This window comes from Trachinotus anak, unplaced genomic scaffold (assembly GCF_046630095.1).
Source record: "Trachinotus anak isolate AG129_WGS33_773 ecotype Australia unplaced genomic scaffold, CSIRO_AGI_Tana_v1 ptg000028l, whole genome shotgun sequence".
NCBI classification, from domain to species: domain Eukaryota; kingdom Metazoa; phylum Chordata; class Actinopteri; order Carangiformes; family Carangidae; genus Trachinotus; species Trachinotus anak.
Genome location: NW_027273879.1, coordinates 958,643 through 1,193,892, shown reverse-complemented (window position 1 = coordinate 1,193,892; position 235,250 = coordinate 958,643). Strand labels below are relative to the sequence as shown.

The following is a 235,250-nucleotide window of genomic DNA, read 5'->3' as shown; positions in this document are numbered from 1 at the left end:
ATAAAAAGATGTGTAAGGAAATGGGAAACAAAAACACAGACAGTCCTCGTCCTGAAGTGAAAATATTTTTGCGTCAAGTTGGAGTTTGGAGATTTTTGCCCCCTCTTCAACAACTCTTTATTAAATTAAATAGCTAAATGAAGCATCGGTCCTCGGCCCGAGTCTGGCCCATATAGCTTTTTCCACATCTGGGCAGATTCCAGCTGTTATCCTCTGGTATTGGCTGAGTGTGCCAGCATTGGTTCAGATGTGGAGGTAGCACCTGACAATCATGCCGTACATGGGCCAGATTCAGGCCGTGGAACTGGGCGTGCACTGCCCCAGAACAACACAAGCATGTAGCCCGATTATGGGCCGGATCTATTTATTTTTTACCTATAGAATACATCCTGAGAATAAGACACCAGGGTTGGGGTTAGGGAGCTGTTAGCCGTTATTTTGCCTGCAAACCTCTAGCATCACAAATTTTGCAATTACACACAACTTTGAACTTTGCTGTGTTGCCTTCTGGTGTCTTCAGGAAGTGGGAACTTCCACAACCCTCGTTTCTTAACACTCAAAATTTAGCTTTACTCTACAAAGACTCAGCTACCTCAGATCAGCTTTGGTTGGGTTGTGCTGTTTTTGTTTTTGTTTTTGTTTTTGTTTTATATTGGACTGAGAGATACCTTCACTGCCAGTATAGAGAGTAGGAATTATTACAACCAGTTCCTCCTTCAGTCTACAGACGTGTATGAATACTGTTTTCCTCACACTGAGCACATTTAGATTAAATCTACATGAATCGGTGCAGCTGTAGTCTTTGTGCCAGGCTCGGACAGATGAATGACTTGTTGTTATGAAATAAAACAAAGATGGGCGTGAGCTCCTTGTTGTTTTCTCCTGTTTCATTGGCTGTGAACTCACACTGAGGAGGGGGCGGTGCCAAAAAACCCCGAAAACACTCAGAATCCAGCCCCGGAATGGACGGCGGTCCCGGCGCCGCGCCTGCGTGTTTAGATCCAAAATGGCCGCCGCGTAGGCCAGTTGCAGCGCTCGTTCGTTTGTTTGGCTGGCTCACTCCCGGGTGGGCGGGGCCACTGCGGGGAGCTAGAGTCACATGATCCGCGCAGAGCCAGGCTGACCAATTCCAATATGGTGGCCAGCTTGGCAGGTCTACGGTTCCTGTTGATGATATTGTTGTTCTGCGGGATCAGGTGCGGCGCCTGCAGCCAGGAAGCTCCGCCGGTCCTGGGGCTGCGGCTGGAGGACCCGGCGCGTCCGGTGTGCATGAAGAACCGGATCATCTCGGCGCCAGAAGGAGCCACGTTCAAGCTCCGTCTCTTCGGGCTGTATCTGAATGGAAGCTGGCCGCGGGTGGCGTTCGCGGGGGCAGCCGGCGGAGCGGCCGGGGCCGTGGGGGATGCGGCCGACCCGTGCGGGCGGGACTCCAGCCGCAACGAGTCCGCTTTCCAGGTGAAGGGGGGGTTCGTCCCGGATGAGAGGTACAGCGGGCTGATAACGGTGGAGGTCCGGCACAGGAGCATCTCCGCGGGGGCCGCTGAGGGCGAGCAGACCTACCACCACCTGTGCGTGCTGAGCGGGGGGAGGTGGGCATCCGCGGGCCCGGACAGGCTGCGGGTCCACACCGACCCCGGGCTGCCGGCGGACCACGTCCCGCCGTGGGGGCTGGCCGTGCTGACCGTGCTGCTGCTGCTGGGCTGCGGGCTGCTGAGGACGGTGAGCCTGAGCCTGCTGTGGCCGGACCCGGTGGAGCTGTACGTGCTGCACAGCTGCGGGTCCGAGGAGGAGAAGCGGGCCGCCAAACGCCTGGAGCCGATCAGGAGGAGGGGGAACTTCCTGGTGAGTGTGGGCTGCGGGTGGTGGATGAGGTGGAAGTGTTACTCCGCTGCTTTATGCCTCTTTGCCCCTGTCTCCACCCCAGACGTGCTCCCTGCTGTTCCTCTGTGCTGTGGGACACTCGGGCCTGGCTGTGCTCCTGTACCGGGCTCTGGGCTCCATCCTCTCCGCCGTCTTCACCGGCGGCCTCCTCATCTTCTTCCTGGCTGAGCTGGCTCCTCACATCGTGTGCTCCGGGTACGGCTTCCAGCTGGCCCCGGCTCTGACCTGGCTGGCCCAGGTCTGTTTGGTGCTCACCTGCCCCCTGTCCTGCCCCCTGGGGCTGATCCTGGACCTGGCGCTGCGGAGGGACATCAGCACCTGTGGGATCAGGGAGAGGGCGATGGAGATGATCCGCACAAGCGTCAATGATCCTTACAGGTACAGACTTACACTCAGCTGCATGTCCAGTGAGGGGCTGAGGTTTTAGTTACTGAAACTAAACCATCATTGCAACAATAATCCCATAAAACCGCCGGCTCTCCTCAGTTCTCGGTCTCTGTTGCAGGACTCCTTGTTCTTCTTGTCTCTGAAGTCAGTTCTTTGTGACTGTGGCTGAATGTTTGGGTTGGATAAGAATCTAAATATCTAAAGTGCCTAAAGCTTTTCCACAGTGCTGCATGTATTTCACTGTAAGGTGGAGCTGGACATGTTACACTGCACAACCAGTTTCCTCCATCACATTTACTTTTTGACATTTAGAACCAGAAGAATAAAACAGACTCAACACTTTTTACATTTCTCTCAGTTGCTCAGAGACTTTTTGGACTGGAGCAACCAAACTTTTCTATATTAAACTTATGTCTGCCAGCTCATTACCCACGCCACCTAAACATGATTACATCATTCACAATATTTATTTAAATGGAAGAATTCAGATGTTGCAACTGACCCCAACCCTGGGGACGGTCGCAACATATAGAAAATACATTAAATTTCAATAATTAACTTTAGCTTTTTGTCTCAATAAGCATAGTATTCTGAAGATATGTATTGTTTAATTTATTTATCTGTTTTCTAATATTTATCGAAGAGCAGTTGTTGAGTTTTGTTGTGTGTTGAACATACCTTAAGTCAAAATAGGCACAATTTTGCTATGGAACAAAATTAGCTGCATGTTTTGTCTATTTTGAACTAAAAATGTTGAAACAAACTGTCATTTAGTCTCTGTTTTGATTTGGCTGCTTAGCTCAGTTGCAACAGCTTGTTGCAACCGTTCAGACATGACACATCATGTGCTAACACTGACCTTGACGCATGCTAACCCTGTGGTTCAGAAGTCAACAAAACAAGGATTCAAACTAAGTAAGTTTTGATTAATTACTTGATTTGATTACTTTCATATCACGCTAGTATGTTTCTGATTGGAGGACGGCTCGATCGCAACCATCACATGTTGCAACTGTGCCCAGTCTCCCCTGTATTCCTACTTTACCTATATACATGCCTACACTTAAAGTCAAACACATATACGTGTGTACATTTACACTTCTACATTTACACATGTGCAGCCAATGTTTCTATTTATGAAAGAAGAGTTTTCAAACAGTTTTTTGAATCTTAAACAAACATAAGTTTATAATATAATATAATGAGTCACATGACCCAGTTCTCACCTATGAGAGTTTCTGTTTTCATCAGTTTTCTTGTACTGTGCGCTGTTTATTATTTGCAGTTAACAAGATATTAGACATGTATTTTCTTCCACAGCTGTTAACATTCTTACTCTGGTGTGTGTTGTTTGTGCAGTGAGTTTGTGAAGGAGGAGTTCAGCCGCGGGACTCTGCGCATTAAGACGGTGGAGGACATTCTGACCCCCCTGAAGGACTGCTTCATGCTGCCCAGCTCGGCCGTGCTCGACTTCTCCACCATGTCTGAGATCATGCAGAGCGGATACACCAGGGTGCCCATTTATGAGGAGGAGAGGTGGGCACGGCGACAAAAAACTTTGTCATCTTAGACGAACAAAAGCTGCAGTTTGTTGATGAAAATAGTCGATTCAGTCACGGCCGGATTCACCTGTTAGAGATTGGTTGTTGGCTCCCTGTCAACCCCCACTGTACTCGGCAGTTTCACTTTTTCAGCTGGCATCCAGAAACCAACCAGAGCTCTGAAGCTGACACTGATGGTTAATTTATTGATTAGATGACTGACAGATTATTAATTGCCAGCAATTTTGATAATTGATTGATTTTTTAAAATATATATCAAAAATAACAAAAATTTGTTCCACCTCCTCAAATGTGAATGTTTGTTAGTTTCATAGTTTTTAATTCTTGACTGTTGCCCAGACAGAACAAGAAATGTCAGCTTGGGAGACAACAATGGGCATTTTCACCTTTTAGACAGTTTATATGCTGAAAAATGAATCGATTATTAAAAAATAATTATCAGATGTATTGATAATGAGAAAATGATTGGTTACAGCCTTACGGTTGATGGAATAATACTATTTAATGTGTTCAACTTGTGTTACCTCAATGTTAACTAAAACGTTAAGCTCTTCAAACTAAAAGACCAAAAAAGCTCCTTTTCCCTTTAATCTGAAATAATAATAAGGAATTAAAATTATTATTATTATTATTATAATAGAACAACTAATAAAGCTAATAACACGAGAGTTTCTCAGGAATTTGTTTAATCAAAATCTAGTATAAATAATATTTACATTAACACCAAATTACAAACATGTTCTATTAATTTCTTAATCACAAAAATATTGATTATAGACACTGAACAAATCCTCAGCTCTTTTTTCATTTGCAGGTGTTTTCTTAACACATTTAAATGTTTTCAAAGCTGCTGACATTGTCTTGTTTCTGACTTTGTTTTGCTTTAAGTCACAAAGTTTGGGAACCAACATGTCTGTGCACCAGCATCCGTCACCACCGTCAGTGAAATATGAATTTGTCACCATAACAAATATCAGTTCCTGGACACTTACAAAATAAGTAGGTTAAAACTGCAGCTATGAAGCATAAAAACAGAGAAGTTCAGTGTTTGAACTTTTCATAATGACACAAAGAAAGAACCAGCACACACATGGTTTTATTTCCAGTGGACCAGCTTTCTGCTTTCTGCCTCTAAGTGTCCAGTCATCAACATGTGGTCTGGTTTCCAGGTCCAACATAGTGGAAATCCTGTATGTGAAAGATCTGGCTCTGGTGGACCCAGACGACTGCACCCCCATGACAACTATCACCAAGTTCTACAATCACCCGCTGCACTATGTCTTCAATGACACCAAACTGGACGCCATGCTGGAGGAGTTCAAGAAAGGTGAGCTGTGGACACGCTCCTCTGTTGCCGTGGAGTCAGTGAGTCAGAAACCGCGTCAAGTTTTACGTTTTAAAATTTGCAAATTTAATCAGCAGTTCATTGCAGCGTGGGGACAGAAATCTCAGAACCTGGTCAAATAAAACCAAAATGAGGAATTCACTTTCTGTGATTTGACCTCTGACCTTTTCACTTCTATTAGGCAACTCTCACATGGCCATCGTCCAGAAAGTGAACAATGAGGGGGAGGGGGACCCTTTCTACGAGGTGCTGGGATTGGTCACCTTGGAGGACGTCATCGAGGAGATCATCAAGTCAGAGATCCTGGATGAATCTGACGGCTACTGTAAGTCTCTGTAAACGTGCTTATTGCTTCAGCTTCTGAGCTCTTTATATTAAGACTTCTGACCCTTCACCTCCTCCCCCCCATGCAGTGGACAGGAAAGTGAAGCGCCCCCTCCCTCAGCTGGAGATTCCTCTGGAACCTCGCAGCGTCCACGAGGAGTTCTCTCTGTTCAAGCCCCCTGAAGGAGAACCCAAGATCCGCACCTCGCCACAGCTGCTGCTGGCTACACACCGCTTCCTGTCCAGAGGTGTGTACCGGTGTGTGTGTGTGTGTGAATATTTACTTGCATTCCTGTACATATGCGACAAAATGGAAAGATTGAGTAAACTGACTGAGTAAATTAGTCACAGTTTAACACAGCATGTGTAATGATTATGTTACTGTTACATATTATCAAACATCCTCCGTCGTCCCTGTGGATTCTGAGTCTGAGAATGGGTTCAACAAACACACACACACGGAAATCAAACTGCTACTTGAAGTCAACAGTCTGTGTTTGATCCACTGTGTGACTGCCTCTCTGACCTTTGACCCCTGTAGAAGTGGAGCACTTCAGCCCTGGCCGCGTGTCAGAAAGGGTCCTGTTCCACCTGCTCCGTCACCCCAGTGTCAACCAGGAAGTGCACTTCGACCCCAGCAACCGGCTGAGCCCGGGCCACTATCTCTACACCCGCAACCACCCGGTGGATTATTTCATCCTGCTGCTGCAGGTTCGTGCTCACGTTCACACACAGACATCGACAGCTGGAGGAATCAGATATTTCTTTATTTCAGTCTTTAATTTCAGGACAAATCAACTATGATGCATCATTTTGTTTCCAAAAATAACTGATGACATTTAAACAAATATATGCACATAACAGCCAACATAATAAGATCAATAAGATCCCAAACCACACTCACCACATCTGTCATAAGGTTTAAAACCTTATTATGTAGTTATAAGAAATTATATGGACATGGCTTCTTATTAATGTACAGTATTTGTAAAAAAAATTAATTTCTCCTATGAAGACATATTTTTATATTATTATTCTACAACAGCCTCCACTCACAGGTGGAGATGCTGATAAATACGTGAATAATCGCTTAGATCTGCTTACAACTATATTATAATGTGTTATAAACCATTTATTAAATGTTAAAGCTCCATCCAGTCTAAAGGTAGATGTTCATGTGTTTTTTAAAATGTTTTATTATAAAGCAGGTCTAGGTTCTATATTAATACTGTGACAGTCTCAAAGCCTCAGTCAGTCAGTAAATATTCAGTTTGTTCGGTAAAGTTTTATTTCATGACTGAGCTGAGACATGATGAAAACATGAGTGCATCAGCTCATCCTGAGCTCAGTCACTGTGTTTGTTTTCATCATAAACCTGTTGTTACACGACACACTGATCACAGGAGAATCAAGTCCACATTTCTGGATTTAACATGAAGAGGCACCAGGAGAAAAAACTAAAGACTGTGTTGTTTGTTTGTTTGTTGTCAGGGTCGTGTGGAGGTGGAGATTGGAAAAGAGGGGCTGAAGTTTGAGAATGGGGCGTTCACATACTACGGTGTTTCTGCTCTCACGCTGCCATCTTCAGGTGAGTTCAGGAGCTGCAGGAAGAATCCAGCCTCAAACTGATTTTACATTCAGACAATAACAATAATAATAACTTCAATCTTTTCAAAAATCACAAGATTACTGTGCTTTATAAATAAACTGAACTCAGGTGAGATCAGAAAACCAGGTAAAAACCAGCAGAAACAGACAAATCAGAAAATAGAAAACAAAACATTTCCTTAAACCAGGATCTGCTGCAGAAAAATGAGTTTTAAAAGAAGGAAGAGCCTGAAGTCCATTGACAGGTTTTAGACGCATTTATAAACACAGACAGTCGACGTCTCCGTTAGATGGGAGTTTGATTATTAGTAATGTAATTGATGATGTCATCAGCGATGTTTGAGGATGTTGCGTCCATGGGTTTTATTTGGACGTTGACTTTGAGCCGAGTGAGACAATGTTCTTACAGCTGATTAAAACAACTCCTAATGGTCACTTTCATTACTGAGTTACTGAGTACTAATCACTGAGTTTATAAATTGTCGTAAAATAAAAAAAAACAAAACATCTTCAAATGGCTTTTTTCTGTCACACCAGTTATAGCTGTTATAACAACATAAAACAGAAAAGCAGCAAATCCTCACATCTGAAGCTGCAGCCACATAGTTGGTATTGTTTTTCTTTATAAATGACTTAATAACAACAGGACAGTAAACCAGCAGACAGGAAAACTATGAGACTGATGCAAAAAAGAAATAAAAATGAGGATTAAAAACCTAAACAACAAAAAACCCATAAATCTAAAAGATCAGTGTCAAAATTGTGTTTCTCTTCAGATTTTTTTAAAATTCCAAATATGTCCAGTATCTCAGTATCAGTCAGGCTGTAAAATAATAACAAACTGTATTTTATGTTTCCTCTAATGTTTGATTATTTCTGATGCAGTTAATACTTAAAACGTGATTATTTCAAACTAATAATTTCTATTGATTGATAAAGTTTTATTCCACTGTGTTTACAGAATGGGTTCCACATGATGATGAGCAGGCACGTGGTTATAAATAGAAACTTGCAGGATTACAGATATTGTGCTGACGTGTGTGTGTGTGTGTGTGTGTGTGTGTTGTAACAGTGCACCAGTCTCCAGTGTCGACCCAGCGTCACTCTCCCAGGGATCCCTTTGAGTCAGCAGACGCCACCAGCCCGTCCAGCTATTGTCCTGACTACACCGTCCGAGCTCTCACCGACCTGCAGCTCATACGGGTGAGTGCGTCACGCCTGCCAACATAAACATTTATAGTTGGATATAGTTACATGACAAACACGTAACCTAGAAACCGAAGTGGAACAACACATGAAGTGATACAGAACAGACTGAAACAAGTGTGAAACAGGTCGATACAGATAAACAGTTATTAACATTTGCACACTTACACTTACTCTTTTTTTTTGTAATTGTTGTCATTGTCTAATCTGTTCATTCACCACAAGGTTCATAAAACATCAGAAAGTATTAAAAAATACCCACAAACTTTCCCACAATCGAAGGTAACATCTTCAAATTACCTGCATTGTCTGAACAACAGTTAAAAAATAAAGACATTCAAAGGTTCCCTCCAGTCTAAAGGTAGATGTCCATGTGTTTGTGATTATAAAGCAGGTCCAGGTTCTATATTAATACTGTGAAAGTATCAAAGCCTCAGTCCACAGAGAAATGCACACAGCCTGTATTCAGAAACTGAGCCTTAAAACCAGCCGTCAGGACTTCTGGAACTTTGTGATGTCACAACAAAGCAGTCACTGCTCTCAGCCACACCCCAAGCCCCGCCCACCTGGACCCACCATCCAACCTTGCAGGATTTGGTTTCTCTGTTTGCCTGAAATCTGCTATATTTTTATTAGCTCACTTAGAAAACAGTCAGCCAATCAGAAGAGAGATCCTCTCCTCTGATTGGCTGACTGACCTGTTGTTACTAGAGCTGCAGAGAGAAGCCTGAGAGAGGAGATGTAAAACTACACTGAGATGGTTTTTGGTTCTTAAAACCACAGATATGTCTTCCGATGGAGATCAACACTTTAAGAACTGTGTAAAACAGACACCTGAATGTATTCTACAGGTGAATTTCTGACAGGTTGCAGGTATAAATAAAGCAGTGAAGAAGTGTTTCAGTCTGACTTCCTGATTCGTGTGTTGCAGGTGACACGTCTCCAGTATTTGAACGCCCTCATGGCGTCGCGTGTCGGCCAGAGTCCAGATCCTCCTGAGATTAAGATCCTGCCCAACAGTCAGACCAAGCTGCTCAACGACAGAAACACCACACAAGGTAGCTTTGCTCAAAACGCCGTCTGACCCCCGTGGATCTCTGAACTAACACTCACTGCTGATGAGAAATCACTAAAACTCTTGAATACGGTTTTACAAAACGCCTTTGTAGGATTTTTTTTAGGAATGTTCTTTCCTGTTTGCCTTCAGCTGAACTAAACTCTCTCTCTCTCTCTTTTTTCTTCCCTCCTTGCCTCCGTGTCTCCTTCTTCTCTGGCGCGTCCAGAGTTTCCTGTAAACTTTTCATTCTTTGATACCATTGAGAACTACTGTTAGTTTGTTGTTTCTTTGCATGAGGTAAATGAAACACAGCCTCACAGACAGCAGACACAGACTGTACACACACACACACACACCGATATTTTTAACCCTTTACCTTCTGAAATCAACTGTCTCAGTGGATGTTTTTTTATTTTCATGAAACAAATTTTAATTACTTTATTCAGAGTCAGGTGTGTGTGTGTGTGTGTGTGTGTGTGTGTGTGTGTGTGTGTGTGTGTGTGTGTGTGTGTGTGTGTGTGTGTGTGTGTGTGTGTGTGTGAGGCTCTCTAACCTCTGTTTCTTCATCCTGTGTCATCTCCGTCCTCCTGACACCCCCTCACGTAGACACTCACACCTGTTCCCTCATCACCTGCACGTCTGAGCTGGTTCACACAGAAGTTACAGTCGTCATGAATCACATTATAACCACTCGGAGATGAAACGTGTCCTCTGGCGTCCATATTAGAGGTCTACAGCTTTCTGCTCTGACCTCTGACCTCTGACCCGTCCATTTCAGATTTAGTGGATTTGATTATTTGTTTTATGTTTTTACTGACAGGACTGGTCACATGATCACTGACACACTATGAAACAACAATCCCTTAAAATAAACTGCCCTTAATTAATCCTTAGTTTACATCACTCATTCAACACTTTGAGCTAATTAAGTAGATTTTAAAGGGTAAGTTACTTTCCCCTTAATTAACACATTAATTTCACATCCTCTAATTATTGATTTAAGGTTTTGGAGTTTGAAATATTTTCAGGTGCATATTAATTATTTAAATTAAGAGATTTTAAAAATGAAGTATTGGGGTATTTAATAGGTTTACATCAGATTTGAGATCATTCATGGATAAAGTAATGAATTGTTCTACTTTGGGGGGGTTTACTGGGTTATTGTTCATGGAATAAAGGTTATTTAAAGGAGAAAACTCCATTACATTTACAAAATAACATGAAAGGTACACTTTACTTTGCAGTGGTTCTGCCCACATTTGGGTTACATTCGTGGTAACATTCATTACTTAACTACAATTTGTCTTCTTACAGTAAGTTTGGATTTGATTTTTCTAATTAAAGAGCTTTATTGTGGATTATCTGCTAAATTTGGATGGATTCATGCTAGTTGGTCAGTTTGAGTTTTTATTGCTTTTTACTGCTTAAAAAACAATTTAATTGTGCAAATCATCTATTAAGATACTTTAATGTACAATGAATAAATTCCTTAAAATCAATGAGAAATAACTTTATCACATTATTCATGTGTAGATAAACAGGATTTAAGGTAAAAAGATTTTGTAACATAGTGATGTCTGACTTATTGTCTTTAAATTATACCAGTTTAATCAAACATTAGTGCATTTGTGGACTATTTTCAGCGGCGGATTAATCCACATTTGATGCTCCAGTGAGTGTTTGTGGCAGCAGGATGTTGTGTGGGACTCAAACTAAACACAGTGAGACTCTCTGAAGTTTCTCTGAGAGAGAATTAAATGAGTCATCAGATGAATGATGAATCATAACTTCTGGTCAGGACTTTCACAATAAAATCTGAGCAGAAACAGGATGGAAAACGTGACAAGTTTGTGGTTTGCGATTCCCCTCAAAAAGATTTTCATATGATCTTTTACCCAGATCACCCAGCTCTATTTGGATTTTTTTGTACATCACTTTTGTACATCATTCACTGTACATCATACTTATTGTGATATATAAATATTTATATATAAATATATAAATATCACAATAATAAATAAATATCACAATAATATATAAATATCACAACATGTATATCGCTGTATTTGGCCTGGACTATACTGAGTTATTACATTCTGCATATCTGCCAAGCCTACTTCTCAGGCTGTATTTTTGGTCAGTTAAATTCTTAGAAATGTCAGTGAGGTTTTGAATGAGGTTTTCTTACTTCTGTAAGAGAACAGAGACGTTCTTCTTCACCTCTCTATGCCCCGAGAACGACTTCCTCTGGCTTTTCTTCGTCTCTTTTGTGCCATCTTTCTTAGTGAGTGTCGGTCTGCTGCTTCCTCTCTTCATCACCTGAACACTCTGTCTGTCTGTCTGTCTGTCTCTGTGTGTCTGTGTGTGTGTGTCTGTGTGTGTGTGTGTGTCATGACCATTCACTTACCCCACCTCTCCTCTCATTGGTCGGGTTTCGCAGGTGGCAGTAGAGCCCAGGAAAGCTCCACAGAAGAGGAGGCTCATGGGTAGTGCGGTTCTGTCTGCCTGCTGTTGAAAAAACAAAAAACAAACAAAGAAACACCTTCAACCATTTAGAGATTTTGCTTTTATTTTATTTTATCGATGAATCATCTATGGCTGGAACGTAGTTTTTGGACTTGACTGGAGTGAGAGTGATTTTATTTGTCTGGGATGTGGATCCACCGCTCACACGTCTCACCTCCATCCCCATTCCTTCATGTGCTTCCCATTGCGATTATTATTTTATGTTGTTTTATACACTTTGAACGATGTGTATATTATATATATAAATGTATAAATACATTTTATTTTAATTTGGCGGTGCCTTTCTTCCAGGTTTAGCCTTTCATACTAAACTCTGCATTGCCATTCCTCACTTTTGCCTGTCTGGGTGCCAAAGCTACATGTGTGAATGTATGATTCGTTTGTGTGTGTGTGTGTGTGTGTGTGTGTGTGTGTGTGTGTGTGTGTGTGTGTGTGTGTGTGTGGAAGCATCCGTCCGTTTGAGACACTAAAAACGCCAGTGCTGGTCAAAAAGCAGATTTGCACATGAAATTTGTGCACTGTTGATAGTATTAAGCTATTTTACAAGCTGTAAGGTACGTTCGGGTTTTTCACCCTCACGTAACATTTCTGTCAGTGTGAACGGCCAAAAATGATCAATTAATAAACTGTCAATATTCAAGTTAGAAGCAGTGAGTTGCCCAGGATGTAATCCAGACTGAAAACCTCCTCCTTTTTTTTTATTATTGAATCAAATTAACATAAGTTCAAAATGCCCCAAAAATTAGTGGTTAATTAGAGCAGAAATAATTAGTCAATATATTAATCAAACTATTTTCATAATCCATTAATCATTTTAGTTAAAAATGCAAAACTTTCCAGGTTTTAGCTTCTCTGCTTGGAGCATTTGCTGCTTTTCTTTCATTTGTGTGATAATAAATTGACAAAACAAACAGATTTGGAGACGAAACTATTTTTCACATTTTTTTAAGATCAAGTAATTAACGGAGAAAATAATTTGTCTTTAATTGCAGCTCTAGTCGTAAATTTAACATGCATGTGTTGTGTATCAGCTTCATTGCTCAAGTTATTTACAGTGGATTTTACTTTGACTTCCAGTATCTGTCTTTGGAGCTGCAGCACAAACAGAACAACAGGCTGCTCAGAGTGAACAGAGACGACTGGGTCACAGGGCTGGGTATCAAACCTCAGAGTGTATTTGGTCAAACAAAATATGTGACAAGTTTATCAAAGTTGTCACGTTTGTAATTTTGTTCACTGTTGTTTGATGGGACAGTTCCAGACTTCCATCAAAATTTTACCAATTTTAGACTGTATTTGTTCAGGCAGTGTTCCTGTACAGCTTCTTATACATAACACTGGAGAACGTTCGTTAAAAGAAAATAAATTGTTTTGTTTAAAAACATGTTTGTAGAGGTTATTGATTAATTGATTAGCTGATCAACAGAACACCAAATGACATCGGTTTTTATGTTGGATTGATCAGTTTAGTCAGTATGTTTTCACCGTTTTCCAACGTTTTATAGACAAAATGATTTATCAAGACAATAATCAGCAGATTCATTGATAATAATAATAATAATAATAATAATAATAATAAAAGTTAGTTGCACATGTTTATATTCATCAAAGTATGGTGCTGAAAAAAAAAAAAAAAAACATGTTGGGTTTGGTGCTGAAACTCAGGTATTGTATCATCACCAGTACAAAAAATTTCAAATGATACCCAGCCCTGCTGATTAGTCCCATCTGAGTGAGATTACTGCAGTATATTACCAGAAAATTAAACAGTAATTTTGATAATTAACAAATCATTTGTCTGGAAAAATGACAAATTCTCTGATTGTAGCTTCTCACATGTCAGGATTTGTTTGTTTTCACTTATCTCATATGTGACTCATCTTTAGTTTCTGAAGACGTCATCGGGATGCACTGATGAGTCATTTACTTCACCTTTTGTGGCTTAAATGAATCACCAGGTAATCATCTTATAGTTCTCAGTCATATTGGGAGAAATAAAGGAAATATGTTCTATATTTTTGTTCTTGTCAACACCCAAAACCAGCACTGCGTTAGTTTGTCTCTCTGATCCTCATTTCTAAAGAGTCTGTGCAAAAACAATGTTAAAAAATAAATCAATTTTAAAAAATTGCTCAGTATTGATAAAACAAGAAAAGTCAAACCATGCTCATCACAGTAAAAGCAAATCAACAGTAAAATCAAAAACAAAATTAAAATAAATAAATGAGGTTGTAGATACTTAGAACATGTTTGTAGAGACATTCAGTTTTGGTTTGATTATTTTCATGGGATTTGTTGACAAAGAATAATTTATAGAATATCAAGAGTATTTATCAGAGACAGTGTTGAAGGCAAAATGTTTTTCCATCATAAATCATATTTATGTATTTTTTTATCATCATAATTTTTCAACTTGTTTCTTATCCAAAACAGATGTTTTCTGATTTACAGTCCTCGACAAATGACTCATTGTTTATCATCTGAAAAGCAGGACAATTCAAAATTTAAATAATAAGGGAAAATACAAGCAAGATACAGATTTGAACCAGGTATGTGGGCTGCAATATATAGAATAACAGCAGGATTTACATAAATATTTTGAATATTATTTATTCCTCCTTTCCTCTGAAATGCTCAGTTGTTTCTCCCTTGTCTCGTTTTCCTCCGCTGAACAGACGTTTAAGAACCGGTCAGTATTTTACTGCCACTGAACCTGTGAGCGCTGTGACCGACGCCTGCACTGACTCACTGACTCCTTTAAACCCTGGAACTGGAAATCAGATTAACGGTGAACTGGTGCATGTGGTCAGATTCAGCTGTTCCCACCCTGTAGTTAAAGCATCCAGTTATTAACCTTAAAGCACCTTGTTTGTTCTCCTGTGTGTGTTTGAGTTCTGTTCACATTCCTGTGTGTGTGTGTGTGTGTGTGTGTGTGTGTGTGTGTGTGTGTGTGTGTGTGTGTGTGTGTGTGTGTGTGTGTGTGTGTGTGTGTGTGTGTGTGTGTGTGTGTGTGTGTGTGTGTGTGTGTGTGTGTGTGTGTGTGTGTGTGTGTAAACATACAATATTTCACTTGTACATGTCAGCAAGCATCCAGTCGTCGCCACAGCTCCATTAGCCGCACTGTGTGTTGATGACATGCATTTCAAGCTTGTGTCAGTCATTGTTGCATGTGTGTGTAAACATGTGGAATATGTCATTAACGGCCTCTGAAAAAAAAAACCTTTCCTGTGTTTGTACATGAATATGTTAATGATGAGGAGGAAATTAACGAGGCCAACTCTTTTCAACATAGATCAGTGTTTTTGTGGACGGTTTTCTCAAAGGTGTTTTAATGCAACACTCACGTGAAGCGACTCCTGTGACTACACTGTAAAAAAAAGTGCACTCTGAAGTTTAAGGTGAGGGGCATCCTCGAAAAGAACTAGTTTGTGTCCTCTAAATATGGCAAACACATAAATGTTTCCTGGAAGGAATTTGTTGTATTTAAATTGCACTTAGTCAAAAGTTTATTAATTAGTTAAATTAATTAACAGCTATTTTTATAGTAAAGTAATTGTTTAATTTTTTTTTAAAGCTAAAATGCCAAATATCTGCTGGTTCCAGTCTTTGACATGTGAGAATCTGCTGCCTAATAAACTGGTAAACTGAATTCTTATTTATAGCACTTTTCAAAATAATGTTACATCATGTTTCTCCAGGCAATAAAAGTCAGATAAATGAAGCAAAATCAAACTAACTACTAAAACAGAGCAACACAAAAAGGAATCAACAAATATAAAGTAAAAAAATTAAACAAGGAGATATGTGTATAAAAAAAATTCAGTGGGGTCCAATCGTCATGATGCTGAGTTTTGTTTAAACGTGTTTTGAATTCAGTACCGCTCTGATTTTCGTCTCCATAGCAACCAGATTACCAAAGATTCAGCACCAATAATAGAAACAGCAGCAGATGCTCATGGGTATTGTAGTATTTCACACTGTCCATCAATCTAGATCTCGTAGAAAAACTGAGGATACTGGTAAAAGAAAAATTTGAATGAACGAGGGAAAATACTGAAGGAAGCAGAAACTCCTCCCACTTCACAGCTCTACTGGTCCCGGTGAAGCCACCAGGACGTATCCCTCCGCCACAAGCAAACTGGGAATTTCAAACTAAAAAAAAAAAAAAGATTCAACTCTTATTCACCTTAGTTGAATTTCAAAAAGCAAGTTTGTCCACAGTCTCATTTTTTTTACAGTGTAGTCACAGCACAAAGGGGGGGTTTCCTCACAGCTGGGGTGGAGAGCTGGAAAGATTTCACTCCCTTCACTTGTGAGTGTTGTGTTCAGATAACCTGCAAGCAGCAGCGGAGTCGACTCTGCACCAGATGTGTTACATTTCCACCTTTTCTTTTGATTCCATGTGTGTTTGATTCGTTCACTGGCATCGCTCGTTTTGCCATATTCCATGAGATTTTGGTTGTTTTTTTTTCCACTGTTGTGATTCTGAGTAAATATTTTTCCGCTGTTTTTCTTTGTTTTGTTGTAATAAGTTTTTATGGTATCACAAGACTGAATGTAAAAAAGATCATCATTACTTTGTGCTACTTATACTGATCGAGAGAAGGGTTGGGGGGTGGGTGGGGGGTGGGGTTGAAGAGAGCTGTGTATTAATATATTAGATAGAATATAATTGGAGGACATAGTTTATTGGAAAGCGAGTCTCACTTTTCAGGAACAACACTGTTACCACAGGAGATAATGAGAACTCAACAGGTTCCTCTGTCACGTTTGTAGAGAATCTCTTTTTTGTTTTGTTTTTTTGGGAATGCTGCTGGTTTCAGGTGCATTGAGACTCCACTGCATTTAACACTTTCAGTAAGTTTCTTAGGTAATAAACTCGATCCTGTTCTAAATGTGTTGCTGTCGTTTGCCTTTTCTGTTCCCCACACAGACACGTTTCCCCTTAAATGTGACAAGCATCTTCACCTTCAGTGACTCGGTATCGGAAAGTGATGAGATGGACTAGAGCTAGCTGGTTAGCATGCTAATGTCAGTAGAAAATAAGAAATGAGTTAACACAGGCGTTGTTTTCCACCTCTGGAGGCAGCTGTTGGTGAGTTAAATAATGAAGTTTGATGCTGAACTCGCAGTGTTTCTTCCAGACTGGTAAGTAAACAGCTGCTAATGCTAACGTTAGCTACATAGCCATAGCAAAAACTTGCAAACAGCTCCTTTAAAAATGTGTATTTTGTCTTGATTTCAGAACAAATCCAGAGATCCATAAATCCAAACTGCTGCTCAGACACTAAAAGCACATGGGGCGAGACCCGGGATGGTTGTAACAACACGTATCTCACAACACCTTGAAAGTTTTGGAAAATGGATATAAATTCACACGGGTTGTGTTGTGTTGGAGAACACAGTCTGTAACAGCACAACTGAAAGTCTTCACAACATTCAAGCCTTTCTCTCTTTAATTGCGAGCTTCTGTAAAGCCTGATAAATTCTTACTGTTGGAACAGTGCCTGACCTTCATCTGTGTCTCAAACTATGCCATGTTGGGTCCTTGAATTTGACAGAATTGGCCTTTGAAAGTCCTTGAATTTGATATTTAAAAAGGTGTAGGTCTCACTCCCTCGTAGAGGTTTTAAAAGGTGTTAAATCCTTTACACTGTCATAACTGTGGAAGGGAAACAAAGCAGTTAGGTTGTGGGTGAATAAAACTTCTGACAACTTTCATGTTAAGTGCTAATTATATTTTCACAGAAAACAGAGCACAAATAATGAGCGCAACCATCAAACCTATATATAAAAACTTTCCATTACCACATGAACATAACCTGTTAAAGGTGAGAATCTGCCTTTCAAGAGCCACAAAACAGAGACAGTGGTTTTTCTGTGTACTAGTGAGCAGCTCACAACAAGCAGACTACATGGTCGACCACACACACACACACACACACACACACACACACACACACACACACAGCTGTGAGTTAAAAGCAGATAGTTCACACCAGTGGTTTCTGACCTCTTGTCTTCCGTGTCCCAGAGGTTGAATGTAAATCAGCATTTTACGAGAGTATTTCCATGTTATGTAACTTCATACTTCCACTGCTCATATTTTATCTTTTACTTCACTCAGCTCATCTTTGAGCTTTGAGCGAATGTTTGTGGAAAATCTGAAGAAACTCCCTCAGTTACTGAGACGTTGAGTTCACAGACAACCTGGAAACAAAGCATCGGGTCGTGGCTGTCCACAACTACAAAAGCAAAATGTAACATACACAGTAATATCAGCCCAAAAACATAATCTATAAAAGCAAATACTACTTAATTCTGTACATCTTGTATTTTCACTTTTGATACGTTAAGTAAATTTAGTCAATAATACTTAGAATACACACTTTATTTAAGTAAGGTTTGAGTGCTGGTATTGTCAAAGTGTGTGATATTGCCGTTTTTGCTTAAGTTAATGACTTTAGTAGTATGCGGATTCAGATTCATAATAAACATAAATCAATAAATTACGATGCATCATCATCATCATCATCATCATGATGTTAAGATAATACTTGATTCCCAGGTGGAAATTCACAAGCTACCCAGCAATAAAGAAATTAAAATGAGCTCCACCTTTACCAGCTGCAACGTTAAAGTGACACTGATGCATCAGTAATTTTAATCCCACAGCGATCATTCTGCATAATGAGCGCTTTTATTTTGTTACTATAAACCTGCAGGTTTTGGCAGCAGAAACAAATGATTCCTGATCGGGTAACTTCGCATCAATTCTGCAGTGTTGCATGAAATAAAATAAGGCAACTATTTTTTATATCAAGTTAAAAAGGTGATGATGTCAGTGTTGCATTTTGTTTCCGCTGTGATTTAGTGGCCAAAAAAAAGTGTCATTGTCATTGTTATCACAGTTTTCAGATCCTCTGATAATGTTTGTTTAATTTATTAGAAGAAGGAACACCTGAAACACAGAGCCACAAACAAACACACACACACACACACACACTGTGCAAATTAGCTCAGATGATTGCACTTCCAGGTTTGACATAAGCCACAATTAAATTTTTTTTTTTAAACTGAAGTGGTCACTTCAGTTTTTAATATGCAGTGGTAACTTGTTCCAGTTTCTTGCACCACAGAAGCCGAGGTTTAGATCCAATTAAATGAGTTTTGTTTTGGCCATATGAAGAGAGAACTTAATTTATTCTCCTCCTTATACATTGCAAAAATAATTGAGTCATCAGAGAATACATGTTCAGAACAAGCTGATCTCAAACCATTTACATACAGTACAACAGAAACAAAAGGTGACCCAGACCACAGCCCTTTTATTTTAAATCTGGTTCCAAGATGGTTAAAAAAAAAAAAAAAAACAACTCCAACATGTAACATCTCATCTGTGAGCCGGACAACAAGTGCTTTGTTTAAAGGTTCATCTACCGTCTAAGATGTAGAAACTTTTGATGGATCGAGATGGACTGAGAGTGCCAACCATTGGGGGAAGAAAAGCTTATCGCAGGTGTAAAGACTGACGAGTATATTTCCCGAAGACACTGGTTGCATGAGTTCATGTGTACCACTTCCTGCCACAGGACTGCAACACACAAACACACACATACACACACACTCTCTTTTCCTTATGTCTATAGTATTTATTTGTAGTATTCATTTGTCTGTCACTGTTTCCTGTACTGGAAATTACACCGTAAAGTCCCCTGCCATTGTGGTTTTTAAGATGCAGAGGGTGAAGTAGGGACGTTATTATAACACCCCAGCATCAATTTTCCCAAGAAATTACATCATATTGAGCCCTGTAGCACTTAAAAAAAAGGTGTTAGAACCCAATGAGTTTTCCATTGAGTTTAAAGTTGTAATGATTCCATTTTGATCATTGGCAGTTTGGTCATGTGTAAAAGTGAAAAAGACAGAAGGTGAGAGCTTCTGTCACAGTACGGGGCTGCGGCTACTTCCTGAATCAGGACGTATGAGTGCAAACTCAGGACTCACAAAGAATCAGTGCTGAAGATACAGTATGTCCATCAGACCTCACAAGCCTGACTGAGCCGCTGTGAGGAGGGAAATGATCAAATATGACGCCTGAACGTTTGACAGCACAGACAGGTGCTTTATGAGCAAACCGACTTTTCATTTAAACCATAGACTGTGAAAGTGCTGGTTTCTGTTTTCTTAACCTCAAGACCTAAAGAGGTTCTCCTGGTTAACCCTGAGCTAGTGATCTGTGTCACGTCACCCTACCCATGTTGGTAGTAACACGCCGACTCATAATGTCCCCTGAGGAGATCCTGAAGGAAGAACCAGCTGTTCCAGGATCGTGCAAACACACTGAGATCACTTCACAGTAAACCCAAAACTAACCGCCACTTACACAATGAGATTTAGGTAACAAATGGTCTAACTGTTCACATTAGCTCCATTATCAGGTCAAAGTTGATGTTGAAGTGTGGTTGTCAGTCCCAGAAGGTCCCAGACAGAAGCTGTGGGAGGGGGCCGCGTCCTGTTCTTTCATGGAGTTGGGGAGATTAACCAGATGAACAACCTGTTAGCCCACATCCTTTATATTTTCATTTTGCCAAACCAAAAATGACTTTTTGGATGAAGCGTTAATCTCACCATTGCGCCTCTTGTCCAAGTGCGTGTTTTTTAGTGCGAAATCGTCACCTCACTGTGGCGCACCAAACCACAGGTTATGACACAGAGGGCTCCATTTTTGCTTTATTGTTGAAAGCAGTTTATTCCAGTTTCAGAGGAGGAAAGACTTGATGAAAACTAACTTGTTGGGTCGGCAAATGTGGTTAATCTGGTAAATTTCCCCACTTCTGTTAAACAGCCACATCCTGGAGTGGTTCTATGGGATCTCCTGATTAGTACATGTTAGCATGCTAACACGCTAAACTAAGGTGAAGAACAGGCTAAATATTACTTCTGCTAAACATTAGCATGTTAGCATTTAGCTCAAAGCACCGCCTTACAGCCTCACAGAGCCGCGAACATGGCTGCTTTTGTGTCAAGGAAACTCCCTTAAATTCCATCGCGTTAAGGCGGAGGCACAGACCTCTCAGAAGTCGGACAGATAAAATCAAAACTATCTAAATGACCAGATACCACTAGATGTAAACAGGAAAATATATTAACGGTTTTCGTTAACTTCAACTTACAGGATGTAGCACTTGTTAGATAATATGCACTTGAGCATAATAATAATAATAATAATAATAATAGTAATAATAATAGTAAGATAAATAAAGAGAGAGAGCAGAAGGAAGGGACCACCATGGAATGATTATAATTATTATCATCATTACTGTTGCTACCAACAGTGGGGGTGGCGGGGTGTGTGTGGGGGGGGTTGGTGTCCATTGTAACTGCCACTGTCGAATAAAATAAAATCTGCTGGCGACAGTTGTCATGTCAGCTAAAAATGACCCGCCTGATTTCATCTACTTCTGTGTTGAATTAAAGATGCATGGTTTCAAAAATTACTGAATTTCTTCGGTAAAAATCTGATGTGTGGCATGTCAGGGCGGAGTCTTGGCATAAAAGTTGACAAAAAATGTCACAGACACACTGATCCCTCACATTGTGTATAACCTTCATTATCCAGAAATGACTGGTGCCAGGTTTGGTTTTGACAGTTTACATTTGCATGGGTAAAAGTAGGTCATGACAGTTTCTGATGATCACCACAGAAGATGCATGTGTAAAGCAACAACAACAAGGAAGCTGAGAGGCGGTGCTGCTGCTCATAAGAGACGTCTGTGACTGAACAGCTCAGTCAACCTGCACACAAGTGGAGGAGCTCGGACGAAAGGAAACAGACGAACCACTGACAAAGAAAGAATCACTCAACTCTTATCATTAATCTGAATTTAGCAGTTTACATCAAGACAATGTGCGACTTTGATTTGTCTCAAGCTCTGGACGGGTAAGTTTAACAAAGTCTACAATGTTCTCTTTGTGCCTCACATTACAGTACTTTTGTATTTTTAAATTTATCTTAACGCTGCCTTCACTTACTGTCAGAATATATCAATGTCACAGGTTAAAAACCTCTTTAAAAAGTGGGATTTCAGGTCATACTCGGTGTGTTAGGGGAGTGTAGAGCATGACATATGTGTTGAGGAAGAGGATTTTTTCAAGAGTTTACATTATATGCTGAGTAACCTGCTCCAAAAAGGGAACGGCGTCCAGCCTGTCTGACGTGTTTCACTTCTGCACCAACAAAGAAACGTTTATTAAAAATGTGTTGTTTATAGGGGTTTGTCATTTAATACAAATAAAATTCAAGCGTCTATAAACAGCCTGCAAATGTCACTTCCAAGTCTTACAACTGATAATTAGAAATCTTTCTTTGTCATGTTTCAGCCCACTGGGACCGGACAATACTGAATGTGAATCGCGCTGCTTTGAAATGACGGTAAGAGGAATTATTATGAGGATGTGGAAGTCCTAATTTACTTTGGGGCTTTCACGTTTATCCGTATCATCACTCTCACTTGACAGACGTGTTTCATTCTCACATATTTTGTCACTTTCAGATGTTCTTACTTGATATTATGAAGAATATAGTGTAACTGGGGTATTAAAGGTCCCATATTTTACACTTTTACACTGTTTTATTTTAAGTGATGATATTCATATGAAGATATATTTGTGTTTTTAAGAACCAAAAACCATCTCAGTGTAGTTTTACATCTCCTCTCTCAGGCTTCTCTCTGGAGCTCTAGTAACAACAGGTCAGTCAGCCAATCAGAAGAGAGGATCCGAGCCTCTCTTCTGCCTGCCTTGACTGCCTTGATGTCAATACAGATGCACAAGGTTTGATTAGGTTGAGGTTGAGGTACGCAAACAGCTCAGCTAGGGTTAGGAAGGATGATATTTTGGACTAAAATTACTCGGTTTGGGGAACTTTGTTATCATGGTCCGAGTAGTAACCACTCAGAGATTAGGTAACTGTGGAGAGCACAGCTAAGAGAAACCAATGCTGACTGTCAGCAGGAAACAAAAAGTACTACCATCTTCATTTTGTTGACTGACCACAGAAACCTCCTCCCTCTGTGAACCTCATGGCCCCACAACTATCTAAGAAAGTCACATTACTGACTTCCTTTGTGCAACATGTGTTTGCATTGAAGTGACAAAGGAGCAAAGGAGGAAATGTCAGAATTTGGCACAGATCTGTGTCCTCCTGTTTCTTATCTACAGGCAATATCTGTTTCTTTTAATCACGACCACTATTGTTCCCCAACCAAGTAATCATTATTCAACCACGGTGCCGAAAGGTCTCCTGACCTTAATGAAGAAAACACCTGTCGCTGTGGAAGGGAATCACACTGGTTTCTTTGTCTGGGTTCATCAGAAGGGCACAAAAATAAAAATTAAAGACATTAATTAAAAAAAAAAAAAAATCTGTTGTGTTTCAGTCTTCAACTAATGTTGAGATTCACTGAAAGTCCTCCGCACATCCTCAGGAACAAAATCATCTTTACATTAAGACGTCTAATTATTACAATCATTGTGGAGAAATGTTCTGTAGTAATTAGTCAAGGGGGCTCACTGATGTGTCTTTTTCCTTTTATTTTTGCGATACATTCCTGAGTCATCACCACAAACTTTGGCACTGTCACTTCTGAGGGGAAGCACCTGCTGAGGATCTGATGTGCGGTTTCTGTGCTGTGTGTGTCTGTGTGTGTCTGTGTGTATGTAGGACATGAAGGATGAGATCATCAAACTTGATGTGGGACTGGACCTGGTGGTTTCCCATAACCCGAGGACCATGAAGAGTGTAGCTACTGTGCTGCTTGCAGTGAACAGAATGAAAAAGCCCCCAACTCGCAGTCCCTGGGAGCTGAGTGACAATGAGCTCTGCGCAGTGATCATGGACAGTCTGCTGGACGGTGGGTGATGACAGATACATGTTGATGCTTCACATTATCATTATTATTATTATTATCATCATTATTATTATTACTTTATTTATATAGAAGCTTTACAAAGTGTTTCGATAAGTGAAGCAAAAGCAATAATGGGCAAAAGGCTCAGAAGGCAACATAAAAAAACAGCCCTTTGATCCGACCCACAGCAGTGTCTCTGAAATAACGCCCCTATAGCAGACAGAGTGGACTTTGGTTGTCATGGTTACTATAATAAAGACACGGACTGTACCAACAGTGGCATACCCACCTTTGTCACCGTGGTTACTGTAATAACGGTCATGGCTTGGTCAGGTTTAGTAAAAGATGGTGATTTCGGTTAAAGTAATTGCTTCCTCAACATTAGACAATTTTTGTTGTCATGGTTACAATAATAACAACGAAACAACATAAACTGCTACTGTCACATGGGAATCGAACACCGCTCTCCTGGTTCATATTCATCCATCCACCCCAACCTCCTCCTGACGTGGACTTTGTCGCTCTATAAACTACGTCACCGCACTTTTCCCTTTGCTCCTGTCATCGTTACTACGACCACTAGATGTCGCCTAGCAACAGAACCTGACTCTGGGTCATAGTGACCTGCTGACAGACGACCTGTGACCTCTTTTTTTTTCTTTTTCTAACATCTACTTCGTCCTCTCCACAGAAACAATTGTGAAGACGGTTGCAGACGTTTCCACAGGAAAGGAAAGGATCATCTTCCAACGTACCAGCAGCTGGGAGTGCACGCTGTGCGACAGCTCGCAGAAAGCTATCATCTGCAAGTCGGAAGAGTTAAAACTGCAGGCCGCCACGCTGAAAGGAGGATACGGCGATCGCAAAGGTACGAGGATCATCTACTCAAAGACTCTACTGCAATACTGTAAATCTGAGTACTTGAGTATTTTCACTTTGTTATTTAACACTTCTGCTGCACTGTATTTTAAAGTAAAATATAGTTTTGTCCAATAAACAGCTTCAGTTACTTATTATATTAAGAATTTACATTAAAAAAAAATACAAGATTATAAACTTCAACATATAGTTAAATATGAACCCAGCAGTGGCGTAAACTAACAAACTGCACAGTTTGACAGTAGAAATATAATAATGCAATGTCTTTAAAGTAACATCAAATCCTGTATTTCTGTTTGTTCCCTTCACATTAGTGAATTTTAAACTGGTGAACTACGTCTCTACTGGTCCTTGTCGACCCAACGGTCAGACTGTTGTTCTGTCAATCAAAAATCACAACTTGTACATTGCCTGCAATATGGAAGGCAACCGTGCTCAGCTGAATCTGGAGGTAACACTTCTATCAACTTTGAGTTTCTATCTAATATTTTGTCATAATTTTAAGTGTCTATCTTAAAATTTTATCCCACAATTTAGTTTTTACAAAGGTTTGAATTTTTATCTTATGATTTGGATTTCCTAAAGATCCCTAAGATTTAAGAAGTCATTTGTAACCCTTCATCCTTTTTTCTCTATTTACCTCCAAACATAAAATAATTAACATGCGACGTTTCCTCTGTATCTCTCTGGTGGCAGGAATGCAGTGAGGAGAATTTGAGGAGGATCAGCAATGACGGAAACATGGACCGTTTCCTCTTCCAAGTGGGAACCACAGGAGTGAATGTGACCACGTTCGAGTCCGTTAAATACCGCGGCTGGTTCATCAGCACTTCCTCTGAGGACGATAACCAGCCTGTGGAGATGTGTAAGGTGGACGCTCACCAACGCGTCACCGCCTTCAGGATGAACTACTAAAAAAAAAAAATAAAAATGCTTTGATTGGCTGAATGAGCTGTGCACAGTTGAATGTATCCAGAATTATGCTGAGGGTATTTTTTTAAATACTGTCATTATACCTGACCACTAGATGGAGCAATCGCCCGCAGTATGAAAATGCTCTTCACTTAGAGGCAGAGATTAATAATTCTGTATAACCCACTAAAAAGACTGGAACTTTATGTTCCTTTATTCACTGGTAAATGCTGTGAAATGTGTATCTTCTTTGCTGGAGAATGTAACAGGATATTCCTCAAAACTACTAATATTTTTTGTTATTATAACCCGTTAAATTTCATTCATTATTGATTATTTTTGTTATAGCAAATATGCTACTTTCATTTTAAGTGTTTTGCATGTAAAACATTACAGTGTTGGGCTGATGGGCCTGATTCTATGGAAAAAGCATAATTGTTTTAGTTTTTTTATGTATCCAATAAACCTGTTGAAAACTGTGCATCTTTTCCGTGCCTCGATTTTAGTGGCTGTAAAACACTAACGTGACCAGACCAAGATTTGTACGACACTTGACCACCATGCAGATGAGATACAGGAGGGACACATCAGAAAATACTCAATTTTAGCTTTGAGTACTATGATAAAAATACTGCATGTGCTACTGTGATGTTGAATTTTATACAATATATTTATGAAAAACAAGGTTGAAAAACAACTTTGTGTTGTTACTACAAACACATTGTCCAGATGTAATTAAATTTATGATTTCACTGTAGTTTCTGTGAAGTTCAGTCCCATTGAACCAAACGCCTGCCACACTGACCCTGAACCTTTACAACAAGCCTGTTTCAATTTCCCTTTAAAGCTAATGAAGCCCTTCTCATCTGAGAGGTGACTTGTTATTGATTGGTCTCAGAGGACATATGGCAAGACACTAATACAAGACGGACAAGAGTCGCCATATTAAAACAGTCCATGTGCGAGAGGCGTACATCAAATTCAGTCACGCTTTTCCAAAATAAATAAATTGTTTATGTCGGAGTTGGTGCTGCGGATATAAGGCTGCTCACTGTTACCTTTAACACTGTGTGGGGGTTGTATGTCTGCTCTATTCTGCACTGAGGCTCATGAGGACGGACATTTGGTTTCCCTATATGAATCTCAATTAGGGCTGCACAATGAATTGAAATTGCATTATTTAATTAATTGAAATGAAGCATTGTGGTGTCACAGAGATGCTCTGACCTACAAATCATATTCTCCAGATGTAAAAGGAACAAGTTTGTTTGGTACAAGACCCCAAAATATATGCAAAGAGTTCAGCACCATCCACAACTAAAAGGTACAGTGTACAGAAACACAGGCTTTCATGCAGCCAGGCCTCCTCTCCTCTCTTAAAGGTAATTAAATGATCAATAAGCAGGAGTTCAGACATGGATTCTATCAAGACAACAACCATAAACCCACGTTTAAAAGAAATTAATCTCTGGTGATCAGTTAAATCACATGCACCAGCTAACAGAAAACCTCCAACACAACCTCAGACCACAGGGGGGATGTGCTTGAATTCAAATGTATGGATCACACCGGGCATCGGCAACAAGACACGTGTCGAACAACCGAGAAATTAGCTCAACTGCAGCAGGAATTTGATTTATTGTTTGTAATAATAGCAAAGCAAATGAAAACACACAGATTAAGCAACATGATATCGACTACAGCATCATTTTTCTGTGTCAAGTAATCAACACACAGAAAACCTTGAGGTGAGGTGTGAAGCTGCAACAATCATTATTTATGATTACTATTCATTTATGATATTTACACTCTGACAGTTATCGTCTTTAATATGTGATTTTAGTGAATAAAATGTTAGAAACTAGTGAAACACGTCTGTAATTATTCCCTAAAGCCCAAACTCACATATTCTGACTTCATGTTTTAATCACCAACAGTCAAAAATACAAGAATTGTTCAATCTAATGTCACAGAAAATTGAGAAACTCAAGCATTCACATCTGAATTTTTGCTTTAAAAAATTACATAAAACAATCAATTATTTAAAAAAAAAAACTATATTATTATAGTTATTCGACAAATTGATTTAATAATAATCAATTATTTCAGTTCTGGGGCAAAATTAGTAGGGGACCACTAACAACTTTTTGCCCCAGGGGCCCCCAGGAGGAAAACCCAGCCATGCAGAAGCCATAAGTGCCAATAATTCATGTTGATCACAAACTGAAGCGGAACAACAACAACAACAACAACAGCAACAACAGCAACAACAGCAACAACAGCAGCAGGAGGTAACAACAGTGCACCCACAGCTCACAGCACCGGAAACACAACCTGACCAGCAACATGAACACAGCAGCAGGTTCTCACCGCATCACGGCGGGTCGAGGTCCGGCGGTCATCCCCTGTCCTGCAGCCTGTGAACCGGCACCGGGAACTGCACCGTCTGCTCACCGGTGTGAGCCAGATCATCTTAATGTCCGCGCCGTAACACCTGAATGAATATGATTGGATGTTATTAGCTGTGAATGAGCCAATCACTGTGAAGCATTCTGCAAACAGCTGGTGCCAATTAGCCAATAGGAGCTGCCAATGCTGCCAATATTATTTACCTACCTTATATGTATATATATATATATATATATATATATATATATATATATATATACATGATTTACAAATGTAGATATGTTTTTCTGAAGTAAAATACACTTGCATCTGAATATTTGTGCAGAGCAAATTAAATTCACATTTTTACATTTTTGCGCACAAATTCACAGCTAATAAACAAGATAAACAAATAAGAGATGCTAACTGTGCTAACCTCTGACACATCTGTTATAGAGTCAATGAGGAAGTTAGAGTAGATGTTCTTATTTTTTCACTTTTTATGTGGGAAAACCATATTAAATAAAAATATAAATCATAGAAGAGTATTTTTTTGGAGAGGAACTTGCAGCTGAGGTGTTTCTGTTGTTTATCTCCATCTTGTGGAACTGGTTTAGTTCAAACTGTACATCTTTGTTATAAATTTGTGTTTTATGAAATTGCTTTCATGTTTTGTATGTGTCATGAAATTAACACTTAGGAAACCTGATGCGAGGTCGTATTCCTTCACCATAGAAAAACAGTCAGGCTGCAACCAACAAGTATTTTCATTGTCAATACATCTGACAGTTATTTTCTTTAACAATGGACAGATTGTTCAGAGTATAAAATTATTTCCTGAAGTCCAAGTTCACATATTCAAATTTCTTGTTTTGCCTGAACAACAGTAAAAAGCACAGAGATGTTGTGTTTACTGTGATGAATAATAAGACTTTATTAGATTGTCTAAAGAACTGGATTGTGCTCCTCTGAACCTGTGGAGTTCCAGACATGCTCCCTTTAGGACACATTATACAGTACGTACATTTGGCTATTTCTCTTATCATAGTTATGCAGAAAATGTCCAGATTTATGTATTTTTGAATCCAGAGGAATCTGTCTACTCTGCACAATTGTATGAGTGAGATCAGTCTCATAGTTTCCTGCAGCTGAATTCCAACAAAACTGAAGTTATTGTCTAATAAAAATGAACAAAAATAACATCAGCGTCGTAAGATAAAACGATAAAACTGATTCCAGAAGATAACAGGCTCTACAATAACTGTATGCTCCAGAAAGGGCTTCAAAAGATGTCGCTGACTCGGTCGGCCTGATTTCCTCGAGCAGGTTGTTCCAGCGTCAAGGTCATAAATGCTTTGTCCCCCTCAGTTTTCAGCTGGGTCTCTGGAACAGATACAAGTCCTCCAGCTACATACTGGCTCATATGGTGCCCAGAGGTCACAAACTTAACTGGGAGAAAGGCCATGAAGAGCCTGAGAGGTAATCAGTGAGATCTTACAGTCAGCTCTTACAAACATACACTGGGAGCCAGTGTAAAGAAGCTAAGAGTGATGTGGTCAGGCATCTTGGTTGTGGTTAAAGCCTGCTTCCAGAAACCTCAGGGCCGTCTTTGACTCCCTCTGAGAAAGATAACAGTCAGTTATTCAGCGCCGTGATTTCCAGTTATTGTCGAACAACCTCCTTTCTTATCCTGCAGCAGCTCAAACACGCCACCCATCGCTCCGTCTCCTCTCTGTGGACGGTTGTAACGATCTGTTTTCCTCGTGCTGTTATCAAACCTCAGCTGCATGACTGTGTCACCACACTGGCTCCCTGTTAAACTCAGGATTTAATCCAGACTTTTAAGGCCTCACAAAACTTGGTGCAGCCATATGTATATCAGCGAATCACTGACCTCATATACAGTAGATCCTCTAGCTTTTGCTGTCCTGGCCCCCAGGTTCTGCACGAATGTTTTAACTCGCAAGTCAAGACTGTTATGAAATAGAAAGATTCATGTGCAGCACCTGTTAAATTAGTACCTGAGTAAACGTACTTAGTTATGTGCTTTATTCATAGTGCAAATACCAAACACAGACACACAACTGCCTGTAATCTAAAATTTCACAGCCCTCACCAAATTGAATGTCAGCCTGTTCTTACCCTTCACAGCCTCAGCCAATCAGAGTCGTTTCAGAGGAAGTCGACGTCTCCTCATTGGTAGGGGCTGCGCGGGTTTGCATGGCGACACCTTAGGCCGTTTCTTGACTGACTACACACCAATGAGAGATGCTGAGCTCTGCTCTGTGGCGCTGCTCGACATTGTGGATGCAAAAACCAGATTAGAGAGTGATGTGCATTCAACTTTAAAGAGGCAAAATAGTACAGGGGGGGTCAAGAGCTGAGGAGAAAACACAGCACATCAAAGCTTGTATCGACCGTGTCTCTGTCCTGCCGCTGCCTCAAAATACAAAATACACTCTCTCTGAGGATCCGTGCTTGTTTAACTTGTTTTATCCAGGTCTGAGGAAACTCCAACAGGATTCATTCAGTCTGTTTCCCACTGAAGGGTCGGTTCAGTGCCCGTTTTTCAACACGTGCAGCACAAAACATTTTTTTTTTTTTACAGTTGATTTCTCCAGTTTTGGTGATTGGCTAAGACGTTAAAAATCACGTGTCAGTATGTGTGACAGAAAGGAGAACACTCATGTTTACATGTGCGTGCATGAATACAAGCACATATTCCATACGTCCCCTCACATCTAATGCAGACGTGGGGAACGTGGGGTCGATGTGCAGATGATCTCATGTCTGAAATCATAAGAAAAACATCCCTGAAACTGGATCATTGATCTGCACACACACTCACATGTGCAGGAGTGCATGACCAGTTGTGAACCTATTGTGTGTGTGTGTGTGTGTGTGTGTGTGTGTGTGTGTGTGTGTGTGTGTATGTGTGTGTGTCTCCCTCTGCCATGCACATTCCCGGCACATGGCAACAGAAGCTAAATATAGCCCAGCAGCCCAGCTTCACAGCAGGATCATGCTTCTTCTCGCTCCCTGCCGCCATCCCTCTCTCTCTGCTTCATACAAACACAGGTCCCTCTCGTGCACCTCTCACCCTCCCTTCCTTCTGCTTTTCTTCCTCTTTACTTTGTCACTTTTACCCGCCATCATTCTCCCCCCTCTTCTTCAGATACTCTCCTTGTGTCTGCATATGTCGTTTCAGCTACAGCTGTCCTGCTACGCTGAATCGTAGTATCTGTAAAAACACGACCAGCCGCCTTAAAACCCCAAAAAGCAGCAGCTTACCTCACCATATAGAAATTATCATGCTACAGAAATGTGTAATTTATGTGAAAAAACACAAATAACAGCATGTAAAAAGCAAACTGCAATCACTTACCGTTAACTGGTACAATAACCTTAGCTACAGCTAATGTTTCCTGTCAAAAAAAAAAAAATCAATTTTGATGCTCTTAGATATTGAGTTTATTACAGCACATAAATAATGCAGCAGCTAAATCTAGACATAATGGAGAGAAAAAGTGAAAAGCACTTTAGCCTAGCTTAGCAGAGGAGGAGCTGCCGCCTCTGAAATTCCCATTATTTGATGTTGTTAATCTACCTTTAAAAGACACATTTATTAAACTAGGTCAAATGAGCAAAACAGATTAAGAATAAACAAGAATATATTTGGTTTGTACTGTTTGCTCTTTAGATGACAGAGAGCAGAAATGTCGTTTCGGTAGTTTGGGAAATGTCTGGTTCAAATATCTGGTTCATAAAGACACTGTTTCTGTAGTTACGGCTTTGTACTTTGTACTTCTGCTCAGCTTGGATGGTGGATCTAGATGAGCTGGGCTTGGGGCATGACCAAGGGCAGTGACTGTTATAGCTGTATCCACAGAGAAATGCACTGAAGAAAAACAGAGTAAAAATTACGAGTTATGTAAGTAATCTTGAAGGTCTCATCCAGTCTAAAGGTAGATGTCCATGTGTTTGTGATTATAAAGCAGGTCTAGGTTCTATATTAATACTGTGAAAGTATCAAAGCCTCAGTCCACAGAGAAATGCACACAGCCTGTATTCAGAAACTGAGCCTTAAAACCAGCCATCAGGACTTCTGGAACTTTGTGATGTCACAACAAAGCAGTCCCCCTCAAGCCCTGCCCACCTGGACCCACCATCTAACCTTGCAGGATTTGGCTTCTCTGAGTGTTTACCTAAAATCTGCTATATTTTTATTCATTCACTCAAAGACAAGGAGCTGAACTGAGAAACTGAACTACACAGCAGAACAAACCCCATAATCAGTCATATCAGTAATAATAATAGTTCAGTAATGTAATCTACATTAATGTAGATTAATGAGCGACTCTACAGTATTTTACATGTTTGTATCATTACCTAAGTGAAGGATGTGCAGACTTCCTCCACCACCTCGCTGTGTGAGGGCCCGACACACTCACACCGACGCTCATACGAGTCAGTGGGGTTGGATCTCAGTGATCCTAGCGTGATAGTAATGGACTGCTGGGAGCATGTGGTATAATCCTGGCTTGGGTTGGCACACTGCCTAGTGAGGTATTACATTGCTCACAGGCTGCATTAGTCCCCTTCACATGTGCATGCTTGCACACAGTACTGCGGCACTGCCCGGGAGGTGAGAGTGGGTTGAGAGTGGTGATGGGAGGTCACTGGGGACGTGGAGCTTTTCATCCATCCTTTCTCTGAGATGAACTAATTTACAGTGTAGAAATGTGCATGTAGAATCTGCAAAGTGGTGCCAGAGCAGTTGAGAATTTCTGCTGGAAAAGGAAAATGCTAATGCTAGTTATTGTTATCGTTTAGCTTTGGCACAGAACGTGGAGCTACAATTATATCCTCCATCACTGGGCTGAATGTCTGAACACCAGCTTCCTCAGGTTCTTCTACTTGAGTATTTTCATTTTTTTACACTTTAAAATTTATTCTCCATTAAATTCACCTCACAGCTGGAGTTACTAGTTTTTTTACATATGACATATACATATGACAAAACATATGATAAACTTCAACACATTGATACAAACCAGCCTTTCTGGCTTGTGACCCTTTCCCCTCTAAACTTCTCAGATGGGTTCATTTAAATAATTGTTTGACTTTTCTTCTTTCCTCTTCCATTAATCATCTCATGACCCTTCAGATTGATCTGGTCACCCTCTGGAGGAGCCCGACCCCTCGGTTGGGAACCATGGGACTAAATTAACTAAATGCACACTGTGCACGTCTTTACCTGATCTTCTTGCACCTTTCACCTTACTGAATAGATTTAGTACTTAGTACTTAGACCAAGTTCTTCTACTGCACTGAAGCTTTAGTGCTGATCCTCCCTGTACGTCGCTTTAGATAAAAACATCTGTGTCATTACTAAATGTAAATGTAAACTGTATATGACATAGTTAACGCAGCTCCACCAGGAGCAGCTGCAACAGTCAGATCCTTCTGAAGCATCAGTGATTCAGGATCAATGAGCTGATCAGAGATCAGTTACTGGAGACAGTTTACTATCGAACAAGTTACTCAGAAACTTCCCATACGCAAATGTAATATAAGTACATATATAACATTTCCATAAATGAAATATATTTACATGTCAAATAAAAACATATGTATAAAAATTATTATGAAACCTATTACAAATTGGAACAATTTCATTTATTGAACTATATGTGTAGTCCATACAAATATGTATGTTTATAGTGTAGACATGTTACATAAATATATATATCATCCCAAAATCTGTCAATATATGTTTAAGATTAATTAGAAACAATGATATATATATATATATATATATATATATATATATATATACACACACTATGGGTATTTTAAATATGTTAGAAACTTATATCTTAATATATCCAGTGGATGTATAGATGTGATAATAATATATCCCCTATTAGGTGACATATATGGCAACATCACTCTTGATAAACAGACATATATTACATATATATACAGTGGTGGACAGTAACGGAGTAAATTTACTTGAGTACTGTACTTAAGTACATATCCAGAGGATTTGTACTTTACTTGAGTATTAGATTTCTTTGGTACTTATTACTCTTACTTGAATACATTTCCAAGACAAATATTTTTACTTTTACTCGAGTAAATTTCTAGGAAGGCTGAAAAGTACTCGTTACTTTCAGGTCTGCTCTTTTTGGAAATTTTTTTTTTTATTCTAAAATACTATTGGACACAAGCTGTGTTTGTCAAAGAATGAAACCTATCACAGTGCACGCTCTCCACTGGGATCTACGTAAAAGCGGATAATAGAGACAAGAGACAAGACAAGACAGACATGGGGAGACAGAGTTTGTTGTGCTCCTATATTGTACTGGTACATGTCCTTCCTGGAAAGTCAAGTGACTTCAACATTGAGTTATTGAAAGCAGAGATGTAATTTTTTGTAAAGCAGTGGTTCTCAACCAGTGGTCTGGGGACAACACTGGTCTTTGAGGGGGTTCCAGTTCCCAACTTAGCTAAATGATAGAGAGTTAGTTGGACGGTGCAGGTTCATTTGGTTACAGTTTTAATGATTGTTAATAAACACTGCATCTGCAACATCTGCTGTCCTCTTACGATCCCATTCATTTTATTTGTTTTTATAGGTGTTTCTGCAGCCTTTATATAACTTTGTGGTTCTAAAAGCAAGCACATCAGTGCAGGTGGTTTCAAAGAGTTAATTCTCAGAAACAAGAGTTAAAAGGTCCTTAAATTCATTTAGAAAAAATTATAGTAATTCATTGATGTGAAAAATAAGAAGTTTACTCTTACTCTTACTTTTACTTAAAGTAAATTTAAAAGCATGTACTTTTGGATACTTAAGTACCTTTAAAAGCAAGTACTTTTTTACTCTTACTTGAGTAACATTTAGACTGAGCTACTTTTACTTGTAACGGAGTAAATTTTGACCGGTAGTATTTGTACTCTTACTCAAGTACTGGGGTCGAGTACTCTGTCCATCTCTGTATATATATTACATTTCTGTATGGGTTTACATATAGTATACATGTTTTACAGTTGATATTTCTCACAATATGTTGGTACTTCAAATATTTATTCATGCAGTATTATTAGGCTACTTGTAGTGGAGTATTTTACGTTGTCGTGTTGGTAAGTGAAGGACATCTGTGGCCTCCTGCTCCGTTCATGACGCTGTAACTGACCTGGCTCCACAGACACAGCAGCGGAGAGAGGTCTGATGTAACACCGTGATCAGTTTGCAGAGCCACTCTATCATCCAGAGTGCAGCTGAGCGGTGTCCTACACTACTGGCAGATACACACAAAAATGCTAATGTGTGAATGTACCAAAATAGATTTGAATAATTTGCGAATTGAACTGTGTACAAAATGTGTGGTTGTGTAACACAGTTTGCAAATGTGAGAAGTAGGGTACCAGCAACTCTGCCCACCAGCCACACTCTTCTGCATGTGACAGATTTAACACGTACATGTCATGAGGGATGCTGGTTTTCAGGCTTTCCAGTGAAGAATAAGATGCTATTCACTATGTAGTTGCTGTTACTGTTGGATCCTTCGTGGCCCAGCCAATCCCCAAGAGCTGCTCTGATTATGAAAATAATAGGCACCGACAGAGAGCCTGAGGATCACACTTTTAAATGTCAGTCTTGTGTTTCAGTTCAGTTCAACAGCTAGTGATGCAACTGTTAAAACCAAGGGCCTTAAAATCTCAAGTTTCTGTAAAAAATTTAGGTGTTGTCAAGGTTGCTAGGCGACAGGCCACTATGGTAAAGGTGGGCACAGCTGGTGACACAAAACGAAAATCCTCCGTAGGCCAGATGTGACCTGCTGGTGGTGCTACAGGGGATCCCCAAACTGCTTAGGATTCATCCTCTGAGGACCATGAGTGTCTTTACAGTTTCACAGCAAAACATCCCAACACTGATGAGATATTTCAGTCTGGACCAAAGTGATGGACGGACTGAGCTGTGAAGCCACCAGGAGCCATGGCTACATTTTCTCATTGGAAAACATGAAAATATGACAAAAGGGCCTGAAAATATCAGAGTTAGACAGTATTTATATGCTTTAGATGCACTGTGCAAAAACAAAGTGTAAAAGAACTGGGAACTGCTGTGAGTCACTGCAGGTCTGTGATCTTAAGCTGCAGCAGCCTGCTCTCATTAGGAACCGTGGGGGGCGGGCCTCTCAGCCCAGCACCCAGGAAATGAAGCTGTCTTGTAATGTGCAACATTACATGCTGCTTTAATATCCACAGAGGGCTTCGTTAATAGAAGAGCGAGTGGAACACCGCTGAGAGCACGCTCAGCTGCACTGTAATTTCCAAGAACATGACACGAATTGTTCTCACTTTTAAAACTGAACTCCCTGACACCCAACGTGATCTCACCTCTCCCTTTTTATCTTGTCTTGTCTTGTTCTCATTTTAATTTAATAAATATTTCAAGTAGTTATTCTTTTAGTGGATGCCTGTATATTACATCAGCTGTATCAGACAGAGGCCAGTTAAATTCAGTTGGTTGTTGGAGGAGGAAACACTGCAGTTTGCCAACTTTCCATGGCACCGTAACAAAGCTGTCAAATTCAGACTAGGTTCAGAATAGACGTTAAATTACAGTAATATTTGCATAAAGGGAAGATAATCATTCCATGTGAAATATGATGAGTTTTCTTTACTTCTTTTGTTTCAAATATGTAAAGTTCAAAGCACGAGGTGAGAGAGAGTCATAAGTCAGTCAAATCTCAACACACATATTGATACACATGTTGTTTGATCAAGTGTGACTCACCTTTCCCATAAGTATCAATATCTCTGATGTGCATCGTGAATAAATGTCCATAAATCCACTTAGAAATCACTAAAAAAAGATGCTCCTTATTATTACAGAACTACCCTGAGAATATTCAAGTTTTTAAGTTTCCTTCAATATCAAAGTAATCCAGTAACAGATGACTGTACATTCATGAGTATGTTGCAAAAAGGAACAACTAAAAGGTAATTCGGCATACTTTCAACTCTGCTACTTTGGTAAAATTTAAATAAATAGGCTAAAAAAAAACAGGGGTTCAAGTTGTAGCCCACAGCTTAACTCACAGTAAAACTTTACACTTCCTGTTTACATGCCCCAAAGCTTTATGGGAGCCGTAGTTCCAAAACCTAGACCATGATTATTCCTCAAATTGAAGTAAGATGAAGAATAATGACAGGAGCTAAAAAATCCATTAATATTATTTGCTGTTAGGAGTTCCTCTGACAACTATCAATGAATCACTTCAACAGTGAAGAAAACCTAAAAATGTGATGATTCTAAGGCAAGTTCTGTACTATCAAGTGCATCTTTTTTACTGTGGTTGCTAAGTGGGTTTATAGTTTATTTGTGATGGACAGTGGAGTATCATCAGAAAGTGTAGGTCATGCTGAATGAATGAATCATGTCTATGTGTTCATATTTGACTGTGATACTAAGGGTTTTAAAGTAGTCTACCTTAAAGATCCAATATTTAACTCTTCTTCTGCGTTTTATCTGAAGTGTTGATCTCCATCAGAAGATATATTTGTGGTTTTAAGAACCAAAAACCATCTCAGTGTAGTTTTACATCTCCTCTCTCAGGCTTCTCTCTGGAGCTCTAGTGACAACAGGTCAGTCAGTTGCATCTCATGGACGACATCAAGGTTAAAAGCCTCAGTGCAGGTTGCCTCAGTGTGTTCAAAATGCCAACTCAGTGAAGACATGATGCACACTTTTACATTCACTTTTCAATGATATCATTATCTTAGACGTCCATGGGAAACAAATGGTAGAAATCATAGTAAAATGAGGATCTTTTCTGCAGAACTTGACTAAGATTTATCATCTTTTAAGGTTTTCTCCAGCATCGCAGTAATACGTTGTTAGATGTCAGTACATCCAGTGGCGCGCTGAAAACAGGAACTGCTCATTGTGAATTCGGCATTCTTCATTTTCTAAGATTAAAGGAAAATGTGGGCCAAAAAAAAAAGCCCACAGTGTAACTCAATGAATCCACTGCAACCTTTTCTGACCTGTTTCTGTCTGTTCATTTAAGTGAAGACGATTGGGCAGTTTGTGTCAGTCCCATCTGGCAACACTGCCCTCTCTACTGCCCCCCCCCCCCCCTCTCCTTCTGGGTCATTTTGTCCACATGATTGTACATCATTTCTCCTAATAAAACGTTATTGGACAGTAATCATGTCCTGGAGCTTGTAAGAAGCCATAGAAATAATTGGGGACTAATGGCAGAGCCTCTCTCCTCTCACCACAGTCCTCACTGATATGAACGAAACATCTGTTATAGCTACACGTGTTGTACCTGCCTGCACACAGCTGAGGGAGTTTCTACAGGAGGATCTTGTGAGCCCATCTCAGCACAATCAAACTGTTGTGCGACCGTGTCCCCAGGCAATGAGGTCCTAATGGCACAGCTGACTCCTTGACTAGGAATGTCAAGTCTGCCGAGGCCTCCCACATTAAAATAGCCGGCGTGCCCTGTCAGCAGGCCCTTACAGCGGACGCATGGCTGCCTAACAGCTGCCAAACTTAGGGAACTACTGAGTGAGTGGGGGTGCGGAGGAGAAGAAGGGGTCTGGGCGAAGGAGAACCAGCGAACAGGCTTCAACAACAGGAGAACAGATCAGCACGGGGTGGGGGGGGGTGAGGGAATCAAATTACCCTCAAGTCTCTTCACCACTATGTTCCTCACACTAGAGTCAGAAAACAAGTTCAGCTGTATGTTTCCTCACAACACGCTCATCTGATGGGCGCCATGAGGGACGAGGTGGAGGCAGAGCGCCGAGGGACCACGACTAAGACGCCATGTCGGTTCGATTTGTTGGAGAACAAGCTCTGGTTGTGTGGAGCTGTTTCCTGCAGAGTCTTTATTAACTTGAGAGACAGCTGCTGCGTCATGCCAAACAGTGTGTGTGTGTGTGTGTGTGTGTGTGTGGGAGGAGAGCAACTGTAAAGCATATGCTCCTCATGCCCCGCTGCAACGACCATCTGATACTCACGTCCCGTCAGGGCTGGAACTGAGCATCATTTTCTCTGTGGCTGAATCTGCTGATTATTTTCTGGACTGATCTCTAAATTCCGTGTTTTCTCTTATTTTCCCGTTCGCCCACAACCTCCCCAGGTTCACTTCGGGTCATTCACGTCCCCATAATTTGCTTAATTACAGATTTGTTTGAAATGTTGTGGGACCTTCACTCCTCCATCTTGTCTTATAAAAGACCCTGAGTTAAAGAGCTGCTTCAGTTTATATCAGGGTCATTTCTCATCAAGTGTTTATCAAACTCCTTCAATGTTTTCTGTGTCACGTGATTAACACATAGAAAGAGGATGAAGCATAGAAATACTGCAGAGCTGCAGTTCTACATGCTACATCCTTATGTTGTTTAGTCTGATGTTGAGTTTTCTGTCATAGGAAAACTGAGAAATTAGCAAATATTCACATTTGAGAATCTGGTAACAGGATTTTTTTTTACATTTTTGTCTTAAAAAATGACTTTAACGATTAATCAATAATCAAAATGTATCCCAATTAATTTTCTGTCAATCAACTATTAAATTAGGCTAAAAAACAGAGTTTTGAAACGAAATCGATCTCGGTCCCGACGATCATGTGCACTGGGCATGAGCGAGCTCGTGGAAACAGGAAGCTGATTGTCTACTCTGCCGCTGATTGGTTGCAAGAAATACCACGAACCAGGAACAGCAAATTTAACTAAACAACAGCTGCTGCAAAGACATCAAGTCAGTAACACTTTAATTCATTATTCATGTTGTTTCATCACTGGTGGTCCAGGCTGATAAGAGCCAATCAGGGAGCGGCTGGAGGTGTCCACGTCATCGCCTCTGCCCGTCCACACTTACATTTTCTGGAGTTTTCAAACTAAAACGGTTCCAGCAGCGTTTCTGAAAGTCTCAGTTTAAGGCGCGTGGACGTCAGGAGTGAACTTAAAGGGAAGCATTTAAAACTAAAACGACGAAGTGCAGATGTAGCTTCAGAATATGATTGGTTTCTGTTCCTGAAGAGACAGCAGGGGCCCAGCAACAAATTTTGCCCAGGGGCCCCTTTGGAGTTTAACCCGGCCATGAATTTACTTTAATATTTGATGAAGAGAAGCAGAAAATCCTCATGTTTGAGAGGCTGAAATCAATTATTTTCTGGATTAGCATTGACAAGACGTCCATCACAGCTTCACCGAGCCTTCAGATTCAAACAGTCCAAAGCAGCGAATCATCAGATCTGACAAACTAAGATCAAACAACATTTGTGCTTAGAAATTTACTGATGATTAATCAATAATCAATATTCAGGTGGGGATTCTCTTGACTTGAGCTGCAACTAACGATTCATCGGCCAGTTATTTTCTCATTTAATCAATAAGTCTATAAAAAAGTTTTTTTTTAAACTGGCACCAACAGTTTCTTAGAATCGACTGTGATCTCTCCAGTTTGCTTGAAACCAGAGGTTATGAAATGATTAATCAATTGTCAAAGGTGACCAATTAATTGTCTATCAATCGACCTCTTGTTTCAGCCATAATAGTCACTTCTGAATTTTTACAGCAGGAGTTTATAAGTTATGATGCATCGTAACAGCAGCAGTTAATCTCCACCTCAACCATCCACATTTACGTTAATGTAATAATAATAAAATAATAATTCAGCCTTTTCTTCTGATACTGTAAGTACAGTTTGTAGTAATCCCACTTTACTTTTAGTCATTAATTATCCTTTGACTGATTTTTCATTGCAGCTTTAATTCTTACATCAGTCTACTGTTCTGTCCTTAATGAGCAACATTAAATCAATTCAACAAGATCAATGATACGGAAATAAACTTCAGCAGAGAACGTGGTTTTAATCTGGTTTTAAAATCACACAAAAAGACGGCTCCTTGACTGACAGAAAATTAATCAGCAGCCATTTTTAATAATCCTTTGATTAGGATTTTGATTTCTTAAGGAGGAATGACAGAAATTCTCTCGAACGTGAGGATTTACTGGTCTTTTTCATCTCTGATAATAATAAACTGAATATCTTCAGGACTTCAACAAGACCTCTGACGACATCATCTCTGACTTTAGGAACTTCCAATAAATATATTCTACTCTTTCTGATAATATATTGATCAAATGATTGATTAGTAACTAAAGTCATTGTCAGTAGCCGGCCTGGACTTATTTCAATATGTGGCTGAGGCCTTAGATGCTGCCTGTGGCGTCTTTTTAAATCCTCACACTGACCTCTTAAGTGAAAGCACAGTAATCCTGGTCTGGATTTGACATTGCTGGATCTCCCAGTGCGGGTTTCTCTGTGCATCACGCAACTTTGGACAAAGATCAGCCAGAAATGAGAAGAGGTTTAGATTCAGAGACGGAAAAACTGTTAAAAAAAAAATAAATTAACGCTGATCACTGGAAAACTATTGGATTAACAAGTAATAATAATAATAATAATAATAATAATAATAATAATCATAGAATCTCTGGTTCCAGCTTCTCAGGTGTGATTATTTGCCACTTTTCTGTTTCGAAAGATTCAATTTTCAACTGCTGGACTGAAAAAACAAGCAGTTTAAAGACGTCACCTTGGACTCTGAGAACTTTTCACAATTTCCTGACACTTTCTGGGCCAGTGGTAATCAATCAATAATAAATAATAATCAGTTTGATAATGAAAATCATCATATTTCTTTATCTCCTTGCGGAAACCAGGCTGCCGAACGTGTTACATATTAAAATATGAATACAGAGGTTTAAAAATATACAGTCACAACGTTGGTTATTGCATTTAAAGTAGTTTTAATTAAGGAAGTGTTATATTTTCACTCTAGGAAAAACAAAATGAAAAATAATCTGGAGGTTTGAGTCACAACTTTGTTTTAAGAAATTAACCTTTTCTTTTATTTTTTAGTCTTGAAATTCTTTTTTACACAATACATTTTCCTTTATAAGTATTTGAAAATATCTGTTGCTGGTTTGTTTGGTAATATCTTTCCTATAAGTAGAATCTCATTTCAATATAGTTCTCTTTTGAAAAAACAAACGAAAAAAAGAAAACATCCATCACTGTGTTTCTGTCCAGGGTCTTCACGCGTTGGAAGATGTCGTCAGTGACGTCAGAGCGTGGCCTGTGGCTGGTTGAGACCGACGTCCGTCCAGCTCTGACCACGACAGAGAGGCTGATGGCGAAAGCTGGTCGCCGATGCTCCGCAGTCCGGCTGAGCTACAAGATCAGAGACGCTCTGCCGGGTGTTTGGACCCTTGTAGTGGCGTGTGGGAGCAAATGAGCATCGTTAAAAAAGTCCCATACATATATCTGTGTGTTGTCCAAGGTGGGGTGAACACAAAAGACGCTCCTCTCCCCACGTGTCGGCTCTCCAAAAGCAGCCGTTCTCAAACACCAGGGATGCTCTGGTGTCAGGAAACAGACTGCTCGTCCTCGCTGAATGTGAATCTTACTTCAAACTATCTGAATTATGCTTTGAAAACACTGCTAAGATTGTATGTATAACATAAAACCCAGCTGATCTGCACCGTAATTGACTACTGGAGTCAAAGCTTTAATTTAGTCCACGAGGCCCTTGTTGTTTGGGCTTACAGATAATCCTCTCAGTAACTTCCCCTAACATTTTTGGGTAGTCTTTTCAATTAATGGCCTGCTGCTGCTGCTGCTGCTGCTGCTCAGCTCTGTGTTGTTTGACAGCTCCTCGTCTCTGAAGCAAAGCATCCACAGAGCGACGGCAGCTCTCTATACATTCTTCTCAGGTTCATCTGACTGACTTGCAAGGATCCCACAAACTGCCCACTGAGGAGAGACCTGGACCGGAACAGGAAATACAATGGATGCTAGTTCTCTCCTTAAAGTGAGCAAGGAAAACATCTTAAACAGGTTGACTCCTCACTCTTTAAATATAAACTATGTTGCAGATAGGAAAGCATTCATTGGCTTCATTTCTAGTTATAAAAACCAATTTGCTGGTTTTAGTATGTTCTCTCTTTCCTCTTTCTTTTTTGTGTCGTTTTTACAATAAAGCACTCTTTTTTTTTTCAGCCAATGAGATATATCTCATTTACACATTTAGTCCACTTTTTTTTTTTTTCCACTTTCAGATTCACACAACCACTCCAACCCTCAACCCTACAAACTTTAGGATAATACACCAATAATTCCCTGCACATGTACTTTTTTTTAACGCCACGATACTTTAGTAGGCTATAACAGCACGATTTGTCATGCACTTTATCTTTTTTTTCCTTTTTTTGCAAAATACCCCTATATTGCAGATCTGTGTGTCGCTGGACTAACAGCTGTCTGGCTTGGTGCTCTCAGTCGTCATCCACGTCGTCTCCCTCGGACTCATCCCTCCTCTCGTACAGCTTATCCCTCTGCCTCTCCTGGATCTCCTTCATCTCCTCGGCGTATCTGCAGAAAGCTCCTCCGAATTTGCTCCAGGCTTTGAAGGGGATGGTGATAGAGTTCCTGTAGCTGGGCTTCACCTCGCTCACCCGCAGGAACACCCCGTATTTGTTGGACCCGACGTCGAAGAAGAACCGTTTGGAGTCCACCATGATGGAGGTGCCCTCGGGGAGCTCGCCGTAGCCCCCGGCGGCGGAGCCCCCGGTCAGCTCATCGTCGTCTCCCCCGTAATCATCTATGAGTTTAGCAAGGGCGTCTCGAAACTCTATTAACCCCTGGGCCGGAAGGGCTATGGTCTGGCCGGCCAGCATGCCGCCCACAGGGCCCCCGACTCCAAAGCCAGGTCCACGGTTCACGGTCTGCCGGATCCGGAGGAACCTCCCCCGCTGGTTCTCCTTCAAGTCCAGGTAGTACTTGCGGTTTTCCCGGACGAGAAACTCGCTCTTGAGCGCTCGCCGGGGCCCGCCGTCCTCTCCCACGGAAGCCTGCGCTATCTGCTCCGGACTGCTAGGCCCCAGCTGGGCGTAGTGCTCGATGAAATCCCCGAGGTAGTCCCGGAACTCCGCCGCCACGGACAGGGAGAGGGTCAAGCGACTTTTGGAGCCCCCGGCCCCCACCTCGGCGATTTTGATGAACCTGCCCTTGCTGTTCTGCTTGACGTCCAGATAGAAGCGCTTGTTCTGGATGTCGAGGCGCTTGGACGCCAGCTCCTGGGTCTCCTGGTCCCTCTGGAAGTGCTGGAAGCCGCCTCCCCCCCCGCTGCTGCCGCCGCGCTCACTCCCGCTGTCGCCATCCGCCATCTTCAGCTCCACCATTCGGCTTCTGCCCCTTCTCCTGCGTAGCTGCTCTCTGCGCGCCCCCGGCCGGTGCGCGCCCCCTACACACTCACCATGAGTGCACTCCGGGGAGCGCTGTGATTGGTCCAACCGTCCGTCACTTTCGCGGGTCGACACGGTTACAGTCCTCCCATTGGTCCGTGGAATTAGTCAATCACGCCCACATGTAATATCCCTCATCAGCCATTGGTGCAGGGTGAGGTTCCGTTTGCGTACTTCTTGTAAAATGTTTTTTACCAACTCCCACCGGTTGTGAAATTTTCCTTGTTTGTCTGACATAAGATGTTATATAAAATTATGTTTTATTTTTTGGCCTCAGCCGTAAAACGATGTCAACATAGCTTGTTTTTCTTCACACAGTTGTAGTGGGAAACAATCTGGGGACTTCCAGGGTCACGTTTTAATGTGTTCAAAATAGATTTGTGGCTTAGTTATTGGAAAAATGTTAATATTACTGAACGTGCCAGTGTTGGAACAAGTACCCAGGCTTCTTACTGAGGTAAAACTAGCAATACCACATAAAAAAAGACTGAAGTAAAGGTTCTGCATGCAAAATTTCACATAAATAAAACTACATAGGCTAAAAAAAAAAAACCTGACCTTGAATGAACACTTGAATGACTTTAACCTCTCTGTGGGTCATCTGTGCAGCTTTAACCAAAATGAGTCATTTTAAAAAATCGTTTGAAAACCACTGACCTAAATTATAGCACATCTGTATCAAACCACATCTATTACTGTCAGATTAAGGGCAACAGGAAACATCATAATTCACACTAGTGTAATGTACAACCTTTAGTCGGGTTGTTTTTTAAAATTCATGTTATGCCGCTTTGCGCTCCACACTGCACTAGTTCCTCCTCTACATTTCTCTGACCACCTATAACATCAATATTCTGTTTACATGTTGATATATCATTGATAATAATAATAATCCAATATGATAAAATATAAAATTCTGATCATATAACTCTGAAGGTAAACATTCTGCAGAAGACATACTGTGCTTAAACTTGTGATACTTTAATGACATTTTTTTTTGCTAATGCTTAAGTTAAATTTTGAACACAGGACTTTAACTTGTAACTGAGTATTTACAGTGTGGTTTTGCTAGATTTCCTGAAGGTCTGGATGTTTCTTCCAGCCCAGGCTTTAAGCAGTGATGGTTTGTGAGTGTCTTCTGCCTGCATTGCCCAGCTCGGCCAACAGGTGGCGGTATAGGTCCGCTTGCAGCTCAGGTGTTCTGTCAGGTTGATTTTCCTCCTAGCTGGACATGTCAGCAGCACCTGTCAGTTACACTTCTGCTGCTGTTTATTTCACTTTGTATTAAATAGATGTTGAGAATTTGGTTTCATTTTTATCTGTTTTAGTTTTGTGTAAGCATAAACCCTGAGGTTTTGTTTTGGACATTACAAATATAAATAACTTAAAGACTGAAAGATGTGCAACTTTGGTAATGAAAAGCTGAATTCACTCTTAAAGGAGGTGCGATGGTTTGGTAAACCCTGGTCCCTAAAGTCCTGAAAACACCAGAGAAGTATTTACACGCAGACAGGAACAGTAAAAATATTGAATTCATGAGTCCAGAGTATTTAAAAAACACACACAAGTGTCACATTTTATTTTTTCAGTTAAAATTAGTTTATATCTCCCTGTGTCATGGTGTAAATCCTGTCTCAAAGTCTTCTCAACTGCTGGGTATGCACTTCTCATGGATACTAAATCATTTTTTCATTTATTTAGTTTACTGTCTAAAGACATTTTATTCTAAGATATTCATGACTTTTATTGTGGTCCCAATATCTATATCTGATCAGGTTTGGTTATTGATTTCTGTGTCTTTTTTTATTATAAAACAGGTCTTGGTTCAGTATTAATACTGTGAAAGTATCGGAGCTCAGTCCAGAAACTGGGCCTCAAAATGAGCCGTTGAGACTACTGGAACTTTGTGATGTCACAACAAATCAGTCTCAGCCACCCCCCAAGCCCCGCCCACCTGGACCCACCATCCAACCTTACAGGATTTGGTTTCTCTGAGTGTTTACCTGAAAACTGCTGTATTTCTATTTGATCATTCAGAAAGAAATCAGCCAATCAAGATCCGAAGAGAGGCTCAGATCCTCTCCTCTGATTGGCTGACTGACCTGTTGTTACTAGAGCTCCAGAGAGAAGCCTGAGAGAGGAGATGTAAAACTACACTGAGATGGTTTTTGGTTCTTAAAACCATAGATATATCTTCTGATGGAGATCAACACTTCAGATAAAACACAGGTTAATTTAAATGGGACCTTTAATATTTATATTTGTATTGTGATGTTTAAGTCAATTAACTAATTAACAAACTAACTAGAAATATTAAAACCAGCCTGAATGTAAACTCATAAACTGGGTGTCCTCAGAGTTGTGACCCTGTTTGCACAGACCTGCAGCAGTAGATGGAAAAACACTCGACACCATAAGATTTCTTAGTGATTGTGCAACATGAAAATCACTCAGTCTGTACTTTTGTTTTCCCAGAAAAAAGGATCAGTTTTTGGAACAGGATTGCACAAACACACAAATTCAGAATCACTGGAGTTAGAATTTAGTTTTGACCAAACTTTATGCAGTTGAGGAACTTTAGAGAGAGTAGCTGTGTTTCGTTGGATCAAACATAAGACTGGAGTAAATGTACTTAGTTACTTCACCACCTCTGTATGAAAACACATCAGACGACCTGTAAAGTTTATGTAACGGTTTTATTTTAACAATCTGATTTCACAGTGACATTAGAACAAAAATCTGATAAAACACTTCATAGATTCAAATTTAAATATATCCAAACTATACATCAGTTACAAGCAGAGATACACACACAAATCACAATATTGCACACTACCCTGTTTGACTCTTGATTCAGATTTAACCTTCGCAGCAGTAATTGTGCCATGTTTCTTATAAACCGTCTCTTTCTGTTAGTGTCGATCCTATTAGGATAAGATGAGAACATTTTTTGTTCAAACAATAAAACCAGAACAATCTTATTTTGTTTGACAAAATATCACAGTCAATATTTCCAGATCTTCTTCACTAGACAGACAGTGTTAGTAATACTGAGGATAAGTTGGGTAGGAGCCCATCAGCTGAGTTGTGGCAGAGGGCAGCATGACCCCCGGGAGGCTGCTGTACTGGTAGAAGGGGTCCAGAGTGGAGACGCTGGGCAGAGGCGAGCTGTACTGCAGGCTGTGTGGGTGGACGTAGGAGGCGGCAGCCGGGGCCTCTGGCGCCGCCGCCGCCGCCACTGCTGAGTGGTACCTGGGGTAGGGCCCCGGCCTGTAGGCCTGCAGCTCGGGGTAATGCATGAACTGAGAGGCGACGTTTGCCTGGCAGGCGTGAGCCAGGGCGTCCTGCACCGTCCTCTTCAGCTTCATCCGTCTGTTCTGAAACCAGTTTCTGATCTGAGGACAAGAAGAAAGTCTCATGAGGAACAGTTTTCATCAAAGAAGATGAATATTTCTCACTGTTAGAGGACATCAGGGCTGAAGCCAGAACTCTTAGAAACACATTGAATTAAATTAGATGAAACACAGTGAGGCTCGTTACCTGTTTGTCAGACAGGTTGAGCTTCTTGCAGAGCTCGGCTTTGTCCTGTGTTCCCAGGTAAGCGTTCCTCTTGAACGCCCTCTCCAGGCTGCTGATCTGCTCCGCCGTGAAGGCAGTGCGAGGTCTCCTGCCCAGTGGAGGGGACGGCGGTGAGGCGGGGGCACAGTCTGGGGGGGCCGAGGGGGAGAGGGAACGACCCCCTTCGCTCTCGTACCCGGAAGTCTCCTCCTCTGTCCCGCTGCTGAAACCGGCCTCTGACGCTGGAAAGAGGAAATCATTTTTAATATTTATTATATTTGATATTAAGTATTAACATCTTTTACTTCAGTTAAAGTAAAGTGAAGTTATATCTTTACTTGAGTCAAGTAAAGTAAAGTAATACATCAGTTAACTACAGTTCTTACAAAAGTTTTAACTTAACCACATTTAATTCTTTCAAAATTAATGTTCTACACCACAGCTGTATTATCATCTTATAAATGAAATACTTGAACCTCCTCTATTTAGTATTTATTAACAGTATATAAACATGTAATTAATGGTATATAACACAGTGTTGTTGAAACTAAAGCTGCTGTAAGACATGCATCAGTGGAGGCTGCTGGTTAAACAGATAATGAATGACATCACAGTAAAACAGCTGCAATAATATCAAATATATTTTATGATTATAATTGTTTACAAACACTGAACAATAATAAACACTTAAGAATGTTTACGACTACATTATATTGTGTTATAAACCATTTATTAAATGTATGTGTATATTCTAAAGGTTAAATGATACCAAAATAGTGTATTTTATAAGCTGATAATACGACTTGTAAATAAAATATTAATTTATAGCAGATAAATGTAGTGGAGTTATAAGTGCAGTGCTTTCCTCTGAGATGTACTGAAGTATAAAACAATACTGTTGATGAATGAATCCTTTTATCAGACCTACTTTTTAGTAGTTTACTGACGGTTATGTTGCTACAAATTCCCTTAAAGTACCAAAGACTCACAGGAATAATGTGAGAATAGCCCATTATGTACATATTGTAGGACATTAAGTAGAAATACTTGAGTACTTGAACGTACCTGGATTATTGTGAGAGGGCTGGTGCTGCAGCGAGCTCAGGCTGTACTCATCCAGGCCCTGACTCCTGCTCTCCTCTTGCTGCTCAGGTACAGTTTCTGACTTTTGCCTGCAGTAAAAACCGGGGAGACTCTCTGAATGTGTCCCGCAGGCCGTGGGTCTGGGGGCTGAGACGGTCTGTGCTCCTGTGGGCTGGCTGCTCTGGGCCATCCACTCGATAGAGAAATGTCCTCTCATGGCTGCAAAGTGCTGTGGTTCTCTCCTGAAAGAAGCCGGAAACAGTAGATCCTTTCGTTTTAAAAGGTGGAACCAGGATTCAAAACTCTGTCCAGAGTGAGGTTAGACTTTCTGAGGTGCTCAGTCCTGGTGGAGGGACAGCTTTAACTGCCTCCTCCTCCAGGAGAGCTGTATTTATAGGGGGGCATCCCACCTCATTTCAAACTCTCAGCTCCAAAGATCAAAGCACACATCCTCACTTCCCCCCACCCTCCCTCCTTTAGTTTTCACAACTGGAGTAATTAAGACGTCTCATTCAGTCTCAATGAGGCTGTTACAACATGGCTCCAGTAAGTCTGGGAAGACCCCCCCCCTCCTCCTTCCTGCCTCCAAAAACAGATAATAGACACACCTCACCCCCAAACTGTCTGCAGCTCCTCTACACCCACGTCCACACTGTAAATACATGTGTGTGTTGTCTTTTTCCACGGCAGCCGAGGAAGAACATCACTTACTTATTTCATTGTTCAAAACACTGAGCATCTTTTATTTATAGTAACATCATTGCATTGATTTTGGTTGGTCATCAATAAAGATTTGTATATTTTATTGGCACACGTGTAATTTTTCTAGATTTTTTAGTGTCTGGCAGCTTTTATACTTTTAAAATGGACAAAATGATGAGACAGAGGTGAAGCTAAGTTTGTGCTGAATAAAGGACGTCATGACCAGGTACGGGGGATAAAAGGTGCCAAACAAAGACTGACATAAATTCATCAATATGAACCAGAATAAACCTGGTTTTCTAGGAGGTGAAGCCCCAGTGTCCATAAAGCATCTTAAATATTAACTTATAACATTACTAGTACGCTCACATGAGAAGAGCTTATCTTTTGAAGCAAAAATGCTAAAAATGTCTGTGTTCTCGCTGCTTTTCTCTGTTCTACATTTAACATAAATAAAAAGTGTCTTTTGAATTTGGACCGTTGGTCGTATAAAACAATTCTGCTCAAATTCTTTCTAAATGAACATTTCAGGCTGAATCTCAGAATTAAGGATGTTTTTTTTTTTAAAAAGAGCATTTAACTTTATGTGTGTATTTTTATCCATTAATTTTACATAGAGGTAATCCAAAGAGTGGATATCCTACATAACAAAGTAAAAAACAATAAGAGGAAAAATAACATAAGATGAGAACATCAGACTAATTTAGAGTTGAAACAATAAATCAATCAACTACTTTGATAAAGTAAAAAATGATTATTTAGTAGTTGCAGTTTGCTTGTCTTTGTTTTTTTATGATTTAATGTATTTGGCTTTCAGACAAGGAACAATGTTTAAATACATCACTTTGCTTTTCTGGGAAATTAAAACAGGCAAACCAAAGAAGAACATCACCTGAAGACATCAGCTCCAGCTGTGGGAAACATTTTCACCATTTTCTGCAGATTATTGGATGAGAAATTAAAGATTAGTTGCAGCCACAAGTCTCTTTCTTCTCCAGTCATTAATCAAGATCTTCAGATGTTGTGTGAGTGTTAAACTGCTCATCGTACACATTCATTCAAGTTACAATTACTTAAAAAATTACAAACTTCCATCAGCCAAACATAATGAGCAGTGAGTGGCTTAATAACCTGACAACACACTGATCCGGGATGATCCCAGGATTAAAGACAGCCCGTCTGAGAGTCACTGATATGACGTCAGCTGAGCTTTAACGATGATGGGTTTTAAGGTTGTGTGATCTCTTTTCTAACTGATAGACTGACAGGGTTTCAATTTAACTGAAAAAACGAATTGATCAATTAATTTTAAACAAATAACCATGATTTTCTGTTGTAATATTGTAGGATTCACATTATATGGAAGTGTTAACTCAAATATTTACACAAGAAAACACAATTTAAGTATTAAAATATGACTGAGCCGAACATCTGATCCTCCAAATAAACTGTGGTGGTACTCAGATATTTTATTTAAGTAAAAGTCACAACAACACAATTTTAAAATAATTACAAGCATTTGCATTCAACATCCTCCATATAAGTGTTAGCAGGAAAAAAGCACTTAAATATCAAAAGTATATATTATACTACAATTATTATTTATAGGGTATATAATATAATAATGTTAGCAGCATTAATGCAGCAGCTGGCAGTGATACAAGCACTTTCATTCATTTTAAATACTGTTGGGTTTTTCTCCGTCTCCTGTAACAATGCCTTGTATATTTTATTCTCATTATAGGTTTTTTACAACAATATTTCCCTATGAAACGTAGTGAGTGGAGCATCATAAAATACCTAAAAAAATAGACCCTACTTCAGTAAATGTAATTTCCAACACTTACAAATAAATATCTGGGGCATCTGCAGGAGTTTTAAGTATTTTACCAACAAATTCACTAATTAATTCACTTTAAGCACTCACATGAATGAATGAACAGTCAGAAATATTGTAGGATATTAAGAAAATATCACAATTACTGTAGACTAGAGGCGGAGGAAAAACCACTTCACTGTAAAAGGCTAGAAGCAGTGACACTATGTGAAAGTAAAAATAAAAGCCCTGATTAAAATGTTACTGCTGGAAAAGTTTGAGAGTTTTCAGCAGTAAATGCAGTGAAGTAGTAAAATTCACTTATTATTGAGTTATTTGCAGCAGAATGTAAAATTAAAAGAGTCCAGTGAAGAACAACTGCCTTTAAATGGGAGGCTGCTTTATTATCAGAGTAAAAGTACCTCATTACTTTCAGGCACTGACCCCCCCCCCACCCCCGCCTGCAGCCGTCCCCGGCCTGCGGCTCCTCTCAATGCTAAACAGGGTCCGGATCAGGTTAAAGCACCTGATAACGACCTGCGGAGGAACATCACCTGTGAAGCGGCTCGGAGCGGGACGAGCTGAAGAGGACGAGCCGCCGTTTGTGTGCAAATGGAGCGTGAGTCAAAGAGACTGAAGAATTAAAGGATTCATCGGGTCAATCAATGATCGGCCCCATTGATAAGATAATGAGAGGGATCGGGCCGTGATCGGGGCCGTGCGGGACTATCCCCGCATCCAGACAGCGAGTCTGAGAGAGGAGAGAGGAGGAGAGGAGAGGAGAGGAGAGAGGAGAGAGGAGAGGAGAGGAGAGAGGAGAGAGGAGAGGAGAGAGGAGAGGAGAGGAGAGGAGAGGAGAGAGGAGAGAGGAGAGGAGAGGAGAGAGGAGAGGAGAGGAGAGGAGAGGAGAGGAGAGAGGAGAGGAGAGAGGAGAGGAGAGGAGAGAGGAGAGAGGAGAGAGGAGAGGAGAGGAGAGAGGAGAGGAGAGGAGAGGAGAGGAGAGGAGAGAGGAGAGGAGAGAGGAGGAGAGAGGAGAGAGGAGAGAGGAGAGAGGAGAGGAGAGAGGAGAGGAGAGAGGAGAGGAGAGGAGAGGAGAGAGGAGAGAGGAGAGGAGGAGAGAGGAGAGGAGAGGAGAGAGGAGAGGAGAGGAGAGGAGAGGAGAGGAGAGGAGAGAGGAGAGGAGAGAGGAGGAGAGAGGAGAGAGGAGAGAGGAGAGGAGAGAGGAGAGGAGAGAGGAGAGGAGAGGAGAGGAGAGAGGAGAGAGGAGAGAGGAGAGGAGAGGAGAGAGGAGAGGAGAGGAGAGGAGAGGAGAGGAGAGAGGAGAGGAGAGAGGAGAGAGGAGAGGAGAGGAGAGAGGAGAGAGGAGAGGAGAGAGGAGAGAGGAGAGGAGAGGAGAGAGGAGAGAGGAGAGGAGAGGAGAGGAGAGAGGAGGAGAGGAGAGAGGAGAGAGGAGAGGAGAGAGGAGAGGAGAGAGGAGAGAGGAGAGGAGAGGAGAGAGGAGAGGAGAGGAGAGGAGAGGAGAGGAGAGGAGAGAGGAGAGAGGAGAGGAGAGAGGAGAGGAGAGGAGAGGGGAGAGGAGAGGAGAGAGGAGAGGAGAGGGGAGAGAGTAGAGAGGAGAGAGGAGAGAGGAGAGGAGAGGAGAGGAGAGGAGAGGAGAGAGGGGAGGAGAGGAGGGAGGAGAGAGGAGAGGAGAGGAGAGGAGAGGAGAGAGGAGAGAGGAGAGAGGAGAGGAGAGAGGAGAGGAGAGGGGAGAGAGTAGAGAGGAGAGGGGAGAGAGTAGAGAGGAGAGAGGAGAGAGGAGAGGAGAGGAGAGGAGAGGAGAGGAGAGAGGGGAGGAGAGGAGGGAGGAGAGAGGAGAGGAGAGGAGAGGAGAGGAGAGGAGAGAGGAGAGAGGAGAGAAGAGAGGAGAGAGGGGAGGAGAGGAGGGAGAAGAGAGGAGAGGAGAGGAGAGGAGAGAGGAGAGGAGAGAGGAGAGAGGAGAGGAGAGGAGAGAGGAGAGAGGAGAGGAGAGGAGAGAGGAGAGAGGGGAGGAGAGAGGAGAGGAGAGGAGAGGAGAGAGGAGAGGAGAGAGGAGAGAGGAGAGGAGAGGAGAGAGGAGAGAGGGGAGGAGACAGGAGAGGAGAGAGGAGAGGAGAGAGGAGAGGAGAAGAGAGGAGAGGAGAGGAGAGGAGAGGAGGAAACGAGGAGAGGAGAGGAGGAAACAAGAGGAAAGTAATAATAATAATAATCTATAATCTATACTATGGACACGTATAGATTCTATATGTGATGAAACTCAGCAGGGGATGATTCTGCGTGAAGTCCTGTTAGTTTTGGTACTTTAAGTGTATTTTGCTGATAAAACTTGCAAATACTTTTATTTGTAGAAGAGTGTTTTCACATTACTTTTACTTCTCTGAGTACTTTAATTTGTTGATAATGCTCATATATTTTTATTTTGCAGTTCTTTTACATGTACTAGAGTATTTTCAGTATATTATACTGCTACTTTTGCTTCTCTGAATACTTCCTCTACCACTGGTTCATAGTAATATTGTGATATTTTGCAGTGGCAGAGGTATTCAGATCCTTCACTTCAGTAAAAGTACTAATAAAATGTTGTAAAAATACACCAAAAGCTTCAGTGAAAGTACAAGTATCAGTAGAATGCAGTTCAGAGGTTGTACTTGTACCTGACAGTAAACAGTGACTGTGCAGGTTCAGATTCATCAGTTTAGAGCTGCAGACTGTTGACGTGTCCCTGTGTCTTCGTCTCCCGGCCCCTCGTCTGTCAGCCCCCCCCCCCCACATCAAAGAGCTGCAGCTGAACCACACAGATCAGGATGGAGATGACGAGGTGGAGCGGGCCGACGCTGATACCCATCATCCTCCCTGTTATACGACACACAGACGCAGACAGAGGGGCAGCGGCCGAGGTGATCAGGACCTCTTTGAACCTCTCACTGTACCGACCACCTCACTGCTGTTGTGTTTCTCTGGGTGCGTTTGTTTCCTCTGACTCCTGATTCACCCCGGCCGGGAACATGGCCTCTCTTCCTCTCATGTCCTGGATGAAAGTTCCTCCACTCGAGTTTCTTTTAGCATAAACATCTAAATACAAACTGAAAAATCTCACAAGTTGATCTTACTTCAAGAAATCTAGGAAACTGATACTGAAGTAAATATAACAAATTGTCTTAAGTTATGTTCACTTTAAGTTTACTTAAGATTTTGTTGTGTTTACTTCATTTTATTTCATCTTATTTAAAGTGTAAAGTACCAAATGTAAAAAGATTGATGATGCAGAATGGGACCATTTGAGATGATTATATATTATATCATTAGATTATAATTTTAATGAATTAATATCTGTGTCACTTTAATGTTGCAGCTGGTGAAGGTGGAGCTCCCTCTGCCCATGCAGCTGATAATAACACCTCATAATTGATCTGTTGATTATATTTGGTATTAATTAAGTACAACATGAGCCTGTGATTAGTACTGTGGTAGAAGTATAACACTCAAATACTTCAGTACAGTAACCTGAGTAAATGTCCTTAGATACTTTTGACCAACATTATTCTCACTCATTGATATTATGATTAATTAGTGCAAATTTGCCCAAAAACACAAATTTCACCAGAAACTTTACAACACAGTCAAACTGGTGTTTACATGAAGAAAATCAGACTGCGGAGAACAACTGGGCCTTTTAGGGGAAAGAAGAAATAAATTATACTCTAAAAAGTATTTTGTGAAAACTTGGTAGCTACAGGTGCCGTGATTTCATAAAGAAAACTTCAGAAACAGTTTACGACATTTTAATTATAACGACTCCTTTTATATTATTATAGGTTTAAACAGCAGCTTCCACTTATTGAGTTGTTAACACCCACAGAGATTTAGAATAATCCACAGATGAAGAACGTTGACAATAGAGGGAACTGTGGGTTTTTCCTGAGTGACCTGAACCGGCTGTGGAAATACACACTGCTGTTGATTTTTTTTTCTAATGTAAATTTGAAGTTCTTTGAACACCACAGACAAAATGAGTCGGTGCAGACGTCACAGCAGAGGCTTTCGTGGCTCATTAATGAAGGCGAGGTTATTATTTTGTTTGTGTTGCAGTATTTGTATGAAGCGATGCTTTAAACCTGCTGCTGCGACGGTTCCTGCACAGTCTTTGGTCTTCGTTTGTTTACATCTGTTCCGGACCTTTGGACTGAAACACAACACATGCTGCATTTACCTGAACCAAACATACACGAGGACAGGCTCGGTCTGTAATCCTGTGTGTGTGTGTGTGTGTGTGTGTGTGTGTGTGTGTGTGCTCCTTATCCATGATGAGGGTCATTCATCCTCCCCGGCCCCAGTCCCAGGCTGCTGCTGTCTGTGGGGTAACGGTCTCCTGCCGGGTTCGTCTTTGATTGGCTCCATTCAGACTCTTTCATCTCTAATGGGCCTGTTTGCTGCTCTGTTATGGACACAAACACACCTCGACCCCCCTCCATCCCACCCCCACCCCCCACAGGCCCTGACAGGAGACCAGAGGGAGACACATGTCCCAACAGAGCATAGAGGAGCTGATATCTTTTTTTTTTGTCTCTTAACTCTTCATGACTTCACTGCCTCGTCTGTGGCCCCCACCCCATCGGTTCCTGAACCTTTAAATATGAAATAATATACAGGTTCATGTTTAGAACAGACTACATAACAATATGTGGTTAATTTGCATCATTTATCTAATTTACATAACATTTTCCTACTTATTTATTTCTTATCCAAAAGAGATTCAAAAAATATACATTCACTGACAATAAATTAACCATTTATCATCTGAAATGTAAATTCTTAAGATGAAAAGCAGGAATATAACACTTCAAAATAAAGTTTAAATAAACACTAAACTACAACTCTGCCGATTTAATACTTCTCCTTCTTTACGGAGAAGTATTAAATTGACCCAATTATTAATGATAAAAGTGAAATAGTTAAAAGATCAAAAAAGCTTTATCTCTTTTCCTAAAACTGATCTGCTGACAAGAAGAATAAATAAAAAAAAAACAACCTAATCTGTGACTGTTTCTGCTGCTGAATGGATTCTTCTATGCAGATCAAGGCGCTGATGACGCCCAATAATCATTGATCCATTGCCGGCAGTCTCCAGCAGTTGCCCGCCCCGTCTGTAACACAGTCAGTTAAGGCCTCTTCCCCTCTCCCATTGATCCCTATCAACCTCATCAAAGGCTCCCGGGGCTTTGATGGGGCCAGCGGGACTGGTCCCGGTGGAAGAGCAGGCGCTGCGACTCCCCTCATCAGATGGGGGAGACAAGAGGGACAGAGGGATGTTTTTAAGACTGTGAAATTTAAATTTCTCCCCAAATCTGCGAGGCTGTAACACACCTGAGGGTTTCTAAGCTGTTATAACAGGTACGAGAGAACGTCCTCAAGACCTTCACTGTCATTGTGCAACAAGGGACGAGTACGTCCTCAGTCACAGAGACAGGATCAGACTGACTGTGATTTAATCTCAGCTTAATGCTAACATGTAAAATAATGTCTCACCCAGATAAATTATGAACTTTTCATTAGTTTTAGTGAACTAAAAACATTTTAGTCTCGTTTTTATCAGTGAAATTTTTCTTTCATTCCGTCACAGTGTCTCTTAGAAATGATGTTTCTATACAACTAAACTGCTACAACGAACACATTTAATAGGAAACGTCAGGGAGTCACCAGGAGGAGCTCAGGACTGTCACGCCAGAGACCCTGTTCACATCCAGACTCCAGACTCTGTGGTTTAGACAACAACAGCTCTCTGGTTCAGGTCAGTGAAAGATGGAGGTCTGAAGTCAGTGTGAACTGTTCCTGGATTCAACCAGACCAGGATCGTTCCTGAACCTGAACCAGGTGCTGTGAGTCACTACAGGCGGACTCTGAACACTGAGATCAGATATTTTCACGTTGTCTGTGAACATTTTACCGATAAATTCAGTATCAATGTATTTGTGACAATAAATAAACACCATTCCTTATAAATGAATCCAGTCACAATCCTGTTTGCTGCAAACATATTTTCAGTTGCAGTTTAATTGTACAGAAACATAACCTCCAGGAGACAGTTTTCAGACACTGTTAGTGATTTAATGTCTGATATTAACCAGCTCCACTGGAGCAGCTACAACAGTAAAAACTTTACGTACATTTAGATGAAAAACCCTCTGTACAAACGTTTGCTAAAGATAGATTTGGTCCTTGAAATGAATTATTTTTCCATGTTTTTAAGGATCTGAGCACTTCTTCTACCACTGTCACTTTGTTTTTCACTCTCGTCTTTTCCTCGAACAGGAAAACACTCGGTGAATAAAACATGATGTCTGTGCTGCAGAGGAGCTGTTCAATAAAGATAAAGGGGTCACTTTTTTATAACAAGGACATTTTCGCTGAGAGTCCTCCATCCACAGTGAAATGAATTTACATGTCCTCTCTGTTCTCACAGGGGCCCAGACTCCCAGTCTCCTCGGAGCAGGACGATGCTGCTCTCATGTCTCCTGCTCCCTCAGAAACTTTTGCTTCACACATTCGGTGTCGAAAACATAGACGTGTCAATGGTGATTCAGAAACTCTGATTTCATTTATAAAAACTGCAGACACACAGTATGCAGAGCTGTCTTCACGTCATATAGTTCACCCATCCTCAGTTTGAAATATAAACTGTTTTTTTTTTTTTTTTTTACAGAAAACGTGAACATATTATGTGACGTGTGTGCACAAGTCACAGAGAGTGGAAGTGAGAGAGGAGACGGAGGCGTGAGCCCCGACACGGCTTTTGATGTTAAACTGGTATTTAGAGGTTAATGAGGCTGTTAGGAAGAGGTGAAGGAAACGCCTGTGAGTTCACACATCACACACACACACACACACACACACACACACACACACACACACACACACACACGGGAAATGTTTCTGCAGCTCCTGACAGGCCTCGACTGTGAATGAGGATCTGTTGTTTAAGTATCAGGGAGATGATCTGAACCATTTATCAGGTTTAATACAGGAGCAGAGGAAGTACTACAGAGTACTCAGTACTCAGATACTTCACTGTAGTAAAAGTACCAACATCATGTTGGTGGAGTAAAAATACTCCACAACACAACTGCATTCAGAGTCCTAGTTAGATAGTTTAGTCCATTGATGGGAAGTAACTAAGCAGAACTGTGTAAAGTACTACTTTGAAGTACTAGTATTTTACCTCAGTATTTTCCATTTATCTTATTTTAAACTTTTCCTCCACAACAGTTCAGAGGAAATGATCTCTAACGTCTCAGGTTTGTAACTCTGAGATGATCATTTCACCCAAAGACACATTTTCCCTCAACATCTGCAAATACGTTCATTTAAATGAACCTGAAGACAGATTACTGCACAATGAAGTACTTTTACTGTGGTACTCTGACGACAGGAAGTACTTTTACTGTCATAATGTAATTACAAGAAGTACTTTTACTGTGATACTGTAACTACAGGAAGTACTTTTACTGTCATAATGTAACTACAGGCAGTACTTTTACTGTGACACTGTAACTGCAGGGAGTACTTTTACTGTGATGCTGTAACTGCAGGAAGTACTTTTACTGTGACACTGTAACTGCAGGGAGTACTTTTACTGTGATGCTGTAATTACAGGAAATACTTTTATTGTGATAAAGTAACCACAAGAAGTACTTTTAGTGGGATACTGTAACTACAGGAAGTACTTTTACTGTGATACTGTAACTGCAGGAAGTACTTTTACTGTGATAAAGTAACTATAGGAAATACTTTTACTGTGATAATGTAATTACAGGAAATACTTTGCTGTGATACTGTAACTACAGGAAGTACTTTTACTGTGATACTGTAACTGCAGGAAGTACTTTTACTGTGATAAAGTAACCACAGGAAGTACCTTTATTGTGGTACTGTAACTGTGTGTAGGTATGTATTCTGAGGTAAAAGCAGCTGCAGTAACTGCTCCTCTTGTTCTCAGTGAACGGAGGCGTCGACGAGGACGTTGGAGAAACAGGTCACTGGTTCACAGGTGTGTTTGTGGGTAAAACAGGTGAGTTTAAAGCGTCGTGTTTATAATGTGCAGCTGCAAATGTCTCATCGGATTAGATCAGTCCTGCTCTTATCTCCTCACACAGCTGCTTTAATCCCTTCCCTCCATCACAGGAGAAACCAGCTCCTCTCTGTCTGTTAGGGACCTGAGTACCTGCAGCTTCTGTTTGTTCGGTTTGTTTTTAGCGGCGTTGGCGCCGTGACTCTGGTGATGTCAGTGAATCCACCACTTTGGTCCAGACTGAAACATCTCAACAAAGACTGAATCCTAACGACGTCAGTGATCCTCTGACTTTTCTTCATGTTTAGGCTCTTTTCATGTGATTTATAATAAATAAAAATAAAGAACATCACCCAGTTTGAAGCCTGTTTTTTCAGATTCAGTTTTTCCACCCTGGTGGTTTTGGTGGAGAATTCAGCTCCAGGTCAAAACCTCCAGAACCACTGACACTGCAGGATCCAGACCAGGAGAAGCTGACGACAACAACAACTTCCATGATCCCACGCTGCTTCATGTCTTGTCAGGTCTTTCGTCATAGTTTTGACTGAGAGACTCACATCCTGCGTGTTCAAGGTTTAATTCATCACATTTTATTAAAAAATATAATCAGTGCAGAAACAGAGTCGAGTTCAACAGATAAAAACACACCTTCTCACAGACGGTCGTATTACAGAGGTAAAAGTAAACTCCTCCACTCAGGAACCTGAGATAAAACAAACTGTATTTCATTATACTAACAGGTCTCTATTATTTTATTATTACTATTCATTTACATCAATGGAGATATGGAGATTGGGTCTGCATCCGTTACCCAAACTTCCCGGATGCTGTTTCATTGTGTCACGGTACCTAAAGCAACACGCCACCACCCTCAGGTGATAATCCTCCTGCATCATCAGGCGTTTCTCTCTGACGGGGGAACGAACTCCAGACCGAGATGAGCAAATATCTCCTCCTCTGACGTCACTCTGAGGTACCTGCCCTGAGAGAGGGAACGCAAACGTGTAAATATTTGAAACATTTTTAATGTAAAAATGACTCCAATAAAAAAATGTTTGTACCTGTTTACTATCGTAGAGAGCGTGGCTGCTCAGAGACATGTTCTTCTCATGTCCCGCCCACCGCCGCAGCTCTCTCTCAAACAGCTGTGGACAACATCACAGCAGCATAAACATTAAAACTGAGCGAGGTCGCTAAGATGTTAAAGGACGTCACTCATTAAGACGTCACCTTGGATCCAGTCCAGCCCAGAAGAGCAAAAGCAAACTGGCTGATGGGAGAAACCACCAGGTCCACTCTCACAGCTCTCCACAGTTTTGTCTCCTCCGGTCCTCCGTCTTCAGCAGACACGTGGCGTCTCTGTTCGTCTCTGAGGATCGGACTCTGTGAACCAGAGTCTTCGTCTTTAACCTGGACGTGAGCTCCGACGCTGCTCGTGTCCTCTGCTGCGTTTGTTCCTCGTCTCTCGTCCTTGTCCAGTTTAAAGATGGAGAAGCACCTCTCAAAGCGGTCCATGTTGGAGGACGGCCGAGCAGGACCGTCCTTAGACTCCAGGTACGAGTTTCTTGTAGTTTTCTGGTACAACAGGAAACCCTGGAGAGACAGAGAACTCCTCAGACTCTTTTCTAACAGACTGACAGGTTCACACTGGGCACACTGCACGTTTTCATCGTCCTCTCTTCACAACTAGAACCCGAAACCTTTACACTGCGGCGTTAATAAAGTCAGTTAAGTTTATTCACATAAGACGACTGTGTCCTGAGGAAGTCAGCGTCACTTTGTGCAGCTCTACTGTGAACGTGAAGTGAGAAGAATAAAGACAGATGATGCAGCACAGCAGTAAAACACCATCTCAGTTATATTAAAACAAGCTCATACACTGAACAAAAATTGTTTCTGTTCCCAGTAAAAAATAAAAGACGCTCGGACTTTTTCTATCCACGCTGGAGTCGTCTGTCTCTGAAATCTGGTTCACAAATGTGTTTCAATCTGTGTTAGTGATAATTTCTCCTTTGTCAAAATCATCATTCACCTGACAGGTGTGGCATGGTGTGATCACCATTTGAACTCCTGCAGTTCTGAGATCTCTCGTTCACGACAGATGGAGGTATGAAAAATAAATAAATCGCTTCCTAAAGCAGCAGGTTGTGAATTTACCTGCGACTCGAGCCAGGACACCACTTTAGACATGAGTCCATCCTCTCTGCCTTCCTCTGGGTGGGTTATCAGGAAGTCGACATCGTGACCCGTCAGCTTCCCTCTGGAAAAAACAGATTCTGTGAAACTGCTGCACAAAAGTTTGAGTAGATGCAGATCTGTGTTTTGGTTTCCTGATAGAGCCCTCTCTCCTGTGTGTGTGTGTGTGTGTGTGTGTTACCTCCTGAAGCCTCCGGTCAGAGTGACCTGTGCTCCTGGTAACACAGAGACCACGGCTCTCTCCACCACCTCCCTGATGGCGTCGGCCTCCGCCTTAGTGACGGGCCGGTTGAGGTCGTCGTAGTGCTGCAGACCTGAGAGAGGACGGGGACAGGCCCTCAGCCAGAAACCACAGATACACAATATGAAGAAACACACAAGCGCCGGGACACACACCTGCTTGTTGCGCTCGATTGAGTGTGTGTCCTGAACCCCGTAACTGGTGCAGAGTGTGTATCCCCTCTCTGATCCATCGCTCTGCTGTTTTTGCTCCAACTCCAAAAATACCTGTTAAAACCTGAAACACGGTTCAAGTGTTTTTCTCCTTCATCACTAGAAGAGTTTGGTGTTTGATGTTTACAACATTTAAGAGTCTGGACCCCCCCCCCCCCTTCTTTAACACCCACAAACACGGAGACTGACAAGAAGATTTCAACTCTGGATTTGTTTACTTTTTTACTTTATATTTATTTAGTCATTTTTTTCTCTAGGTCGTCTTCTTGTACTGCTGAAGTACTTGTACTTTACAGGGTTATTTCCATTTTATGCTAATTTTTACTTCTACTTAAATATACTACAATACTTTATGTACTATATATATACTCATACATACTTATACTTCTACATTTTAGGGGCAGATCTTCTTCTTACTGCTCTAGATTCAGCTGAGTGAAGTTACTTTGTTCTGTTATTTTTGATTCAGAATAATAAAATAAAAAATGATCAACAAACCAGTTACAGTTTTATTTCAGGTTAAAATAAGACTGATCCCAGAGTGGAAACTTACAAGGTATGCATCAGTATATAAAGTAATAACAACCAGCCTCACCTTTACCAGCTGCAATGTTAAAGTGATGAACACATTAATGCATCAATAACTATGATCTGATAATATAATATGTATTATTCTGTGTAATCAATACTTTTACTTCTCTTACTTTAAGGTATTTTGATGCTGATACTTTTTGGCTTTGGTGTTTTCATAAAGTTTGTTGACAGTAATGATCCTTTAATGAGGCTCAACACAACTCACTGCTTCACCAGAGCCACTAGGTGGAGCTGAAGAGACAAAGAAAATAAAGTAGTGGAAATAAAAAAGCACCACATGTGATTGTGGAAAAAAAAATAATTTAGGAAAAAAGGTTTTATTTCTTTTATTTTATATCTTATCTGTCCTGTATTTAAGATGCTGCAGCTGTGTGACACATCACAGGTTGTTTGACTTGTGGATCCTTAACTTTCTTTTTTTCTTGTTTATTTTGAAGAACTTTTAGGTAAAATTAAGAAGATGATGCCTTTAATCACCTTCAGATTTCTGGTGGAACATCTCAGAGGCTGGAGACCACTGTGGTAGATCATTACATTTATAATATGAGCAAAGCAGCTGACAAACCTTTAGGGCTTTATAGCGCTCAGACTGCTTCGTAGATTCAACCTCAGCTGACGCTCCGTTCTCCAAAATGTCCTGCAGGACCAGAGAGTGAAACAGGGATTATAATAATAATAACAATAATAATAATAATAATAATAATAATAATAATAATTATTATTATTATTATTAGTAGTAGTAGTAGTAGTAGTAGTAGTATTATTATTAGTATTATTATTATTATTATTATATCTAAAGCAGGTTAGAGAGATGTTCTTTATTTTATTCACCTTGATGACTCTCATTGAGTGTTCTCCGAGACAGGGCAGCCCTCTGAGCTGCGTCACATGTGTCACCGACCCGGGCAGAGCCTTCAGCACGGCGGCGGCCCGTCGGAACGCGACGCCTCGCCCCTCCTGGTCACTGAGCTCAGCGTTTTCAGCCAGGAGCGACAAAGCATCCTGAGACCGAGAACACGTTCATACATGAGACTTTTATTTTTATTTAGGTGTAATACATGAGGTCTGGACCTGACGTACAGTGAGGACGGTGTTGTGGTTCTCCAGGGTGGTTCTCCTCTGACAGGCGTAGCTGGGCACCGAGAACACCACCAACTCTGCTCCATCAGTCTGCTGCTCCTGTGATTGAAGAGTTGTATAATTACAGCTGAAAACCAAGATCTGAGGAAGCATTATGTATAATTCACATGCACTTTTTCTTTTCTTTTCTTTTCATTTCTCAGGGGTGAAAAAAACAACTATAAAGCTGCCATTGATTTTGTTTGCAGTCATTGTCACTGGTTTATTTAACAGGGACAGTGCTCATTAATAAACATGACTGTAAATGTGCCAAAGGATGTTTTTCATCTGTGACTAATGTAATAAAATCACAATGAAAACTGAAGAATATATACATATATAAAATTTAAATCAGAAAGTTATACATTAATAAACATTCAGATCAACAATAAAAAGACAAGAGCATATCAAGATTAGTTTAAAACACATTACAGGACTCAAACAGTATTAGCTGCATTATTACACATAGATAGAGATAAAAAGCTAATACATGTACATAAAATGTATAATTAACTCTAAACAAAGCCACAGTAAGAGGGAATCTTTGATCAGAAAGTTTTACAGTTATGTATTTATCATTTGAGAAATAAAGCCAAGGCTAAGTGTTGGATAAATTTGATAAATGTCACAGAACCTTTCTGCTCCTAAACTGTCCTGTATAGCCCAGATTTCCCACAGACCTGGGTTCAGAAAAGCTGTGGCACTTTGTTGTGTGGAGTGAAATGTACCTGCAGTTTGTGTCTGTCCAGGATCTGGACAGGACGGCCTGCTTGCATGCTCTCTGTGTACCAGCTGATGTCCAGGAGGTGAACCGGAGTTCGGCCTCGACCCCCGCCCTGCGAGTCCAGCCACGTCCTGACCTCATCACCAGAGTTGTTTTCAGAAACGACATGTGTGACACTTTCACTGTGAAGAGACGAAGTTCAACACAACATCTAATGTCACGCACAGGCCTGACGAATATATTTAACAATTAAAAGTGTTTTTTTTTTCAAAAAGTAATATCAAACATTTGCTTAATTGTATATCAGTGTAAATTTAAATCTACTGGGTTTTAGACTGTTGACTCACTGAGGGGGGAACAAAGACAAAATCTAATGGGTCTAACAGTCTGTCCACAGTTATCAAGGCTTCACATCTAATTCCTTATAATTATAGATGTTAAAGTGAAGAATGAAGAGAGACAGTGAGACTCCTCCATTCAGTCCTAGAATAAAATAATAATCAGTTTTTTACACTTTAATTTCCCTGGATGGGATAATTAAAGTTCCACTCATCTCACCTGAACACCTCCTCCACCTGAAATCCTTTCTTCTGACCGAGCTGAGAGAGAAAAGCTCTTCGACTGGCGCCCATTTTTCTCTCCAGCAGGAATAAAACAACCTGAGGGAACTTGTTTTCTGCTCCAGTTTTAATATTCCCAACATTTGAGGAGACGACTTTTCTTCGCTTTAACGGCACCATGGTTCAACTCACGCTGGTGTTGAAGCCTACAAACACGCTACGTCCATGTCTTGTATCAGAACATATTTTATTAGTTTTTTGGCTAATTTTGACATTAGCCTCTTTCCCTCCTGGCTTACATCCAGGACTTCTGTGACGCTAGCTTGTTTTAATGACGCCTGTTATCATAAAAATATAATTATTAAACATTAAATGTTAAGACAGACTTTAGTAAAAGTGTTTACCGGGACTGTCTTCATTTTCTGAGGTAGGTTAGTGACACAAAAAGCGGCACACATGAGTACAGGAGCGCAACCGGATGCAGCTGTGCAGGTGCCGACACCACCGGCACGTAACCAAAATAATTCCGACTGGAAACAGTGACCTGTGGGGCCGGGCGGCCGGTGTGGAAGCCCATTTCTGTCAGGTAATAGAAAATAAATAAATAATTGAATAAATAAATAAATAAATGTCAGTTAAGATAAAAATAAAAAATAGTCATGATAAGTAAATATAAATATCAAGTCAGTTGATTTATGGAGCACATTCAAAAACAACAAAAGTTGACAAGGATCTTTACAGAGAGATTAAATCATGGAAATCTCAAACAAAACACGGAAACAATATAAACACAGGAATAAAATAAAAATAAAGATGAATAATAAAATATGTGTAAAAAGCACAGAATATCCTGAAAAACAAACAACAAAGAAACTACAAATAAATAAAAGCCATAATGTGATCGGGCATGTCTTCATGATGACATATTTCTGAACTGGTGTCTCATAAATGTGAATTATACCATTGGAACTACTATTTTTATGAGTCACCTGATAAATCTGAGCGATCCCGAGGTGATGAATGTGTGAGGAAAGTTCTGATACTCAGAAAGAAAATGATGTAAATGACATGATTTCAGGGGGGAAGTCACTGTTTGAACAAGGTTCCCTAACAAGACATTTTTGGAGAAGAGTCACAAGCCAAACAGTTTGGAATCCACTGCTTTAATTTTTAATAATGCATATATTTATATAAGCTTATGAGGTGAATTTTAATATACAATTTTAATTTGTGAAGTAGGCCTTACTACAGCTGTCGGAGGAAAAACTACAATATTTCTCTCTGTATGGAGCAGAAGTAGAAAGTGCCTCAAAATGCTAAAGTTAAGTAAATTCTTAGTTATTTGTTATCACTGAATGTGGCTGGTAAATCGAGTGGGTTCTTCCACTACAGTTCCATCACAGTACAGATGATGAGGATGAGAAAATGTCTGATATCTTCACTGTCTCTGAGGCTACTATCAGCTCAGCAGAACACCCTCACCTGTCGGCTCATTTCACGGATCGACAAGCAGCAGGTCAGACATAACTGTGCTCACTGATTGCTACATGACTGTACAACACCTCATCACAAACAGCTGCAGAAAAACTACACGCTGCGGATAAATTCAGAGATAGGTGAGACATAATTGGAAATATATGGATCATTTAATCCTCCCTCTCCTCATTATAATGTAAGTCAATACAGAGAAGCCAATAGCAACGCTCATGATGAGTAAATCTGAATCATCATCACTGCACAATATGTCAGTGTAGGCATGAATGTATCGCTGAACAGGCCTATTGGGCAGAGAGGCCTGAGGGGTCAGGGTGTCCCTGCAAAATATCCCAAAAAAAGTCACAAAAAAACCAAAAAGAGACACAAAAAATCTACAAAGAGACACAAAAGCAGCACAATGAGACTCTTTGGCTGTGGATGAAATCACTCCCTTGTCGATAGTGGACAGCAATTTGAGATTTACTGACAATTTGAGCCCTTACAACTATAAAATGTATTGAATTGTGCGGTGGGATTAGTAAATATCATGGATACCACTTTTTCCATGTCAATGTGGTATTTTTTTAGGGCACTATTAAATAAATCTATAAATTTCAATATTCAGAAATCAAACACCAACATAAAATGGCAAAGAGTAAATATACTTCACTTTTTATAAGATGATATACTTATAATGATTTCAGAAACAGGCCCACCAGTGCAAAGGAAGTGCTCAAAGATTGGATTGATTAGATATCAAGATATCTCTTATGAGTATGCTGTGAGAGATAATTACTTGCAGATGAGCCTTGTGGTTCCCTCAGTAAATAGACTGTATACCTTTTCTGGCACACAGTGTTCTCTAGAGAACCAAGAAACATTGGTGGTACATCACAGCTCCTTCAACCCAGAGGAATCTTTGGTAAGTTGATCATTACAAGCTCATGTTGTTCGTTTAAAGGCACAAAACTCTATTTCAAATTCTACTCAAGGAGCAGAGGGTCCTAAATAGATCAGAAACACTGTCTTCACTGCGTAGTTTGTCCACCAGAGAGCACTGACAAGTTTATTTTTCAAATGTAAAATCCCCAACAACTCAATACTCATCTCGATCACATTTGTGGAAAAACTGAATTTAAGGATACCTCATCCAAAGTGTGTTTCTGTAAAAATAAAAAAAAAGATTAAATAATTTTGAATATTGACTTTCTATATCATCCATCCATCAGCTATATTAGATATAATATATTTATGTTGTTGTTTTTATTGTTCCATTTAAAATTCAATATGATATTATGTAACATTATAAAATCTAACATTAATATTAAATACTACAATAATCAAACAATCTTACAATAATAATTATATATAATAATAATAATAAATTATAAGAAGATATGATTATATCCAACTATACGTAATAAACAATGAAGCAGTTATATTATATTATATTATATTATATTATACCAATAAAATAAATCTTCTATGTATATTATTAAATTTGATTGTCCATTGTGACTTGTATTTTCTGTCAAGTTGAGTGAAGTCCACGCTGTACACCGTGTTCTCGGTCCTCACTCCTCCCACTGAGTCTGATCATATGACCAACACTTGACACCACTTCCTCAAACTCTGAGCCTCGGTGTGTTTGTCCGGCCCGAACACACACGCAGCCGCACACCCACCAGCGCAGACTCCCCCTGGGCAGGAAACGAAACCGAGCTTCGGCCGAAACACGGGCGGTTGTTTGTGCTCGGAGCGGCGGGTCCGGAGCTGCGGGGTCCCGATGGCGGGTCTGAGGAGCGGAGACGGAGCGACGACACGCCGGCAGAGAGGCCACCGCGCAGCCGTCACCGTCCCCACGCTGCTGCTGGCGCTGCTCACCTGCTGCGTCAGGTGTGCGGACAGAACCAAGCCGAGCAACATCGTGCTCATCCTGGCCGACGACCAGGATGTTCAGCTGGGGGGGATGGTGAGTGGATCCTGAAGACACTTGTTGAGTTTACTGTGACATTTAGTGCACTTTCCAAGCTCCTGCCTCTGAGATGCTCTCCTGTGTAGAGTGAGGTTATAGTCACATAATCTGTTGTAGAGTCACATTATCAGACTTGATGGTGTTTTTATCACCGTAACATCCATAAAATGTAGAAACAGTAGTGTGAGGCTGAGCTGTGGAAGTGGAAGGAAACCTGCACATTTCATACAGGAGGGAATTCAAAGTGCTTTTCATAATGCAAAATAATACAAGAGGGAGAGTAAGAAAGATAAATAACAAGACTAAATGAAGCAAGTAGAAGTGATGTAAGAGTCAAACACAGAATTCGATTAAAAAAGCATTAAAAAGGATAAAAATCTGATCTTATATTGTTTATTTTGGTAAAAGGAGCAATAGTACACTATAAAAATGCTCATTACAAAACAAGTCCCACATTAAACAGCACTAAAACAGACTCATCATGCAGAATGGCCCCATTAATTTTTGTTCTATTATTTCTTTCTATTCTTTCTATGCTCAAGTAATTAGCAGCTGTAGTGAGAGAAGCATTTCTCACTCTACTTGTATCTATTGATCTTTCACCAATCAGATCTTGACCAACACTGGCAGAGTAACTGACGATGAGAATATTCATTAGCTCCAGCCGCTGAGTCTGGCTCGTTCAGGCCATGACGAAGGAGGGAGGTCGACACAGGAGCAAGATATTTTATTTATTACGGTTAAGTCAATGTAAGCGAAGCAGGATGCATGGAAACAGGAGTCAGTGTTGACGTGTAGGTTAGAGTCTGAGAGGACAATCGGACTCAGCAGCTATCGACATCATAATGTCTCCAGTTGAAGTCATAGACCCACAATGTTCACCAATCACAGTCATTCACAATCTGCGATGAGGAATTTGTTTTGTGCTTAGACAGGAGGCCAGACTTCTCCTTCCTCAGTTTGCGTGTTAGGAGATGTGACACTTTGCATGTGTGTCTGTTCTTGTTTTTGTTCTGCAGACGCCGATGAAGAAAGCAAAAGCTTTAATAGGAGACGCAGGAGCAACATTTGTCAACGCTGTGAGTACATTTACCCAACTTGATACCTCACTACATTTCAGAGGGAAGTATTGTGTTGTGTTTTTACTCCACTACTTTTGTCATCAGGAATGACCCTTCACTCTAAGATCATACATTAAAAAACATATGATAAGCTTATGAAATATAAGATATTGAAGATTGAACCTGTAGTTTTCAACCTTTTTTGCTGTTGACTCTTTACAAAAAGATCAGTGTCTCGTTGGGACCATTGTCTTATAAACCATGTACACAGATTTCTAAACCCAGAAGCCACACATTTACACATGGATCTGATTTTTCATGCAGCCCAGGCTGAGCAGTCAGCTCCTCCTGACAGGCACATCTTAAACAGGCACTGTGAGCTGTGCAGTTCCACCAAAAACACATTTCCCCTCTAAACTTCCCACATGGTTTCATTTAAATGACTTTTAAAGAACCAAAGAAGTCTGAATTGTGAAATACTTAAATAAAAACTAAAGGAAACTTGTGAGATAGTGTTTCAGAATTTGAAATATCCAAGCCAAAACATATGAGATCATGATGCTGACTCAAAATTATCCAGTCACAAGTTAAACTTATGAGATAATGACTCTGACTCACTCACTATAAAATGTTGAAACTGGATGAGTTACACATCCTTCTTTGCTGTCGTGTTTCTTTCATAATTTCTCTCCTCTCCTGTTCTCATCTTCCTCTTATCGCTGCTCTCGCTTCCTCCTCCTCTGAAGTTTACAGTCACGCCACTGTGCTGCCCGAGCAGGAGCAGCATATTCACGGGTCGGTACCCCCACAACCACGAGGTGAGGAACAACTCTGTGTCTGGGAACTGCTCCAGCCCCCTGTGGCAGAAAGGGCCCGAGTCCGAGGCCTTCCCCATCTACCTCAACAAACAGAAGTACCAGACGTTCTTCGCTGGGAAATATCTGAACCAGGTGCGAACACATGTACACCTGAATGAGTTCTGTGTACGACATGAACATATATAGTGTATGAAATATCCTGTAAATATATAACATGTTGTAATCATTGTAAATAAGTGTTTAGTTTATCAGCTGCATGAATCAGCTTTTCTACATAAATTTAATTTAGTCTTTGTTCAAACATCTCACTCAAAACTACAGATGTTGACCTGATCCTCTGGGGACCATGAATGTCCAGCAATGTGCAAAAAATGTGCAGAATTTCACCCAAACCTTTAGATTTTTCAGTCTGGATAAAGTGTGGGAACGGCCTGACATTGTCACTGTGCTGGTTATGATCATTAAAAAAAGATGTTATAGGTGAGAGGCACTGGCGACTGGGTTTATAGCTACAACAAAATAAATCTTGCAACAATAACCTTCCTCAGACCACTGGGGGCGGGGGTGTTTTATCACCCTTCTGTTCACTTCCTGCAGACTTTCACACTACCAGGCTTCACAGTTAAGTTAATCATTTTATCAACAGGCCTAAATGTCTTTTAGTGCCATGGTTCTGTGGATGGAAACTTCATCCAAACTGAAATATCAACCTTTCTGGAAAGAAACACTGATCACTGGAAAAGTAGACAATAAGCATAAGTAGCTTTATTTTAAGGATCCATAGATTATTTCCAAATAACCTCTTTAGAAGTTTCCTTGAAAGTACCTTATGATTGGTGCTAATTATAGGCAAACATTGGTACACTTCCAGCTATTGCTAAATGCCAAGCTAACACAACCTTTGGACATAAATGAAGATGAAAGTTTCCGACTAGAATGGCACTCAACAGAGCGTGTTCCTGCACCAGGACAAACAGTCCTACATGTCTGTTCAGTAGAAAAATAAAGGAAAACATGTCGGATTAACTTGTGGTTCCCAGACGATGAATCCTCGTGGCTTTGGAGATCTTTTCCTCTAGAGCCACCGTGGAGTTTACACTATGAGAAGTGTTGCATGGATTGCCATAAGATTTGGTGCAGATATTCATGTCTCCCTCAGGATTAACTGCAATAACTCTGGTCTCCCTCTGACTTTTCACCTAGTGCCATCATTAAGTCCAATTTTGAATGTGTCTAATACTTTTGTTTATCACTAAATACCTGAAAAGCTAATGACATTCCATTCAGCCTCAGCCAGGCTTTGTCTTCAGTGCTAATTAGCAAATATTTAGCATTGCTAACATGCAAAACTATGACTACAACATGTTAGCATGCTTGCATTAGCATTTAGCAGTCAGGACATCATCACAGGGCTGCTAGCATGGCTGTGGAGGCTCGTTTTCTACTTAGACTACTTCAAATTTACTTTATATCTGTATGAAGTAAATACTCAGAGCAAATACTTTAGTTTATTACCATTTACCTAAAAAATCAGCCTCAGCTGTGCTTTGCCTTCAGCGCTGATTAGCAAATATTAGCATGCTAACACGCTAAATTATGATCATATGTTAGCATTAGCATGTTAGCATGCTGGCTTTAGCATTTAGCAGTGAGAACAGGGCTGCTAGCATGGTGATGGACTCTTGTTTTCTACTTAGACTGCTGTATGTTTACTCTATATATATATATATATATATATATATATAAAGCTTTAGTGTAATTTCTTTTTCATTTCTAAGGTAACTTCTATTTCTTGTTTCTTTTGTTCTGTATTTTGTCATTTTTATCTGCACATTTGTCCTCAGTGAATCTATCAAGTATTATCAGTTTTTTCAGTGTTCACCAAGTTTAATTTAAGACTTAAAAACCCTTTTAATAGTATATTTAATCTAATTTAATATCTGCTTCACTACACACCAAATTTGGTCGTGCTAACGTGCTAAACTAAGATGTTAAACTCGATTGAACTGTTTTCTTCCGTCAGTATGGTAAGAAAGAAACAGGAGATGTCGCCTATATCCCTCCTGGCTGGGACCAGTGGCATGCATTGGTGAGTTTCACAAACGCATGTAAACACACACACATGCACAAATACTATTTTTCCTTCTGTTGTTACAACCTGTGATATTTGATTTGCAGGTGGGGAACTCACAGTACTACAACTACACGCTGTCAGTCAACGGCAAAGAAGAAAAGCACGGAGACAGTTATGAAAAGGACTACCTGACAGACCTCATAGTGAGTAGTAAAGTGCTGGGTGTTGAGTGCAGTGAGTTCTGCTTGATCTGAGCCTGTGATCAGCAGTATTTCACATCCGTGAGGACATTTATGTAAGAATTTATGGGAAGAAAAGGACTGTTCACCTCCAAACTGTCTGAATCAGCTGCTGTCATAGAAATATAAAACATCAGCCAGTCAGCAGAAGGAAGGTTTATTATCGACAATCAGAGAGAGAATGAGTTTTATATTTGAGTGTTTGGGTGAAGGCTTTTAGCTTCTTTGTGTTTTTATTAGGTTGTGTTAACTCTTCAGTTTCAACAGCTGAGTGTCATCCTCATCAGGTGACACATGAGAGTTCCTGCTTAACCATCTGCCAGCGTATTGTGCTTCAAATATAGTTTATGAGAGCTGAACTTCCCCTTTTCACCTGCACTGTCAGCTGGCAATGAGCTGCAGTCATGTCAGGGCAGCAACAAAGGCCGTAACAAAACACAGATCTTAAAGAGGTACTCCACCCATTTAATCCATGCCACTGCCTCTGTGAGGCTGTATTTAGACACTGTCAGCTAAATGCTAACAAGTTCATGCGGACGTGCTGATATTTAGCAGGTATATTGTGAGACCGTGCTGAGGCTGATGGGAATGGAATAGATGATGGTGCAACATCATAAGTTGAGGAATCACCAGAGTTATTATGATTCATCCTGAGGGGAACATGAATGTATAATATGTACCTTATTCCATGGTAATCCATCCATTAGCTGTCAAGATATTTCAGTGAAAACCTTGAGAAGTCAGGTGGTCACTGAAGTGGTCGGTTCGTCTTCCGGGAACCATGAATGCCTGTACAAAGATTTGCCAGTACAACAAACAGATATTTAGATGTTTCACAGGATGAGACAAACTTTGATCTGCTGGTGGAGCTGGACAGAAAGTCACAAGATGTTGATGATGAAGTTATTAGTATTCATCCTCTGGGGACCATGAATGTACAAAGTTTCATACCAGTCACTGTCAGAGTTGTTGACATATTGTTACCTACAGTAGATTTATGAGAAAGTACTAACCCTACAAAAGCAAAAACTTCAGGTTTAATGATGGGGCTCAGACTGGATTTGGCTCTGTTTGTCTCCCACTGATCTAAGGTCTGTGTTAGGGATGTATCTTTGCATCATACCAACAAATGCTTGTGGTTGCAAACCTTTAAGGTGTTTAGTATGAGAAGTATTCTACACCTGAAACTACAAAAACAAAAACCAAACTGAAATTCAAGAGAGAAAATATTAATAATAATAAAACCAGCTAAAAAATCTAATCAAAACAAACCAATATGGTTACGTGGACTTTGAAGTTTCATAATTTCATCAGACAGTTGAGTTGATTAGCAGTAATTTGAGCGTTGAGAAGACAGATTTAACATTGTGTGGGACTCACATCTAATAGCATGTGTTTACCAGCAATCACCCAGTTGTAATTAGACATCCTGTGGTGATAATGACTCACAGATGCTGCAAATGTACAACCCCCCATGTTCTTGCAGCTCACTCAGTTTATTTTTCCTTCTGCTCACTATTGGTGTTGGATTCCTGAAATCTGATCCTGGTTCTGTCAAACAAAGATGCTGTTGTTTTCCCTGAGTTTCTGTTGAACAGTGGTGTATTTTGCGACGCAGGTGAACCGGTCCCTTCACTTTCTGGATGACAGGAGTCCCCAGCATCCCTTCTTCCTGATGCTGTCTCCTCCAGCTCCTCACTCCCCCTGGACGGCAGCACCTCAGTACCAGAAAGAGTTCAGCAACGTTAAAGCTCCTCGAGACGGGAGCTTTGACAAACCAGGGAAGGTATGACCAAGACAACGTCAAACATCATGACATTCAATCCCTGCTTTTTAAAACTGTCCTCCCACTGATTCTTTGTCTGTGTGTTTCAGGACAAACACTGGCTGCTGCGTCAACCCATCAGCCCCATGCCAAATACCTCGCTCACCTTCCTGGATAATGCGTACAGGAAAAGGTACATCTCATAAACAGCCCTCTCTTTTTATTCATGCTAGTGGCGAGGCTCTGCAGCGATGCACAGGTGTATTTGAGCAACATTTAACAATGATAATTATAAGGATCAGATTGGATCTTTATTAGCAGATACCTGAAATGAAAGTGAGATTAAGGCCAAAAGAAAACTTCATTGACATCCCTAATTTTCATATTAGAATTTTTTTAGCATTAGTCCCATTTAAAAGAAACAAGTGAACAAATGAACAGATGTTCATGCGTCCTGCAGGTGGCAGACCCTGTTATCTGTGGACGACATGGTGGAGATGCTGGTCAAGAAGCTGGACAGTATAAAGGAGCTGAACAACACCTACATCTTCTACACCTCAGACAACGGCTACCACACAGGTCTGAGCGTGCTCCCGTCAGACCTCCTCCTCTGGTGCTCTGATGATTTAACACCTCCTCTCTCTCTCTAATCACCTGTCTTCACTGTTCCAGGTCAGTTCTCTCTGCCCATCGACAAGAGGCAGCTGTATGAATTTGACATCAGGATCCCGCTCATGGTCCGTGGCCCTGGCATCAAACCAAACCAGACGCTGAAGGTCAGACATTCATTTCTTGCCTCTTTGCCTGTAGATCTTGGTTTAACTTGTGTTTTTCAGCATTTTTAAAAGTTTATTTTATTTCTTTTGCTGGACACCTTCAGGCTCCCGTATTGAACATTGACCTGGCTCCGACCATACTGGACATATCTGGTCTCAACCTGTCCTCTGTGAATGTGGACGGGCAGTCTTTCCTCGGTCAGATGGTCAGCTTGTTTCTTCTTTAAACGTTTTCCTACACACTGCTTTCATTTTCTAAATGATCACTGAGCTTTTTCTGTTCAGGCTCCTTCGCTTCGTAACAGCAGCGCTCGTCCCTTCTTCCTCGTTGAATACACCGGAGAGGGACATCCAACAACAGACCCCGCCTGTCCCAAATTAGGCCCTGGACTATCTGTGAGTGCAGTGAGATATTTCAGCCTGGACCAAAGTGGTGGGCCGTGTCACCGACAAAAATAAGCACTAACTCAAAACTTCATTTTCTTTAGCAATGTTTCCCAGACTGTGTGTGTGAAGACGCCTACAACAACACCTACGCCTGCGTCAGGACCCTCGACAGTGAACACGACCTACAGTACTGCGAGTTTGCAGACAGCGAGGTAGAGCAGGACTCTGTTTGCTGTGTTAGAGACACACACTTGTATGTGAGTCATTTTGTGAAGCTTTGTGTGTTTGCTCCCCTCTCTGTCCCCAGTCGTTTGTAGAGGTGTACAACCTGACGTCAGACCCCCACCAGCTGGAGAACATCGTGAAGAAGGTGGATCCCGCCGTCCTGCAGGCGATGAACCAGCGGCTTATCAAGCTCCAGTCCTGTGTGGGCGACAGCTGCCGTGACATCAAATAAAGAAGAGGAAACAGACCCAGCACCGTGGAGGGTTCACGTGCTGGGTGAAGCTGCCAAACACCCACTTCAGCAAACTCTCAGAGGAAGATCAGGCTGGTTTGTCTGGTCAGAGTATGATCGATGCACAGGCCTTTTTCACAGAAGATATTTTGACTTGTCTTAGGAGGGAATTCCATTTAGCTGCCTCAGTTTCAGGGTCTTGGTCTTGTGCATGCTGGTTCACTGTCACACTGTCAAGTCCTACTGGAACACTTCAATACAACAGGAGAAGAGTGATGTTTTGGGAAATATGCTTATTTGCTTTCTTTCTGAGGGACCTCTAAAGCTCGGGAATTAACCTGTGACACCTTGTTTATTAAAGCTCAATGTTTTAACTTCTCCAGTGTTTTATCTGAAGTGTTGATCTCCATCAGAAGATATATTTGTGGTTTTAAGAACCAAAAACCATCTCAGTGTAGTTTTACATCTCCTCTCTCAGGCTTCTCTCTGGAGCTCTGTGGACTGAGGCTTTGATACTTTCACGGTATTAATATAGAACCTAGACCTGCTTTATAATAAAAACATAACCCCTGTAAGATGTAAGATTTTTGTACAGACCATCAACCAGAAAGTGATTAGGTGTATTTCCCAAAATGATTTTCCTTTAGTGTTGTTAGTAACACCTGTGCTTTTCTATTATGACAAGTCAACATGTCTGCAGTGAAAAAGGCCTTTTTTTTTTCCTGAGCTGTGCTCATGTATCACAACACAATTTCATGAGTTGTTATATTTTCTTTTAAGACAAAGGGAACTTGCCATATTCACCCTGTGCAGATTGAGCGTTGTCAGTCAGTCCTTGCTGGCTGATGTGTTTCTGTGTAGACACTGCACTAAAAACTTACTTTTCTTTAAAATGTTTGGGGTTCACAGTCCCACCTGAACATTTAACCAACCACAGACGCACAAGATGTTGCCAGTGTTTGTCAAATGTGGAGATTTATAGTCTCACGTAACCAAAGGTTTGCCAGTACACTGCAGCATCTCTGTAAAGGAACAGTCCAGCATTTTAGGAAATATGCTTATTTCTCTTCTTGCAGAGTTGAATTGGAAGTTTCATTCCACTTTTGTGTCTTTCTATTTCATTTAAAGCTGCCTCCAACAGCTGGTTAGTTTAGCCGGGCACACGAGGCAGCGGCAACAGTGTTTTCCCATTCTTTATGCTAAGCTAAGCTAACTAGCTGCTGGCGCTATCTACATAACTACGGTCCAGATGTGTCAAGTCTTCTTTTCTAAGTCTGTGGAGGATTTTTCCTAAAATGTTAAACTATTCTTGAGCTCTGTGTTTTTAACATTTCTGTGAAGTCTTCATTTTATCTCTGCAGCACTTTCAGTGAAAGAAGTTTAGCCAACAAGAGATAATTGGATTCTCTGTTTGGTTTGTCCAATTATTATTTCCACAGTTTTGTGCCTCAGATTTAAAGAGTAGACGCAGCATTTTAAAGTTTTAATCCTGACATGTGGTTGTGACAATATTTTTCACTGAGTATTGATGAAAACATTTGTAAAAGGAGGGAAAAAGTGCTGTGTGTTTTTGTTAGGATCTCATTAAGGGAAATCTTTCGTGGTAACATTTGAAATGGACGTTGTAATCCTGTGTGCCTTGTTATTTGCACTGACAAGATGCATGTGCCTTAAATGTGAATGTATTTGCACTGTGATGAAACTGATTAAAGGTAAACCAGAAGCATTTACATGGAGCTTGTCATGTTACATGTCCACATACAACCTACACTAAAAAGTCAGGTTACATGTCTTTTATTGTCTAGTTTGGAAAGCTTGAGTGGTGAAAGTGGGGTAAAGGGGCAGATACCCTGAGGCTGTGGATCACAAAGGCCATTGTTTAATGTAGAGATGATGCCACACGTAATGGAGTAACTATTGATTAACGTTTTATTTCGGTGAAAGTTCTAATACCACATGTGAAAAAATATTCTGTAACAAGTTAAAATCCTACAAAATGTTATTTCATTTATTTATTAAGCCTCAAAGATCATTGAGGGTTCCCACATTTGCAAGAAGTAAGAGAAATTGCAATAAATTCAATTTGAAACTTCCATGTTTCCAAGTGGGAAACATCTTGTGTCCATCAGTTAAACTTTATGTAGATTTTCAATGAGTGAGAAGGAGCAGGTATTTTTTAAGTACTTAATGCAACATTTATTGTGAAAAAAACATCAGGCACAAATTATTATTCAAAGTAGTCTGCAAAGGATATTTAGGAATTTTAAGTGTCCAGCTCAGGCTGAGATAACTCACATGACCAGGGTTCTTCTTTCACACAAGACATTATGTGCCTGTTACAGGCTGAGTAGTCTGTGTCAAGTAAATTGAATTTTATGTATAAAGTTGAAAAAAAAACAAAGAGAACTGGACCTGTTATATACACATAAAGAGAGTTTATTAAACAATTTCAGGTGAAATATTTCAATGACACATGAATTATTTTCTTTTCTTTAAGTCCAAGAGTTTGTTTCACAAAGAAAGTTCATATCACAGGAGGTGGCATCACTCAGTGAGCAGGAATGGAGATGGGGACAAAGTCATCATTTGATATTATTAACTCCAGCTGGAGGTTTACTGTGTCTACATACAGGAGACATTTAGAACAGAATTAACACTACACAGTTCCATCAGAGGTACTTGTACACAACTTTGTCCTGCAGGGTCTGAATCTCTAACTTGACAGGACATTTGTAGAAGTATGACAGTAATGACTCTGTGTAGCCTATTAAGAAGTAAAACTTCTGTGGTTGGAGTTTCTGAATCATCAGAGCGCACACAACGAGCAAGTTCCCACGTCTTTTGATCACAATCTCATTGGCCAGGCAGCCATGGAAGGTCCCGGCCATGAATTTCCTGATGTACATGTCCTCTATGGTCCGCTCAGCGGCTCCGTCCTCTCCTTTCAGGTTACCTGGTGGCAAGTAGGATAGTAGGGTAGTTAAAAAAAAAAAACATCAGACAGGATTTATCTGTGATGATTGCTACCTTCCACCTTATATGATGTGTGCATGGCATGTATGAGCAGCATTTCTGGTGTGTTCAAGCTCAAACGACACGTTCAACAAACTCACTGGTGTGCTGTGACAGCCATCCTTTGCGGTGGCCAATGTGATGAGGGTGATGTGCTTGCTCATAGGTCAAAGGTCGGTCTCCTTTCCCCACTCGGATACGAGCTGCTCGATTCTGAAGACGGAAGAGAAAGAAACCAAATATCAGGGAAAACTGTCTAAATGTCTCCAGCCTTAAAAAAAAGACCTCTTGTAAACAAACTGACAACAGGACAAGAGGGAAACAGGCCCGAGCCTTTATCTGAAAGCTAAAGTTCTCACTTGTGTTTATCTCCAAACTAACAGAAATCCCAAATAAACTTATTTTGCCTGCTCAGTTTTTGCTGTTGTGAATGGGAGGATTTGCCCCCACAAAAATCCTGTGTGTCTGAAAACCTATTAAATGTAATGAAATGATGATGTCAGGATCCCATGATAATGACAGTAAACTATATTGTATAACTACCCTCACCATCAATTAATCAATGATATATCCTGGGTTACTGATCAGGTTTTCTATCTAATCTGTTTGCTGCTGGGCCCATGGTATCTGATGTTCATGGTTCTGAAAACACAGACAACATTATTTTATTACACAAATTGGAAATCTATGAAAAAGTAGTTGTCTGGGTTAATATGAAGCTTTATTCCACAAAGTTGTTCTTCTATGTTAATATGGTTTTCCCTGATTCCCCTATCTTAGTCAAACTGTAAGTACATTTGATATTGCAGTTTTCAGAGGGTTTATAACAGCCTGATTGATAACTGTGATGATGTGTTGAGCACAGTGTTTACCTTGCAGCACACCGCAGTAACATGGAGGCCTCTGCTTCCAGAGGAGCTGCATAATAATCCGACCCTGGGTAAAGCACTCTGTAGATAAACCAGGGGAAACATCATGAGGGTGAAAAGCAGGATTACTTCAATGAATGCTGAGGACAGATGGTTTTTAGAGTCTTAAATAAAGGTCAGTAAAGGTTGCACTTGTTAAATGATGTTTAGAAATATTTTTAAAGCCTGTGGTCATCTATAAAACCATCATTAAAATGTTGTATGAGAAATTTGAGTTTGTGGAAGTGTAGAAAAACTGACTGCCCCCGACATAAAGACAACTGCAGTAGTTAAGATGTGAAGTAAAAAATAAAAAAATTGTGAGAGTTAACAAAGACAGAATATGAAACTGCTGTTGACAAGGAGCAGCTCAGAGATATCACATACATTCAGTTAACAACGTGAAACTGAAGCTGCTAGCTAACGGTATGTTAAACTGAAATTATGCCGTTGAATTAACCACACTATAGTTCATATGACAACATGATTTGATAGAAATGTATTAAATATTAAACTTTAAAATTATTTTCCTTACCAGTAGCCTCACCACGCCAGTGCTGCTCAAGGGCACCGCCATGTTTTCTGAATGTTTGTTACCGCACTCTACTATAAGAGCTAACACTGATGTCTAATTTGATTATTTTACAGTGCCGTCGTAGTTTTTAATTAAAATGAACTCTTTTCGAGCATTATGACTATTTTAACTCCCGTCAAAAGGACAACTTTGTAATTTTTCATGGAAACTGCGCCTGGAAACTGGGACTGTTTATCCCGTAGCTTGTTATCTGTTTCCACCGGACGACTGGTGGCACGTACCAACCGGATAGGGAAAAATAAAATTGTTTATTGAAGGAAAAACGTTCAATAAATATGTTATAATAAATTTTGGCGCCTTTGAAAAATACTTGATATGTTATGATATCATTATACATTTTTTTAATTTTCGTGTGCCATCAATTATGTGTATTTTTAATGGCTGTGCACTTATTTTGAAACTACAGGACCGGACGTGTTATTATTGTTCTGGAAGGGGGAACACGGACGTTGAGAAACCTTACCCAGCTAGCTCTACTTATTTTTAACTTATATTTCTTCACGTACGGCATTTTAATTTCGTATGTAAATTGTCGGTTGAAATACTTTAACGGTCGGTTGAGACGGTAAAAGCCGCGATGGCGTCGCCGCTGGAGATGACAGAGATGTACGACAACGCTCTGCTGGGAATCCTGCAGCATGTGGGAAACATCCAGGACTTTCTTCAGGTCTATTTCGGGTTTTTGTACCGTAAAACGGACTTTTATCGCCTGCTTTCGGCTCCCAACGACAAGATGGGCTTCCCTCCCGGTGTGGCGGAGAAGATGGTTCTGAAGGTGAAGTTTGTCAACATGAAAGACGAATATTTTCACCGTCATTGCAGCCGTGATAAAGAGTGACTGAAGTTATGGAGCCCTCTTAAATTACAGTCTGTGGATCTGTGCTGATATAGATAGTAGTGCAGCAAAAGTAAAATAGCAACACCACGGTGTATTGCAGCAATTCACGACTTTATCACCTGAATAGTAAGAGTACCAGGAGTACTCACTATAGAATGGCCCATTACAGATTCACACTCATCGATGCATTTATGTGTAAGAATCACTTTTGTGCTAACTGTTTCATATCCCATATCCTTTACACTTTAAATTCATTTGTCGATCATAGTTTGTATTAACAATATCAATCCCAAAATACAATTAAAAAGCCAATTAATACACAATTACAAAACTGTACAGAAGTGTACATTAAGTGTAAATTAATTGTCTGTGTGAAAATCCTAACTTTAATATGTATACATAGTACAATGATAGTGCCCAGTTTGTGCTAATGTTGAACTGTATTACATTATACAGAAAGGTGTTTCTGTCCCTCTACCCTCACTGATATAAGTGTGTTGGACATTAGTTGAATTCAAGCCCTGATCTGTGATAATCTCATGTTTGCTCCTCAGACATTTAAGCTGTTTGAGAAGGTTGCAGAGCACGACAGAGAGAGACAGCTGAGCGAGATGCAAAAGAGAGAGGAGAGTAGATGTGTTCCTCAGGCAGTTCAGGAGCTGGAGGTCGCCACTGAGCCGAGCGAGGAGACGCAGGAGCCGAGCACAGAGGCGGCACAGATGGATGCCGGGCATGTTTCAGCTCCTGCAGCCTCAGAAGCGAACGTCAGCCCTCAGTCTGACAGCAGCGGCAGCAGCAGCGGCAGCAGCAGCGGGGGTCCAGGACAGTCAGCTGAGGGAGACCAGGCAGCTGCAGCCAGCACAAACTCAGCAGAGGGGTGAGTAACATCCTGTTCCACCGCTGCACCCTGGTCATGTAGAGAGTCTCCACTGATTTTAGACACTTTGAGCCTCACATCCGTGTAAACTAACAGAAGAGAAGGGAGGTTCAGACGCTGTTCGTCTCTGTGTTCATGTTGTGCTTCAGGCGACAGGAGAGATTTCAGGCTGATCCTGAAAGTTACAACGGGGCGGTGAGGGAAAACTACTGCTGGTCTCAGGACTACACTGATGTGGAGGTCCGCGTGTCTGTGCCCAAGACAGTTGTTAAGGGCAGACAGGTAAACACAGTTATTCAACCACCTGACACACCGGGACTCCTGTTCTCCCTTCACTGATTGCAGTTGTGTGTCCTTCTTTTTGATGCTGCGTTGGCTGAGCCCAGGTCAGCGTTAATCTGCAGACCAGCAGCATGCGAGTGTGTGTGAGGGACGGAGCCGAGGAGAAAACGTTGATGGAGGGAGAATTCACACACAAGATCAACACTGAAAACTCCCTGTGGAGCCTGGAACCTGGGAGCTGTGTGGTCGTGAGTAAACACGCCACTCACATAATTCCCCTCCCACAAGATTCACGTTTAAACAAACAACTTTTTAATTTAACTTTTAAACTGTGTTTGACTTCCAGCTGTCGCTCAACAAGACCTCTGAGGTTTGGTGGAACGCGGTGCTGAAAGGAGAGAAGGAGATTGACATAAACCAAATTAACCGCGAGCGCTCCATGGCGTCCGTGGACGACGAGGAGCATGCCGTTTTGGACAGACTCACGTTTGACTACCATCAGAAGCTGCAGGGCAAACCGCAGAGTCATGAAATGGTGAGGACCCAACTCTGCAGAAACATTAAGACCAGGTTGTGCTAGAAAAGACACGCAGCTCAAAAACCACAGAAATGTGAATGGTGACAGAAGACGAGACTGAAAGTTAAGTGGTATTTGTTTTTCAACCCTGCAGCTGTCGAGACTGAACATTACACATAAAGAGAGGGGGTGGTGGTCTGATCTGACCAGAGAACAGTCTCCTCATCAACATGAAGTTAGCTCTTTCTTGGTGTTTCCTAGTTTATTAAACAGATTTTATTTTCTCTGTGCAGAAGAAATGAGAATTGCAGAAACCTCCCATGCTTTTCTCAAAACTGTAAAAACAAAACCAAGTTGTCCAACTTCATTCACAAAACCTCTGACTCACTTTGGAAATAAAACAATCACCTCAGATCAGTTTTATCTGAGCTCAAAATCAAACACTGTTTTCAGATCCCACACAAAGCCAGTCACAATAAAAACACTACAGAGCAAATGGAAAACACAGCGTTCAGAGCCTGCAGCTCTGAGTAAAGGCTTTTTATGTTTTCCAAAAAATATTCACAGCTCAGGAACAGTTTCAGTATCACACACTGTAAGTACAGTAAGCAATAAACAACTGTATGTCTGAGTTCAGCACTTGCAAACAGAAAAACTGCAAAATTACACCTAGTGAGGGTTAGGGTTTTGTGAGTTGCTGCAGTGATGGGCTTTTCCTCTCCTCTACTGTTTCTATGTGCAGTAAACTTTCAATGACAAAATGCCCTGTCACAGTTCTTGGCCTTGATCTTGTTACTATGTTGAAAATGATCAGGAGAAGCCAGTTTAACATTGGTGTCAGTTACAGCAAAGCTGACTCACCTCCAGGTGGCACTGTGATCTCTATTAGCACGGACGCTGCATATTAAACATCTGTCTCCACGTCTGTCCGCAGAAAGTGCACGAGATGCTGAAGAAGGGCTGGGACGCCGAGGGCTCGCCGTTCAAAGGGCAGCAGTTCGACCCCTCCCTGTTTGACATCCCCCCCAGCGCGGTACAGTTCTGAGACTCAGCCAAAACTCAGCCAAATATGAACTGAATCCTACTTTCCTCACAGAACTGGTTGTAATAAAGTCAACATTTACCTGCTGCTCTGTTGTGTTGGAGGTTTGTCCTTTACTGTGAGAGCAGAGCTGAAGCTGCCAGTGTGGGTTTGTGTGGAGTGGAGTGGGAGAGGAGAGCAGACTGTGACCTGTCGTCATATCAAACATTGACTTGATGTTCAGGCAGAATGGAGCTGTTTGGTTTTGCTCTTTATTTAATAACTCTGCAGTGCCTTTATGTTTGTCTGCACCACTGACTGATTCTGGGCTTTTTTTTCATTTTATTCTCAGACTAGTGTCGCACACTGTTGAGCATTTAGTCATCTCTCATTAGTAGGTGTCCATTTCATTTTCTTCTTTGTCATTGTTTGATGACACAGAACAGAGAACACCTCTGTTTTCTGTCTGATCATAATATTAATACCTCAGATGAAACTGTATAATTAAGAGTGGATTAGTTCTAGTTCTACACCACTTTTTCTCTTCCTTTTGTTGGGGGGGGGGGATTTATATTTATCAGGGTGCAAACAAATAAGAGTAAATCTGACATTGATTTTTCTCTGACGTTAACAGCAGAACGTCTCGCAGCAGAATTTCCGTCCTGTTTATATATTTATACATTCATATATATATATACATTAGATTGTTGTTCAGATTGCCTGTGTTAATTATTAAAGGTTTGACATGAATAGAATTAACTTTGAAAGAATGCATATAATCCTAAATGTTCAGAAAAACAAGGCACAGAATAAACTGTCAGGATGTTTTTTTTGATATTGCACAGCAGATGTGGGGTCAGTCTGATGCACCCTGTTGACTCATTTGATTATGGTTACTTAACAACACAAAACCAACAAAACATCATCAGTATTCATCATCAGATGATGTTCTGAAGTGGAATTTTGGTCACCTGTCATTACAACCTACATTCAACATCTAACGGCGTTGGTGGGCAGCTGTGTGCCTGGGAGGGAGGCAGCAGCACGGCAGCGATCAATAACGACTTAAACTTCCTCCAGATGTGTGGAAACAGCTCTGTAGAAATCTTCTGCTCTGATTTATGTTTAGTTGAACATGTTTTCCCACATAAAAACTGGTCTGAAGCTCATCTACTCTGACTTCCTGACTGAGAAACCTGGATCAGGCCTTGGCCCCGCCCACCACCTGCTGGCTCCAGGTGTCCAGGTGAAAGAGCAGAGTGTATGAAGATGGTTAGAGGAGGAAACATCAGAGAGACTCAGCCTCATGTTGGAGCCTCAGTCAGACCCAGACTCAGATGAGGAGTCTGTTGAGACCAGAATCAGAGACTAGCAGACGGATCAGAACCGTTAGCATAGTTAGCATCTTTTGTTTGTGCTGTTTGTTAGCTTGTAACTGGCAGTGGCTGACACAGTGCTAGTGGTTATGTTAATACTAACTCTGGCTCAGAGTTAGGTTTCAGGTTTATTTAGCCCCGCCCCGCCTTCTCCGCAAGTTGGCAGGAATTGTAATTATTTATTATTAAACTAGATTTTTATTGGAGGGGCTCTTTAACGAGCTATTTGTAAGTTTTCTTACTACATAGCCAACGTTAGCGTTCAGCATCAAACGTCATTCCTCGCCAGCAGCTGTGTCCAGAGGTGGAAAGCAACGCCACTGTTAATGCTTGTGTCTATGACGTCTTTGTTTCATCTGAAGTTAGCACGCTAACCAGCTAGCCCCGGCTGGCCTTGTTGATCAGGGTGTCGCTTTGAGGCAACCTGGAATTCAACAGGCAGAAAAGGGGGGTTGGTGGGTCTGTGGGGGCCCGACAGTAGGTTTTTGCCCTGGGGGCCTCCTCACAGGTTAATCCGGCCCTGTCCAAAGTGAAACTGATTTGTTAAGTGTTTGTTTTATTTGTGAGAAGGAGCATGGAGACAAGCTGCGCAGACTGAGCCATGACTGAACCCGCCGAGGAGCTCAGCTTCCCCGAACACCTGAGCATAGACGCGCCTCTGGCAGCTGAAGTCAGAGACAGTGGAGTAATTTCATTATGGGCTGCGGGCTTCTCTTCATTTTGTGATTTATAATAATGTGTAATCAAATGCTGCCCCCCCCCCCCCCCCCCCCGCCCCGCCCCCTTCAATCAGCGCTCCCTGCCTTTGATTTCACTTGTTCTTTATTTCTTTTCCTTTTTTTAAGGGGGGGGGGGCGTCATGTGGTGAGCTTACGTTACCGATGTGTGTGGTATTTAAAGAGTCCGCCCTCCTCTCACACCGGAGCGCAGAGCCCGGGCCGTGTGTGTGTGTGTGTGTGTGTGCGCGCCGGGCTGCAGCTGAACCGCTCCGCCGTCCGGAGCTCTGAGGTGGGCGGAGACTGAACCGAGGCTCTCCCTGTCCGCAGCGACGCGCCGCGCATTTCGGACTCGGAACCCGCACCCGTCCGAGGAGGAGGCAGCATCATGGCAACGACCACTTGCACACGCTTCACAGATGAATACCAGCTGTACGAGGAGCTTGGCAAGTAAGCCGCTGTCCCCTTCTGCCGACCCCGTCCTGCAGCCGCACAGCAGCGGGAGGGATGGAGCCGCGCACAGCCGCGGTGATGGACGCGGCTCCATCCCTCCAAAACAAAACGCACGCTGGTCCGGAGCTCTCCTGCTTCTATAATTAGCCTCTCAATGATGATTATTTCTCAGTGCATGGCTTCTTTTTTGCACCACCAGACTTCTTTAAGAGCAAGAGCCGGGCTATGGCAAGCCGCCAGATAGTTAGATTTTGCAGGGAGAAGGGGCTGCATGAGCCCAGGAGCACTTCTGGGCTCACCCCCACTCCCCCTCTTTGCCCAGAGGCTAATTAGGGACAAACAGGCCTAATATCAGGGAAAAGCTGATGTGTCGGAATTAAGCTCCCTCATCATCCTCTGGCTTTACACAGTGGCACAGCTTTGGAGGGAAGTCAGAGAATGATGCTGCTGCTCTTGATCTGCTGCGAATCTAATGAGGTTGGTCTTGTGATAAAACACAAAAGAAAGAAATAGAGAGACTGGGGATGTGTGGCCCCCCCAATAGGATGCAGACAGATTGAGAGAGACTGAAGAGGATATGGGTGCCACAGTGGGTAGATGCAAAGTGGACTCAATGTCTCTGTCAGGTTGTGCGTGGGTAGAGAGGATCTCTCTGCAATGTTGGCCTCACAGGAACATTTATTCCACAGCCGCTGGGGATAAAAAAGCAAGTTCAGGGCTGTGGTTTGGTTTCATTTGTCGACCTGAAATGTTGGTATTTTATATTACAGGCTGCTTCTGTGATGGCACTGATGTCCAGCCCTGTGTGTGTGTGTGTGTGTGTGGGATGTGATGAGTTAAAGACAATAGGCATGTTTTAGTAGCAGCAGCTGCCCTCGCTGATAACAGAGTCTTATTACTGTTTTGCTTGTTTTGTCACTGGTGTCACTTGTGTGTCCTGGGTGTGTGTGTGTGTGTGTGTGTGTGTGTGTGTGTGTGTGTGTGAAGACTGGAGGATCGTTCTGAGCAGGTGAAGTGTTATGAGTTCAGACTTTTAGGGTTGGGCTTCAGTTACAGTTTAAATGATTTGTGATTGACAGAAAAATAATCGGCAACTATTTTGATTATTGATCAGATGGAAAGTAACTAAATAACTGTTCAGAGGCAAATATTGTTGACTTGATAACTTAGTTTGCAGATTGGCATTAATAATACAAATATAAAATGACACAAAATATAATTCACAAATAAATTAGTAATAAGTAATATGATTTTTTAAATTGATCTTGGGGGTCATTTCAAAAGCTACTCAACAGTAGGCTATATAAAGTAATCAAAATTAGCCTAGCTTTGCTAGCTGCAACATTAAAGTGATGTAAACATTAATGCATCAAAAACTATAGTCCAATAATATAATAATAATAATAATATAATATTCTGAAATGGGAAATTCTGCATTATGAATAAAGATATTTTGATGAAAATAATTTTGTACTTTTACTGAAGTGAAATTTTGAATTCTTGAACTTGAATGTCCACACTGTGTAGGTGAAAAGTCATTGTGCTTCTTCCATCACTGCACATGAGTCACTTATCAACAACAGATGCCAGATGTTCCCCAGGTGCAGCTTCTCATTTGTAAAGATTTGCTGCTTTTCATCCCAGTGGTTGTAATTTGATCAGATATGGACGTCAAATCCATGGGGAAATCATGCATCGCACTCCAATAACATCAAAAACTGGAACCTTTTAAGTGAATATGTTGATCAAACAGCACATGATCCTTCATCTGGAGTCATGTTTATATCCACTTGATGAATCTCTCTTTTAGCTCTGTTTTTGGTCTCCACCAGCCCCTGACAATCTTAGTTTACATCCTTAAAGTCTCTTCGCTTGTAAAACAAAAAAAAAAACATGGTTTGAAAACGTCTGATAAAGAAAAGAAAAATCTCACCATTGTGTGACTTGTTTGTTTTCGAGAGTGAAATGAGCTCATTGTTGCCCCTTGTGGCTGTTGGAGGGGTCTTACAGCCTCAGGGGTTTTATGATTCTTTTAATGAATCAAATTAGGTTTAGCTTTGCCACAAAAGTTTAAAAATTAATTTAAAACACTAAGATAATCAAGTTTGACTTTGCACAGTCACCTCATTGGCTTTCTCTGGAGCTTCAATAGCCAATGGATTTTGCTCATTTTAAGGTGGAGATAGTAAGACACACTTAAATGCTCTAGATGATGCTGATAAGTTGAGTCAAGAATATCATTATATTGTTATTACTACTAATATTAAAGCGTTATATTACATGTTTGCATATTTGGCTAAATGGCTCTACCTGACGGTTAAGTTCATTACTTTTTGCTAATAAGAAACGATGGAGACTTAAAGAGATTAGATCAGGGTACTTGTTACCCTCGGAGCTCAGCTAATCAGCAGGTACTGGATCCAGATCCAGCCCTCCCCCTGACTCCCACCCGCCCTGCAGATAACCTGTCATGTCGAAGCAGGGCTGCCTTCTCCACCACACGGCGGGAGTGTCAGCGAGTGTCATGCTTATTCACCCCGTCTCCTCATCATGTCCGCGTGTTGGAGAGCTCGTGAGAGGCAGGGGCTCTGAGGGGAGTGTGAGTGTTTCATTGCATAACAATCCTGAGGTGAGATAAAATTAGCTCGGAGAAATGACAGAGGTGGTTATTTCTGTTTGTCTCTGTTGGGTTTGATGAGCAAATGTGGCCCTAAAAACCCCAGAACACACACACACACACACACACACACACACACACACACACACACATATATATATTACAGGACTTATCCCTAAATGCTGCTTTTCTTTTTCTAATTCTTGCTGTTTGATGCCACTCACTTCTCTGAAATTATTCAAGTCATGGAGAAAAGACGCCTGTTGACTGGTTTCTGAAAACTGAATCAGATGAAGTGTGGCCTGAATTAGCTTCTTTTTGTAGCAGGTTGTTAGCAAGTGATGTATCTGCCAGCTGTTGTGGTGCATTTGCAGCCATTTGGTGACATTTCTGTTTGTTGTTTGTTTGCATTACAGACATTTTTGACATTTGACATTTTTAACCTCCCAACTGTATGTAACAATAATTCCTAATCATATAATTAGTCAATTAACGTGATGGATAAATGGACTGATGGATTACCAATCGAAAAATAACTTCTTCATTCATTGGGTACCTGACGGTCTTGAAAACTCTTAAAAAGCCTTGATTTATATTTCCTAAAAAATGCCTTAAAGGTATTAAAAAGTACAAAATTTGATTTACAAATGACATATGATTTTCCATCCTGCCATTGGCAATATGTAAAATGTTTTTGTAGGTGACTGTAGCGAAGCCTGGCTGGAAAATCCCCTGCACAGTTGTTAAATTAGCTACTGTTAAATTAGTCCATCCATCCATTTTCTTCCCCTTATTGAGCTTCAGGATGAGTTAAATGATTCATTTATTGTATTGTTATTAAAGTGAATATTTCCTAGTTTTTGTAGTTTTGTTGTTATTTACAATATGTTTACCAGAGGTTCAGGGAATAATGAGGCATTTTTCACTATTTTCTGATATTTCATACACTGAACAATCGATTACAGAAATTAAATGTCAGATATGTTGATGGTGGAAATAATTGTTGGTTGCTTGTTCTATGAAAGTGTAATTCAACCTTGGCCCTGGTTCTCTGTATTAATGTGTATTAATTTTCTGTATATTAATCACAAAACATAAAACAGTGAAGCTGTTTAAGGGAAACAGAGTTTGACAGAGCACCAGATTCATGTACATCAGGCATGCAGGTCAGGGTGTTTACAGGCAGAGAGGGCTCCAGGACAACTACGAGGTCAGTCCGATAGCTGAGACGTCCCTTTTGATGCTGACGAAGCTGATGTGGCAGCTGACCCGTCTCCTCCTCCTGTCTCCTGTCTCTGTTTCCCAGGGGGGCCTTTTCAGTGGTGCGCCGCTGTGTCAAACTCTGCACAGGCCAAGAGTACGCCGCCAAAATCATCAACACCAAAAAACTCTCGGCCAGAGGTGAGAGAGAAGGATGTGAACAGCTAACCCTGTACTGTGGCTGCATGTGTGTTTTCAGTCGTATGCGGAAACAGAGGCATCATGGGAGATCATTATGTGCATGTGTGTATGTCCCAGATCTGAAAGCCTACATTAGCATATTTTAGCGCTTGTTTTGATTCCAGCGTGTGAAGCCTTCACGTCTGTTCCTCAGAGAGAGGCAGATGATGGTTTCAGTCAGACGCGCTGCTGAATCCACGGCGAGAGGAAGCATCCGAGGAATCATCCTCTGTCCATCCTTTGTGTCCAGTCTTCACAGTCTACTACAGACTGGTTGTGACAGAATAGGCAAACATCGTCTCTTTGAAGCACCACTTAAAGTGTTTAGGACATTATGTCATTGTCAGTGGGATGAAGCAGCATCCTGTGTCTTTTCCTCCAAATATAATGATCATAAAAACCTGTAGGAACACCTCAGATCAATCATCTAAAAATAGCAACAATGGTTTAATTACTGCAAAGGAACAAGATATGGGTGGGGCTACGGTTGCGTCGATCTCACACCATCTTTGTTGAAGACACATGAGCTTGTTTGTCAGATGGTGCGGGCCTTCCACTTCCTGCTGTGGGGTCTTTGAGGACGATCGTTCAGCCATCTTTGTTCTTACATGACTGACAGAGAAGCTGCAGGAGCTGAGCTCCTGAGCAGGACAAACCAGCAACTCAACTGGATCTCCCTCTCCTCTCCACTCCTCTCCTCTCCTCTCCTCTCCTCTCCTCTCCTCTCCTCTCGTCTCCTCTCCACTCCTCTCCTCTCTTGTTTCCTCTCTTTTCCACTTGCTTTGTCTTCTCCAATTTCCTCTTCTTCTTCTTCTCCCTTGTTTCCTTGCCTCTCCTGTCCTCGCATCTCAATTCCTCTCTTCTTGACTTGACCTGTCTCCTTACTCCCTCCCCTCCGCTTTTTTCTTCTCCTCTTGCATCCTCTCCTTGTTTCCACTCCTCTTGCCCCTTTCCTCGCTTCCTTTCCTCTTCTGTCTATTCCTCTTGTTTCCTCTCTTTCTCTCATATTGGTCCTACTTTCTTCTCATTTCAATTTGTTTCTTCCTGTTTCCTCTCCTCTCTTAACATATATTTGATTTGTCTCCTCTGCTCCTTGTTTCCTCTCCTCTTATTTCCTCTCCTGTCTCTTCCACTTGCTTCTTGTATTCTCTCATCCCTTGTTTCCTTTTCTCCTCTCCTCTCCTCTCCTCTCCCCCTCTCTCAGGATTGGGGGGTTAAATAGGCATCTGGGACGAGTGAAGCCCTCAGGCCCTTCTCATCTGTGTGTGTGTAAACTCATATGAACATAAGTCTTGTGTGTGTGTGTGTGTGTGTGTGTGTGTTTCAGAACTCCTTGTCAATCACCTTGAAAACAGTCACCACTTCACCCTGTACAAACTGTTTCCTCATGATACATTTGTGTCCCGTTGTGAAGTCCACACCAGCCCGAGCTGCTTCTTCAGCTTTGACGTGTTTGTCTATATTTTGTTTTAAACCTTTGTGCGACTGTGTTGTAGACCACCAGAAGCTGGAGAGAGAAGCCCGCATCTGCAGATTACTCAAGCACCCCAACATCGGTGAGACTCTGCTTTTTCAAATGTGCTGCTGCCAGTTGTTCCCAGAGACAGTCCCCCGTGACCCCCCATCATTAATACATCATGACCGGCTGCTGAGATCGTTTAATCCCTTTACAGTCGCTACAGTCTCGTGCTCTGAGACCAAACATGAACCTTCTTGCAGAGATCCCAAAAATAACAAGTGTGTCAGTCTGAATTTTTAGAAAATGTGTGTGAAGCGCTGCACATTCCATGGTGTAGCTGTAAAAACAGAGTCACGGCTTAATATCCCTCAGTGTAAACATCAAGAGTTTCAGAACGCCTGTTTTTTTTATAGAAATTCAAGAAGATTAAAGGTCCCATATTATATAAAGGTAGATGTCCATGTGTGTGTGATTATAAAGCAGGTCTAGGTTCTATATTAATACTGTGAAAGTATCAAAGCCTCAGTCCACAGAGAAATGCACACAGCCTGTATTCAGACACCGAGCCTTAAAACCAGCCGTCAGAACTTCTGCAACTTTGTGATGTCACAAAACAGAAGTCATTACTCTCAGCCATGTCCCAAGCCCCGCCCACCTGGACCCACCATCCAACCTTGCAGGATTTGGTTTTTCTGAGTATTTACCTGAAATCTGCTATAGTTTTTATTGGATCACTCAGAAAACAGACAGTTCATCACAGTTGAACTCACACATGAAAGATTTATGCAGCCACTGACTGTAGTGATTTAATTTATTTCAAACATCATTATCTTTATGTTTCATCAGTGGTTTTGGTCTTTTCATGGGATTTATTGACAAGACAAATATAGAATATGACCAGTCTGGTCCTTTAAGACTAAAATAGTAAGTTATGTGGATTATAGTAAATGCTGGATGAGATGAAGAGAATGTGCGCCTTAGATCGTCCCCAAAAAGAAGAAGCTCAGATAATTGTGACACCTCTGTTTCTGTTTCTCCCTCTCTCTCTTCACCTCCCTCCAGTTCGTCTCCATGACAGCATCTCAGAGGAAGGCTTCCACTATCTAATCTTTGACCTGTGAGTTGCTTTGTCTCCTCCTCCCTCCTCCCTCCTTCCCTCCCTCCTTTACCCTCTTCCTCCTCTTTGCCTCTACTTCTTCTTCTCTTGCTCTGCCACGCTGTGCTGCGCTCCCTCCTCCTCCTTCATCCTTCATCCTCCTCCTCCCACTCCCCTGGTGCTTCATTTTCCACTCCCTTCCTTCAATCTGTCTCCTCTTACGCTCTCTTACTTTTTTCCTCCTTTCTATCTGCATTCTCTCTTCGTTCCTTCTCTTCTTCTTCTTCTTCATCCCCTCCTCGCTTCCATGGCAGTTTCCCCCATTACATAACAGTCCAACCCCACCGCCTCCACCTCCTCCCCTCCCTCCCTCCCTCCCCCCTTGCGGCTCCCACTTTAGTGCACACACACACAGATACATCCACACTCCCCCACACTGGAGCCAGTCTCCATGGCAACCCAGTTGGAGTGAATCCTGCAGCCGGGGTTTCCCCCTAATGAGGACATCCCCCTCCTGTCTGTGTGTGTGTGTGTGTGTGTGTGTGTGTGTGTGTGTGTGTGTGCGTGCGTGCGTGCGTGAAAAAATGTGCATAATTCTGCATTTTAAACTCCATCTTTACGTTTCTCAGGGTGACAGGAGGGGAGCTGTTTGAGGATATCGTGGCTAGAGAGTACTACAGTGAAGCAGATGCCAGGTAAACACCCATGAATCTCATCTCTCTTGTCTTCTTCATCCCATCCATGTGTCAGTCCTGCAGCCTCTGCAGTCCTCCAGCAGCTCTGAGAGTTGGACTCTTCTCATTAGCGCACACACACACACACACAATTTTGACACATTGTTTTTGGTGTTAGAGGCTCTAGATACGATGGATAATACCTCTGCGCGGTTTTTCTGTGAACTGAATTGCAAATCGAGGTCGAGGAGCTTTCCCCAGAGTCAGAATTTTACAGACAGATGGAAACATACACATGCACAAAATGCACACACGCCCACGTTGTAACCCCCTTAGGAGGTAGACTTAAATCAATTTGACTGTGGAGGCGGTTTGTGGAGGCGAGAGAGAGAAGACAAGAAGGGGACAGAAGCACCATGAGGAGGAATGAAAGAGGTAGAATGAGAGACGCAGGAAAAAAAAGACGAGAAACTGTTTATTTTCCATCTGATTTTAAATATTTTCATCTCTCACTCCTGGTCTCATCACTGGGTTTTTATCACCCCACTTGTTGCCATATTTGAGGCTATAGATGAGCTTTTCCACACTGTATGCTTTCAACATACAGACACTGAAGTATTGGTTATTTCACCTGTCGTCAAGCACATGATGAAAAACATCAGATTTCAAGGAGAAACGGGTTTTATTTTGTGATTTGAACAAGTTTTTATTTTACTCCTCCACTTACTGTAAGACGCATTAATGGCATTATCTGTATCTATTTTAATTACTAAAATCTAAATTTAATATAAGTGAAAAGTAATTAATGAAAACATCACATCTAGTTATATTAGATTTTGGTAAAATCAGCAGCATTAAGGATGAAAGTGTTGATCCTATATTTAAAAAAATGCCATATTTAGTAGATTTAGTAGTTTACTTGCATGTGGTTTCATAGCATTAGTGCATTTATTCCCAAGTCATGTTTTTATTTTCCCTGTTTCACTTTGTTCTGACAGGGTTCAACCTTAATGAAAAATATGCAGATTTATGCAAGTGCAGGAATTAATAACACAAATGCAGAGGTGATAAGGCAGGTTTCATTTGCTGCTTACTAGTGGCTGACGGTAACCAGCTAGCAAACATGACACATGAAATTCCAGTGAGAAATGGCTGCTCATGCTGCTGGTGAACAAAAAGTGATAATGATACCATGTGTACATTGGCAAAGCTTGAAAGTTTGTAATTGCTTTTCTCTCAAATTCTAACAACGTGAAATGTGACATTGGTGCCATCACTGCACCGAATCTCAGCAGCTGTCGTCAAGTCAAGCACTGAAACTAAACACATCAAGCATCAAGAAACAAGTGTCTCAACCGAACATCTGTTCATTAAACCAGTCATAAACACAGTAACAGTGAGAGCTGTCCCACATTAAAGCAGATATTGCTTACTCACTGTCCTACCCTCCTTTTTTAGGACGGTCCATTTCTCTCTGGTTGAACTCAAGTAGAAGTTTGTAGTAGTTACACAGTGCTCTTAAAATTTGTAAAGGTGGACTTATCCTCTTTTATTCCCTGTTTACATAAATAATAATTCAGTGATTACACGTTGAAATGTATGTTTTTATGCAGATGATACCACTTTATATACTATAGCTCTTTACTAATGTGGTAACTGTACATCTACAGTGCAGTATATAAAAAATATCTGTTATCAAAGTCAATATCTTCCCTACTTCATCAGTTTAATTTGCACACAGACATTTTAAATTCATCACACAGCTTATGTTTATATGTTGGTTTGACCACCAGGGACCACAGGTGTCACTAAAGCTGGAGATTTTCAGGACCAACACATTTAGGGGAATTAATACAGATTTGAGGCTAACCTTTAAAAGCAATGTGGGAGCCTTTGGTGACACTACTTTAGGTGTGTTTTGATCTGTGCCAGACTCAGTCTTCACACAACCTTGACAAAGTCTACATTTTCTTAAGCCTCCTGGGTCTCCTGATTCTGTCTTTGCAAAGCATTTAATGTTCCCCATCACTGCAGCAGCTGTTGACTTGACTCTTTGGTTGTAAAATGTTAAGAGTTACCTTCCAGAGGAGGCCAAGGTAATGCAGTGCAGTTTGATTTTGGGTATATTATTTTCAGACTTGTGCACAAAAATGGTGGCGTCTGGTAGCAGGTAAAAAAAAAGGAGGCAGGATTTTCTACACTGGCACTAAATAAGTGCCACCAAGACAGTTTTTTGTATTCACACCTGTGGTTCCACACTGAATTTTCAGTTAAAATGTAGGACACATACGCAACCAGGGTAACTGCACATAAGAGCCGTGATGATTATCTCACTGTGGAGATTCCCTGTTATTCTTCTGTATTCTAAAGCCCCTCATCTCTGCCTTCACTCTCCATTATTCCTCTTACTTAAATTGTGTATCTGTGTGTGTTTGTCTGTGTTTGTGTGTGTGTGTGGGTGTAGCATGGCTTGATTACTGTCCAACAGTATCTTGCTGACAGTTTCCTCTCTGTACTCCATCTGCACACAGAATCGCTTGATCCTTCCCGTCTCTCTCCACCCTGTTAAACTGAGGGTTCACCCAGATTACACAGAAACATATTTCCTCTCTGATCTGTAAGAGTGTCCAGCCATGGGAATAGTTTTGGTTTTATGCATCCAGGACCTGTTTCTCAGATCTCTGCCTCCATCCTGATACAATGGAGGTGAATGGAATTTAGTCTATGGGGCTCATAGTATTTAACAATTACAAAAAGTCGAGACTGTCTGAAGTGGGTGTTATTCTCAGATTATCAGTTTCAAAAAGTTGGAGACATTATCAGACACAGAGCTCCAGGATCTGACATTGGAGAGGTGTGGGGAAGGAGTTTCTCAAGGGGTGTCCCAGGCTGATTAGCATTTAGCTCAAAACACTACTGTCCCTAAGCAGAGCCTCACAGAGCCTCTAGTATGGCTGTGGACTCCTTAGTGCATCTCACAGTGGCGGCACCATGTAGGGCTGCATCATTTGACTGCACACACCAGACATCCCATGTAGACAGGAGCAGTATGTGATGGCCCAGGGGGCGATGTTGGGAAACAGGACTGTGACGTATCTCGATGAGTTGATACAAACCTTCAGTGACGCTCACCAAGATGCTGCTGGTGTGTTGCCCTTTACTCTTGTTTATATACAACACTGTGCAAAAGTTAGAGGCACTTCTGATGTTCAGATTCTTCTCCATCGCACAGTCTCATCAGAAAGACGTAGGATCGGCCCCAGATTCATTCTGCAGCAGGACAACGAGCTCAGACATACAGCCAGAGTCATGGAGAGCTAAGCTCAGATCGCAGAGGCCCGATCTCAGCATCACGGAGTCAGTCTGGGGTCACATGAAGAGACACAGGTACTGGAGCACCTGAACTGTCCAGTACCTGCAGGACTGTGAGCTGAGGAGAACTAACGCTGTTTTAAAGGCAAAGGGAGTGAAAGCAAACACTGATCTGATTCAGTTTTTTTTTTGCTCTTTACTGAATGAAGTTAATTGATAAATTAAAAAAACTCTTTGGTGCGTAAAACTTTTGCACAGTGCTGCACATACTTTTTAATTCTATGAGCTGCGCAAATATAATTTCATTCACCTCCATTGAGTTTGAGTGGAGGCAGAAATCTCAGAGAAACCTGGGAAAGTAAAACCAACACTATCTACATGACAAGTTGGACACAAGTCAGGAAATATGTTCTTTTTTATTTTTGGTGAACTGACCCTTTAATCTGTCCCCTCCTCTGTATTACTGTCGTGTTCCCTCCTTTATCTGCTCCTCACCTGTCGTTTTGTCTCCGCAGTCACTGTATACATCAGATTCTAGACTGTGTGTCTTACACCCACCAACATGACATAGTGCACAGGGACCTCAAGGTGTGTGTGTCTCATTGTGTTGCACTGTCCTGCACCCTCTGTACAAGGGTTGTGTTTTTTTCCATGCCTGTGTTTTATTGATATTTTTTATAATTTTTGCCTGTGATTTAAAAACAACTTGCTTTTGCATGCTGTCTGTCTATCTGTCCGTCCGTCTGTCTGTGTGTCTGTCTGATTTTGCGTGTCTGCCTGTCTTCAGGTTTTGCTTCTGGGACTCTTGTTGCTCTATTTTAGACGGTCTGAACTAGAATGGCGATTTCCTGGGGGTCCTTAGCAGACAAGAGCGAGAGAGAGAGAGAGAGAGAGAGAGTGAGTGAGAGTGAGAGTGAGTAAGCACGAGAGAGAAAGTGAAAGAGAGTAGAGTTCAGTAGAGTAACAGCAGAGCAGTGTCTACTTCAGATGCTTGGAAACCTGCTAAATCTTTCTCGTCAAAGGTGGTGTTGCTGCTGCTCCTGAATAAATTACACAGGGAAATGTGCAGGTTAGACACAGTGTCTCCCACATGAAGCTGCAGCACACTCCTACACGGCCTGACTCATGTTTGGCCCTTTTCTTGAAAACAGAAAATAGAAAACTGCGCACCTTCTCCCTCGATAGTTCACAGACAGGTTCACTCTTCACACTTTTTTTTGTATGTGTGAGTGTGCAGTGAAAGAATACATTGAATACGTGTGTGTGTGTGTGTGTGTGTGTGTGTGATGGTTGTGTGGAAACATTTTGGTTTGAAACCACTGTTGTGAGGATGTGTTCACAACTTAGAGTGTTGAGGGTTGAGACTTGGTTTAGGGTTCAGGGTAAAGGTTAAGGTTTGGGTAGATAATGCATAATGTCAATGAGTCTCCTCACTACTAACAGACAAGTACGCGTGTGTGTGTGTGTGTGTTGCCCATGTTGAGAGGTGGTTGCCTCTACATGGATGCTGGGGGCTGGATGTGTTCAGACTAACCTGCTCCCCCTGCTGTTTGCATGCAGTCATTGCATCCAGCAGATCCTGGAAGCCGTGCTCCACTGCCATCAGATGGGGGTGGTACACAGAGACCTCAAGGTGAGTCACCTGCAGGGGTGTGTGTCTGTGTGTGTCTGTGTTTGTGTGTATGTGTGTGTGTGTTGGGAGGGATTTACAGTTGTATTTTGTCTGTCTGACTGTACTAGATTCTGACGTCTGGTAAGTGCAGTGAAATATATTAAAACCCAGCATGTCTGTGCACGTCGGTGGGCCTGATCTATCAATACATGCATGGGTGTGTGTATGTGTGTGTGCATTTCTGTCTCACTGGATTGTTTGTGCATGCATACGATGGATGTTTTCCGATAATTTTTAATTGAAAGAGCAATTTAAGAACAGCTGATAACATTGTTTTGGGTTGAAGCTCTCAGTAGAGGTGTACTCTAAGGTGTGTCAGTACACCGTCACATCACTGTTGGGTGTGGTTACAGCTGCAGCATACCTGAAATTTCCAACCAGAAAGGGCAGTGAAAGTATTATAGTATATTATTATATATTATCACAACTATGTCATACTGTGTTATCAGGCATTAATTTCAGAAGAGCCAATCAGAGGAGAGGCTCAGATCCTCTCTTCTGATTGGCTGACAGACCTGTTTTTGGTTCTTAAAACCACAAATATATCTTCTTATGGAGATCAACACTTCAAATAAAACACAGGAAAAGTGTAAAATATGGATCTTTTAATGTGTTATAAACATTTATTAATAGTCTATAAACCATCTATAAAGCCTAATCAGGGGATTAAAGTCATATTTATATTTACAATGTCTATCATGCAAAACAACACTGTGATTAGTGGTGTGACAATTCATATTACTTATATATGTTCTTCTCCATACCAGCCTCAGATCATCTGATATTATTGCACTGAGACACTTTGGGGAACTCCACAATTACTTTACCCTACAGAAGTGTATTAAAGGTTGCCCACACAGAGGAGACCAAACGCGAAAGGTCTGAGGCTGTGGTGTGATGATTTCCCCAGAGGAGGTTTATTAAGTTACTACAGAAAAACAGTTGTGTTGTTGGTTTCTCATTAGATGTTCATGAAACAAGGCCAAACATACAGGCCAGTATCTTCTACCCTGAAGGCATGGAGGAGAATGATGCCTAATATCTAGAGGATCGATATTTGACCCACAATGTGCTGCAGAAAATGTCATGTTCTGTGAGTCCAGTAAGTTAGTGTGTAAAACATGGGTTTTATAAACAACATCAGAAACAGAGGCTCAAATCTGTGCCTTATTCTAATTATTTTATTCCATAATAAATCTTTCATCTTCCTCTTTGTACAGAGGCCCTGAGCACAGACACCGCAGCTAAAGAAAACTCCTGCAAATAGACAAAACATGAAAAAATTATGAAAACATCTTAACCAGCACCTGCTTTAACTTTTTCATTGCTTCAAGCCTTTATGCAAAGCTAAGCTAATAACCTGCTAGCTGTAGCATCTGTATATAGCATACAGACTGAGATTGATATTTATCTTGTCAACTCCTCACGGCAAAGTAAATAAGTGTTTTTCCCAAATTGTCAAATGTTCCTTTAAACCCAGAGTCTCGTCTGGCAGGAATGGAAAACAAAGATCAAGTGGCCTTTGACCTCGTACCGGACCCTCACTGGGTTTGTAACAATGGTTTCCATAGACAGCTCACCGTGTCTATCAGAGGTCAGCCCCTCTAAGTCCAGAAGACAAGTGTCCTCCAGCTGAGTTTTTAAATCAGCCAGCAGAGGGTGACACGATGACTCTCAATCCTGCAGCTGGAGCACGACAAACAGCTGTTTTTGTGCCACTGTGCTGGAATGATTAATGGCCGAAGGCAGAAATCAATCACTCTACAGCACAGCACTGTTGTTGCTGTATGCACTGTGGTCTATAGATGTTTGTCAGATTGCTGTTACATCAGCGTCTGAGAAGAACACACGACTGTTGCAGAAAGACAAGCTGTGTTTGGTCTTCCTCAAGTAAACAAATGGCAAAAAAAAGGCTTATACACATTTTAAGTCCCATCTGTCTGTGTCAGCCTCTGAGCGTGTGTGTATTAGAATATGTATGAGTGCTGCTATGATTGTGTGTGCGTGTGCATCCATTTCTATTCTTAGTCCTCTCATCTGGGTTTAACTGGTTGTATCTCAGTGGTTTGTCATACTTTCTTTTCTGTTTTCCTTTTAAACTCAAAACCAGGAATCAGGGAACATAAGATTTTCTCCCAAATGCAGGGGCGGGGCTGGAGGGGTAGCCAGGGGTGGCACAGGCCCCTTTAAATCTGAGTGCCCCCCCTTTGGTGCCTGTTTGCGGTCATCATGTAATTTACTGCCCTCTGGTGGTGACAGCAGGATGTTGTCTCTGCAAACTAGCTTGACTCCCAGCCGCTGGACTTGTTTCTGTCATTTTCGCGGGTTTGACCCAAGTGGCAACCCACCGTGACGTCACCCATTGGTTTGCGAACTGTCGTTTTGAAGGCTCGAGTTTGCAATTTGGCCGCTGCCATCTTGATTTTTTGAAACCAGAAGAAACCATATTTGGAGAAGAGGGTGGAGCTGAGTAGGAGCGAGGGGTGGGGCTGACCTAAGAGCCGAGGTCACTGTGCCCGCCCACCTAAACTGTCGACCTGACAACGGCATCAGTCTTTCGGCTACGCAGCGCTGCTGAATCCGAAGCCACAATGTGTCAATCATACGTTAGCCACGCCCCAATGCAGACCCTACTGTATCGTCTGTTTTAAATTAAATGGGACTATAATTTTAAAAATAAACATCATGTTGTATTGAGCGAAGAGGCGGCTGTAGCAACAAAACGAGCAAATTACACAGATTTATCATCTCTGTGAAAGACCTGCTATAAGTTTGAGGCAGATTATTATCACAGGAGGAGAGCAGCTCCTGTTGGGAGGAGAGCGGTACGGAGGTTGTTATGTAGCGGGGGAGAGAGAGAGAGAGAGCGGTGAGGCTAGCGACCGGAGCGGAGAGTTAGCAGTTAGCAGTTAGCAGTTAGCTGTGACCGTAGCAGTGTAATGTTTGTTCATTTAGGCTGTTTGTCATTAAATAAAAGCTACGACTCCTCCAGACCCAAGTTCCGGCGTCTCTGAGCTTCATCTGAAAGACTATGAGCCAGGAAGATTAACAGCACTGAGGCGGGAAAACACAGGACTCGACAGTGTCATTGTCAGTTAATGGTGGATATGTTGAAGATTAACACAGAGGTGGTTTTTAGACACGTTTGTTCTATACAACACATTTGATGTGTGGAGTCAGCTCGGAAGATGAATCTTAAAAACTTATTCAAGCAGGAAGGAATGCAAAATTTTGACAAACAATACGGCCATGTTGTTTTGTGTCTCAGTCTGGATGTCTTGGCGCTTTGTATGGGGACTCACTGTGTCACAGTCTGTCCATGGCTGGAGAATATATTAGAAATTATAAATAGCAGCTATTCATTTTCCATAATTTCCAATTACAATGTTGAAAGTTATTAATTTGGCATTTTTTCATTAGACTTAGTAAACAATGTCATTATAATAATGTACACTTAATTACTGCTCAGAACCAGAGGACTTTAACACAGCTTTAGTCATTTTACAAAAGAACTTCCTCTCTTCAAGCTGTCATCGGTTCCTAAACCTGCTCCTGCCCAAATACAAACTTTCCCCACCAACTCCACTAAATAAAATCAGCCTTGTCGTTTACATACTGTCAGACTCTGGAGGTGGTGACGTGTTGACATCGGGAGAGTTTCACTGTCGTGACTGTGTTTTGCTGTTTGTGTTGTTCATGCAGCCGGAGAACCTGCTGCTGGCCAGCAAGTGTAAGAACGCAGCAGTGAAGCTGGCCGACTTCGGACTGGCTATTGAGGTTCAAGGAGACCAGCAGGCATGGTTTGGTATGTTACTAACAAACAACACACACATTTACACTGTGCACCCATGGACACATAGTTAGGTAATTAGCCTAATTTTATAGAGAAATTTGAGAGGAAATTACATATATGCTAATCTTCTTCTTCTTTGACGTTTTAATGTTTCCAGTTGACTCATTTTAACACAAGATTCTTGTAAAAGAATCTTAAACCTGCAACAACCGACAAGCTAGAAACCAAGCAGCAACCTTTGGAGAGCTAAAAACTGCAGTTCCTCTAATGACCACTAGAGTCTGGCTCCAACAGTGAGTCAGTCCCCATAGACTCCTCAACTTTACAGCAGAAAGAAACATGTTTACAGCCTGATGCAAAAACTGTTCTAGTCTCTTGAGCTAATTTCCTCCTTCATGACAACTATATGGGGGAGAATTTTATATAACTCACCTGTTTACATTTTATTAAGGATTGAAGTTCTGGATAATTGAAGGCGTGGCCTCTTTGAGTGACAGGTGGGTGAGTGTATGCTTGCCACAAACCAGCATGCATCAAAGTCTGGGCTCCACACACATCTCACCTCTTTGCCTGTTTTGGGAGTTGGGTGGAGTCAGACACTGCCAAGATGGTGACAGTGGAGCAGCTCACTCTGAGCGTCAAAGAAAGGAATCCTGTATGTTCTTTTAAAGCAAATCTACAGTAGCATCTGCCGTCTGTTTCCATCCTCCTCCTCGTCCTCCTCCTGATCATGGAGGGCTGTGTTGTCTGTCAGCTCTGATGTGCAGCGGAGCTGACACGCTGACGACTGCAAAGCCTCTGACGGAGAATAAGCTTCTACAGGACTGTTCATCCATACTGTCATTTCATCCGTTCTGTCAGCGTGTCCTTGAGTCTGCCAAACAAGAAGGGATTTTTACCTTCTTCTCCTCTGATCTCATCTGACTGAAAGGACACATTTCTTGATCTTTCTTTTTGACTTTCTACATCTTTTTTTAAATTTTTAAATTCTAGTGTCTTTCCATTTCTCAACTGAGGTCTAATTAGGTGTGTTAAATTGAGAACAGAGTGACACCTGTGTGCTCTGGTGTCAGTGCTTTTCTGTTCTGACAAAAGTCATCATCACTGGATTTTCAGCAAACTCAACCAGACTGAACCAAGTGCAGTAAATGTACTTTTATAGACTTGGTCTGACTCAGAGCCAATATGAAGACCCATTATAAACGGAGTGCAGTGAGCTGAGAGCTTTGACTGTACATTAAACTACATTTTCATAATGGACCCAGTCCAGTGACGCTAAGACTGTCTGAAGTAACTCAATATTAAACATGAGCTACTGTCTCTACATACAGATGGTCCTCATTTAGAACTATTAGCTGATGTGATCTGAATGAAAGTTTAACTGTGTGACAGCTGATACTGACGTGAAGCAGCTGGAAGATTTCACCAGAGAAGACTCATCTCTCTGTCTCCTCCAGCATCAGAGCGACGTTACAGAGTGAAGTCTGGTTTTTGACCTGACTCCCTCTCACAGGGCCGTGGGACGCTTCAGACAAAAAAGATTTGGAGCCACTGCTACTGAGTGTTGAGCTTTTCATCACCGCGGAGACACTCTCTGCAGCTGTGTGCTTTTATGTCCCTCAAAGTGATGTTTGGGGAGGTAGAGTGGGTTGTCCACTAATCAGAGGGTCGGTGGTTTGATCCCCGGGAGAAGAAGAGCACTACACGACCCGGTGCTAAGGCCATGACAAAAAGCAGGGAACGCAGGAGGAGGCGAATAATTACAATAAATAACACAACTAAGACTAAAAACTAAGGAAAACCATTAGAGGTTCTGGTCATACGTACAATCAGTGGTGTGTATGAGTGTGACGTATAAAGTGTGAGGAGATGTTGGCTGCATGAACGCAAAGAGAGAGAAAGTGAGAATGAGAGGTGAGCACTGCCTAGAGACAGAAACCAAAACTAAAGCCGGGCCAAGGGGCCGTCACTAAACACCAACAAATCACACTTACTTACGGGAAACTGGACCCTGATCTGTGTGTGTGTGTGTGTGCAGGCTTTGCAGGGACTCCTGGCTACTTGTCCCCGGAGGTGCTGAGGAAGGAGGCGTACGGTAAACCTGTAGACATCTGGGCATGTGGTAAGCTCTTTGTGTTTATTTCTCACCGCCGCCTCCTCGCTCCCCTTCTCGTCACTCACACAAAGGTTGTGTTCTTTGTGTGTAGGTGTGATCCTGTACATCCTTTTGGTTGGGTACCCTCCGTTCTGGGACGAGGACCAGCACAAACTCTACCAGCAGATCAAAGCTGGAGCGTATGATGTGAGCCGGTCTCTGTCACTGTCACCCCCCCCCCCCCCCCCCCCCCATCCCTCTAACATTAAATCAGACGTTATGTTCTCTGTATAATGATATATATGTGTGTGTGTGCATGGGTGTGTGTGTGCTTTAGTTTCCCTCCCCAGAGTGGGACACGGTGACTCCGGAGGCTAAAAATCTGATCAACCAGATGCTGACTATCAACCCAGCCAAGAGAATCACTGCCCAGGAGGCGCTGAAGCACCCATGGGTCTGCGTAAGTACACAAATATTCACAGACACACACACACACACACACCCAGCACCCTGTTACTGCAGACAGGAAACTATATCTCCTGCCCCCCGTTTGAAACTCCAACAATTTGTAATTCGCGAATCCCCCAACAGCAAGTTTGTGAACATCTGTCCACAGCTGCCAAAATATCAGCACCATCTGTTTCCAAACATGCCATCTCTGATATCTGCTGATTCTAGGTCAGCTTGTCTTGAACGATTTGTTCCACAGAAGGGCAAAAGAGCAACACATCTGTCTGCTCATCAGCTGCTAAAGTACCAGGATCACCAGCTCACAGGCCGAGCCAGGACACTCTGATACCTGCAGCTCAGACGCTTATCTGAAGGTTGATTGTATAGAAAAGTGGACAGAATAACTTGAAGTAATAAATTCATTCATATTGCTGAAATGAAAGTACAAAGAGCTTTATCTGACATCCAGGACCCGGTTTCCAGATCTGATTAATTTAAACATTTAATCTTTTTAGTAATTTTTCTAACAAAAATGAAAACACTTCTTGCTTCAACCTCATCACATGTTAAGACTTGACGCTGTCCTCTGTCAAACATGACAGTAAACTGAACTCTTTGGGTTTTGGATTGTCTGGAGCCATCATCTTAGGCTGCAGGAAATTATAACAAATGTACAGATTAAACTGTATAAAACAGCTAAAACCAGCTCAACAAAGTTACACATGGACCCATCAGTGATAATATAATCCAGTGATATAGTATAGAATACACTCACAGTGGCCATTTCTCTGGATTATATGTGGTACTTTTATTTTAAGATGACACTTTCATTGCAGGATTAATAATGATAAAGTTAAATGATGTAGTGCTTTTTAAAATTAGCCATTAGAAAGGACTTTATAGGGCAGACATCCCACAGATATATCATTAAAAATTAATAATAATCAGCCAATAAATAAAGATGATGAGGAACCCTCATGATAAAAGTGAGTTTACGGGTCTGAAGCTCTGAGGCAGGTCATTTAATAACAGCGGAGCCCTGACAGGATTTTTCCATATAAATGACAGTGTTACTGCTTTTACTTAAGTGAAGGATCTAAAATAGCTCAGTAAAGGGTTGACTGCTCTCTGCTTCATACTGTATGATAGATCATATACTTTATAATAAAGCAGATTGAGTGTGTGCAGGGCTGATGTCTGTCAGGACACTATAAAACCAACCTAAATCTATCCTGCCGGGGGTTTTTCTGCCAGAAGTGTCGTCACCTAAAGAGCCTCAGAACCAACGCGTCTCTCCGACAGCTCCTGCCCACATAAACCTGTCACTGTCAGAGCTGCTGCTCTCATGTTTTATTTTCAGCGTCTCTCTCTGTCTCCCTGCAGCAACGCTCGACAGTGGCCTCCATGATGCACAGACAGGAGACGGTCGAGTGCCTGAAGAAGTTCAACGCCAGGAGGAAACTCAAGGTGTGAAAGTGCCTGATGGGGTCGAGAAGAAGTCGGTTTTTTTTTACCTTTGATACGGTGTCAACATCTTCTGATCTGAATAAACAACATCAGCCTGATTTGTTCACATGAATCCATCCAACACTAAATTGGCTCTTTCTCAGTGTTTCCTGCTTAATCAAAGTGATTTTATTGTATTTGTGCATATGAGAGAATATTTGAGGTGATACATTTATAAGTGATCTTTAAAAGGCAGAACAAGAGACACATTTCTTTTTCGCTCTCTCTCTGCATGTTGAACCTGTGGCGCCCTTTAACTCAGACTGACATGTCAAACTGGCATCAGATTAACATTAAAGGTTGCGTGTGGTGTCTTCTCCTTCCCTCCACAGGGCGCCATTTTGACCACCATGCTCGTCTCCAGGAACTTCTCTGGTGAGTGCTGCCTGTTGAGAAGACGAGAGTCGAGGGAACATGTCAGCGCCCTGAGCGGGAGAGGAGGGGAGGACAGGATGACATCCCATCTGTCTTCTGCCATCTCTTCTCACACACACACACACACACACACACACAGACACACAGCAGGTTGATGGGCGGCAGTGTTAGAGTAAGCAGGAAACACAGCAGAGATCTCTTGCGTGGTGTTTGTGCCTTCGTAGCCTCGGTCTCGGACACTATAATATCTTTGTCTGATTCTTCATTCAGGCTGAGTTTGATGCTGGCGATAGACTGAGCCACAGAAACAGTCTAATACCTGATCAGTCAAAAAGTAATCCAACATTACCTAAACATGAAAACTTAAAATAAACATAACCATCATTAGATGCATCCAGTTCATTGGGGCCTTCGTCAAAAAATTGCTAGGGGCCCCTGAAATTAGTGTTTATCACAAAGATGTAATAAATAAAATGACACCAACAAAAAAATTACAAAATATAAGCGTTTTTGTAGAATTTTCAAAAAATAGATTATAAAGAACAATGAAAACCTAAATAAATAACTCAATAATTTCAACATTGGCACACTGTAAATAACCCAGTGTACTATTTCTATAATGTCTACAATATCTCTGTCAGGCACACAGAGAAGTGCCAACTTATCCAACTCCACCACACTAAACTAGTTTCTAGTTTTGTTCCTCTCTCTTTATTGCCTGTTTCATCCTATAAGAACAACACTATCCTCCATCCTCTGTGTGTTTCAGTGGGGCGGCAGACTACAGCCCCTGCTGCCGTCAGCGCTGTGGCTGGAACCACCGCTGGCATCGTGGAACAAGGTAAAGTCATCTCAGTTGCGCCGTTACTCACAAAGTCCCACATTTTACACTTTTCCAGCGTTGCTATCCAGTTGCTGTATAGTTGTGACATCACAAAGTTGCAGAAGTCCTGACGGCTGGTTTTAAGGCTCAGTTTCTGAATACAGGCTGTGTGCATTTCTCTGTGGACTGAGGCTTTGATACTTTCACAGTATTAATATAGAACCTAGACCTGCTTTATAATCACAAACACATGGACATCTACCTTTATACTATAAGGGACTTTTAACCCTTACACAGAGGCCCTTATAGCAGAGATATCAGAAATCACATTTTCACATTTTTGTCCTTAAGCTCCTGAGTGTATTTTTGCCTACACAGTGTGTTATAGATATATCACAGGGGCTGAGGTTGAAATTCCAAAATTCCCCTGGAAAAGCTGTATGCAGCTTCCATTAACACATCCAAAATGATCAAAAAAATCAAAAATGAAAAGGACAAAAATGTCCCTAAGGATACACAAGGGTTAACATCTTGTCCCTGCTCTTCTCTCTTAAAACTTGACATGGTTTCCTCTCCCTGAACTTGTGGCAGACGTGATTAAAACTGAAATCTCCCAGAGTCGCAGCATCACACATTTGCTCTATCCATCAGCTTGTTTTAATCTCTCTTCCTAAATCTTTTCCCCCCTCCCCACCCTCTAATGCTTCTCAAATGTTTGCCAAGGTAAGCAGCCTCATCTCTCGCCGGGGGGGGGGGGGGGGTGTTACTGTTCAGATTGTCATGGGTTAGGGCTTCTCTACCCTGCAGGGAATTAGAAGACAAATAGTGTGTGTGTGTAGTAGCTTTGATGTCAGACGTGCTTTTGAATGTAACAGTTGTGCAGCGTAGCTCTGAAGTCGCCCACTGGTTTCTACCTTTACCATCATCAACACACTTAAAGGCTTCTGGGTGTTGATTTTCCCCCATGTCCTGCCACACTAAAGTGTTGTGTACACTTCCTGCCCATCAATGAACTCGAGTGATTCTCACTAATCCAGCAGCCTGCTGTTGAGATTAACAAACCCATTATCACACACCTGCATCTCCCTTCCACTTCCCTCATGCTTTCACTCCTAATCCCCCCCCCCCCACCCACCCCCACCCCCCACCCCCCCCACCCCCAACCCACCCTCCTCGATCTGTGCCTGTGCATCTGTGAGTGTGTTTGGATTATATGGAGAATCTGTTAGACTTTTTTCTCCCCCTCATGCCCTCTGCTTATCTAATGCTTTGGGCGATGGATCAGGGTGAGGAGGTGCCAGTTGGATGGAGATTTTTTAATGTGTGTGTTTATTCGTTGGGGTTTTAATGTCTTTTTACGGAACGGACAGAGGGAGGTTTTTTTTTTCTTTAGAGGGAGGGATGTATTCTGCCCAGTGTTTTTTTTTTTGTTTGTTTTTTTTTTGATGGGGAGGAAACGTGTAGAGATAAACATTGTCTCTCTGTGTGAGGTCTGCATGTTCATTTTTGAGACTTGCAGCACATTGATGAGCAGGTGAATTTTTTATTTTATTTTTTTGTCACTGCATGCATTCATCACCATCATCACCTTGCATCCGCAGCTGTGTTTGTGTGGGCTGTGGTCTTCTGAAGGTGTATGATGTGTACTCTTCCATCTGAGGGTGTGTCGTTCTGCCTCTCTGCAGCAGCCAAGAGTCTCCTCAACAAGAAGGCTGATGTCAAGGTAAGCTAGCTCGTCCCCTCTCTTTGCCCTCATTTTGCATTGTTGCCTTTTTATATCCTTGGCTCCCCTTCCTCTCTTGTGATGCCCTTTACCTTCAGAACTACTTTTATTATTCCATAAATATTTTGAACAAAGGCAGCCGCAGTACATTCAGGGTGATTTGACTTTGTGCTGTAGCGTTCACGTTAATGTTTTCAAGGCGCAGTGTAAGAACAGTGTCTGTGTCATTTCCTGTCCTTCACTTTTATTTCATGTTGTAGCTCAGAGACGCATCGATACCTCGGTCTGTAGTTTTTGCCTTGACTTTATTCAGTGTCTTCATGATTGTCAAATAATCCGATTATTGATTATTGTATGAGTCTCCAAAAAGTAGCTAGAACAAGAGTGACTGTATATAGCAGATAAACACAGTTAACATCACCATTGCAGAAATGACTTAAAAAATAAATAGTGTAAAGCCATGTAGAATAAGAAAATAAGCCAAGCTGGAAAGCACGCTATGAACACTCAAGGAACACTTGTACACCTGCAGTTATCCGATCAGCCAATCATGTGGCAGCACAAAGTCCTGCTGATACAGGTCAGATCAGAGTTATTCAGAATGATGGAGCAAAAAACAAAAACCATCCAGAGAGCAGCAGCTCTTGTTAAAGACAGAGGTCAGAGGAGAATGCACAGAAAGGCTACGGTCACTCAGATAACCACTCTTTACAGCTGTGGGGAGCAGAAAAGCTTCAGAGTGAACATGTTGAACCTTGAGGTAGTTGAGCTTCAACAGCAGGGACCACGGCAGGTTCCAGTCCTGTCAGAAAACCTGAGTCATGGTCTGAGTGTCACAGTCTGTCTGAGTATTGTTGCTGATCATGTTCGTCCCTCTATGGCCACAGTTCGCCATCTTCTAAAGGCTACTTCAGCAGGATAATGCTCCATGTCACAAACCAAAATCGTCTCAGTTGGTTTCATTAACTTTACAGTGAGTTCAGTGAACTCCAGTGGCCTCTTCAGCCTGCAGACCTCAATCCAGTAGAGCACCTTTGGGATGTGGTAGACTGAATGAACAGCTGACAAATCTGCAGAAATAACAAACTGCGTACAACACTTATTTAACCATCATCAAATAACCATAACTGACACTAAAAAACAAAAACATATATATAAAAGCATGTTAGATATTCATTCATTTTAACCGAAGCAGAACAGAAGTGACAAGGACCTTTTATACTTTTAATTTGAAGGTTGAATCATCTCACTTACAGTGGTAACTTCTCTCTAACTGGCTGGTTGAATTGAGCTTTGTTACCACCTCTCCACGCTCAGTTTGGCAAAGCTGGCACTTTGCATGACTGTGCTGCAGATATTTTTCACCCAAAACATTTCCCTGCGCCAAAGCAGAGCTCTTTAAAGTATTGGTCTCTGCACTATTTCATCTCCTGAAGAGAGGACCAGACGCTGAATCTGCAGTGACTCAGACCAGACTGACGTTATCGGTGCACCTCTGTTTGCTCCTTTCTCCTCTTCAGTTACTCAAGTGTTTCTAGTTTGTTGCACTTGTATGTTCATGTGTGCGTGTGGTGTAATGCATGCGTGCTTGCATGAGTCAGTGTGAAGCCTCTGTGTAAACTCCGGATGAGCAGCTCAGTGTTCGGCTCGCTGGTTAACTTTGTCTCAGATGCAGGATGTTGTGCCCAGATCGTTTTATATCGCTCCCAAAGCCCTGAAGGACTGTTGTGTTGTGCACAAATTCTACTGTTGTGGAAACAGGACACTCACTTGTGAATTTAGGCATGGATCCAGTGTGTTCAAGTTCAGAGAAATAAGAGAAAGCTACTGTTTAGACCATAGGCTGTAAATTAAGATGGACGTAGCCTCCATGATGTCACCCATATATTTCCAAGTAGAGGTTGTGGGCTGTAGTGTGTGACTCCGCCTCCAGGCTAATTAAAAAATGGGCAGAGGTGGGTGTGTGTGGAGCCAAGACTTGGGTGCATACCGGTTTGTGCCAAAATAAAAACTTGTACACTCAGCATCGTAGATCATGTTCACACAAGACAGCAAGTTGTTGGCACAACAACTTTTTACTGAAGATAATAGTTTGCGCGCACAAGACATGGATCTTGTCCAGACGAGATTGTATGTTTTTGCCAACTAGATCTGTCTGGTCCATGTAAAATCATACTTAATGTGCAGAAGATGTGGATCCTGTTCGTGCAAGATAAACAATTTATGCACACATGACATGGACCTTGTTTAAACAAGATGACTACATGCACAAGGCATCTTTGTTCACATGGAATAATAATTAATATATGGAAGACTCACATCTTGTTCACACATAATATTTTGTGTATGTAAGACATGGATCTTGTTTGAATAAGATGTGAACTTGTGTGCAGAAGATATGAATCTTGTTCATTTAAGATAATATTTTGTGTGCATGTCATGTTTGCAGAAGATAATAACTTACACAAGATCATTTTTTGGCACAGTGGGGCCTCCATACCTTTTGTTTAGTTGGTGTTTGGATTATGTTTGATCTCTTCTCTCCTCTTCTCATTCATTAACCTGCATCTCCTCTCCCTCCTTTGGTCTCTCCTCGTCCTCCCTCGCTCTCCCTGCACACTACCCTTCCCCTCCTCGTGTGGCCCGATGCTAATCTCAGATTATTTCCCACCAGATGATTAATCTATCATTACATAATCACAGCAGCTTCTCCTTTGCTGCACCCTGAGGTCACATCAGTGCACACAACCCTGGAGCTGTGTCAGTGTTGTATGAGCACACACACTCTCTCTCCTTTGTCTCACACACCAGTCTCAGTTTCCAGCTATTTCCTGTGAATGTGTCCTTTTGTGTGTTTGTGAACATGATAAGAAATAGCTTTTACTCCCATTTTAACATATTATAATGTTATTTTAGGTAACTGCTCTTTGATTTCTGATGATGTAAATGAACTACACAGGTCAAAAGGTTAAAAAGTGGCTAAATTTATAATTCAGCATTTAAATGACCATGTGAAGCAGGTCAGATTAAAACAAGGGCATGTTGTTTAAATGCTTTGTCTTTTCCAGTCCATTTATAATGAAGCAAATCCTTTTTTTCTTCTACCCTCAGGGTGATTCTGGTATCTAACTCTGTAGGATGAACCCTCATGTTCTCAAGACCCACTGACCTTTGCTCTAGCACATCACGTCAAGTCATTTTTTATTTATATAGAACCAAATCACAGCAGAAGTTATCTCAGTTCTAGACTTTACTCTTCATAATATTATTTACAGAGACCCAATGATTTCCACCGTGAGGAACAACTTTGCGACAGTGGCAAGAAAAAAATGATTTTAAGAAGCAGGAACCTCGAGCAGAACCAGACTAAGGGTGGACCTTGGGTAGACCCATTTTAGACCCTCCTTGAGCTTTCCTCTGTAGCTACCTTTGTATTTTTAGCATCGTCACCAGTAAGACCGTTCATGTAGAGTATAATGCATGAGACTTTCAAACACGGCAGCATAGGACAAGTCTGAAGCTGCGATGATCAATAGTATGAATCAACAGTTGATCAGATTATTATGTGTAATGTGAAAGGACTCGCTTGCAGGCAACCAAACAGAATTCAGTTCTGTAGCAGACAGCTGTTTAAATCTGATCTGATAAACCTATTGGACACAGCTAGCTGGTAAAGAAAGTGGAGCATTTAGTGGCTAAAATGCTAGATATTTTCTGTTTGGGTCGGTGGAAACCAAATCAAAGCTAAAAGGAGAATGAGTGTCTGCTGGATGAGTAAACTCTGTTCTCCACCACATTAGCTACTTAATTAGGCAATTAATATGTCCAATGCTCAAATGGCCACAAAATCAATTGGTGCTGCTTTAATTACATGTAGTGAAATCACTACTTACCCATTTGTTTAGAAAAGACTTGGAGTCTTTCAGCTTCACATTAAATCAAACAAACATGTTGTTTTTCAGTTGTGAAGAGCACGAGGAGACGACCTCAGTATGGAAATCTAAAATGGCCTTTGTTGAATCAGACAGTGACTCACAGGGCCATGCCTCTCAGATGGAGAATGTAATTGATGTGCAAACCACTTTCCTCCACTTCCTGCAAAATTAAACATCATTATTCATTTTCACAGCTCCTCTTAAAAACTGCAGAAAGTGTGTTTCAGTCGTTTGTGTCCCTGTAACAAACAGAAACTCTCATTAGAGATAAATACCCACGTGCTGCGACACATTGCTCGTTCTCAGTCTGGGTGGTTTGGTTGATTTGTGTTGTTTCAGGTTATTGAGGAGCTGCTGTCCGTCACTGTTCAGCCTCCTGTACCTGTGTTTCCCTGCTACCTCCTCGTCTCAGCGTCACTGAGCTGACTCAGCTCTGAGGCTGAGGCACCGGGGTTGTACCCGTTGAAGAGGGGCTGCTTATTTAACCCCCTGTTGCAACCCTCCTGATTACCACTCCACCACCGGACTGTTGAACAAAAATATCTGATGTCTTTTCTTTCTCTGGAGCTACACAGCTTGGCTCCAAGTGTTTCTGTTATTTTACCTTTGCAGATATTTGCTCAAAAACCAAAATACTGGACAAGTTACGTTTTTGTACCTGATGATGAGGTTCGATGAAAAGACAGAGGATCCCTGAAGTTATTTAGTGCCTAAGTAATTTTGTGCCAAGACATTTCACAGGATAATTCAAAACTTTGACCTGCTGGTGGCGGTAGAAGAGAGGCCATGAACATCTATGCAGATTTTATGGCAGATCCATCTCATAGTTCCTCAGATAAGAACCAAAGTAGTGGATCCATCAACAATATTGCCATTTCCTTTTTACCCACACCTGTACATATAAATGTCTTTTTCATTTTTTGTTGGTTAAGCCGGTTCCGGTCGGACTCCTCAGCCTTATTTCCATCTGTATGTGTTTAGTTATTCCATGAAGAAAACACAGCTACAGAGTGTTGAACAGTTTGATTTAGAAAACAGAAATAATTTTGTCCAAATACCCAGACTGTGTTTTACAAAGCAGCAAACTCCCATTGGCTCTAAGTAGAAGACCGTAGCCTCCTGCCATGAATGAATAATGAATGAGTGCAGACAGTTCAGCACATGGAGGCCACCACAGTGTAATGGCTCAGTTATCAGATAGTGGTCTGCACAGTTCAGACGCAGGTCTCTGAGTCATCCGTCGAGTCTGTTCACACACGACTCCTCTCACCTCAAGTGGCACCGCTGCTGGAGAGTCAGAAAATGAGGACACCACAGAAGAAGACTGCATAGATGATGGATTTTAAATTTGGCTTTCCATCTGAATCCCTGTTTATCCCTCTGGCCGAGGGGCCGGCAGAAAAAACATCACAGCAAATACCTTCAAAGGGGAGAGCTGGTGCTTTAAAATCGACGGCTGATTTTTGCCCTTGATTTTCATTGACACTAATGTGCAACCATAATTCCAGTGTAACGCCACTGATGGGGTCAGCTCAGTAAATACACACTGTTAAAAGCTCCCTGCTTCACTCAGGACTGTGTCTGAACTGTTTTCACATTAGAGCTGCAGAAAGATTCAATCAAGATGTTTGGTTTCATTAGATGTAACAGCACTGAGGTGTAAACACATCATGTAGGAGAACAAATGGTTTCGAACTTTAATGTTTCTTCAGTGTGTCTGATTGGAAGCTCAGAAAGATTAGGATGATACTTCACCTGAAGAGTAACTGATCAATATTAAGTGATTATTGGTACAGGGTTGACATAACTGTATTAATCAAACACAAAGGTTTTCCAACCTGGTTATTATCTTTAAGTAAAGAGTCAACAAATAGTCTGTTAATATACATTTACATATATTCATTGATCAATTTTTGTATATTAACAGTTGGGGTTGTCACTTTTTTATTCAAAATGTAAACATTATTTTGAACATGGGGAAAAAATGAAATATTCAAATTGTAACGACCTTTTTAAAATCAAAATTCAAATGAAAATTTGTTCAAATTCATGTCATTAATATGTCAGTGCTGTGTTTCAACTTGTTCTGCTGCCCCCAAGTGGCCACAAATACAAATGAATGCATTTATCGAGATAAAACGCAGAGGATTACAGGATGCAGGGATTTATTTCTTTTCTCAACTTGTGAATTAAATCGTTTTGTGTTTTTGAATCATTTGTCTGACAAAACGAGCAGATTTTAAACACAAACTTTGGCTCTGAGAAACTGGGATGGATGTTACAATTGTCTGATATATTATAGACAATCAAAAACTTGACCCCCAGTTTAATTGCTAAAATAAGTTGTTATTATTTTCAGGCCAATACAAGACTATAAACTCCTACTACAAAAGTAAATAATTCAGCTCAGTGTGTATGGATATTTACCCATTTCTGAAGCACGTGGAGGCCAAGCTGTGCTGTAACATTCAACTTTTCCTTTTAGCATGTCCCTGCTGATCTGCTGCTTCTAAAACCACAGGAGTACATTAAATAGTTGATTAGTTTTGTACCTGAGTGTGAATGTTCAGTAGCACATTTGTCATCGCTGTTGACACCAGATATGGACTCACTTTAGAGGCGTTTAGTATGATCAGACGAGTCAGTTTGAACTTTTCACCCAAAACTGCTAAATATAGTGTAAATGGATGGTTACATGAAACTTCCTCCCTGAACCCACTTCTCTCTCCTACTCTTTTCTGCAGGCAGCATTTTACCAGCTGTTTTATTTCTGCCTTTTCATTTTCCTCAGTCCAACACAGTTATCAATTACAGACAACTCTGCTGAGGAAAATAACGAGCAGAAAATACCGTTAATTGGTTTTGAGCATGAAGCCACTGCGTCGTGCCTGCATTTGTGTGTTTGTGCATGCTGGCAGTGAAGCAGAGCAGTTGTTGGTTACGTCCATGTGAGTCCTTATGAAACAGGGTGCTTGTATATTTAGCATGTTGTTGGCTGTTTATTCTGTTGTGTGTGTGTCTGTGTGTCTGTGTGTGTGTGTGTGACCTCACAGTCCTATCCTAAGTGCTGCGTCTCTGTTTTTTTGACCTCATCATCTGCTGCTGAAACGAGGCAGTTGAATGTTGTTACTCGGTGGAGATACATTAAAAGATACAAATCTCTGCTGGAAGAGCACACGCAGTCTGACAAAGTGGATGTTACACTTGTTTCTTTATATCCGACAGATGTTGCAAAGGTGCACAGCTGCCGTTGGTTTAATTTGCCATCTGCTGGACAGCATCCGTAGCCTGTGAAGCCCAGTGAAAATGGAAAAGCTTGGACCAGAGTATCCGAGCTCTGTCTGGGATTGAGTTGAAATTAACTGCAGATAGAAATGAGTTGACATGATGAATGGTATAAAACCTTCCTGTCTAATTAGTGCTGTAGTCACAAACCTTTTTGGCTCTACAGTGTGTCTGCTCTCAAACCCTGGACGACTGCACTCAGTTCTCTCTACCCACTATTTTTGTCTCTGGAGCACTCTGCATCTCTGCTTCTCTCTGCTATTTATACCTGTATTACACTGTTTTTTCTTTTCTTTTTTTTTTTACACATTAACCACCCACTTTACAACCAGAAGATGGCACCGCACACCATTGCTGCCGAGCACTAATATAGCACTTTGTGTTTTCCTGCACAGCCCCAGACAAACAGCACGAGAAACAGCATAGTCACCAGTCCCAAAGGCAACATCCCCTCTGCTGCACTGGTATGCAGCTCTGTGTCTGTCTGTCCGTCTGTCACAAACACTGTCAAAACACAAGTGTGAGAGAGAGAGAGAGAGAGAGAGAGAGAGAGAGAGAGAGAGAGGTGTGTACAATGGATCATTGTGATTTTTTTGCCATGACTTTGTGTATTAATTCAAGTTGTGCAGCTTTTAAAGGGATAATTTGACACTTTGGGAAATGCACTTCTTCTCATTGTTGCCTAGAGTTAAAGGATCGTTCTGCAGTTTCTCAAGTCTGTCTTAAAACCACAGTCAGGTGCACATATGGACACAAAAATGATCTCTCTTCATTATCTTAAATGATCTGTGTCTCCGATTAGAGCTGTTGAGGAGAGGATGCATCAGTCGAATAACATTTCTAACATTACAACACTAACAACACTAACATTTCCTCAGCTTGTTTCTCTGATAACTTCAGATCCAGACGTCAACAACTAAAATCCTTCATCTGGTTCAAACACTGAGCTGAAAACCACCAAGGTGGAGAAAGAGGATCTGAAACATGAGACTTCAAACTGGATAAAAGTCCATTTGAGCTTCTGTCAGACAAACACTGACACATGAGCAGAGAGGATATGACGTCATTGACAGGTGACCAATGAAATGAAGCATCAAACCAGATTCTCTCATGTAAGAACACAACGACATGTAGAACAGAGGTCTGGTTGTTTTTAGACATTTTATGAGGAAAGGTTAGAGATTATTACTTTAAAGATATAGAAGTGAAAAAGCTTGAACCATTTTCAGTGTTGATGTTGATGCCTGACTGTTGTTTTAACACAGACTTGAAGAAGTGAGAACTTTACCTTTAAATTAACAGATCAATACTATTTATGTTTATCCCTTAAAAACTATCTACAGAACTGACTGTATCTGTGCAGCGTATAAACATATAGATGTATTTTGAAGTAAAAATGTAGTAGTATGTTTATTTATTAGATGCAGTAGAGCGGTGGTTCCCAGCCTGTGGGCCGTGAAGGTGCTGCAAGTGGTCTGACAAATCATTTACAAAAAAGGATGTAAAAATAAAGATATAAATAATGTTTTAGAATGAAAATGATCTTTAAAGACATTTAAAATGCTTTTTTTTTCTTGATTAATAGGAACCTTTTGTTGTTGCTGCTGAACCACATCCTTTACCTGTTTGCTATCTCAGTCTGATTTTGTGCTAAAAGCTGAAAAAAATGGATAGCTGGTTAGCGACAGGGAGAATTAGAAGGAAAGAGTCAGGAGACAGATGGTGAATCAACAAGTGATCTTGTTATGGGGTTGGACTTGGGCCATTAATATTTTTTAGATTTGTAAGTGTTTCCAGGTTGGGAACCACTGTGGCAGAGAGTTGAGTTAAATAATTATGCCACTGATCACTCATTAACATGAATGGTTTCATGTGGGGACGCCTACAATCATCAGCTGTTTATGATCTTTGTCTACTCATTTCTCCCTCTTTTACTCACGTCCTGCTCTCTATTAATCCTCCTCTTACTCTCAAACTTTCATTGTGTCGTCATAAAACATCCCCTCGTTACCGTTTCTCTTTATCTCCATTCATTTCTCCACCCGCTCTTTTCTCTCCTTCCTTTCTTTCTCTCCATTCTTCCTCCAGGAGCCACAGACTACTGTTATCCATAATCCAGTAGATGGGATCAAGGTACATCCTCCTCCTCCTCCTCTCTCTCTCTCCCTCCATCTCTTTTTATTCATGTCATCCTGGTTGTTACTCTGTTCCTCCCTCCGTGTGGGCAAAGCCGTATTTGGAAGAAAAAAACTGTGCTTTTTTTGCAGGATGTATTTTGTTGATTTCGTCTGTGTGCATCTGTTTGTGTGTTTCTGCATGACGGAGGTGGACAGAGTGTGAGGTGCTGGAGCTGTGAGGTGTTTCGCTGTCTTACACTGCCCCTGTGTGTTCAGATAAATGGAGCTCAGTGGTGCTGCCGCCGGCTGAGCAATCCATGTGTGTCAGCAGGACTTGCACCAGATTAACCCCGTCCTACTGCTCAGACTGTGTTGTAACAGTGGCTCGACGTCATGTGCTGTACACTCATCTGTGTCCGTCCTCACCGGTTTGGCTCAACCCGCAGACGGGATTGTGCCGGTGTGCTGCTGACTCACACGTGCAGCTGTTGTGTTCTGTATCTCTGGCAAACTTGTGGTGTTAAGATTAGTCATGTTGTAGGTTTGATGGCAGAAATTTAAGGGTGTTGTGTACATGTGTGCATGCATTTATGAGTATGTGTGAGTGTGTGTGTGTATGTGAAGCAGCGTTTGTGTGTGTTTGCATATCTGAACGTGTGTTTTAATTAACATTTTTGTCCATGCACTTTGCAGGAATCATCTGACAGCAGCAACACCACTATAGAGGATGAGGATGTGAAAGGTAGGTTACACACATACACACACACACACACACACACACACACACACACACACACTTGGTGGGTGGGGGTTAAAGAGTCATGTTACTGTGTCTCAGGAGGTAGAGCGGGTCGCCCACTGATCGGAAGGTTGGTGGTTCAATCCCCGGCGCCTCCAGTCCACATGTCGAAGTGTCAGTGGGCAAAATACTGAACCGCTGATGGCCGTTCCATCTGTGTGTGTGTGTGTGTGTGTGTGTGTGTGTGTGTGTGTGTGTGTGTGTGTGTGTGTGTGTGTGTAAATGAGTGAGTCTCAGTCTTAAGAGAAACCAAATCCTGCAAGGTTGGATGGTGGGTCCAGGTGGGCGGGGCTTGGGGCGTGGCTGAGGGTGGTGACTGCTTTGTTGTGACATCACAAAGTTCCAGAAGTCCTGACGGCTGGTTTTAAGGCTCAGTGTCTGAATACAGGCTGTGTGCATTTCTCTGTGGACTGAGGCTTTGATACTTTCACAGTATTAATATAGAACCTAGACCTGCTTTATAATCAAAAAACATCTCACTTTATACAATATTGGACCTTTAATTATTTCATGACCCCTTTGACTTAGCTTGGCGGGTCCTGACCCCCTGGTTTGGAACCTCTGCTCTCAAAAATCCACAGATCCTTTTTTTTTTTTTTTTTTTTGCTTAGAACAACTTTTCCTAAAGAAACGTTCTCTCTCTGTTTAATTGTAATGTAATCATTTAAGACTGTAAGACATGAATCTGAAAACTGGGACAAATCAAACCCAGACTCTGATGCACATGAACTCAGTCAGGAAACATGAACCGTGCCGTTAAGTCATTTTGAATGGAGCCTTGAGAAAAGAAAACAGGTGTATAAAGTGAGGAGGTGTATGCAGAGTTACTCATGATGAATTTAGCCATAATAGAAAATAAACAAAAAAAATACAGAGAGGGAGAGAGGAAGGGAGAGACAGAGAGAGAGAGAGAGAGAGAGAGAGAGAGGGAGGGAGACAGAGCGAGCTAAGCCTTCCACTCAGTGTCGGGAGGAAGCGAGGGGAGAAGGACACAGTAAATCTGATCTAAAGCGCTGGGACAAGAATAGCGTCATGAGCTCAAGCAGCCTCACATGCAAACGAGAGATATGATGGATGATGGATGGAGGTAAAGAGCGGCGTAGCGACTAGACGGAGCAGGAACAGACGTTTTATGTTTTGACTTGTGTGGACCTGTAGGTGAGGATCATTTGTGCCACTGTGGGGAAATGGAAACCTCTCAACTTCTTGCATGGAAGTAGTTTTTCTTTGTGCAGTAGCATGGAGGAGATTTCACTCAGAGCCTGAAGAGATGAAAGAGAGATGAGTAACAATGAGTAACAAGCTCTTAGGTGAGTCTGAGCTGAGTGTGTCTTCATGTTTGTGTGAAAGAGTTTTTTTTTAGTCTCTCTCATGACCTGAGTTGTGTTGCACAGGAGCCTCAGTGAGCTGTGGCTTCACGATGAGGGCGAACTGTCACACAGGATTCAAACACCTCACACTGCGTTTGTTTCATCCCTGCAGCTCGCAAACAGGAAATCATAAAGATCACGGAGCAGCTTATCGAAGCTGTCAACAATGGAGACTTCGAGGCCTACGCGTGAGTCCACCACACCATTCCTTCTTTTTCCTTGTTCCGTTAAAAACCTCCAAACAGGACCCTCAACACGCTGCTGGAAAAGTATGATTTTAAAGCTCAGCACCGGCCACAGAGAACCATTAATCTGATTGACATGCAAATGTGTTCTGTCTTTGTATTAAAAGATTAAAGAGTAATTACAGCCATTGTTTTATCCCCTGCCCCTCTCTACCCACCATACAATTAAGAGTAATGCTGGGCAGATTGAGTGAGCGAGGGGGAGGCGGGTAAAGAAATGGGAAAAAAAAGGAATATGATGTATGAATCAGAATGAGTGTGATACTAAGTCAAAATCTGTTGTTCCTCAGTTGCAGTTATGAGATATGTACGGAAGCCAGGAAAGGCCATACTCACAGATATTTTTTTATCCCATTAATGCGAGATAACAGAGTTTTGTTATCTGGAGAGAACGGAATAATTATCCATCCATGGCCTTTCTCAGCTTCCGTAGGTATGAAGTCAAAATTATTAGAAAGTAAAACTTTGAGTTGACAGACTTTAAAAAAAACAACAAAAAAAAAACAAGCCTCTTCTCCATCTCCAGGCAGCAGAACTGTACTGCTGCTGCTCAGGTAGTTAGTCTCCTCACCTCATTGGCCATAACGAGCCAACTAAGATGGAGAGCGGGACTCTCTCTCTAACTGTGGTAAAACTGCGGTTAAATATAAAAATTAAAATATAAATGTAATAGAAAAATATAAATATAATACAAATTTGTGCAATGTGCAATATGCATGGGCAATGTGCTGTAGTTACAGTAAGGAAAGGAACAATATGTGAGAAATGTGCAAACACGCTGCTATATAAATAAACTTTATTATTATTACTTATTTATTTCTTATTACTTATTTCTTCTTCTAATTAAATTACAAATCATGATTATGAGAGACTAAGTATTTTTTTTCTGGCAGAAGTGAACTTCCATAAATGTCACGGTACCTCAGAGTGGTATTATGACATCACCAACGTGCACCACCGTGGGTTTGTTTTGAAAAATGGTGTGGATTATTTTTCACTGTGCAGGAAGCAAACAAACACATTCACCACCTGATGTAGAGTCTTAAACAAGATATTTGCATGTTTTTACAGGAAGATCTGCGACCCTGGTCTGACCTCGTTTGAGCCTGAGGGGCTGGGTAATCTGGTGGAGGGAATGGACTTCCACAGATTTTACTTTGACAATCGTAAGAGCACATTTAAATCTTTTAATGGACTGACTGAGTTGTTGGTAAATGCGCTCTCAACCTGGGTCCTTCTCTCTCCCGTCAGTCCTGTCCAAGAACAGCAAACCCATCCACACCACCATCCTCAACCCTCACGTGCACATGATCGGGGACGACGCCGCCTGCATCGCCTACATCCGCCTGACGCAGTTTGTGGACGGGCAGGGCCGTCCACGCTCCAGCCAATCAGAAGAGACGAGGGTATGGCACCGCAGGGACAGCCGGTGGCAAAATGTCCACTTCCACTGCTCAGGAGCTCCTGCTGCCCCGCTGCAGGGATGAGGTAACAGCACACACACACACACTGTTCACAGAGCTGTAAGACATCATATCAGTACAAGATGAAATGTTTATCTAAAGTTAGCATTTATACGCACCACACAAACCTTTAAATCCAGTGTATTTCTGAGTAGAGTTCAGGGTTTATTCATCCATTTTTTAATGTATCTGCACTTATTTCAGACGTCACAGGGAAACTGACTAAACTACTGATCAATTCATGTAGATAATTATCAAATAATCTTCAATAATCAAAGTTCTGTGAGTGACTGTGTGAGGACTTGCTGCTTTCCTCAGTTTTATATCATTGTAAACTGATTTTTTTGACTCTTGTTTGTTTAATTGTGATTATTAATTTAAACAAAAACAACTATCAGATTGAAGTAGTTGTCAGTTGCAGGCCTGTTTGAGTGCAACTAAATTAAACTAAAATAAATTCCCACTGAAACAACTGACAAGTCAACAGAAATGACTCACACAGTTTTGATTATTAATTCATTATTTATTTACAAGCAAAAATGCCAAATGTTCCAGCTTCTAAAATAGTAACGTTTGCTGCTTTATTCTGTTTTTTTGTTACTGTAAGTTCAAATATCTTTGTGTTTTGAACTGTTGTTGGAAAAAAGAAGCAATTTGAAGACTTCACCTTGGGCATTTTTTTTTAACTTTTCACTGCTGCCCTAAAGGAAATGAAAACTACGGTGGCCCTGAGAGCTCAACACACTTAAGAAAACACATGTAACACAACCGAAGACAGAAACATGCTGCAAGGAGCACAGACGACAACAAAAGTGTTTCCAGGGGACACAAAGAAGTGATGCACCAGACTGGGATTCAGTTGTTGTTTAGTGCTTTGTGACTTTTGAAGTTAAAAACATTGAACAACAAATGCATCTCAGCTGAGTTCACAACTTTTTTGTGTCCCCTTGAAACACTTCAGTTGTCCTCTGTGCTACTTGCAGTGTGTTTGTGTATTTGTTTGCGTTGTGTGTACTTGCTGCAAATGTGTTGTCAAATTGATGAAGATTTTTTCTGAGTTTGTTTGTGTTTGGTCTCTTTGCATGTGTTTTCTTAAGTTGCGGTGCGTTCAGGGCCACCGTAGAAAACTAAACAACAAAACAGATACTCTTTGTGTCTTTTCTTTCCAGGTATGTGAGACTGACGAGGAGGCGGAGACGAGCAGAGAGAATCGGAGAGAGAATCAGCGCTGAGAGAGAGGTGCAGGTGGCTGGAGGGTGAGTTAAAGGAGTCACTCGGCTCACCCACTTCGCTCTTCTCTCTCTGTCTCCGACCTCGACGGCAGACAGTTACACCGACGCTCCCATCACCAGACCCACAGCGCAGCCGAGGGCACATCAGCTTCAGAAAGGAAACTCTTTAAACCTGCGTCTTGTCTTCAGTCGGCCTGTGTGTGGCTGCAGTGCGATGCTGCGGCACACCTGGACTACACTTGTCCCCCTCTATCCTCCGCTGCACGGCGCCCAGCGTGGCACTCTGCTGTTGAAGATTCCCCCTTTTACTTCTCCTCAAAAGTTATTGTTCCTTACTTCTAGTATTATTATGGCTGCAGTCTATCGTTGTGCTCTTTCAACTGTACAGTATATTTAGTCATTCTAAACCTTCCTTTCTGGTATCTCCTCCTCCTCGTTCTTCTCCTTCTTCTTCTTCTTGTTCTTTTTTATGACGAGCATGACTCCTACCTTTATCCTTATTACCAGTGGCTGTTTTTCTGCACGACTAAGGCTGCCTGTGTGAAATGAACAGTACCACGTGTCTCACAGAGAGAGACCAGTGGGTGTATTTAATTACCTGTTTTGTTTTGTTATTCAATGGAGTTTTTAATTCCCTTCTCTCTGGAGTGTAGTTGACCCCCAAACCGACGCCTCCGTGTGTTCGCCGGACCCCTCTGAGCCGCTCTGTGAGACAGTGAAAACCATGCAGCATGCTAAAGATGTTCCCGTCATCCTTAATCGATTCTCTGTGTACTGAATGTTGCAAGTTAACTGCTGAAATTTATGACAATGGTTGAAATTCTAGTATCACGCTGTTTATGTAAATTTCCAGTTTCATTGTGGTGACTTTACTACATTTATGCTGTAGATGGTATTTAATTGCATGATATTCGGAGTTAGTAGATCGATGAGTTGGGTGTTATCGTGCATTTTGTTGATTTTTTTTTTTTCTCTTTCTTGGACTGAACTGCTGGTGAGCTATAATCTACTGCCTCTATTTTCTGGGCTTTGTAAGCGCATAAACTATTTTTGTGTTCATATCATAGTGTAGTATACGAGGATGCTGGTGAGGAATATGCTTTTTAGAGAAACTGCTGGTTCCAGGTCAGATTTAAAAATGGCTCTTTACTGTGTCCAAGACAAAACCGAAGATCCTAATTTATCACTCTTATCTTTGAGAATCAAAACAGACCTCACATCAGAGGGTTTGATTCTTAATTTAGAGCTTTTTACTTCACGCTTCTGAAGAGATTATATAAATATATATATATTAAAAACACTAAACGAGGCCTTGGTCGCAAAGCCTTGAAATTATCGTTAATTATTTGGATTTTTAAAAACTTCAGTTATATTGTCTGTAAACTTCTCTCAGTCCTGTGAAAACCATGTATCTCTTACACACTTTAATGAGTAAAAAAAAAAAACAAAAAAAAAACAGTGTTTAACTTTTTAGATAATCTAAGAGGTTTTTAATGGTTTATTTAGCCAATAAGAAAAAAAAGGTATGAACCCATAGAGGAATGCTTAATCCTTAAAGTGACTATAAGAAAAATCGTCATAATAAAGTATCAAATAACAGTGAAAAGTGTCTCTGGTAGAGATGAATCTGCAGGAAATAAGCTGTTTAAACTGTTAAACAAGTTCAATATATCAACTGGAAAAGTGATTATTGATATTGCAATGAAATCAGTTATTACAGGTTTTAAGTTCCCTTCTATTCGAAAATGTGTTTTTCTTGTTACTTCACTGCGATGTCTAAGCTTCACTGTGCAGAGTTTGATTCTCTGAGTTCACTTTAAATCACAGTTTAACACATGAATGTACAAAATGATCTAAATCTAGTTTGGAGCCGGTGATAGTCCAGTGTGCAACTAAAGTAACTGTAAAGAAACTCCAGTGAAGTCAGAAACATCTTGTCTCCAGCAGTTAAACTTTTGAAAAGAACAATATTTGCATTATTCATAGATTCTGGATTTTACAATGAGGGATAAAAGTAGATGTAATTTTGATAAGTTTTCAACTAGTTAATTGATTTATTTCGTGGACAGAATCATATCAGACACAAATAAATTATTCCAAGCTGAGTATTTTTTATATCAACAGGGGATCTTTAAGTTGATATGAAAAAAAAAATCTAAATTGGACAAACATGGTTTTCACTGGACATTTATTGTGCCCACTGCCATTGAATCTTTCGTTTGTTTATTGGCCTAAAATCGTCAAAATGAAGATATTGAGTCTAAAAATTACTGGAATTAGCCAATAAAATAAAATCCACTCCCATTTGGGAGCCAGGTTCCTAACACCCCCAAATTCCCAGAGAAAGAACAACAACCTCAGTGGTCTTCACTTTCAAGACCCTTGTGGTGAACATCAGCCTCTCCTCAAGAGGGCGCCAACATCTCACAGCAGAGACTCGGGTATCTGAGTCAAGAGCAGGGTTCAAAATATAAATATGATCGGTGTTGAGTTCAGGTGTTTGTCAGTGATAAACAGTGTGAGTAGAAAGCTAATGAGAAACCGACAAACCAGTCCATCAATAGATTAATTTCAATCAATATCTGCAGTATTTTACAATTGCTTTTGCTCAGTTTTTCCAACACAGTCACAGTTTGAAGAACTGTTAACGTTAATTGTCATAACTCCTGATGTTGGCCTTAAAGTTAAAATATTTTTGATGATCGATTTATCATATTCTAAGAATTTTTTTTATATGCCAACTTTCTCTGGTTCTACCTTCTCAGATGTGAGCGTTAGCTGCTTCACTTTGTTTTATAAAATTGTAAAGTGAATATTTTTAGGGTTTTGACTCAGTAACTTAAGAAGAAAAAATAAGTTTAGTGTAAAATAATGCTGTCAATCACTAAAAACTACTTCTAATCAAGTTTATACTTATGAGTGACTTTAAGAATGACTTTTGAAACTTTTGATTTTACTTAATGAAAATGTTACACTATTGTAAATATAGATAATACATATAGACAGTAAGAGTCTAACTTTGCACTGCTAAATCTCCATTGCTACAAAAAAAAGTTGAATTGTCTAAAATAGAGTAAAGAAAAAACAGAATACAATAAAATATTAAACCATATTGTACACTACTGTATCAGACAATAAAGTGGGTGACACTTTATTTCTTTTGCCACTGTTGCCGTACTTTTGAGATGCAGCAATATTAACAAAGTAATTAACGTTTATGCTGAAATGCTGCTCGTCTGCGAATATTGTATAAATAAGATGAAATGATTGCAAAGACATGTTGCATTTATTCAGTGCTCTGTATGTGTAGTAATAATGATAAAATAAACTTTATTTATATAGCACCTGACAAAAACTGGTTTACATGGGAAAAACAAAATTAAAACAATTCAGCACTACTATTAAATAAAATTGAAGCATAAATAAAATATCCAGCAATAAAATAAGATTTTAGAAAACAGTCAGATAAACAAAACATATTTGAAATGCAAAAGTCTTTGGAAAAAGGGTTAACCTTCCAAAGGGAAAACCTGTTCTTTGTGTTTTAAATATGTTTTGAGAAAAAGAAATATAAGCATTGAAGCTTGTGCTAATATGAACTGCATGTGTGTTGATGACTGAGGATGTGATTTAGTGTTTTGGACTTTTTTGTGTTGAAAAATAAGAATTTAGAAAATCTGTTTTTACTTCATATTCATTTGGCAGATTCTTCTGTATCAAGGGCTTGATTGCATCCAAAACTGGAAGTGTGTCCCTTTTAAACAGCTGACAGCATGTTCAGTGCTACAAGTCTTTAAAGATGTTTTTTGTGTGTTTTTCTGATTAAAATTGAGCCTAAGCGGTTGTAAAATACTGCGAGTCAGTGACAGCTGTTATCCACAGCAGTACCTGAGCTTCAGTCACATTAACAAACCTGACTGAGTGGATTATCATCAGACCGACACTCTGCAGGTTGTGTTTGATTTTTTTTTAACATATTGTGTCACTGAAACTCCCACAAAGGGCGTGTAGCCAAAACCAACAGTCCTCCTTCCTCCCAGTCCAACAAACCTGATACTATCAGTACTTTAGTAGGATTACTGGTCACCTAGTGTCATTATCCCCTTTGGCAACTAATGTCCAGTTAATTAGTTTGTAATGTAACACTATTCGTGACCTCCACATTAAAAGAGCCTCAGTTCAGGTGAGAGATCAGGATGCGTCTGAGTAACAGAAACAGAACGCTTCTGTTCTTTTTGTATTTATTTATTATACTTATACTAATGATGATGATGATGATGATTCCTCTGGTGTGCATTCCGAGTCTTATAAATATTAAAATGTGATCAGATGTAATCAGTGTGTGAACCAATAAAATGACAATGCAGAGAGCACCTTACTCCTCTCTCTTATCTCGACTCGTGGCCACACAGTGATTTCATTGGTTACTTGCTGTGATCCCATCAGGCTTCAGTCTGAACCTGAGTGAGGGGGGATCGGGGATTAATAGAGGGTGTTGATCACAGAGCTGGGTCAAATACTGTGGTGGAAGATAACAGATTAAAATCTACTCAAGGTGTGTACAAAGTAAAATCTTGAGGTAGCCTAATTGTACTTTTTTATGCTTCTTTCAGCTTCGACTCATTTTTACACCACTACATTGATCTGACAGATACTTTACAGATTAAGATACAGTTAGGAAAACATTATAAGCTTATAAAATAAAATGCATCACTACACATAATGAAGGAATTTGATCTTTTGTCATTATGTTTATTTATTTCAGGCCAATTGAAAGTAAAATTTCTAGTTTTTATTTTCAGACCACCTCAACCTTCCCAGCAATAAACCTTTCTTTTTATTGGTTGTTTTAGAGAAACAAATATACAAACTCACTGTGTGTCTTAATTACATGTTAAATCATGGTTCATTCTTTTCATAGTGATAAATTCAGTGCTGACGGTGATGACGGTCAGTATGAAGTTCAGTCTCCACCTCCATACACTTCTCTGGGAGCAGCCTTGCATGTTGCCTGTGCACGAACTGAGGTTAGTAACTGATGCAGCTGAATATTTTAAAGGTCCATCCAGTATAAAGGTAGATGTCCATGTGTTTGTGATTATAAAGCAGGTCTAGGTTCTATATTAATACTGTGAAAGTATCAAAGCCTCAGTCCACAGAGAAATGCACACAGCCTGTATTCAGACACTGAGCCTTAAAACCAGCCGTCAGGACTTCTGGAACTTTGTGATGTCACAACAAAGCACCATCCAACCTTGCAGGATTTGGTTTCTTTGAGTGTTTACCATCACAGGAGGTTTGATAGGATGTTAACATTGTCTGGGTGAGACAGTTATTAACTTTACATAATCAGCGTCTGGACAAAGGTTGACATTTACTGCTATGAATGAAGTACAGCTGGCACCGAACCAGAATATAAATGCTCCTGCTGTAAAAGTGCAGCAGTTTACAAATCATCTTTTACCTGAGCAGAGTCCAGGAGATCAGACAGAATCACGTCCTTCACAGAATTATTTAGGGTTACAACTATTCAGATGTCTTTGTTTAGATTAGGAGAAACTATAATTTTGAGGAACTACTCAACTACATTTACTTCACAAGTGCAGTCACTAATTTTTTTTCAGCTCAATATTTTGTGTGCAAAACATGTAAAAAAGCCAAAATATTTTGTTATATGTTTGTTGATTTGTTATAGACTAAAGTGGCTAACAGTATATAAAGTAGTTAAAAGCTCCACTTTGATCAGGTGCAGCAGTAAATTGCTGCTGAAGCACTGATGTATCTGTAATAATTATAATACCCCCCAATTATTAAACCCCAAGGACGCACACAGTGAGTTCAGTGCAAACACACAATCTTTACTGGGTTTAAACATCACTTTTGTTTGCTTGGAAGAAAACTCCACAGGGCACCTTCAAATAAATTTAGCTGATAGTTCTTCAGTAGCTTCATTTATTTTAAATGCAAGACTTTTACCTGTAAGTGTCTTTTACTGTGCGATATTTTTATTAAAAGCGTGGCGCACCGACGCGGCTGCTCAGAGCTCCCACCTCACCGGCTTGGCAGGTCAAATAGGTGACTATGAATATGGATGGCCTCCTGAAGTGTGTTAATGTTAATGTCTCTCCTGTCTCTCTGCCTTTATGTATGTCTGTCTTTAGTATCACAAAGAGCTCATCAGCATCACCAATAGATGTGTCTTGCCAAAACACTAATGACTTTACTTGCATTAACATAAAAACGACTGCCAGCAGGATGTGGAGATGCAGTAGACTCTGAAACACATTTATCTAAATAAATGTGAAAGCACTGAGAGGCATTACTCTCTTATTGTAGGATTTTAAAGGACTTTATTTGGTAGAAAATGCTCCTTATTGTAATTTATTATCTCATAAATGACACTTTTAAGCTCCTTTCAGAGAGAAACAACACAACTTTCACTTCATTTAATTTTACCCCACTACTAATGTTTTCTTTATTATGTTTTCAGATATTTCAACAGTTCAAGTCCAGTGGCCTTAAATGGGACGAACACAAGTGCTAAACTGCTCAAGACTGAAAAACGGATTAAAGGATAAAACTATCGATTAACATATGGTTTTCCTGCAGCAATGGAAGTAAATGAAACCTTGAAAGTTCATGCAAACAGTTCCCACAGGTTGATGACTTACAAACCCTCTGTACAAAGACGATGTTGGAACAAACTGTGTTGCAACACCTTCTTATCAGCGCCAGGACAACAACATGCTGCAGGAAGTAGTTCTGGTTGCTCTACAGCGAGTTCATGAGCCACAACATTAGACAAACAGAACCGGAGGAGTCTCCACATGATGAAAACAAAACACCCTGCAGCTACAACACATTTGTAAAGCACTTTGAGGTGTATTTTGACTATTAACCCTATAATGCCAAATGCATCAAATTTGATACAAGCATTTCTGAGACCTACTGCATCACCTCATGGTAAAAACTTCACTCAAAACCCTCTTGTATCCAATCTGACACTTGTCTTCCAGCCCCTGGTGGATCCTTTATCACTACAACAATTCAAACACAGCACATGGGACAATCCAGGTTGGCCACCTTCAGATAGCTCCCAACTCACTGGATCAAGGTCAAGAAAATTGCGATTTTTACGATTTTCCAGTGACATTTTCTTTGAGATTTTTAGTAATATTCTAATATGAACACTTAATCTGTTGAAGCAAGTTATAATTACATCATTTTTACATTTTAGTATGTAGTAAAATCGTGTATAAAATTTGGAAAAACCTATAGGCAAATAATTTTTTGTAATTTTTTTTTTTTTCAAATTTTGTGAAAGGGACAAATAAAGGTTCCAGATTCAAGAAATCATAATTTTCTGTCCATGGTTTCTGGGGTCAGGCATCACAGGGTTAATTACTATTATTATTACTTTTTTCTTATTCAAATACACCGGGGTGTCGTTAAATGCATGAACTATGACCTCTCTCTGTTTGAAACGTCATTAAAGTGCGTTCAAACCTCTCACGGTGCTAATGCTTCACTGCTGTCTTTCGCCACTGTCACTGTTTTCTGACGCAACCGGACTTTTTTTTTTTTTGTTTGTTTGTTTGTTTTGTTTTGCTGACGTCACCGCGGGCTTGACGCAATCAGCACCAGAGTGATTAGACAGGGCCCGAGCAGCGCGCCCCCGCACACGCCGCATCCTGTGCGCGCTCCCGACACCGGGACGGGACGGTCGCTGGGGTTCGCTCCTCAGTTCGCGGCGCGGGAGGCGGAGGGAGGTCGGGGTCGGCGACAGGTCCGCGGGGGAAAAAAAGGTAAAGAACCGGTAACTTTTAACGGTCATCAAAGTTTATTTTTATTTTTTTATCGGCGGTAACTGAGGAGAGGAAGAAGTGTGACGGTAACTTCCCGTTTTATACAGTTTTAAAGGACAGTTAGCAGTCGAGCGTTTAAACGTTGGCTCCGTTAAAATAAAATAACGGTTAAAAGTTTAATGTGGGGGGGGCACTGTGGTTGGGGTCATGGCCTGAGGAAACTCTCAGGGGGCCCGGGGCAAAAATGTGTCGTTGGGCCCCCTGACCCCCACCACAAATGGCAGTTTGATTATTTCCCCAGAAACCTGCCGGTGCTCTACACTTTAAATGGTCAGTTGATTAAACAGAAAGTTTATTGGTACATTTAAAGCAAAATTCACTGCTATCGCCTTCGTAAATGTGAATATTGGATAGTTTCCCAGTTTCCAATGAGTGTAATTTCAACATCTGTGTGTTTTCTGACTGTTGGTAAAACTAAACAAGAAATCTGAATATGTTCGTTTGGGCTTTTGGGAATAATGATGGGCATATTTCACTATTTCTCAGTTGGTACTCAGGTCTTGGTTATGCTAAAGGTTTAAGCCTGCAACAGTAATTATTTTAATTATCTATTAAGCTGTAGATTATTTTTTCGATTGATCATTTTGTCACAATATGACAAATTAGTGAAAAAGGCCCAGAATAATTTCCAAGAACCAAAAAATGACATCTTTAAATCAAGTATTTTGTCTGACAAACTGTCAAAAACCCAAAGGTATTCAGTTTACAATCATTAAAAAAAGTAAAATAGTTACTGATGAATGTTTTTGTCAACCGACCAGTCACTCAGTTGACTTATTGTTGCAGCTCTGTCAAGGTTAGTCTCCAAGGAATGAATGCAAGTCAATGAAATGTCCTCTCAAGTGCTGCAAACTACTTGTGTGTTTATGGGGGGGGGGGGCTGTACCCAGATTTTATGGTTATGAGAGGGACCCCTTCAAGATGCACTCCTCAGTGGTGGTTTAGCTATATTTAGGATGAACAGTACTTACTGTGGTTTATTATTTGCTGTGGACGTACTAAGAACTAAGATAAAGTTACACCACTGAGGGTGTTCATGTCATATATCATCATTTAAGGATTTTTTTTATTGTTAACAAACCCCATGAAAACACTCTCTAGCCTTGGCTAGTTTATTCTTCTGTGCTGTAGCCTTGTAGCTTTATCCTTTAAGAGTAGCACTGGTGCAGTGGAGTGTTTCTGATGCACAACATTTACATTTAGACTCAACAGGATCCAGTGGAGACTCGAGAGGAGCAGGATCAGGATCCGTGGAGAAGCCCACCTCACCGGTTCAGCCAGATTGGACGAGCGAGAGCGGCAGCTGCTCAGGAGCTTGGAGGGGCTCCTTGTCCGGGACATTGCTGCTGCATTTTTCTTTTGGGAAGGAAGGGGGAGAGGAGCTGTGGCTGAACAGCAGCCATGCACCGCTTAAGAACTACAGTTGCAAGGCTTCGGCCTTTGACGGCTGCACAGACAGCCCAGAGCCAATCACAGCCCAGATCATTGGCAGTCGAAGGGGGCTTAAGGACGTTTCGGCCCGTGAGGTGCTTTAATGCATCTGTGACTGCTGAACCTTTTCTTAATGGCACCAACACTAACTATGTGGAGGAGATGTACTATGCATGGCTCGAGAATCCCAGGAATGTGCACAAGGTATTGTACGTCTGTGTGTGTGTCATGTGTCGTATTATTTATGCTTCAAATCTTGAATTTGTTTTCACAGCCAGGTTAATACATGTATGCAAAACAGACTCAGTGCTATCCCTCAGTTAAAGTGATGTCCAGTCCCAAACCCTCTGCACTGGATGTGTTTCCCTCACTCTCTTCCTGAGAGGCTCCACAGCATAAGTTCTCAACAGTGACAGATACCTGTCCAAAAATTAGTAGGGTAAAGGTTACACAAACAGACACTGTCGGTATTGTGTGTGTTTGTTTGTGTGTTCGTGCAGCATTGGGAATGACAAACACTGAATGTTCTCTCACCAAAAACACAGTTGCACCAGTTATTTAAAGATGTTGAGCCAACATGTCCACAGGCTTCTGCCTAAAACCCAGTTTAGGTTGCAAACAGTATGGCTGTTCAAGTGAAAGCAATGCCTTGATATATCAGAGTGAGGATGTTGAAGGGAACCCTCACCTAAAGTACTTGTAGTGGTGTCTCACCATGCAAATAGTTGTGGATTACTATGTCCAGGTGGTGCTCATAGAAATGAATAATTATATTTAAAACACAAGCACAGCATCTCTTTCCAGACACAGTGTCCCTGTTATTCTTGATGATTCACACACCTTCCTGTGTTATGAAAAGACAGTAACCCTGGAGGACAGCCACTTGATTCATCTGACTCAGACTGTTGAAGTCTCATTTTAGCTGTGGCTGAACTTTGGAGAGTATTTTTTTTGCACTGTGGATTTTATTCCCCATCAGTACCTTTGGAAACCTGTTGGGTTACTGTTACTGCTACTAGCTATTATTTCTCACTGGAAGTTCATGTGTGCTGTTAACTAATTAGAAAGATTAGTTAGCAAATACAAATTTACCCTGAACAGAAATTTTTATCTGTTTCCAGTAAGTTTCTTTATTTCTAAATACTGAAAATGTTGTGGCAATACCTTTTATAGTCAGCAGTAGCAGGAACCAGCAATAGTAGAAACTCCATATTATAATATTAAGACTTAATAGCACAAAGTTATGATTGTAAGGGCCTTGATACATTTCCTCCAGCCGTCCAGACTACTCCGAAGTTGTCAAGCACCTAAAACGGAGACTGGAAACACTGCTGGACCTGTTTTAGTTTTTAAACTCTGGGGTTGTGTTGTAGTCTGAACGGGAAACAGATCTTTCCAAAGATCTCCCTGATACACACATGGTCGCCCCCTAATTGGGTCTTATCAGCCTCAACTACCTATGTTGTCCCAGTCAGAAATGATCTACTTACTTTCAATCTCACAATTCAGACCAGCGTTGGCGAACAAATCTCCCAAATTACTAGAAAGGCTGAGTGAAAATCAGGCTGCCAAAGCTTATCTAGAACTTTAAACTTTGCTCTTGTTGGGCCAAGTAGAACGAGCTCAGATTTCCAATCAATAAGCTGATAAACATCATTAAGTGGATTAACCTGAAACCCTTAAACACAGGCTTTCACTCTGGAGAGATGTCATGAAAATGTTCAGTCTTGAAAGATGGAAGGTTGGGATGTTGTTATTGACGCCAGCCTGAAAACACATGAATGTGGAACCAGTTTAAAAACCAGTTTAAAGGCTGATCTCTGCTGTCATTGTTTGGTGGTAATAACTATTTGTGCTGCGAGGCGTCATACAGGGCTGTGGTAAAAATGTTATGTCAGACCTACCTATAAGCTCATATTGCACTACAGAGGCGGATGTGAAGCAGCTCTATTTACGACGTGACAACACTGATCTTAAAAGCCTCTCACGGCAATAAGCCAATTACTCTCCTATGTGGTTAGAAACCTAGATGCAAGGTCAGACACGTGTGTGTGTGTGTGTCTTTAGCAGCGTGGCTCTATGGATGGTGATGTCGGCATGTCAGTCAGTCCACCACTTTGCCCAGACTGAAACATCTCAGCACCCGACACACACATTCATGGTTATTACTGCGTGCACGTTAGCAATAATTGGAGCTAAAACAATTAGTCGATCAAACAGGAAAGTTGATAGTTGATTCATTGTCATTTTTCAAGCAAAAATACCAAACATCCACCTGGTTTCAGCTTTTCTTTGTTTTATTATGTCGTAAACTGAATAGCTCTGTTTTCTGGACTGTTGGTTGCACAAAACATGACATTTGAATTCTGGGAAATTAAATTGTGGTTTCTTCAAAATTTTCTTATAGATAAAATGACAAATTGAGACAATAATTGGCTGATTAATTGATAATGAAAACAATCATTGATGGTAGCATTTAGCTCAGCACCCCCCTGTGCCTCAGTATGGTCTCACAGAGCTGCCAGCGTGGTCCTGGTCTCTTAGTCTTGTCAGTGTCACTGTATTTGTTCGTTCAGTCCTGTTGTGCACATTTAAGTGAATTAACACTTGACCTGGTTTGACTTTGACGGGAGCTGTGAGGACACGCTGAAGAAGTAAAGCATTACACTATTTATTAAAACATACTGAGTGATTTGGCTTCTCTCCTCTGTCTCCTGCAGTCCTGGGACATATTTTTCCGTAACGCTAATGCAGGGGCTCCACCTGGTGCGGCCTACCAGAGCCCTCCACCCTTCAGTGGGACTTCTCAGGGACTGGCCAGTGTCCAGGCTCTGGTGGGGGCTCAGCCCAATGTGGAGAAGCTGGTGAAGGATCATCTAGCGGTACAATCCCTCATACGAGCGTACCAGGTAAACTACAAACACACGTTCTATTTATGTCACATAGATATGTGTATAAGTGGACTCTGACAGTGACACTGACTATGTTTCAGGATGAAATCATCCAAATCAGATCACATCAGAGGGACTGTAGTGTGACCCCTGCTATCAGTACAAGATATCCTACAGTTAAAAGATAAGGAGGAACCAACAGCAATCTGACAGTTCTCTGTCCTCTCTGTTTCCTGGTGGGACCATCAGTCTGAATAATGACTCATGTTTGAGGCTGCATTTGTTAGACAAGACAATGTTACACACATTGTCAAGTTGGAGGTGCATCAGCTGTTTGAGTTCAGAAAGTAATTCTGGTTTAGTTTATTTCACAAATATTCTATTACATTGAGTCAGGCTTCTTTATTAAGTATACTGTGATATTTTTTTATTATTCCTGATGCCTTAACATGTAATTTAAACACTGCAGCTGGAGTCTAGTGTAATGTAGTCGAGTATAAAATGGAAATAAGTAGCTCAAAACTGTGCTTTAGTAAATGTCTAAGAACAACTTGTTCAATGAACTGTTCAGTGGTCATTAGCAGCGTCTGTTTACAACCTTTGACCCATATCTGCGTGTGAGAGTCTGCTAACGTGTGGACACACATTAGGAAATCTTACAGGAAGTGGTCAGCAGTCTAGAAAAGGACACAGACAAGAATCTGCTGAGATGGGTTGACACAGACTGACCATGGAAAGCTTCCACAAACATAAACTGAGCCTTGTTGCCCTGTGTGCAGGTACGAGGGCATCACATAGCGAAGTTGGACCCGCTGGACATCAGCTGTGTAGACTTCGACGATGCCCCGTGTACCGTTGGTTTCCAGAACGTTGGTGAGAAACACACCTGTTTACATGTTTACTAATGTTTTCCTCTCTGTACCTGTCCTTCCTTCTTCCTGTCCTACACGTGTTGTCCTTATGTACTCTGGTTTGTCCCACTGTCCCACCCCCCACCTTTCACTCGGCGTCCCTCTCCCCTAGTGTTTTCACCCCCATTTTTATCTTCTTTGTCCACGTGACACGCCCGTCAATTCACACATCCTTATCTTCTGAGTGATCTCCCCTCCTCCATCAGCCTCCCACCTTTTTGTTTACTTACACTGGCCCACCCTACCTTTACCCCGCCTCACATGGAGCACAGGTCCAGGGTCACCACGTGGCTCAGTTGGACCCTCTGGGCATCATGGCTGCCGACCTGAAGCCCACACCTTCGGATTTCATCACCTCCCACAGTGAACTGGGTGAGGAGAGCAGGGGCCATGTACCAGGGAGCAGCTGTTCATTAACTTCTCAACTCAGCCTAAAATACATAAAAACATAGATAAATTATCACTCTCTGAGGATTTATCATGTACATGTGGAGTCACAGTCCAAACTTAAATCAACGTATAAATGTTTATTTTAGTCAAAAATAAATAATTCAACATTTTATCCGGTTTATTTCTGATTTAGAAACTTAAATGGTTTAAATGTGAAAATGAAAGGTTTTATTCATGTTAATCAACAGATTATTCATGTTTTTAGATCAGTAAGTTGCCTGATTGTGAAGGAAATTGTTTGGCTGCTGTTTATCCTCCTCTGCTAAAACCTAATGGATGGATAACCACACTCGAAAGGGGTTGAGGGGGGTTATGTTTTTTTTCAATGTAACAGAGCTGCACAGTGAGGCAGCTTTAAGCCTTGTGTTGTGTAAACTTTTTTTAAAAATAATTAAGCAATTTAGTGCGCCTCACCTGGTAGAGCACATACCATTTAGGTTCAGTCATTACCACAGCGGCCTGGGTTTGAGTCTCATTATTCTCTGACGTTTAATGGACTAAACATGTTTTTTAAAAGTAGTAGCTGTAAATAATCATTGAGTTAAAACCCTCCAGTCCTGATCAGCCTTCAAAATGTGGCTGTTTTGTATTTTCCTGTAATCCTAAAATGAGCAGGGTGACACAAACAGCTGCAGGAGTTCTCAGTTACTGTGGCTGATTTGACCTCTGCTGACCTCTGCCCTGCTCAGAGGCCAACAGGTTATTTAACAGCAGACAACAAATTAAAGTAAATGAGCAGTGGCTCATTAATGATTTACTAACTGCATATTTTATCACTCATTAGAAGTCATTAGTGAAAGAATAAACAAAGAGCTGGGAGGATACACACAACCTGGCAACCTAGAAGTAGTTTTTATTGACCCGTATTACTCCTCTATGAATGATTCATAAACAAGCAACAAATATAAAGTCTTTGTAACATATTTGTTATAAGAAGAAGATGTAATTTAATTGACCAGTTTATTATGTCACTGTCAGGGTTTGTATCCAAACCATAATAAGTCATGTTTGTTGCTGTACTCATCTGTCCTGTTGTCCTTATCAGCACATACTGTACAAAAAGTAATGGTTTCTGGGGAAACCAGATAAGACAGTGTGCTTTATGGTTGTTGGTCTCAGAGCTGTTGTGGCTATAGATAGGTGGAGAGGCTGTGTTAGCATGCTGATGTTAGCATTTCGCTCAGTACAGCCTCACAGAGCCGCACCCACAGCTGCAGACGCCCAGTCCTGTCTGTGTATTCTACCAGTTCATTGTTCATTAATCATTTGATTTGTGCACAGTTGCTCTTGCACATGTGTATTCCTCTTGTTCTATGATCAACACATACTGAACAACAAGTTCTGGTTTCTGAGGAGATAAGATAATACGCTTTATGGTCTTTATATTGACCAGGTGGAGCATTATTACGCTCTTCTAAATTGTCTCACTTTAGATTGATTATTCAGTTGTCTGGTTTTCACACATGTAGCACATGGTTTACTCACCTCCTTTGGTGCAATGGTGCGAAGAGTTAAAGCAAACGGTGTGTTTGCTGTGGTGTGTGATGCATGCCTGCCTGCAGCATTGTGTCTAATGAAAAGGTTGGGCCTCCAGGTGATTGTTATGAGCTGTAATAGGATGTTTCCACAGTTAACAGAGTTATTGTTCCATTTCACTGAGTTCTCCTTTGTCCTGGTGGAGCTGAGGTTCACACGGGTCAAACAAGAGGTCAGGGTCCAGGCCCAGATGAGCCTCAAAGAATATGTGAGAAGCTCTGTGACCTGATGTTTGTGTGTTTGTGTCTCTCCACGCCTCCAGAGTTCTCTCATTATAAAGAACATCTTTTTGATCTGAATGCTGAAGGTAGGATGAGACCCTCAAACCTCAAGCCTCGCTCTTTGCTCTGTCATCTAACCCTTAAAAGGCTGCTTTCAGTTTGTGGTGTTCTTGGTAAAGATCCATTTAAAACCAGTTTCCTGTGGCTTCTCGTTGGCTTATTATCTAAGAGCTCTCAGCTATAGAGTTGGAGTTGTCCCTGGTTGGTTCTCATTTCTTCTAGAGAAAACATCAGAGCTGACACAGTATGCTCCATCACAGCTCCACTTTCTGTTAATACACAATTTACAAACAATTACATGTAATTAATGTCTTTATTGATTATTACTTTATTAAAAGAGAGAGAGAGAGAGACAGGAAAGTCAGGGAGAGAGAGAGAGAGGGGAAAACATGCAGCAAAGCGCCTCAAGTCGGACTTGAACTCAGGCTGCTCAGGATGAAACCTGAATGATATGCACTCTACCAGGTGACCCACTGTGACGCCCCACACCTGTAGACCTGATGGACTGTACTATTACAAGATTTGTATGCAGATCATCAGCTAGTCAAACTCTTTATCAATGATTTAACCGTAGTAAGACTGCAGTTGTAAATGCTAGTAAGCAGTTTATGGGTCCTGCATGTTTATCTAGAAGATAAACAGTTTGATGGTCCAAGAAAGTTAGAAAAGAAAGTTTTGGTGTCAGAGGCCTATAAAACATCGGTAAGTGATTTAATAGCCATTAATAAAGCCATTAATTACAGCCTGAAAACACTTTATAAATGTGTGTGTGGTACCTGAAGCTCTTGTAAGTTCCCTGGAGGTGTAGGTGTGTTAGCTGTGCTGGCTCCTGCTTTTAACCTTTGCTCAGCAGCCTATGGGGTCGAACGGGATTTATACAGGCTTATCTGTTCCCACTTCATAAAAATGTTACTGTGATTAGATAGCAGCCAGACACTGCTTGATTACAGCGTTTGGATCATTCAGCCTCTTCTCCTTGAACCATCGCGGAAAAAAACAAGTTCTGTCTTTTTTATGTGCGGGCCAGGTTCACGGAGGGGGAGGAAAGTCTAAAGATCCCTTACGTAATGGAGAGAGAGCTGACTCTGTAATATTGGATTGAAAAGCCCCTGTCCTCAGCACAGCAGCCGGCACTAATTTGCTGACAGAGATGTTCAAACATAGACGTAGATACAACCTGCTCCCTCCTTCCTCCTCTGTTCCATATTGTCTTATCTGCGGTGCAATCAGCACATAACATGCTTTAGATAAACACAAGCTGCCCTGCTCCTCCTCAGAACACAGTCGCACTGTTTGACCAGATTTAACCCATCAGTCCTGTTCTGTGTGTTATCTGTTTGCTTCCAGTCAGAAGAACATCATCTGCTCCTCTCTGTGTCTAACACACTGTGTTCTTCATTATTAAAGGAAATCTACTGAATTCCTGACAAAGGCAGAAACTATAACACAAATTTGGATTTGATATTTGCTAACTTAAATTTACCATTACCTTCTATTAAAGCTGAAACAATTAATCAATTAACGGATTAGTCAATTGGTCATTATTTTAATAATTAATTAATCATTTCCTGAATATTTTCAGCCAGCCAATCAGAAGAGAGGCTGAGAGCGTGCGCTTGTAATTAGTCTGTTTTTTAATTAGTGCACAGTAGATCAGATGAACATGCAAAATAAGATATACAGTGTAATGTGAATAGAAATGCAATACTGCATAATAAAGACAAAAGGACAAGTTGCAGATGACAAATAAAACAGCACAAAACAAAAACCACAGCTCTGGACTAAAACTGTGCAGGCTGGTTTTAAAGGAGAACACAGGACTTGTCTGATCTCGTTCGGCAGGTTAGTCAGGAGCCTCAGGGTCCTGACGAAGAGAGCTCAGCCATTTTGAGATTGTAATGAGTTCAGTTTTCACTCTGCAGTGACCACGAGAGAGTTTAAGTCTCATAGGAAATGAACAAATAGAAATAGAGATGAAATTCTAAAACGTTGCTTAAAGGCCTATTTGACCGATTTTACACACAAACTGAAAATGGGGAATAGTATGCATGGTTGTTATCAGGCAGGGAGGGAAGTTGCATTATGGGAAATGTAAGATCCAGCTATTTTGGAGTTTGACCCAACACTAGAAACTAAAAGTCAGATAATTTATTTTGCGTCTGCTGCATCAGTTTTTTCCATTCTTGTTTTAATCTTTTATTAGCGAGTCCCCCAACTTTATGGAGGTGATGTAGGAAATTGCTGGAACAGCGATATTCATAAAACGTGCAGGATCTGTCTGCAGCTTAATAACTAAAACAGTGAGGAGTTAAACTCTCACTGCATATGAAAACCAAAAGATTAGTAAACTGATCTTTGTGTGTAAAATCTGAGCTGCAATGAAAGTTGGTTAATTATTTAGTTGATCAAATAAATTATTTGTCAAATATTTCAGTAGTCATTCATTGTTTCAGTCATTTTTGATAAACCTAACGTTTCCAGGTTCTAAAATGTGAGGATTTGTTGCATTTCTGACAGTAGATGAAATGTCTTTGGACAAAACAAGCAAACATTTTTGAAATTTACCAGGCAAAATTATTAATCAATCAATCAAGAAAAAAACTGATGTGAAATTAATCATCAGTTGCAGTTTTAATTCCTTTAAGTCTATCAATAAAAAGAAATAGAGTGAGGTTCAGAAAGCCTGTGATAAAATGTCTGTGTTCCCATCAGGAGTCTGGCTGCAGCCGTTGGGACTGAATCTAATCTGTCAGATTAAACAGCTGCACAGAGAGTTCAAACAGTGAGGATGAAAATAAACACAGGATCACAAATTCCAGGAAATCTTGGATTCAGTGGTGTTTCCCTTCGTTTACTTCTCCTCTGTCTTGGTCATGGTGACGTGTCAGTGTCACCATCTCATCTTCTTCTGTTCTGCTCTCTTTCCCCCCAGTTTCACCCCCCCCCCCCCCCCCCCCCCCCCCCCCCCCCCCCACACATTGGCCTGGTTTTCCTGTCTGTGCTTATTCTCCATATCACTGTGTTCACAGGTTTTTATGGTCTGACTGAATCCGACCTGGACAAGGTGTTCCGCCTTCCCACCACCACCTTCATCGGAGGCAACGAGAACACTTTGCCACTCAGAGAGATAATACGCCGCCTGGAGGTACTGCACGTTTCCTAAAATAATTACTTAACTGTGACACATCCTGAAGTGCTACAGTGACAAGTCAACTATTTGATGTCAATCTAATCTAATCTAATAGATTCTATTTTATAATAGAACAGATCAAATGAAGCTCAGACCTCCACACACACTGACCCTTCCCTCTCTCCTCCAGACGGCCTACTGTCAGCACATCGGAGTAGAGTTCATGTTCATCAATGACGTGGAGCAGTGCCAGTGGATCAGACAGAAGTTCGAGACCCCAGGAATCATGCAGTTCAGTCTGGAGGAGAAGAGGACTCTGTTGGCCCGAATGATCCGATCCACCAGGTCTGTCTGTGTCTCTTCACATTCCTCACACACCTCAGTGGTTAACTGGAGAAGCAGAGTAGCTGGAGGGCAAAAGGATTTTGTGAGCCACAATGTGAAACAGCAGTACCATCACCTGTTCACAGGTTTGAGGAGTTTCTCCAGAGGAAGTGGTCGTCAGAGAAACGTTTCGGCCTGGAAGGCTGCGAATCGCTCATCCCGGCCCTCAAGACCATCATCGACAAGTCCAGTCAGAGCGGCGTGGAGAGCGTGATCATGGGAATGCCGCACAGGTACAGAGTTCACACATGAGACCAGAAAACAAACAGAGTGTTCCTGAATGTTCCCTCCTGATGCACGCCGTCCTCCCCCTTGTGTCTCCTCAGAGGTCGACTGAACGTGCTGGCGAACGTGATCCGGAAGGAGCTGGATCAGATCTTCTGCCAGTTTGACTCGAAACTAGAGGCTGCAGATGAGGTTTGAACATTACCTGCAGAGACAGGAGCAATTTTTTCTTTCTTGTTATCAGTCGAAAACATGTAGGAAGTCACTGCACTTGGCTGAGAAACTGTTATTTTATTATTTTTATCTGGATTAAAGACACAAGAACAGATGTTGGTAGGCAGATGTTTTTTTTACCTTTGGACAGACACAAGCCAGTTGTTCCTCCCTGTTTCCAGTCTTTGTGCTAAGCAAACCACCCCCTGTCTTTAGCTTCATTTTAAGCACACAGTAAGATCATTTCTGACCAACAGTCCAAAGTTATTCAATTTAAACATGAACAAACAAATGTTTGGAAATTTTACTTTATGAATGACTATAAATGGCCAAATCGTTGTCAATTAATATTCAGATTGATTAACCAGGTAATCATTTAGTGGTAGTTTAACTTTGCCTGGATCCTCAAGACCAAACAGTTCACAAACTTCATCATAATGTTCTTTATTCTCTGCTCTCAGGGATCTGGTGATGTGAAATATCACCTGGGGATGTATCACAAAAGGATGAACCGGGTCAGCGACCGGTACATCACCATGTCACTGGTGGCGAACCCGTCCCACCTTGAAGCAGTGGACCCAGTGGTGCAGGGAAAGACCAAAGCTGAGCAGTTCTACTGTGGGGACACTGAGGGCAAGAGGGTACTCTGATTACAGATTATTTGTCACATGGTTAAAGCCTCTCTGGTTGTTTTACCAACAGGTTTTTAACTTGATGAATGATTTTGCAGGTGATGTCTATTCTGCTTCACGGCGATGCTGCATTTGCAGGCCAGGGTATCGTGTATGAGACGTTCCACCTGTCTGACCTGCCCTCCTACACCACCCACGGCACCATACATGTGGTGGTCAACAACCAGGTACGCACTCGGGCTCTGGTGGAGGGTTAGTGTGTTATAATGTGTCAGCAGATACTCAGTCTGACTCATGTCACAAACTGGCTCGTAAGGCCCTGATAAAAGCAGGAGACTCACTGTTTTCAGCAGCCAAACATAAGTTTTTTTTATTTTAACAAACTGAGAATATTAAGCTACATAATTTAAAAAACAGTAATCCATGGGGTGTGAATGTCAGTAGAATCAGGAGTATAGTGGCCAGGAGCTGGCTCCAACATAACTTTGATTTACTCAACTCTGGGACCATTTCTTCTGATAATATTTTAGTCATTTACCAAATTACATGGTGCTAATTCTACTACACATGTTCTGTTTTCAGATCGTTTGAGTCCAAAGAGTTTATCTAAGTGTATGTAAGTTGAATATATTGAAAATAAAAATGGTTTGGCTCCAGAAAATGTTCTTTTCTTGAAGTTCTGAATGCATGTGAAATCATGTTCCTCAGATCCTAATGTCATCACTTCATTTGTTTTATTTTGGATTTTATTGAATGCACAGCCTGAGATGATAATGATAATGGAAGATGTAATTTTTTTTAGATACAACTCACACAACAGATCCAGAGAGTAACTACAATCCTGTTTGTGAACCTGTTGGTCTGATGGTGATTTGTTGCTTCACTGATTAGAATTAGTTCAGTAAAAACTGTGAATCTCATCATAAAATTAAATCAGTTTCTTTGTCAGGAAATTGAAACAGAGACATTAAAACACTTCAGTCATCATCCTCTCATCCCCACAGATCGGCTTCACCACAGACCCCAGGATGGCTCGTTCCTCTCCGTACCCCACAGACGTGGCCCGGGTCGTAAACGCTCCCATCTTTCATGTCAATGCTGACGACCCAGAGGCTGTGATGTATGTGTGTAACGTAGCGGCCGAGTGGAGGAACACCTTCCATAAAGATGTGGTCGTAGACCTGGTACGTATGTAGAAAATATTTTATACTCTGATCTTAAAAGATCATGAACTTAAACTTTACTTTACTGAGGTCCTGAAATCTCAGGGTGATCACATGATTTTTTAAATGTTAATTCATTGTTTTTTGGCCACTTGGGGGCAGCAGAGGGACAGACCGTAAACACAACAGACGTATCTGAAGCCTTTTTCCACTTGTCCAAAAACCTGCTAACATCAGGCTTCTGTCGACAGTGAAAAAGTTTATAATACTTAGGATATAATTCACTCCCAGGTCAAATGACTGAGCAGTAGATGCAGGTTTATCGGCTCCAGGTCTGATCAGAAGTAATTCAAACACAAGATGCTAATTTTTGCCCCTTTTCCATCTTTCAGAGCTGAGGCTAAAACACTCTGTAGATCTGAGGGGAATTTTCTCTGGTGGATTCATCACTGTGAGGGACACCTTTCACTTTTCAGTTATTTGATCCATTGACAATGTAAAGATATTGATCAATGCACATGAATGTGGCAGGTGTCATTTCCTGGATGAGTTTAAAAGGCCTGGCAGGTCCTGGAGGTTGAGTATATTTGACTGTGTTGTCATGTTGGCTGAAGAACATGCCTGAAGTTTTTACCTCTTCACATTTAGGTGTGTTACAGGCGTAACGGCCATAATGAGATGGATGAGCCCATGTTCACGCAGCCGCTGATGTACAAGCAGATCAAGAAGCAGAAGGGCGTCCTGCAGAAGTTCGCTGAGAAACTCATCGCTGATGGAGTCGTCACAACACAGGAGTACGAGGTGAGGCAACCTGCACTGATACTAAAGATTTAACAACCATTAGTCAATGAGTGTGTTTGTTTACTGGTGTCACAGTCATGAGCAGGGCTTTAAATAGTTCAATTCAGTATATTGACCCCATAAAAAAGCAACATTCACCTCGGGGCCGTTCTCAGTCTGAAGCTGCTCTTTCTGCACAGAGGCAGCATTTTATACTGAAGGATAAAAAACAGGTTTGATTGTCAGCGAGTAGAAATCTGTCACTGCCAGACGGCTCTGCTCTGTGTCACATAATGGAGCATCTCAACAACCTGAATGTTCTACTGCAAGAAAAGAATCAGGGATATAAAAGTCTGACACAATGGCAACAAAAGTGTTTCTGAGAGAGTTGAGGACAAGAAAACCTGCTCAGTTTTCAGTCTGTGGATAAAACTGTTTTTTTTTTTTAAATCACAGCAGGAACAAGAAAGAATATTTAATGATGTTCAGGCTCAGAAATGTACTTTACATGTTTCTGCGTCCTGTCAACAAGTCAAGTGATGAATGGGCTTCTATGTTGAAAAGAAACCCTCAAGTCAGGCGAGCTTTACAGTACAGAGCTACTATACTATTACACACGTTAGCATGCTGGTGTGTAACATTTAGCTCAGGTACAGCCTCACAGAGCTGCTGCGTGGCTGGAGACCCTTATTTCTATTGAAGTGCACAATTCATGTCCATCTCTTCCAGGAGGAAGTCGCGAGGTACGACAAAATCTGTGAGGAGGCCTACGCTCGCTCCAAAGATGAGAAGATCCTTCACATCAAACACTGGCTAGACTCACCATGGCCTGGTATTATTTATTTATTTATTTATTTATTTATTTATTTGACATTTTGAAACTGTCACTGAAATAAAACAAGACATTCTCCTTCAGCTTATAGCAGGAATTCTTCACAATCCTCTGATATAATTTCTACCAAATGTTTAATCAAGAAAAAGAGTTGTTAGGTGCAGCCCTAATGTGTGTGTGTGTGTGTTAAGGTTTTTTCACACTGGAGGGTCAGCCTAAGAATATGAACTGCCCTTCGACTGGCATCGGTGAAGAGGAGCTCGTTCACATCGGAAACATCGCTGCCTCTGTCCCCATGGAAGATTTCACCATACACGGAGGTGCCCTCCTCTCTCCTCCTGCTCTCATGAATATTCTCTGAATGTTGTGTCCTTAAATCTTTCCTTTTAAATCTGTGCGTTTGTGCCTGTGTGCTTGTGTTTTAGGTTTGAGTCGTATCCTAAAGGGTCGAGCCAACATGGTGAGTCAGCGAGTGTGTGACTGGGCTCTCGGGGAGTACATGGCCTTTGGCTCTTTGCTCAAAGAAGGGATCCATGTACGTCTCAGTGGACAGGATGTGGAGAGGGGCACGTTCAGGTACAACCAATACACCGATACACCAATTCACTTACAACAAATGTCGTCCACAACATGCTCATCCTTCCATGGTCATACTCTCTTTTCTCTCACAGCCATCGACACCACGTCCTTCATGACCAGAACGTCGATAAGAGGATCTGCATCCCCATGAACTACGTCTCCCCTGACCAAGCTCATTACACTGTCTGCAACAGCTCTCTGTCTGAATATGGAGTTCTAGGTGAGAAGCAACAACTGTCCTCACCAGACCCACTGATGGACAGAAATAAATCTTTACAGGAAGACAATGACTTCATGACCTTGGTCCAGACTCAAATATTTCAACATCTATTTGATAGATTGCTGTGAAGATTACTGCCGACATTCATGATCCCCAGAGGATGAATCCTAGTGACTTTGACTTACGTGACTACAAAGCTAATAAATGATGGAGGTGGTCCCACATTTAAGCTTGATACATGTTTCTCACCTAGTGTGTGGATTTACACCATCAGTGTGTTTACTTGCCCTTATGTAATCAGGTAACTCAGAGAAATCAGGTTATACTTCTACAATTACTTTGTGTTACTTTAAGTTTTCAGTGGATTTTGGATGGACTTATTTTAAACACAAGGACACATCACTGCAGGTGATGATCTCTCTCTTACTTTCCCTGTCTGCAGTCCTTTGTTACAGTTACATGTATACATGGCAGGGAAATCAGGTTTCTCTAATCCCCAACCTCGATTGCGGAAACCTCCAATAAGAAATCAGCTTACTGGAGAAATCTGACTGTAACCTGGTTACTCTCATGCACATAAACTGCTGCACACTGAAGTTCAGATGGGTTAATGCTCTGTCTAAAAAAAAAAAAACCTGAATCCCTCCTGACATGCTTCACTTTTCTGGTCACTGAACCTGTTCTGTTTTCTCTCCTGTGTGCAGGTTTTGAATTAGGCTTCGCCATGGCCAGTCCCAACTCACTGGTCCTGTGGGAGGCCCAGTTTGGAGACTTTCACAACACAGCTCAGTGTATCATTGACCAGTTCATCAGCTCAGGCCAGGCCAAGTGGGTGAGACAGAACGGCATCGTGCTGCTGCTTCCTCACGGCATGGAGGGAATGGTAGGAGCTGAGACACTTGATCTGAATGATCTGATTCATTAAGCTGTAACTCCACTTTGTAATCAGTGATTAGACAAATTCACACAGGACCTGATCCACCATCCTCTGATAAAAATGTGTCACTTCCTGATTGGTTTTCTATTTTCCCTCCATATCTCAGGGTCCAGAGCACTCCTCCGCCCGTCCTGAAAGGTTTCTGCAGATGTGCAACGATGACCCAGATGTTTTCCCTGTGAGTTTGTGTCAGAAACAATCTGCAGGACCTAAACAAATATACACACTTTGTTCTCATATGAACAGATGAAGGGCTCTCTACAGACATAGTGTGAACAATATCCCACATTTTTACAGTATTTTTATTTTTTACTGTCACAATATTGATATATCACAATATCACAGTAATGCAGTGACGGTTGTCTGAACATCCATATGTTTTCTGCAAACAGGAAGTGCTCATGGCTCATTCAGCCACTTTTAAAGGTGCCAGTTTGACAAAATTTAAACAGATAGAGACTAAAAAAGACGAAGAAGATGAGGTATTTAAGTTTGCCCCCTGTTCACAGCCTCCCAAAAATTATGGGACAAAAAATAATAACAGAAGTGACAGAGTGTTTGTGTGTTAATGTGATTTGTATTTTCTTACTTGTTTCTGATTCTTTGTCAGAAACTGTCGGAGGACTTTGCCGTGCGTCAGCTGTACGACTGTAACTGGATCGTTGTCAACTGCTCTACTCCTGCAAACTACTTCCACGTTCTCCGCAGGCAGATCCTGCAGCCCTTCAGGAAGCCTGTAAGTGACGCACGCGATGAACCGTGACTCAGCACACAAGATAACGTGGTTCAAGTCACTCACTGTGTCTTGTGCTCTGTCTTCATCTCTTTAACTCCAGCTGATAGTATTTACTCCCAAGTCGTTGCTGCGCCACCCTGAGGCTAAGTCCAGCTTTGATGACATGCTGCCAGGTGAGTGCTGACAAGAAGAGGTGCAGGAGATTCAAGAGACAAAGAAGAAAGTGGACAAAAACATGAACCTCGTCTCCAATACACTGTAGCTTCTCTCTGTGTAATTCAGAGTTTGTTTCCCACCCTGCAGGTACCCACGTCAAACGTATAATCCCCGACGACGGGCCTGCAGCCGCCAGCCCAGAGAAGGTGAAGAGAGTCGTTTTCTGCACTGGAAAGATCTACTACGAACTGACCCGGGAACGTAAGAACCGGGGCATGGATGATGATGTAGCTGTCGTCCGCATCGAACAGGTAGAGTCAGAGTCCAGGTGAACACAGCCTCAAACCTGAGTGATGCTGTGAGGAATAAAAGACCTAATGACACATAGGTTTTGTCGCCCGGTACCACACTGGCACCATCCTTTGTTTCAGATGTGTAACTTTAGGCTCTTCAGAAACCTGCGGGCGACTTCACAGAGGCTACGTCCATCTTTATTTACAGTCTATGGTTCAAACAGACAGTTTGATATTGGATGAAAAATATTGCAGAGATGTTTAAAGAGATGTTTAAAGTCTTAATACTGGATTGTTTTTCTCTCTGTTCAGCTCTCACCCTTCCCCTTCGATCTGGTGAAAGCAGAGACTGATCGCTATCTGAATGCTGATCTGGTCTGGTGTCAGGAAGAGCACAAGAACCAGGGCTACTACGACTACGTCAAGCCCCGCATCCATACCACCATCAACCACACCCGCCCCGTCTGGTAATTTCTACTTTACTTTGGTGCATAGGATGTCAGGTAACTCTGCTGTGAATGTATGCATGCTCATGTGTGTGTGTGTGTGTGTGTGTGTTTGTAGGTACGCTGGCCGCGAGCCTGCAGCAGCTCCGGCCACTGGGAACAAACAGACTCACCTCATGGAGCTGCAGCGTTTACTGGACACGGCATTCGATCTGGAGGCGTTCTCAGGAAAACACTGATCGGGTCCTCTGATGACACGCATCAGTCAAGCCCGTTGAGCCTCACCGCCGGGTCTCTCTGCCTGCAACACTGAGCATTGATGTGCTGTTTCCTCAGACTCTTTACATATCAGACCTACAGACAAAACGCACAATGACTCGCTGACTTTAACACTGTTACTATGACAACCTCATGTTCACAGTGATGGACACTACTATGAAAAAAAATTTGAGAAAACCTGCATTGAATGTATGACTTTATACAAACTAATTTTTAGGACAAACCATTTTTAGCTTATGTATTTCATCTGTTTTTATTTTATTAATTACAAAATTATTTCAGCCTGCTCTGCTCTGCACATCCACAATATTTGAATTTATCTTTTGATCAGTGGCAAAAGATTTTAGAGGAAGGAAAACAATGATAAAGGAACAGTTTGACATTTTGGGAAAATCAGTGTATTTGTTTTCTTGCCAAGAGTAAGAGAAGATGATTAACACCTGTCTTATAAAAGCCAGTTAGCTTAGCTTAGCACCTTTAAAGCTCATTGATTAAAAAGTTATACCTCACTTATTTATTCTGCACAAAAACCAAAGTGTAAAAATTACTATTTATAGTTCTACAGGAGGTTTGTACAAGTATCAAAGCCTCAGTCCACAGAGAAATGCACACAGCCTGTATTCAGAAACTGAGCCTTAAAACCAGCCGTCAGGACTTCTGGAACTTTGTGATGTCACAACAAAGCAGTCACCGCCCTCAGCCATGCCCCATGGACCCACCATCCAACTTTGCAGGATTTGGTTTCTCTGAGTGTTTGCCTGAAATCTGCTATATTTTTATTAGATCATTCAGAAAACAGTCAGCCAATCAGAAGAGAGGCTAAGATCCTCTCTTCTGATTGGCTGACTGACCTGTTGTTACTGGAGCTCCAGAGAGAAGCCTGAGAGAGGAAACCAGGAAACTGGAGAAGTGTGAAAATATGGGACCTTTAAATGGAGCAGATGAGCAGATTTTTGTAAACTTTAGACAGAGCTAGCTGTTTCCCTGTTTGTAGTCTTTATGCTAAGCTAAGCTAACCAGCTGCTGGCTCATGCTTACCTTTCCAACATGAGTGGTGTCAGTCTTCTCACTCCCAGCAAAGAGTTGGTGAAAAAATAAAATAAAATGTTGGAAATGATAAGAGCTGAGACAGATGACTCATATTTCACTGAAATGAAATAGAAAAAGTTTTTAAGCAGCTCTGTCATGAACATGTGTTCGCCCCCAGGAAGTGAAAATAAAACCTTCGGACAGAATTCATGCAGTGACTTTAAAATGGTGCAGGTGTGTTACCTGCCTGTGTTCAGAGGAGAGGTCCACTGTTGATGACATCACATGTATTTACATTTTACATAAACTCAATTTCAATTTTGTTACTGTTATCCTTTTTCCATTTTCATATATTCAGCTTGAATTCCTCTCAGTTCTTATTTATTTCCTCCTCGGTCGCTCACTCACCGTCCACCACGTCTCTGTCACGTCTCCGTTTGTGCCAAATGTAACAGATAACTTGAAATTAAAGTTTCATTTTAACAAAAAAAACAAGCCAGCAGTGGTGATGATTTGCATTATGTAAAGACAGAATTGAAGGATGTATTTATTTTCATATAGTGACGTATGTTCTATTGTTTTCAACAAATAAAGATTAAACTTGAACAGTTGCCGGTTTTTTTTCAGTGCTTTGTCTGAAATATCTTCTATAGTCTCACATAAACAACAACATGTCAGACAATTGTTATTAATGATGATAATGAATTTATTAAACTGTTCAACAGGTTCAATCCCTCTCTGTAGAAACATCAGACAGTGATGTCTCCACACTCGTTCATCAGAGTCCAAATCAAAGCTAAACAGGTTTTGAATGAGTTTTTTTATGCATCAACTCAATCCATTCATCCATCCATCCATTCATCCATCATACTGCTGAGATAAGATGCTCTGTGAAAACAGCCCCTGGTCTCCGTCAGTAAAACTAAACATAATTTTAAGTAGCTTGTGCAAACTAATAATCCACCAGTTTACACTATTTCTAATAAACTGACAGTTTTTATTAAAATATTTCAATGTCACAGATGAATTTTACACATGAAACAAAGTAAATAATCAACTTGTTCAGTTTATATTCTATCAAACATCAAACACTGTCATTATGTCATATTTTTTACAATTGACAGTACAAATCATCCAACTGATAATCAAATGTTAGACATGAAATCAGCTTTATATGTGTATTTATTGTAGTTGGTGATTATTTATTGTGCATTTAATGTCAAAGCCAAGTAGCCAACTGCATCTTTGTTAACTTGCTGCCGTCAAAATATGGTTTTAAAAGTTGTTTGTGTATTTTTCCAAACACAGGTGTGACGAGGTGAATTACTGCTGGAGCAGCGACGGTCGTCTGAAACGCCTCTGATTTCTGACACAATGACAGACTTCAAACTCTTAAATGCTTTATGAATCATTCTTACACCAAAAACTTAAGTTAAGACTCAACTACGTTTGGTCTCAGTCAATGAACCTAAATGTAATTTTAACAATACAACAGTTTTTTACCTCTTTGCTTATTTTCTAGATTCTCAAAGCACAACCCAACATTTAAAAACTTCCACAGATAATTGGACTTCTAAAACCGAACTTCTACATCCTTTCTCTCCACATTTCAACAATGGAAAATAATACTAATAATCTTTACAAAAAAAAAATTAAAAGTGATGATTAACTTCGTTTCGTTTTGCAAATTGAGACGCGGACGTGGACGTGAATCCGTCTTCACAGCTGACTCCGGGAACATCTGACGGTGTTTTTGATGAACTCGAACAGATCCACATGAGAGTCACGGCTCACGGCCTGAACAGCACAGTAGTCCTCCAGAAGCCCGTACAGCGTATCTGTGAGGGAGCAGTTTGACAAATTAACAAACCAAAAAATGAGAAACTCAAGAAACAGAGCAACTTTATTGTACAGGGGGTTCTCACCGACTGTAGTCCCCTCTGTGACCAACAGGTGGTAGATCTGCTCCAGGCCCTGCTTCAGTTTTTCATCCCCAAACGTGAAGAAGGCCAGTCCTCTCCTGGCCTTGGCTGCTGCCATCAGCTGGATCACAGCTGAAAATACACAGAATTAAAAGGTCCTCAGTGATAAATCAGTGGACAGACTGTGGGGAGACTAGACATTTAAAAAATATACCTTTGAGTTGTGGGTCTCCATTGAAGGCTCCACAGCCCCACTTGCCCGTGGCGATGTCTGGCTCATTGTTTTCATCTCCCATGAATCCACAGAATGCCTTCAAGGACACGATAAAATCATGTAAATATGATAACCATAGGAGAAACCGCCTCGTGGTTGTATTTCTCCACCAACCAGATAAGTTGCAGGAAATAAAGTCACAATCTCCATTTCCTGAGTTACAGCACTGAATATAGGCCAGAGGTATTTGACCTTTGACCTTTCGGATATAAGATGCCGTCACTTCATTTTATCCTTATAGACATTTGAGTTGAATTGCGTCATAATTAGTGTATGAATTCATGAGTTATGGCCAAAAATGGTCACAGCGACCTTTGACCTTTAACCACCAAAATCAGATCATCCTTGAATCCAAGTGAAAGTTTGTTTGAGATGTTGTGTTCATGAGAATGTGACGGACGAGCTGAAAACATCCCGGATTACCAGCACCACACCGAAGGCGAACCTCACCTTGTTCAGTTCCCGGGTGACGTTGATCATCTTGTACTGGTCTCTCACGTGTTTGAAGTGCAGAGCGTCGATGGCTAAGATCTGCCTCTTCAGCCGAGCCCACTCGTCCCTGTAAAGACAAGATCACATTTGTGAAAAAAACAAAAAAAACAACTACATTCAGATTTGCAAAGCTATGAATCGCCTGCTTGTACCTTTTTACGCTTTCCATATGAGGCCCCGCCCACTCAAAGGTGTCTCTGAAACCAGAGTAAGTGCTGAACTGCTGAGATCCTGAGACAGAGACGTGAGAGCGAACAGTTCTGTGAAGCTGGTGTCGTCATATATTTCTATTACTATCAGCAAAACCAACAATGTTAGTCCGTCTGTCTGCAGCTCTCAGCTTGAAGCTGATTGGTTCCTACTGAAGATGTAAATATTTTAAAAAAGACTCTGTAACTTGATTGGTTGACTGCTCATCGACTGACTAATCCATTGATCGACTAATCATTTGATTCCCACCTGTAATGATCAGACACTCGCTGTCTGCCAGCTTCTCGGTGAAGAGGCGGGAAACGATCAGCTCTGGATTTATAAGGAACAAGATCTCTTCCTGCACCAGACCAGAGCCCAGCACACCTCCACCTATCCGACTGGCAGCAAAGTCCACCTGTACGTGCACACGCACACACACACACACACACACACACATTTGAGGTTAATACTGGGGTGAAGCTGTGAAAGCGGGGAGTCGTTGCTGCTGTGGGTCCGTTCTTACCTGCAGCATCCCTGTACCTTCAGTCTCGATGCTGCCGTGAGACGTGACGTGCAGTTTATGCAGCTTCTCCTTACAGCTTCAAAAACAGATAAGTAAATAAACACATGAATATTTAGAGACGAGAGATTTTCAAAAACAACCAAATAAACCTTGTGTGTTTTAGATACAGAGGACCATATTTATCAACCATGCTAGCAGCTGCTAACTAACTAGCTGACCACCGAGTTCCATAAATGCCTCCATGATCTGCGCCCTGAAGACGTAATAGAGACGGTTTGTGCCAAATCATTTTAAAAGAGTAACAGGACAAAGCCAACACTCAGCCAGCCGATAGTGTACCTGCATCACTCACTCAGTCACAGACGTGTGTTTACAGGGCCGGACCCACGATAAACGCTTACCTTCTCCAGTTGGGCAGGTCCGCGTCTCTCAGGTGGCGCCTCTCAAACGTCACCAGGCCTCTCGGTGCAGTTTCTGCAAAGATGTAAACGACAGTCACAGATTTCCACGGACAGTCTAACAAACGGGAAGGAGAGGAGCTTTAGCTGCGACTTACTCTCATCTGTTACCACTTTAAAATAATGCATGATGGCCCTCAGCTTTTCTTTCTTCCGTTCTACCCAGTTTCCAAACAGACTACATGCAGGATGAGAATTAACAGTTAACTCACACACAGTTCACACACTGGAGAGAGTATTTACGGGCTGACTTCAGACATGTGACACTGTGGGGCTGTGTTACCCGTTGAAGTTAATGGTGGGGTAGCCGTGGTATTCGGCGTTGGGAGAGGACGTGTTGCGATGAGGGAAGGTGCAGAAAAACGCGTTAGCGAGCAGGCAGGATATCTGAACTTGTGACAGAGTGATGGTTGCAGTCTGTCCCTTCTTCAGCAGCGGGATGGCCTGCAAACATTTACACGCTCCATCATCATCATCATCATCATCATCATCATCGTCACCATGAGTGAACTGCAGAGTCAGTAGATGCAGTAAGTTTCATACCTTCATCACGACATCAGGGAGCCTCAAAGCCAGAGCAGCGATCTTTGGAAACAGTGTGGAGAAGTAGTTCTCTTCCTTCGGGATACACTACAAGGAAATATGATGATTATTTATCATTAGAGGGCTCAGACATCCAGTCACAAAGCTACTGACTCAATTACCTGCAGTGAACAATGGACACTGACCTTAACAAAGGAGGAGAGGGCATCAAACGACCACTGACCTTTGTACTTCGGGTTATATTTGATGATAGCTTCCTGAGATGGTTTGACAGAGTAAGGTTGAACATTTTCCGTCTCGTGGACACAGATTAGACAAAATCAGAGTAAAAATGTACAAAGGTAAAGTGTCAAACTGCCAACGTACCTCCACATCATCAACGCTCACTTCTCTCTTACTGGCCAGACCTTTCAGCTGCTTGGAGATCACTTCCCACCTGCACACCTGGCTGGGTTGCTGTGGACAGAGAAGATTAATTCAATAATATGAACTTTTAACTTTTTCTTTTGTAGCATCTACACAGTTTCCACCAATGTAAATAAATAATAAAAAACTCCAATAAATCTGTGGCATGACTGAGATTAGATGGTTTGTTGCAGCCTGGCACATCTGACGAAAGGCTGCAGGTCCAACAAATACAGAAGTTGTATTGTTCTTACAAAATGATCTTTTTTGTGCATCAGTTAAGAAACAACATCGATAAACTGACTCAAACGAACCTTTAAGAGTCCAGACTTGATGGTCATCACACTCCAATGTGAACACGGCATCTTCACAAAGTCACTGAGCCAGACGTCTCTCCCTTTGTGGGGCATAAGTCGAGCTCCACGGTTGAAAGCATCCACCTGGAAGAAAAAACAATACAGTCATATTCAACAACAGCTGCTGAGAATCGATGCGCTGTGAGTGTGAAGTGTTCAGATTCTTTATTTGAGTAAAAACGTCAAAATACTCGACCTCGAGTAAAAGTCCTGTATTCAAAATCCCATTTAAAGCTCCACACAGTCTAAAGGTAGATGTCCATGTGTTTGTGATTATAAAGCAGGTCTAGGTTCTATATTAATACTGTGACAGTATTAAAACCAGCTGTCAGGACTTCTGGAACTTTGTGATGTCACAACAAAGCAGTCACCGCCCTCAGCCACGCTCCAAGCCCCGCCCCCTGGACCCACCATCCAACCTTGCAGGATTTGGTTTCTTTGAGTGTTTACCTGAAATCTGCTGTATTTTCATTGTATCACTCAGAAAACAGTCAGCCAATCAGAAGAGAGGCTCAGATCCTCTCCTCTGATTGGCTGACTGACCTGTTGTTACTAGAGCTCCAGAGAGAAGCCTGAGAGAGGAGATGTAAAACTACACTGAGATGGTTTTTGGTTCTTAAAACCACAGATATATCTTCTGATGGAGATCAACACTTCAGATAAAACACTGGAAGTGTAAAAAATGTAAAACATCATCAGTAAAACTTACTGAAAAAATGAAAAGTAAAAGTACTTGATCAGCAGTAAACTGTGACTGATTAAATTATTATCTGTGACACTTTTAAATAATTAATCCTTAATCACTGATGATTCAGCAGCGTTTTACTGTTACAGCTGCTCCAGGCGGAGCCACTTTAACTTTAATCACTTAGATAGTTGAGTCCAGTGGTTCCCAACCCGGGGTAAAGTACAACATGTACTGCAGTACAGTATTAAAGTAACTGTGCTGTTACTTTCCACCTGAGGAGACGGAGGGAAAGTGGAAACCATGTGTTCTTACATCTATCAGGACTGTGTGCGTCCTGCTGCAGGTCAGCTGGTTCAGCCTGCTGTTGCTCCCCGAAAGTCGCTTCATCTCGCTCTGTGGACAGCATGAAGACGAGCCCTGCTCCCTCTGCTCCCTCTGCTCCCTCTGCTCCTTCTGCACCTTCTGCTCCTTCTGCTCCCTCTGCTCCTTCTGCTCCCTCTGCTCCCTCTGCTCCCTCTGCTCCTTCTGCTCCCTCTGCTCCTTCTGCTCCTTCTGCACCTTCTGCTCCTTCTGCTCCTTCTGCACCTTCTGCTCCTTCTGCACCTTCTGCTCCTTCTGCTCCCCCTCTCCTCCTGCTCTACCGCTCCCCCCCCCGGTCCAGGAGGGTCCAGAGGAGGACGACTGACTTGAGCTGTCTCTGTCTCTGCTGTTGTGCTCTCGGTCACTTTGTCTCCCCTTCTGGCAGCTTTCTGATTGGCCGTCCGGATGCAGGAGTTGGTTCACCTGGGAGCTGTCGTTGTGGTGCTTGTTGGGCGCGGCCATGTCTGGACGAGGACGGTTCTGGGGACGGGACATGATGGGGGGTGAAAGGGAAACAAAGCATAACAATGTGAGCTTTTACTTGATCCTGACTGAAAGAACAGATTCTGGGAGACGGAAGCAGGACGAACAGGTTGGACCAGAAACAGAAGCTATGAGTCTGTCACCTGATTAAAATGTCTCTAAATCACACCCACTCCTCCCCCAGGGAATAAAACACAGTCTGTGAACAATGAAAATAATGTTCACTTTAAGAAGCTCAAGTCAGTCACTGTCAGTGTTTGTGAGCTGGTTTCCACTCACACTCAGCAGGTGTGACCCCGGAAGTGCCTGACCTCTCACCTCTCACCTCTCACCTCTCACCTGCTGTGATGTCACAGGTCGTCCAGGTGTTTCACAGAGAAACGTTCCTCCTTTCAGCAGGTGAGTGTGAAAACAACCGTCCCGTTAAAAAGCAGCAGGTTCCCATGAACCTCCGCGGCCTCAGCGTGCAGTGAAACACCGGGACCGCGGCCCCTCAGACGCGACGTGAGTGACCCCCCCCCCGGTCCAACGCACTCACCTGTCCCCGCAGAAAGTGCGGAGTTTAACGGGGCGGTCGTCGGGCGCAGGTTCGGCCCGTGAAGACGCACAGACACGGACCGAGCTTCACTTTCAGTTCGAGGCGAAAACGAAAGTGAAGCTGAGCAGCTGACTCAGAGCACCCTCCAAATTAAAAGCCCCCGTCTTCACACCGGTCCGCCCGCTCTTCATCGTCATTACAACGGTTCTGATCAGGTTTTCAGACTGTTTTCATTTAATAGTGTCATTACCGGATCAATGAAACCAGCTCATTATGTGACTGTGCGGAATCTGAAGGTGAAATAACTGTAAGAAAGTGCAACGAGAAAAGTTAAGGAAATAAACACTTTAAACACTTTTCACTCAGTCTATGAGTCCTCCTCTGTCATGGTGAAGTCTTTAAAAAATAACACAAAAAAAAACTTAAAATACTATATCATAATTACACCCCAAAGCAAATTTAATTAAAACATCAATAACATTAAATACATGTGTTATAAAGTCACAAATTGTCAGATGTGCTGCAGTAAACCAGCTTTATTCTTCATGTCTGAGGTCTTTACATAAAACAAACAAAACTGCAAATTAAAATAAATAGATAAATAGAGTTAAATCTGAATACCGGAGGGTCAAAGCAGTGGATGAAGATGATGATGATGATTTTTACTGTGATAAACAGCAGAGTCTGTGGACACAAGGTGGCAGCAGTGAGCCAAGATCAGTTTCACCTTGTTTCCTCAAACTCACCACCACAGATATTTTCCATTATTATTTTAGTTCTACAACAACCACTACAACTACTACTACAATTACTACAACTACTACTACTACTAATAATAATAATAATGATAATGATAATGATAATAATTATAATAATGATAATAATAGTCCTGAGCAGACAGATAAATGTGTTCACTGCTGTAAAATACCACAACTGCTGCTAAGTGTTACTTCTACTCTACATACTTTGTGCTCAAGTACTGTACTTAAGGACAATTTTGAAGTATTTGCACTGTACTTGAGTATTTCCATTTATGTTACTTTACACTGCTGCTGCACTACATTTAAAACGGAAATAACACAGTTCATTTACTTCACTTGAGGAACCTGCCTAAATGAGTCAAAGTGAAGGTGTTTATCCCTCTGACACAGTGGAAATACTCCAGTGAAGTACTTCACAGCCACCACTCTATGCTGGAGCCTGTCTGAGGATTTCCAGTAACAGCAGAGCAGCACAGCTCTGGTCCAGCTGTTCCAGATGTTGGGATCACTGCACTTACATGAAGCTTCAGCCGAGGAGCTGCAAACACTTCATTTACACAGCTGTGTAGATTCTGTCGAGATCAGAACAGAAGTGAAAACTGAGTCCGAGGCTCCAGATGGTCGAAGGAGTAGGAGGCAAAAAGACAAAGAATCAGAGGTCGGAGGACGGAAGCATGATTGGAGTTCATGCTGACTGCGACAAACTGCTCTCAGCCGGTGAAACAGGAGTAAAAAAATACCATCAGAGTATCACACAGACAGTCGAGCTGGATACAGATGCATCTACCAGAGCAGTGATAGAAGAATTCAGACCCTTCACTGAAGTAAAAGCAGCAACACCACAGTGTAAAAACACTGCATTACAAATCAAATGTACACAAAGATTTAACAATGTACACTGAGTATAAAAATAAAATATTAAAAATGCAGGAAAACAGCCTCTGTGAGTGTTTTCATACGGGATTAATATTATTACTGATGCATTAATTTCTAAGTCGGCAGCATTTTAATGGTGCAGCTCCTCACTGAAGCCAAATACTACACTATAAATACTTAATGAGTTCATCCTAAATGTTGCATGTAAAAGCTGAATCTGTGAAGCGACTACAGTGAAGTAAAAAGTAACGATGGTGATGATGATAAGAGTTGTAATGAGTATTTTTACACTGTTGTGTGAGTACTTTCTTCCACACCTGCAGGCGCTCACCTGTAAAACAGGTAGATCAGGTAGATCTGTACGTTATTATTCCTTCAAATGCAGGAGCAACTGTTCAGAGTGACTTTCAAACCTCGGCTCATTTCTAGTCTTAGTGTTCAGTCTTTAATTTGTGTTTTAATCTTCGCACAACTAAAGTGAATGTTTACTGCTACAGCCAGCCCCCTGCTGCTGAGCCTTATGGAGTAGCTCAGGCATCAGACAGATGTGACAGATTCACATTAAATTAATTATAAAATAAGTTAAATTGTGAAGTTATGTTAACACTGATTAGATGTCCAGAGTTGTATGGTGAAGAAGAAAAAGCTGCATCCTTAATAACCAGTGATGATGATGGTTATTATCCACAGAGCCTTTTGGTAAAATAAGAATAGTAACACTACAACATATTAGTATTATGTTACAAGTAAAAAGCCTGATTTCAAAGTGCTAATTAGGCTCAGTTTCTGAATACAGGCTGTGTGCATTTCTCTGTGGACTGAGGCTTTGATACTTTCACAGTATTAATATAGAACCTAGACCTGCTTTATAATCACAAACACATGGACATCTACCTTTAGACTGTGTGGAGCTTTAAATAAATGTACAGGAGTATAAAATCCTATGTTTCCCTCTGAACTCTCATTTTAAAGTTGAGCTGAAAGAATCAGTTGATTGAAAGAAAATTAACAGGAAACTTCTCTGATAATTGTTTCGTAGTTGCAGCTCGATAGTAAATCACCATTAGTGGGTTGTACTGAGGTATTTTAAAGACATCAGCTTGGGCTTCAGGAAATTGTAACAGGCATCTTTTGCTATTTTTCACCATTTTATAGAGGAAACAATTAATCGCTTAATCTAGAAGATGATGAGTGTATTAATCACTGATGAAAAGGATAATTATTTGCTGCTCTAAATGTATTTGCACCGAGGCAGGGGAAGATCATTGATGGCAGCAGTGTGGAAATTAGGTTTGAGTTTGGTCTGAGGACGTGACGGTGGAGTCGTGCAGGAGCTGGAGGGCGGACGCCGTCATGTGTTCTGGAGATGATAGTCATGTGTGTCGCTGTTCCAGCTGCAGTTTAGTATGTTCAGGCAGTGAAAGGGTGGAGGACCTCCCTGCCTCAGTCATCCTGCGTCTGTGTGTGTGGTGTGTGTGTGTGTGTGTGTGTGTGTGTGTGTGTGTGGTGTGTGTGTGTGTGTGTGTGTGTGTGTGTTATTCTGGGTCAGCCATTTCCCTGGAATGTTCTGCCTCTTGCCAAAGAGAAGTCACTACAAAGGAATGCACACATAACACGGCAGAAACAAAAGGATGACTTAAAAAGGCCTGAGAGCGAGGAGACAGGGCCGGTGGACATGTGTCTGTGTGTGTGTGTGGAACCGTGACCCGTGTCCCCGCTCATGTATGACGCTCATGTGCCTCCTCTCTTCAGCACTTTAAGGGCATGAATATACAAAGCAACACCTACAGTTATGGAATAGGTGTGTGCAATATGCTGAACCATCTGCCTGAACTCTACATCACATCCCCGTGAGCATAATTAATTCCATGAGAGGAACATTTTCAGAGAAGCGAAAGCAAGATGGCACTTCCCCCTGTCCCCCTTCTTTAACCTTGCCTCCATCACAAGCTGCAGCAAGATGAAGCACATTCTTCAATCCGAGAGCGCAGTCAGCTTCGCTTTCACTCCCACTGGCTTTCAGTTGTTCCCTCTTTGTCTCCTCCACCCCCCCCTTCTCCATCTCCCCTGTTTTTTTTTTCTTTTCTCCTGGAGGTCAGATTGTTGCAGCAGCGACGAGGCTCAGAGTCAGAGCAGGGTCAACACCCGAGCCGTGTGCAGCCTCTCAGGTTCTGTGTGTGGTGGAGGAGTCGCTCCTTCTGTCCTGTGACATTGTGAAATGACTGCAGTAGATTGGGACTGTGTGTCTGTGTGTCTGTGTGTGTGCGTGTGTGTGATTGTACTATGCGGCAGGTCGTGGGGGAGGAAGAAGCAAAGGCAGCAGCAGCAGCAGCAGCAGCAGCAGCAGCGTGTGGAGTGTAGAGGTGGTGGTGGTGGTGGAGGAGGAGGGTGGGGGGGTGATATGGATAGTGTAGAGAAAAATGAAGAAATGGGAAATCTCAGCACCTGTTTCCAGGGCAACAGAGGTCTGAAAAACACAGGCTGGTTGGACTTTTTATTTTCCACGCTGCACTGCCCTCTGGCAAGATACTGCAGACACCTCTAATGACTCCACAACACTCACTGGCCCTGCTGCTAAAACACGGCCTGACTTCAAGTCATACGTGTGTGTGCGTGTGTGTGTGTGTGTGTGCGTGTGTGTGTGTGTGTGCGTGTGTGTGTGTGTGTGTGCGTGTGCGATGCATACCAGTGAATGCAAAAGTTTGGATCTCGAAGGAAAAATTTATATATTTATTTATTTTATTTTTGAGCTAAAAAGATGAAAAAATGTATTAATGTACTGTTACGTTTTATTTCCTGAACTTTAAACAGAGACATGTGCAGAAGTTTGAGCTTCCTGCTGAGTCAGTGTTGATATAATACTTTAATTGCTACAAGCCAAGGCTCTTACAAACACAGTCATTGTATTAGGGCTTAGACGCCAGGATTGTCCTTATAACACAAAAGAAAATACAATCTAATAAAATAAATAATCATCTGAAAAAATCCAGGTGTAGAGAAGGACTTATAAACAGAACCAGAACATCGAGGTGCAGCTTCATGATCTAAAATTCACTAAAGAAGGAAAAAAATGACATAACTTTGAATCAAACTCATGATGGATGAACTTATGTAACATCCAACTTTCACGTCTTCAAAATCTGGTTCTTCTGCAGTGTGAGAGAAAAAGTTCTCCAAGATATCACAGGTGATGTCAGTCCAGTCATCACCTGGAGGTTTTTCTGATCTGGATCAGGTACCTGACCTCAGAGGCCACATGTTCCGAAGGCAACTCTATCAACTTCCTGCCAGAATGGGCTTAATACTGGAAAATAATACTGATGAGATATTTATATTGTATTTCACATAAATTCACTCATTCCTCAATAGATTTCGCTCCCTTTCCAATTTTTTTATTTTATTTCACTTAGTTAATTGCTCAAAAATCCTTATAATTGAAACCATGCTGCATCTTCAGCTGCTGAAATCTCTTGTCCTCTGATGTGGACAGGAACTGAACCCTAGCATCTAATCTTTTCAGCATGAAGTCAGGTAACATGCATCCCACTGATTTCCAGTGACGTTCAGGTCTGGGGACTGTGTGGGCTGCTCCAACCAGCTCCAGCCTGTCTTTCTAATTTTGACCTCTGCCTCTGGATCATTGTCCTGTTGCAGAAGCCAACAACCGTCACATTCCCCTGACTTGAACATCACTGATGCTGCGTGTGCAGCCTGTGATTTCTGCAAAAGGAGAAGGAGGGTGCCCAAACTTTTGCACATGCACAACTGTTTATTTTTCTCCACAGTTTTTAGGTCGTGAAACAAAGAGTAACAGCGCATGGATGTTTGAAGAATGGCTCGTTTTTGCAGGAGTTGCATGAATGTGTGTTTACAGAACATGTAATTGTAATTTGCTTGTGGGGTGTCCAAACTTCTGCACAGAGTAGGTTCTGCAGGTGCATGGTTACCATGTTGCATGATGCATGGATGATACAAACGTGATCAGTCACAGGTGATGTCATTGTCGACCCCCCCTCTCTCCCATGAAATGATCTGCTGCTCTGGTCTGCAGTCAGTCAGCCAGTCAGCCAGCCAGGAGGAGGGACAGGAGAATGCCTTTCTCAGTGGGAGACATTAGCCCTGTGATCTCATGAATATATTATAGCGGGTCATTGTGCAATGAGGGAGGTGCAGCGAGGTGCCAGGTTGTGGCCTGCCCAGGCTCAGACTGCAGCCAGCTCTCTGTAACTAACTCGACTAGTTGGTTAGTTCACCTCACAGTTAGTTATATTGTGCAGCGCAGCGACGTTTCCAATAAATCCGCCTCATAAATGTAAAGTGTTGAATAGTGACGTACTCCCTGTTTGTCTGGGATGTAAAAAACAAGCAGGAGAAACAAGCTAAAATAATATTAAAGCATATTGAGGCTCGGTAGCGCGGTCATCAGGCAGCCTGGTCTCCTCGTTAGCCCGACTGCGACACTCCTAGCCGGCTAACGTGGCTGCGCTAGCTCCGCTGCCTGCAGCGGGGGAAGGGACGCTCTCCGCCGGGGGAAGGGACGCTCTCCGCCGACAGCTGCTGTCTCCGGGTCGGCGCTTCGGTCCCGAGACAACCGACTTCTGGAGTTCACGGAACCGCAAACCGGGCCGCCGTTCCGCGGAGCTAAGTCGGAGGCTAACGGCGCGGCGAAGAGGCTCCGCGGCTCCGGCTGCAGTCCGCCGGCAGCCCCCGCCAAGACACCCCGGAGAAGCTGAACGCTGCCGGGCTGAGACTCGCCGAGCGCCCGCAGAAACACGACTCCTCTTTGTTGTTATTCGATTATTATTATTACTTCCTATTTATTTGCTTTTAACCGTGAACCCGCACCACAGCGTGTCTGCGGTTATTGAGCAGCTGAGGCAGGTAAGAAACAAAACATCTGCTATTCGCATTTTTAGTGACACACACACACACACACACACACACACACACACACACACACACACACACACACACACACACTCTGCTGAAATGCTTTGTTCCGATCTGCTGCAAATGCGAGCAGCGTGTTTGATGGTTTGCACTGATGGAGGCGCAGGTTCTGATCGGACCGATCACCGATCATCTACTCTGCAGATCGATAATCACACCGTGAAGGAGCTGGTGCTTCTGTCGTGCCCACGCTGCCTGAGACACCCTGCGTGGCTCTCAACAGTTGTTTTACCACGCACGGCTGCTGCCTGCGTTGCGATGCGTTTCTGAGGTGCCGAGGTCGCCGGTGCCCGTTTTTCCCCCCTGGCCGTGGCTTCCTGAACACATCACGGGTACAATAACATGTTGTCTTGGCCGGAAGCCAGGCGGGTGCGTGCGGGTGCGTGCGGGTGCGTGCGGGTCAGTGTTTACATGGAGGCCTGGGTCAGAAATGCTGCTTAAACAGCCTGAAAGCTGCAGAGTGAAGTGAGGGGCTTGTGTCGAGGCTGCTGCTGTTTGGAGCCTCCAGATGTTTTTGGTGTTTTTTGGCTCCAGGATGTGTGTGTGTGTGTGTGTGTGTGTGTGTGTGTGTGTGTGTGCATTTTGTTTTTTAAAACTCACAGGGGCTGCAGCAACAGTTATTTTCATTATTAATGAATCTGCTGATTATTGTCTCCATGAATCATTAAGTCTATAAACTTTGCTTTTCCACACCTTCGAGAAGCTGAGACCGGAGAGTTGTTCATTGAAAAATGAACTTACCGTCTTCTTTAACCAGCTACTGATTTACTATCAAGCTGGAACAAATAAACTTTGGCACTTTTGTTTGAAAAATGGCTGAAACGATCGGTTGATTCTCAGAACAGTTGCCAATAAACGTTCTGTAAATGGACGAATCATTGCTGCTCATCAACAGGGATGTTGTTGAACAGTTGCAGTTGTTGGACACATTCATTGGCCCAAACCAGGCACCTGTAGCACACAGCGTCCTCCACACTGTTGTACGCTCAGTCCCAGTACTAGTATGTTGTCGTTGGTTGTTGTGACCGCCGGCGACCTCTCTCCTGTGTGAGGGGATTCGTTGATAACCTGCCACCGAGGCTCCTCGTGAAACGCAGGTGCTCTGCAGGTCACCAGTTAAACTCGTACTGTAAGTTATCAGGCAGTGGCTGTTCACTGATTTGCTTATTCAGATTTCCAGACGGTGTTACGAAGAGATGTTTGCAGTCAAACACTTTACAAAGTGTTTCCATTAGTCGTGAAAGTCAGGAGGTTTATTCTTCCTGCAACAGGAAGAAAGTGTTTCCCTCGGTTCTGTGTCAAATAAGTTGTTTTTAGAAATGTGTGGGCGGCCATATTAAAGCTGTAATCTGCAACTTCTCCTCACTGAAGTGTCTAAAAACAACCAGACCTACGTTCTTTGTGCTGTGGAGTTGAGCTCTTACATCATCCCAAATGTTTCCTTCAAACCAGAGAAATCTGGGATTTTAATCACAGTAACGCTCCGTTTCATTGGTCGCCTGTCAATGATGTCATACCCTCTATGCTCATGCGTCAGCGTCGTGGTCGTCTGCCAGAAACTCAAAGAGAGTCACATTTTTAAGATGCACTTTTCACGCCTTGGTCACATTTAATTACGTATCTTAACCAGATGAGGGATTTCAGTCATCGGACGTCTGGATCTGAAGTTATCACAGAACTGGTTTTTAATGTGAAACTGGTTAATTCACAGTTTCTACTGGTTTTTCTCAGCTGGTCTGTTTGTTGTGGAGAGGAGGAGACGTCTGTGGATAATTTGGCCGCCATGAAAAACCTCCTGTACGACGCTGGACGACGTCACCCAACGTCGTCCTCTGTTATTGTTTTGACTGAGAGACCTCGAGTGACACAAGATGCATCCTGTGCCTTTAAATAGTAAAGATTAGCTCTGTAACTAATGTAACTAATTATTTTCATTATTGATTAATCTGCCACTTGTTTCCTCTATGAATAGATTAATTATATTTTGATTTATTATCATCAGGAATCAGGAAAAATTCACATTTCAGAAGCTGGAGTCAGTGAATGTTTTAGCATTTTTGCCTTTAAATTCGACTAATGCAATAATTGACTAATCATTTAATCTACCCTGCAACGAGCAATTCATTTCATTGTTGATTAGTCAGCCAATTGTTTTATTGATCAGTACTTTGGCCAATAAAATGTCACAGAATAGTTGATGTTTAAAAACCAGTTTTAGCAGTTTGTGATTTAAAAAAAAAAAAACAAAACAAAACATTTCTGATATTTTATTGATAAAATCCAAAGTATCCAAAATTTTATATTTCGATAAAGTTCAGTTCACAATTTTAAAACGATATTATGAAAATATTGCTTTGATGGGAAATAATGTGATATTTGGGATTTTTTTAAATATAATGAAAATATTGCATATGACCAGAAATATCACAATATTTGATATTATAAGATATAAATCCCAGGAGAATCTGCCTGGAGAAAGAAAACCTGCAACTGTTTATTTCTTTAAATATCCAGTCAGTTTCCTCCAGGTTTACCTGATAATACACAGGTGACAGGCTGCACCCACAACCTGAAAATGACATGAGAAGCATAATACGTTATATGTGTAATATATAGTCTTAATTAAATGTATCTGACACATTACATTAGCAGCTGTATCCACACATCCACGGCTGCAGCTCCTAGATATTCAAACATATTCAAATTACAGTGAAACCCTCACATTTGACAAACTGCAGGTAGCGAAGGTTTGTTATTCTGTCTGCGATCAAAGACCCAAACTAATAATGAAATCTTTGCTGATTAATTTCATCAGTTGATTGACTGATCATATCAGCCCATCTATGAATTATGCCACAGAGGATCAAAGTGTGAGATCTTGAGCAGTGATGAGAGCCTGTCAAAATAAAAGTCACTGACGTCCGAATGTTGATTCGTTCATGTGACGGCTCAAGTCAAAAGAGCGAGAGACGGGCAGGTAATAAATTATGTAGAAGTTTGTTTTTTATTTGATTAAGTAACAGAGGGAGTGTTTAATCATCATCACTGACTTGCTGCCAACCTCTGATCCCATCAAGCTCTTCATACATACTTTAACACTGATCGCTGTTACATTTGGATTAAATTGATGACCAGTTTAATTGAATTTGATTGTAGCTTTTTGGCTCCGGATACAATCGGCTGCTTTAAACTGATATATAGAAAATAAGAATCAGAATCAGAATGAGTTTTATTGCCAAGTAGGTTTTCAGATACAAGGAATTAGTTCTGGTCTTTGGTGCAAAACCGTAAGAGGAAGAAGGAAAAGAGTGTAAACAAGAGTGAGAAGGAGACACTTGAAGATAAATAAGTGGAAAGAAAGAAGTGGAATATTTATAATAAAGATGTGAGTAATGTAATACAAAAAATAGAAAATATAAAAAATATGTAAATATATACAATACAATATGAATATTTACACTGCAAAATAATGGGAATCATGAAATGGAACTTTTTTTAGTTTTTTTATTGTCACATAAAAGTTTGACATGACTGTATCACAGCAGCGCAGGCAAAGTAATGATAATGAAAAGCTTGTTGGTGCCCACATATAATATTATATACAAAATACAAGAGGCAGACATTAGATTTAAATGTGGGTGATGGAGCTCGATAAACGAACTTGAACAACATCCTGTGTTTTCTGTTTCATCTGCTTTTGCACATTAAGATGAAATCAACAAATCGTCATAGCTGAAGGAGTGGGGGGGGGTGGGGGGGTCAGTGGAGGGTTGATTTATTGCCCGCAGTGTTTAGGCTGTCAGTCTGATGGCGGGAGCTGAGAGGTGGGAGGGAGGGGACATGAGGAGAGCAGGCAGCCTGGGAGCGATGAGGAGGAAGAGCTGAGGTCAAAGAGACTGTGAGGGAACAGTGTGTCTCAATCAGTCCTGCGCAGGTACAGACTGTGCTGCAACATCTGATAGAGACAGACATCTTACACGCCCCCCCGCCCCCCGCTCTGTGTGGTTTGGCTGCTCAGATGTGATGGAAGTTACAAGGCTGACGGTGCCTTTTGATAGGAGGGAGCACAGGTATCAGAGTCATGTGATCTGAGCGACCCCCCCCCCCCCCCCCCCCCCCCCCCCCCCCCCCCCCCCGTCCCCCCTCCTGCTCCCCTCCTTCTATACAAGATGTGGGGTGTCTGACCCAAATCTGCAAAGTGCAAACAAAAAGAGGAAACCAGAGAGAAGAAACGAGGGGGAGGGGATGCTGAAGCGAGGCTGTGATGTTGGGAAATTAGCATGTCAGTTGGTAACCATCAGATAAAGAAAATCATTAGTGGGAGGGGGAGCGGAGCAGCGATGGAGTGGCGATCAGAAATGTGTAGAAAATAGAGAAAACATCTGGTGTGGAAGGAGGGAAAGTGGCAGAGGAACGTGCAGGGGTGTTTATTAAATGAACCGAACGCAGGAGCGAGATGAAGACGTGTGTGTTGGCTGATCGTACGTCGGTGTGCTGAGAGGAGACTCTGCCTCTTCACATCTCTGTTCTCTTAAATTCCTTTTGAAATCAGCAGGCTAAATTTAGCTCCCAGCACCCCTCCCCCCTCCTCTGAGAGGTATCAGAGCTACAGCAGTCAGTGATAGGCTAACATTTTGATGTGCACAGTCCACACACACACACACACACACAGGCGTACAGATTAAAGTGAGTGGCTCTGAGTGGGAGGGCACTGTGTCTTTGTGCACACAGTGTGGGCTATAGTGATGATAAATTGTTGCTGTGCAGCAAATGAGCTTTGAGTAACTGTCTCTTTATGTGTGCGTCTCTCTCTCTCTCAGGGCTGCCACTTGAGGACAGTGGGGGCTCTCTAATGGTCCCCCCGTTCATCCGATGAACCCCCTCAACTCCATGAAACCCTCCCTGCCTCCCACTCCACAAAGGTACACACACACACACACACACACACACGCACACGGTGACACGGAGCTCTGTGTCCTCAGGTGAACCATGTGACACCTCACCTGCTCTGCCCAGTGCTGCTTTTGTTATGGTTTTGTTTTGGGCCCCCGGGGGCCTGGATCAGCTCAGTCCGCCTCTCTTTGTGTTCCATGGTTGCTCTGAGCCGAAGTGGGAAGTCAGACCAGAAACTGAGTCAGAACAAAGCCGGGGGCTGCGTTGGTGTGTGGCCTGTTGCTTAAGGTGTGGTGAGACGTGAAATACGACCCGGGACGTGACAGATTATGTGTTTAAACGCTGATGAGACGCACAACGCACACAGGTTGTGATATTACAGACAGGATTTTACACCTCTGCAAGGCTGCAAATATTTTATCTTTTGTCAAGATGAGTGTAAGATAAAGAGAAGAAATACAGTGAGCATGCTACAGCGCTGTGTGCATGTATCTGATTGGTCGGCTGCTGATGATGTCACATTGGTTGCTGCAGAAGTTGAGTCAGCTTAATGCTAGTGGTGCTGGATCAGTGGTCACCTGTCACCTGTCAGTGCTCACCTGGATTATGTTGTCACGCAGATTCTGTTTGTTTCTGTTGTCTGAGAATGAATTACTGATTTAATCACGGCTCATAAACACCATGTTAACGAGCAGGTGCCCTGAAGGCACCGCGGTGCTGATAAATCCTGATTTTTATGAGTGCGACAAAAGCAAATTAAGACGTAGATTAATGTACGGTGGCCCTGAGAGCTCATTGCACTGCAGCCTAACACAACAAAACACAAACAAATGAAATAGTTTGTGAGTATTTGCAGCACATTTATTGTCGTACTGATGATGTTTTCTGAATTTCTTTGTTTGTTTTGTTGCATTATATTGAGCTCTCAGGGCCACCGTACTAATGACAACACAACACGACCTGTCTGCCAGAGCTGGACGGAGGCTGACTGTCAGTTTCAGCTCATTCATTTCAGCCTGTAGAGAGATGAGGGTAATAGCTTATAGATGTTTGTATGTCTGAAAAGAAAATTAGAAGATTATTATTATTAATTAATCAGTGAATAATAATGGAAAAGGTGGTAATCATTGTCACCAAACAAAGAAAAAAAAAAGAAATTGAGAAAGACGATGCATTGAAATTGGATAAGAAATGAGTTTGCAACACACTTCATGTTAATGAAATATGATTTTAAAATAATTAACCTAACTAGTAGAAATCGCATTGAGAAGTTTCACAATATTTCTGTTGTAACCAGCTCATTAACACATTTATTAAAACCCTCGCTCCATTTTCCTGATACATTTGTTTTCTTTAAGCCTTTAAATGAACGCCCATCTGTTTACACATGGACTTGACAAAGAAAAAGCTTCATCAGAAACATAAACCTTCACATTTGCACCTTAAGATTTTTTTTAAGCTGCTCTTTATAAATGAAACTCAGTTGCTCTGCAGACTGATCTGTACACAAACAAAAGAAAGAAAGAAAATCAATGAGTGAATTCCATCACACAGGATCAGTCGTCCTCAGATCCTCAATTACAAACTGTTCAGACAGTCGACTGCTGAGTGTTCTCTGTTCAGCCTCTTTGGAAGCGTCTTCATTAGGTTTCCTCGAGCCAAGTCGGCCTGTAATTGAGTGCAGCCACACAGACTGTTGACTGCTCCGTTTCCCTCCAGAAAACCATGAAAGCAAGACTCACCGACACGACGAGCAGAGAACAAAGCAGTGGTTAAATCTTGTGTCTTTGAATTAATGTCAACTTAAGCTTGTGACTCTTTTACAAATAAATCTGTTTTAATGGACATTGAAATATAAAAACCAGTCAGTTCTGTGGTGAAGATTTTGGCTCCAGTAACTGACTATAATGTGGTCTGACTGCTGTTGTGGTAGTTTCCTGTTGAGGAAATGGTTTAGAAGGAGGAAGCAGAGGCTAACCTCAGCTGTCAGATTAATAAACCGTGCTCAGGTTAATCTTTAGCTCACACAGGTAAATGATGAATTAATGAGCCTGCACTCGATGCTGTCTACGGATCAAATGAGCCCTAATAAGGTGTTAACCACACTTTGTTTTTAATGAGTGAGTAATAATAATAAAGCGTCGTGATGTTGTGATATGTGACTGATATCTGATGAATGCTCCCTCCATAACCTTCCTAACCATCCCAGTAACTCAGCTCTGTATCCTCCTGCAGCAGCGACAGCCCCTTCCTAAATGACCCAGTCTCCTGGCAACCAGGCACCAATCAGCACCCAGGATCTCTCTCTGTAGTAACCACAGTGTGGGGCGTGACCAATCCCACACACAGCCAGGTAACACATGACTCAATACTCTGGGACATTTTCTTTTTTTCCTGCTCCTGTTTCGTGTGCTGTAGCTGCACAAACGGAGGCAGCGAGGAAGCTTTATTTATTCTATTGTGTAGAAGATGGTGTAGTATGAAATCAAGGTCCATACTTTTAGACTTCACATATAAAGGTAAAGCTGTGACTCTGTCATATCTCTTATCTTAAAGCATCTATAATATTTTATATTTTATATTTTTTATAAAAGCCAATGAATGAAATGACAATGAGTGAAAACAGCTCTGCTCATCTTAACAGAGGTTTTAGGTTTTTGGGTTTTTTTCGGGGGGGGGGGTTATTATGACAGGGACAGTGGGAGAGAGAGAGGGAAATCAAGGGAGAGAGAGAGGTTTATGTGCAGCAAAGGGCCAGAGTCGGATTCGAACCCGGGCCACTGGGGACTGATTTAAAGGCGCCCAGTTACACCCTTTTTACACCCAAATCAGCCTGTATGTGTGTTATTTAAATTATGCTTTAAAAAAAGGTGACTGGCTCCAGTAGACGAGTTTTCCTTCTGTTTATTTAAATTTTTTTCACTGGTGTGTCACGTTCAAGGTCATGACTGTGCCTGAAAACAGGATTAGGAACCAGCAGGAAGCAGCACGGAGGACAGCGACTGTGTTAGCACGGTTACTATTTTATATCTTTTACTTCAGTCTCCTCAAACTCAGCAGTGACTGAACTTTCTTTGATCGCTGCTTGAGGCTGAGGTGGCGAAGAGTCGTCCATATTTATTATTTATCTCTTACAATACCAGCAGGACGCCATCGTTCGTTCTAAAACAGTAACGTGTCTTTAAAACTAAACTGTGTCTCATACGTCTGAAGTATTTAGTCTTAGTTTAACTTTCAGTGTGACTCTCAGGACTCCCACCGCCTTCAGTCTTGACGTGACTGTGATAACACCTCTCCCACCTGTTTTCCGTGTCCGCAGGTGTTCGGTGCACCCATGGGTCCAGGTGAGAGCTCTGGCAGTCACATGATGCCTGGCGGCAGCCCCGGTATGGGTCCTGGCATGGGCTCCCAGTTCATGGGCCAGCAGTCGTACGGAGACGCTGTCTCTAAAGGCTATGGCCATCCGGTCATGTACGGACGCCCCAGCGCTGCCTACAACCCCCCCTCAGCCTACGGAGGAAGGTACACCTGCTGCTTTTCTGTTCACTGAACGTCACCTGAGTTTTGCCTGCACATGAATTTGATCTGTCAAGTTTTAAAGGTGCAGGAAACTTTATTTAGATGTTTCATATCTGTGTTAACTCACAGTGTCGGATAATAACAGGAGACACAGCCAGAGCAGCTCCACGAGAAAACAAATGGAAAACTTGTTTGTCTGACATGGATCAAAACAGGAAAACAGAGAGATGAGTTACTGATGTCACAGTAATTTAAAGGGAGATTTCAGTATTTTTCAACCTTTACTGTTTCCTGTAAACGTGGTCTTTGTGATTCTGAGTCACACCAACATTTCACCAAGCGCCCTCTTCTTCCATCCATCATCTTTACTGGTGATGTCTAGAGTCACGTCACTCAATGGGACGCTCCCATAGGCTCCTGTGGGTGCTGTCACAGCCAATCAGGGTGTCTGATTCGGAGGCTTTGCTGTCAGTTGCTTTTCTACCCAAAGCAAACTGTATTATTCTGATCAGAGTGAAGAGAAGTTTGTCTAAGTTAATGTAGTGACAGAAAAAAGTGCAGCTGAGGTTTGGAGCTGATTCAAGGAGAAGAAAAAAAAAACATGAATACTGTTTGAAAGAATGAGCATAAAGATAGAAACTTCAAACAACCTCCTACACAATCCAAACGTGTGTGTTCAGCTTTCTGTGTTGAAGTTTTCTTTCGTTTTTATGGTTTGCTGTTTTTTTATCTATAAGATAAGGAACAATTCAAGGTCTTTTTTTTGTTTTTTTTCTTCTGTTCACTATGTCCTGTTATAGTGAACAGAAGACTTTATTAACTGACATATAAGTTGTGCTGATTCTGAATCTGTGAAGCTCTTTGTGAAACTTTTAAAAATGACAACTTTATAAGGTAAAACACGACGGTTTGAAAAAACAGTGAAGGCTTAATGATGGGAGGGTTAAATAAAGGTGATAAAACAACTGTGAGAGCTGATGAAAGGACCACAAACATAATTAACACTGATGTTTAGACTTTTCTTTCCTTTTAAAACAACATAGTCGTTGAATTACTGCTTGTGCAAAAACATAAAACATGAAAAAGGAAAACATCAGACACATAATTCAGCAGTCTTGTGCCTTGTTGCTGTAGCGCTGTGCTGTAATCGTGTGCTGCCGCTGTGGGATCCTGCATCGACATATGTCAGCGTGGCTGCTCTCACCCACGGCTCTGACTCATGCTCGTGATGAAACGTTCACACGCTCGGTTCACCAAGTTCACTGCCCACTCATCCCCCCCCCCCCCGTCTTCCCCTCTCCCTGCAGTTACTCTGGTAACAGTGGAGGTGCCGCTCTGGGCGTCCGTCCTGCCTCAGACTTCACTCAAGCCGCTGCCGCTGCTGTTGCCGCCGCCGCTGCCACAGCAACTGCCACTGCTACGGCAACTGTTGCAGCAATACAGGAAAAACAGAACCAGGAGCTGAGCTATGGACAGGTAAATGTGTCTTGTCTTTGTGAGGACTGAGAACATGCACAACCAAAACTCCACTGATTCATAAATATTCAGTAAACTGACATTTAAACTATATTCAGAATTAAATCCAATCTTTTATTTGACCTTAAATATTTTTATCGTTTTATGTGTAGATATAAATTTGGATTTTGAGGACTTGAATTTAAGCTCTAAGATGTTTTTTGTTTAATTTTTTATCCTGCATTTTTCTACCTATAAAGTTCTTGATCAAGTTCTTTGGCTGATTTGAAACATAAGTTGAAATAAATGATGCTTCAGAGTTTAGATTGTGCAGGTTTCCAGGTAAATGTCTCTGTTAAACCAGGCCAGAGTCATTTCATTTTTTTGGGCTGAAAAAATCCGGCTTTTCCCACAGATTATGTTATTTAAAACACACTGTGGCACTTTTACATGAGTGTGTTTAACATGATGAGACCAGTTCTCCTCCTGTGCAGGAAGTCATCTGTCTTTGTCTTGAATGTGACAAATTAAAACAGCATGAATGAACTGTTTAGACTTGTTCTCAGCTCCATCAGAGGCAGCAGCAGTGAGTTCATTGAAAGATGCACAGTCTGTCCCAAAACACACACACAACATTTTATGACTAATAATTAAACACATTTTATAGAATCTCTGCAGAAAATACTTATTATTATATCATTGGACCTTTTTAGAGACAGACAGGAAGTGCAGGGAGACAGTAGAGGACTGACACACATGTCCTGACTGTTCGGCCCTAATATATCATCCTTTAGCTTGTTTAAAATTTTTCTGAATAATATCTGAGTGGCAGATACTGATATTGTCGTCATAACTAAAAGGGGAAATATTGAGTTGTTCTTGACCTTATGACACAGACTCAGCACAGAAACATCACAATTAAACTTGCTTAATCTTTACTTTCTTTTACTTTTTTACCAAGATTTGACTCATACGTCAGAGTTTAGGGATCATTTTTAAAACCAGGGAGCAGTTCAACAAAAACACCTCATGTTTAGATTGTCCTTAAAGTCTGAGTGAAGGTGAAGGAAAAACAGTTGCACAAAACTCCCTTAAGTTTTCTCCTTAAAATGTTCACTGAAGTATTTAAGGACTTTTCTTTATTTTAGTCTTACACTTAAGGAATCACTTAAAGTCAGTTAAACACAAAAACCTTAGTGAACGGTATTTCTGACTCTGTCTGAGTTGATGAAGAAAATGAACATATCCAAAGAAGTTTGTTGCAAAGACACCGTTAAGGATGAGGGACGGATTTTTTACAGTTCTGACCTGCAGTCAGTTTATTTGTCCGACCATCGAGTTGGATCCACAGCTTCATGGCGCTGCTGTTTTGTGTCACACGATGTTTCCGGTCAGGTATAGTTGAGGTGTTTTGTGCCGGCTGAACACTGTGGTGAAGTTCCCATTAAAACCACATGAGGATGCGATAGCAGCTCGCTCCTTTAAAGTCATAACAGGTGTCACAAGTGCTAATCAATGGTCTCTATGGAAACAGTAACATTTTACTGCTGTAAAACCTCTTTCACTGCTGCAAAATACTCAACTGTTTACCTTAAGTAAGGAAACCTTTTAAGAGATTCTGAGCTACAGCCTTAAGAAACTCCCTCAGCTAAGGAGAAATTAAACCTTAAGATTTATACTTATTTAGAAACCTTACGGTGTTTTGTGCGACGTGTCTACACCGTCTGTGGCGTGCTGGGATGTTCGGTTGTGGAGCTGTGGACGTGTGAAGTCTGCTGACACAGACTCATGACACATGTTTCTTGTTAACTGCAGAGACATCACATAATTCGACACTGCTCTCCCGTGCCAGACTATTTACTCTATGGACTCGTTATTTACATAATGGGAGTCAGTGCAGAAGCTCAGCAAACACCGACATCGTTTCTGTTGGTTCTTATTAAAGAGCTCAAATGAAAAGTAGTTACAGGCTGTTCAACAACATGTTTCTCAATGTACATATTTGTGTTTTACAATCAGTTCTGTGTATTTGCTCGTTCTGCAGCCTCCTGCTGAGCATAAAGCAGCAACTCGAAACTAGATGTAAACTCCTTTTCTTACAGTCACTGTTGGCAATTGTACAACTTTTTGCTCACTGTTTGCACCCCCCCCCCCCCCCACCCTCACCCTGCACTCTGTGAACTGTCTGTGGTGTGTAAAACACCAAGTGAGCTTTGTTTTAACCCCCGCTGTCGTACTTCCCTTTTCCTCTCAGATGGGTGGAGCATCCTCTTACAGCACCCAGTTCCTGTCTCATTCGGGCCCTCGTGGTCCCCCAGGGATGAACCCTGGTGGGATGGTCCCTTCCAGGCCCGGACCTCCACCCTCCACAGGGGGCTTGTATCCCTCTCACCCTGCACAGACGCAGAAGATGGTCCAGCACGGGGGCTATCCCGGTGGACAGCAAGGCCTCAAACGGCCTTTCCATTCAGAGGTCAGTGAGGAGCGTTTCCCCGTGGATCCTTGTCCACACGTCCCACACTCCGGTTTTAACACTGAGACAGCAAACGCATACATGAAGTGGTCCGATGGCGACAACAGAAAACTTCCTTTTATTGGCTTCTCTCAGTGACAGGCCTTCATACGAAAAAACAAAACAAAACAATGAAAATAGTTTTTAAACGTTTTTAATATTTTTAAAGATTCATTTCATCAAAATTATTTATTTATTCATTTATTTATTTACACCTTTTCATCAAAATTGTACTGTGTTGCAAATGATTTGTCACCCCACATACAATACCTTTGCGGCCCACCAGTGGGCTCCGGGCCATAGGTTGGGAACCACTGCAGTACACTTAAACAGTAGCACAAACTGCAGCTTCCAAAATGACCACAAAGTTGAATCGACACCTAAAAACTGAACATTTAAACCTTTAAACATGGTAATAATACATAGAAATAATAACTGTTCCTGTCTGTGTTGTTTTCCAGGGTTTTCCAGTGCAGCAGTACGGCCCTGGTGGGATGTCAGGATACCCGAGTCAGCCTCTGCAGTACCCCCCTGGTCCTCCGCAGAGATGCGCCCCCTCACCCTCGTACCCGTCCAGCCGGATGCCTCTCATGGGACAGTACCCTTCTGGATCACACAACCCAGCACAGTTCCCCCCTGGAGCAGGCCAGCCCAATCCTCCACAGTATTATAAAGTAAGCACTTCCACCGCCTTCAAATTAAGAGCCCGACCAATAATGCACCAATGTTGATATTGAACATTTAAAACATATAAACTTTTTTGCACCAGTTCCCTTAACTTTGGTTATTAGTAAAGATTTAGTTACAGGGCACTTTTCAAAACAAAAGTTACTGTCCTTCACAATAAAAGCAAATGTAAACAGGACAATAACAAACACAGGAGGAGTAATAAAACAGATATAACATCAAAAAAAGCAAAGCATGGTGTAAGTTTAGAAAAGCAAGAGGATATGAGAGAGTCTTCTCCCTCTAATTTTAGAAAAACCAGCGAATTCTCTCATCTCATTTTAAGCCGACGCTGTGAAACATCAGTTTCAAAATGACCTCAGTCATATCTTTGGCATCTTTGCATTTTCCTCCCACGGTCATAAAACCTTGTAAAAGAAACTCTATATAAAAAACTTTGAACAGCCTGAAATAAAAATTATATAATTTGGTATATTATTATAATTATATAATAATTATATATAAAAAGAATTTTATGTAACCTTGTGAAAAATCATCAAATTTAAAATTGTATTCTTGTGAATTAAGTAATTTGGATTCATTAATAATAATTTGTTGCAGTGTTTTTCCTTTTGATTTGATGATACTTGATTTAAAAAAAAAGAGAAAACTTGACAAAATCAAGGCGTCAAATGTTTCTACTAAATGTTTTTGAAGAATTGTGAGATACACGGATCTAATTCCTACACTGGTGCTGAACTCCTCTGGCTTCAGATAAACAGATGATGAGCTGAGTGTCATGTTTCCTGTCTGTTCTCCAGTCAGAGCCTTTCAACGGTCAGGGCAGTCTGCCATCGGGAGGCGCAGGAGGATACAATGCCTTCACACAGGCTGCAGTGAACGGGGTAAGTCAAGTATGAGCTTGTCTCTTTATTAAAGGAGTGAGTCCAGTTTGGTACGAACGCAGAAATGCACTGTGCGATGATGATTTTCTTATTAAACATTAACTAAACATTCGTCCTCATCCTCGTATCTCAGCCAGGTCGGGGCGGAGTGATGCCCGGGTATCCCACCTCTCCGATGGGAGGGAACCCCACCCCTCCAATGACGCCCGGCACCTCCATACCTCCCTACCTATCCCCGGGCCAGGACACGAAACCCCCCTACCTTCCACCAGACACTAAACCCAACATCAACACCCAGCAGCCCCCCACAGGTGAGGCCTCACCTGCTGTGAGCGCGTTATAAACAAAAAAAAGTTGTTACAAACACACAAAGAAGACAACACCTGTGTTTTCCTTTTCAGGTAACCCCAGTGACGACCTGCGTCTGACCTTCCCGGTGCGTGACGGCGTCGTGTTGGAGCCGTTCAGACTGGAGCACAACCTGGCCGTCAGTAACCACGCCTTCCAGCTCAGAGACTCTGTCTATAAAACACTCATGCTGAGGTAGGAACACACACACAGCTGCCGTGCGTATTTATTTATATTGTTGTGTTTTTAAATAAATCTTCTTATGGATATCAACACTTTTAATAAAACACTGGACAAGTGTGAAATATGGGACCTTTAAAAAGAAAAATGCACTCGTGTGTATGAACATATGTTTTTTGCATATAGATACACAAATATAAAAAAAAAAATGAAAGGCAACAAAATATAAAATAAATACAGTAAAACATTGTTTATAAAAGTATGAATGTTGCTGCTTCACTGTGGCTGTAAATAAACTGTTTCACAAACGAGCTACTTTTGGGCAGAAAATTGATTTTCACTCATCACCTGGAAAAATCACCTGTATTAACATAACACAGCCCCAAGAATCTGAGGTTATAGGTTAATGATGATGATGATGATGATGATGATGATGATGATGATGATGTGGAGTTGCTCTTAAAGTCATTGGCTTTGAACAGGAAGTCCATAAATGAACCGCACACATGTTCAATAATAATAATGATAAACTGTATTAGGACAGAACCTTTTCATACAAATGCTTTACAACAAAGAAATTAAAAGACATAAAATGAACATTAAAACATGTTAAAATTTAAAAGTGGAATAATAATAAGATAAAAACAGAAAAATTATAATAAATAAATAAAGTTAACATTTTAAGCATTTTAAAGAAAAGCAGTTTCAGAGCTACAAGGTCCTCGTGTTTTCCTTTTACAGCAGATGTGAATTTTTCCAGTTGAGAAACCTTTAAACTACTAAGAGAAGTTTCAGATGTTTCCTGAACACAACAGTTGTGTATTTGGTGTCCAGATTAAAAAAAAAAAAAAAGACCAACCATGTTTTTCTTCTCACACCTTAACTTTCGTCACCGATACTTTAATAACGTCCCTCTGCTCCTTCATGTAATGCACTGGTCCAGGATGTTGGGGTTGAACTTGTATTGTAAAAATGTGACCCTGGTTTTAATTGTTAAAATATTTCCACTCTGCCATTATAATTTCTTCTCCAACGCCATCAATCTGAACTTTTACTTCCTGATAAATCACGGAGAGTTACCTAAAGGTAAATGGTGAAATATCAGATTATCGTGATGCAGCATCAGACTTTGAGCTGTGACCTTTTTACAGCTCCGTCTGTGTGGCGGTGTGTTCTCAGAGCAGTGGACCTCTGTGTTTCTCTTCCTGAGTAATTTAAAACACCAGATGAGGAAAAACAAATGAGGAATGTTTGATAACCCCACCCAGTCTCTCCCCTGACGCTTGTGCTGCGTCTCCCCCTGCAGGCCTGATCTGGAGCTGCAGTTTAAGTGTTACCACCACGAGGACAGACAGATGAACACTAACTGGCCCGCCTCTGTTCAAGTAAGTTGGCGCTGTGTGAGTCTTTGAGACGACGCTGCTTCTTTAAGGGTATTCACAGACTTCTTCTTCTTCTCCTTTAATTCTGTCCTTTTTTTCCTCTTTTACATCAGGTGAGTGTCAATGCGACTCCTTTGTCCATTGAGAGAGGGGACAACAAAACTTCCCACAAGCCCCTGTACCTGAAGCAAGTGTGTCAGCCGGGACGTAACACTGTGCAGATCACCGTGACAGCCTGCTGTTGTGTGCGTAGCTTTGTTGTGACACCTTCCTGCCTGAATGTCTTACATTAAACTGGTTGAATGCATTTTAAACACTCCTGCCTCTCCCCCCTCCTCCTCCTCCCCAGTCCCACCTGTTTGTGTTACAGCTGGTCCACCGGCCGTCTGTCAGGTCCGTCCTGCAGGGTCTGATGAAAAAGCGTCTGCTGCCGGCTGAGCACTGCATCACCAAGAGTGAGTCGAAATCCTGCGCATTTTAATCTCGCTGCTCGACAGTAGCCACGGTTTCTTAGTTTAAATCGGCTCAGTGGAGTTGGTTAAGCAGCCAAACGCACCACATGTTTATGAAAACACCACATGTTTATGAAACTGAGGTGATTGTGTTTCTTTCTTTGTTTCAGTAAAGAGAAATTTCAGCAGTGGGACCATCCCCGGGACCCCCGGTCTGAACGGCGAGGACGGTGTGGAGCAGACAGCGATCAAAGTTTCTCTCAAATGTCCGATCACGTTCAGACGGATCCAGCTGCCGGCCAGAGGTCACGACTGCAGACACATACAGGTGAGGTCACATACACACACACACACACACACACACACACACACTCGGCACTCGCCATAACATTAACGTCACTGGCCTCATGACAATGTCTTTATGTCGCAGTGCTTTGACCTGGAGTCCTATTTGCAACTGAACTGTGAGAGAGGGACCTGGAGATGTCCAGTATGCAAGTACGTACTTCATCAAGGATTTATTGTGTCAGAATCAAATCCACTTCCCTCAGCGTGAAATTTAACAGCTGTTTGTTCTTCTGCTCCACAGTAAAACGGCTCTGCTCGAGGGGCTGGAGGTCGACCAGTACATGCTGGGTATTCTTGTCTACATCCAGAAGTGAGTGTTCATATGTGACGTTAATGTAAATGAGATGCTCAGGATGTTTGTGTCTTTGTCTATGTGACGTTTTCCTCTCTTCGCGCTCAGTTCTGACTACGAGGAGATCACCATCGACCCGGTGTGCGGCTGGAGGCCAGTGCCCGTCAAACCGGATCTGCACATAAAGGAGGAGCCCGACGGTCCGGTCCTGAAGCGCTGTCGCACAGTCAGCCCGAGTCACATGGTCCTGCCCAACGTCATGGAAATGATCGCCGCTCTGGGGCCGGCGTCCTCCCCCTACCAGAGTCTGACATCAGGGGGCAGGAACACCCCCGACTACAACAGGCCAGGTAGATTCAGGACTGAGGGGGGAGGCTGTCGGGGGGGAGGAGTCAGTGCTGGTGTCCTCGTTTTGAGCGAATGAGCAGATCTAAAGCAGAATTACTGCTGGTTTATGGCACCAGTGATAAATCTGCACGTTTCACTGAGGTGCAGATACAGACGCTGTTCACAGAATTTATCAACTTCTGTCTGGGTTCAGAAATTAAATATAAAGATAAACACACCACTCTCTTCTTTTTAATACATGCACGCTTCAGCCTAAACTCTCCCCAGCACCTGTCGGATATGATTTCATTTATTTCTAACAAGTCACACCGTCACACTCAAACTCTCGTAATCGCACAAAGTCGTGATAAATTACTTGTTTCGACCTGAAGAGCGCCACCTGTCCTCGAGGACGCGCTCGCTCGTCAGACTCTGTCATCACCGTGACATCAGGCTCCGTTTGTGGATGAGCTTCGTTGATAAAAATGTCACATTAGAGTCAAAATAAGAATCTCACCCCTCAGGGATTTAAGTCTTGTTGTCAGACATGAGCAAACACCAGAATCATCTCGGGGGACAGAACTGAGATAATATTCCTGCAGCTGTGAAGCTACAGCGTCTCATTAGAGATGAGCTGTGACTGAAGAGAGAGACATTCAGAAAACTGAACATTAATTGTGCTTTGTAACGTTTGTTAGTAACCTGAACTAAAACTCAGACAGGCAGATCTCTCTTGTGTATTTTGTTTGTATATTAGAGAACATTTTTAAATATGAGGAAACTGAAATAAGTGAATCTCTTAATGTTGACTCTAGTGGTTCTTTTTTTGTTTATATATTTTTTTATTTGGAAATAATTATAAAACACAGTACAGTAAGAACAAGTTTAGTCAAGTATCCCCCACACAATCAACAAATACCCACATACCCTAACATGGGGTACACTCACCTAGAGCGAAGGAAGAGAGAAACAAAATAATTAAGTTAATTAGTTAAATGGAAATAAATATCTTAAAAAAGAAGTAAAAACGAATACGAGGTTGCTTTTTGTTAACAACGTCCTTGTGTGAATACTTGTAAATATCTGTATATCCATATAAGCTGGATGTACGTGGTATATTACATACAGAATGAAAATAGTACACCTGTGTAATGAGCCTCAGGAACTCTTTTAAAATCATCTGAATGATTCCATATCTGGGCCCGATCATATATTTGAAAATAACAGTGATAAGCATAGTAACTGGAAAAAGCCACTAAGGAGTAAAGGGAAAGCTCTAGTGGTTCTTTAATGAGTCTATAGACCAGTTTAGACATTTAAAGCCCTAAAAACATGCCAGTACTTTTCAGTCAGATAATGAACAATAATATAGTAAAACAAGGCTGTAATAATAATAATAATAATAATAATAATAATAATAAAATGTCTTAATAGGTGAAATTATCATTTTTGACAAATGATTTTTTTTGATTAAAAAAAAGTTACTTATACACTATAGTGTTGTAAAGCATCTATTTAATGTTTATTTACTGCTTATAAAGGCTTCAGTCAAAGATTAATGTTTATTATATTGTTAATATTTAGAGGAGGAAGACTTTGGATTTGAAATTGAGGCTTTAATATATAGAAGATTTTTACAAAGCTTCAGTAAAACACGTGTAGTTTTGACTGTATTCTGTGCTCATACTGTACAACGTCACTGTGTCTGCTGTTGATGGGAGTTGACCCAGAATAATATGTCAAGCAACTTATAAAGACCACCATGTCCCCCCCCCCCCCACACTTTGTCCTCTTATACTCACAGCTGGGGGCACTTTCATTACTCATGTTGCTTTCACCGCTGGTAGTCGAGGCTGATTGGACCCAATCAGGGAGCGACTGTAGGTTCTACGTCATCGTTTTTGTCCGTCCAGGCTACAACGCAGCCCTGAGATTTTAAACTAAAACAGGTCCAGCAGCGTTTCCATAAAACCCTGGGGGAGTGTGGATGGGAGGTGAAAACATAGCAAAAGAGATGCTTTTTAAAATGAAAACGTAAAAGTGCGGACGTAGCCTAAAACCGAGGTGTTCACTGCTCTGTCTTCTTCTCTTGCTCTGGTTCCTGCAGGGAGCCAGGGATTCTCCAGCCAAACAGGATTCACAGACTTCCCCAACACTCCCGGCACCCCGACACTAGGAGAGTATTCCTCTGGACCACCGCCTCCACTCCCCTATCAGTCTGACCAGGTGAGACACGTACACACCCCCTAACCCCGCCTCCCCCTCCTCCATATTAATAAAACATGATGGAGCAAACACACAGGAACAGCCTGTGGCCTCAGCATCGTTTCTCTTCACTCAGGACATTTTCCTTAATGGTTGAGGAGGCATCAATGACAAGGACAGTATGAACAGACACAGCTGAGCTTCACATCAGTGTTAGAGATGTTGTGTAACTCAAACTGAGGCACATGTTTCCTGAATGAGACGCGTAGAGCAGTGGTTCCCAAACCTTTTTACATCAAACCGACACAAATTAGGCCACAGATGGGATTTTTATCTTGGATGCTTCATTACAGAAAGCGTCTGAAACCCATTAACCATAACATTCTGTCACTGTGTTACTTATGGATGGAATTAGAGTTAAAATAAATTATTCCTCTTTTTGCTTGACTCCTCACATTTGAGAATCACAGGTATAGAGGAGGACTAAAGATAATACTCCAGGATTTTTCTTTTCTTATGCCCCAAATATTCACTACAGCACCAAATATGGATCAATCCGCTGCTGAAAGTAGTCCCCAACAAATGCACTGTTTCCTTCAGTTTTTTTGTGAGTAGCTGTTTTAAAAAAAAAAAAAAACTATATATATTTACATCTTCAGTAGGAACCAGTGAGCTTGGACGTCATAGCCACTGAAAAATGACAAATGATAATATAAGTCCACTTTCCTTACACTGCTTGTGATTAGACTAAAAGAGCTGTTCTCCCTTCACGCTGAGGATGAGAGGAACAGGAAGGTTCTGCTTAGAACTGAGACAGAAGCAGTGGAGAGAAGAACAACTGTTGATTTGCTGATGGTTTCATCACATTAACAGAATAAAACGGATGAAAAAACATCACACGCTCAGCAGATGATGTACTGTGGAGAGACACATTCATTCCATCTATTCACACATCAGTCAAAACAAAGAACAACAGGATGACGTTTCAACGCCTGCTGTCGTTTTTATTTGCCTGATGCTCAGCAGACGCTGCTAGTTCGCAGTGAAAAGAAGTGAACACAAGCCCTGCAGCAAACCTGCTGTAGATGCACGTTGAAAAGGGCCGACGACGTTCTGCTGTGTGGGTGTTACGCAACCCTGACTGTCGTTTCCTTCTGGTTTGTGAGTTCAGTTGAGAGCCTTCAACTGAGGCTGAAGTAGACAGCACTGCCTGAGAAGATTTTCAGTCGCACACACACAGGTCTGAGCCGCTAAACCACATTCCACCTGTCGCACACAGCTGCTCGGCTCCGTGCTCCTCCGCTGTCACACACTCCTGCTGTTCAGTCTGTCAAGAAAAGGCCACAAGGATTCACGTAAAGCGAGATTAGTGGTGAACGTACAGTAAAAGTGGTGGAATCTGTCGTCAAAATAAAGATTCATGTCTTGTTTTTGTGTCTCTCTTCTTCTTTGTGTGTCCTCCCGCTCCGTCACCATCAGGCGCCTCACTCTGGACGAATCGAACACTCCCAAAACGTCCTGCAGCAGCACGCTTCAGGTGTTCATGGAAACCAGAGTCTCGGTGACGCCGGCAGTCCACTGCCGCAGCGCAACACCAATACCCAGAACTCCCGGCTGCAGAGCGATGGCTCCTTTGGTCTGGGAGGTCCGGGAGCCCCTGGAGGAGAGGGAGCCGATCATGCACTAGATGTGAGTGAAAACCTGTTGATCATGTGACCAGTTATATAAGAGAGGATGAACTTTTAGAGCACAGGAGATCAACTTCAGTTCCCAATATTTATCAATAATTAACTAATTATTAAACTTATCACAACTTAAATGTCCCCTAAATTCTTTAATGCATCACCTATGGCATCATGTTTTATCATGTGACTACATTACAGCGAGTGTCGAGGCTCATGGGTATTGTAGGAGTTAGAGCCTTCTGCCAAACTGACGGACAACACATGATTTAAGTTGAAATAACAAAGAATTGTGGTCGTAACACAAACCTACACTGTTGTTAAATTACCCAGGAGAGTCCTGTGTCTGTCTGTTCAGTGACATCGAGGATATCGTTTAAATAAAAATGTGAAATGGGAATACAGGATGGAAAATGGCGACACCAACTCTGCAACTCTTCGTGGCAGATGTAGGGTAAAGCCTCGTCTCTGACTGGCCGTGAACGTGCATGTGATTAATCGTGTGACTATCTGAGAGTTTGTCTGAGTTTCTTGGTAAATGTGTTAGATTTCTACGCCTCGGCGCCGGCGACAGTCAGAGCTGGAGGCATTACGTTGTCCAGTTGTCCGTCTGTTTGTCCCATTCTCGTTAACCTGATATCTTGAGGGAACTTCTTCAAATTTGGCACAAACATTCACTTGGACTCAAGGATGAACTGAATAGAATTTGGAGTTCAAAGGTCAAAGGTCAAGGTCACTGTAACTTCATAAAAAAACGTTTTTAGATGTAACTCATGAATTCAATCACTAATTATGACACAATTTAACTCAAATATCTATGAGGATAAAATTAAGTGATGACATTTTATATCCAAAAGGTCAAAGGTCAACTTCACTGTGACATAATCATAATGTTATGCATAAACACCTCTGGTCATTATTCAATGCTGTAAGAGGAGATTGTGACCACATTTCCTGTAACGTTGCTGATTGGTGGTGGAAACAGCCATGAGGTGGTGATTGTAGTTCATTTTTTATTCCTAATCATCTCCTCTGGACATGTTTTTGTTTGACTAAAAGCAGTGCCAGCGAGGTGTAAAATACGCTGACACAACTTTAAATATCTGTCCTCTCATTTTTCATACAAAGGTTTTAGCAGTGTCTTTGTCTTAAAGGTAATTCTTTGAAGTTTTGACCTTCACTGTCTCAGTTTCATGATCAGGTGAGGTAACAGCAGAGACAACAAAAAAAAAATTTACAACCAAAAATGTTGAGTGAAATTCATTCCTCTTTCCATCTCTGCCTGTTGTGAAGCTTCTCCCTGAACTGACCAACCCGGACGAGCTGCTGTCCTACCTGGGTCCCCCCGACCTTCCCAACAACAGCAGCGACGACCTGCTGTCTCTGTTCGAGAACAACTGAAGACCATCAGATTCTCACACCGTCATCTTCCAGCCCAGCCTCTGCTCCTCTGTTCGCCGTAGCCCGGCCACATTGAAGAATGCACCGTCTCTGTTGACACCCACTACAAGTGTGTGTTTGAGTGATTAATGCATGAGAGTGTGTATGATTGTGTTTTTGTGTGTCTTTGTCATTTTGAAGTCCATTCAGTGCAGTGTTGGGGAAAAGGAAGGAACACACTCCACATGTCTGTCATGAGGATGAAGAATAGAACCGTACACACAGACCAGCATTTTAAACTATAGCACAAATCACAGGCTGAAGGATCTGTATTCATAGGTTTCAGTAGCTGTAGTGGGGGCATCGTCAGAGCAGCACACCACAGTGTCTAGAAAAAATAAACCTTTTTCAAAAGTTGGAAGTCGAAATGATCGATCTCGATCAGGTGGGACGTCTGATGAAAAACTTCTTATTTTTGTACATGTGTTGTTTGGAACTGTCGAAGTTGGTTCATTGTTTTCTTCAACTTTACTTGACAAGTCCTTTCACAAACGTCTTCTATGCTTTATTTACACCGACCTGGTGTTACTCCCACTGCGTTAAAGGATACGGCTCGTGATATTCTGTCAACAAAGTGCAAGAAAAGACCAAAATCAACATGTTAGTCAGTTACACTCATGACTCTGAGTGTCTATGGCTCCGAGCTCCGAGCCCATTGGTTCCTAATGAAGATGTAAATCTTTTAAAACAGCTCGCGTGTTTTTTTTTAAAGATCAGTAATTTTCTAAAACTGATCATCTGATCACTGAAGTTTTGATCAAACAAAAAGGAGGAAATAGTGCATTTGATAGGGACTATTTTCAGTGGAGGACTAATCCACATTTGGTGCTATAGTGTGTGTTTGTGGCAGCAGGACGGTGTGTGTTTGTGTGTGTTTGTGTGTGTTTGTGTGAGTGAAAATAAACCACAGTGTGTGTTCGTGGTGATGAAGGAACATGTGATGCAGTGAGCCTCACTGATGTGTTTCAGACAGTTTCTGGGAACAGCGGAGCTCTACGGCCCAGAGGAATCAGATGCAACAGACTCTGACACACACAGAGATCTGTTATTGGTTTTGGTCTTTAATGGTATTTATTAGAATATCACCAGACTTATCCTTTAATCCATAATAATGATGTAGGATAATGGCACATAAAAGAGGTCACGTTTTTGTTTCTCCAGACCGATGACGGACTAAAAAAAGGTGCCGACCTCACACAGTAAAAGGACAGAATAAAGGCCCAGATGTACAGTCGACATTTTTAACCATAAAGCTGGGAGAACGCTGAGGTTCATTGTATCTCCGACATCCTTCAGCACTGTGACATATATAAAAACTCCCACCTTTCCCTCTGTTGATTTTACCCTCTTTTGGGGAGGGGGTTTCAGGCATACTGTAAATGCTCTGTGTCATGGCATTTTCTGCCATTCGAAAGCTATTTGTATGTTTTTAAATAGTTTGACATGTATAACCCATCACAATGCGGGTTTATGTACTGTATAATCAGCTGTTTTCATTAGAGAACGTGTGCGTATCAAATGAATTGTTGATCATGGTAATTTTAATGTTATTAGTTGGATAATGGATCATCGTTGGCACTGTATACATAATGTATGTTAGAAAATTATAAACCAACTGTAAAAATTTGAGGTCATACGTACACACGTGATGCATGTATGACAGGAATCAGACAGTCAGCTGACACGGGGCGATGCAGTTAAAGATGCCGAGTTAGAAATTATTCTTAATACAACTTTTTAAAGCTGACGTTTTTTTTCTATGAATGATTTTCCGACTTTACCCTTTGAGGTCGACAAGGCAACAACAAATAATGTTATTTGCCAATTTGAGCAACACAATAATGTTATATTTGGAAATTATGGACTATTTAACTGCAAATTTCTAGGGAAAAAAAAAAGTTTTTTTTAATATTTAAACTATTCCACATATTTTGTAACACATTGTAATTGCCATTATTTTCTATTTATTTTTTAATCATAATCATCATTGTACCTACAGTTACGTTGTCCCTTTCCCGAAAGTCAGAATCAGAAATAAAAATCACTTTATTTGACAAAAGGAGTTTGTTTTGGAGGCTCTTGGAGGTCCTACTGCCAGATGTGCACCGTGACACAACACCGGATTGTTCACCAAAGTTTAGATATTTATGGAAATTGTGACATTTAACAAACAGAACAATGTGGCACACTATTTGCAGTGATAACACAAACACAACAATTTGTAATGACTGCTCTTTGCTCCAGAAACCAGAAGACTGTAACTTGTGAAAGAAGAAATAAGAAGAATCTTCCACTTACAAATTAAAAGTTGAAATTATAAGTAATAAAACGCACCCCGTTCAGTTCAGCCTTAATTATGGATTCAGGGTATTAAAATGGACAACCAATACCATTCACTGGCTTAAAAGAAAGCACTGAGGCAGTGGTGGAAGAAGTACTCTGGTCTTTAACTGAAGTAAAAGCAGAACAATTATGTAAAATTGCTCAGATTTGTAGTAACTGCATAGTACTTGGGAAAATGTATTTGCCACCACTGCTGCCAGGGGAGATACTCAGAATGAGAGAGATGTAAATGTGCTTCAAATAAGCATTAAAACTTGGACCCCCGAAAAGTGGTAAAAACAACAGTTCTGGGGGTTGAAATATCTGTAATTATAAATATTACAATATATTTCCCATATTTACACCTAGAAGAATTTTGTAAAACGGTTTCAGACACCCCTATACTGGACCATTCCATTTCTTAAGCGTGTCGTTAGCTGAATGTTTAGCCTCCGTTAGCTTCACTGCTATCAGTGGCACAAACCCTCAACTCTGCCCCTGTACATCGCACAGACACTAGGTAAATGTAAGCAGCTGTAGCTAACTGTCTAGCTTGTTCAATACACTGTACCTTCATACATTCAGAGTGTCTGAATTAGGTTGTGGAAAGTGCCTAAGGATGAATGCTAACGTTAGCTCGTTGCTAACTTTTACATTAAGTTACAGTTTAGCTAACAACTGTTAGCTAGTTTCTGTTGTCTAACGTTACAGTAGCTAACTTAGCGCCCTTTCATTTCCAGTGTGCTTAGCATTTACTTATCATCCAAAATGTCATATATTATCTAATTTTAGAAAAACTAAATTATTAGTTGTGGTAAAGATATGTTTTGACATTGAGAGAGATTATTATTTCATTTTAATAGTCTTTTGTGTGGCTGTGGTGGTTTAGTTAGTCTTTTACCTTTTTGATATTATCTTTTAAAATAGGCACTACCTTTGTTTTACCTTTATTGTATTAGCAATGATGGAAAGTAATTAAGTACATTTACTCTTAGTACTGAACTTAAGTACAGGTTTGAGGTACTTGTACTTTACTGGAGTATTTCCATGTTATGCTACTTTCTACTCCACTACATATATCTGACAGCTTTAGTTGCTTGTTACATGTAAATAATGAAATTACATAATGGAGAATATAACAAGCTTTTAAAATACTACACATTGTTAAATATTAAACTAGAGGTTTCATCAGTAATAGTGATTTAATGTTTTTGATTTAGTGATTTAGGTCCAGATTTAGTGTTTTGACCCCTGACACAGACGTTGTGTGGTACTGCTTCATGAGTTGGTGTAATGGATTGGCTTTATTATGATCTACAGGCTGCAGACATTACCATTACATATTTAACAAGCAAGATACTGCAGAGACGCTAACACTTCAGTTCACTGCAGCATGTGTCTGTACTGTTCTGGTTTCCTTTTGCCCCAGAGGAGCAGTTCAGACTTAATCTCACCTGATAGGGTTACTGCTGCTGTTGCCACATGTGCTGAGTCTGTATTGCAGGGTGGGGACTTAAATCAACCATGATGGAGCTGGAGGCAAGGTACAGTAAATGCACTTTAAATAAATATAGGGTTTTAGTGAAAGTTTACAACCTATATGAACATTTTATATTAACTCATTTTATTTTAAAAATAAAATGTAAGCAGATTTCTAACTGCTGTGATGCATTATGTCAGCTATTTCCTGATAAAATAACCACCCGGTTACACTCGTCACTTTTTTCCTGTTGGAGAGTTGGATTCTTAAACTCCTGTGTCCCGGTGCTTTCGTGTTGCTGGTTTGCCCCATAGAAACCACCTGCTCCGCCCCAGCGGGTTGCCTTGACTTCATCCAACCAACCGATACCTCATCGCACGTAGCCCCGCCCATCTCCATTCCTATTGGTCGGTTTTGGGGGCTTTCAGAAGGACGGGTCTGTGATTTGCTGTCAGTAGCCTCTACGTCAGCGGTGCTCAGCGCCATATAAACAGACCCAGCGGTTCTGACGCATCGTCTGAATTCATTCATACGCGGTTTGTACATCAGGACCATCCGCTCATAAACATGGGAAACCCCAGAGTTTTCTTCGACATCACTGCTAATGGCAATGAGGTTGGCAGGATCGTAATGGAGGTAAGAAACATCTCAGATTATTTAAAAAAACAAACATTTATTGCTCAGGTTTATTTCGAATATGGCCGGTTTAAGGATTACATTCGGCTGCAGCGCAGCTTTCAGGCTTTCACTATGACTTCATCTTGGTATCTTGATATATAATAAGCCTAATTGCATAAAGAGCAAATAAATGATACACAAACTGTACAAAATGGTTCTGCTCTGTTGAAACTCCCAGCAGCAGCAGCCAGTTAGAGCAGGTGGGAGTGTAGTTATTATGTGGTTCCAGCTGCCCCGGCTGCCTCGGTGTGTTGGTGCGCACTCTTTCACCTTATTTTCTTTATAAACTCAGTTTCTGCCTTGGTTTCCGGAGCTCTTTCACTAGAGAAGAGCTCATTAACATCAGAGAAACAGCTCCAGAGGATTTTTTTCCACCTTTCTCGACTCACCTGTGGAATTATTGGACACTTTGGTCAGAGGTCACTGACCGTCGCTCTCGCAGTGAAACGCCGGAGGAGAGGAAAACGTGCCGGTGCGCTGGAGCTGGAGCTGGCCGGCTTCCAGCTCTTCAGAGCGGATCCAGACACAGAGCTGTCCGGCAGAACGAAAGGTGGAGGAATCTGCTTTTATGCTCACAGTGGCTGGTGCAGAGACGTGACAGTGATCCTGCAGCACTGTTCTCCTGACCTGGAGACTTCCATCATAAACTGCAGGCCCTTCTGCTCCCCCCGTGAGTTCACCTCATTCATCCTGGTCGGTGTTTACATCCCACCACAGGCCACAGCAGATACTGTGTGTGGAGCGGACCAACCCGGACTCCGTAGTTATTGTCCTTGGTGACTTTAACAAAGGTAACCTCAGCCACAAACTGCCCAAATACAGACAGTTTGTTAATTGCCCGACCAGAGAGGGGAACACTCTGGACCACTGTTACCCCACAGTCAGTGGTGCTTATCACGCCGTCCCCCGGGCTGCACTGGGCCACTCTGACCATGTCATGGTCCACCTGATTCCCACATACAGGCAGAAACTAAAACTGTGTAAACCTGTTGCTTACAAGAACCTCCAAGAACCTCCAACTGCACCAATCACCAGAACAAATTCCTTGTATGTGGAAACATACTTGGCAATAAAACTGATTCTGATTCTGATAACAATGGGCAGGTCAGGCTGGAAATCAGAGGACATGCAGCTTACCTGATGTGTTGCTGGGACAAAACAAGACAGTTTGAGTTACATTTCCCTTTTAGAAATCCTAATGGACAATCTTTTTCTGAGGTTGTATTTAATATCCAACCTGTCACTTGTTTGCAACTGTTTTGCACTGGAAATTATTTCTGTAAGGAAACTGCTTGGATTGGAAAAATACTGAGCTGAAAAATGAAACTGAAGATTTGTACTGTTATGTGTAATGTAATTTCCTTTTTGTTAGAATTGATATTATAAAATTGGTATTGAAAAAAGTATCGCTCAGGAACCGGTATTGAAGTGAAGGTATCGGTATTGGTACCGGTATCGAAAAATTTTGATTGATACCCAGCCCTAAGTATAACACATGTAAGAGTAATATGATACCAGTTACAGAATGGTATATAAAAAGATTGAGTAATGATACTTAATATTTATCTGTATTAATAGAAATATGCTATAGTACAGACAACAGGTCTGCAGTCATGTGAGGTTTTATCAGCTGTGTGTTCTTGCTCCTGTTGTCACAATCGAGGTTTAACTTGCTGTGTATCTCACCTTTCCTCTCTGACTGTGCATTATGCTTCTGCTGTTGTATTTTCCACTTATGTGAATCTTTGTGTTTTACAGCTGGAGGCTGATGTGGTCCCAAAGACTGCAGGTATGTGAGCTGGAAAATAAAGAGGAAAGCCTTCAAAGTTCACTGCATGCAGAGCTGCTGCTCAGGCTCTGTCTACACACCCAACATGGGTTCTTGTGCGGTTGAGGAAACAGTGCATCTCCATTAGTCCTCAGATGAGAATTTATTCTATTTATGAGTTGACAATAATAATAATAATTAAAAAAAAAAAAAAAAAATAATAATAATGAATAGAAGAAGAAAAAAGGAGAAGAGCTCTTGTTTGCCTGAAATCTCCTGGTATTGGTTGTTTTCACCTTATGACAGCTGTAGACAACTGGTTAGCAGTAATAAAAATTTCTGACACTTCCACCAAGAAAACCTTCATCATGCATTATTGACTGCCTGTAATTCTGTCCCACATTGTCACTGTTAGTCATATGACCTCATTTATACTCATTTGGTGCAGAAAAGAAATGGGATGCAGAGTATGTTTCCAAGGAAATTAGGTTGGCTGAGCATGTCCTGGTTTTACTTGAATGGTCTTTCTATTTGATTTATAGTAGATCTCTGGAATTTGTTCTGGACAGTTGTGTATTTTTGTGTTTTTGTCCATGCTCTTCCTACGTCAATGCACCAAACTGGGTTCTGCATTATTTGAATCATGGATCTGATGAAAGTGGTGGGTTGTGTGCTTGTGCTCCCATCTCTGTTGGTTAGTTTTTGAGCATTAAACTTTTAATAAATAATACACAATAATGTATTTTATGAACTTTGATTGTTGCTTATTTAATCATGAGTACAATAAGTATTTTTATTTATTTCAGAGGTAATTAACTTGTTATTATGAGCAGTTTCGCTATGACAACACAAACCTCTGCATCATTACTGACTCCAAATGTCTCTTATTGAACCTTAGAAAAAGTTTTGTGGAACAACTTCCTGTCTCATCTGAAAGGAGAGACGGAAATAGGTGAAACAGGGATACAACCTCAGTAGCATAACTCTGCTAAGCCTGCAAATCAATATGAGAAAGATCAGCTGTTCAACTTCAGGGAAGATGAAATTTATTGATGAAAAATAAGACAAAGTGTCAAGAGGTCGCTCTAAGAGAGAAGAACTGCAGCTGTATCGAATTTGAGCCTTCTGCTTTAAAGCAATAATATTATTGGTGGTATGAAACTATGGATTTTGTATTTTAGTTTGTATTAGTATATTTGAGGAATGACACTCTCTTTATTTGCAGAAAATTTCCGTGCTCTGTGCACCGGAGACAAAGGTTTTGGCTACAAGGGCTCCTCGTTTCACCGCGTCATCCCTGGTTTCATGTGCCAGGTACAGTTAAGGGATCAGTCCTGGTTCTTGTTTTCACAAGTTCAGACTTAACCTCACCTAACAGGTTTATGATCGCTGTTGCTACATGTGCTGAGTCTACTTTATATTACAGGGTGGGGACTTTACCAACCATAATGGAACTGGAGGCAAATCCATCTATGGAGAGAAGTTTGCTGATGAGAACTTCCAGTTGAAGCACACGGGGCCGGGGATCCTGTCCATGGCCAACGCTGGGCCCAACACCAACGGATCCCAGTTCTTCATCTGCACAGCAAGAACTGAATGGTGAGCTCCACTTTGACTCGGCTGCATCCAGGTGTAATCAGACATTTTGGCTGGTTCAGATGTTGGTCTCACAAACTAATTGGCTCCGGTTCTTTCCAGGCTGGACGGGAAGCACGTGGTGTTCGGTAGAATTGTGGAAGGCATGGATGTTGTCGAGAAAATAGAGACGTTTGGCTCAAAAAATGGCAAGACTTCAGCCAAGGTTGTTATTGCCAACTGTGGTCAAGTATAATAGTGGAACTCAGTTCCTCTGGTCTGTTCTATCAGATGTATCCTTTATCATCCTCATCCCAGTTAACCCGTAAAATGGTGCATATCTGTCTTTATTCATTGTGTAATATTTTGTACTTTCCAATCAGTCCTTCAAGGACCATATTTGTTAACAAAATCTGAATAAAGTAATGATGATGGTGTAAATAAAGCAACTTGAAAGCCTGGCTTTGTGTATGTCCTCTCATTCTGTGTAAGTAAAGTGTTGCTTTATCACAACAACAGAGTTTGATTAAAACCTGTGGAACCAAAGAAAGTGAATATTTATCAAGTGCTCTAACATCATTTTTTATTATTGCAGTTGATACATTTTACCACCAGAGGTCATCCTAAATTTCACTGAACACTATGAAAGTGTGTTTGCCATAAGTGTGTGCCTGCATGTGTGTGTGTGTGATTGGCTGTAGGCAACCTTTACACCAATGGTGCTCAGCGCTATATAAACAGATCCAGTGTGTCTGACACATTGTCAGGAATTCATTCATGCGTGGATTTTACATCAGGACCAACCGTTTATAAACATGGGAAACCCCAAAGTTTTCTTTGACATCACTGCTGATGGCCGTGAGGTTGGCAGGATTGTAATGGAGGTAAGACACATCTCAGACTATTTTTTTTTTTTTTTTTTTTAACATTTATCACTTAAGTTTATTTCGAATATGGTCAGTTTAAGGATTGAACATACAACACCCATCAGCAGCAGCAGCAGCCAGTTAGAGCAGGTGGGAGTGCAGATATAATAATTGGCAGGTCAGGTGAAAATCAGAGGAGGTGCAGCTTTTCTGATATGTTGCTGGGACAAAACAAAACATTTTGATAAAAAATGTTGGGCTTTGAGAAATTCTAATGGAAAATCTTCACTGTTTTCTGAGGTTGTATTTGATATCAGATGAGATAATCCCATAAAAATTCCCAGAGGGGAAAGTAAGGTTCGAAGTAGAAATATCTCAAATGAAAATAAGCATCGAAGGAGCAATTAACATACAATTTTTACAGTTTTGTAAACTAACAGTTCAGTACTGCAAGAGAGACAGCAAACTCTGGTTTATAAAACATTTAATGATACTTAGTATTTATCTGTATTAATAGAAATATGATATAGTACAGACAACAGGTCTGCAGTCATGTGAGGTTTTATCAGCTGTGTGTTCTTGCTCCTGTTGTCACAATCGAGGTTTAACTTTCTGTGTATCTCACCTTTCCTCTCTGACTGTGCATTATGCTTCTGCTGTTGTATTTTCCACTTATGTGAATCTTTGTGTTTTACAGCTGCGAGCCGATGTGGTCCCAAAGACTGCAGGTATGTGAGCTGGAAAATAAAGAGGAAAGCCTTCAAAGTTCACTGCATGCAGAGCTGCTGCTCAGGCTCTGTCTACACACCCAACATGGGTTCTTGTGCGGTTGAGGAAACAGTGCATCTCCATTAGTCCTCAGATGAGAATTTATTCTATTTATGAGTTCAGGATGTGGATGAGGCGTTGATCAAAAGAGCCTGAACAACCATTGAGTGTAAACAGGGATACAAGGAAATTTGCTATGAGTGTTACCAGTGTAATGGACAATCATAATAATAATAAAAATAATAATAATAATAATGAGAAGAAGAAGGATAAGAGCTCTTGTTTGCTTGAAATCTTCTGGTATTGGTCATTTTCACCTTATGACAGCTGTAGACAACTGGTTAGCAGTCATATGTCAGCGGCTCTGTCTTACAAACGTAATGAAACTTCTACCAAGAAAATGTTCCTCATGTATTACTGTTTAACTGCTTCCTGTCCAATCTGGAAGGAGAGACAGAAATAGGAGAAACAGGAAGACAACCTCAGTAGAGTAACTCTGCCAAGCCTGCAGAGCAATATGAGAAAGATCAGCTGTTCAGCTTTAGAGAAGATGAAATTTATTGACAAAAAATAAGAAATAAAGTGTTCAAGAGGTCCCTCTAAGAGAGAACAACAAATTTGAGCCTTCTGCTTTAAAGCAATAATATTATTGGTGGTATGAAACTATGGATTTTGTATTTTAGTTTGTATTAGTATATTTGAGGAATGACACTCTCTTTATTTGCAGAAAATTTCCGTGCTCTGTGCACCGGAGACAAAGGTTTTGGCTACAAGGGCTCCTCGTTTCACCGCGTCATCCCTGGTTTCATGTGCCAGGTACAGTTAAGGGATCTGTCCTGGTTCTTGTTTTCACAAGTTCAGACTTAACCTCACCTAACAGGTTTATGATCGCTGTTGCTACATGTGCTGAGTCTACTTTATATTACAGGGTGGGGACTTTACCAACCATAATGGAACTGGAGGCAAATCCATCTATGGAGAGAAGTTTGCTGATGAGAACTTCCAGTTGAAGCACACGGGGCCGGGGATCCTGTCCATGGCCAACGCTGGGCCCAACACCAACGGATCCCAGTTCTTCATCTGCACAGAAAAAACTTCCTGGTGAGCTCCACTTTTGACTCGGCTGCATTCAGGTGTAATCAGACGTTTTGGGTGGTTCAGATGTTGGTCTCACAAACTAATTGGCTCCGGTTCTTTCCAGGCTGGACGGGAAGCACGTGGTGTTCGGCAGCATTGTGGAAGGCATGGATGTTGTCATGAAAATAGAGACGTTTGGCTCAAAAAACGGCAAGACTTCAGCCAAGGTTGTTATTGCCAACTGTGGTCAAGTATAATAGTGGAACTCAGTTCCTCTGGTCTGTTCTATCAGATGTATCCTTTATCATCCTCATCCCAGTTAACCCGTAAAATGGTGCATATCTGTCTTTATTCACTGTGTAATATTTTGTACTTTCCAATCAGTCCTTCAAGGACCATATTTGTTAACAAAATCTGAATAAAGTAATGATGATGGTGTAAATAAAGCAACTTGAAAGCCTGGCTTTGTGTATGTCCTCTCATTCTGTGTAAGTAAAGTGTTGCTTTATCACAACAACAGAGTTTGATTAAAACCTGTGGAACCAAAGAAAGTGAATATTTATCAAGTGCTCTAACATCATTTTTTATTATTGCAATTGATACATTTCGCCACCAGAGGTCATTGTAAGCTTTCACTCAAAAGGTAATTTGAGGCTCTGCGCCTTTCTACTTATTGGTTGACTGATCAAATCAAAATATAGCAGATTTCAGGTAAACACTCAGAGGAACCAAATCCTGCAAGGTTGGATGGTGGGTCCAGGTGGGCGGGGCTTGGGGCATGTCTGAGGGGGATTCAGTTTCTGAATACAGGCTGTGTGCATTTCTCTGTGGACTGAGGCTTTGATACTTTCGCAGTATTAATAGAGAACCTAGACCTGCTTTATAATCAGAAATACATGGACATCTACCTCCAGACTAGATGGGACCTTTAATTATCACTAAATTCACCTCTGTTTATTACAAAATACAGTACAACAGTTCCGAGATAAGTTGTTTTTTTTTTAATTTCTGACTACATACAGAATTTATCAAAACAAAGTTATCAATGCTCAGTGTTATACCCAATAAAAACATAGAAACAAAAGTCTAAAAACCAAATTGAAGTACAGAGATTAAGGCATCAACATCTCCTTTGCCAGTTTCTCCTTCAAAGAGAGTGATAATAAATAAATTCAAAAGAATTCAAGTTTCCTATAGAAAGGTCTCTGTAAGAAAACAAAGCTGTTATGAGAATATAAACAGGAAGTGAGACCAATGTATGATCAACCACAGCACAGTAAAACCACAAATACAAAACATACTTCCAATACAGCAAAGGTAAATATCGAAATGGTTGGAGAGATCCGGTCCAGAAACTTTCCAGTGTTTTACGAGCTTCATAATAAAGGCAGATTCTGCTGTCAACAGGACATTGTGGTGTTGTATAACAGAGAGTTGTGGTAAAGGACGGGGAGACACAGCTGGCCTGACTCTGTCCAAACTTTTTAAAATGGCTACCAAGTGATGGTTTGTAAGGATACGTTACAAAAGCCTCCTTTAATAACCTACACATCCAATGTGTGAAAGTACTATTTCCCCACTGGGGTGGCCAAAGACATTATATGAGAGTTTAAGGTAACATTAGGCTCCGTCCTGTCTGAGGAAGACTGCATCCCCATCCTCAAAAGCTTTCCTTTTGCATTACTGAAACATAGTGTATGAACAGTAAAGCATCAATATAACCTCTGCCCTAGATAGCAAAATTATTCTGACAAATACTTGGGTCACATGTTGTGTTTCTTCTGGCTCTATATATGGCCAGTTCCTCAGCCCACAGCCAGCCCATATACAGCATGACTGTCAGATGGTTCTTCCACATCTGGACCAATTCTGGCGAACACACAGAAAACTTACTTAAACGTGTATATGCATGTAATTTATTATAAAACAACAACGTGATGTTTTTACATTTCTGATTGTGTACAGATCAAACAAACGAACTGTGGACAGAGTGAGGCTAGCTGTTTACCCCTGCTTCCAGTCGTTATGCTAAGCTAAGCTAACTGCCACCCAGCTTCAGCTCCACACTTATAATGCAGACATGGGAGTGGTTTTGATCTTAACACCTACTCTCAGCAAGAAAGCACATAGGTATATTCAGAAATTTCAAGCTATACCTTTAAGTCTCCACAGACTGTACAAATCCACAAATTCAGCTTTTTATGTACATTTTTCCGCTTTTGAGCAAAGTCGCTCACCTCACCTACACTCCATCCTGGGGGCGTTGAAACAGCACAGACGAAGAGCACAAGTCACAACAAATATGTTTCAAACATGGTACTTGAGGTAATCATTAATAACACACACAAGGGTATTTGAAAAGCTGGTTTAAATTTCAGCATTGGTGTTTTTCACTAGCATGAAAGCACAAGCTTCACTTAACACTGAGATAAAAGAGCAGACTTTGCAATTCAGCACTGAGCACTGTGCACTCTCCTGTCATCCAGGCAGTTGGTAGCTTTTGCAATGGCACATTAGTGGTACTGTCTCCCACTGCACGTCTATTCTAAGTGCTTATTGTGCTGGCATATTCAACTATCACTTAGAACACTACTCTGGACAGCTAACAGTCACTGTAAAGTTGAAGTGATACACCAGACTGGAAGTTCAATAGCCTCATTAGAGTGCAACGCTGAGTCTAAAGCCCCATTCGGACTGGATTTATTTAGGGGAGGTGGGGTGATTTTAATCCCATGTGCAGTGTGTAGGCTATGTGGGGTAATGTTTCACACCCACCCTGTAATAATTACTGTTGAAATTACCTAGTGTTTTTCTCTGAAGAGTCCCATGCAGAGCCACGTCCTTGCATTTTAAAGTGGATCTGTAAGTGTCTTCTGCAGGAACATCTCCCAGTCCTATTGTTTTTTTAATCAGCTCATTGAAATTTGACTTTTGTGTGAAAATGTAATGTTAATGTGTTTGCTGATCTGAATCAGGCTAACAAACAGCCCATTTGGGGGAAAAAATGACAAATAAAACCCAATGAAACAAACAAAAAAAAAATCTTATTAAATGCTGTTATAATGTCCGCTATGTATGCACTGATAAACTGTCCCCATTAAAAGTAGCCGAATTAGGTATTCGCAGTTCATGTTTGCAGTGCACACGTAGATGTACAGGTAACTATCAGTGGATTCCTGTGATACTGAAGAAAACATAAAAATGGGATTATTCTCAGGCAAGTTCTGAAGTGTCGTTTCTCAATGATTTCTAAGTAGCTTTTTGGATGTTCACTGTTGATGGACATCAGAAATAATGACATCCTTGGGAGGTGTTTTCAGCCGCGGGGGTTGGCGCTTGGTTAAAACAAACGATGGAACGATGAGTTTAATTACGGAGGAGCACAGTGAATATTTCATACCCCACCTCCCCGTGTACTGTTAGTCCCGTCAGAATGGGCTCTGTAGTCTACTGGATGAATTTCAGATCATCACACACAATAAAATAAAGTCAAGAAGGATTTAAAATACAGTGGACTGAAACAATACATTGAACTTATTCAACACCCAGCTGAAAACAAAAACCATGTTATACTTTATTCTGTATGTTGCTATGCACAAACTCACCACAGATAACAAAGTGTATACAGAGTGTGACAATATCGTAATACTATAATTAACAGGCTACATAACTGTGCTGGTTTTAGACCTGGGCTACAACTAGAGTGTGAGTTGTTCAGGGCACTTAATGACACTTGCTGAATGTAAAGAAGTAAGTCAAGGGAAGACCTGCAAAGACTGAAACTATGGGGAAGAATCACTGAGCAAGAACCGTCTTTCAGAGGGCTGATATCCCGAGTTTAACCTCCATATTGATTACAAAAACACAGCAGAGCCCATGTTTGGTCAGGGCCAGGTATGATCATTTCAGGGCCCCATATTAAAACAACTGTGGGCCCCCCGATTCCCAACCCTGAGCCATTTCAGTCCATGTATTTCTACAGAGAAGACCCAGACTGGTTGGTAAGAACCCTGCAATAGCACTTGGGCTGAAACAAATTGATTGATCGATTAGTTGATTGACAGAAAATTATCTGTCAAATGTTTGATTATCGACTAATAATTTAAAGTCATTTTTCTCTGTTTTATAATACTGTAAATTGAATATATTTGGTCTGTTAGTTGGGGATAACAAATGACTGAAAAATATCAAACAAGATCCAGTTACTGATTTTTAGAGTTTAGGCTCTGAGATACTGTGACTGGCATTTTTCACTATTTTCCCCCAGTTTATTTTTAGACTAAACAATTAATCGATTAATCATAGTAATAATCATTGATGAAAGACAGTCATCAATAGTTGCAGCCTTAAATAACATTTTCCTGGTGGCACCAGGAGGCAGTGGTGATACTGTCCTTAAATTTTATTTTATCAAAACACGTGAAAATAATCTGCCACTGAGATGAGATTATTTAGTATATATGAAGACTGGAGTCACCTTCTTGATACCAGTCTGAGACAGAGGCGACTGCATATACTGAAGATTTCTATAAATTTTATAATACAAGATAAAAATGCACCAGAGTTGAGATTGACTGACTTGTTAATGTTTTTTACAGTGTATTAGAAACCACTGATGATGTTTGAAGTTGTCCAGGAAACCTTAATCTTTGTAAATTTGTAGAAGACGTTACAGCGGTGATAAAAACAGGCTTCACGTCTCAGTAAGTTTCAGTGGAATGCTCTGAAGTTTGATTAAAATGTAGAGGCAGTGGACTTCATCTTGTAAACCAGTGGTTTCCAACCATTTTGTTTTATGACCTTTATACTCGCCGCAGGGCAGATGTGTCTTTGAGCTGTGAGCACAGACTGATATTCTCTTCTGAGATTATTTTATTTTTACTGATTATTTTGGGGCATTTAGACCTGATTTTGATCCAGATCGAGGACAGTGTTTCGTATCTTAGATTCCTGTGATGCCCAGAATATTATATTTGAATAGTTTTCAAGGCATGAAGAGGTTCTGAAGATTTTTTAAATGCTAGAATTATAATTAAAAAGAAATAATTTCGCCTTTCCTGACTTGTTAATCATCTCGTGACCATTCAGATTTATCTTTTGACCACTTGGGAGGTCCCAAGCCCGAAGTTGGGAGCCATTTTTCTTAACTAATGAAAAACCTCTGGCCCCTAATTGTTATCTTTTATTGTTCTGAACTATCCTGGAAGAGTGAGCCCTCCTCTGTTGCTCCTCTGCCAAAAATATTTTTTTGTCTGTGAATCAAGGGCCTGGTGACACGAGGCTAGTTGTTAACAACGGCTACCATGTTAGCCAGCCGGGAACATGCTAGTCAATCACAATAGTTCCCTGAGCTTGTTTCTATTTTCTCTTTAATTTGCTTGTACTTGTGTAATTTAATTTAATAAAGAGCCTCTGAGGAGGGAAAACGGAGCAGAGCAGGTTTAATAAAACTGGATTCTGACATGTAGCTAATGAGCTACGATAGCTTCACTCATGGCTCAGCTCTGTCAACTCGCTGCCAGCTGGCAAAGCTGCATCTTTACCATTGAAACTGATTGATTTTGCTGCGAGATTCTGCTGTTTTAAATGCTGGTGTGACCGTGCGTTGAGGACAGAGCTACGTTATCGTATGTTGTAAAGTCCTTGAATGCAAACAGAGTGCAGCAGGAATGACGTATTCTCATAGGCTAACCCAGATGTTAGCATCACCTTGGTTCCCTCGACAAAAAGCCAACTGGATTTTTACATTGGCTTTTGGATAATTACAGGAAATGACCTCTGTGACAAACGGCAGGATTGATAATCTTCACTAATGACTCCACTTTATGATGTTTGAATCCTAAATACAATCAGCAGCAGTAAAAATCTCATGTTAGGCTCTAAACCAACGACACCACGGACCTTATTTCAGTCATCTAACCAAAAACCCCTTTAAAAAACCCAGAGACTTCATGACGAGGGAACTGGAAGTGCTACAGTGCTAACTCCGGGTTTTAGGACTTTGGGACTTCCTGTGGCACTCTATTTGTGATCAGTAACACTGACTAGACTGGATCTTAATGAATTCTTCATTGGGCTAAGGGTGTTCTCCGGCATTGAACACGTGGCCACCCTCCAAAGCTTAAAGAATATGGGCTTCACTGGAGACTTTTATCATTCAGTGCTTATGCTGTATCAGAGGCTACAGGACTGAACAGATATAATAAAATGAATGAGTCTGAAGACACTGATATCAGTCAAACCCTCCCACCACCTGCTGCCTCTCAGAGCCACAGTGTCAGAAACCCACAGGTTTCTCCTCACTTGGTCCCAGTACCTCCCTCAGTGTAAACCAGACGAGCTGCGACCTCAGGCTGTGTGCGCTGAGGGCGTTCTCAGCTCTGCGGCGACGTCTTGCGGCTCTCTCTCAGGATGCCGTCCAGACCGTTGAGCTGACGGAGGAAGCCTCGGTTGGGGATGACGCCTCGGTGGTCTTTCACCGTCTTGATGGCCTCCACCAGGGTCAGGTTTTGTCTGATCATGAGGTAGGCCAGCACCAGGGTGGCTGAGCGGCTCACTCCCACAGTGCAGTGGACCAGCACCTTACCTACATGTAAACAACAATGTAAAACAACACATACAATACAATGAATAGAAATTAATTAAAATTAAATCGATTCAGCCACTTTGTAACCTTGTTTTGAAAGTATAAATGAATACATTATTATTCAAATATTATCATTATTAATTAATTGTTTGTTTAGTTTTTCGCTGTTCAAAGGTTTTAAAGGATCCTCAGACTGACCTCCACTCGTCAGCGCTTTGTGGATGAACTCAGCAGCAGGATAAAAGTTGACGCTCATGTCAAAGGTGGGGGAGTCGTGAGCCTCGATGCCGTGATAGGTGATGTTCATCCCGGCGTAGTACTCGGCTCCACCGCGCCACTTGCTCTGTGCACAGTTGAGGATGTGTGTAATGCCAAGTTTGGCCAGCTCACGTCGATCTGACGCGATGTCTCTGCAGAGAAAAGGAGGTTTTTACTGCTCAGCATCGGCCAGTCAAACTGATCCCCGCTTCTCTGTGTCAGGGTGCTGAATGTGTTGAAGTAAAACCTGTTAGCTCGTAAATGAACAAAAACAAAGGCGACTGGGTCATGCAGCAACATGCAGATGTTGAGGATGAGTACCAGTTCACGTTCCAGCTATTTTCCTCATATGCAAATTAATGTATGACAGAATGTATGACATGTAGAGCTCAGAAAATATGTTGCTGTTGCACAGTTTTGGATATTGCCGAAGTCAAATAGTGTTGTAGAAATGCTGCATTAAACATGATCAGACAAGTTTCCTAATTTACCTGAAACTATCATCCTGGTTTGAATACCCCTTCAGCAAATGTAAGGCAGCCTGCATTCTTATTTATTAGTCTGTTCTGGACTTTCAACCATGTTACACACATTAAATGACTGTTGAGCACAGGTTAGGATTAAAAAAAATACTGGTTCCATTAAGTCAAATGGCAAAACAAGGCTTATGCAACATACTTCTGCTGAACACACCCAACTGATTAGATTACCATGAGTCATGCATTAGTGTAAGGAATTCTTCAGAGCCAACAGCCCGTCATTATAAAGGGCTGGAGGTCGTGTAAACTCACTGATCTCCAATGTAGAGTCGCGGCCACACTTCGTCTGCGTGGTTACAGGCTGTTTTCCCGGTGCACAGCAGCCGCTCCAGCTCCGACACCGTCAGGTTCGGGGAGACGCGCTCCGAGTCTTTCCGGCTCGGAGACCTGGAGCTGCTCCGGGACCGGGAGAACCGGGACATGAACGCCATTTAATCTGGGAAGAGACGTGACCAGTTCCTCTCAACAAATATTAGCAAAACATGCACAAGGCTAGAATAAAGTAGAATAAAACAGAAGAGTATTTTGTGCTTCATTAGATTATGTAAGACATGAACCTGTAGCTTTATTTTGGAGCGCACTGGGCTGTTTCTCACTGGCTGAGGCAACAACCACCAATGAAAACGCGCAGACTCGCTGTTTCTCCTGCACAGACAGATTTTATTTACCTGTGTGTTGCTTTATTCCGAGTGTCAGTGGTGCTGCTCCGCGGCCATGTTGACTCATTTATTCGCTGCGGGAGGATGGATGATGGGATGAAGAGGCTGCTGCTGCTGCTGGGCATCCACCAGGCGTCTTCGCCTCCATCCAGCGCTTCACCATCCTCTCAACAAGTCCTCAGAAAGACGCATGTGGCTCCACCAGCATCGCTCCCGGTTTCTTTTAACGCGTTTCCTCCTCTTTGTTCACGGCAGAAAGAGCTTCACGGGTTCAGTATCATCGGGCTCTGCTGAAATGATGGGGGTTATTTTTATATTTACTAGTTAATCATGGTGTCTATGACGTTGGTGTGTTCGTAACTACACGTGTTTGTCTCCCTCTGCAGGGAAAAGGAGGGAATTTTTATTATTATTATTATTATTTTAAAGACAAAAACAAAAACTGACAAACTACATGGTCCAACCATTAGCTGTTGTGGAATTTTTGATCATATCATAATATGTATAATAATAATAATAATAATGATATAATATATGATATAAATATAGATATATCTACATATAAAATAAAAACAAATGTGTCAAATATTTTATTAATCAAATATTAATCAAATTCAGTTTACATTTCCTCACAGTCGAAGTTTTAAACAGTGTGAATTGAAAATAGAATAAATTACAGTAAATGAATATATAAAATCATAAGGAAAAGAGAGGAACATTTGGCGATTGCAAAAAGACGGAGCTTGAGAGGAGGGACGTGAAGGCAACATGACGTCCAAACCATGCGACGCACATGTGAGTGTGGTGCGGTGGAGCGATGGCTGCTGAGAGGTTACAGTTTCATGAAATGGGCCTGGACGACCGTGTTTTAAAGGTAATAAACCGCCTGACACGATCGGTAAATGTTAAATAAGTCGAAGGGGAAACGTTGAAGAGTGAAAACCGCAGAGAAGCGAAGGAAACTCGGCATAAACACGGGAGCTGCTCCGGGCTGTGCTAACATGTCAGCTGTATCTGGAGATACTACGCTATAAATACAAAAACAGAAATGGTTTTTAACACTTGCCTTTGTGGTAAATTACAGGTGAACAGTAATTTAACAACCTCATTGTGTTAAGCTTTAAAAAAAAACTTCTGCTGTATGTCAAGCTTTTTCAAGCTGTACTTCTCTGACCACCTGGATAAATAAATATTTATTTTTATTTCTTTCCAAATAGCTTTAACTATCTCTGAGGTTTAACTGTATTTGCTTAAAATAACATGTTCTTTCTCTTTTTATAGAATAATAATAATCAAAATATTAGTATGTTATTTAGGATGAGGAAATAATGCATTGAAATAAATACAAGAAATAGTTTGTTCTGCCCTGTGAAGTCATGAATTCTCTGTTATCATCATGATCCAGGCGGTTGCAGATCTGGGTTGGTCCCAGCCCACTCTGATCCAAGAGAAGGCCATCCCTTTGGCCCTGGAGGGGAAAGACCTTCTGGCTCGAGCCCGGACCGGATCTGGAAAGACGGCTGCTTATGCTGTACCTGTCATCCAGCGCATCCTGGCCTCCAAACAGGTGAGGGTGTGAGCTACTTTAGATGTTTCTCTGATTGAAGAAATCCCATCTGGGTTGTTTTTATACCTGCTCACTTGTCTCTAGTTTTTTTTCTACTCTAATTTGTGTTTCAACACTTCAACATGACAAGTGTCTGGTATGAAAAGGTCTTCGCTGTGATTCTGAGATGTAAAAATCACGTAGTGAGTCAGCTGCCTGGATCATTTGTGCGACTGGATGTTGTGATTCAGGCGTGGTAACAGTTTTTCTCTGTGTGATGTGCAGTGTGTATCTCAGAGCTTTTGACGTCTTATTTTGTGTCTGGTGTCGTTGTCTTCAGAGCGTTCGTGAGCAGGATGTGAGAGCTCTGGTCCTGGTCCCAACCAAAGAGCTGGGTCAGCAGGTTCAGACCATGATGAGGCAGTTAACGGCGTACTGCTCCAGGGACGTCCGAGTGGCCGACATCTCCGGGAAGGCTGATCTGTCGGCACAGAGGTCAGTCTGCTCACAGGCTTCACTACATCTCCTTTCCGTTTTTAATGCTACACACATTATACACCTTCCTACGGTTTGGTGTCATAAAAAGATTTACTCATTTATTCTTTAGGCATCGATTGACAAGACATTTTTCCATCCTTGATAGTTTCAAACCAATTTAGTGGGTCAATATTTATAAAATCCAAATGAAAGTGTACCAGTAACTAAAACTGTGTGTGGACAGACCCATCTTAATGGAGAAGCCTGACGTGGTCGTGGGCACGCCGTCCCGTGTCCTGGCCCACCTCAACGCCCAGAACCTGGTCCTGCATTCATCCCTGGAGACTCTGGTGGTGGACGAGGCCGACTTGCTCTTCTCCTTCGGGTTTGAGGCAGATCTGAAGAACCTGTTGTGGTGAGAAGACACAGACGTAGATTCAGCCTGTTTTTTTTTTTTTTAACAGACCCCTCTGTGTGGAAATATTCCACATGAAAATTCAAGCAATCTTTTTGTGACCCTTCAAATTTATCTTGGGAAACCCTGTGGGGTGCTGACCCTCATGTTGGGAACCACTGGTACCACACAGATTTATAACCAGTCCATAGTTTTAAAAGACTTGATGAACAACAGATCTGATGTGGACGACAGTCAGAGTTTTGGATGTTAGTTTTAGATCATGTGCGTCTGTTAAGTTGCTCGTGGAGAAAATGTTTTGGTCCAGGACTCAATTCTTTAAAGGAAAGTAGAAAAGGACACATTTCTCAGTCACATTTGAAGGAGCCTTTGGAATGGGACAGTCCAGTTTGTGCCACTGATGCTGGTTCATTGATTTGTTGTGAAATCGACCTGTTCTTTCTGTTGTGTTGCAGCCATTTGCCAAAGATCTACCAGTCATTCCTGATGTCTGCTACTCTCACCGAGGACGTTCAGGCCTTAAAGGAGCTGTTACTGCACAACCCTGTAATGTCATTTTTACACTCAGTCTTTATAAAATTTACTGTGTGTTAGAAAGTTTCTTAGTGTGTGCATTTCAGTCAGACACCGATGATAGCTGAAGCTGCAGTAACACATCAGTAGAGGCTGCACAGTCTGTGTGTCTGGGTTTTGTTTTTGTGCTGAACACCTAGATGCGTGTTCTCTCAGGTGATCCTGAAGCTTCAGGGCTCTCAGCTCCCGGACAGCAGCCAGCTGCAGCAGTACAGCATCAAGTGTGAGGAGGAGGACAAGTTCCTGCTCATCTACACGCTGCTGAAGCTGCGTCTGGTTCAGGGGAAGACGCTGGTGTTCGTGGGAGCAGTGGAAAGATGCTACAGACTCAAACTGTTCCTGGAGCAGTTTGGTATTCCCGCCTGTGTGCTCAACTCCGAGCTGCCTGTTCAGTCCAGGTGAGAGGGAATGGGAGAAGGACATGGAAATAATCAGTTTTTTCACTGTAGGTCATGAAAGTTTGCATCTTGGGAACAGCAGGTGAACATTTTGTGTCAGGCTCAGTAAACATGTCCTCTGCTGACTGCTTTGTTGTGACATCACAAAGTTCCAGAAGTCCTGACGGCTGGTTTTAAGGCTCAGTTTCTGAATACAGGCTGTGTGCATTTCACTGTGGACTGAGGCTTTGATACTTTCACAGTATTAATATAGAACCAGGATCTGCTTTATAATCAAAAAACACATGGACATCTACCTTTATACAATATGGGACCTTTTAAGTATTTAAAAACAGTCGCACTGCAGCTCCACTCATCTGTACAGTAGAAGTTGTGTTGGTTGTGTTTCCTCCTGTTGATGTTTGTGTTTCCTGGCGCTCTGCTGCAGGTGTCACATCATCACCCAGTTCAACCAGGGCTTTTACGACTACATCATCGCCACAGATGAACAGAGTTTGGCTGATCCCACCGCAGCTCCGCAGGCGACTGCAGGCAAAGGGAAGAAGAAGAAGAGCGCAGAGAAAGGAGGAAAGTGAGTCTAACGAAGACATGTTGGATTTGACCTGATGATTTATATTTAACTCTACCATGTTGCTATGTTGTGCATGAATAGTGTAACCGTTCTTTGGTGAGTGTGTGTGTGTGTGTTTGCTGCTTTATCATGTAATTATTTGCTTCTGTTGGTCACATATTGACTCTTATTTCTGAACGGCGTATTTAAAGGGGTAAGGACAAAGAGTACGGCGTCTCCAGAGGCGTGGATTTCCAAAATGTGGCCAATGTGATCAACTTTGATTTCCCCGCCACTGTGGAGTCCTACATCCATCGGGTTGGACGGTGAGTCATGGTCCAGTTCACTTCCCTGCACCTCAGCATCACATACTATGATACTTGATAAACCCTGACCCCGTCACTGTGTTTGATTTCGTAGAACGGCGAGAGCAGACAACTCGGGCACGGCTCTGTCCTTCATCTCCCACACTGAGCTGGGTTTGCTGTCGGAGTTGGAGGAGGCTCTGACAGGAGGTGACCAGGACGGTGTTCTTTAACATGACAAAAATACTTTTTTGTGACATTTGAATAATTTTATTAATGTTTTATTCGACACTGTTTCACTAAAACGACGAGTACATGTATAGTAGCCAGCAGCTGGTTAGCCTAGCTTAGCACAAAGACAGCCTGGCTCTATGTGGAGCTCATCTACATGTTGAACCTTGTATCATAACCAAAGTGTGAAAATGACATCATCATCATTTTTAACTGTGACTTCACCACATTCAGGAACTGATCATGTTATTGATCAGAATGTGTTGATATTGTTTTTTAGAAAACGGGGATTCTGTTCTGAAACCCTACGAGTTTAAGATGGAAGAGATCGAAGGCTTCAGGTACAGGTGCAGGGTAAGTATCCTCACCCAGGTGTGTTTGGGATGAAGACACAGGATCCAGTGCAGGTGTGGATGCTGAAGTTTCTTTCTTCTGTGTTGTAGGACGCCATGCGTTCAGTGACGAAGCAGGCGGTGAAGGAGGCCAGACTGAAAGAGATCAAACAGGAGCTGCTCAACTCAGAAAAACTCAAGGTGAGTGACGTTCACTGATCTGAAGTTATATTTACATTTATCATATTTATCTGTAAATATAAGAATTGAGGTGGACGTTTGGATGTTTCTGCTCTCAGACATATTTCGAAGATAACCCCCGAGACCTGCAGCTGCTCAGACATGACAAAGACCTCCACCCTGCTGTCGTCAAACCCCACCTGAAAAACATACCTGAGTACCTCAGTAAGACACACACACACACACAGACACACTACATCATTGTTACAAAGATGTCCGCCCTCAGTAACCATGATCATGTCCTGCAGTTCCTGAGACCCTGAGGGGTGTGGTGGATCCACTGTCCAGCAGCAGGAGGAGACGGAGGAAGGAAAGGTCCAAACCAGAAGGAGTCATCAAGACCAGCTTCAAGGTGAGACCCGGGTTTCTCCTCATGTCCAACCTCTGAGCATCGTAATGAATTTTTGTAATGCAGAATAAAATCCTGTAGAATTAACAGGTCATAGAAATTAAACAGATGTTTTTATTACAGATCAGCACAGTTTTAAAATCCTGAAAATCTCTCCTCTTGTGTAGAGAATTGAAAACTTTGTGCAGTGTTTTCACATTTTTAGCTAATGTTGATATATTTCAACATTTTTATTCAAGTAGACATAAAACGATACATTTGTTAAGAGTCTATTTTGATAATTAGTTCATTTATGTATTTTTCTGGCAGAAATTTACTGGCTCCACTTTCTGAAATGTGAATATTTTCAGATTTTCTTTGTTCTCTATGAAACTAAACTGAATGTGTTTGGGACTAAAACATTTTAAAGACATCACCATGAGCTCTGGGAACTATTTGAATAACTAAAAAAATAATAAGTAGATGAATCAGTAATGGAAATAAACACTAGTTGCAGCCATTTATCAAACTTCCATCTGGCAAACTCAGGTCTGTTTTGTGTGAGTGTGTGTCTGTAAATATTATGTAGTTCTTCTCCTTCTCCTGGTTTTCATGCGTCATGTATCAGGATCAGAATCTGGCTTATTACATGTAGGTTTTCACATACTTTGCTTTGGTGTTTTGAATCATAACAATAAAGATGAAAAATAAAAGATAAAGAAGAAAAATTATAAAGATAAAGCAAAGCATCTGCCTGTGATGTCTAATAAAGAAAAACTGTGCATTAAAACAGAAACGCTCAGGAGTTTAATCCATCATCTGCTGGCTACAATAATATATTTTTTTCTCTTTGCAGAAGAACATCCAGGGGAAGAACCCACTGAAGAGTTTCAGATACACCGGAGGAAGCAGGAAGGGCAAAGCAGGCCGCTCATAGCTGCAGCAGCAGTTCACATGAACAGTCCTGGATGTTAAAACTGTGCAGAGACACTGACCAGGAGGACGCTTTGTCCCCACGTTGGCCCAGGTGAGACAAATATAAACTGCGTGGACTCGGCCGGTTGGGTAAACGGACCACGGACAAAATGGACGAATGCTGACTTGACAGAAGAAAATCTAAGAAACATCAGTTTGAACCTGCTGTACCTGCTTTATGTAGCTGGTATGATGAGAGGAACACAGCATCCACATTATCTCTTTTCTTATGCTTCTATTCTCGAGACAGTGTTTATTAAAATAAAATTATTTCTCCTCAAACACTGAGTATTTATATCGAAGTTCTACTGGATCAGTGTAACACAGCTCAGTGCTGGTTGATCTTCTCACCTCGCCGTTTCTGAACGTTTAACGGGGGTTAAAGCAGAACTCAAAGTTTCTCTGTAACTTGACTTTTGTTTTGTCAGCTGCAGTTTTCAAGCTGAAAAAGACATAAAGCCACATGTCGACCTTCTCTTCCAGCAGTTTTCAAGTCTGTAGAACTATACTCACAATGAAAAGGTGGCGTTATGTCGTAGTGTTACTGTGGTCAGCAGCAGAGCCTTTATAATCCACTACACATCTTTTCACTTCTGTCTGTAGCTTCTTTTTTATTGTTTTCATTTATCTTTTATCACTTCAAAATGTTTTTCTTTATCCGATTCGAGGGTTTAAGGAGAGAAGGTGTTGTACGTTCTCCAGTGTAAAACCCCCGGAGGTGAATCTGTGATTCAAGATATTTGGCCAAATAAATAAATTGCCTCGATCACTCAGTGCATGAGATTTTTCAGATAATATAAATGTTATTGGAACATTTGAACCACAAAATAATGGACGGACAACAATGTTTTAGAAAATAACTTCATTTTAATCAAATGCATTCAGCAGTACATTACATCATTTAACTGAGGCTGGCAATCACACTGTAAAGCTACTAAAGAAACAGAAACACACATAGATTTCTTATGGAAAAGTACCTGTTCGTAATGTGACAAACTGTGTTTTGTTTTTCTGAGCAGAAACTCAATTAAATCTTCAGTCTCTGCTCAGCAGAGGCTTTTTATTCCTCATCAATTCTCTGTAAAGAATTTTCCAAATAAACAGAAGTGTCCTCTGGACATGCCCCTGAAATCAGGCTCCTCCCCACCCAGAGGTGAAAACTAGGCAATTACCGATCTGTGTGTTTTGGGTTTTTAAAGCTGTGATGTTGCAGCATCATAAAGTGGTTAGTATGGTCTTCGTTTAACATAAATGTGGTGTAGTGATCATTCAATAGTGTATTCAAAAGGGTAGTCCTGTGTGTACACCATTTTAAAGATGTCCTTGGTGAACGGGTTCTCAGTCTGCGAATTGTCCACAGGAAACCAAGAGTCGTACCAGGAGGTTGTTCTTTGGGTTTCAGGAGGTGGGGTTGTGGTTGTGGTTGTGGTTGTTGTCGTGGTTGTTGTTGTGGTTGTAGGAGTAGACGTGGTGCCGAGTCTGGCTCTTATCCTCTGCTGACGCATCCTGCGTAGTCGCATGATCCGGAACCGCCTCTGCCGCTCTGCTTTCTGAGCGATGGCGTGAGCGTCTGGCCCTGCAGCGGTGCTGCCGACTCCCACCGAGCTGGCCGCAGTCGTCTTCACCACATTGGCCTTGACGACCAGTCGAATTGGCCTCTTGCCGTTCATTGCCATGATCTGCTTGATGCGGTCCCAGTTGGATTTTGCCAGGGTGAAGCTGCACGGAGTGGCTCCAGAGTCGTAGCCCACCATGCACAGTCTGGTCTGAGGGGTGTAGCCGTCAGCTTTGGCCGTCACCCTGTACTCTCCGGGATTCAACAGCCGCCAGTAATCACCACCTACAGCTACAATTTTGGGAAGGTCGCTGGTTAGGATCTGGATTTCCTTTTAAAATGCAAAAACAAGGAATTGAATCATGAATATCAGGGAAAGTATCTGCATCATTGTGCCCAACGTACCCGTTCTGACATCATGCCGTACTCCCTCTACAGTTATCGTGGCGTTGGCCAGAAGATTTCCCTCCACATCCCTCACTACGCCCTTTATCCCTCGATTTACCTGCACAGGAAAACGGCACATTACACCTTAAACCCCACAGAAAGGAATCCACATCACGTATTCATTTCACCAGGAAACAACAGATACAAGCACAACTTTAAAGCCACTGTTTTTGAATTTTATGTTATAACAGCATCTTTTTAATTATTTATGACTCGGATCAGCAGTAGGGTGTCAGTCAGGCCCTTGATAGGTGGATGGAAAAGGTTCAGAGGTCACAGGAACCCCTCCGACCACTTTAAGAGACCAGCTCATACTGATGTGCCCAGTTCTCACTTGTTCGATGAAGGACAGCAGAGCCTCACGGTTGTTCTCCCACTCAAGGGGCAGCTCGCTTTCATGGGGAAACTTGTCGCAGCCCAAGAAGATGGAGAGCTCGAAGCAGTTGGTGTGAAGGTAGCTGAAGTCATTCATACCTGTGGGAGAGGACGGGGGCAGAGAGCTTGAAGTAAGGGTTGGTTAGATGGTTTTTTTTGTCCAGGCATCCACCACTGAGACCTCTGCCAGCACCCAGTAAATTCCCTGGACCCCCCCACCTCGAGGGGCCACAAAAGCCCCAGAATAATTACTTGTCAGATGTTTTTTGATAATTTTCATTGCTTGCAAATTTGTTGTAGGATCTGCACCAATTAAGTACAAAGTTCTGCAGTATTTCGTCATCATGTCGAAAGCCCCCCGAGTCGCAATTCAGTTCTTTACCTTTAATCATTCTTGACTGTGGTCACATTGTGTGTATACTTAAATAAACTTGTGTTACTGCAAACCAAAGCCCACATAAATGTAGTTGTCTGCCCATTTTTTCCTTGGGCCCTCAAACAGGGTAATCCCACCATAGTTACCACCAAGGAAAAGCAGAATAAATTATTTTATGAATCTTTCAGAAATGGTGGGTTAAGTTTTTTTCCAATCGTCCCTCCACCAGTCCTCTCTTGCCTTTTGATATCCTTGTACTACTGTGTCAGCACTTACTGCCCACCACTGGCTTCCAGCTGGCTCTGTTGATGATGCCCTGTCCCGCGGTGATGTCATCACCGTGGCAGGAGCCTCGCTGGGTCTCGGTCATGGTCAGATGGCTGTGGGCGTACGACATCGCCAGCCATCGAAACATGGCATCGTCTGGCGTCTCCCTCAGAGCTCCCTCGTTCTGCCGCTGAATACGGGCCCACGTCTCCTCGTTCATTTCGGCGTTAGACCTCCAACGCCGGCTGTCGGTCAGCTGTATATAAGCGAGGGAATCTAGGATTAGAGGCAATGTAAGAAGTTTAGGTAACAGCTCTAATGGTGTAAGATCCTTACAGAAATCTGTGGCCGCTGCATGTCGAATGGGTATGCGACCAGTTTTTCGCCTCCTTGCAAATTTGCTCCCAGCACAAATGGGTTGCGCTCCATCCAGGAAATGATGGCTTTGGTCTCAACACCAAGCTATGGAAGCAAGAAGCAGAGAAGTGCTTGGGTATTAATACATAGTTTAGGATTAAAATGCAATTCATTGGTCCTTGGTGACAATAAACAAACTCACAGAGCCGTTGAGGAAGTTTTCTGGGAGAGGGATGTGATGATTGGGCACGATACGTGGGACCCAGCCTCTGTCCTCGGCCCCCCACAGGATGCTGTTGAGGTCCGGGAAGTTCTGGAAGATGTCGTAACCTTCTTCAGTCCAGTGGCCCAGTTCCCAGTTCCCCATCTCTGAGCCCTGATGGACAGAAACAAGGACCACGTTAGATCTCTGAGAACATTTCACATCAGTAACTGAACATTCGACAAAGTGGTTCGACTTGCGTTCAGATCTCCAGAGACCGGACAGAGCCTCCTTCACACTCTACTGTGTATTTACTGTTTTATGGCAAACGTCTTATTGAGACAAAGACAAGATGAATAGGATGTAAAGAGACGTCAACATTCATTTTAAAATTTCAACAACAAACTTAATAGAAAATATCTTCAATTTAACCATAAAGGAACAAGCCAGTGGTTTAGTCTCACACTGGGTGACTTGAAAGACAAGTCGCTAATCTAATGATCGTCTGCCACCATGACCGGGCTCATCATACCATCTCATAGGCCAGCTCGTAGGCATCGGGGTTGAGCGAGGGCACCAGGTGTATCCTCACTCCGTCCACCAGGCGGCGCACTCTGGGGTTTTCGTCGTTGTACTCTTTGCACAGAAACTGCATCAGCAGGAGGAGGAGCTCCCGGCCCAGGGCCTCGTTACCATGGAGACCAGCAGTGTAGCGAAATTCTGGTTCACCTGGTGACGATACAACAAAACAAACATGCAACACCAAGACAGGTGACTTTATTCAATGAAAATCTATGGGTTTGAAGCATCAAAGGGTCACTCAGTTTTATACATTAGCTGCCGGCCTCGTACCTGACTCATGCTCCCCTGGGTTGTCGGAGATCTCCATGGCGTACATCTTCAGGCCCTGAGAGCTTTTACCAATGTTGTAAATCCTCGTGATGTTGGGACACTCCTCGTTTATCACCTTCATCATCTGGATGAGAGACAGGAGGAGAAAACACAGCTGTGATATTGCTGTTTGTGGAATTGTCAGTTTATTGGGTTTGGTGTTCTGATAAAAAGACCTGTCTCATCTCCTTGTAGTTGTGGTGTCTGAAGTCCAGGTCGTCTGATGGGTTCACTTCGTTCTCACTGCGATGAGAGCCTGAAAGAAGCAACACACTGATAACAGACCACTGCTGCTGAGAGGGTGTTGGCTTCTGCTGCTAGTTACGGGAAATGGTGGAAACACTTAGTTTTTCTGTGATGCGGTTATGTAATTCAGTCTTTAACGCTGAGGTTGTGAATCAGACTATTGTACATCATCATTCTTGGGTGAAACCAACTCAAAGTTTGGCCAAAGTTGTGTTTTTTCTTCCACCCCCAGCTCTGACTCATGAAGTCAAACCCATGAAACACCAAAAAAAGAAACCTGCATTCAAGCTCAAACAAAAAACTAATCTTAGTTCCTGAGGATCTTAAAGCTCCATGTTTTAACTTCTCCAGTGTTTTTATCTGAAGTGTTGATCTCCATCAGAAGATATATTTGTGGTTTTAAGAACCAAAAGCCATCTCAGTGTAGTTTTACATCTCCTCTCTCAGGCTTCTCTCTGGAGCTCTAGTAACGAAAGGTCAGTCAGTCAATCAGAAGAGAGGATCTGAGCCTCACTTCTGATTGGCTGACTGTTTTTGGAATGATCCAATAAAAATACAGCAGATTTCAGGTAAACACCAAATCCTGCAAGGTTGGATGGTGGGTCCAGGTGGGCGGGGCTTGGGGCAGTGACTGCTTTGTTGTGACATCACAAAGTTCCAGAAGTCCTGACGGCTGGTTTTAAGGCTCAGTTTCTGAATACAGGCTGTGTGCATTTCTCTGTGGACTGAGGCTTTGATACTTTCACAGTATTAATATTGAACCTTGACCTGCTTTATAATCACAAACACATGGACATCTACCTTTAGACTGGATGGAGCTTTAAAGATGTGAGTTTCTCCTGAGAACAGATAAGCTCAGCTTTGCCGTGACAGTGTCTGTGATACTCACTGGGGAGTTGACAGGCCAGGATCTCAGCTCTGAGACACAAGCTGCCGTTCCAGGTCTGAGGGAGGATGCGGATGTATCGTGCCACCATGGGTGTAGCAAACTGACTCATCACCGGTGTGTCCTTATCCACATTTCCATAGAACAACTGCAGCAGAGGGTCACAGAGGAAAGAAATTATGATCTTTGATGATGATCCGAACTGTGGATATTATTTATTTGTATTGTTTAATTTCCACTCACCCATTCAGCGTAGCCGTCGTGAAGTACAGTCCAGTCCCGACTGTCGTTACTGAAGGCCACGAAGTAGGACGACACGAAATCCTCACTAGGAAATAAATTAGATTAATGAGTCCATGTTTGCACTGACCAAGCTCTTTCTGGCAGGAAAAAATATATAAATATATATAATATATATTTGTCAGAATGACAAATGTAAAAATCTGCGCTAATCAATATTTCTGTATCAACACTGGATCAAATAACAGAGCTAAAAGAGAGATTCCCTCTCCCTCTCTTTTTTTTCCTACTAGAATCTTATGTTTTATATCTACCATAGGTATTTCTTATTTATTTTCTTTATGTCAGTCTCAACATTAATTTTTTTTTGTACTCCCATAGACATGAGATACAAATGTACCACAAATCATCCTCTGTGAGGCTGTACTTATGCTGCCTTCATGTCAAATTGGAGTTATAGTAATTACCAGTTTCCCTCCTGTAAACAGTACCTCAACGTTGTAATTATGACTCGGAAAGTCAAATCTTTCTGAAAGCTCCAGTGTATCTGACTCACTTACTAATAAACACCACTGCAAAACACTGAACCATGTTTCAGTGTAATTAAAGCCACATTTAACAGTTATTGTGTTATATTGTCGTTGCACAGTGTTGTTTAACTCTTACACAACCAGCTCTGTAATAACACAACTGTAATAACACAACAGCCTCCTCTACACACCATCTCATGTGACCTGAAAACAGCTGACTGAGAATTTTGTCTTATGCAGGTTTTGGTTGTAAAACAAATTAGTGGAAAACAACAGCCCACAGTTCTGGAGACGTTTCACTAAAAACAAAACTAGCAAAGCTCACGGTGGCAGCAGAGGGTTCATCCTCTGGGGAACATGAATGCTTTTACACAGTTTCATAGTTATCCATCCGACAGTTGTTGAGATATTTCAGTCTGGATCAAAGTGGTGGAGTCACGCTGCTCGCACGAGTAAAAGCTAACCACAGCCACACTGATGTGTTTTAGGAGATGAGGATTTAGGACTCACAGCTGCTCTGAGTTTCTTCCCTGAGTGATGACCCCAGTGAACTCCACCTCCCGACGGGCATCGACCTCGAACCAGTGGTTAGTCTCCTCCGGCTCTGCGCACCACGCGCCGCCGTACAGATCCTCCTCGTTATCAGAGCCCTGCAGATGAGCACAGGACCTAAGCTTTCGAGCCCAACCCGTGACTCTCCTCACAAACTCTGGACCAGACGAGCTGTGTGCTGTACCTGCATGTTGAGTCGTCCCCTCTGAGCCGCAAAGCCATGGTGAGACTGAGAGGAAGCCAGCAGCTGGTCGTCTTCCACCCGGTGAGACTCCAAACCCAGAGGAGGACACTCTGAGAGAAAAAACACAACACGCAGACACACATCAACAGGATCTGGCTGACACATGAGCCAGGAAGTCTCTCATTGGCCTGACACGTGGGAGGGTCTGTCAGAAACAATGCAAAACCCTACTAACCTTATATAACTCCTTCTGTGTTTAATTTTAAATCAAGTAAACAGAAATTAAAATTTAAGGTGACGTCATTCTCTTACTTTTGGGTTCAGCAGGCACTGAAATCCGCCTCAGCCGCTCCGCCTCCTCCTCCTCCTCCTCCCACTTCTTCCTCAGCCGCTCGGCTTTCAGCGCGTAATGAGAAAACAGTATGTGTTAAAACATGTTTTCACATGGACCCTGCTCTCCAGCCACCACCACCACACAAAATATTTCCCTGTGTGCTCGTCCAGTTCATCTACGCTCAAACTTCCCTCATGTGTTTCCTGCCTGAAATATGGGTTAGTTCAGTCTGTTTGAGTTCATGTCTTCAAGGTCAATTGGAGCGGATTCTCCTGATGTTTCATTTAATTTTAACAGAAAATACCAAGAACAAAATGTTGCATCAGACTCAGTTATCAAAGTGATCTCGTCTGCACCCTCCCTCCTGGCTCCTGATATCATCGTCCACCACAGGACGCTGAGCAGAGCTGCTGCTGGAAATACCTCCATCCTCCATCTCCTCTTATCTCCTCTGTCTTTTTTTTTTTTTTTTAAACTAACAGCTGAAGAATTAAGGATGAAGGAAAATCTGGTGTTTTTCTACATTTTTCTCATTGTGTACAAATACCATGAAAAGGTCCGTCTCTCAGAACCTTCCTCCTCTGTCGGCTTCCAGCTCCAGGGCCATTTAGTCACAAATTAAAATTTTGACCACCAATGTTGTTGCAGTTCATCCGCAGGAGAACATGAATGTCTGAACCTGATTTCATGACAATCTAATCAATAGTTCCTGTGTTGTAGAGCAGCCATGATGGTAATATCACTGAAACAGCTGGTCAACAAACGTCACTCAAACAGGAGTAAAAAGTGTATTTGTTGGGGACTATTTTCAGCAGTGGACTAATACAGATTTGGTTAGGGTTAGATGTTTGACAGCGAGATGGTTGCATGTGGGATTAAAGAATTTGTCCCCCAGTAAAAAAACGAGCCCACAGGTCGTCTGTCAGCAGGTTACTATGACCCAGAGTTAGGTTACACACATTCATGCCTGGTTCTGGTCTTTTCACTGGGTGTAATTAAGAATAAAAAAATGTGACAGAGTTATCATGATTTCAAAAAAGGGAAATTAAAAAAACCTTTCTCCGCCTTTTCCTTCCGAGCTCTCTCCTCCTCTTCCTCTTGTTTCTTAGCAGCCACTGTGGAGGGAGAATCACACACAGAAAACAGCTCAGGTCAGTGATGGAGATCTGCACTTTATATGTAATAAATAAAACTAACTGAGGAAGAAACAGTCAGTGGTGGACGTACAGTCAGCGTAATCGTATTCTTCATACCAGGGACCTACATATGGAACTATGGTGGTTTCCTCTGAAACAGAAGCAAACAGATGAACACACGATTACAGCCAATTACTGATACTGATACTTTTTATTGCCAAAAGCAGCTATTGTTCTATTAGCTGCTATTAGCCTTCTTAATTACCTGCCTTATATTCTAATTACTATCAAATAATTTGGTAAACATGAGACATTTCTAATCACTTAATCACATGCATGTTTAAACACACATCAGTTTTTAAAGTAAATAACAAATAAGTAATAAAAAAATTAATTTTCTTAGGTATTGATCCCACTGGCACGTATAGATGTTTAAAACAAGAACTGGTAGTGTTGCAGAGAGAGCAGAGGGCTGAGCCAAGAAAAAAAAAAAGATATTATAAAACTCATCCTTCATCAATTAAAATGTTTTCAACCATTTAAATCCATTTTAACACATTTCATCAAATTCATCTTGATAAAAACTTTCTCACAACCTCGGCCTTGTGTAACAGATGTGTAACAGATGTGTACCTGGTATGTACATGACGACCTCAGTAGCTGTGGTTTCTTTCCTATCGGGGTATCCACCAGGCACCTCATCTGTAGGAAGCACAGCACATGATTTTATCTGCTTTAAAATTTAGGAGACAAATAATTTGTAGCATAATGATCATATAATGGTTTTATGGCCAAATCTGTGCCATCAAACCAAAAAGAAACTCCAGTTCGCTTTTACGCTTCATTTCCCAGAAGTCTGTCTTCGTTTGTGTGTTCAAAACATTGAAATAATAAATCTGTCTAATGGAGAACAGCAGGATCTTGCTTTGATTGCGCCTCCGTGTGCAGCTCTTCATACACTCTCACTTTTTCACGGCCCTAGAAATCGACTGGAACCTCTGAGCTTTGTCATGAAAGGCTTCATCAAACTTTTGGCTGTGATTGAGACGATGCTGATGAAACCTACATTTGGCGTCCCAGTAGTCGGCGTCGAGCTCGGTCAGAGGTTTTGTCGGCTTCTTGTCAACTGCGAAAAAGAGACAAGGAGGTGGTGTTAGTTTTAAACCTTTACCTGTGAATAAATGAAATAATATGAAGGCTGTTTCGCTGCTAAATGCTCCTCTCTGTTCACCAGCTGCTCTGACGGAGTCTGTCTGCTGTCGGCTGCTGAGCAGGTCGAGGACTGAGGCTTTCTACAGCCGAGTCTCTGAAAACGATGCTGAGAGAGCGAACCATGGTAAAGTTGTCCATAAAACAACAACAATCAGCTAAAAGTCACTAAAACTCTGTAAACCTGATGTGAGCTGTGGATTTGACTCATGTTAATGTTGTCTCACAGCAATATCTGCTAACGTTAGCTAACATTAGCCATCGTAAGCTACTGGTCATCAAAATGAAGCTTCAGCAGTGAAGAGCTGAGAGCTGCAGTTCCTCTAATGACCACCAGAGTCTGGCTCCAGCAGTGAGTCAGTCCCACAGACTCCCATGTTCACATGTCCAACTTTACAGCAGAAAGGAACATGTTTACAGCCTGGTACAGAAACTGTTCTGCTCTCTAGAGATCATTTCCTCCTTCATGACACCTGTACGGCTGAATTTATACAACTCACCTGTTCACATTTTATTAAGGACTAAAGTGATGGAGAATTGAGGGCGTGGCCTCTTTGAGTGACAGGTGGGTGAGTGTATGCTTGCCAAAAACCAACATGCACCAAAGTCTCAGCTCCACTCAGGCCCCACCTCTTTATCCATTTTTAGATTAGCTGGGAGTTAGGGGCGGAGTCAGGCACTGCCAAGATGGCGACAGTGGAGCAGCTCACTCTGAGCTCGTCAGAAACCGGTGGGTGATGTCACAGAGGCCCCGCCCATCTTTATTTACAGTCTGTGTAAAACGGGGTATTAAGTTGAGTGAGGTTGTGTTTTATTGTTTATGAAATTATTTGCTCTCATGTAGTGCTGCTTTAAAGTTTGCTGCAATAGTTAGTTTCCACCAAAAGTGATTTTTTTTTCTTTTATTTAATTGATTTTTGTACAAATCTATTAATATCAAAGTGTGAATAGTGTAAATGAAAGCTGTAGTGACTCAAACATTATTTTAAACTTGAGCAAACATCACTACAGGAACATTTTCAGGGTTTCAAGTCTCTGTTTTATATGACTGTTATTTTATTGTGTGAACAAGCACTAAAACCAGCTCAGTGACCTGTGAAAGTCTTACCCAGGTCTGGCTCAACAGGCTCTTCCCTCTCAGGCACCTTTGGGATCTCAGGTCGAATCACTGTAAAGACAAAGCGAAAGAGTTAAAGGCTGTTTAGTTTAATGTTAATGAGCTCATTTTAGTTGTATTTTTACATTTCAGTTTTAGAAAGACCTTGAATTTTCATCAATATGAAGTGAAATTCTTTACTTTTTGAAAACATGAATGTGAAAAGTACGTACATGTGTCCCAGCCCAGCTCGAGCAGCAGTTTCTCCTCCTCCTCCTCCAGAGAAGGACGCTTGGTGTTTGGCTGCACCGTGGTTGTTGCCTTTGTTTTCTTGGTGGGTTTGGGCGCCTTCGGCTTCTTTGTGGGTTTTTGTGCTTTGGGTTTCTTGGTGGGTTTTGGGGCTTTTGGCTTTTTGGTTGGCTTAGGGGCTTTCTGCTTCTTTGCCTTGGCTTCCTTCTCCGCTGCTTTCTTTGCTCTGGCTTCAGACACGAGGGTTAAAGGAGGAAAAGATTCAGTTACAGTGTGTGGACATGTATGAAAGAGAGCATGGCACATGAAGCAGCTGCGGAGCTTCTTTAAACATTTTATTGCAGAGTTATATGAACTTTTATTGCCAAATGTTTCTCTCCAGTCTTTCTTTATACTCTTCTTTAATTTGTTTGTCTGCACACATGTATTTACAGCTCACATCATGGCAGCAACACAGACAGACACTGTTGTAGCATGAAGTCAGCAGGGCCTGGTCCTGAAGGAGATTTCAGTCACCTCATTGGTTTGTTTTGGTCTGAGACCAACCAGTGAAGCGCTTTGCCAGAGACTAATTACCTCCCCGCCAGTGGCTCCTTTGACAACACTGTCCATGACAGAATCGTTATATAAGAGTAGACAGACTTCTACGTCTTCTTCAAGTCCAGACTTCAGTATTCAAGAGACGAAGGTCAGAGATAAACAAGCGGATGGACGGGGGCGACCTCAGGACCTCCAGACTCAAACCGTTTCCAGACATGCAGAGGTGTTGTGTTACGCCCTCTCAAGTGTCTGATGAGAAACTGCGTATAAACTTGAAAGTATAGAATAGTTGGCTTCAGGCTGAACGACATATATACAGAGAGGAATATTACAGGGAGGACGTGTTCAAAGGCTTTGGTGTTTTTAATCCTCCCTTGTTTTACAACCATCATCAGACGCCAACACAGACACAGAGAGCTGCTTGTTTTCCTCTGCTAGACGTATTTCCTGATGTTCTACCAGTCCTTAAACACAACAGTCCCTCGCCATCGACCCATTACTCACCTGGGGTGAAGCTGGTGGCCACTTTTCATTTCTGTCAGTCACCTTTTCTTGGCATTTCCACTGGACACAGACATTCACATTCAACACTTATATTACATCACACGACCTGTGAGAGTGAAAGAGGCCTTTTGAATTTTTAATATCCAGGATCTGACCTCAAAGCTTTTGCTGTTATGTTTTCTCAGACACAGTTATGATGTCTGCAGGTCAGTCGCTTCTCGGTCATTTAAAAATGAAAATTTGTTCAGAAACTTGAGCTAAGATGGACTCTGCATTATTACTTAATATTGTGGCCCTCACTTGTAGTCGAAACGGTGTCAAAATCTCATCAAAGACCTAAATTATTTCATCTCAGTTTTGGGGGCCAGTAGGGGCCCGAGATCAAACTTTTGCCTCTGGGCCCTCTAACAGGTTCATGTGGCCATGCCTGCAGTAAATCAGTCCCAAAGTTCCTGGCAGAACACCAGAGTAAGCAGAAGATAACAGCATCCACAGCGTTGACAGGCTCCAAAAATCTGTGCAGAGAAAGACCAACAAATAATCTCCACACTGTGAGCTGCAGCTGAAGTCCTCATGAGCAAGGCACTGAGCCCCACGCCTGTGAGTGTGGATCTAAAAATATGACTAAAGGGCCGATAAAGACTTTTGCACACTCAGCAAAACCTTCCCTGGATAAACAAAGCTGGGGAGAGATGAGCGATTGTTGGGGGGTCTCAGGTTTTGTTAATGATGGCCTTTTATGTAACTCACATCAGCCACATGTTTAAACAGCTCTGGCTGCTGGGTTTGTGGTTTTGCTTGATGCAGTGGAAACTTAACATTGAGAACATCAGTGCCGTTGCATCAGTGCTACTGAAAGTGGGCCTCTCATAAATCCTGTCTGCTTACTTATGGAAAAATCATAGTGGAAATATTTCTGCTGTTGCTCAGACTTGTGTGTGTGTGTGTTTTTTTTTTGTTTTTTTTTTACAGATGAGTCTTTCTTCTAGACATAATTGAGGCAGAGATGTCACTCACTCTTACAGTCAAGGCTCATTTTCTGATCATTGTGCAAAACAAGCTACTAAAAGTTTTACGGTTGTGTTGTGTTCCTGGCAGAGAAAGCAGGTCATGTATGCGACGGTATCGGCCAAGAAAATGTCAGACCACCAACTGAATCACTGCGAGTTTCTGGCCTGCCATCTCTGAATCACTCAGATATTTTAAACAAAACAAATTCCCCAACTCCTCTGCTGTAAACCACAAAGGAAGCACTACTGAAAAAGACTATATAGAGGTAAGAAAGGAGGAAAGAGAGAAAGCTGCACTAGATAAGAGAGAGCTTCAAACCAAATGTTTTCCTGCCTCAGAGATTGACTGCAGCCTTTCCTGTCTGTGTATCCTCAGCGTCTTGGCTGCAAGCTGTGGCTAAAAGCTCAGAGAGGAGTCGAGTCCAGGAAAGGTCAAGACAAATCTTGCACATTCACACCCATGAACACTTAAATTCAGTGACTGGTGAACATCGTCTGAGCAGCAGACTTAGTGACGGCGTGTTAGTCATTCCCCGGCTAAGTGTGTTTGCAGACACTCCTACTTACCTGCCTCAATTTCCTCAGGTGTTTTCTTCTTCTTTGGCTTTGTCTTCTCTGCTCCCACTGCTTCAGTAGGCTCATCTGACATTTCAACATCTCCCCCCTCCTCCCCCTGCCTCCTGGGTTTGACCAGTCCTCGGGTTTCTCTCACCTGGACCCGGTCTCTGGAGAGTTTGTCCTCCTTCACATCTTCTCCAGCACAGATCAGGGCACAGCACAGGGTCAAACTGACCCAGACGACCAGCACCTCAGCCCTCATTTCTCCAATGAAGACACAGCTCAGACGAATGAGAAACAGACCACGCGTGCTCCAGGAATATCCTCAGATCTCAAACTAGCCGTGAAAATAACTTTGGACTCACAATAACCAACATCTGACCTGCAGATGCAGAGCCTCAGCCGTCTCGGGTCACCAGACTTCGAGGTCCTTAAGAAGTCTCAGGCGACATGAAAGGAGAGAACAACCGGATGAGCTTGTGGAGGTCTGGAGAGCTTCCTCCTCTCTGATGGAGAGTCAGTGTGGAAGAGGAAGAAGACGTCGGGGGCTGGAAGTTTTAAAGAAGCCTCCTGGTCGTGCTGCAGCTGAGGAAATGCATCTGTCTGGGGTGGATTTTCAGCAACAGCAAAGCTACACACCTCCTTGCCTCGTCCTGCTCCCTCCTCCTCTCCCACACACTCCTCAGTCACATCTCTCCCTCATGGCCCTTCACCCCCTTTTCCCCTCACCCATCTCTAAGCAGAGGGGAGGAGCATCTGCTGTATGTGACATTCCTACCGGGGAGGGAGGAAAGAAAGAAAATTAAAGAAAGGCTTTTAACTCTGGTTCACAGAGGAGCAGAGAATGACTGTTGTTCAACCACAGTGTAGTTCATGTGGAGTCAGTTTGGAAATGAAATCTTAGAAAACATAACAGAACAGGAGGAAGACATTTAAAACTGTCTGAGCCTCCACAGTTCCTCTGAATAGAAAAGCAGACATCAGGACCTCATGGACATTACAACAGAAAGACATATGGAGGGAAAATGAGGTTGATAAAGAAATGAGAGGAAAAATAAGAGATGGATGCTGCTGTTCCCTGGTGTGCAAACCTAAAGTAGTTTAAAGGTCCCATATTATATAAAGGTAGATGTCCATGTGTTTGTGATTATAAAGCAGGTCTAGGTTCTATATTAATACTGTGAAAGTATCAAAGCCTCAGTCCACAGAGAAATGCACACAGCCTGTATTCAGAAACCGAGCCTTAAAACCAGCCGTCAGGACTTCTGGAACTTTGTGATGTCACAACAAAGCAGTCACTGCTCTCGACCACGCACCCATCCCCGCCCACCTGGACCCACCATCCAACCTTGCAGGATTTGGTTTCTCTGAGAGTTTACCTGAAATCTGCTGTATACTTATTCAGAAAACAGTGAGCCAATCAAACTCTGAGGAGCTGCAGATTTGGGTGACAGTTATTTTTTGGGTTTGTCACTAAGAGCAGCTCCTATTGTTCATATATTTATATTGATAAGTGCAGCTTTAGCCTATTAATAGTGAAATGTTCCTTGTTCTGCAGCTGCAGACTGCACCTTCAGATTTGTCCAGATGTAAAAATCAAATATGTGACGGCTCCAAATGTTTCTCTCACGTTTGGCCCAAAAGATTTAAATCCCGCTCCCTCGCTCTGCAGAGGACATGTCCTGACTGTCAGTGTTGACCTCTCCCTCTGTGCAGGAACTCACTCCAACATCTCCATAATCAAACTGTGGCCAAATCTGGATTATGACTAAACTTTAAATCTTGCAGCATGTTCTGGACATAGTCAAACTCCATGCAGTTTTTCATACTAACAGGCCTGAGAGGCATGAAGAGCAAGTTTAAAACAATCTGATGGGGACAAAAATGTGCACTCAACTGTGGTGAGTGGTTTTATTAAGTAATGCTGCACCTAGATGAAGAAATTGTATTACATAACACTTTTTGATTGTGGTCTACGTCTCGGTCACCGATGGGGTCACGCAGCATTACCTCAGTCAGAAAAACTGTGAACAGATGTGAGGACTGTTTATTTCTGGGTGAACCAATTGAGTCATGTTGTAAAGTTGACGGAGAGACATTCTGTTCTGCTTGGTCATCTCGCCTCCAGCAGGCCTCTTAAAAGTGCTGATAGCATGCACACAATAAAGAACACAATCCCTCCGACAGTTGAGACAAACCACAAATATCTCAGTCTCATGGTGGCGCTACAGGGAAAGTCAGCACATCACCAGCGTCTGTTGGATCCATGGCCCTCAAACAATGTTCCAGCGCCTCCAGTTTTTTTTTTTTAACAAACTTTATTGAAGTATATCAATTTTACAAACAAAGTGGCAAAATATTATGTGAAAGTAGCTGTTGAGGTATTTCACCCTGAAACAGCGCCCCCTAGAGCCGCAGGCGTATTGGCCCTTTGTTGTCATGGTTACAGTAATAAACATGCGGACCGAGAGCAGCACCCAGCTCCATCACCATGGTTACTATAGTAACAGTCATGGCTTGGTCAGGTTTAGGTAAAGATGGTGATTTGGGTTAAAATAAGTTCTTCCTCAACATTAGATGATCTTTGTTGTCATGGTTACAATAATAACAGTGAACAGTCATGGATGATAGAAACAACATAAACTGCTCCTGTCACATGGGAATCGAACACCGCTCTCCTGGTTCATATTCATCCATCCACCCCAACCTCCTCCTGACGTGGACTCTGTCGCTCTATAAACTACGTCACCGCACTTTTCCCTTTGCTCCTGTCATCATCACTACCACTAGATGTCGCCTAGCAACAGAACCTAACTGTGGGTCATAGTGACCTGCTGACAGATGACCTCTGACCTTGTTTTTCACAGGACAGTCTCCACTCATTGTGTATTGGACTAACGTGTTTATTACACATGGAAATAAAATAAATACACTTGAATCTGCTGGAACTCATTTTCAGAAACCTGTACCTCGGAGCAGGAAGCAGGATGTTGAATTCTAAAGAATATGGTCTTGATTTGTTAAAACAGATTTAATTTTCCAGGTGATTTGCTGTCTGACGCTCTGAAAACAAGCAGCAGCAGCAGCAGTAATCTAGTCTTCCTCTTTCTAATGATCCCTGTGATTTTACTCCAGTTTTTCTTTGCACATTCAGATTCCCAAGCCAGCAAACGAGTGAGAAGATCAGGACGATGGGTCTGTAAAACAACACTGTTGTTTGATCCCAGCGGCTGCTCAGCTGTGTATCGTAAACATATCTTGACTTTGCAGTGAAGGAAACATACACAGAGGAGGACTGAAAAAACTCACTCGTGTTTTATCATGAACCATGGAAAAAACTCTGAATTTGTTTCCATAAGATATTGACTCATTGCCCAGCTCGTGCCTGTGTGTGTGTGACAATAGCCTCTCTATCTTATGTTTTCTGTTGCCTCCATCTGTTTCCAATACGGTGGAGGTGGTGTCAGATCTGTTTCACTCTGTTAGGCTCAGCCTGCCAACAGCTGATCGCAACTCTATATTTCATCTCATCGAAATTCATTTTGGATATTTGAAGATTTATTTATCTAGTAAAGGAATCTCAGAATTGATAGCACTGTGCAAAAAGTCAATACAAATTAATGATTTTACCCTGATGTTAATTCTTACATGATTTTCCAAAGGACAGTTTGATTCTCATTGATTTATTAAAACTTAATACTTCACTGCTTTGTCTCATTCTCCTCAATGGATGAACAAAACCCCGACTTCTGAGGATAAGAGTATGTGCTAAATTACATACAGATGTGCTCAGGAGCGTGTGTGTGTGTGTGTGTGTGTGTGTGTGTGTGTGTGTAAAAAGCATCTCAAGAAACAAGATTAAAGCAGAGGATGGTCCTTTCATGTGTGTGTGTTTGTGTGTTTTGAAATACTTTTATTACAGTTTAACTTGGCCCAGAAAGTGTTGGACCATCTGTTCTCTCTCTCTCTCTCACTAAGACCCTCTAAATCTTTATATGTGACCAGTTAAATTAATATTTAGCTGTTTAAAAAGCGTTCAAGACGTTTTGTTTGACTTAACAATGTGACAGAAATCTGACTGTTTCAAACAGAACCTGCATTAGATATCATTCACCATCATCAGGTCAAAAATGGTTTGGTCCAACACTTCGTTTCTGACCAACAAACTAAAGACATTCCCATCAGCCTGAGCTGACTGTGTGTTTAGACCATAATAATGTGTCCATTATTGTCTGTGAGTATTAAAGCAAAACCGTTAGTTTTACATCATCTTTGAGCAACAAGCAGCTGAACTGAGGAAATACATGAACAACCAGTTTTGTTATATATTTGTTATATAATCACCTATTTCATTTTTTTCTCCAACATTTGATCTTAAAGGGTTAAAAAGAGTTTTGTCTTTGATCATTTTCTGGCTGAGAGTGGAGACTTAGGTCGTGTATTTTACAAAAACAGGAACCAATGACACCAAGGTTTAATAAAAATGTTTATCAAAATAAGTTATAGTATAATTACATTAGAAAATATTTAACATTTCTTATCCATTGTCACATTCTACACTCAGTCCTGTGGGGCTCTTTACCAGCTCTGCTGGGTGTTGAGAGCAGTGCCATGCTTGGCAGCAGCTGTCTGCAGGTCCTGGAGCCTGAAGTAACGCGGGGGAGGCGGCAGCGGCGCAGAGAGCTGCAGCGGGGCGCGCAGCCGGCAGCAGAGAGGCCTGTAGGTCAGAGCCGGGCAGACAGGAGGGGGGGGTGGGGTGAGGCCTGAGGGGAAGCCGTGCTCCTCCTCTGGCTCACGCTCCTTCTTCCACTTGGTGCGTCTGTTCTGAAACCAGATCTTGACCTGAGTCTCGGAGAGGCGCAGGGCCGAGGCGATGGTGTGCCGCTCCAGCACCGACAGGTAGTGGCACCGCTGGAAGCTGCGCTCCAGGATCTGCAGCTGCTCCACGGTGAAGGCGGTGCGGATCCGCCGGCTCTTCGCCTTTGACCTCTGGAGCTTCCCCGGACACGGTGCCGCCTCCTCCTCCTCCCCCGGGCTGCAGCTCTCACCTGCCGGGGGATGCTGCTTCCCTCTGCTTTTAGTGGAAGCTCCTAAAATAAAACAAATCCATTGATTCATTTAACAGCTGCAAGTTACCTCCTCTCTGCAGGTGTAAATGCACAAACAGGTCTGAACTGTCTCCGGCCTGAAGGGCTTAGCTCTCACCTGTAGCTGCTGCATCATCAGCACAGAATATTTTCCTTGTAAACTTTGTGGGATCCAAAATATCCTCCACAGAAAAAGGAGTTCTGTGGATCAGCGGGAGTTTGGCTGCAGCTGGCTGCATTTCAGCTCCTGTGGACCGGTCCGGGCAGGCAGCGGTGTCGGGGTGAGCCTGTGCCTCCCCGGGCTTTATATACGCAGCCTCTGCACACGCCGCCGGGCGCTTGCACATTTACATCTCATTCAGAAAGTTACACAAATGAAGCCAAGCGTCCCACAGGAACGACCCCTCCTGCGCCTCCCCTGCGCAGACACGCTCCGGCCGCTGGACCCCCGTGCCGGCACTTCACTATGCAAATGCCCGCTCTCAGCTGGGGGGGCGCCGAGCCTGTTATTTATTGCTGGGCATCTGGTTAAAATGTGCCCCCTGTCTTTGCCTCCGTGTTCCTCATTGTGGTTTGTCTTGTCAGTGTGTGCCGCTGTGAGATTTTGCGCCTCCTGTGATGTTAATTGATGGACTCTTCAAAGGGAAAGTTTGCGCCTCTTGTGTCGCAGTTTCCATCCACACAAAGCTCCGAGGTTTAATGAGAAGCCACTAACAACTTTATGAGAGCTATCGACCATCTGATCTCTGCAGCCACTTCCCGCCCCAGCCCTGCTGCCTGAGAGGAGACACCCAGGGGGAGGCTGGGGGCGACAACAACTGATTAACTGGCTGATGAAACAGTAATTACTTATTTTAACATAAGAGAATACAAACATAAAGAATACAATTTCTGAACTTATGATATAGGCCTATTTGCCTGCTCTGTTTATCATCAGCAATAACTAAATTGTGCCTATTCAGACTGAAGGTAGACCCATGTTCAACACAAAACACAACTCAATAGTTGTACTTTGATAAATATTATTGCATTAAATAAATAATACTATAATATTATCGTAAAACAATGCATATTTTCAGAATATAATGCTTATTGAGACAAAAAGTTAATGTATTTTTAAAATGTTGCAACCCTCCCTGGTCTGTGTTGCAGGGTTGGGGTCAGTTGCAACATCAGTTGAAGAAGTTCTTCCATTCAAAAAATACTGTGGATGATGTGTCGTGTGTAATTATCTTTAAATGGATAATGAACAGACAGATGTACAGTAAATTTCATATGTAAAAGTTTGGTGGTCGGGTCCAAATAGTCTCTGAGTAACTGAGAAAAATGCAACCATCCCCAGTCTCTCCTAACTGAAATCAGTTAAAGTTTTTTTTTCCATCACTGTTAATGATTTAATAGACAACCTTCCAGCTCATTGTTTTATTTAAAAAATGCTGAAATGATGAATAAATCTATTATAATCTATTAAAATTACATATTGTTAATGAATTTGAAGTCCTTTATCAAACACTCTTTGTCTATTTCTGTTGAAGATCATTAAAAACTGAATATCTTTAGGTGTCATATAAAATATAATTAACAGATTTACTCAGATTAAGCTGCATATACATTGAGTCATTTAGCTGCAGCTCTTAGACTAAATATTCAGTTTTGTTGGTTAAAGCAATAAGTTATTGCATATGTGACTGAGGATCAGGGGGTTTATACAAGCAGGTGCTAATCTTTATGTCCTTAAGATAAAGCAAAATAGAGAGATAGCCTATTAAATTTTTTTCACCCATATATAACTTCTCTTAAAATAAATGCTGCTGGTGGCTCTGGGTGATGGAGCTCCTCAGTCCTACTGTCCCATCAGTGGCTCAGTCCCTGTGGAAGAAATTAACCTTGAAACACTTTAAAGGGAAACATAAAGAAACTTGAATTAATTTGTTAATTAGACAAAATGCTGCACAATGTAGAGGTGGAGATGTTAATTAAAGGACCTGTGTATCAGCTGTGGTGACAGTGAGGAGTTCAGACATAAAATCATTTTTTAAGATCACACTTATCTTTAAATAGTTTTGCTTTGTTGGCAGATTTATCTCCCGCCAGTGCCTTCATTAACGCCATAATACAGATAACAGTCGCATCTTTAAAGCCACATTATTGGTTATAGTTTCTTAAAACACACAATAGCCGTTCCTCATAAAGTAAAGGAGGGTCCACGGGGGCTGAGAGTCGGGGGGTAAATGATCTTGTGGAGGTATAAGTCATAAAGGTGGCAGCTGCCGGTGAGCTCCCAGCCACAGACACCTACAGAGACACTGGTATTGAAAGGACGAGAGAGGCCGGCCCATCAGGACAATTAGCAGATGTCACCAGTAAGTTTGACCCGCTCTGACCCCGGGCTTTGTTCAGCAGAACAGGGGGAAACGGAGAGACTCTGTGGGGGAAACTGGTGGAGAGAAAAAAGATGAGGAGGTGAAAAAATGAGATGAGGAGGGATGGAGGGGGGAGGTGAGACAGGGAATATTAGTCATGCTCTGCAGCCTCAGTTAAAGATACAAAGCCTCATTTCAAGCTTTTCAATGATCAATCAATTAAACAGAAAATCAAACAGAGCACGACTCTCCTGATTTTCTCCTCCTCATGACCCATATCAAAGCAAAAGCAGGGGTGGTCATGATGCAGCAGATCAGTCCCATCAGTGATATATTATCATCATTAAGCAGCTTGTTAGTGTTGTAGTTGGTCCAGGTGGTTGTTTTTTCTTCTTTACAGAGCTTTGGGTCATTTATCTCCAACAGTGCATCATATTTCATCAGGTGATTCGATGGTTTTTAACTTGAATAACTGGTAACGTCTCCAACTGTCGGATGAATCTAATGCAGTAAAAATATTTCCCTCTGAAATGTTTTAAAGAAGAAGTTGCATAAAATGGAAAACAATCAAGTTAAGTACAAGTACCTCTAAACTGTACCGAGGTACAGTAGATACAGTAAAAGTACTGCTAGCTGCATTAAGAAGTAGCAAGATTTTTAAAATTCGAATAAATAAAATAAAACTAGGTAGAATAGATAAAAGACAGTGACAAATAAAACCAAAGAAAGGGAATATAAATTTGTAAAAATGTGGATACAATTAAATAAATGAAAAAATGATTAAATAAAGTAAATAAAGTATTATAATCAAAAGCCACGCTAAAAACGTAGGTTGTAATTTCATTTGTACGTCTTTGAATCCCAATCCAGTAACCACCAGTTCACTGACATAGATCCAGCGCGTTCATCACTGTTCTGACTTTTATGTTCAGCAGCTGATCAGGTTCATGGATGTGCAAATGCATCC

At 41.7% G+C, this 235,250-nt stretch overlaps 18 protein-coding genes and 1 long non-coding RNA gene across 39 annotated transcripts; 10 read left to right on the top strand and 9 right to left on the bottom strand.

Moving 5' to 3' along the window:
* The first annotated feature begins 1,125 nt into the window (after positions 1–1,125).
* Positions 1,126–14,936, top strand: LOC139611898 (metal transporter CNNM3). Of its 3 annotated transcripts, none has more exons than XR_011686377.1 (12): positions 1,126–1,842; positions 1,925–2,259; positions 3,628–3,804; positions 5,000–5,157; positions 5,357–5,500; positions 5,589–5,747; positions 6,041–6,210; positions 6,991–7,087; positions 8,180–8,310; positions 9,245–9,371; positions 11,811–14,445; positions 14,572–14,936. XR_011686377.1 is itself a non-coding variant. In XM_071466926.1 (12 exons), exons 1-11 carry the CDS (start codon positions 1,135–1,137, stop codon positions 9,644–9,646), a joined length of 2,256 nt encoding a protein of 751 aa, XP_071323027.1. In that variant the 5' UTR covers positions 1,126–1,134; the 3' UTR covers positions 9,647–9,667; positions 11,811–14,936. The 3 variants fall into 3 exon arrangements, 2 of the variants coding, with proteins under 2 accessions (XP_071323027.1, XP_071323026.1); XM_071466926.1 differs by adding an exon at positions 9,597–9,667 and having other exon boundaries at positions 11,811–14,936; XM_071466925.1 differs by having other exon boundaries at positions 11,811–14,936.
* LOC139611901 (uncharacterized) lies at positions 8,189–28,094 on the bottom strand. Its single transcript, XR_011686378.1, has 4 exons — positions 27,970–28,094; positions 11,778–11,878; positions 9,924–10,014; positions 8,189–8,325 (listed from the first exon to the last, which is right to left on the bottom strand). It is a non-coding gene; the product is annotated as an uncharacterized lncRNA (long non-coding RNA).
* il1b (interleukin 1, beta) lies at positions 21,616–26,080 on the top strand. The gene is made up of 6 exons (XM_071466773.1): positions 21,616–21,839; positions 22,280–22,331; positions 23,622–23,811; positions 24,500–24,676; positions 25,002–25,138; positions 25,384–26,080. The coding sequence occupies exons 1-6, from the start codon at positions 21,805–21,807 to the stop codon at positions 25,600–25,602; spliced, it is 810 nt and encodes a 269-aa protein (XP_071322874.1). The 5' UTR covers positions 21,616–21,804; the 3' UTR covers positions 25,603–26,080.
* Positions 28,095–41,809: 13,715 nt separating the features above from the next.
* On the bottom strand, positions 41,810–44,859 carry purbb (purine-rich element binding protein Bb). The gene is made up of 2 exons (XM_071466087.1): positions 43,302–44,859; positions 41,810–42,847 (listed from the first exon to the last, which is right to left on the bottom strand). Exon 1 carries the CDS (start codon positions 44,260–44,262, stop codon positions 43,357–43,359), a length of 906 nt encoding a protein of 301 aa, XP_071322188.1. The 5' UTR covers positions 44,263–44,859; the 3' UTR covers positions 41,810–42,847; positions 43,302–43,356.
* A 2,370-nt stretch (positions 44,860–47,229) lies between these two features.
* On the bottom strand, positions 47,230–49,279 carry ved (ventrally expressed dharma/bozozok antagonist). The gene is made up of 3 exons (XM_071466088.1): positions 48,949–49,279; positions 47,866–48,125; positions 47,230–47,720 (listed from the first exon to the last, which is right to left on the bottom strand). Exons 1-3 carry the CDS (start codon positions 49,181–49,183, stop codon positions 47,367–47,369), a joined length of 849 nt encoding a protein of 282 aa, XP_071322189.1. The 5' UTR covers positions 49,184–49,279; the 3' UTR covers positions 47,230–47,366.
* Positions 49,280–60,134: 10,855 nt separating this feature from the next.
* polm (polymerase (DNA directed), mu) lies at positions 60,135–65,729 on the bottom strand. The gene is made up of 11 exons (XM_071466704.1): positions 65,212–65,729; positions 64,658–64,835; positions 63,891–63,989; positions 63,642–63,812; positions 63,376–63,447; positions 62,160–62,280; positions 61,945–62,077; positions 61,725–61,827; positions 60,798–61,160; positions 60,629–60,712; positions 60,135–60,549 (listed from the first exon to the last, which is right to left on the bottom strand). Exons 1-11 carry the CDS (start codon positions 65,391–65,393, stop codon positions 60,463–60,465), a joined length of 1,593 nt encoding a protein of 530 aa, XP_071322805.1. The 5' UTR covers positions 65,394–65,729; the 3' UTR covers positions 60,135–60,462.
* A 2,608-nt stretch (positions 65,730–68,337) lies between these two features.
* Positions 68,338–77,971, top strand: gnsb (glucosamine (N-acetyl)-6-sulfatase (Sanfilippo disease IIID), b). The gene is made up of 13 exons (XM_071465760.1): positions 68,338–68,661; positions 69,684–69,743; positions 70,472–70,675; positions 72,567–72,632; positions 72,722–72,820; positions 74,475–74,642; positions 74,732–74,814; positions 75,082–75,200; positions 75,294–75,397; positions 75,502–75,603; positions 75,683–75,793; positions 75,886–75,996; positions 76,092–77,971. Exons 1-13 carry the CDS (start codon positions 68,476–68,478, stop codon positions 76,239–76,241), a joined length of 1,563 nt encoding a protein of 520 aa, XP_071321861.1. The 5' UTR covers positions 68,338–68,475; the 3' UTR covers positions 76,242–77,971.
* Positions 77,972–78,652: 681 nt separating this feature from the next.
* Positions 78,653–80,963, bottom strand: mrps24 (mitochondrial ribosomal protein S24). Its single transcript, XM_071465762.1, has 4 exons — positions 80,697–80,963; positions 80,126–80,203; positions 79,355–79,466; positions 78,653–79,194 (listed from the first exon to the last, which is right to left on the bottom strand). The coding sequence occupies exons 1-4, from the start codon at positions 80,736–80,738 to the stop codon at positions 78,911–78,913; spliced, it is 516 nt and encodes a 171-aa protein (XP_071321863.1). The 5' UTR covers positions 80,739–80,963; the 3' UTR covers positions 78,653–78,910.
* A 210-nt stretch (positions 80,964–81,173) lies between these two features.
* Positions 81,174–84,399, top strand: nudcd3 (NudC domain containing 3). Its single transcript, XM_071465761.1, has 6 exons — positions 81,174–81,531; positions 82,149–82,471; positions 82,621–82,753; positions 82,858–83,001; positions 83,100–83,288; positions 84,205–84,399. The coding sequence occupies exons 1-6, from the start codon at positions 81,334–81,336 to the stop codon at positions 84,313–84,315; spliced, it is 1,098 nt and encodes a 365-aa protein (XP_071321862.1). The 5' UTR covers positions 81,174–81,333; the 3' UTR covers positions 84,316–84,399.
* Positions 84,400–86,556: 2,157 nt separating this feature from the next.
* LOC139611088 (calcium/calmodulin-dependent protein kinase type II subunit beta) lies at positions 86,557–131,822 on the top strand. Of its 7 annotated transcripts, none has more exons than XR_011686250.1 (23): positions 86,557–86,833; positions 90,760–90,854; positions 92,390–92,449; positions 93,415–93,469; positions 94,078–94,143; positions 98,995–99,067; positions 102,809–102,911; positions 104,938–105,021; positions 105,107–105,201; positions 105,332–105,454; positions 106,828–106,911; positions 107,283–107,325; positions 108,095–108,166; positions 109,834–109,871; positions 117,487–117,555; positions 119,180–119,224; positions 119,902–119,950; positions 121,490–121,565; positions 122,694–122,788; positions 122,874–123,110; positions 124,255–124,341; positions 129,239–129,344; positions 130,808–131,822. XR_011686250.1 is itself a non-coding variant. In XM_071465410.1 (21 exons), exons 1-20 carry the CDS (start codon positions 86,772–86,774, stop codon positions 123,107–123,109), a joined length of 1,623 nt encoding a protein of 540 aa, XP_071321511.1. In that variant the 5' UTR covers positions 86,557–86,771; the 3' UTR covers position 123,110; positions 124,255–128,714. The 7 variants fall into 7 exon arrangements, 1 of the variants encoding a protein (XP_071321511.1); XR_011686251.1 differs by having other exon boundaries at positions 86,559–86,833; positions 109,837–109,871; XR_011686252.1 differs by lacking the exon at positions 119,180–119,224 and having other exon boundaries at positions 86,558–86,833.
* A 1,760-nt stretch (positions 131,823–133,582) lies between these two features.
* Positions 133,583–152,327, top strand: ogdhb (oxoglutarate dehydrogenase b). Of its 3 annotated transcripts, XR_011686249.1 has the most exons (23): positions 133,583–133,817; positions 136,334–136,522; positions 137,284–137,377; positions 142,712–142,827; positions 143,003–143,157; positions 143,283–143,429; positions 143,523–143,613; positions 144,096–144,275; positions 144,365–144,493; positions 145,271–145,450; positions 146,078–146,230; positions 146,939–147,041; positions 147,233–147,361; positions 147,467–147,617; positions 147,713–147,840; positions 148,545–148,723; positions 148,884–148,955; positions 149,388–149,513; positions 149,614–149,686; positions 149,817–149,980; positions 150,275–150,429; positions 150,527–151,897; positions 151,951–152,327. XR_011686249.1 is itself a non-coding variant. In XM_071465399.1 (22 exons), the coding sequence occupies exons 1-22, from the start codon at positions 133,584–133,586 to the stop codon at positions 150,645–150,647; spliced, it is 3,075 nt and encodes a 1,024-aa protein (XP_071321500.1). In that variant the 5' UTR covers position 133,583; the 3' UTR covers positions 150,648–152,327. The 3 variants fall into 3 exon arrangements, 2 of the variants coding, with proteins under 2 accessions (XP_071321500.1, XP_071321499.1); XM_071465399.1 differs by lacking the exon at positions 137,284–137,377 and adding an exon at positions 137,688–137,787 and having other exon boundaries at positions 150,527–152,327; XM_071465398.1 differs by having other exon boundaries at positions 150,527–152,327.
* A 365-nt stretch (positions 152,328–152,692) lies between these two features.
* On the bottom strand, positions 152,693–160,398 carry pargl (poly (ADP-ribose) glycohydrolase, like). 9 transcript variants are annotated; one of them, XM_071465406.1, is made up of 17 exons: positions 158,951–159,109; positions 158,128–158,409; positions 157,882–158,037; positions 156,840–156,965; positions 156,487–156,576; positions 156,306–156,377; positions 156,121–156,207; positions 155,861–156,021; positions 155,676–155,755; positions 155,521–155,593; positions 155,120–155,195; positions 154,864–155,011; positions 154,557–154,635; positions 154,363–154,471; positions 153,853–153,949; positions 153,642–153,770; positions 153,401–153,554 (listed from the first exon to the last, which is right to left on the bottom strand). In XM_071465406.1, the coding sequence occupies exons 2-17, from the start codon at positions 158,389–158,391 to the stop codon at positions 153,436–153,438; spliced, it is 1,866 nt and encodes a 621-aa protein (XP_071321507.1). In that variant the 5' UTR covers positions 158,392–158,409; positions 158,951–159,109; the 3' UTR covers positions 153,401–153,435. The 9 variants fall into 9 exon arrangements, with proteins under 9 accessions (XP_071321504.1, XP_071321507.1, XP_071321508.1 ...); XM_071465407.1 differs by having other exon boundaries at positions 157,882–158,019; XM_071465408.1 differs by having other exon boundaries at positions 158,155–158,409.
* Positions 160,399–164,722: 4,324 nt separating this feature from the next.
* On the top strand, positions 164,723–190,202 carry zmiz2 (zinc finger, MIZ-type containing 2). 3 transcript variants are annotated; one of them, XM_071466575.1, is made up of 21 exons: positions 165,337–165,468; positions 170,358–170,459; positions 172,666–172,783; positions 173,750–173,952; positions 175,257–175,425; positions 177,659–177,877; positions 178,378–178,590; positions 179,404–179,487; positions 179,621–179,798; positions 179,889–180,030; positions 181,322–181,400; positions 181,511–181,642; positions 181,747–181,852; positions 182,020–182,177; positions 182,280–182,347; positions 182,439–182,507; positions 182,598–182,839; positions 184,924–185,042; positions 186,501–186,710; positions 187,858–187,904; positions 187,997–188,136. In XM_071466575.1, exons 2-20 carry the CDS (start codon positions 170,410–170,412, stop codon positions 187,867–187,869), a joined length of 2,571 nt encoding a protein of 856 aa, XP_071322676.1. In that variant the 5' UTR covers positions 165,337–165,468; positions 170,358–170,409; the 3' UTR covers positions 187,870–187,904; positions 187,997–188,136. The 3 variants fall into 3 exon arrangements, with proteins under 3 accessions (XP_071322673.1, XP_071322676.1, XP_071322675.1); XM_071466572.1 differs by lacking the exon at positions 187,858–187,904 and having other exon boundaries at positions 164,723–165,468; positions 187,997–190,202; XM_071466574.1 differs by lacking the exons at positions 165,337–165,468; positions 187,858–187,904 and having other exon boundaries at positions 170,269–170,459; positions 187,997–190,202.
* A 691-nt stretch (positions 190,203–190,893) lies between these two features.
* Positions 190,894–196,427, top strand: LOC139611706 (peptidyl-prolyl cis-trans isomerase-like). The gene is made up of 6 exons (XM_071466578.1): positions 190,894–190,985; positions 192,260–192,581; positions 194,382–194,412; positions 195,617–195,705; positions 195,818–195,990; positions 196,090–196,427. The coding sequence occupies exons 2-6, from the start codon at positions 192,513–192,515 to the stop codon at positions 196,220–196,222; spliced, it is 495 nt and encodes a 164-aa protein (XP_071322679.1). The 5' UTR covers positions 190,894–190,985; positions 192,260–192,512; the 3' UTR covers positions 196,223–196,427.
* Positions 196,428–196,702: 275 nt separating this feature from the next.
* Positions 196,703–199,139, top strand: LOC139611707 (peptidyl-prolyl cis-trans isomerase-like). The gene is made up of 5 exons (XM_071466579.1): positions 196,703–196,850; positions 197,530–197,560; positions 198,328–198,416; positions 198,529–198,701; positions 198,802–199,139. The coding sequence occupies exons 1-5, from the start codon at positions 196,782–196,784 to the stop codon at positions 198,932–198,934; spliced, it is 495 nt and encodes a 164-aa protein (XP_071322680.1). The 5' UTR covers positions 196,703–196,781; the 3' UTR covers positions 198,935–199,139.
* A 5,770-nt stretch (positions 199,140–204,909) lies between these two features.
* On the bottom strand, positions 204,910–206,869 carry LOC139611705 (dual specificity protein phosphatase 26). The gene is made up of 4 exons (XM_071466577.1): positions 206,729–206,869; positions 206,313–206,496; positions 205,462–205,673; positions 204,910–205,263 (listed from the first exon to the last, which is right to left on the bottom strand). The coding sequence occupies exons 2-4, from the start codon at positions 206,489–206,491 to the stop codon at positions 205,052–205,054; spliced, it is 603 nt and encodes a 200-aa protein (XP_071322678.1). The 5' UTR covers positions 206,492–206,496; positions 206,729–206,869; the 3' UTR covers positions 204,910–205,051.
* Positions 206,870–207,436: 567 nt separating this feature from the next.
* Positions 207,437–213,853, top strand: ddx56 (DEAD (Asp-Glu-Ala-Asp) box helicase 56). Its single transcript, XM_071466576.1, has 14 exons — positions 207,437–207,593; positions 208,125–208,286; positions 208,606–208,760; positions 208,987–209,157; positions 209,613–209,703; positions 209,887–210,128; positions 210,556–210,699; positions 210,891–211,004; positions 211,099–211,193; positions 211,495–211,568; positions 211,658–211,747; positions 211,846–211,951; positions 212,035–212,138; positions 212,971–213,853. The coding sequence occupies exons 1-14, from the start codon at positions 207,537–207,539 to the stop codon at positions 213,049–213,051; spliced, it is 1,686 nt and encodes a 561-aa protein (XP_071322677.1). The 5' UTR covers positions 207,437–207,536; the 3' UTR covers positions 213,052–213,853.
* Positions 213,854–213,936: 83 nt separating this feature from the next.
* aebp1a (AE binding protein 1a) lies at positions 213,937–227,438 on the bottom strand. Its single transcript, XM_071466571.1, has 21 exons — positions 226,843–227,438; positions 224,206–224,451; positions 223,985–224,044; positions 222,734–222,793; positions 222,301–222,369; positions 221,759–221,818; positions 221,587–221,646; positions 220,510–220,593; positions 220,198–220,307; positions 219,972–220,111; positions 218,935–219,019; positions 218,695–218,839; positions 217,736–217,815; positions 217,521–217,644; positions 217,201–217,397; positions 216,669–216,842; positions 216,446–216,571; positions 216,119–216,365; positions 215,426–215,565; positions 215,050–215,149; positions 213,937–214,935 (listed from the first exon to the last, which is right to left on the bottom strand). Exons 1-21 carry the CDS (start codon positions 227,093–227,095, stop codon positions 214,355–214,357), a joined length of 3,141 nt encoding a protein of 1,046 aa, XP_071322672.1. The 5' UTR covers positions 227,096–227,438; the 3' UTR covers positions 213,937–214,354.
* A 3,967-nt stretch (positions 227,439–231,405) lies between these two features.
* pnx (posterior neuron-specific homeobox) lies at positions 231,406–232,902 on the bottom strand. The gene is made up of 2 exons (XM_071466793.1): positions 232,039–232,902; positions 231,406–231,923 (listed from the first exon to the last, which is right to left on the bottom strand). Exons 1-2 carry the CDS (start codon positions 232,265–232,267, stop codon positions 231,412–231,414), a joined length of 741 nt encoding a protein of 246 aa, XP_071322894.1. The 5' UTR covers positions 232,268–232,902; the 3' UTR covers positions 231,406–231,411.
* Between the last annotated feature and the right edge of the window lie 2,348 nt (positions 232,903–235,250).

Bases quoted from the DNA above. Each gene is read 5' to 3' on its own strand.
- LOC139611898 (XM_071466925.1), top strand. From the start codon at position 1,135: ATGGTGGCCAGCTTGGCAGGTCTACGGTTCCTGTTGATGATATTGTTG. The intron at 2,260-3,627 runs GTACAGACTTAC...TTGTTTGTGCAG, and splicing joins AGCGTCAATGATCCTTACAG to TGAGTTTGTGAAGGAGGAGT. The intron at 5,158-5,356 runs GTGAGCTGTGGA...CACTTCTATTAG, and splicing joins GCTGGAGGAGTTCAAGAAAG to GCAACTCTCACATGGCCATC.
- il1b (XM_071466773.1), top strand. From the start codon at position 21,805: ATGTGCGACTTTGATTTGTCTCAAGCTCTGGACGG. The intron at 23,812-24,499 runs GTGGGTGATGAC...TCCTCTCCACAG, and splicing joins CATGGACAGTCTGCTGGACG to AAACAATTGTGAAGACGGTT. The intron at 25,139-25,383 runs GTAACACTTCTA...CTCTGGTGGCAG, and splicing joins GTGCTCAGCTGAATCTGGAG to GAATGCAGTGAGGAGAATTT.
- purbb (XM_071466087.1), bottom strand. From the start codon at position 44,262: ATGGTGGAGCTGAAGATGGCGGATGGCGACAGCGGGAGTGAGCGCGGC.
- ved (XM_071466088.1), bottom strand. From the start codon at position 49,183: ATGAGAGGACATTTCTCTATCGAGTGGATGGCCCAGAGCAGCCAGCCC. The intron at 48,126-48,948 runs GTACGTTCAAGT...TCCTCTTTCCAG, and splicing joins GCCCTCTCACAATAATCCAG to CGTCAGAGGCCGGTTTCAGC. The intron at 47,721-47,865 runs GTAACGAGCCTC...TCTTGTCCTCAG, and splicing joins TCAACCTGTCTGACAAACAG to ATCAGAAACTGGTTTCAGAA.
- polm (XM_071466704.1), bottom strand. From the start codon at position 65,393: ATGGTGCCGTTAAAGCGAAGAAAAGTCGTCTCCTCAAATGTTGGGAAT. The intron at 64,836-65,211 runs GTGAGATGAGTG...GTCTCTTCACAG, and splicing joins CAGGTGGAGGAGGTGTTCAG to TGAAAGTGTCACACATGTCG. The intron at 63,813-63,890 runs GTACGTCAGGTC...TCTCGGTCTCAG, and splicing joins ACCACAACACCGTCCTCACT to GATGCTTTGTCGCTCCTGGC.
- gnsb (XM_071465760.1), top strand. From the start codon at position 68,476: ATGGCGGGTCTGAGGAGCGGAGACGGAGCGACGACACGCCGGCAGAGA. The intron at 69,744-70,471 runs GTGAGTACATTT...CCTCCTCTGAAG, and splicing joins GAGCAACATTTGTCAACGCT to TTTACAGTCACGCCACTGTG. The intron at 75,794-75,885 runs GTGAGTGCAGTG...CATTTTCTTTAG, and splicing joins AATTAGGCCCTGGACTATCT to CAATGTTTCCCAGACTGTGT.
- mrps24 (XM_071465762.1), bottom strand. From the start codon at position 80,738: ATGGCGGTGCCCTTGAGCAGCACTGGCGTGGTGAGGCTACTG. The intron at 80,204-80,696 runs GTAAGGAAAATA...GTTTATCTACAG, and splicing joins CTGGCGTGGTGAGGCTACTG to AGTGCTTTACCCAGGGTCGG. The intron at 79,195-79,354 runs GTGAGTTTGTTG...ACTTGCCACCAG, and splicing joins ATGGCTGTCACAGCACACCA to GTAACCTGAAAGGAGAGGAC.
- nudcd3 (XM_071465761.1), top strand. From the start codon at position 81,334: ATGGCGTCGCCGCTGGAGATGACAGAGATGTACGACAACGCTCTGCTG. The intron at 82,472-82,620 runs GTGAGTAACATC...GTTGTGCTTCAG, and splicing joins AGCACAAACTCAGCAGAGGG to GCGACAGGAGAGATTTCAGG. The intron at 83,002-83,099 runs GTGAGTAAACAC...TTTGACTTCCAG, and splicing joins AACCTGGGAGCTGTGTGGTC to CTGTCGCTCAACAAGACCTC.
- LOC139611088 (XM_071465410.1), top strand. From the start codon at position 86,772: ATGGCAACGACCACTTGCACACGCTTCACAGATGAATACCAGCTGTAC. The intron at 94,144-98,994 runs GTAAACACCCAT...GTTTGCATGCAG, and splicing joins TACAGTGAAGCAGATGCCAG to TCATTGCATCCAGCAGATCC. The intron at 106,912-107,282 runs GTGTGAAAGTGC...TTCCCTCCACAG, and splicing joins ACGCCAGGAGGAAACTCAAG to GGCGCCATTTTGACCACCAT.
- ogdhb (XM_071465399.1), top strand. From the start codon at position 133,584: ATGCACCGCTTAAGAACTACAGTTGCAAGGCTTCGGCCTTTGACGGCT. The intron at 144,494-145,270 runs GTACGCACTCGG...TCATCCCCACAG, and splicing joins ATGTGGTGGTCAACAACCAG to ATCGGCTTCACCACAGACCC. The intron at 148,956-149,387 runs GTGAGTTTGTGT...ATTCTTTGTCAG, and splicing joins ATGACCCAGATGTTTTCCCT to AAACTGTCGGAGGACTTTGC.
- pargl (XM_071465405.1), bottom strand. From the start codon at position 158,391: ATGGCCGCGCCCAACAAGCACCACAACGACAGCTCCCAGGTGAACCAA. The intron at 156,022-156,120 runs GTATGAAACTTA...AAATGTTTGCAG, and splicing joins TCCCTGATGTCGTGATGAAG to GCCATCCCGCTGCTGAAGAA. The intron at 154,636-154,863 runs GTGGGAATCAAA...TCTCTGTCTCAG, and splicing joins CGAGTGTCTGATCATTACAG to GATCTCAGCAGTTCAGCACT.
- zmiz2 (XM_071466572.1), top strand. From the start codon at position 170,410: ATGAACCCCCTCAACTCCATGAAACCCTCCCTGCCTCCCACTCCACAA. The intron at 181,401-181,510 runs GTAAGTTGGCGC...CTTTTACATCAG, and splicing joins ACTGGCCCGCCTCTGTTCAA to GTGAGTGTCAATGCGACTCC. The intron at 182,348-182,438 runs GTACGTACTTCA...TCTGCTCCACAG, and splicing joins TGGAGATGTCCAGTATGCAA to TAAAACGGCTCTGCTCGAGG.
- LOC139611706 (XM_071466578.1), top strand. From the start codon at position 192,513: ATGGGAAACCCCAGAGTTTTCTTCGACATCACTGCTAATGGCAATGAG. The intron at 194,413-195,616 runs GTATGTGAGCTG...CTTTATTTGCAG, and splicing joins TGTGGTCCCAAAGACTGCAG to AAAATTTCCGTGCTCTGTGC. The intron at 195,991-196,089 runs GTGAGCTCCACT...GGTTCTTTCCAG, and splicing joins TGCACAGCAAGAACTGAATG to GCTGGACGGGAAGCACGTGG.
- LOC139611707 (XM_071466579.1), top strand. From the start codon at position 196,782: ATGGGAAACCCCAAAGTTTTCTTTGACATCACTGCTGATGGCCGTGAG. The intron at 198,417-198,528 runs GTACAGTTAAGG...TTTATATTACAG, and splicing joins TCCCTGGTTTCATGTGCCAG to GGTGGGGACTTTACCAACCA. The intron at 198,702-198,801 runs GTGAGCTCCACT...GGTTCTTTCCAG, and splicing joins TGCACAGAAAAAACTTCCTG to GCTGGACGGGAAGCACGTGG.
- LOC139611705 (XM_071466577.1), bottom strand. From the start codon at position 206,491: ATGGCGTTCATGTCCCGGTTCTCCCGGTCCCGGAGCAGCTCCAGGTCT. The intron at 205,674-206,312 runs GTGAGTTTACAC...TTTTCTCTGCAG, and splicing joins CGACTCTACATTGGAGATCA to AGACATCGCGTCAGATCGAC. The intron at 205,264-205,461 runs GTCAGTCTGAGG...GTTTACATGTAG, and splicing joins CAAAGCGCTGACGAGTGGAG to GTAAGGTGCTGGTCCACTGC.
- ddx56 (XM_071466576.1), top strand. From the start codon at position 207,537: ATGGCTGCTGAGAGGTTACAGTTTCATGAAATGGGCCTGGACGACCGT. The intron at 211,005-211,098 runs GTGAGTCATGGT...TTGATTTCGTAG, and splicing joins TACATCCATCGGGTTGGACG to AACGGCGAGAGCAGACAACT. The intron at 212,139-212,970 runs GTGAGACCCGGG...TTCTCTTTGCAG, and splicing joins TCATCAAGACCAGCTTCAAG to AAGAACATCCAGGGGAAGAA.
- aebp1a (XM_071466571.1), bottom strand. From the start codon at position 227,095: ATGAGGGCTGAGGTGCTGGTCGTCTGGGTCAGTTTGACCCTGTGCTGT. The intron at 224,045-224,205 runs GTACGTACTTTT...TTGTCTTTACAG, and splicing joins CGAGCTGGGCTGGGACACAT to TGATTCGACCTGAGATCCCA. The intron at 217,645-217,735 runs GTCTTTTTATCA...TCTCTCATCCAG, and splicing joins ACTACAAGGAGATGAGACAG to ATGATGAAGGTGATAAACGA.
- pnx (XM_071466793.1), bottom strand. From the start codon at position 232,267: ATGTGCAAGCGCCCGGCGGCGTGTGCAGAGGCTGCGTATATAAAGCCC. The intron at 231,924-232,038 runs GTGAGAGCTAAG...GTTTTATTTTAG, and splicing joins TGATGATGCAGCAGCTACAG to GAGCTTCCACTAAAAGCAGA.